The sequence below is a fragment of the Cetorhinus maximus genome, chromosome 8 (genome assembly GCF_964194155.1).
Source record: "Cetorhinus maximus chromosome 8, sCetMax3.hap1.1, whole genome shotgun sequence".
NCBI classification, from domain to species: domain Eukaryota; kingdom Metazoa; phylum Chordata; class Chondrichthyes; order Lamniformes; family Cetorhinidae; genus Cetorhinus; species Cetorhinus maximus.
In genome coordinates this window covers 13,692,211-13,980,568 of record NC_135886.1, presented here as the reverse complement: position 1 = coordinate 13,980,568, position 288,358 = coordinate 13,692,211, and the positions used below count along the sequence as shown (strand labels likewise).

Genomic DNA, 288,358 nt, shown 5'->3' with positions numbered 1-288,358 from the left:
AGAATTTCATCGTCTGTCTGCTTCTTAGAAAATTCTGTCACTTTTGCCTCCAAAGCCTCTTTGGCTTCATGTAGCTGATTCTTCAGCTCTCCCATCTCTTTTTTGTGTTTGTTGGCTGCCTCCTGGAAAATTGATCATTGATGTGTCTTCCCTGCCAACTCATCCTTCAGTTTGTTCAGAGAGGTGCTTAATTATTTCCATTTCCCTTCGCACTTTTCCAGTGGTACAAACTTTGACCTGAGGCGATCTTGTAGCGTGTGAAGGTCATTCAACAGGTTTTCTTTTTCCTTTCGAAGATTGCTCACCCCATCTTGAACTCTGTCCTTAAGCATGGCGTCTTCAAGCTCTTTCTGCTATTCCCCCACGTGTTGGCTCAAGACAGCAGGCATTTCTTCAGGTTGTTGAGTCTTTACACATTCCTTTTTCAAAACTGAGACGCTTCCTGCTTCCTTTTGGAATCTCAATGGCCAATCAAGGTTGATTTCCCTTAGCCAATTTCGCACTAGAAGGCTTGGTCCTCTGCCTCTCAATACCAACACTGGTAGCTTTACCGATTGACTTCCATAACGGACAGTTACTTTGCTGATGCCTTTGACTTGGATGTCTTCACCCATGTATGCTTTTAATTGGGCAGTTGTTTTTTCTAAATTCAAGTATCTGAAGGTATGTTCCCCAATTACTGTGTCCACTTCCATTCTAACAGGCCTACCATTCACTTTCACTGTTACATATATTGATTCTGTCTTTCCAACCTTCAAATTAAACAACAAATAAATATCTGAATTTGTTGCTTCAGGCTCTTCTACATTGTATCTCACTGGGTTTTTTCTTTTGTTTAAAAGTGTGCCTGACTCTTTCCTCACACTATCGCATTATGTGTCCATTTCTATGACAATAAACACATTCTATTTTTTTAAACTGCCAATTGTTAAAAGGTTACTTGTTTCCACCTCTATTGAAATTATTCCTTGTTTTCGCTGCTGAGCCATTTTTTTCTCCTTTTCCGGCTAGCGGGGGCTGTTTCCCGCTTCTCGGCAGCGTCTTGCATTTTCACGCCCTTTTTGGCTGGGCTCCCCATCCGATGTAGAGGACGGCGCCATTTTGCGTGCCCTGTATGGCTTTTGAATCTCTTACGGTGCTTTCCGTGGCCAGTCCAATCTCTAGCCCCGTCCAAATTTATTTTGGATATCAAATCCTCTTCGGAATCGTGTCCTCATTCACACCGCACACTAAGCAATCTCTAAGCATATCATTTAGGGAAGTACCAAACTCTCAATGTTCCATTAAGTGCTTCAGACTTACCACATAGCATGCAACTGTCTCCTCCGGGGCTCTAATTCTGGAATAAAACTTGAACCTTTGCACCTGAGGTTGGTAATGGCCCTTCACGAGGTCCATTAATTCATCAAAACTTCTCGAGTCTGGGGCACTGAGTGCCGCCAAACTTCGAATCAACCCATAAGCTTTATTCCCACATGTACTTAAAAGGATCGCCTGCCTCTTCTCTTCCCCCGTAATCTCATTTGCTTGGAAAAAGAATGAGAGACGCTCAATTTAGTGGGACCAATCATCCGTTGCTGGATTGAAAGGACCACCGCCCGCAATCGGGTGCGCACCGCCATTTTACGCGGGCGAGCCAGTTATGGCCCGCCCAGCGTAATATGCGAACAGTAGCTGTGCGGCCCGGGGGGGGTGGGGGAGGAGGGAGAGTCATGCGTGCAAAAGAGGGCTTCAATCTCCTTGAGGCACGGAGCTGCCTCAGGGAGATTGAAGCGCGTTTGAAAATAATAAGTAGAATCAATAAAATTTTAATGAAACACGTCCCCTCATGTGACTGTGTCACATGAGATGGGACATGTTTTTATTTTTTCAGGAAAACTTTTTATTTAATTCATGAAAGCTTTAGGAAATCTCATCCTGCTCGTGGATGAGGTTTCCTAAAAAAAAAACCAGAAAGGCTGCTTGGCCTTTTCGCCTGCCCGCCAACCGTAAGGTTGGACGGGCAGCATTAACTTGAAATGAATCAATTCGTTAATGGCCTTAATAGGCCTATCAATTATCGGCGGGTGCGCAGCCAACTCCGGTGACGCGATGAGGTCAGGACGCACGCCCCAAAATCATCGCGCGTCATTTTACGCACTAGCATGTCGGGCCTGCCCCCGCACGCCGACTGTAAAATCCTGACCTATTTCTACCCTACCAACTACCCTACTGAGGTAGCCCATGCTACTCTACTATTGGATACTAAGATCATGTGATCTTCCTTAATAGCATTCTTCTTAAAGGTATATTACACATCATATTACACATCATAATGCTGTAGGATCCTTCCTTGGTTCTTGTATTTTTCAAATCCCACTCTCTAGTTCAATCCTGAGAGAAAATGGTTTCTGAATTTCTGATGTACCATGGTGTATTGACAAAACAATTAACCCCATGTTTCAGAATTTGATGCACTTTTCTTTCATAATTTCCTTTTCAGCCAGTTCAGTCTCTGCTTATTTTCCTGCACAATCTATTCCACCTTTACAGTTTGATAAAATTGCAGCTTAGCAGGTCTGGCGGCATCAGTGGAGGGAAACAGAGTTAACGTTTCAGGTCAATCATAACTCTCCATGGGAACCTCTGAAAGGTCATCAGCCAGAAACATCAACTCTACTTCTCTCTCCACAGATGCTGCCTGACCTGCTGTATATTTCTAGCATTTTCTGTTTTTATTTCAGATTTCTGGCATCTGCAATATTTTGTTTATGAAGTTCCAACAAAAAATAGATTTGAAATACTTCATTAATACTTGCTGTAAAAAATTTGTTGAGATAGTGCCTTGCCATATCAAAAAGCCATTTATTTTGTAAAGGAGGTATTTTCAGGGCTATAGGGAAAGAGCGGGAGAGAGGCACGAATTGAATGGACCTCTTTAAAGGCCAGCACAGACACGATGGACCAAAGAGACTTTTTTTTCTCTGCTTTGATTTTGTGTTGAATCCTCTTCATGTTTTTCAGAATGGTCAGTTCCCTTTATTTCCTTTCCCTGCTTTGAATTGGTGTCATCATGTGATGTTAACAGCCTTTGTAGAGTCATAGAATCTTACAACACATCATGCTTGTGCAACCTCTTTGAGTCCAAATAGTCCCACACTTTTCCCCAAAACCCTGTGACTTTTTTTTTCCCTTTTTTAAAATATTTATCCAATTTCCCCTTTGAAAGTTACTATCTGTTTCCACCACCCTTTCTGGCAGTGCATTCCAGATCACAACAACTCTAGTGTGTAGCAGAATTCTCCTCATTGCCCAGCCTCACTCAATTACCAATTATCTTAAATCTGCATCCTCTGATTACCCACTCTCCTGCCAGTGGAAACCATTCTATCAACACCTCTATTAAATCTCCCAATAACCTTCATTGCTTTAAGCCAAACAACCCTATGCGTCAAAGGCAAAATACTGCGGATGGTGAAAATCTGAAACAAAAACAAAAAATGCTGGAAAAACTCGGCAGGTCTGACAGCATCTGTGGAGAGAAAGACAGAGTTGGCGTTTCGAGCCCCTATGACTCCTCTTCATAGACTCTTCTTCCTATTCGTTCGCAAGTGAAGCATGCAAGGGAAAACATTTCAAGCTGACAATTGCTAGGAAATAATTGCATTTATTAATAGGAGAGTTCAAAGAATACTTGGGCAGGATGGAAAAATGGTTGCATTGGGCTTTGCGCAGGACAGGCTTGCATGTGCACAGCAGTCTGATCGGATGGTAGTCGTAAACAAAATGCGTCCTCTCTAAGTGACCACTCAGCTTCTCCAAGAACAAGCAGCACTGGCAGTGTGCCAACGTGCTTATTTTTGTAACGTCTTCTATTCGTCAACTTCCTCCTTGGGTGAGCTGCTGTGGAACTAAGTGCAGTGGTTTGCACACAGTGTGAGTCTGCGATGATTGGAAGTCATGCACACACACCGGATGTGGTAAAACAGATGGCACGCAAACAAACAGTTCTTCTGGAAAAACAGCCTTGTACTCTAAGTAGGATTTTTATACTTTAACCAAAAAACATGAAGTGTCTCTCCTGTTGAAACCTGAGTTTGAAGCATTTTCTGGTGCTGTCTAAGACTCGCTGTTGGGCAATTAATGGTATGGCAAGGTGGAGGAAGGGTGGTGGTGCTAGTGAGTGGGAGGAGAGCCAATGTACTAAAATTGAACACCACCTCTTGGTGCAGAGAAGGGACAGGTACTCTTGGATTGGTTCCAGGAATTAAACTGGTCAGGTTAAGACTGAAATAAACAAAATTAAATTACTTTTGTTATAATTAAACAACCTATAAAATCCTCTTCCAAGTATTTTAGCACCTTCAATAGTTGCACAAGTTACCAATCAGTCAGGTCCTCTCACTTCAACAAAGTTTGGATTTCTGACTTCTTTAAAGATTAATAAGCTGTTTGCAAAACTCGGCAGAAAGGCACAGGAGCGTTCCAAAAGAAGCGTATGTTTTCTCATTTTTATTTGAAAATTTTTAGTTGTAAAAATGTTGGAGACAAAGACGGAAATGTAAAGGTTTCACTGATGGTCAAAAATCATCCAAAGAGTCTTTATGCCTTCCAGTTGATGAGGAAAACAGGACACTGTGAGGATGGGCCAATGGCCGGAGTGCGGGAGCGGAGTGGTTGCTGCAGGTCACCATGATGAAACCTCCCAGGAACATGACAAACAGAGTTGGCAACTGTGGTGCAGAGGCCAACTCCAGCCCAATGTACATAGTGTCCATGCACCCCTGTACCCTAAAACCGCTACACTACTGTACCCCAAAACCCTGACTCCACCCTACCCCAAAAACCCTTACACCACTGTACCCCAAAACCCTTACAATACTGTACCTTGAAATCCTGACTCCACCCTACCCCAAAATCTCTACACCAGTGTACCCCAAAACCCTGACTCCCAGTACCCCAAAACTCCTACCCTACTGTACCCCAAACCCTCGACACTACTGTACCCCAAAACCCTGACTCCACCAAAACCCGTACACCACTGTGCCCCCAAAATCTCTACGTTACCATACCCCAAAACCCTTACTCCACACTACCTCAAACCCCCTACACTACTGTACCCCAAAATCCCTACACTACTGCACACCAAAACCTTGACTCCACCATACCCCAAAACCCTTACACTACTATATCCCAAAACCCCAACACTACTTTACTCCAAAATCACTACACTACTGTACCCCAAAATCCCTACACTACTGTACCTCATAGCCCTGACTCCACAATACCCCGAAACCCCTGCACTACTGTACCCCGAAACCCCTGCACTACTGTACCCCGAAACCCCTGCACTACTGTACCCCGAAACCCCTGCACTACTGTACCCCGAAACCCCTGCACTACTGTACCCCGAAATCGCTAGACCACTGTACCTCATAACCCTGCCACTACCGTTGTAATGTAGCCAGTGACTGTCCAAGGGCCATGTGGTCACATTCTAGACACAGTTTAACCAAGTTGTTTTGCTGACCGTCTGTGTTCCTCCGGTCATTCCGTCACTTCACTCTTGGCCCTGTTATTAAGCAGCACTAAGTCTGGTTCTCTTCCAATGGGTACCATGCCTCACAGTGCCAGTCACTTCAGTTCGACTGAGTTCTTGGATTCCAGGTGAATAGTGGGAAGGATTAGGCCAGAATGAAGCTCATATCTGCTGCCATATGAGTAAACAGCTTACAACATAAAGTCACTGAGTCCTAACCATAACCACACCTCCTCCTGTTAATCTCCAGTTTGAATCTATTTTTCTTTCTTTGTTCCTTTTTCCCTCTTTTCCTTTCTTCTCTCTATTTCACTTTCTTTCGTTCTTTCTGTCTTTCTTTCTCTGCCTTTTTGTTTCTTTTTCTTTCCATCTCTCTGGTTCTCTTTTCTCCTTTCTCTTTAACCTCCTACTTCTATCTCATTTGTTTCTTTCTCTTACTTTCTCTCATTCTTTTTCTCTTTCATTTTTTTTTTCCCCTTTCTCTATCTCATTCCTTACACTTTCTCTTTCACTCTCTGTTTCTTTCTTTCCATTTCCCTTCCTCGCCTCAGCAAACTCTATCTTGGCGCATTGGGCAGGATCTGGCGATGGGTCAAGAGTGAACAAAATTTTTTTGTGAGTATCATTGGCAAGGCCAGCATTTGTTGCCCTTCTCAAGGGCAATTAGGGATGGGAAATAAATGCTGGCCTTGCCTGTGATACCCACACCCCACGAAAAAATGTTTAAAACGTTGGTCACTCTCAATCCGTGAACATCTGCCATGAAGTTCTTGATGTTGAATTTATTGGGATTTTCAAAACTCAAAAAAGAAGTTGGGAAGTTGGAAATAAGAAGTGGGAAGTCTGGGGAACATTTTGCCCCTGGGCCCTGCATACTAAGATACCAAGGGAGGACAGTAAAGTGGTCAAAGTGGGCATGAGAGACACCAGGAATGTTAGGATTTGCACAGCAGAATGTGAAAGGGGTCATTTCTGTCAGCGAGCCCAAAGCATGGTCCTGTCTGTTTCAGGCAGCTTACAGACCTGCTGTGTGTTCCTAGTAACAAGCAACTTCAGCCCTTCACTTTTCACTAGGAGAAGGTCCAGCAGATGAACTCCCAATTCAGCTTTACTCATGTACGGCACATGGATTCTACACACACACAATAATCAGGTTTGACCTGTTTTCTCTTTAAATGAGTAAAGTTGATGCTAATTTGAGTGGGCCATTTTGATAGCAACCTGTCACTGAGGTTGGGAGCCCAGGGTGACTGTGGTTTCGGTCAGGAAGTCACATTGAGACTCAAACTGGAAATGGCATTGCTTACAGGAAGACACTGACCCAATGCAACTCAAATCATGCTAGAGATGGGTGTGTGTGCATGCAGATCAGAGCGTTTGTCTGTAGTTCACACAGTGTGTGTGTGGTGTGTATGCGTGTGTGTATGTGTGTGTATTTTTTAATCATGCTTATTCCTCTCCCTCTCTCTCACTCTTCTGCACAAAGACCAGGGGCACAGAATTATTCTCTTCCAGCATCTATTGACATTTTCAAACCTGTGCTGATGCTGCTGCTCTGATCTCCTCTCTCCCATCTCTTTGTGTTCTGAAAAATGTTTTTCCTCTTTCCCAGTAATCCAATAAATTCCCACTCACCTTCACCCTTCCTCTCATTTCTCCTTCCATTATTCAAGTTGCTACGGCAAAGCCCATGGGTTGTTTTGGCCTCCCAGTGATGGTGTCTCGCATGTTAGTGACTGTGTTTTTGCACCGCAAGTCTTCATTGCAAAGTTCTAAATAACCTGCATTCTCTAAGTGGAATCTGACCTTTCTGCTTGATGTTTTGCTTGCAAATGATTTCAGAATCTCCTGAGGATGAAATTGGTGTGTGCCAGCGAAACGAGTTCGTAGCGAGTCGCCTTCAGCTTATTTTTGTACCGTGCCTGATCTTTCCTCTGAAGTTCACAGAACAATAGTTCAAACTGTCCTTTTTTGGAAACTCATTTCTTGGACTTACTTGGTTTGAAATTGTTGCCAGTCTTTTACAGGTCAATGGGAGATAAATACTATCGCAATGAAAAATCAGCTGCTGATTCCTCAAAAACCTCTTTCACGTGGATGACATGAACCATTTTCACTCATTTTTTGAGTTTTGATAAATCCTGTGTTCATTAATGTCTGGGAGGCCATGTTCACTAATGGTTTCATTTTGTACTTGTGCTCCAACAGATTGATGAGCCATCTGTGCCATTTGAAAGACCTCGGCAACCATCAACACACATTCCCCTCTCATCAAACTCATCATGTCACAGGTAACATGCATGGAGCCCAATAATATGGATCCTAGGCCTGTAACTTAACCGTGATATGTCAGTATTTCCCTATCTCTGTAACCTCTTCCAGTTCTACTACCCTCCAAGAATTCCGCATTCCTCCAATTCTGGCTTCTTGTTCTTCTGTGGATTCCTTCACCCCACCTTTGGCAGTTGTGCCTTCAGTTTAGGCATTAAGCTCTGTCCTCTCGCTCCTCCCTAAATCCTACCTCTTTGACCAAGCTATTGGTCACTTGCCTTAATACCTCCTTATGTGGCTAGCTGTCAAATTTTGTTTTAATAATGTTACTGTGAGGTAGCTTGAGACATTTTAATACGTCAAAGACACTATATAAATACAAACTGTTATAACTAGTAATGGAACCAAGCCAGTAACTAGTTGTGGAATTTGATCAATAACAAGGCTTTGAAGTCAATAAGTAACTAGTATAGGAGGAAGTCAGTGACTAGTCATCAAGTTGGTCAGTAACTAACCAATGGTGTTAGATTATCTTAAACTTTCATACACACCTGTCCATAGTTAGATCAGACACCAGTGTTTATTGACAACACTCTGACTGCATGTTATGTATGGAACACTCTGTTCCCCTCCCCATTGATCAACTGGATTCAAGCCAGTCACCCAGTAACGTGGCAGGGACTTTGTGTAGCTCCTGAATAAGCTCTGCAGCATTGAACATAAACATTAAAGTCAGTTTTTCAGCTGACATCTTGACTTATCAACAAAAGTGCATAGTGCAACATTGCAGCTTTTATAGAGGCGCTGGTAAATTCATTAAACAGCAGCTAAAGTGGTACAAAAATTAAAGCACTAACATAAAGAACATGATGGTATAGTGTCCAACCTGGAGTGACACGTCCCCCTGTCGCAGAGATCTGAATCTATATCTGGACTCTGAATGAGAATAAAATATCTTCACTGTGAGAGACACAGAGAGGCTAACCTTAATCCAAATAGCTCAACATGGCTCCATAGAGTTTTTGAGTACATGCTTAAGATTTTGAGTTGTACCTGCATTGGGTGAGAATGTACCTGTGCAACAAAGAGTCCTTGCTAGGCATAGCTGGCTCAGGCCTCAGACACTTCAAACTCATTGCATGCTGTATCTGCCCTGGGAGTGTTTGTTGGACAGTGTAGAGGGAGCTTTACTCTGTATCTAACCCTGTGCTGTACCTGTCCTGGGAGTGTTTGATAGAGACAGTGTAGAGGGAGCTTTACTCTGTATCTAACCCTGTGCTGTACCTGTCCTGGGAGTGTTTGATAGAGACAGTGTAGAGGGAGCTTTACTCTGTATCTAACCCTGTGCTGTACCTGTCCTGAGAGTGTTTGATTGGACAGTGTAGAGGAAACTAGTTAAAAACTCAGTTGAGTTGATTTCTGCTGAAATTGGCAAACATTTCCTGTCTGTTTATTCTGAGGTTAAGTTTTATGCCTTTGGTGATTTTGTTGCACTGTGACCACACTGCAGCACGTATATCGCCTCTGGCTCAGAGGCACTTTCTGCTGTCTATATGTCGCACTCTGGAAATTGTGCAATGATGTTGACCAAGTATAAAATCAACCCCACAATCCATTGCTACAACTGTTCTTTCCTTAACCCGGAGGTAAAACGTTTGAATCAGGAAGTAGTGTCAATCTTTGACTTGATTTGATCAGTTGGGTATTTAAATGGGAAATTTTAATTGTCAATGTTTTTTGAGTTTTCACATGAGCTGACTGGTAGATGGGGCCCAATTTTGATCTGGCCAATTCAGTGTTCAGGCCTCTAAAAATTGATGCACAGATGCAACAAGTAATCAAAAAGATGATTGAAATGTTGGCTTTTAACACAAGAGGAGCTGGAATACAAAGCAGAGAACCTTATGGATAACCTTGATCCAATCCCAACTGGAGCCCTGTGTTCAGTTTTGGACGCTGCACCTCAGGAAGTATAAACTCACCCGGGAAGGAGTCACTGTAGATTTGAGGACTTTTATTGACATGAGTGTAGAAGATTTGGGGTGAGCTAATTCAGATTTTTAACATGATTAAGGGATTAGATAGGATAGATAGAGAGAAACTATTTCCTCTGGTGGGGTGAGTTCAGAACAAGGGGGCAGAGCCTTAAAATTCGAGCCAAGTCATTCAGGGGTGATGTCAGGAAGCACTTCTTCACACAAAGGGGAGTGGAGATCTGGAACTCTCTCCCCACAAAAAAAGTTGTGGATTCTGAGGTTCAATGGGTGCTTTCAAGACTGAGATAGATAGATTTTTATTAGACGAAGGGATATGGAGCAGAGGCAGGTAAGTGGGTTTGAGGTACAGATCAGCCTTGGCAGAACAAGTTCAAGGGGCTGAAGGGCCTCCTGTTTCTACATCAGGTTGGTCGATCAGTTTGAAGCCATTCATTACTAATATTTCCTGAGTTTCCAATCCTTCACGATTATCCTGAAGTCTCCAGGAATTAGAGGTGGTGGTGGAAAGCTGCCAGGGCGAAGAATTATCCATTCGTTAAAAGATATATCCGTGATGGGGCTGGGGGGTTGGGGGGTGGGGGGGTGGAGGCTGTTTAGCTGACTGTCAGCAATCATCCAATTTCGTAATGACAAGCCTGCTCCCTTTCTAGTTGGAGTTGGAAAGTGGGACTTTTCAAGGATGGACTTGTCATAACAGGGCCCTAACTTTGGGTCCAGCAATCCTGAATCCAAAATACCCCCTTTCCAGAAATATATCAAAGAAACTCCTTCTAACAAGGGAGAAAAAACTCCCAGGGCAATGGTCAGAGAATTTTTTTAAAATTCATTCACGGGATGTGGGTTTTGCTGGCTGGGCCAGCATTTATTGTCCATCCCTAGTTGCCCTTGAGAAGGTGGTGGTGAGCTGCCTTCCTGAACCGCTGCATTCCAAGTGGTGTAGGTACAACCATAGTGCTGTTGGGGAGGGAGTTCCAGGATTTTGACCCAGCGACAGTGAAGGAACAGCGATATATTTCCAAGTCAGGATGGTGAGTGGCTTGGAGGGGAACTTCCAGGTGGTGGGGTTCCCATGTGTCTGCAGCCCTTGTCCTTCTGGATGGCAGTGGCCATGGGTTTGGAAGATGCTGCATAAGGAACCTTGGTGAATTCCTGCAGTGCATCTTGCAGATGGTACACACTCTGCTACTGTGCGTCGATGGTGGAGGGAGTGAATGTTTGTGCATGTGGTATCAATTAAGTGGCCTGCTTTATCCTGGATGGTGTCAATCTTCTTGAGTATTGTTGGAACTGCACTCATCCAGGCAAGTGGGGAGTATTCCATCTCACTCCTGGCTTGTGCCTTGTAGATAGTGGACAGGCTTTGGGGAGTCAGGAGGTGAGCTACTCGTCGCAGGATTCCTAGCCTCTGACCTGCTCTTGTTGCTACAGTATTTATATGGCTAGTCCAGTTCAGTTTCTGGTCAATGGTAACCCTGAGGATGTTGATAGTGGGGGATTCAGTGATGGTAATGCCATTGAATGTCAAGGGGCGATGGTTAGATTCTGTCTAGCTGGAGATAATCATCACCTGGCACTTGTGTGGCACGAATGTTATTTGCCACTTGTCAGCCCAAGCCTGGATATTGTTCAGCTTTTGCTGCATTTCGACATGGACTGCATCAGTATCTGAGAAATCACGAATAGTGCTGAACATTGTGCAATCATCAGTGAACATCCCCACTTCTGACCTTATGATGGAAGGAAGGTCATTGATGAAGCAGCTGAAGATGGTTGGGCCAAGGACACTACCCTGAGGAACTCCTGCAGTGATGTCCTGTAGCTAAGATGACTGACCTCCAACAACCACAATCATCATCTTTTTTGCTAGGTATGACTCCAAGCAGTGGAGAATTTTCCCCCTGATTCCCATTGACTCCAGTTTTTCTAGGGCTCCTTGATGCCACACTCGGTCAAATACAGCCTTGATGTTAAGGGCAGTCACTCCCACCTCACCTCGGGAGTTCGGTTTTTTTATCCATATTTGAACCAAGGCTTTAATGAGGTCAGGAGCTGACTGGTCCTGGCAGAACCCAAATTGGGTGTCAGCGAGCAGGTTATTGCCAAGCAAGTGTTGCTTGATAGCACTGTTGATGACCCCTTCCATTACTTTACTGATGATCAAGAATAGACTGATGAGGCAGTAATTGGCTGGGTTGGGTTTTTCCTGGTTTTTTTTGTGTACAGGACATACCTGGGCAGTTTCCCACGTAGCCCGGTAGATGCCAGTGTTGTAACTGTACTGGAACAGCTTGGCCACGGGCGCGGCAAGTTTTGGAGCACAAGTCTTCAGTACTATTGCTGGAATATTGTCAGGGCCCATAGCCTTTGCTCTATCCAGTGCCTTCAGCCATTTCTTGATATCACGTGGAGTTAATCGAGTTGGCTGAAGACTGGCATCTGTGATACTGGGGACCTCCGGAGGAGGCCGAGATGGATCATCCACTCGGCATTTCTGGCCGAAAATTGTAACAAATGCTTCAGCCTTATCTTTTGCACTGATGTGCTGGGCTCCTCCGTCATTGAGGATGGGGATATTTGTGGAACAACCTCCTCCAGTGAGTTGTTTAATTGTCCACCACCATTCACGACTGGATGTGGCAGGACTGCAGAGCTTAGATCTGATCCATTGGTTGTGGGATTGCTTAGCTCTGTCTATCACTTGCTACTTATGCTGTTTGGCATGCATGTTGTCTTGTGTTATAGCTTCCAGGTTGACACCTCATTTTTGGGTATGCCTGGTGCTGTTCCTGCATGCCCTCCTGCACTCTTCATTGAACCAGGGTTGATCCCCTGGCTTGATGGTAATGGTAGAGTGGGAGATATGCTGGGTCATGAGGTTACTGATTGTGTTCAAGTACAAATCTGCTGCTGCTGATGGCCCACAGTGCCTCATAGATGTCCAGTGTTGAGTTGCTAGATCTGTTCAAAATCTATCCCATTTAGCATGGTGGTAGTGCCACACAACACAATGGAGGGTATCCTCAATGTGAAGGCGGAACTTCGTCTCCACAACGATTGTGTGGTGGTCACCCCTACTGATACTGTCATGGACAGATGCATCTGCGGCAGGTATGTTTGTGAGGATGAGGTCAAGTATGGTCTTCCCTCATGTTGGTTCCCTCACCACCTGCCACAGACCCAGTCTAGCAGCAATGTCCTTTAGGACTTGTCCAGCTTGGTGAATAGTGGTGCTACTGAGCCATTCTTGGTGATGGACATTGAAGTACCCCACCCAGAGTACATTCTGCACCCTTATCACCCTCAGTGCTTCATCCAAGTGGTGTTCAACATGGAGGAGCACTGATTCATCAGCACTACATGGTAATCAGCAGGAGGGTTCCATGCCCATGTTTGACCTGATGCCATGAGACTTCATGGGGTCCAAAGTTGATGTTGAAGACTCCCAGGGCAACTCCCTCCCGACTGGATACCACTGTGCCACCACCTCTTCTGGGTCTGTCCTGTGGGACAGGACATTACCAGGCATGGCGATGGTGGTGTCTGGGGCATTATCTGTAAGATATGATTCCATAAGGATGACTATGTCAGGCTGTTGCTTGACTAGTCTGTGAGACAGCTCTCCCAAGTTTGGCACTAGCCCCCAGATGTTAGTAAGTAGGGTCAACAGGGCTGAGTTTGCCGTTGTCGTTTCCAGTGCCTAGGTCGATTCCGGGTGGTCTGTCCAGTTTTGTTTCTTGTTTGAGACTTTGTAGCAGTTTGATACAACTGAGTGGCTTGCTGGGCCACTTCAGTGGGCAGTTAAGAGTCAACCTCCTTGCTGTGGGTCTGGAGTTACATGCAAGGTCGTACCAGGTAAGCAGATTTCCTTCCCTAAAGGGCATTGGTGAACCAGGTGTGTTTTTTAAAACAACAATCGACAATAGTTTCTTGGTCATCATCTGCCATGGTGGGATTCGAACCCAGGTCCCCAGAGCATTAAACTGGGTCTCTGGATTACTAGTCTAGCAACAATACCACTGCCTGGGTGGGAGGGAATGGGGGAGTAGGACGAGTTGGATAACTCTTTTAAAGAGCTGGCAGCAACATGATGGGCCAAATGGCTTGTTGTACAATCCTATCAATGAGTAGATAACTCACCTGGTGCCTGGGGGTGATCCAGAGAACAAGGTTCACAGTTGGCACAGTCCGTGACACATGAATTTTGGGAGACACAGCGATTGTCCAGGAAGGTGAGAAAGTGTGAAATTTGAGCTGCTTGCCATGTTTAACAACCTACACACTCTCTTGTTAGTTCCAAAGCGTTTAATTATACACACGAGAAAAACAGGAAGGGCCAAAGATTGCGCTGGTAGGCTAATGAGCAATATGCGCCATTAGTTAATCTCCCGCATGCCCATTTAATATCAAAGACTTCCACAGCAAATTGCTGCAAGTGGGGGAGGGAAATGGGGCAGTGCCCTCTTCAGGGAAAGTGCACCTCCTTAACAAATCGAATTGAAGGATTGTTGCTGAACAATGCAGCTGTGTTAGTTCGAGTAGGCGAATCCAATGTAAAATCTGATACAGAAATAAGGGAAGAGAAAGAAAGAGTGGATTAAGGGAGAGACAGGAAAAAAGTGACAGAAAGGAAAGGTAAAAACATTTTATTAATTAATTTTTTTAAATCTTCAATTATTAAAACTTGAAGGAGTGAGACCCCACACTTGTAATATTTCATTTTCAGTGCCAAGGAGGTTGACTGGCAGTAATTAACATTTTTTTTACATTCATTGATGGGATTTGGGCATCGCTGACTAGGCCAGCATTTATTGCCCATCCCTAATTACCCTGTGCAGAGGGCATTTAAAAGTCAACCACACTGCTGTGGATCTAGAGTCACATGTAGGCCAGACCACGTAAGGACAACAGATTTCCTACCCTAAAGGACATTAGCGAACCAGATGGGGTTTTTACGACAATCGGCAATGGTTTCATGGTCATCATCAGACTTTTAATTCCAGATTTTTATTGAATTCAATTCACCATATCCCCTAAAACAATGAAGGGTTTTGATAGCAGCTCAACTGTTACATAATTTTTTTTTTTTATTCATGGGATATGGGCAGGCTAGGCCAGTATCTATTGCCCATCCCTAATTACCCTTGTTTAAGAGTCACATTTAGGCCAGACCAGGATGACAGATTTCATTCCCTAAAGGGCATTAATAATACCAAATTGGTTTACGACAATGGTTTCATGGTCATCGTCAGATTTATTTTTTATTGAATTCAAATTCCCCAATCTGCTATGGTGGGATTTGAACCCTGGTCCCCAAAGCATTATCCTGGGTTACCAGTTCAGCAACAATAGCACTACGCCATTGCCTCCCCATTTACCAGATTGTTAGCAGAATACTTTGACTTGAAATAATTTGACTTGCCATGGCAGGATTATCTGGGCTGCAAATAGAGCAACATCACATGTTCAGTGAATTTCATTAGCAAGGCAAACAATAAGATGCCATTTTTGTGAATCTAAAGGTGCGACTGGGACAGCAACTTTTGGGTTTCCACGTTTAATCACCCTCACCTGAAGCTACTGTGAGATTTCCACATAAATAACCGTGAGCGCCATTTTTTTGAAGGTAAACCCTGGGCCAAAGGTTTCACAATAATTCAATGAGGGGGGAAAAAAGTGAAAACAATGCGACGCAGAAATTTTGTTTATGACAACTAACTAAAAGTCCTGTACGACTTTCTTTAATTTCATATCCTTACCATTACAGTTCACCAAAAGAGGGAAATAGCTTGCTATTCATGGCGCAAGAGATTACTGATTTACAATCCTCGGATCAACGCGAAGAATTAGGTTTCTGCCCCCTTGGACGCAAGCAGTCTTACGGATTAATAACGGATTTGAACAGCGACCCCAGTAAATGTGGAAATGTCTCAGGACCCCAGGACCCCTCCTCCTGCATTACGCGATGCCCGCCGGTGAGAAAGCCAGAAAGGCAGCTGAACTTGGACGATGATGGGATATTATGGGGTGGAGTGACCCAGAGCTCATCCAGGCTGCCTCAGGAGACAAAAGAGTTTACAAGCAAGACATGCTTATCCAGGGCCAAGTCAAACCCCTTTTCTGCCACAAGCCAGGATATTGAACATTCCACAGGATTGTTTAAGGTTAAACAATGCAACTTCTTTGCTTCTTTGGAAGACCTGCTGAGCTCCTCTTCAAGTGGCTCTTCATCATCTAAGTCAAACAGCTCACCAGCTGTGGAGAAGGCCTGGAATTCCTGTCGCTGGGGATCTGCTCAGGAAGAGAATACCAACATTCCTGAAGACCCAGAGAAACAATACTTCATGCATCTCAGTACCCCTGTCCACTTCCTCTCCAGTTATTTTACTGAAGATCCCTATTTCTCACCTCCGAACTCAGCACACCTCCAACCACCGGAAGACAGTGCTATGTCCTGCCTGGATGCTCCCTGCCAATACCTTGATAATCTGATCCCAGCCCGTCGTCGGTCTGAGAATGATTACAGCGAGCTACCAACTTTCCCACGGCACATGGAACCTGTTCTGGCCCAGCCAGTGGAAGAAAAACATTGTCACAGTGTTGCTGAAGTAAAGGAAAATAGTAAGTTTGAATCCCAATACTACAAATAAAAAAACATGGCATCATTAAGAGTAAAGCAGTTGGATTGCCAAAAAAAACCCAACTGGTTCAGCAATGGCCATTAGGGAGGGAAGCCTGCCAGTCTTACCTCCTCTGGCTTTAATGCAATGGACTGTTAATTGTCTTCTGAAGTAGCCTAGCATTTGTAGCAAATCACTACAATACTGAAGGAGCACCTTCACCACACAGCTCACAGAGGTGTCAGCTGTGGGTAACACTTCTGAATCCAAAAGGTGTGGGTTGTAAGACTTGAACACTTAATCCAGGCTGACATTCTCAATGCAGTACTGAGGGAGTGCTACATTGTCAGAAGTGCCATCTTTCAGATGAGATATTAAACCAAACATCTGCCTTCTCAGGTGAATGTAAAAAAAAAATCTAATTCAACTGTTTTGAAGAAGAGCAAGGGAGTTCTCCCCAGTGTCCTGACCACTATTTATCCCACGGCCAATATCAGTAAACTAGATTACTGGCCATTATCACATTGTGGGAGCTTGCTGTGCACAAATTGGTTATCACACTTTCTTCACTAAATCTGCAAAAAGCACTTCATTGGCAGTAAAGCATTGTGGGAGTTCTGGGGTTGTAAAAGGCAGTATTCAAATGCAAGTCTTTCTGCTCAAGAAGGCAGCTCACCACCACCACCACCACCTTTTCAAGGAGCAACTAGAGATGGGCAATAAATCCAGGCCTCGACCCCACATCCCGAGAGTGAATGAGAAGGAAACAGAGTAAATGTTTTGGGCTCAGTTCCTTCTGCCTCTGGCCGTCTCTGAAACCCCAACCCATTTCTCTGACCTTTCCTTCTGTACCTTTGACAATACCTTTATACAACTGAACAAAACAAGAAGAAATGAAAGAAAGGATGAAAAGAACCTACATTTTTATAACACCTTTCATAACCTCAGGGATACCAAAATTCTTCACAATGAAGGATTTTTTTTTTTTTTTTGGTCACTGTTGTTGGAAACTTGTCAGCTCAGATGGCTAGATGCCTAGCATGTGGTCCAGAATGGTGCCAACAGCACTGGGTTGAATGCTGTTCCAGCTGAAGTAGCCTTAGGGCCTGCCTTCACACCCTTCCCTGGTGTAAAATCATGGCCTAATCCATGGTTTGGCAACCCTTGAATAATCAAGGTTACAGAAGAAGAAATCATTGTTGTAATGAAGGAAATGACTCTGAACGACTCAATTTGCAGCTACAGGAATTCTATACTGGAGTCCTGGGGAGGGTTGGGAATGAATATATAAATATATTAATGACAGAAACCAGCCCTCATAAAGCTGCCAAATTTAGTGTTCACAGTCGAGGGGAGGAGGTAGGTGGGGAAGGCCTTTAAGGAAGTGCATGTGTGTAAACAAATGGACATAACGAATAAGAACAGGGAGACCCCTCAAGCCTGCTCCACAATTCAATGAGCTCATGGCTGAATTTTGACCTCAACTCTTTTCTGCCCGGTCCCCATATCCCTTGATTCCCTGAGACCCCAAAAGTCAGCCTATCTTAGTCTTGAATATGGAGACCAAAACTGCACAATACACTCCAGGTATGGTCTCACCAAGGCCCTGTACAATAGCAAGACTACCTTGTTGATGAACTCCAACCCCCTTGCAATAGAGGGCGAAAGGAATTTAAACCCTGTTCACAACCTGTATCACTGCTCCCCTTAATTCCCTGAAAGATCAAATATCTGTCTATCTCAGTCTTGGATATACCCAACAATGGTGCATCCACAACATTCATACGTTCATACGTACATACGAATTAGGAGAAGAAGTAGGCCACTTGGCCCCTTGAGCATGCTCCGCCATTCAATAAGATCATGGCTGTTCTGATTGTAACATCAACTCCACAGTCCTCTAGGGTAGAGAATCCTAAAGATTCACAACCCTTGGGTGAAGAAATTTCTCCACACCTCAGTCCTAAATAAGTGATCTTTTATCCTGAGACTTTGTCCCCGTGTTCTAGATTCCCCAGGACAACACTTTCCTCCCAGGAACCAACCTAGTGAACCTTCACTGTACGGCTACCAAGGCATATATATCCTTCCTTAAATATGGAGACCAAAAATGCACACAATATTCCAGGTGTGGTCGCACCAATGCCTGATACAATTGTAGCAAGACTCCCTTGTTCTTAAACTACTATCCCATTGCAATGAACTACAAAGGGTTTTAAAACCCTGCTCGCACACAGTGGCCTGGATTTTGATGACCCGGGAGCCCTTTAAAAATGGCAGGCGAGTCCCAATTCCGGGATTCCCAACCCCATTCCCGGGCTGTCTGATTTTTGGGAGTGCCTTTAAAGGGTGTGGGCTACTTCATGTCAAAAGCCCACAACTGGACCTCCGTACCTGGCCGGCTCCGTTGTGGGGCTAGGTATCTCCTGCTCCTCCACAATTTTCGTGGATTCGGATCAGGTTTACGGCCCCTCAGAGGGAGTCTGCATGAGGGGACCTTTTAAAAGGTAACTTCAAAAAGTCATCCTCATGCCCCCTATGCCAAGCTCTGCCCTTCCATCCACTGCCTAAGGCCACTCATTCCACCTATGCTAAATTCTGCCCTTCCACCCCCTATAGCCCTTCATGCATCCTATGCCAAGCTCTGCTCTTCTACCCACCCTCTTTGGCCCCTCTTGACCCCCGTGCCAAGCTATGGCACTTCTATGTCCATTGACCCCCCCCCGCCCCCATACACTGTCGAGCACCAATGAACCCCAGTGTGACAATATGATGTGTTTTAAAAAAAAAACTTTTTTTTAAAAATAAAGTAATAAATTCATAACTTCCTACTATGTTTAAAAAAAAGTCATTTCACTTAGAAGGCAATAAAAGTGTCAATCATCCAGATCCTTCATGGTATCAATAATGAAAACCACAAACCCTGGAAACCACTTAATGTTGTGTAAACAAACATTGTGGAATTGACAGCAGAGATCAGAGAACCTGAGCTGTCAATCAATGTTTTCTCTGGGACACAGCCGTTTCAACAAGAGTAATGGATGTCTGGACTCTCAGCCAAGCCTCATTATGTATGCTTGGCATAGATGTGCAAATTCTTAGGTCATTAAAAGTGCCATATGAATGCAAGTCTTCTTTCTGTTCTGTAGTTTTCTTAATTCTCCATTACCACTAACTGCAGACCTTTGCAATGTTAGCACAGAACATTTACTATCTACATGCCCTTAACTTGCCACAATGCATAAATGAGAAGGTGATGATGGAAAGGTGATGGGAGAAGCTGGAAATGGGGCACTGCACCTGGGCTGTGACTCCAGAATTGTGTTTGGCATGGCATGGTCTGAGTTTGGAGTGCTCGATGCAGTAACTGGTAGAGCAGGATTACCCATCATTGCAGTGAGCTCAAATGGTCAAAATCCTTCCTTGGTATGATCTGATTGAATCTGTGCAGTTTTCAGAGATTAGTGGTAAACCTCCAAGGGATGGACTTGAGTGTTGACTAAAATAAATTCTCCTTTTCAATTTGGTTTTTCAGATTCTGATGAAGAAATTCCTCCTCCTCTACCAGTGAGAACCCCTGAATCCTACATCCTCCCAGACGACCCTGGTAAGTGGATCACTCGTCACTTCTGAGGACCCAGATTATAACTTGGAACAGGAGCAACTGTGAGAAATTTTGGGTCTTGAGGGGGGGTCCAAACTACAAGCTGGAAAGTTCTAGAATGATTGGAATCTAGTTTTTTAAAAAAGCATGAAACTCGTAAATGTTGATGTTCAGAGAGATGTGGTTGTACTCGCAAAGGAACACAGAAAGCTAGAATGCAGTTACAGCAAGCGATTAGGAATGCAGATCGCATGTTGGCCTTTATTGCAAGAAGTCTTGCTAAGTTTGTACAGGGCTTTGGTGAACCACACTTGGAATACTGTATGCTGCTTTAGTTTCCATATTTAGGGAAGGGTGTACTTGCATGAGAGGCAGTACAGTGAAGGTTCACTAAATAAGTCTCCGGGAAGAGAAGGTTGTCTTCTGATGAGAGGCAGATTAAATTGGGTCTATATTCTCTGGAGTTTAGAAGAATGAGAGATGATCTCATTCAAGATTGAAACATACAAGATTATGAAGGGGCTTGACAGTCTAGATACTGAGACATTGTTTCCCCTGACTGGGGAATCCCGACCAAGGGAGCTGAGTTTCAGGATATGTGGCCAATCATTTAGGACTGAGATGAGGGGAATTTTCTTCACCCAAAGGGTTGTGAATCTTTGGAATTTTCTACTCCAGAGGGTTGTCAATACATCATCATTGAATATATTTAGGGCAGTGACAAACAGATTTTTGGGGTCTCAGGGAATCAAGGGACATGGGGAGTGGGCAGGAAAGTGGAGTTGAAGCCCAGGAATGGCCATGGTCATATTGAATGGCGGAGCAGGCTCCATGGCCAGTATGGTCTACTTGTGCTCCTATTTTCTATGTTCTGAAGTGAGAAACTGCCTCGCAACTTGTCCTATCAATGCTCAATAAAATTGGTTAAAAAAAATAGTCCAGTCCAACCATGATAAACCCAAACTTACAACCAGTGCACATTACCAAACAAGTGCTACTGCTGAATAGACAAGGAGCATAGTTATTCCCTAGTTCCCTGTCATTAGTCATTCCACGGTTTACTTTCTTCTGATACAGAGACCGTGCCAGCTCCTCCGGTATCTCAGAAAATCGGAACATCTTCAGAGTGGAGTGGATCCACCCAGCCCAAGACCTTCTTAGAATCCACGAACGTGAAGACACGGAGTAAGGTATGGGACACAAGATGCCAACTCAGCGTTTTGGTGACCTAACTGATAGAGCAACAGTTCTGGGCTGGCAAATCGGGGCCTTATGACTGCAGGGGCAGAACCTAGGATGCCATGTGTTAGTTTCTCATGGGTGTAAAACAGGGACAACCCTGACAGATTTAGTAATGGGATGTCCTGTGCCCAATCTGGATGAGAGGTCAGGCCACTGTAAAATTCGTCAGGCCTATTTTCCCAAGACATCCCAGGCAGCCACCTAGACAGGGCTTGGGCGTTTTCTATATAAATGAGGATGCCAAACACCTATTCAAGGACCCCTCTGAGAAATGAATTTCTGCTGAGCAGAACAGGGACCAGGACCTGTTGGCACCCAGTCTCGTCACATCTGGCCAATTCAGGCCTCACTGGGTGATTGTCATCCACCCTAGGAGTGTTTGATGGGGACAGTGTAGTGGAAGCTTTATTCTATATCTAACCCTGTGCTGTACCTGCCCGGGAAGTGTTTGGTGACAACATAGAGGGAGCTTTACTCTGTATCTAAGCCTGTGCTGTACCTGCTCTACCTACTTTTACCTACACAGTTTCACCCACCTTTGCACCCACCCCAATGCCCCTGAAACTGTCTAAACAATTTTCACTACTTCAGTCTTTGTGTCTCCAATACTCTCTCCTCCATTCCACCCTAAGGCATCTCCAATTTCAAAGCTCTGAGCACCTGCATCCCACCCGAACAAAGTCATACTCACCCATTAGCCCAGTCTCATTGTCCATCATCGAGGTGCATTCAAAAACCCTCTCTGTATTTATCAATCCCTCCATTACCTTAGCCCTATCCACCTTTACACGGTGTTCCTGCCTGTCTGTGACCTCTAGGTTCCATCTGACATGCGCCGTGTGGAAATCCCTCCCTAAACCTTCCCTCGCATTCTGTTTCTCCCCAGCCTTTGAGAATGACACTCTACCCTACACCTATCCTTTAATGCAACATTGTACTTTCTCCACACTTGACCTCCCTTGCCCAGTCTATCCTTAGGATACCACCACTGCTACTTCTGTAAACTTCCATTTATTTCACTGCATTGTTAGCAGATCAATTAAGTAAAATTTATGATTCATTGCATTGTGTTTTTTTACAGAGTTTAAAACTGAGAGCCTTTAGGATGGGTGAGTGTTTCAAGCCTAATGTTTTTAATGTTGTAGATAGTTATTCAATTCAGCTTTTCTTTTTATCATCCCTGGGTATGCCCTGTTCCACCAGCAGGACTGACCCAGCAGAGGTGGCGGCACAGTGGTATACAGTCAGGAGGAAGTTGCCCTGGGAGTCCTCAACATCGACTCCAGACCCCACGAAGTCTCATTGCATCAGCTCAAACATGGGCAAGGAAACCTCCTGCTGATTACCACCAATGCCAAACTATGAAAATTATGTCTCTACTGATCATATTGGTAACTGTTAACTATGCTAGCGACTTTAGTAACCATTAACCATACAAGTAATTCCAGTAACTATTAAGCGTGTCAAAAATTCCTAAGTATTAAGCATGCAGGAACTTTGATAACTATTAACCATATTAATAATTCTAGTAACTAAGTCTTCAGAGTCATAGAGTCATTAGGGCACAGAAGGAGACCATGTAGCCCATTGGACCATTCTGGTAACCATACCGTTATTTTTAATAACTATTAACAACACCATTAATTTTAGTAACTGTGTTAGTGACTTTTTAAGTTATGATTTGGGAATTTTTGGGCAATTTACCCACAGATTGGATTAGGAGGAAAGAGAAACTTCTATGTTGGATTTTTTTTTAAAGTCTATACGATTCAGACGAGTTTCTCTGATCAAGCAGAGCGAGAGGGACAATCGTAGCCCCTTGCAAACCTGCAACCTCTACCACCCAGAAGGACAATGGCACCAGTCGCATGGGAACATCACCACCTGCAAGTTCCCCTCTGAGTCCCTCACGATCCTGACTTGGAACTATATCACCATTCCTTGCTGTCTCTAGACCAAAATCCTGGAACTCCCTCCCGGCACTATGGTTGTACCAACACCACACAGACTGCAGTGGTTCACAAAGGTGACTCCGCACCACCTTCTCGAGGGCGATTAGGGGTGTGCAACAGATGGCAGTGTTGCTAGTGATGCCCACATCCCAGGAATTAATTTTTCAAAATATGATATGTCACGATTGATGTATTTTTGGAGTTTTAAGGACATTTGTTCTAGTTGTCAGTCACATGAATTGAGAATTCAATTGTCTTGAATCTATTTTGTATTGCTGCTCTTTGCAGCTCTCCCCAGTATTAATTGTTAGATGATCAAATATTTTGGAGAGGGATAGTGGACTGGATGAGGTGGGGCCCTTATGGAAGATCAGCTAATATCTAGCAAGATCTGGTGATACAGATTTATGTTATTTTGCCAATTTACTCAGACTTTATCTCTCCCATAGAAAGAAAGTGTGACTCATTATCACTTCCAAATTCAATCAGTGAGTATTATTCTCTCTCCTTTTGTGTGTCCTCCCAACACCCTGAAATAAAAGTTGGCAGTGCCCAATCACCATGTTTCAGACTCACTCCCTGTGCTACAGAATAAAACCAGGCAGACCACCCGGCATTGACCTAGGCACTGGAAATGACAATAGTATAACCAGCCCTATTGACCCTGCAAAGTCCTCCTTACTGACATCTGGAAACTTGTGCCAAAGTTGGAAGAGTTGTCCCACAGATTAGTCAAGCAAATGTTTGACAGTCATACTTAATGAATCATACCTTACAACAATGTCCTGGATTCCTCCATCACCATCCCAGAGGTGGCGGCACAGTGCTGTACAGTCGGGAGGGAGTTGCCCTGGGAGTCCTCAACATTGTCTCCGGACCCCGTGAAGTCTCATGGCATCAAGTCAAACATGGGCAACGAAACCTCCTGCTGATTGTCGTGTACCACACCCACCACCACCACCCCCACCCCCACCCTACCTCAGCTGATGAATCTGTATTTCTAAAAAAATTCTTTCCTGGGAATTGGGCATCACTGGCAATGCCAACATTTGCTGCCCATCCCTAACTGCCTTTGAACTAAGTGGCCTGCTAGGCCATTTCAGAGAGTATTTAAGAGTCAACCACATTGCTGTGTGCTTGAAGTCACATGTCGGCCAGACCAGGTAAGGATGGCAGATTTCCTTCTCTAAAGGGCATTAGTGAACCAGATGGGTTTTTATGACAATAAATGATAGTTTCATGGTCACTATTACTGAGGTTGGTTTTATATTCCAGATTTGTATTAAAATTCCACCAGCTGCGTATTTAAACCTGTGTCCCCAGGCGATTAGCCTGGGCCTCTGGAATACTAGTCCAGTGGTATTACTACTACGCCACCACTCCTCCATGTTGAACACGACTTGGAAGAGGCACTGAGGGTAGCAAGGGCGCAGAATATATTCTAGGTCAGGGACTTCATTGTGCATCACCAAGAGTATCTTAATAGCACCACTACTGACTGAGCTGGCCAAGTTGGTAGGGGTATCATCTCAAGGGGAGGGGTTTAGGGTTGTGGTTGTGGGGTGGGGGAGGGGAGGTGTACTGACTGCAAGCACCAACCATATTTGTGCTACATATTTGGGGAGGGACCACTGACTGAATTCCCCCCTCACTCTGTGGGCTTGCTGGCATGATATGAACTCTATAACAGAACTGTCCTCTCTGAAATTCTCCAACTAGCCCTGTGTTTCCAATGGATTTTATTTCTCAGTAAATTAATTTTTACAGTGTAAAGAAACTAGATAAATACACAGTGCGCAGTTGTCAAATGGCTTTAATCAGTCAGGAAAATTCATATTCTAGTGATTCCCTGGTTATGTGTCTTTGTATATGGTGTCTCCCAGTATTTCCCTGGTGTGTGAACTGGTCATTCCAGCTGATTCCTGGTTATGACTTGCTGCCTCCTTGTTTCTTAAGTGTGATTGGTTCTTCATTTCACCTCCAGCTTTGCCACAGTCTGCCTCCAGACCACCTTCATCACCTGAGACCGACAATTCCAGATCATCAGCTGATTCCAACAAGCCCTTTTCAAGGAGCAAGGTGAGGAAGGTTTGTCTGTCCCGTGACCGAGTTTAATCTTTGTCTGTAGATGGCATCAGTACTGAGTATATAAATCAATTACAGTAAAGGATTTTATTTTCTATGTCCTTTGTTGAGGCTTTGCTTTAAAAAGGATTTTGTGGCAACAAACTGCACTTGGGAAGTGGTTTGGGGAACTGTTTCCATGTTGTACATGGTGAGAAATCAGAAATAACTTTGAATCATATGGAACGCACAGCGCAGAAACAGGCCATTTGGCCCAACTGGTCCGTGCAGGTGTTTATGTTACATGCCAGCCTCCTCCCACCCCTGTCCAACTCACCCTAAGAACATATCCTCCTATTCCTTTCTCCCACACGTGTATCCAGCTTCCCGTTAAACACTTCTCTATTGTTAGCCTCAACAACTCCCACTTAGCGAGTTTCACATCCTTAACTTAACCAAACGGCTATTGCCCTGCCCTGAGCCCCTCATGCTGTCAAACTCAGCAACCTCTCCCCAGCCAGTCAACTCAGTGACATTCCCTGGCCATGACTAAGTTTGAACTAAGACAGTTTTTATAAAAGAAACAAAGGAGTAAAATTTTGCTTCAGAAACTCTTCATTTAAAGTCTGGTTTGTGGGTGTGGTGACACTGTAAAGTTTGCAATGTTCATAACATTTCCTCTTCCACAGAGCTTTGTACAGAATCTTACCTCACTATTGTACGGTAGTGTGTTGTAGTAAGTTACTAAACTCATAACTGAGAGAATGTACTTCAAATCCTATCATGCCAGTTTTAAAAATCTGGAATAAGCCTTTTCACTCGTGTCCTTTAGGGAAGGAAACCTGCCGTCCTTACCCAGTTTGAGCCCATGGGTGACAGCAACCAAACCAACATGGTCGACTCTTAACTACTGTCTGGCCTAATTGTGTTAAGCTTGAAGAAGAAGGCTCTATCAAAGAGCTGGCAGAGGTACATTAGGCTGAATGGCCTCCTGAGCTATATCATTCAATGATTCCAAGGCCCATCACCACCTAGACACCAGAGAGGGCCAATATATGCTGGCCTTTCCAGTAACGCCCCAACCTGAGAATTCTCAAACTGCTGTGGTGGGATTTGAACTCCTATTCACTGGAACGCTTACGCTTACCATACCCCACCGCCACGGCAGGATTTCTGAGTCTGGTTGCCAACTCTGGTTGGGTTTATTCCTGGAGGCTGAAATCCCACCCTTAAATCACCGTGTCCCTACATTCACACCATTGGTCCATCCTCCATATGCACTGCCCTCCCACAACCAATTGGGAATAGGCTTCTTGTTACCCAAATCGGATTAATCCAGACAATGAAAATGGCTTTTTCCCTCATTTCCAATAATCTTACAACAAGTAAATGAAACTGTTCAAAGAGGGAGAAAAAAACATATTTTTGAATGACTCTGTGATTTTTCTCCTTGGGATTTGTTCCCAGCAGTCTCCTGGAGATGAATCTTCAATCCTGGAGGATTGGTGATCCTACCTCCTGAGAAACGAGAGGACTGGGAGCTCCTGAGTTAAGCAGCAAAACCTGAGCAGGGAGACAAAGTCCTGCTAAGCCTTTTGAAATCCACTCCTGATGGGCAAAATCGTCCCAGATTTGCACTAAGTGGGGTAGCGGGCGGGTAAAACGACGTTTTACCCACCGGCCACAATGGCGGCTTCTCACGCCATAAACCCGCCACATTAATTATGTAGTCCCGGGATACACGCAGTTACCATGGCGAGCGGGTTCCAATAGCCTGCCACGCTGTCACCTCACCGCTTCATCAGGCACCACATTTAAAGTACAGCCCCGCTCAGTGTTTCCAGCCCAGGACTGCAGCAAAGAAGAGGGCAGCCCTCGAGCACCTTTTGGGACTGTGGAGGCCCCGCTGTGATGTCCTCTACCCCCTGCTCTGACCACAGGAGGAGCAGCTACATTACCACTTCAGCTCAGTAGGCGGTGGCAGTGGTGATCGGTGCCAATGTTGAACAGAAGAGGTCGGCCATCCAATGCAGGTGGAGAATGAATGACCTCATCAGTGCAGCCAGGGTATGGCGACCATCTCATCACTTTAAACTCACACACTCACATGCCCATCACACATTCACTGGCATCTCACTCACTGCCAGCTCAAGGGACATCACCATCCACTCTCTCACACACACCCTCACGTCTCCATCTGGCCTCATCTCCTCTGGAGGCTGCCTCCTCAGCCCTCACCGTCTTGAGGCCACTTGCACAGATCAACATGTGCCCCCACACACACCCTGGGATACCCTCCTTCCCCAGTACAGCCCTCGTCCTGCAATCCCTTCCCTTCCTGAGTCCACCTCTCCCCTTTCCCCAAGCAAGAACTTGCCCTGCAGCCATTGAAAAGACACCCACCCATATGGCTGGTCTGGTAGGTAGAGGCCTGCCCTATCCTACCTGCCCTAAAAATGATGTGGTGCTGTCTGTGAAGCCTGGCGCTGATGACTGTGAATGCTGACTGAAGCAAGGTCGGCACACCAATCTGGGAGTCCCAAGCAAACTGCAGCTCGCCAAGTGCACAGCTTACATATGTTGTTGTGAAACAGGTTGGCGTGTTTTCCCGCCGATGTGGGCGGACGATCCAGGCGGGGAGGATGAGTCCAGCGGGCTGGCCTTATAATGATATTACAATGAGCTTCTCCACGTCCAATGGCAGGAAACGTGGGCGGGTGAAGAGAATGATCACAAACTAGTTTCACAAAGTCGTGAAGCCGATTTTTGGCCTTCTCGCCATACTGTCCACTCACGCCACCGTGCCTTACACCGGTGGGCATGGAAAATCCCAGCCATCTGGTGCCCAGTCTATGCTAAATTGCCTGATTTAAGTTGTGGGGGGAGGGGGGTGAGATGTGCAGATGAGGACATGGAGCACTATAATTGGACTCAGTACCCTGGTTTAAGGTAGGGAGCTTTTTTTTATTCTGGGCATCACTGGCAAGGCCAGCATTTGTTGCCCATCCCTAAATAACCTTTGCCAGGTCATCTCAGATGGTAGTTAAGAGTCAAATGTGGGTCTGGAGTCACATGTAGGCCAGACCAGGCAAGGATGGCAGATTTCCTTCCCTAAAGGGAATTAGTGAACCAGATGGGTTTTTACAACAATCGATGATAGTTTCATGGTCATCATTACTGGGACTAGCATTGAATTTCAGATTTATTAATTGAATTTAAATTTCACCAGCTGCTGTGGTGGGATTTGAACCAAAGACCCAGAGTATGGGTCTGGGCCTCTGGAGTACCAGTCCAGTGGCATTACCACTATGCTACTGTCTCCCCCTGAGAATGTAAAAGAGTGGGGAGGAGAACGAGCCAGGATTCCTGCTGCTGCTGCAGTGATCCATGTTGGCAGTGAGAGCCCATGAGAAAGATCAGGGCCAGCTGAGAAGCTTCCCATAGCTGAACAGCCAACCAACCTAGGGTAACAGAGGAAGATCCCGTTGTTCGGTGACACCTACACTTCAGGGCAGGAGGGACAGAAAAATCGTAATTTTTTTTTTAGGAAAGCACAGAGTTAACATTTCAGGTCAATGACCTTTCATCACAACTGAAAAATGTTAAAGTTTAATTTCGAGATTAGAAATTCTCTGACTTCATTCCATTCTGAGGAAGGCCATCTACCTGAAAAGTTAGCTGTTTCTCTCTCTCTACCGAGGCTGCCAGATCTGCTGAGTATTTATAGAATCACAGAATATTACAGCACAAAAGGGGCCATTCAGCCTATCCTTTGCTAGCTCTTTGAAAGAGCTATCTAATTAGTTCCATTCCCCTTGCTCTTACCCCATTGCCCTGGCATTGTTTTTCCTTCAAATATTTATCCAATTCCCTTTTGAAAGTTACTATTGAATCTGCTTCCACTGCCCTTTTCAGGCAGCACGTTTCAGATCACAACAACTCTCTGTGTTTCGTTCATTCTATAAACTGTATGTGAGGAAATTTATAGTTCCAGCAGGCGGCATCTGTATAAGAGGAATATGTTCCACTCCCATGAGTTGTGGCCTAAAAAGTGGAGGAGGCCATTCAGCCCCTCGAGCCTATTCTGCCATTCAGTGAGATTGTAGCTGATCTGCACAATTCCATTCGCCTGCCTTTGCTCCATGTCCCTTGATAATTTTCCAAATGTAAATCTAAACCTTGGTCTTGAAAGTTTCAGACTTTTGTGGGAGGGAGTTCTAGAGTTCCACTACCCTTTGTGTGAAGAAGTGCTTCCTGACATCACCCCTGAATAGCCTAATTTAAGATTATGACTCCTTCTGGATTCCCTCGCCAGAGGAAATATTTTCCCTCTCTATTCACCCTATCAAAACCCTTTCTCATTTTAACACCTTAATCAAATTACACCTGTAAATTACTGCCAACATCAATAGTCAGTGAGGTTCCTCTGCCCTCCATTTAACCTCCCAAACGGCACTGTGGGTGTACCTACACCACATGGACTGCAGCGGTTCAAGAAGGCAGCTCACCACCACCTTCTTCAAGGGAAACTAGGGATGGACAGTAAATGCTGGCCCAGCCAGTGACGCCCACATCCCATGAATGAATAAAAAAGAACCTGTTAAACCAGCACCCTTGTTAAGAGGCAAGCAACCAAACACCCTAGATAAAAGCAAAATACTGCAGATGCTGGAAATCTAGAACAAAAACAAAAATATCTGGAAAAACTCAACTGGTCTGACAGCATCTGCGGAAAGGGATACAGTTGACGTTTCGAAGTCCGTATGACCCTTCATCAGAACTAAGACATATAGAAATGAGATGAAGTATAAGCTGGTAGAGGGGGGGTGGGTGGGACAGGTAGAGCTCGATAGGGGGCCAGTGATAGGTGGAGGCCACGAGATTACCAAAGATGTCATAGACAAAAGGACAAGGGGATATTGACGGTAGTGATATTATCTAAAGGATGTTCTAATGGGGACATTAAGGGTAGAAAGCAGGACGAGCAAGTGGCAGATGGCCCTAGTGGGGGTGGGTGGGGGGAAGGGATCGAAATGGGCTAAAAGGTGGAGATGAAACAATAGATCGAAATAAATTTAAAAATAGGTGGGAAAAGAAAAATATATTTGTAAAAGAATTATAAATTATTGGAAAACGGGGGATCGGAAAGGGGGTGGGGATGGAGGAGAGAGTTCATGATCTGAAATTGTTGAACTCAATGTTCAGTCCGGAAGATTGTAAAGTGCCTAGTCGGAAGATGAGGTGCTGTTCCTCCAGTTTGCGTTGAGCTTCACTGGAACATTGCAGCAGGCCAAGGATGGACATGTGGGCCTGAGAGCAGGGTGGAGTGTTGAAATGGCAAGCGACAGAGAGGTCTGGGTCATGCTTGCAGACAAACACCCTACGTACGCGCTGAACATTTTGAATACAAACTAATTTTCAGTTCTCACTCCAGTGAAGGAGTATAGAGGGTTACAGATTGTTGCTTTGCTCCCTAGGATTAGCTTCTCTAACTGCTGTTGTTGGGGACAATGATTGAAATGACAATAAATCAGGAATCATTCATAGCATCGCACCAGCCTTTTTAAAGAACCTATTTATGATTCTGTCTCTCTCTTTCTGACTGTTTGCAGAGTTTGAAAATTCTACGGAATATGAAGAAGAGTAAGTGAAATTATGTTTGGAATAAAATTAATAATGGTGTCATTGAGATATAGTATCATGGAATTATACAGCTAAGAGGCCATTTGGCCCATCATGGCTGCGCCAGCTTTTTGAAAGAACTATTCAATTAGTCCCCCTCCCCTGCTCTTTCACCATTGTCCTGCAAAAGTTTTCCTTTCCAAGTATTTATCAAGGTAATATAATTTTAACTGTCCAAGACAGCAGGAGCTGACAGAACATCTGACATGCTCACTTTGGATGTGTCACTGTACATCTGAAATCAGGGTTAATCTGAACCTACCCCACTGTCTATTTAACATTCTATCTTGATGGAAGGTTGGTAGCTGTCTAGCCTGTGTGTGGCCAATGTTAGCTGTTCATTCAGGCAGAAGTTTGTGCAAACTGGCTGCTTTGTTTGCAGTGGCTCAGAATCACTCTTACCTCTGAGTCAGAAGGTTGTGGGTTCAAGTGCCACTCCAGAGACTTGAACACAGAAATCCAGGCTGACACTTCCAGTGCAGTGCTGAGGGACTGCTGCACTGTTGGAGATACTGTCTTTAAGAGGAGACAGTAAACTATAAGGCCCCATCTGCCTGCTCAGGTGGGTGTAAATGATCACACAGCACTATTTGGAGCAGAGCAGGGTAGTTTTCCCCATTGTCCAGGCCAATATTTATTTTTCAATCAACATCATAAAAAAAAACAGATTGTCTGGACGTTATCGCATTGCTGTTTGTGGGAGCTTGCTGTGCACAACTTGGCTGCCGTGTTTCCTTCGTTACAACAGCGACTACACTTTAATAACTTTGTTGGTTGTAAAGCCCTTTGCGATGCCCTGAGCTTTTGAAAGGGTGCCGATCCCCGCTTTCGAAACGGGCTGCACCACCATTTTATGTGGGCGGGCCAATTAAGGCCCGCCCAGCGTGACGTCCGGCGGGAAGCGCTATGCGCTTCCTGTGTGGGCAGGGGGATTCCCTAAAGAGTGCACATCTCCCTGAGGCTAAGTGCGCTTTGAAAAATATTAAAAATAGAAAAAAAAAATCCCTAACATGTCCCACTCATGTGACAATGTCACAATAAAAAACTTTATTAGAATTTTTATAACGCTGCATAAAACCTCATCCCGCTGGTGGATGAGGTTTCATGTTTTCTCTAGTTCCCGCCGGGGCTCCTGGCCTGCCCACCAACCTTAAGGTTAGACGGGCAGGTCCTTTAATTGTTTAAATGATCCTGTCAATGGCCTCAATTGGCCATTGACAGGTCAGCGGGCCCACAGCTGATTTTGTTGTGCCCCCGCCTTCCTGAAAATTTAAATAGGGCGCGGTGACGTCGGGGGTTCTGCCCAACGTCATCCTACGTCATTTTACACGTCGGCGAGTGGGACCCGCCCCCTGCTCGCCGACGGCAAAATACTGCCCATGGTGTCTCACACAAAATAAAGTGCATTAATGCAAGTGTGACTTCCTATGGTATACATAAAACAGATCCAGCAACATTCTGTGATCTACCAGCTTCTGTAGCTGGGAATTATTCAGAACATATAAATGCAGTGTTTCTTTAAAAGATCAGTCACTAATTCATTTTGTAAAAGACTTTATTGATCCGACTGTAAGACGCAAGTTTTTTTTCAGCCTTTTAACTAAAAATTTAAACTTGCCAAAAGGGACATTGCAACCAAGCCAATGGAACGTGTGGTTAATGCTTCTATACACATGTGTCTCTCTCTCTCTCTGCAGCTATAACCAGTGTCCCCGCAATGTCCAGGTCTCCAGAGACTGAACCAAACACAGAACATACTCGTTCCTTTCTGAATTTTGGTGAGTTTGTGTTTACTGAAGCTGATATTTGGCATCTTTCTGGTTGGTTGTGGCACCTGTTTATTACAAAAATTGTCTGAAACACTCTAACTGTTACGATCCGGTTAGGGACCCTTAACATTTAAAGAAGAAATCCAAGCACCCAGCAATTAACCGACAGAACTACACCACAGGATTTCACATTTTTAAACAAAACCTATCAAAAAGAACTAAACAAAGTAAGCACTATTAACTTAACACTGTAGCTTATAAAGACTTAGGCTATAAACTCAGTTCTACTTTTTACTTCCCCTCAAGAGTTCTCACATTTTATGAAATCTTTAATGTTCATTCACTTTTCCTGGAACCAACTCAAAAGGTATATCACTTCTCTTCAGAATTCGCTCTGATTTCTCTTTAGCGTTGTGGTTTTTTTGCCAAGGTACAGGATTTCATGGGAGTTCTTCCATTAGCTTTTGGCTAAGTGACCGTCCAATTTCTTTCCTGAGCTCTCAACTCTGGATTCCGCAGCTCCAGCCCGGGCCTCCCCGTGACTCCTGAGCAGTGGTTTCAAACATCAGAAAACACCCTTGGTTTCCTATAGCCCGTTGCTATGCTTCCAGACTGTAACCAAGCTGATTACTTCCAGAACACCAAACGGCAACAAAGTTAACTGCCTTTGCTGAGTGAATTACTGTAGATGTCTTCCCTTAGCTTCCAGCTAAACAAATCCTCCAGTTGTTTAACCCCCTTTCCAATTTTGTTTATACTGAATAGCAGCTCCAATCGCAGGGCTGTGTCATGGATGATAGATCTAGCATTTACTCTACTTCAGTGTAGGTCTGACTTTATCTCTCGACTTCCAAGGAGCTACAAGCTACATAAGATCCAAAGCTGACCCAGTCTTTTAGCTGTTTCCCTCAACCAATCTTGCCTGCTGCCTATGCCCTAACTGAATTTACAAAGATAAACTCAGAACAAAGAATCTCACTAAGCTCCACCCAGCTCCATGCTAATGTGGCACACATGGCCTGTTCCCAGGTAGAAGTGCAAATTAACTACCTTTTAATTCCAAAGGTTTTCTTAATTCTGGGAGACCGCGTGAATAACTTATATCCTTTACTGGAATAACTGCAAATGTCATGTCTCCAGTTCTTTAGCTAAACAAGGCCACCTGACATTTTATAACTCTCGCCTTTTTACTCTGACTTTATCCAGTTAGCACAAGTTACCTTTTGAATTGTAATTATCTTAAATCTGTGGGTTTACCAGCCTCTCGGTATTTATCAAGGTTTTTTTTCCCACTGAATTTACATTTAACAATCAATTTCTAAAACTAAAAAGATGTACTTCTAAAACGTATGAACCATGACATTATGCATATGTAACAAATGGAACATAATTAAATGTTTATGGGATTTGCAAATGCCATCTGATTCTAGACAAAAAAACTTTAAAAACCATTCATTGGTACTTAGAAATGAGCATATTGCACATTTTAAAAAATTTAAAACATTTAAATCATTAATTCTCAGGGTGTGGACATCTCTGGCAAGTCCAGCTTTTTAAAGCCATTCTTAATTGCCCTTCTTGAGCTCTGAAGAAGAGTCATAAGGACTCGAAACGTTAACTCTGTTCTTTTTCTCCACAGATGCTGTTCGACCTGCTGAGTTTTTTTCAGCATTTTCTGTTTTTGTTAAAGGATTCCATATGCCTTCTTAGCCACCCTACTGACCTGCTCTGCTACCTTCAGGGACCTGTGGACATTCTCTCACTCCAAGGCCCCTCACTTCCTCTACACCTCTCAGTACCCTCCCATTTATTGTGTAATCCTTTGCTTTGTTTGATCTCACACTTCTCTGGGTTGAATTCCATTTGCCTATCTGCTCCCCTAACTATCGAAACACCTATCACTATGGTTCTTCCAATCTTCCTGGTAGCCCCTGGTGCAGCTGAGCCACCCCTGGTGCCATGGACTTGGGTCTGGCTGCACTTCCCAGGTGAACCATCACTCTCAGCAGTATTCAGAACTGATATATCCCTGCAATTTAGAAAGTTAAGGGTGATTTGATGGAAGTTGTCAGGATATTCAGGAAAGATATAGGGTAAATAGAGAGAAACTATTTCCTCTGGTTGGGGAGTCTAGGATTAGGGAGAACTGTGTAAAAATTGGAGTCAGACCTTCCAGAAGTGAAATTAAAAAACACGTCTACATGCAAGGGTGGTAGGTGTTTGGAACACTCTTCTGCCAACATCATTAATGCTAGATCAGTTGCTAATTTTAAAATGAGATTGATAGATTTCTGTTATCCAAAGCTACTAAGGGAGATGAGGCAAAGGCGGGTATATGGAGTTGTGTTGCAGATCTGCCATGATCTCATAGAATGTTGGAACAGGTGCAAGTAGCTGAATAGCCTCCTCATGTTACTATATTGTGACCCCTGTGTTGCTGACCTACAGTGGCCCAGTTCATCGCTGCCTCAAATGTAAACTTTTCATCCTTATGGATTTATCATCTCCCTATCTCATTACCTCCTCCAGCCCTACAACAGATCAAGAACCCTACACTCCTCCAACTCAGGCCTCTTGTGCTTTCCCCATTCCAACTTTGGCAGCTATACTTTCAGCTGCACGAACCCTGAGCCCTGGAATTCCATCCATAAATCTTTCCATTTCACCGCTTCTCTCTCCTCCTTTAAGATGCCTTTTAAAACTTACCGCTTTGTTCAACTTTATGGTCACCTGTCCTTATGTGACATTATGGCAATCGAGGCATTCAAAAGGGAGCTGGATTGTTATCTAAAAAGGAAGAATGTGCAGGGTTATGGGGAGAAGGTGGGGGAATGATACCAGGTAAATTATTCGTTCAGAGAGCCAATGTGGAGAATATGGGCTGAATGGCCTCCTTCAGCGCTGTAACAATTCTGGGGATGTGGTTTATGTGATGAACTCCTGAGTGCTTTGGGAAGCTTTACGATGATAAAGGGGCTATATAGATGTAAGGTGTTGTTGAAATATATATGCCTGCATATTGGTTGAGTGTTGCATTTGATGAACATGGATTGTGATTTCTAACGGCTGGAATCAGTGAGACACAAATATAAAAGAAAAGGACAAAGGGAGACCAGATGCACAGCAGTTTCTCAAATTCAAAGTCAACGTTCCCTTCTTGTTCCTTTCTTTGCATTAAATGCAGAATAACATTGTACATATACAGTCATAACTTAAAGAAAGAGTTCTTAGTCATTTTGGGGAACTTTCTCCTGGATCTGTGTAGTCCTATTTCTCACATTCGCTTGAAGTCTGTAAGCCAGGTAGGGGCTATTTTGTTCCAGCATCAACTGGGGAAGCTTTGAGCCAGGAATTTCAAGAGGACGGAGATCATGAATGCAAATAAACTCAGTTCCTCCAATGGATCTGATCATAGGTCAAGTTTAGTTTTCCACCTATTAGGTCTGTGCCTGCGATCCTAGTATCAAAAGCCTTTATTCCATAATGTTATAGAATCTTACCATGCACAGCAGGCAATGGATCATCAGTATCAACTTACAGAGTATACTCGTGTAAAAGCCGAATTTTTTGAGTCCAATTTTTTACGCCAAAAGTCATGGGGTCAACTTTTACACGGGTAATGCTTTTGAGAGGTTGACGTATGTGCTTGATCTGGACCCAAGTGAAATCCAAGAAATACCTTAATGAACCATAGTAATTAATGGTAAGTAATTAATAATAACAACATCGTTTGTCGTACATAGGCTGGAATTTTCTGGCCACCTTGGCATCGGGCGTCATGACGGGCAGTGTGGGGGGACAATATGTTGAGAAGGCCAAAAACCAGTTTCACACCGGCGTGAAAGCACAGCGGGATCATCTGATGGTGTCTGCCATGGCGGAACGCCAATCCCGCTGGAGGCCAGTGCGAACCTGCTCTGCGTCCCACTAATGGGATGCAAGGTAAGGCCCGACCAAAATTGTCCCCCACCCCCACGCCAGATTTACCGATATGCTGGCGGGAAAATACGCCGGCCCAGAACACGTCTGCACACGTGCAGAAGTCGGGACTTACAGTGAGGGCCTTGCTCAGATCGCGGACATCCGAGGAGCAGAAGATGCTGGAGCCCTACAGCTACCGGACCCTGGAGGAACGCGCGCATCGCGTGCTGGGTGGATCCTCATGGACGTGGCTCTGCCTCCAAGCATCTCACGGAAGGTGGGAGGTCTCTGCTGATGTCTCGGATCTGCTTCAGAGCGTCATGGTCTTGGCCATGGGCTGCTACGGATGATCGGTGAGTGGGTGGCGGGGGAAGAGGAAGGTCCAGCTGTGAGTGGGAGAGGGAGGTCAGGGTTTGATTGGGAGAGTAAGGTTGACCGGGAGGGTGAGATTGGGAGCGGGGGGAATCAAAGGTGTCGGGGAGGCGGGTTGGGAGTACGGGGGAGGAGGGTGTAATGGGGGGAAAATGCGGTAAGTAGAGAGGCAGGTATGTGGGGTGGGGGGGGGTGGTGAAAGGTTAAGGGAAGTTCGGTCGGAGGAAGGGGTCCAGGGATGAGGAAGGAGTCCGAGAGAAGGAAGGAGTTCGTAGGGGGGAAGAAGTAAGGGTTGAGGAGGGATTAAGGGTGGAGGAGGGGAAGGGATTAGTGTCCCAGGTGAACATGCAGGAAGGGGAGTCAATGACTGCGTCCTGGGGAGTGAACGGAGGGTGGGCGTGGTAGGAGGGAATGGTGAGGAGAGGGAGCAGAAGGGGGGAGGCGGGTAGCAGTAGAAGGGTCAGCAAGGGTGTTGATGGAGACTCAGAGGCAGACACAAACCCTGGGGGTGGGAAGGAGGTGGTCGGGGAGGTCAATACGGATGGGGGTGGGATTTTCAGGAAGGTAGGGAATGCGCAAATTCACCTGCACATCGTGGAAAGAAAAGAGTTCTGGTTGGTAAATGACAGTGGGGAGGTGGAATGTGATGCCAGGGGGTTGACAGTGATGCGGGTAAGGATATGGGGGATTGGGTAGGGGAAAGGATGGGGGAGCTGAGCAGAAACGTGATGAGTACCATTTTTCTCAAATCGAAAGTGAGCAGAGCCGCAGGATGGGTGGGTACAGGTGCTGCATGGGAGTGTGATCCGTGGGTGGGCGGAGATGCAGGTCAGCTCAGATAGACAACTGAAAGTGAACCCCAGCAGGCAGCACTGAAAATGCTCAGGGCAGTGAGGTGAGTGTGATGGATGAAGGCTCCTCGTGCGTGGGAGAGTGTTTGCATGAGGCTCCGAAAGGCCCTGCCACACACACACCCCTCCCTCCAGAATCACTCATGGTCCGGCTGTGTGCAGCTGAACTGCTAGTGGGGAGTGAATATATTTTCAGATTATAAATTGACAAAATGTGTTCGCCTGTGCATCCACTTGTGATCAGAAATTCTTAACTTTTCTAGGCCTACCACTTCTTCTAGGTGCTGCCCTGACATCTACAGCAGGGGTGGAGACAGCCTGTGCAATGGTTGGCCCTGTTGCCTCTGATGACTTTGGAGTGCGTCCTCTGGAGAGCCGAGGCCTTGTGGGCCCCGACTTGCTTTGACTGTCCCCTGTGGGCCAGTTGCTCCCTCTGCGGTGACAGAGGACGAGGCTGAGGGGGTCACAGGCAAAGGGGACACGGAGGGAGCAGACTGTCTCTGAGATTCCTGAGTGGATGACCCAGGGGTGTCCAGCTGCCTATCCTCCTCCTTCTGGGTGCCCGAGGGCGCCGAGCTGACTCCTTGAGGGGAAGGAGCACCTGGAGGGACGTTGTGCCTCATTTCCCTCTCACGTTACCACTGCAGGAACTCACCCGTGGCTACTGCGATGGAGTGCAGGTCTGCACACATCTCCGCATTCTGCTGGACCAGGGTCTCCATGGCATCCGCCATCCTTCCCATTGAGATCTCCATGCGCACACATGTGGGCACCACTACATTAGAGAGCAGGCGGACGCACTCCTCTGACTCGCGAGCCACTCTGTTAAGGGCTTCCAACAGCTCTGCGTGATGTTCCCCCGCCTTCTGCTGACTCTCCACGATGAGTTGGAAGACCGAATCCAGAGGCTCATCATCTGACTCTGACCTCTTCCTGATAGCCTGACAGCTGCCTCTTCCCCAGTCCTCTGAGTGCCGGGAAGCTCGGTTGAACCTGCCTTCTCCTCCTGCTGCAGACACGTGTCTATGCGGTGACTGCAAGATTATGATTAGATCTAGGTCCCACCAAGGTGAGTGTCTCTGCGCTGGTGGAAGGTGTGGGTAAGCGCTGTGATAGGTCTTCCAGGCTGCTTATTTCCAGCTCTTCAATGGAAATGGTGTCCTCTTGGCTGAGGGTGTGGACGTGAATGGAGCTGAGGGACTGGCTGGTTGAGGATGTCGGTCGCTTGGCAGAGCTCCCTGTGAACCAAAGTAGAGATAATTAGTACTGGCCAGCAGAGACAAAAGCAGGAGAGAGAGCACTCACATTTGCGTTGAGAGAGGGATGATGAGGTGCAGGATCCTCACGTAGGTGTTCGCCGCTGACCTCACTATTGCCGCAGGCACGGTTCACATCCTCACCAGTCAGTGCAATGGCACGCTCTTCAAAGTGAGTGAGGGGCCTAATGTGGGCCACTCCACCCCTCCCTGTCTGGAACCTCTCCCTGCTGTTGTGAGCCAGATTCTCCTGCATTAAAAAAAGATGGAGAGAGTGTGAGCAGGACACATGGCACTGTGTGGAATGTTTGTGTGGTGCGTGGAGCCATGGATGGGATGAGGATGCGAGCTCCAGAGGGTATGAGCCTGATGGAGATGTGTGTGAGAGTTAGTGGTGTTGTCACTTGCGGTGTGAGATCCCTGTGGATGTGTGATGGGTTTGTGAGTGTGTGAGTTGAGAGTGATGAGGTGGTTGACTTACCCTGGTGGAATGGATGAGACCATTCATCCTCTTCCTGCACTGGATGGCTGACCTCCTCTGAGATCCAGTAGTGCTGACCACCACTGCCGCCGTCTCCCAGGCCGGATTGATTGCTCAGGTGGACTTCCTGCGGCCAGAGTGGAGGTAGAGGACATGGTGGCAGAGTTCCACTACGCCCAGCAGGTGGCCCAGAGAGGCATCACTAAATTTTGGGGGCTGATGTCTTCTTTGCTTTTGGAGCCATCTGTTGCCTGGAGCAGTCCTGGTCTACAGACATGAAGAAGGCTGCACTCTGGTGTGCTTTACATATGGCGCCCAGAGCGAGGAAGCACTGAGGTCACAGCGTGGCAAGCAAATCCGAGCCCCCCCCGCCAGCGATCCAGAGTGTTCCCCGTCGCATTATTAATGAGGCTGGGAATGGGATGAAAAACCACCATTGTGGCCGGCAGGTAAAATGTCCTTTTTCCCACCCGCTTATCGCACTTTGTGCAAATTTGGGACGATTTCACCCATAATCTGATCGCTTTAATAATTTGAATAAATAAAAACAAAACTTAAACATTTAAATGTTTTGAGCATTTATTTACCAGTATTCAGTTTCATTAGTATTTGTGCATTTACGATGAACTTGAATCATTCACATCTCCAGGTTCTACTTCGGTTCTGAAATTCTTTGGTTTTGGTCCCTGGAAAAACTAGGGTCGATTTTCACATGAGGTTTATGTAAAATTACATTTTTTTTTAAGACCAAAATCATGGTCAACTTTTACATGAGATTGGCTTTTACGCATGTATATACCATGTTGATTGTTACCCAGAGGGAGTGGTGAGAATGTGGAACTGTACCACTTGCAAGTAGTTGAAGCAAAGATCCAGTCAAGAAGGATCTTGATAAACACATGAGGGAGAAAGGAATAGAAGGACATGTTGATAGGGTGGGATGAAGTAGAATGGGAGGGGGTTCTTGTGGAGTATAAATACTAGCATGGAGCAGTTGGGCAGAATGGCCTGTCCCTGTGCTATAAATATTTTGTAATTTATTTATTGTAGGATTCAAGTGCCGCTTTGCGAAACCCAAAGGACCAAGAAATCCTCCTGCAGACTGGGTCTGAAGCGGCCCTTGTTGTGGGGGATCCTCTCGCACCCTGAAATCAGACGGGACAAGGTGCGATTGCTGGGACCGGGCTCCGTCTTCTGATTCACTTCATCGGAAGCGCCATCTCCTGGCAGATGCGTAATTCCCCTCGCACAGAGGCAGAGAGATTCCTCCTCTCCCCTGCACAACGGGCAAAGCAGAAGTGAGATTGCATCCTCTCGAAACTGCACGTTTCCAAGCTTTGCTTCACCGTAGCATCATTCAGGAGCTTCCGAAAGAAGGGAAGGACTTTGTGACATTTTATGAAAAGAGGAATTCCACCCCTGTCCTCGGATATGACTCACTGACGCTCAATTTCAAGAACATCAGGACTACATTCAGACCTACTTACATATTTGAATCTCATAAACTTTTAAATCGTTGCACCTTTTTAAAGATCTGAAGCTCAATTTTGCTCTTCTCTGTAGAAAAATCGTTCTTGCATGATGGGGGAAAATAATCATTCACACACCGATTTGGTGTGTTTGGTGTTTCTGTGTGTGTGTGTGTACGTTGTGTAAGGCAGCGACGGGGTGATTGCTGGGCTGACAGTTGAAGGCTTAAATCATTCCTGTTGGATGGCACCAAGTCTTTGCCCACCATTTGTACATTTTCAGTGGGCTTGGGGATGAATTTGTAATAAATATATTTGAAACCTAAGGGCATCGGTAAAGGTTTCCTGTGATTTGTATTTTCATTGGGATCTTTCTTTTGTTTAAAGCAACTAACAGCAACAGAGCACATCCAGTATAATATGTGGGGGGGGGGGGTGGAGGAGAAGGGGGGGTGGGGAGGGGAATGTGAACAGAATGATTCCAATGCAGTAGTGGGGCAAGTGTGCACAGAGTGGATTTTTTTTCTAATTCTGTTACAGGACATGAGTTTCACTGAACAAAAACTCAGCACGTCTGGCAGCATCGGCGGAGAAGAAAAGAGTTGACGTTTCGAGCCTGCTGAGTTTTTCCAGGCAATTCTGTTTTTGTTTTGGATTTCCAGCATCCGCAGTAGTTTTTTTGTTTTTATCATGAATGTCACTGGCTAGGCCAGCATTTATTGCCCCATGAGAAAGGGGTGAGCTGCCTTCTTGAACCGCTGCACTCCATGTGGTGTAGGTACAACCATACTGCAGTTAGGGAGGGAGTTCCAGGATTTTGACCCAGCAATAGTGAAGGAACGGTGATATAATTCCAAGTCAGGGTGGTGAGTGGCTTGGAGGGGAATTTCCAGGTGGTGGTGTTCCCATGTGTCTGCTGCCCTTGTCCTTCTAGATGGTAGTGATAGGTTTGGAAGGTGCTGCCTAAGGAGCCTTGGTGAGTTGCTGCAGTGAATACTGCTGCCCCTGTGCGTCGGTGGAGGGAGTGAGTGCTTGTGGATGGGGTGCCAATCAAGGGGGCTGCTTTGTCCTGGATGGTGTCTTGAGTGTTGTTGGAACTGCACTCATTTAGGCAAGTGGGGAGTATTCCATCACACTCCTGACTTGTGCCTTGTAGATGGTGGATAGGCTTTGGAGAGTCAGGGGGTGAGTTATTCATCGCAAGATTCATAGCCTCTGACCTACTCTTATAGCCACAGTATTTACATGGCTAGTCCAGTTCAGTTTCTGGTCAATGGTAACCCCCAGGATGTTGATAGTGGGGGATTCAGTGATGGTAATGCCACTGAATGTCAAGGGGCGATGGTTAGATTCTCTCTTGTTGGAGATGGTCATTGCCTGGCACTTGTGTGGCAGGCATATTACTTGCCACTTGTCAGCCCATGCCCGAATGTTGTCCAGGTCTTGCTGCATTTGGACATGGACTGCCTCAGTGTAGTCGTTGGCAGGTGGGGAAGAATGCAAATTGAATGAATCCGGTATAGTAGTGGGGAGGAGGGGTGGGTGGCAAGGAGGGATCAACAATAGATCGCAGGCTATTTTGACTGTCAGGACAATGAGAATTGAATCTAATATCTGAAATGTAACTTTATGTTCCTAATCATCATAGAGAGTGTTTCAGAATGGAGAAAATATCTGATTTTTACTTCTGATATCTGGGACCATGCTTGTAAGACATATCAAAAAGAAAAATCATTCAACGGATGTAAGACGAATTCACATTCACAGACGAATTTGAACTCTTCAAATCAATGTATAAGATGCCTGTTGGGTTTGATGTGATGGTGAATAGTTCAGCTGTGGATATAATGCAGTGGGTTATCTGGTCACTAGATGGAGCCAACATAACATAAAAACTTTGCTGTACAGTGTGTAGTGGGAACATTGGATTGGAACAGACAAATAATTAAACAGGCCTCGGGCTCACAAACTGTTAATTCATTTTTAATTCCCGGTTTCATGTTGCCTCTTTATACTAAACACACAAAATTGCTTTTCAAGTGAATGTTTAGTGTGCTGACAATGCCACCGCTTCACTATCTCTCTCAACTCCTCCACTGTTGCTAAATGATCAGACTGCTTATCCAACATCCAGCAAAGTGAGCAAATAATTAACTCCAATTGAATATTGGGCAGACTGAAGCCATTATTTTTGGTCCCTGCTCCAAATCCTGTTCCCTAGCTACTGACTCCATCTCTCTCCCTGGCAATTGCCTGAGATTAAGCCAGTCTTTTTGTAACCTTGGTGTCACATTTGATCCTGAGAGATGGATTTCCGACCTCAGGGTCCCACATTCTAACCTCTGTAAACTTGAGGTTATCCAAAAGTCGGCTGCTCCTGTCTTAACTTGCAGCAAGTCCCATTCCCCTATCACCCCAGTGCTCACTGACCTACATTGGCTCCTGGTCAAGCAACGACTTGATTTTAGAATTCTCATTCATTTTCAAATGCCTCCATAGCCTTGCCTCTCCCAATATCTGTAATCCCCTCCAATCCCACAAAGCTCTGAGACATCTGCACTCCTCTAACTCTAGCTTCTTTCTTTCATTCGTTCACGGGGGCATCGTTGGCTGGGCCAGCATTTATTGCCCATCCCTAATTACCCTTGAGTAGCTGATGGTGATCTGCCTTCTTGAACCGCTGCAGGCCACGTACATCTGTCAGGAAGGGAGTTCTAGGATTTAGACCCAGTGGCAGTGAAGGAACAGCAACATCGTCCTAGGTCAGAGTGGTATGTGACTTGGTGGGGAACTTCCAGATGATTGTATTCCATTGTATCTGCTGCCCTTGTCCTTCTAGGTGGTAGAAATTGTGGGTTTGGAAGGTGCTGTTGAAGAAGCCTTGGTGAACTGCTGCAGTGCATCTTGTAGATGGTACACACTGCTGCCACTGTGCATCGGTAGTGGACGTAGTGAATGTTTAAGATGATGGAAGGTGTGCCAATCCAGCGGGCTGCTTTGTCCTGGATGGTGTCAAGCTTCTTCAGTGTTGTTGGAGCTGCATTCATCCAAGATTGGGTCCTGAATATTGAGGGGTACATGACATCCAAGAAGAATAGGAAGCTAGGTAAAGATGGAGGGGTAGTACTGTTGATCAAAGATGGCATTGATGCAATAGTTAGAGATGATCTTGATTCAGGAGATCAGAATGTGGAATCAGTTTGGGTGGAGATGAGAAATAGTAGGGGAAAGGAGTCACTAGTGGGAGTGGTACAGGCCCCCTAACTAACCACAATGTAGGACAAAGTACACAAGAAGAAATATTGGGTGCTCGTAATGAAGGGACAGCAATAATCACCGGTGATTTTAATCTACATATAAATTGGAAAATCAGATTGGGAGTAGTGGCCTGGATGAGGAGTTCATAGAATGCTTTCAAGATGGATTTTTTTAGAGCAGCACGTTCTGGAACCAACCAGAGAGCAGGTTATATTAGACTTGGTATTGTGTAATGTGACAGGATTAATTAATGACCTCAGAGTGCAGGTATCCCTAGGTAGCAGCAACCACAATATGATTGAATTTTACATCCAGTTTGAAAGGGAGAGTGGGTCTAAGACTAATATCTTCAACTTAAATAAGGGCAACTATGTGGGAATGAAAGCTGAGCTAGCTGAAGTGAACTGGAATACTAGGCCAGGGGATAGATCAGTAGAGAATCAGCGGCAGACATTTAAAGGGATATTTCAGAATACACAGGATAAGTATATTCTTACTATAAAGAAAATTTCAAAGCAGAGGACCCACCATAAAGAAGTTAAGGAAAGCATCAAACTTAAGGAAAAAGCATATAGCTGCATAAAGATGAGTGGCAGGTCAGATGATTGGTCAGAATATAAAGAATGGCACAGAATGGCTAAAAGGTTAATCAGGAATAAGAAATTATAGTCTGAGAGGAAGCTAACTAGAAATGTAAAAACAGATAGCAAGAGTTTCTACAGGTATTTAAAAAGGAAAAGAGTAAATAAAGTGAGCGTTGGTCCTCTAGAGAGTGACAATGGGGAGTTAATAGTACTAAATAAAGAAATGGCAGAAGAAACAAACAAATATTTTGCTTCTGTCTTCACTATAGAGGATACAAAAAGCATTCCAGTAATAGCTGTAAATCAGGAGAAGGAAGGGAGAGGGGAACTTGGTGAAACTACAATCATTAAGGAAGTGGTACTGAGCAAACTGATGGAGCTGCGGGCTGACAAGTCTCCGGGTCCTGATGGACTTCATTGTAGGGTCTTACAATAGGTGACCAATGAGGTAATAGATGCATTGGTGTTAATTTTCCACTAGATTCTAGAACGTTTCCATCAGGCTGGAAAGTAGCAAATATAACCCCTCTATTCTACAGGACAGTTAGTTGGACGACTGTCATGGGGAAGGTGTTAGAATTGATCAGTAAGGAGGTTATAGCTGGGCACTTAGAGAAACTCAAGGTAATCGGGAAGAGTCAGTATCATTTTGTGAAAGGGAAATCATGTTTAACCAAATTATTGGAGTTCTTTGAAGGAGTAACATGCGCTGTGGATAAAGGGGAGCCTGTAGACGTGCTGTACTTGGATTTCCAGAAGGCATTTGATAGGGTGCCACATAAAAAGTTATTGCAGAAAATAAAAGCTCATAGTGTAGGAGGTAACATATTAGCATGGATAGAAGATTGGCTGGCTGGCTGTCTGGCAGAAAACAGAGTATGCATAAATGGGTCCTTTTCTGATTGGCAGGATGTGCTGAGTGGAGTCCCACAGGGGTCTGTGCTGGGGCCTCAATATTTACAATTTATGTCAATGACTCAGATGAGGGGAGTGAAGACATGGTAGCTAAATTTGCAGATGACACAAAGATAGGTAGGAAAGTATGTTGTGAAGAGGACATAAGGAGGTTGCAGATGGATATAGATAGTGAGTGGGCAAATATCTGGTAGATGGAGTATAATGTCGGAAAATGTGAAGTTGTTCACTTTGGCAGGAAGAATAACAAAGCAGAGTATCACTTAAACGGAGAACGGCTGCAGAATTCTGAGGATCTTGGTGTTCCAGTACATGAGTCATAAAAAGTTAGTATGCAGATACAGCAAGTAATTAAGACTTGGAATGGTATCCTTTATTACAAAAGGAATTTAACATAAAACTCACTTACCAACTCCCCAAAGCCTGTCCGCCATCTACAAGGCACAAGTCAGAATACTCTCCACTTGCCTGGATGAGTGCAACTCCCACCACACTCAAGAAGCTTGACACTGTCCAGGACAAAGCAGGCTGCTTGATTGGCACCCCATCCACAAACATTCACTCCTTCCACCACCGATGCACAGTGGCAGCAGTGTGTACCATTTACAAGATGCACTGCAGAAATTCACCAAAGCTCCTTTGACGGTACCTTCCAAACCCACATCCACTACCAACTAGAAGGACGAGGGCAGCAGATAGATGGGAACACCACACCTGGAAGTTCTCCACCATCCTGACTTGGAAATATATCGCCGATCCTTCACTGTTGCTGGGTCAAAACCCTGGAACTCCCTTCCTAACAGCACTGTGGGTGTACCTACACCATATGGACAGCAGTGGTTCAAGGCAGCTCACCACCACCTTCTCAAGGGCAACTAGGGATGGGCAATAAATGGTGGCCCAGCCAGCGAAGCCCACATCCCATGAATGAATAAAAAATAAATAGAAGTAAGGATGTTATGCTTCAGGTATACAGGACATTGGTGAGACTGCATCTCGAATACTGTGTGCAGTTTTGGACTCCTTATTTAAGGAAGGATGTTAATGCATTGGAGGTGGTTCAGAGGAGGTTGACGTGATTAATACCGGGAATAAGCGGGTTGTCTTATGAGGAAAGATTAGACAGAATGGGCTCGTTTCCACTGGAGTTTAGAAGAGTGAGGGGTGACTTGATTGAAGTATGTAAGATCCTGAATGGTATTGACCAAGTGGACGTGGAAAGAATTTTCCTCTTGTGGGTGAGTCCAGAACTAGGGGACTAGGGGTCGCCCTTTTAGGACAGAGATGAGAACTTTTTTCTCTCAGAGGGTTGTGCGACTTTGGAATTCTCTGCCTCAGAAGGCGGGGGAGGCGGGGGTCACTGAATATTTTTAAGGCAGGGGTAGATAGATCCTTAACAAAAACAGAATTACCTGGAAAAACTCAGCAGGTCTGGCAGCATCGGTGGAGAAGAAATCAGTTAACGTTTCGAGCCTTCATGGCCCTTCGGCAGAACTGAAGCATAGTTAGGAGGGGTGAAATATAAGCTGGTTTAAGGTGGGGGGTGCGGGGGGGGAGGAGAGAGAAGTTGAGGGGGGGGGTGGTTGTAGGGATAAGCAAGCAGTGATAGGAGCAGATAATCAAAAGATGTCACAGACAAAAGGATCAAAGAGGTGTTGAAGGTGGTGATATTTGTCTAAGAAAAGTGCTAATTAAGAATGGAAGACAGGACACTCAAAGTACAGCTCTAGTGGGGGTGGGGTGGAAAGACTAACAAGGTTTTAATTTTAGATTTAAAAATAATGGAAATAGGTGGGGAAAGAAGAATCTATATAAATTATTGAAAAAAAAAGGGGGGGGGGGGTGAGTTTAAGATCTAAAGTTGTTGAATTCAATATTCAGTCCGGAAGGCTATAAAGTGCCTAGTCGGAAGATGAGGTGCTGTTCCTCCAGTTTGCGTTGGGCTTCACTGGAACAATGCAGCAGGCCAAGGACAGACATGTGGGCAAGAAAACAGGGTGGACTGTTAAAATGGCAAGCGACAGGGAGGTTTGGGTCTTTGTTGGGCAAGGGAATCCTTTTGAATCCTTTGAGATCCTTGTTGGGCAAGGGAAATCAAAGGTCATCGGTAGATGGGAATGTGGAATTCGAAACGCAAACAGATCAGCCATGATCTTATTGAATAGCAGAGCAGGCTCGAGGGGCCGAATGGCCAACTTCTGCTCCTAGTTTGCATGTTCGTAGGGCAGCCAAGCACCTGGACACTCGCCGGACAGCCCCGCACACAAGCCACAAACCTGCCGCGCCCAATGGGCGAGCAAAGAGATGCCGGAAATCCAGGACCAAACGTGGCCCAGGAAGGCTTGACACAGTGTGGGAGGGGGGCAAGGGTGGAATTACTGGAGTCCTGGAAAATCCAGCGCTGTTGGTCACTCTGGAAGAGAATTCCAAAGATTAACCACCGTCAGAAAATAAATTTCTCCTCGCCTCCATCTTAAATGGAGGATCCCTTATTTTTAAACCATATCCCCAAAGTCTAGGTATCCTCTCAGCAGCTTCTACCACAGCAAAGCCCCCTCACCATGTCTACAGAAGGCTGGGCCTGACTCTGACTCACCCAAGATGGCGCCCGGCCGGTGCCGCGGACGCTTGAGCAGGTCGCCCCTCCTCCTCCCGGTGACGTCCCTTCCTGTGGCCGTGCGGCGGTGCACGCGCCACTCTGTCCGTCGGCCACTTCCGGCCGCTCGGGACGTCACTGCCGGTTTGCGATGGCGCAGCTCGGCCTGCTCCGCCTGAAGGCGCCGAACAAGGAGCCGCGGGAGAGGGAGCCCGGACCCGGACCCAGGCCCGGGCCTAGCCCCAGCCCCAGCCCCGCCGCCAAGCGCCGGAAAACCCAACACCACGGCCTCAGCCTCCGGCCTCCCGCCGCCACCTCGGCCTCGGGCCCCGCGCTCCGTTACCCGGCCCCCGCCCCCCTCCACTCAGTGCGGCCGCGGCCGCCGCCGCCCTCAGCGCCGGCCCCCGGCCCCGGGCCTCCACCCGGCCCCACCGCCGCCACCACCACCACCACTGCACTCCCCAAGACCAAGAGCCCGAAGGAGAAACACCTGCACCGAGACAAGGAGAAGAAACACCGGCCGCGGAAGGAAAACAGCGCCTGCCGGCCGCTGCCGAAAGGTAATGGAGGAGGGGTCCAGTCCCGGGGGTGCGAGGGGGGCGGGTGTGTTCTAGTCCCCAAGCATTTGGCTGGGTGGGCGTGTTCCAGTCCCGGGGGTGCGAGGGGGGTGGGGGGGTGTGTGTTCCAGTCCCCGAGCATTTGTGGTGTGGGGGGGTGGGGGTGTTCCCATCGCCGACCATTTGGCTGGGGCGGGGTGGGTGTTCCAGTCCCGGGGGTGCGAGGAGGGGTGGGGGGGGGGCGGTTGTGTGTTCCAGTCCCGGGGGTGCGGGGGGGGGGGGTGTGTTCCAGTCCCCGAGCTTTGGAGGAGTGGGGGGGTGGAGATGTGTTCCAGTCTCCGAGCATTTCGGAGTGGGGGGGTGGGTGGGGGTGTGTGTTCCCGTCCCCGAGCTTTGGAGGGGGGGGTGCTCCAGTCTCCGAGCTTTGGAGGAGGGGGGGGGGTGTGTCTGTGTGTTCAGTCCCCAAGTATTTCGGAGGGGGGAAGGTGGGGGTGTGTGTTCCAGTCCCCGAGCTTTGGTAGGGGGGTGTTGTGTCCTAGTCTCCGAGCTTTGGGAGGGGATGTATTGTGTTCCAGTCTCCGAGCTTTGGTAGGGAGTGTTGTGTTCCAGTCCCTGAGCTTTGGGAGTTGGGGTGCAGTTCAGTCCCAGAGCTTTGTGGCAGCGGCTCCCTTGAGTTGGGGTTGAACCCACATCCTTGTGACCTTGAGGAGTGAGTGCTGCGCAATGGCTAACACCATAAACCAAAGATCAGATTGACAATTTCGGGGAACTTTCGAAGTTCAGAAATGTTACTCCTAAACTAAGACCCTCTTAAGCTGAAAGTTAGTCATTTGTTTGCTGTGAGATCTTACTGTGTAAAGTTGGCTGCCATATTTGCCTACATAACATTGACCAAACATGAAAGGTAATTCATTGGCTGTGAAGCACTTTGAGATGCTCTAAGCACAGCGTAGATATGTGTTGTTTCCTTCCTCAATTACACTGCATTGTGTCAGGGCCTTGTCCGGTCTGAGACCTAAGTTTGTGTAGGTAGCAACTATTGGTCATTCTGTTGCTTCATATCCAGGGAGGGCTTAACAGTTATGACCTTCAGTTTATTGAAAAAAAATCTGCTATTGTTTACTGTAAAATCCTGTATGTAGTATGCGATAAGTTGTCTTGCTGCGAATAGAACAGGAAATGTTTGATGTTTGGTTGTGTGTTTCATTGAATGGATTTATATATTAAAACAATTATGGTTGACATTGTTCAAGGTTGGAGTCGGGTTGTTGAATAATGATTGTGGATTGAAGATTCTTTTTGTTCAGATTAGGACTGTGTTTAGATTAACTGGGTGAGTGCAGAAACCCTAAACCCATTGATTAGTTATGACACTGTGGGATATTAACTGTCTCATTTTGTTTTCTATTTTTTCTTTCATGGAATGTGGGCATCGATGGTGAGGGCAGCATTTGTTGCTGAGCCCTAATTATTCTTGAGAAGGTGGATGGCCTTCTTGAACTGCTGCAGTCCAGGATTTTGACCCAGCAACAGTAAAGGAAAGGCGGGATGATTCCAAGTCAGGGGGGATCTTGCAGGTGGTGGTGTTCCCATGCTGACCTTTTCCTTCTAGTTGGTAGAGGTCGTGAGTTTGGAAGGTGCTGTCAAAGGAGCCTTGGTGAGCTGCTGCAGTGCACCTTGTAGATGGTACACACTGCTGCAATTGTGTTAACTGTGGAGGAAGCAAACATTTAAGGTGGTGGATGAGGTGCCAGTCAAGCGGGCTGCCTTGTCCTAGATGGTGTCAAGCTTCTTGTGTGTTGGAGCTGCACTCATCCAAGCAAGTGGAGAGTATTCCATCACACTTCTGACTTGTGCCTTGTAGTTAGAGGACTGGCTTTGGAGAGTCAAGAGGTGAATTATCCACTGCAGAATTCCCAGCCTCTGGCCTACCCTCGTAGCTGCAGTATTTTTATGGCTGGTCCAGTTCAGTTTCTGGTCAATGATAACCACCAGGATGTGAATAGTGAGGGATTCAGTGATGGTAATGCCATTGAATGTCATGGGCATATGGTTAGATTCTGTCTTGTTGGAGATGGTCATTGCCTGGCACATGTGTGGCACAAATGTCACTGTTCTGTGAAACAACAATTTGTGTTGAGTGTAACATCTGAAAAGATAATTAACTATAGGGGCAGTTTGCAATGGTTATCATACCATTCCCAGTCATTAAAAATGCATGAAGAAGGAACTTCCATTTATATAACAGTAAAATACTGCAGCTGCTGGAAATCTGAAACAAAAACAAAAAGTGCTAGATAAACTCAGCAGGTCTGACAGCACTTTGTGGAGAGAAAGACAGAGTTAACGTTTCGAGTTTCGAAATGTTACTTCCATTTATATAGTGTCTTTCTCAATATCAGGATGACAAAAGTGCCTTACCTCTAACAATCCCTTTGCATCTGTTTGAACCTATTACATTTCTAACTTTACCAAATTCTGATAAAAAGCCGCAGAGCAGAAAACAAGAATTCCGTTTCTCTCTGCACAGATGCTGTCAGGCCTGATGAGTATTTCCAGCATTTTCTGTTTCAATTTCAGTGCTTTTGAAGTGTGTTAATGGTTATGATTTAGAAAACACAACATTCACTTTACGCACAGCAATTTCCCCACAAACAGCAGTGTGTTAATGATCAGATAATCTGATACAGTGAGAGCAAACTGCCTTCACATGTTTGTCTGAAATATGACATTTTGACAACAGGTAGAAAACATGGGTGCTGCTGGTGGCAGTTTTCTACTGCCGAGAGAGAAACAATGCTACCTGGTCACATTCCTCCCCACCTCTCCACTGCCTCTTTTGGTGGACATTGAAGTTCTGTTAGTTTTAACTTTTGCTTGACTGGATGTCAAGCAAATATGTAACGACTCACCACAACCTTAGGACATTCCTAAGTGACGAGCAATGACTTCCAAAAGTTTGACACGTTAATATTAGGGGTTGGTTTGACCTGGCTGCTGAGGTTGCCAGTAGTCACAGGGCCACGATCCAAATGGGTTATCAGATGCTTGACAAGTGTAGTCTCAGCACTTGTGCTGCCTGTCAGATTTGCTAGAACCTGATCACTCTTGGTCTGAATGCTTACTGAAATACCAGCAGCAACATTATGGTGGTTATGGTACAAGGCTTGCAGCCCAGGAGCTGAGTGTTCAAAGTGACAAGCACTGAATTCATAAACCTGGTCATTTGTGACTGGTAGCAGAAACTGTCAATGAAAGCTTCCACATTATCATAAGAACCCAACTAGTTCACTATCCTTCAGGGAGAGAAATCTGCTGCCCTTGCCTGCCCGAGCATACTTGTGACTTCAGCAGACATGATTGACCTTTGGGTGGGCTAAATAAACCTGTCATTGACGGTTAAAGTGGAAGGCCTAACACTGCCATTCCAGGCCAATTAATTACTGTTAATTGTGGGGAGGCGATGGCACAATGGTTTGTCGCTGGACTAGTAATCCAGAGACCCAGGGTAATACTCTGGGGATCCAGGTTCGAATCCCCAGAGTATTCAATAATAAAGATCTGGAATTAAAAGTCTAATGATGACCATGAAACTATTGCCGGTTGTTGTAAAAACCCATCTGGTTCACTAATGTCCTTTAGGGAAGGAAATCTGCCGTCCTTACCTGGTCTGGCCTACATGTGACTCTGGACCCATAGCAATGTGGTTGACTCTTAAATGCCCACTTGCTCTTAAACAAGAGCAATTAGGGATGGGCAATAAATGCTGGCCCAGCCAGCGATGCCCATATCCCATGAATGAATTAAAAGAAAAAGCCTTGCCGGCAACATCTATGTTCCAAGAGCTTTAAAACTAAAGTACACTACTGCTATGCTGATATAGTCATTATGGAACACAAGGAGGCCATTTGGCCCATCAAGTCCATAGCAGTGCAGTGAAGTTGGTTCCTTTGTTCCTTGAACCTCTGCTCATCCCAATGCTTTGATATCTTTACGCCATCTGGGTTAACGTCCAACCATGTATCTGCTCCATCACCCAGACTGCCTACTCCCACCTCTGTATTATCACCCATTTCTGCCCCATCTCAGCTCACCTGCTGAAAACCTCATCCATGCTTTTGTTACCTCTAGATTTGACTATTTCAATGTTCTCCTGGCCAGCCTCCCAATCATAAACATGCTCATCCAAAACTTTGCCATATCCTAACTCTCGCTGTATTGTTCCCCGTCACCCCTGATCTATATTCTGTTTGTATGTCAATGCCTCAATTTAAATATTCTCAACCTTGTTTGTCCCTCCCTATTTCTGTAATCTCTTCCAGTCCTATAACCCTCTTTTTATTCTTTCACAGGATATGGATGGCATTGCTCATCCCTAATTGCCCTTGAGAAGGTGGTGGTGAGCTGCCTTCTTGAACCGCTGCAGTCCATGTAGGTACACTCTCACGGCTGTTAGGGAGGGAATTCCAGGAATTTGACCCAGAAATCCTCTCTGTACTCGTCCACTTATGACCACCTGCGCACTCCCAATTTTAATCTCTCTACCATTGATGGCCATGCCTTCAGCTAAGCCCTAAAATTCCATTCAGAAACCTTTCCTTTAAGTCACTCTTTAAAACATTGCCTCTTTGACCAAACTTTACTTTCTGTTGTAATGCTTCCTTAAATAGCTTAGTGTTAAACTTTGTTTAGTAACACTCCTGTGGGCTAGCTTGGGATGTTTTTCGATGTTAAGAGTGCGCTATACTGTAAACAAAAGTTGTTGACTCATCTGAAAGATGGTATGTCTGACAGTGCAGCATGTCCACACTGGGAGTGCCTGGATTTTTTGTGCAGTTCTTTGGATGGGACTTGAACCCTCATTGTGCAAATTCCCTGGCAGCAATTTTATGCATCTTGGCTTTTGAGGGGTCAGAACTGTAACAAATTTCCTTCTAACACTGGTTTCGATGAAGGATATATCAAGGTCTTTCTTGAATCAGACCCTTACTAGCAAGCAAAGCTCTTCCTGAACTATTGAGAAAGTCCCAGTTCTTCATGTAACCCTTAAAGTGGGGAAATAATTCTATTTCCCACAAATGCAGAGCAGAAGCTGCAGAAAACTGTTACTCCTGCATCACCGTTGAACACTTACTTCATTGTATGACTTTGAAATGGGGAAGTGGTGGGGGAAGGATAAAGGAGTATCGTTATGTTATTTTGTTTTGGTCAGGCCCCCTCTAAGATGGTGCCAACCAAAAAATACCCAATACTGTGGCACAATTCTAGACTCACTTTCCAAACCTGGGCTTTGCCAGGTGAGAGCACTTGCAGTAGTGTGGTGGGCACAGATATGTTAGTGGGGGGAACAATTTGAAGCAGTGAGTTAATCCTGCTGTACAAAAAGCCAACTTGCATTTATACAGTGTTTTGTGACGCCTGCAAGTTCTTTTTTTTTGTCTTTCTCCTCGCTGTGTGTCAGTGGTGATTTGTGTATCCTGATGCCACTACATTTGCAAACAGGGATTTGACCAGGTGCTTGTGCACAGACATCCTGAGTTTGACAGTGTATGCACCACTATGAGTTAAGTCTAAAATAGACACCACCTATCAGCAGCTGTATCCTGCAATAGCCCATCTACTACTGAAACATCCAGGCAGGAGTATTCCAAATCTCTATTGGGCACCAATCTGTTCACCAATCTCCCTTAACTTCAGCTGATCCTGTCCTGCTAACTGGCGCTCGCTGAACTAGATAAACCGGGCTTGTATTACCTGGAATATAGAATTTAGAGGGTGACTTGGTTGGGTATTTTTAGTATTTTGAAAGGAATTGATAGGAGATAGGTAGAGAGAAACATTTTCTGCTGGTGAGGGAGCCTAGGACAAGAGGACAGAACCTTCAATTCAGAGCCATACCATTTAGGAGAGAAGTTTGAAAGCGCATCTTCACACAGAAGATGGTAGACGTGCAGGACACTCTCCCACAAATAACAGTAATTGCTATGACTCAATTAATTTAAAATCTGAGATTTACGGAAATGTGCTAGCCAAGTGTATTCAGGTGTAAAACTAAGCTAGGTGGATAGAACCAGGATACAGATCACTCATGGTCTCGCTGAATGGCCTATTCTGCTTCTATTTGGTTTCCAGTCTCCCAATGCCTGAAATTATAAATCCTGAACCTGTGTTTAAATCCATCTTTAGCCTACCCTTCCCATCTCTGTAACCAGCTCCATCCATATATCCCTCTTAAGATCTGTATATTTCTTTGACCTTTTGCAGCCCCCCCACCCCAAACCACATCCCCACCATTGGACACTGTGCCTTCAGCTGTCTAGGCTCCATGGCCTGGGATTTTCTCCCTAAACTACTTTGCCTCTACCTCTTTAACATTCTGCTTAAAACCCAACTCTGACCAACTTTTTGTTGCTCCTCCTTTGGCTCAATATTCATTTTTATCTGATTTACGCTTCAGTGAAACAGTAAGGGAGATTTTTCTATGATGAAGGTGCCAAATTAAATGCAAGTTTTTGTAGCACTGCCATAGTTAGAGTTCAGATCTGCCCACTGAATTCGGCTAGTTTCACAAATGTGTGCATAATTCCCCGATTAAAACAACTTTGCCTTTGCTACAAGCACCTCTAATCTCAAATTACATTCTGCCAGTTCACTGCTGCTATCAAGAGACCTGTCGGCAACTCCCATTCCAGTTTTAATTCCCTCTTCCCCTTAATCTCCACTGATTGCTTTTCCTTACTTAAGCCACTCTCTCTCACATTGTAATAGTGTAAACAGATTATCTGATTGTTAACACACTGCTGTTTGTGGGATATTACTGTGCACAAAATGGCTGCCGTGTTTCCTACATTGCAGTTCCTGAGGTTGTGAAAAACACAACAGAAATGTGGAGAGAAAAAAAGAAAAGCTTCTTAATTACAGCGATTTACCTAGTCTGGTTTCTTTGCTGGGTCTGTAATCAAATCTGTTCTTGAGAAAGTGGGGGTTGTGGAGCCTTTGTGCAGCCATGTGATATGTAATTTGTGGATTAGTATGTGGACATTGTCTATGCAGGTGGTGTAGTTGGATTGTGTGCACAAGTGATCTATGTACTGCTTAAAAATGGGAAACAGTAAAGTTTGCAATGTTAACATGCACGAAGCTCCTGTTAGAAGTTGTAGACCAGGCAAGAATATTGATTGCAATCTACCATGTATTGCAGGGCTAGCCATGGTATAACTGACTGTGAGGAGCAGAATATGGAGTTGAAAATGATTCAAATATCACAACTGAAATGGGTGTGAAGTGTTTTCCAGTTTTTATACTGCAAGTGATTTTTTAATGTAGATTGGTGTTGATAGCAAGGAGGCTTGGTTTGTGCCCGAGTGAGGTTTAACTCTTTCTCAGCTGATAGCTCTATGAATTTTGTGCTTCCTTAGCTGCTAATTTCTTTTTGCGAATCCAGGTCCTACACGGTGTGGTTTAAAATCAGCTCGTGTATTTGGAGTAGATTCTGATTGGTTTTGTATCAGATGTGCATTTATTTTTGAAACAACCTACACTGCCTCATATCTTTGGTGTTTTGCTGGTATTTTTCATTTTCAGGAACTAAACTTACCCTTCTCGCCTATGTTTTCAACAAGCTGCATTATGTTTACACTCCAAAGTTCAAGGGACTATTTAAAGTAGGTGCCAGTCACTTTGTGGTAATGATCATAGTAACAGTTCAGCACTTAGTCACTCTGGTTATCTGGTCAAAGTCTACCACGCTTGAAACATTGGTAATAGTGTTCAAGTACCAGAAATAAACTTTATATTTTTGGCATTCAATTCAACTTGCTGTGTTGAGGTAACAAGATTCCAGAGTGTCGTTACTTATGGAAAAAGTTCTCTGCCGTCTGACTGGATGCTGAGAGGCAACAAGTGCAGCAAAGACAGCAAAACTTACATTTATAAAATAAATAGATTTGCATTTATATGGTGCCTTTCACAACCTCAGGATGTCCCAAAGCTTTCTATAACCAGTGAAAACCTTTTGAAATGTCACTGTTATGATTTAGGAAACCCTGCAGCCAAATTGCACATAGCAAGATCCTACAATCAGCAATGTGATAGTGATTCGATAATTTATTTCAGTAATGTTGATTGTAGATGAATATTGCCCTAGGACAACAGTGGAAACTTCCTTGCTCCTCTTCAAATAGTGCCATGGGATCTTTTACTTCCACCTGACAGAGCAGATGGTGCTTAGATCTAATGTCTCATCTGAAAGGCGGCACTTCTGACAGTGCAGTGTTCCCTCGGTACCGCACTGGGTTGTCAGCCTCGATTTTTGTTCTCAAGTCTCTGGAGTCGGATTTGAACCCACAGCCTTCTGACTCAGTGGGGAGAGTGCTACCAATTCAGCCGTTGCTGACTTTGGCGCCTGTATCATAGTAAAATGCCCCAAGGCACTTCACAGGAGTATTATCAAACAAAATTTGACACTGGGCCACATAAATAGCAGGAGAGGTGACCAAAAGCTACAGATGTTGAGGGAGGGAATTCCAGAGCTCAGGGCCTGGGGACTGAAAACTTGGCCACCAGTTTTGGAACGATGAAAATCTGGGATGTGCAAAGGGCCAGAATTGGAGGAGTGCAGAGATCTGAGGCTTGATGGACTCGGGGTTGGTGGGGGGGGCGAGGTAATTGTTGAGAGTTTTCCATGCAGGGTAGGCTGCGCACGTTTAATTGGAATCAAATTATGGTTGTGGCCAAGGTTTCGATATTATAACCACACGAGCTATCGGATTGAAACCACAATGTTCCTGTGATGAGGACATTATCATATTTAACACACAGGTGACAATGGAACTCTCATTTATAAACACCCAAACCTTTTAAGGGTTCATTATGCAATAGAGACAGCCTTTTCTGTTTTGACAGGCAGGTATTTAGCCTTAACAAAAACAGAATTACCTGGAAAAACTCAGCAGGTCTGGCAGCATCGGTGGAGAAGATAAGAGTCGACGTTTCGAGTCCACATGACCCTTCAACAGAACTGATTGAGTTCTGTTGAAGGGTCATGTGGACTCGAAACGTCGACTCTTTTCTTCTGCACCAATGCTGCCAGACCTGCTGAGTTTTTCCAAGTAATTCTGTTTTTGTTTTGGATTTCCAGCATCCGCAGTAGCTTTTTGTTTGTAGGTATTTAGCCTTGATCTTCCTCTTTGTTGCAGCCCACGAATTCTGTCTGTAAGAACTGGGCCAAAGGGTGTGTATTGGAGCTGAATCCTCTGCAACTCACTGACTGTACTTTAACCAGGACCTGACATCATAAAGTCCTTTTTTTACTTTGAGATCAACAAGTTGCCTGCTTCTGTTAGTGGGTCAGAAGGAGTATGTGAAGAGTTTGGCCTTGCTGACTGTTGATTCCTGGTGTGTAAATGCATTTAAATAACCAATTCATCGCTTACAGAAATTTCTAGCTATAATCAATTCAATTGAAGCTAATATAACATTTGAATAATGCATTGTACACTCTTTTTGTACTGTTAATTAGCGTGTCCCTGGTAATGAGGGGATTTAAAAACCTTCCATCTGTTAATGGGCAATGCTGAATAGGAGTGCAGCTCCTTAAACTGCATAGTACTTTGTAAATTTCTGCGCTCAAGTGAAAATGTTTTCATACCACAGATCTAATGTAACATCAGTTTGGGTTTTTGAGGTTGATGTAATCATGTCAGTTGGAGCCATTTTATAGAGCAAACACTTGCCTGTCAAAACTCCGAGTGTTTGCCTGCACCCTTAAAAGGTTGGAAGCTCAAAACATGAGATCAATGTAGCTGCATTGTTGCAAACTATTAAACATGACAGTGACCTTGTTACAGGGACATAGTGGAACTTGGCCAGGTTATTGGTGGTTTGGCTAAGATGCAATGCAACAACTTGCTAAAGCTTCTTCGACAGCACCTCTCAAACCTGTGACCTCTGCCATTTAGACGCAATGGGCACATGTGATCACCAAACCAGCTCCAGGTTCCCCAGCATACCTCTCATCATTCTGATTTGGAAATATATCACAGTTCCTTCAGTGCCACTGGGTCAAAATCCAGCAACTGTCTAGCAGAGTACCTTCACCACACAGACTGCAGCTGTTCAAGCAGACAGCCCATCACCACCTTCTCAAAGGCAATTACACAATAATTGGCCTTGCCAGTGAAACCCACATTCTATGAATGAATAAGAAAAGATATTCAGACTTGGCTAACTGTCAAAGCTGATATCCAACGCATTTGCAAACCATAATGCGGGTGTATTTTGTACATTGAGATTTTGCACAGCGTTCCCAGGATATGGCAGAAAAATTTACCTTTTCTTTCAGACCTGAGATCTGGCCTGAGCCACCTGCCTGTTCCCACCACTAACCCCCTAACACCTCTTCCACCCCTTCTCCCCAAACCATCTCAGCTGCCCCAGGAAGTTAGCCAAGGGATAGATTCTATACTTAATGCAAACCATGGAGAGGCTCCTGGTGCCCTATGCTTCATTCTGCCTGACAGCTGAGAAAGTTATCAGTAACCAGCTGGTGCTGGCAAGCACATGCTGCTGTTTAAAATTCTGAATGTTGAGTGCCAGTGAGCAGGATGCATATTTACAGTAGCATCAGCTTTATGTTTGACTATAGACTGCACTAAACTAGCACTGAATTATCCTGCTCCTCAGAAAAATCTTGCCCTTTGTGAAGAGTTAGATATATCAATGGTTTTCACTCAATCCTGAAAAGCGTTCAAGATGTTTCAACATCCTTAATCTCAAAGGTTCATTGATATTTCATATTGAACATATTTTCCTTTGTTCATACAAGATTCATTCTGCACAGTGCAAAAATTAAAAAAAACAGAGCAGCCAAGCCATAACAATTCAAATGTGAAGGTTTTTGACAGGATTTTAGTGCAGTTGTGCCCCAAAATAAAATCAATGTGAATGTAAGGAATGTTGCTTGTGCTCGTGACCGATACTCATTGCACAATATGTGATTATCCAGGCTTTGAAATGCATCCAAATTTCACTAACTCTGACCTTTCAGAAGCAGAAGTACTGGCTTGTGTGAGAAGAATGGGATGGCCTCCAAGATTCAGTCTCTAAGTGCTGGTTTCTTTTCAGGCTATTAGCTTTTGGTAACTGCAGTAATCTGGAAAGAATGTGAACCCTGCATTTTCAGCATCCTCTCTAAAAGAACGCACTTGTCGTTTTGCAGGGAGAGGCATTGAGGACAGGAGCTGAGACTGGGCGAGTATATAGTATGCTCCAGGATTCAGTAATCACAGCACTCAAATGTGGCAGCCTTTACAGTGGTAATGTAATTGATCCTGGAGCCTATTCGATTGCAGTACATCATGTGCCCACGGTTGGAATATATGTAAAGTTGCCAGTTTATTGTGATGAATAGTGTTAAGGTTATAGCCTGGAAACCCTGATGACTCAGCCCTTTAAAAAAAATCTTTATCCTATATGCTGGGGCCATATGAACGATTGCTTATTTTTTTCTTCAAGATTTCTTGATTGTTGTGTTAAGCGCTTAAAAAAAATTGGAGCATTGCAGGCAGATTGAGTGTTCAGCTAAAAGGAATTTATACTTAACTGCTTGATTTTTTGTGGCATTGCACATGAGTCTAAACCCAAATGTAGCCTTTGGGTGAAATGGTTTAGAGAATTAGTGAATAATTGGAACAGGGCTCTCAAGTGCAAACAGGAATGTGACTAAGCCATTTAGACACTCAAGTCTGTTAGTATTTAGAGCACAAAAACAGGACATTTGGTCTAACGGGTCCATACCAGTGTTTATACTCCAACCAGCTTCCTCCCATCCATCTTCATTTAACCCCATCAACATAACCTTTGTTCCTTTTCCCCTCGCGCTTGCCTAACTTCCCCATAATTACAGCTGTACTATTGACACCAGCTACTCTTTGTGGTAGCAAGTTCCACTCTGGCTAAGGACATTTCTCCTGAGTTCATTATTGGATTTATTAGTGATCATCTTATATTTATAGAATCATAGAAAAGTTACAGCACAGAAAGAGACCACTCAGCCTATCATCTTCGCCGGCTGAAAGAACTAGCTGCCCATTCTAATCCCACCTTCCAGCACCCAGTCCGTAGCCTTGCAGATTACAGCACTTCAGGTGCAGATCCAGGTATCTTTTAAATGAGTTGAGGGTTTCTGCCTCAACCACCAATTTGGGCAGAGTGTTCCAGGCACCTACCCCATCCTCTGAATGAAAAAGTTTTTCCTCATGTCCCCATAATTCTGTGCCCCCCTGGTAATTGACCTCTCCAGTAGGGGAAGCAAGTCTTTCCTGTCTACTCTATCTAGGCCCCTCATAATTTTGTACACCTCAATCAAGTCACCTCTCAGCCTCCTCTGCTCTAAGGAAAACAACTCTAACCTACCTAATCTTTTCTCATAGCTACAATTTTCAAGCCCTGGCAACATTCTTGTAAATCTCTCTCCAGAGCAGTTATGTCCTTCCAGTAACGTGACCAGAACTGTACGCAAAACTCCAGCTGTGGCCTAGCCAGCGTTTTATACAGTTCCAGCATTACATCCCTGCTTTTGTACTCTATACTTCATCCGGTAAAGAAAAGCATTCCATATGCCACCTTTATCACCTTATCTACCTGTCCTGCCACCTTCAGGGACCTGTGGACAAGGACTCTAATTTCCCCTACCTCTTTCAGTGCCCTCCCAGTTATTGAGTATTCCCTTGCTTTGTTTGCCCTCCCAAAATGCATTACCTCACTTCTCTGGATTGAATTCCATTTGCCACTTTTCCTCCTACTCAACCAAACCATCTATATCATCCTGGAGCCCATAGTTATCCTCGTCACTACTAACTACATGGCCAATTTTTGTGTCACCTTCAAATTTCCCAATCATGCCTCCTACATTTAAGCCCAAATCATTAATATATACCACAAACAGCAAGGGAACCAACTCAGTCCTTTGCGTACAGCTCTGGTCACATTACAGGAAGGACATAATTGCTCTGGAGAGAGATTTACAAGAACGTTGCCAGGGCTTGAAAATTGCAGCTATGAGAAAAGATTAGATAGGTTAGGGTTGTTTTCCTTAGAACAGAGGAGGCTGAGGGGTGACTTGATTGAGGTGTACAAAATTATGAGGGGCCTAGATAGAGTAGACAGGAAAGACTTGCTTCCCCTATTGGAGAGGTCAATTACCGGGGGGGCACAGATTTAAGGTGACTGGCAGAAGGATTAGAGGGGACATGAAAAACTTTTTCATCCAGAGGATGGGGTAGGTGCTTGGAACTCTCTGCCCAAATTTATGAATGGAAACTGCTTTCCATTTGTAAAAGCATCTGTTGATCATTGCCCTTTGTTTCCTGTCACTGAGCCAATTTTGGACCGAACTCGCCACATTCCCCTGTATCCCATGGGCTTTTACTTTTCTGACCAGTCTGCGAGTGGGACCTTGTCAAATGCCTTGCCAAAACCCATACAGACCACATCCACTGTACTACCCTCATCAATCCTCCTCGTTACTGCGTCAAAAAATTCAATTAAGTTAGTTAAATTAAGTAAGACACCATGCTGACTATCCTTGATTAACCTTTCTAATTGACAGTTTACCCTGGCTCTCAGAATTGATTCTAATAATTTATTTATTTATTTTATTCATTCGCGGGACATTGGCTTTGCTGGCCGGGCCAGCATTTATTGCCCATCCCAAAATGTCCTTGAGAAGGTGGTAGTGAGCTGCTTTCTTGAACTACTGCAACACTGTGGGTACACCCACACCCAGGGCATTGCCCTGGGTCTCTGGATTACTAGTCCAGCGACAATACCACTACACTATCGCCTCCTTGTTTGTCCACCACCGAAGTCAGACTGACCAGACTATAATTACTTGGCTATCCCTCGCACCCTTTTGAACAATGGTTCAACGTTTGTATACTCCAGTCCCCTGGTGCCTCTTCTCTATCTAGTGAGAATTAAAAAAATATCCTCAGGACACCTATTTCCTTCCTGGCTTCCTTTAGCAGCCTGGGTTACAATCCATCTAGCCCTGGTGATTTATCCACCTTCAAGGATGTCAGTCCCTCCAGTATTTCCCCCCTCATTATGCTTATTGTATCTAATATTTCATGCTGCTCCTCTTTAACTAGAATATATTCATCATCCCCCTCCTTTGTGAAGACAAAGTACTCATTAAGAACCCTATCCACACCTTCTGCATTGACACAAGTTACCATGTACATCCCTGATAGGCCCTACCCTTTCCTTATTTATCCTCTTGTTCTTAATGTACTGATAAAACATGTTTGGGTTTTCCTTGATTTTACCTGCCAATATTTTTTCATATCCTCTCTTTGGTTTCCTGATTTCCTTCTTTACTTCACCCCTGTATTTTCTATACTCCTCTAGGCTTTCTAAAGTTCATTTTTGTGACTGCCATAAGATTTCTTTTTTGGTTTATCTTATCCTGTATGCTTCTAGGTAACCAGGGGGCTCTAGATTTGGCAGTACCACCCTTTTTCTTTGTGGCAACATGTCTACCATGTAGAATCTTGCTTTTGAATGTCTCCCACTGGTCTGTCACTGATTTCCCTTCAAGTAGCTGTAACCAGTCCACTTTCACCAGATCACCCCTCAGCTTCATAAAATTTTTCTTTCCCCATTTTAGAACTTTTATTCCTGTTGTGTCTTTGTTCTTTTCCATAATTATGCTGAATTTAACTGCATTATGGCCACTATCTCAAATGGTCATCCACTGCTACTTCATCCTCTTTCCCAGCTTCATTTCCTAAGACTAAATCTAGAAGTCCCTCTTGCTGGACTTGTTGCGTGCTGGCTAAAAAAAGGCCTGTTGAATACAGATCAAGAGTTTTGTGCCCTCTATGCCCTTCACACTGTTTGTATCCCAGTTGATATTAGGATAGTTGAAGTCCCCAACTATTATTGCCCTCTTGTTTTTGCACTTAGAAATTTGCCTACATATTTGCTCTTCTATCTTCCACCCACTATTTAGGGGTATCTAGTACACTCCTAGTAGTGTGGCTGCCACTTTTTTATTTTTGAGCTCAACCCATATTGATGATTTTTATGGCCCCTAGTTCTGCAAGTGGAAGCATCTTCTCTATGCCTACCTTATGAAGCACTTTCATAACATCAGGTCACACCTCAGTCTTCTTTTCTGGACAATGAAGCTGCAGCCTGTTCAGACTTTCCTGATAGTTATTACCGCTCATCAGCCATTCAATTAGTTTGTGACTGATCTGTACCTTAATCCCATCTACCCATCTTCAGTTGGTAATTCAGTTTCCATTTTAAAGTCTCACATTCTATTCTTGGTATTCTGTTATAAACTCCTATGTCTATGTTTACAATGGAACTGCCTATGTAAAATTTTGTTATAATTGGAACTTCCCAGTGTAGGGCAGCAGCACCTCTACTGGCACAAGAGTGCAACTGCAGCATGACAAGTTTACATGGAATTTCTATTATAAATGTGACATAGGAATTTATAATTGAAGTATGACAGAATTAACATAGAGATACGTTTCTTCATATTCAAACAACTGTAAGCATTACATTTTATATGTAAACTGCAGTATTCCCTTTCAAATACAGAAGGGCATTTTAAACATTGAAATTTAAACATTGAAATATCCTTGCTTGGTCTTAAAGTTGATTGATTTGATATGCCTGCTATATATCTGCTTAAATATAGAAACTTGCCGACCTGGTAAATTCTGAATTGAAGGTGTGAGCAAATCTATATATCAGAAATCTTGTCTCTACGCGTTCTTTCTGTCTGCCGTTATCATTATAAATTGCTATGTCCATACTTATCAAGGAGATTGCCTATGTTAGCTGGTTGCACAATAATTGTGGTCTCCTTCCAGTGAAGGTACTGCAACATATTTAAGAATGTACAGTAATACATTTTGAGTGCCAAGGTGAGTTTTTGATTCAGTCAACCACGCCATGTATAGGCCAACTCGGGGAGGAGTGGTAGCGCACTTTCCTCTATGACATTAGCGAATCAGTTGAAGTTTAGGGGAAAAATCACATTTTTCCTGGTGCCAGCTCATGAAATACCAGACTTTTGAGTTCAGTTCAAAAACTAGCCATGGTGGCATTTGAACACTCAGCGTCTGGATTGCTCGTCCAGTACTTTGATCAATACGCTACTGTACTCAGGTAAAATACTGTCGTTGCTGGGAATCTGAAATAAAAACAGAAAATGCTAGTAATGCTCAGGTCACGCAGAGAGAGAGAGTTACGTAAATAGAATTCTGATGAAAGATTGAAACATTAATTGTGTTTTACTCACCACAAATGCTGCCTGACCTGAGTATTCCCAGCATTTTATTTTCTTACTACGCTATTCTACCCCTGTATCCTTGACATGACTGCAAACCTCAGGCCTTTAAATTGAGTTGCTCTGGATAGTCAGCAACACAGGGGTGTCTTGTTAGAAAAGCAATGTAGGATGTTCACCTCTGTGTGTCTTGCACTGTACTGGCATAGTTGTTTAAGAGTAGACACTGGAGGTAACAGGGATAATTTTAACTTAACTCGGTGAGCAGGAAGAATAGAACATCAGCTTTCCATCCTGCTCATTGTTACTCCTCACTGACTTCAGAAGAGTGAAATAGGAAGGATATAAAGCTAGCATGACACCTGATCCCATAGATAAAAGCAAAATACTGTGGATGCTGGAAATCTGAAACAAAAACAGAAAATGCTGGAAAAATCCAGTAGGTCAAAAAAGCACCTGTGGAGAGAAAAACAGAATTAATGTTTTGAGTCCGAATGTCCGAATCCGTCTGAAGAAGAGCCATCGGACTCGAAACATTAATTCTGTTTTTCTCCCCATAGGTGCTGTTTAACTTGCTGAGTTTTTCCAGCATTTTCTGTTTTTATGTCAAATTGTTCTTGTTGCCTACTCGTGACAGGCACTGTGGGTAATATTGATATAAACTGAGCTTGAGGGGCTTGCAATACTTCAGTCCCCAGTTAAAGCAATAATGCTTACTGGAAATTGGACTACAGTGCTGTTGACATTAAATTACATGTGATGAAAGATCTATTTGAATGAAATGATATTCTTTTGAAATACTGAGTAATACAAGGCAGAGGATGACATGGTTGTCTTCCATTTTCTCTTCTCTTTTTCCCCCCCTTCAGCCCACCACAAGTGGATATGTGATTGCACTTTGTAGTGGTGTAATTTGAGATTAATATACAAATTTCCAAGGTTTCTCCAATCCCATGCCCTGCACGTGGGAACTAAACTCTCGATAAATCCCTTTGCTAATCACGTAGATGTGATGAGCCATTTTACATTACTACTTAATACAAAATAATTCAAATGATTTGCAAGCACAGTACGTTTTTACAGTTCTTCAGGAAGCTCACTCAGCTATAATACTTCACGGGTTTGGCAGTGAGCTGGGGGGGTAGTTGCTTCTGAGGTGGTGGCTTATGAAATATGAAACGGTGTAAGCAACATGTGTCATTTATTGAATAGTGACAAATGAAATTTAATGTGGAAAATGCACATAGAACAGATGATATAAGTACTTCATGGATGTTGAAATAATTACAAATGAAGCTAGGAAAGATCTAAAGGTCTTAATAGATTCTGGAGAGTAGAAATCAACAGCATCTATAAAATATTAAAGTATGAAGTCAATCTAGTAGCATACCGGTCACAAGAAGTCCAATTATGATGGGCCAAATGGCCTGCCTTTGTTTTGCGCAGTGTGCTGTAGAGTAATGTTGAAATATCTCCTCTTGGGTTAATCTGTAGACTGCAGTCCTGAATATCAAGTCAATATTACGCCAATTCACGTCTCATGAGAGCTTCAGGCAGCCAAATACACTCCAATCTTTTGAAGCTTGATTCCAATTTTTGAAGTCTACAATGCTGGCAGTATGCACCACTGAAGGAAGCTTGTACAGACCTGTGTCTACTCAGTGTATAGTATTCCTTGATTTAAATATCTAAAATTCTCTGTTAAACTGAACAGGCATTTAACCCAAATTAAATGTGTAACAAGACTCAATACATAAATTGTTTGGCTCAATGCTTCATACAAATTCAATATAGGCTAGCTGAAGCTTATAGGTTAACAGTTTTTAATTTGCAGATTGTATGTGTTTTTCGTACCTTAGGTCAGTCAGAAATATCAACCTAGGTTAATAAATTTAACCTTAAGCAAAATGTGCTTTCATCATAGTAAGCATTCCTGCTATGTAAAAAAAAAGTTTAAAGAATATTGAACAACTGAGTATTCCCAACTTAATGGGATGATTTTTTAAAACTTAATCCTTTGCAGTAAAATTGTTCATTGTTTATGTTGCATCATAATAGGTTAGATAACACCATATAAGGTGGACTAATTTCACAGGGCATGTTAACATAATGAGGTCATTCCTATGTTGTTACTGATCCTGCCTTTTCATAACCTTGAGGAAGACATGAGGTATTGAGTTTGGCTGAGTTGTACAGTATAGATTTATTGCAATATTGGAATTTGTTCCCCATCACAGGTGGTTCCGATGAAAATGGGAAAAGCCGGAGACCGGATGAATACTTGGGCAAAAAAACAAAGAAAAAGAAGAAAAAGAAACATCGGGAAGGTGAGCGACCAAGGAGGCTAAAAATGTACAACAAAGAAGTGCAGACGACATGTGCAGGGATCACTCACATTGACCTGGACGCTTTGGGGCACGGTTCTTCTGATGAGTCAAGTGTAATCAACAAAGCCTCCGTTGAACATATTGAACAGCTTGGCAGGCTGGATCTAAAAATGAGCCATTGTACCATCCCTTCAGGCGCACAGTTACCATACTTGTCACACAGAGACCACTGTGTACGGAAGGGACTCTTGCGGACAGGTTCCTCTAAATTCGCTCACTTCATTCACGTGGAGCATCAACCAAATGGTGGTGCGCCAGTGCTCCACGCGTACATGGATGAACTCTCTTTCTTGTCTCCTATGGAGATGGAGAGGTTTGCTGAAGAATTTCTTGCTTTGACTTTCAGTGAAAATGAGAAGAGTGCGGCACACTATGTAATGGCCATCGTACATGGAGCTGCAGCTTACCTGCCAGACTTTTTAGATTACTTTGCTTTTAACTTCCCCAACACTCCAGTAAAAATGGAAATATTGGGGAAGAAGGATATAGAAACTACGACCATCTCGAACTTTCGTGCTCAGGTAAGAATTCATGCTTTCTGCCTTTTTTGCTATTTATAAAAAGATAAGTGAAATTAAAAAGTCTTAGGAACTGATACTTGGGAATCTAGAACATGACCGCGTGTTAAAACAAGGTTATAGAAATATCTTTTCACCAACAAGTAATTTTAAAAAACCCATTTTGTCAATTACAAATTTCAACACTCCTCTCTCTAACCTCCTCAGACAGACTTTAACTTGCTCCCCTCTAATCTGCATTCCTCTGTCTCAAACGGTCAGCGAGGAATGTCAGCCAATACCCTGCGGAATGGAAAGCACACAGCTAGTACACACTCCAAATGCTTGGTGTCTGCTGCAGAGATGGGAACCCCAATACTTGTCTTGGTCACAGATGAGCTTCAGATAATGCAAACATCCCAAAACTCAAATGCACCAGATATGCATCAAAACGTTTCTGAGGGGGAATTACCCCTTGAACCTTTCGGAACTGTGGATTGAATCCGCCTTTCAAAGCTGAATATAGTTTATCGAATCTGTAGCCCTTGCCAACTCCACAACAGGTATTTTTGGCAAGCGATGAGGTAATGTAGAGGCCAACATCACCTGAGTGTTAACCTTGGGAGGCCCACAGTTTGCTGTAGCATTCTAATAGCTATCACAAGACAGAAAGAGGGGAGGTTGACTCCAAGTTGTACAAGGTACCTAGTTTGAGGCAAAATGCTGGGGGCTACAGGGTTTTGGTGGAGTGGGTGTGCAGTTCAATGAATGCAAGGCGAGATGGTAATAGTAATCAGCCAAAGTCTTGTAAAGGGCAGAAATCCACCACTAACTAGAACACAAGGGCACATACCCACCTATTTCCGGGGCGGTGTACCAACCCCAACCCCACCATCCCTCAGAAGCTCTGGCCCAAGATTAATCCACACACTCCTCCCTTGCTCCCAGTTATTTTTATCACCTAATTGTATTTTTAAGTGTATATTACTAGGAATGTACAGGTCCAGAAAATACCATTGGATTCCATCTACAGTTTCCTGGCTTTTAATGTGTCTTAAACTGAATGAATCCTTTTGCCCTATCTCAACACTTACAGGCCTCTGCTATCTCACCGGGCAGTGCCCTGTGTTATGATCTGGCTAGGGACACTTAACATTTAAAAATAAATCCAGATGCCAAATTTTAACCAATAGAATGAAACACAAGAATTCTCTTAAACGGCACATCAATCTTAAAGCTATTTACTTCTGTAGTGACCACCCATAAGTATGCCACAGACCCCTGCAAAAATTCTCCTTAGTTCCAGCTATTCTCAGAGTGAAGCTCTCATTTACTACCTCTTGACTGTGGATGCCTCAGTCCCTTGTTCTGGTTACTTTCCGAATACTTCCAAACTAATTTTGTTCTTTGCCACAAGACTGTGTGGGGAAACCACTGTAGATTCTTCCATTAGTTTCAAACTAGGCAATCTTCTAGCTTCTGTTCCCTCACAAAATTCAAACTGAGATTAAGCCTCACCTACATACCAAATGGTGGGTGATGAAGTTAGTTTTTTATGCTGCTTACAGTGCAGGTCTATCTAACTGTCATTTACTTGGGCTATCTTGTCTGTGAGCTACAAGTCACACAAGTTCCAAACTGCAACCAAATCTCGGCAAAAACACCCCGATAAATTGAAACTGGAAAATTCCTCTAAACTCTACGATCTCCATAATGGTATGGTCTGCTCTGTGCTGTCCTCAAACCGACCTTTAGATTAATTGTCCCTCGTTTACAACTTCTTCTCTGATCTCATGATGTAAATGGGTTTTACAACCTTCCTGGGCTCACAATGATTTTAAACTAGCTCTAACTCCCAAAACAAAAACAAGGATTGCAGACATCACATCACCAGTTCTTTAGCTAAATTAGCCTGCCTGTTTTTTCACAGAAATGAGTGTTATCAACTGATCCACAGTGCACAGCCAGCCACAGCTGACACTCCAATATTAAAATGTGTTGCCTGTAGATTTTAAAAATGATGGGGTACCAGTAGTAAACAATCACTGTAACCCATAAGTAACTTTATCTATTTAACTGACCTTGAAGTGAAAATGGCACAGAAGGAAAACTCAATGCCTTATTGCAGAGTTCTGTTATGACAGAAGTTGCAAGAAATTTGAACTCCCATGCACACTGCCCTTTTGTCAGAAACACTAATGGCTTGTTCTAATACAGTAGTGGCTTTTCAGAAGATTCAATAAAGCATTTGTGTTCATTTTAGAGTTTAACCTAATGGGTTCCTTTGTAGGAGCTGCTCCTGAATTAGTACTGCTGAATAAACGAGGAAGCTGGAAGAAAGCCAAAGAGACTGAGTAAGCGAGTGGTTATAAATATTTGCTGAAAGTCTCACATAGAGGCTGTAACTCAGCTGTCTGACTGTGTCCTCAGGTGACGCTGTTCCTGATTCAGGGCAAAATCTTGGCAGTATATGGTTGTCATAAAAGGAAAACAGCTTACATTTGTTTGAAAATTCCTGCCTTATCCTTTAAACAAACTCGTACAACTAGAGACATTAATTGGTTCGATATTCACGTCATTTATTACTGACAAAACGATAACCTTAAAAGCGTGATCTAATCGGAGCGAAGTGTTACACTTACATTTTATATATGTGGCCAACTGTTTGATCAGCAAAATACTAGGTAATGCATCATGCAAAGGGGTCCTCTGCCTTTTTGAAACAGTACTTTACCCAATGTCAACTCAACCATGATTGGTTGATAGCAGATGTGACTGTATCTTGAGGTAACCAGCACACAGCCAGTGTACGAGTCAGCACATGCGTTTTGCTCCCGCATACCAGTGCACCTTCACTCGCCATTAAGGGATGGTGCACAGCTCAAATAAATCACTGGAAGGAAGTGGCAATGGCAGGCTTCCTCATTCGAAACACTCTCCAGTGTGGCTGTGGAAAATACAGTGGGACATTTGCTTGCTACTGCTGAGTATTTCCAGCATTTTCTGTTTTATTTCAGATTTCCAATATCCAAAGTATCTCCACTTTTCAATAGTAATATTTAATTGTACCAAATTAAATCCATCTTCAGTTCATCTGAGTCTTAACTCAACAATCTATCAATAAGTGTCCATAATGGGTTATATTTCAATCTGAGATGTAAAGTTATATAAATTGAGCCAATTTTCGATACATAAAATCTTGAGTGTAAGTGCATCTAAAGATCTGTAATAAAAGGATATTTTGTGTCTGAAAATATGATCTGAGATGACTCTTCATGCAGTACTTGATATATTGGTAATTATCCATTTTCAGATGAAATAGCCTGTAAGATCTTGACTGCTTTTATGATTTGGGATCGTTCCATTACTCTGCTTTCCTTTCAGGTTGTCAGAATAATACTAATTATCAGCAACTCCTAATCCATAATCAATTGTACATCGTAAATTATTCCCTCAGACTGATGCTGTTCTAAGGCAGTTTTTCAATTTTAGCTACTGCTGAAGAGATTATTTCTTTATCTTCTGAAGGATTTATTTGATTTAAAAGAATTTTTTTTAAAAAGCAATAACTGTCTAAAAGATTAATAAATGCCCAAAACAAAAAGATTCAAGTATTACAACTCTACTACTGAAGTGATCTGACTGGTCACACCCACATCTCCCTGTCTGCTGCAGAGACAGAATTATAACATTGCCTTTCAAACCACCTTTATAAAAATAACCCAGAATTTATTAGCGACAATCCAGTTTAACCTGCACCAGATCTCTATGCAGTATTGCTGGTCTTTGTCACAGAAATGAGATTCTGCTTTCAGTGATGCAGCCTGGCATTTTATTCAAAGTGAGAATTTTTTTCAGGCAGGTGCTTTATTCCTCATGTCGCTAGAAACGTTATTAAATGAGGCCAGGCACATATGCAGGTATTACTAAATGTGCAACTAGCTGTACCTTTTGATGCATGGCTTCTTCCTCCTTCAGTTGGTAAATCTTTGGTTACTTTTAGCAGCTTTGATTATGACCTGTGTCGTCGTCCTCTATATAACGTCAGTAGAACATAGAAAGAGGTCAACCGCTCAGCCCCTGGAGTGTATTCTATTTTTCAGTTAGATCAGAGCAGATGTGTCCCTCTGCTCTATTTGCCCATTTTTGCTACAGATCTCTTGATACTCAATCTGTCTTGAAAATTTCAATAGTAGTGCTCCAGATGAGGGCTGATCAAAGCTCTGAACCTAAACTCTTTCATGAGATCATCCTTCATTCTTCTGAACAGCCATTGAACAGTCAGCTCTTTATCTTATTGTCACTGTGCCATAACATTTCCTGAAGTGTTTTTTTTAATTTTCATCCTTTTTGCTCAATTCTGTCTTCTGGAGTCTGTACATCAGCTTTGGTTAGCTGTGTTTTCAACTGATGATATTTTGCATGCTGGAATTTGCATCCGCCATTAACAGCCATAGCATGGCAGGTCTTACTATTGAGACTTGCTGCTAGGCTGGCACTTGGGTGCAGTACAAAGGGAATGAACTGTCGAAGGTGCCATCTTTCAGTTGAATGTTAAACTTGGGCCCCGTTTGCAATCTTAGGTGGATGTGAAAGATCCCACAGTACTGCTGCGTTTTGAAAAATATCAGGGCAGTTCTGGCTATCCTGGCCAATAATTATCCCTCAACTAAGGTCACTAAAACAATCATACTAAAGGAGATTGTTCAGTCCAGTGGTAGAGCTAATCATTTAGTCCCACATTACTACTAGTCCTCCATAGCCTGGTAAAAGAATTTTCAGGCAGTTCATTCAGATCAACACGCTGTGTTTGTGGATGTGAGATTTTGAACACTGCAATTAAAACTGCTCTTAACCCCCTCTTCCTTGATATCATTTTAGTAAATTTCTTCTGCATTCTCTCTAAAACCTTGACATTCTTCCTAAAGTGTGGTGCCCAGAATTGAACCTCCTACTGTAGATGAGGCCTAACCACTGATTTGTAAAGGTTTTATATAACTCCCTTTTCTGGTCTATGCCTCTATTAATAAAGCCAAATATCATCTACCTTTTAACAGCCTCAGCTTGTACTGCTGCTTTCAAAGATTTTTGTATATATGCCCCATAGTGTCTCTGCACTGAATCGCTGGTCACTTATCTCATTGCTGCTTGTTGCAGCCTTGCTGTGTGTAAATTAGCTGCTGTGTTTTCTCACATGAGAGAGAGAGGTGGAGAGGCTTAGGAAGGGAATTCCAAAGGTTAAGGCCCAGGCAGCTGAAGACACAGCTGCCATTGATGGAGCAAAGAGGCCCTGGAGGGGGAGATGAGACTATAGAGAATTTGGAAAACAAGGATGAGAATTTTAAAATTACCAGACCAGAAGCTAAAGTAGTTCAGTGACCACAGAAGCAATGGGTTTAACAGACCGGTAAAGCTGTGCTGAGAGGTGAGGAATTGACATTGATGGATGTTGACAGGCTGAAACTTACTCGCACTGCTCAGAGGAACAGTTTGTGATGGGCTAAATATAAACTAAGGAAAGGAGATAATATGAATACATTGCCATGGGTGATGATATCAGAGGGCCTTAATGGTGATAGGATGTTGGCTCAGATTGAGGCCCTTTACATGACTCGATGGGAGTGGGTAACAAATGTAGTGCAGCTTTTGAAGCAGAGTCCTGTAAATATTTTTCTGCGATTTGAGTCACTTGTTTTCCCTTGGGCTGAATTTTTTTGTTGGATTTCTTCCATCTTGAGTTGCTTTAAATCCTTCCTTGTGAGGTTGATGATGAAAGCCTGATTTAAAATTGAATTGAAAAGATTAAGCATTTCAGATGTTCGTCTTTTAAGAAAAACTTCTGAAATGAGATCCTTTCCCACCACGGTATGTAACTGCTGATATTTTATTCTGAGCAGTGTTGCAGTTGGTATGTCCTGGACAGCTGTGTGGGAGAGACTGTATCTAAGGAAATCCAGCTCCTCCATTCTATTGGCCTTGACTGCAGTTAGGAAATGTCAAACTGTATTCTGTACATTGTGGCCCTAAGGAGGGGGGCAGTTGAGATCTCCAGTGAAGAGTGAGAAGAAGCAGTGAAAATAAAAGAAAAATAGGATTATGCAACGAAGCAAAATTGAGAATTGAAAAAAAAATAAAAAGGGAGACAGAGAGGTTCCATTTATAAGCACCTTTAATAGGATCATGCTGCCCAGGGGAGGCTATTCAGCCCTTCGTGCCTCTGCTGGCTCCTTGAAAGAGTTATTAAAGTAGTTTCACACCCCTGCTTTTCCAACTAGCCCTCCACTACCACCTAGAAGGACAAGGGCAGCAGATAGATGGGAACACCACCACCTGGAAGTTCCCCTCCAAGTCACTCACCATCCTGACTTGGAAATATATCGCCGTTCCTTCACTGTCGCTGAGTCAAAAATCCTGGAACTCCCTTCCTAACAGCACTGTGGGTGTACCTACACCACATGGACTGCAGCGGTTCAAGAAGGCAGCTCACCATCACCTTCTCAAGGGAAACTAGGGATTGGCAATAAATGCTGGCCCAGCCAGTGAAGCCCACATCCTGTGAATGAATAATAAAAAATATTTTCCTTCCCAAGTGTATACCTAATTCCTCCTTTAAAGTTATTATTGAATCTGCTCCAGGCACCCCCACAGACTGTGCATTCCAGAGCATAGCATCATAGGGACATTCCAAAACACTTCCTAGCCAATGAATTACCATGTGAAATTAAGTCTCTGATCTGTAGGCAAACGTGGTAACCATTTTTGCGCTCAGCAATGACCCACGAGCAACAAAATAATCAATTAAATGGGTTGTAATATGTTGGCTGAGGAATGTGTGAGGACTAGGATACCAGGAGAACTCCCTAGGTCATCTCAAATAGTAGTGTAACATCTTTAAAAGCAGGTTCTCTGTGGAAAGATGTGCAGTGCTCCCTCAATACACTTCTGAAGTGTCAACATAGATCATGTGGTCAAGTACCTGGAGTGGAACTTGAACCCATGACCTCCTGACTCAGGATGGAGTTGTACCACTGGGCAGACCTGACAAGAATATAAGCCTGTGCTGTGAGCAGATGGAGATTTTTCATTCTGCTCGAAGCATTTTCATTTATACTTTTTTTATCTTATGTCTGTCTATAGTCTTGAGTCAAGTTTGAGTTTGATTTGACAACCCTAAGAGTAAATAAAAGTCATGCCTTAGCTCAATAACAGAATCTTGCATTTCCATTCTTTATCATGTGAATAAGTAAACTAGATACTAAGACATTTGAATTTTAATCAAAACCTTTTGAAAGGCTTTTTGTATGTCCTTGTAGCTTTGAAACTAAGATTAAAATTTGTAGGCATTTTTCTCCTGTAGCCATTTACAGTGAGCAGAATGGAGATGAGGTGGTGTCAGAATTCCATATAAACGGCCACTTCATGGCTTGATAATCAACTGCAAAGTATTCACTTGACTTCACTTCATTTGTGCTACACATAACTTTACCTGTGTAATTCCACAACAGTACTGAGTACTTTGGTCATCTAAAAATAGCGATAAACTACCTACCATAATGGACACTAGAAAAAATTTACTGGGTTGTCCTAGTTCTGTAGGTGTCTAATGCAGCATACTTTCATTTATCACTGATATAAACAACAGCTGTCAGGCATACATGATATTTAACAGTTGGGTTCAGGGCTGCAGCATAATTGCCAGTATGTCATTTGTGTATTAATCAGGTTTGCAGTGCAGTAAATACTGGATGAAATGAGTGCTTAATGTGCAGCAACTATCGTTAATGACTCAGTGCAACAAGTGCTAAACAATCCCATCACCAAGCTGTAAAGGATTAGAATGTATTTGGATGGGCCCTTTACCAGAGCTCTTAAATGGGCCCCCACCTGAAATGTAAACGTGTCCTTTCAAATTCTGATTGACTTTGTGCATTCCCAGCACCCCTGTTTCTGATTTCTAGTTTAATTGCTTTGGTAGGATGAATTTACCTGCTTGCCCTCTGTCGTGTGTTCAAGCCTCATTCTAAACATCTGAGCGCATAACCCAGCCTGACACTTCAGTGCAGTATTAAGTGAGCTCTACACTGTCAGAATCCCTCTGCTCAGGTGAATGTTGATGGATGGCATCTATCTACGTGTGGAAGCTGAAGATATGGTGCCGAGGGCCAGCATTTTGGAATTGTGGAGGAGAGTGGGCAAGGTTGGATCTTGGGGACTTATGCATTGGAAAGAGACAACATTGCTGATGATATTCTGGCTATGATCAGATAGACAAGGTGAGGATATTCGCACTGACTAAGCTGGAAATGCAAGGAGGAGGACAGTGTAATTGATCTTATTAAAAGCTGTGAAAAGATCGAGGGGGGACAATACACCCGATCACAATCACAGGCTGTGTCATTTGGGTTCTTGATCAGGGCTGTTTTGCTGCCCTGTAGGGGCAGTAGGGGAGCATTTTGGAGATAGTGACCATAACACAGAATTAGGATAGTTATGGAAAAGGATAAGTTTGGGCTGGGAATAAAAGTTCTAAACTGGGGAAAGGCTAATTTTACTAAGATGAGATACAATTTGGCCCAAGTGGACTGGGAGCAGACACTTGCAGATAGAACTGTCAGAGCTGTGGGAGGCATTCAAGGAGGAAATAGTGAGAGTAGAGGCAAATATGTTTCCTTAAAGACCAAGGGGTGGGGGGGGGATACCATGTCCAGAGAACCCTGGAGGTCAAGGGACATAAAGGTTAAGATTAAGAAAATAAGAGAAGGTAATGGCAGATACCGAGGGCTCAATACGGCAGAGTCCCTGGAGGAGTATAAAAAGTGCAGGGGGGAACTTAACATAGAGAGAGAGAGTTTAGTGGCCTTAAAAGTGGATAAATCCGCAGGCCCCGATGAGATGTATTCCAGGCTGTTGAGGGAGGCAAGGGAAGAAATATCAGGGGCCCTGGCAGTAATTTTCAAACCCTCTCTGGCCACAGGTGAGGTGCCAGAGGATTGGAGAACTGCTAACGTTGTCCCATTATTAAAAAAGGGAGGAAGGGAAAGACCAGGAAATTACAGACCAGTCAGTCTTACCTCTGTGGTGGGGAAGTTACTAGAAAGAATTCTGAGGGAGAGAATATATCTGCACTTGGAGAGACACGGATTAATCAGGGATAGTCAGCATGGATTTGTTAAGGGAAGATCGTGTTTGACAAATTTGATCGAATTTTTTGAGGAGGTAACCAGGAGTGTTGATGGGAATAATGCATTTGAAATGGTCTAGATGGACTTCAGCAAGGCTTTTGATAAGGTCCCTCATGGCAGACTGGTCAAGAAAGTAAGAGCCCTTGGGATCCAAGGCAAAGTAACACGTTGGACCCAAAATTGGCTGGGAGACAAGAAGTAGGGAGTGATGATAGAGGGATGCTTCTGTGACTGGGAGTCCGTTTCCAGTGGGGGTTCCGCAGGGCTCGGTGCTGAGGCCCTTGCTGTTTGTGGTGTACATAAATGAGTTGAACTTAAGTGTAGGGGCCATGATCAAGAAGTTCACGGATGACACGAAAATTGATAGGGTAGTAAGTAGTGAGGAGGATAGCCATAAACTGCAGGAGGATATCAATGGGCTGGTCAGGTGGGCAGAGCAGTGGCAAATGGAATTCAACCTGGAAAAGTGTGAGATAATGCATTTGGGGAGGGTTAACAAGGTAAGAGATATTACACTATGAATGGTAGGACCCTGGAAAGTATTGAAGATTAGAGGGACCTTGGTGTGCATCCACAGATCCCTGAAGATAGCAGAGCAGGTAGATAAGGTAGTTAAGAAGGCATATGGGATACTTGCTGTTATTAGCCAAGGCATAGAATACAAGAGGAGGGAGGTTATGCTGGAACTGCATAAAACACTGGTTAGGCTACAACTGGGGTACTGCGTGCAGTTCTGGTTACCACATTATAGGAAGGATGGGATTGCACTGGAGAGGGTGCAGAGGAGATTTACCTGGATGCTGCCTGGACTGGAGGGTCTGAGCCATGAGGAAAGATTGGAAAGGCCAGGGTTGTTTTCCTTGGAGCAGCAAAGGTTGAGAGAGAGGACCTGATAGAGGCATATAAGATTGAGGGGCATAGGGTGGATAGGAAGGCACGTTTTTCATTAGTAGAGGGGTCAATAACCAGGGGACAAAGATTTAAGGTAAGAGGTAGAAGGCTAAGAGGGAAGTTGAGAAATTTTTTCACCCAGAGGGCTATGGGAACCTGGGACTGTCTGCCTAAAAAGGTGGCTGAGTCAGAAACTTGTAACATTCAAGAAGCATTTAGATATTCACTTGCATTGCCATAGCCTCAGGGCTTATGGGCTAAGCGCTGGGAAATGGGATTAGTATGGTCAGATCCTTGTTGACTGGCGTGGACACGATGAGCCGAATGGCCACCTTCTGTGCTGTAAACGTCTGAGTCTAACCTCTATCTACTCTTTCAGAATCTTCATTTCTCATTCTCAGATTTCTCATTTTTCTAAACTCCAGAGAGTATAGGCCCAATTTATTCAGCCTCTAGGACAGCCCTCTCAGCCCACAGTCCAATCTAGTGAACCTTTGCTGCACTGCTTCAAGTATACCCTCACAGTATCTCTACAGTGCAGAAGGAGGCCATTCGGCCCATCGAGCCTGCACTGGCTCTCTGAAAGAGTATTCTGCCTAGTTCCACTCCCCTGCCTTATCCCCGTAACTTTGCACATTCTCTCTTTTCAGATAGCAGCCCAATTTCTTTTTGAATACCTCGATCGAACCTATCTCCACCGCCCTTTCAGGAAGTTTGTTCCAGACTCCAACCACCCTCTGGGTGAAAAAAATTTTTCCTCACATCACTTCTACCCTTTTTACCCATTATTTTGAATCTGTGCCCTCCAGCTCTTGATGTTCTCTTGAGTGTGAACAGTTTCTCATTATTTCCCCTGTCCATACCCCTCAGAATCTTGAATACCTCTAACACGTCTCCTCTCTGTCGCCTTTTCTCCCCAAGGAAAACAGTCCCATACTCTCCGAACTATTCTTATGGCTACCTTTCGTCATCCCTGGAGCCATTCTTGTGAATCTCCTCTGTACTTGCTCCAATGCCTTCACACCGTTCCTCAAGTATGGCACCCAGAAATGGACGCAGTACTCCAGATGAGGCCTAACTAGTGTCTTTCTTAGACATGGACACCAAAACCGTGCGCACTACTCCACCAAAGCCCTTTGGATTGTAGCAAGCCTTCCTTATTCTTGTACTCCAGCCTCCATGCATTAAAGGCCAACCTGCCATTTGTCGTCCTAATTGCTCGCTGTACCTGCATGCTGCTTGTACCCAACAAAATTCACTCAAGTAATATCTGGGATGGAGAGAGGAAATATGAACAAGCTGGGTCTGTACCCATTGGAGTTTAGAAGATTGAGAGGTGATATTATTGCAACATGCAAGATCTTGAGGGGACTTGACAAGGTTGATGCTGAAAGGGTGTTCCCCCTTGTGGGAGAGAATAGAACTAGGGGGGACAGTTTAAAAATAAGGGGTCTCCCATTTAAGACAGATGAGAAGAATTTTTTTCTCCAAGGGTCATGAACCTTTGGAACTCTTTCCCAGAGAGTGGTGGAGGCAGGGTCAATTAATATTTTTAAGGAAGAGGTAAATAAATTCATGACTAACAAGGGATTTGAAGGCAGTCGGTTGGTAGGCGGAATATGGAGTTTAGGCCACCGTCCGATCAGCTATGATCTTCCTGAATGGCAGAGCGGGCTCAAGGGGCCGAATGGCCTACAGCTGCCCCTAATTTGTATATATGTTCGTCTCTCTAAAAATAACATTTAAAAATTTTGGACTTTTTAAAATATATTCTGCTTTTTTTTTCTTACTATCAAAGTAAATAACTTCACACTTGCCCACCTTATACTCCACCTGCCACTTTGTTGCCCATTGCCTGCTCACTCAACCTGTTTATATCTCCTTTCAGAGTCTTTATGCCCTCCTTACAGCTTGCATTCCCACCCTCACTCAAACTGTTTATATCTCCTTTCAGCATCTTTATGTCCTCCTTACAGCTTGCATTCCCACCTAGCTTTGTATCGTCAGCAGATTTGGTTACATTACTCTCGGTCTCTTTGTCCAAGTCATTAATATAGATTGTAAATAGCTGAGGCCCTAGCAGTGATCCTTACAACCCTCCTCTAGTTACAAACTTTCAACTTAAAAATACCCCATTTATCCCTACACGCTACCTCCTGTCCAGTAACCAGTTCTCTATCCACGCTAATATATCACTCCCAACTCCATGAGTCCTTATCTTTCATGTGGCATCTTATCAAATTACTTTTGGAAATCCAGATATGCTACATCTACTGGCCTGACTTTTTCTATTATATTAGTCACATCCTCAAAAGATACTTAACTTTGCCAAACACAATTTCTCTTTCATAAATCCATTTCTGATCGTACTAGAATTTAAGTGCATTAAGATTTCTTTGAATAATAGGTTCCAGCATCTCTCAATGACTGATGTCGGGTTAATTGGCCTGTTGAATGACAGGAGAGATGAACAGGGGTTTGGGAGGTGACAGCACATTCGGGAACTTTTGAAAGGGAATGGAGATTTGGTATGGGATGATAGTTTGCAAGGACAAGAGGGCTCAAGACTGCCTGTTTCACAGTTGTGATTATAATGGTGGCTTTAAAAGAAGGAGGCAGTACCTGCAAAGAGGGAACCATTTACAATGCATTCTAGCAGGATCCCTGGAAGGGAAGTTAGGTGGTCAGCCATTTAAGTGGGAATGATGACATGGGAGCAGGAGATGGATCTGACGGATGCGATGAGCTTGGAGAGGATGTGAGGAGAAGGGAGAGAAACTAGAGATGGGGACTGTAGGGCAACAGACATGGGGCGTTGTGGGAGGGGATGGGAAGGTTTTGCTTGGTTGGGGTGGGGGAAAGCATTGGTAAGAATGTCCTGATGTCATAGGAGTGCACTGACACATGACTGACTGACATCAGTCAAGTTATCCAAAATGTGATGCCTGATTCTGTTGAAGAAATAGGCAAACAACACATAGAACAACAAGCTGGATCAACATTATATTCCAAGGCACATTCTTCTCAACCAGCTAGACCTTCCCAAGGTGAGGTTCACTTCATTTCTCTGATTATTTATACAAAGTTGTTCAAAAGGTCTTGTTATTATAATGGCCTGGATTTTGTGATAATAATGACCGAGATGTTGTCAGCGTTCACAGTCATTACTTCTTTCTGGAGTCTGCACAAGTGCAGTTAAATTTGGAAATGCAGAATTTGTTAGTGATTTTTCACTTCCCCATAGGGTGCGCTGATGAAGCCCTCATGAAGCAATCAAGTAGAAATCACTGAACTAAACTTAGTCTTTTATGCTGTTTGTCTGTAAAAATGCTTGAAAAAAAGGTTAATACTTGTTTAATAGGTGGAACTAAGTTTTTAACAGTGTTTTAAATTCATAATTATTGATAAATGGCCTCATTGTCCCTGAAAAACTAACTTATATTTTTAGAAATGTCAAATTTCTCCATTATGATTTAAAAGAAATAATATTTTCAAGATAGGTTTTCTTCAGCAGTTTGATATTTCAGCTCCTTCCTTAGTCTCATATGGTATGCCCCAATCATTTATTTTGCTCTCTGTCGAATTTTTAATTAAAAATGAAGAAGAATCAGTGCATCTTACTCCTGTGAAAACACTTCATCGTGATTGCCTGCTTGTCCTGCTTCATGAGGTTACAGTTGCTGGATGCTTGGAGATCTCCTTGGCTTGGTGCCAGATGCAAACTAAAATACCTGGAAAGGTTAAATCCATGGCACAAGATCTTTGTGGACCGCTTTTGAAAGGTTAAGGCTAAGCGCTGTCACTTTGCCACTGACAACAAAATCTGGGCCAAAGTCACCATATATTAGCTTTATGATAATGAAATTTGATGTGTATCAAAATCAGTCAGGGCTCTTGCATCTGATTTGTCCTTGCTGGAAAATGTGGATGTACTTCAGCAAGTGTTTTGTCTTCTAATCTCCGATTCCTAATCTCAGTAACTGTCTATCACTGACAGCAGTCTTTTTCAGAAAGGAAGGCAAGTAATTGCTCTTGCTGACAATGCACTTGGAAGAGGCATTGGAATAGAGAGGGCCACCTCCCTCTCAGCTGGGAATAGTGCAATAATGCATAATGTAGACTAAAAGGAGCAATTCTTTAAAAAAAAATTGTACTCTAGGCTGAAAATGTTCATTGGTATCTGTATATGGCATAAGGCTATCTTTTTTTCTATTTTCAAGTATTAGAAGTGTGAGGTGATTCGTTTTTGCAGAAAAGATATGGTGAGACAGTATAAAATAAAGAGAGAGCCTCTAAACGAGGTGCAGAAACAGAAGGATCTTGGTGTATACGTACATAGGTCATTGAAGATGGCAGGGCATGTTGAGAGAGCAGTTAATAAAGCATATAGTAACTTAGGCTTTATTAATAGGGGCATTAGATGCAAGAGTAAGGAGGTCATGTTGTATAAGACACTAGTTAGGCCTCATCTGGAGTACTGTGTCCAATTCTGGGCACCACACTTGAGGAAAGATGTGAAAGCATTGGAGAGAGTACAGAGGAGATTCTCAAGAATGATTCCTGGGATGAAGAACTGTAGCTATGAGGATAGATTGGAAAGATTAGGACTGTTTTCCTTGGAGAAAAGAAGACTGAGAGGAGACTTGATAGAGGTATTCAAGATCCTGAGAGGTATGGACCGAGTAAATAGTGAGAAACTGTTCCCACTCGAGAGCATCAAGAACTAGACGGCACAGATTCAAAATAATTGGCAAAAGGAGTAAGTGTAATGTGAGGAAAAAATTTTGCACCCAGAGGGTGGTTGGAGTCTGGAACAAACTTCCTGAAAGGGTGGTGGAGGCAGGTTCAATCGAAGTATTGAAAAGGGAATTGGATTGCCACCTGAAAAGAGAGAATGTACAAGGTTACAGGATAAGGCAGGGGAATGCTCTTTCAGAGAGCCAGTGCAGACCCAATGGGCCGAATGGCCTCCTTCTACACTGTAAAGGTACTGTGATACTGTAAAAAAAAAAGTTCAAGATGAGTCATCGCATTCAAATACCTGCAGAGACTCTGGGAAGGAATAAGCAGCTGTTTGTGGGAACCCCTTGTTTGTGTAATACTACATCATGAAGTAAGCACTCAGACACAAGGAACGAGCTCGATTCACTTATTGGACCAGGAGAGGAGGTGTTCAATCAAGAGGAATACCTGGCGTAACTGACTGTCCGGTGTTTAGACAGGAGAGCCACAAGCCTACAGTCAGCACTGAAGATGTTTCCATTAGTAGGAGAGACTAGGACCCGAGGGCACAGCCTCAGAGTAAAGGGAAGACTTTTTAGAACAGAGATGAGGAGAAACTTCTTTAGCCAGAGAGTGGTGAATCTATGGAATTCATTGCCACAGAAGGCTGTGGTGGCCAGGTCATTGAGTGTATTTAAGACCGAGATAGATAGGTTCTTGATTAGTAAGTGGATCAAAAGTTACTGGGAGAAGGCGGGAGAATGGGTTTGAGAAACTTATCAACCATGATTGAATGGCAGAGCAGACTCGATGGGCCGAATGGCCTAATTTCTGCTCCTATGTCTTATTACTGTAAAACACCATGAACATTTTGATTCATCTGCAGTCGAGTAGGGCTGCGCTGCTTCAGTCTCCCTCATTTGCAGATGGAAAATGTAACATGGTTAGAATATTCACCTCCCCCAGAACAAAGCTTCCTCTTGTCAGCATCTTTGTTTCTCTAACAGTTTTCTACCTTCTGTGACTCCATACAGCTTTATATTCTTGTGTCTTGCTTGTTGATTTGTTTGCACCTTCCCTTGAAAGCATTTTATTGGGACCTCCGAAGTTGATGCTGGGCCAGTGTGCTAATGTAGCTACTGCAAAGTGTCCTGCCTCATTTCCTGTGATGGTTCTTCCTCCATCCAAGCCCCTGGTGACAGCCTATTCACTTGTATGTGAAGGTGACTTTCAGTAAAGGGATGCATGATGAATTATACCAAAAGGAGGTCATTTAAAATTGTCTTTTTCCGAATGCTCTTTATTCTGTGCATAGAGCTCACCTCCCTGCACTCTCTCCTTCTCCCATCTGTCTTTCACGGTTGCTCTCCTTGTTCCTTTATTGCATGACAGTATGCCCCTGTATCTGACAGGGCAAGAAGGCATTCCACACTGAGGCTTCTGTCTGTTATGGTTATGCTGACAATATGCAGGACTCTTAATGGGACACTTCCTGTGCTTTGTTCAGTTAGATAATAGATCTGTATTTTGATGTATTATGGTGAATTAATTCTTTGGGAGGACTAAGTAAATAATAAAAGTCCAAGTGTTTACACTTGACACTAAAGTCAGACAAACTGAGGCCTTGCTATACATAAATTAGCTGCCATGTTTGCTTTAATTCATTCACGGGATGTGGGCATCCCTGGCAAGGCCAGCATTTATTGCCCAGCCCTAAGTACCCTTGAGAAGGTGGTGGTGAGCTGCCACCTTGAACTGCTGCAGTCCATTTGTTGAAAGTGGTCCCACAGTGCTGTTAGGAAGGGAGTTTCAGTATTTTAACACAGTGATGCTGAAGGAATGGTGATGTATTTCCAAGTAAGGATGGTGTGTCACCTTTTGGGGTTGGGGGGAATGCTGAGGGATGTAGCGTGGAGGTGGTGAAGTTCCTAAGCGCCTGCTGCCCTTGTTCTTTTAGTTGGTATAGATCACTGGTATGCTTTCCCTATGTTACAGCAGTGATTCTTCGGGAGTAATTCATTGATTATAAAGTGCTTTGGGATTCCTGAGGACACAGTAATGCACTGTACAAATGTATATTGCTGGGTTGGGATCTATATCTTGTTAAAGAAATCTCAAAGAATGCAATTTATTTCCAGTAGATGGGAAAACCTAATCAAATGTTTGTTTCACCTCATCAGCAAACCTTTTGTGCATTGCAGGGGAGCTAATGCGAGGTGATCTGAGTTTGGTAATCTAATCTCCTCGGTTCCAATGACTGTTTTGCTACTGCTTATAATTTAGCTCGCAGGTGCCTGTATTTCACAGGATTTGTTGACCTTGCTTCAGAAGAGCAATTGTCTCTTGCTAACTCTCCCTGCTTTTGCAGTCAGTGTAAGGAAACCAGGGTCTGTAGCTTTCTAGGGGCTGCTGCTGATATACAGACAAGACACCGAGTTGGAGTGTATGGGACCAGTCATCAGAACCCGGCACATTCACTCTCCCAGGTTTCTGGTGCTGCTTGTTTTCTGAGGGCATTAGTACAACCAGAGATAACTGATGGAGGTGCTTCTGCATTTGGGCATGCACCTATAAAGTAAATGCACTGTGCGGTTGCCTGAGCCCTGGAGTTAAACAGACTCCTGGAAACACTAATCCAGCTGTTCTTTTAAACCACATACGACTTCAACATTCACTGGAGCATTGCAGATTCTCTGTACAGTTTCCTGCTTTACATCTTTCAGACATTTAAAAAAAAAAAATCCTGCAGATTCAGTTCCAATTTTATTTAAAATACTACCTCCTCTCTCTCTCGGGAAAGTTTCAAGTGATGATTTAGAAATGGGTTCATCTATGCTGAGATTAAAAATGGGACACTTGAGAGAATGTTTCATTTGTCTAAACTTCTATTCAGTGTGCACTTTCATGTCTGAAGTGGCTCCTTAAAGGCTGTTTTCTATTGGCGTTTGTTGACATTGAGTCAATGTGGGAGAATGGTCAAGGTGCACCAGTTTACAGTGTTCACACTGTGTGTGATTGTTGTCAGGAAACAAGATTTAATAGTGTAAACATAAGCTGGCGCATGAATACCGTTCTCTTGTGATCAGCCCCAAAGCTAGCAGAATTGAGATGTTAGCTTTGGCTTGCCAGTAACTCCTCTTCATACGGACTTGACGATTACTCTGTTCCAGGAGTTTGCAGGAGCCTGTTTTTCTCTCCATAGATGCTGCCAAACCTGATTTTTTTTTTCCCAGCATTTTCTGTCACCGCCTCCGTCTCCGACTTACCCCACGTGGATTCCAACTGAAGTTCCATCCCTCAGGTTTCAAATCCACCCAGGATTACAGGTATCTCCAGGACATACAATGCTCCTCGGACTGCTGTTCTCGCCGCACCCTGAGATCCACACTCAGTGCCATGTGCCACCATATGAACACACTCGACCTCTCCCTCCAGCAGCACTGACTCACCCTATCTCAAAGCTGTCCTTGACCCCAGTTTCATTTAATTCTTCGTCTCATCCGACGCCTTAACAAGAAACTTTTTCTTTTTCTAAGGAACGCAAGCTCCAACAACTCATTGATACCAACGCCCATCCAGGACCCTCCATCACTTCTCCTCCCTCTGACCCCATCCCGTCTTCTAATCTCAGCCCTGGCCGTGTATTCACCATACCCCCCTGACCTTCCCCTCTCTGATGCTGAACGTTCGGTACAGATCAAAAGACTCCGCTTCATACCCTTATGTCCTCACCTCAATGAATTCCGGGCTCGGCACGATGCTGAACTCTTCTTCAGCCGCCTTCGTCTCCGTGCACACTTCTTTGGGCAGGTGTCCTCCCCTAGTTCTACGGATCCTTTCACCAGCCTCCAGTATCCTCCTTCCACCTGGACCACTCCCTCTGGCCTCTTAAATGCTCTTGATCATTTTATTGAGAACTGTCAGCGTGACACCGGCTGTCTCACTTTCTCTGCCCCTCTCACCCACTCTAATCTGTCTCCTTCTGAACTTGCCACACTCCGTTCCCTCAGATCCAACCCTGACTTTATCAAACCTGCCGACAAGGGTGGTGCTGTTGTTGTCTGGTGTACTGACCTCTACCTCGCAGAGGCTGAACGCCAACTTGCAGACACTTCCTCCTACCTCCCCCGGTCCATGACCTCACCACCGATCATCAAGCCATTGTTTCTAGGACTGTCACTGACCTCTGGAGATCTTCCCTCCACAGCTTCCAACCTCATAGTCTCCCAACCTCGGACAGCTTGCTTCTACCTCCTCCCCAAAATCCACAAACAGGACTGTCCCGGCAGACCAATCGTGTCAGCCTGTTCCTGCCCCACAGAACTCATTTCTTCCTATCTTGACCCCATTCTCTCTCCCCTTGTCCAGCTTCTTTCTCCCGCCCCCTACATTCGCGATTCCTCTGATGCCGTACATCATGTCAACAATTTCCAGTTCCCTGGCCCCAACCACTGCCTCTTCACCATGGACGTCCAAACCCTCTATACCTCCATCCCCCACCGGGATGGTCTGAGGGCTCTCCGCTTTTTCCTTGAACAGAGGCCTGAACAACCCCCATCCAACACCACTCTCCTCTGCCTGGCTGAACTTGTTCTCTCACTGAACAATTTCTCCTTAAACTCATCTCACTTCCTCCAAAGAAAAGGTGTGGCTATGGGTACCCGCATGGACCCCAGTTATGCCTGTCTCTTTATGGGGTATGTGGAACATTCCTTGTTCCAGTCCTACTCAGGCCCCCTCCCGCAACTCTTTCTCTGGCACATCGATGACTGTTTCGGTGCCGCTTCATGCCCTCATCTGGCCTTGGAAAAATTTATTAATTTTGCTTCCAATTTCCACCCCTCCATCACTTTCACATGGTTCCATCACTGACACTTCCCTTCCCTTCCTTGACCTCTGTCTGCATTTCTGGTGATAGACTGTCCACCAATATTCATTACAAGCCCACCAGCTCCCACAGCTACCTCGACTACAACTCCTCACACCCTGCTTCCTGTAAGGACTCCAGTCCATTCTGTCAGTTCCTTCGCCTCCGTCGCATCTGTTCCGATGATGCCACTTTCCAAAACAGTTCTTCTGACATGTCTTCCTTCTTCCTAAACCGAGGTTTCCCATCCACGGTGGTTGACAGGGCCCTCAACCATGACCGGCCCATCTCTCGCGCCTCTGCCCTCACACTTTCCTCTCCCTACCAGAACCTTGATAGGGCCACTCTTGTCCTCACTTTGCACCCCACCAGCCTCCGCATTCAAAGGATCATCCTCCGCCATTTTCGCCAACTCCAGCATGATGCCAGCACCAAACACATCTTCTCTTCACCTCCACTGTTGGCATTTTGTAGGGACTGTTCCCTCCGGGACTCTCTGGTCCACTCCTCCATCACCCCTAATACCTCAACCGCCTCCCACGGTATCTTCCCATGCAATCGCAGAAGGTGCAACACCTGCCCCTTTCCTCCTCCTCACCGTCCAAGGGCCCAAACACTCCTTTCAAGTGAAGTAGTGCTTCACTTGCACTTCCCTCAATTTCGTCTACTGCATTCGCTGCTCCCAGTGCGGTGGTCTCTACATTGGAGAGACCAAACGCAGACTCGGTGACCGCTTTGCGGAACACCTTTAATCTGTCTGCAAGCATGACCCAGACCTTCCTGTCGCTTGCCATTTCAACACACCATCCTGCTCTCATGCCCATATGTCCGTCCTTGGCCTGCTGCAAAGTTCCAGTGAAGTTCAACACAAAGTGGAGGAACAGCACCTCATCTTCCGATTAGGCACTTTACAGCCTTCCGGACTTAACGTTGAGTTCAACAACTTCAGATAAGACCATAAGACATAGGAGCAGAAATTAGGCCATTCGGCCCATCGAGTCTACTCCGCCATTCAATCATGACTGATAAGTTTCTCAACCCCATTTTCCCGCCTTCTCCCCATAACCTTTGATCCCCTTAGTCATCAAGAACCTATCTATCTCTGTCTTAAATACACTCAATGACCTGGCCTCCACAGCCTTCTGTGGCAATGAATTCCATAGATTCACCACTCTCTGGCTAAAGAAGTTTCTCCTCATCACTGTTCCAAAAGGTCTTCCCTTTATTCTGAGGCTGTGCCCTCGGGTCCTAGTCTCTCCTACTAATGGAAACATCTTCCCCACGTCCACTCTATCCAGGCCTTTCAGTATTCTGTAAGTTTCAATCAGATCCCCCCTCATCCTTCTAAACTCCATAGAGTATAGACCCAGAGTCCTCAAACGTTCCTCATATGTTAAGCTTTTCATTCCTGGGGTCATTCTCGTGAACCTCCTCTGGACCCTCTCCAGAGCCAGCACATCCTTCCTGAGATACGGGGCCCAAAATTGCTCGCAATATTCTAAATGTGGTCTGACCAGAGCCTTATAAAGCCTCAGCATCACATCCCTGCTTTTATATTCTAGTCCTCTCGAAATAAATGCCAACATTGCATTTGCCTTCCTAACTACCGACTCAACCTGCAAGTTAGCCTTAAGAGAATCCTGGACTAGGACTCCCAAGTCCCTTTGCGCTCCAGACTTCTGAATTCTCTACCCATTTAGAAAATGGTCTATGCCTCTATTCTTCCTACCAAAGTGTATGACCTCACACTTCCCCATGTTGTATTCCATCTGCCACTTCTTTGCCCATTCTCCTAACCTGTCCAAATCCTTCTGCAGCCTCCCCGCCTCCTCAATACTACCTGTCCCTCCACCTATCTTTGTATCGTCTGCAAACTTAGCCAGGATGCCCTCAGTTCCTTCATCTTGATCATTAATGTATAAAGTGAAAAGTTGTGGTCCCAACACTGACCCCTGCGGAACTCCACTAGTCACCGGCCGCCATCCTGAGAAGGACCCCCTTATCCCCACTCTCTGCCTCCTGCCAGACAGCCAATCTTCTATCCATGCTAGTACCTTGCCTCTAACACCATGGGCTCTTGTCTTACTGAGCAGCCTCCTGTGCGGCACCTTGTCAAAGGCCTTCTGGAAGTCCAAGTAGCTAACATCTATTGGTTCTCCTTTGTCTAACCTACTCGTTACCTCCTCAAAAAATTCTAACAGATTTGTCAAGCATGACCTCCCCTTGATGAAACCATGCTGACTTTGCCCGATTTTACCATGAACTTCCAAGTATTCTGGAATCTCATCCTTAATAATGGACTCTAAAATCTTACCAACGACCGAGGTCAGGCTAATCGGCCTGTAATTTCCCATCTTTTGCCTCACTCCCTTCTTAAACAGGGGGATTACATTAGCGATTTTCCAGTCCTCTGGGACCCTCCCTGACTCCAGTGATTCCTGAAAGATCGCCACTAACGCCTCCACTTTCTTTTCAGCTATCTCCTTCAGAACTCTGGGGAGTAATCCATCTGGTCCAGGTGATTTATCCACCTTCAGACCTTTCAGTTTTCCTAGCACCTTCTCCTTGGTAATGGCCACCATACTCACCTCTGCCCCCTGACTCGCTTGAACTTTGGGGATGTCACTCGTGTCTTCCACTGTGAAGACTGACGCAAAGTACCTATTCAGTTCCTCCGCCGTTTCTTTGTTCCCCACTACTACTTCTCCAGGGTCATTTTCCAGCGGCCCAATGTCCACTTTTGCCTCTCTCTTACCTTTTATATATCTAAAAAAAACTCATGTAATCTTCATTTATATTACTAGCTAGTTTACCCTCATATTTAATCTTCTCCCTCCTTATTTCTTTTTTAGTTGTCCTCTGTTGGTCTTTGTAAGCTTCCCAATTCCTTGGTTTCCCACTGCTCTTCACCGCATTGTATGCTTTCTCTTTAGCTTTTATGTTGTCCCTGACTTCCCTTGTCAGCCATGGTTGCCTCGTCCTCCCTTTAGTATGTTTCTTCTTCCTAGGGATGAATTTTCGCTGTGTCTCCCAAATTACTCCCAGAAACTCCTGCCATTGCTGTTCCACTGTCTTTCCTGCTAGGCTCATCTCCCAGTCAATTCTGGCCAGCTCCTCCCTCATGCCTCTATAGTTGCCTTTATTCAACTGTAATACCATTACATCTGATTCCAGCTTTTTCCTCTCAAATTGCAGGGTAAATTCTATCATATTATGGTCACTTCCTCCTAAGGGTTCCTTCACCTTAAGCTCCTTTATCAAATCTGCCTCATTACACATCACTAAATGTAGAATTGCCTGTTCCCTAGTGGGCTCCACCACAAGCTGCTCCAAAAAGCCATCTCATAGACATTCCACAAATTCCTTCTTGGGATCCACTACCAACCTGATTTTCCCAATCTACATGCATATTGAAATCCCCCATGATCACTGTAACCTTGCCTTTCTTACACACCTTTTCTATCTCCTGGTGTATCTTGTGCCCCACATCCTAACTGCTGTTCGGAGGCCTGTACATAACTCCCATTATGGTTTTTTTACCTTTGCGGTTCCTCAACTCTACCCACACAGATTCTACATCATCTGACCCTACATCCTTTCTTGCTATCGATCACGAAATGGAACCCCTCTTTCCTGCACCACTCCTTTACTTCCCTTATTCTCGCATCCCAATGCCAATTTGCACGTGGCTCGGGTAGTAATCCGGAGATTATAACCCTTGAGGACCTGTTCTTTAATTTAGTTCCTAGATCCTGATAATCCCCAAACAGGTCCTTTTTCCAAGTCTTACCTATGTTATTTGTCCCGACGTGGACCACAACAACTGGATCCTCCCCCTCCCTCTCCAATATCCTTTCAAGCCGGTCAGAGATGTCCCTCACCCTGGCACCGGGCAGGCAACATACTATGCGGGACTCTCGATCCTGCTTACAAAGGAAGCTATCAATTCCCCTAATTATAGAATCCACTACAACTACCACTTGTCCTTTTGCTCCCCCCTCTTGAATGGCCTCCTGTGCCACGGTGCCATGGTCAGCTGGCTCATCCTCCCTACAGCCCTCTTCCTCATCCACACAGGGAGCAAGTACCTCGTTCCTGTTGGACAAGGTCAAGAGCTGAGGCTCCTCTGTTACTGAACACAGGATCCCTCTTCCTGCCTCACTTGCAGTCACACTCTGCTGACCCTGACCACTGACCAGACTTGAGGTACTTAATCTACCAGGTGTGACCGCTTCCTGATACAAAGCATCCAGGTAACTCTCCCCCTCCCGGATGTGCCACAGCGTCCGGAGCTCAGACTCCAGCTCATCAATTCTGAGCCGGAGTTCCTCCAGCAACGATATGGTCACTGCGGCTCGCGATGGGATCTGCCAGCTCCCACATCATACAGCTACAGCACATCACCTGCCCAGCCATCTCTACTTAGATAATTAACTTATTAATTAGCTTTGCAGTGTTTTTTTTTTCCAAATTTGGTGTAGATTTCCTAACAACCAATCAGGTCACAGCTCCGGTGCTCCTCCCTCTGATTCTGCTCCCTAGAGACAAGGCCGCGAGTTCCCGAGGTAAGCTAGGTTTATACTCACCATTCCGGTGCTCCTTCGTCTGAGTCTGCTCCCAGGATTTACTCACCAGTCAGCTGCTTTTTCTTTAAAATCCACTTTCAGAAGAGTGTCCCTCATTGGTCTGGTACACTCCTGAAGGCACTGCCTCTTCCTCTTTTTAGGTTTGAGGAGGAGGGAGGGATGGAAACACTACAGCAATGTAATGTTTGGAGCTATTCCGTTCTTTGACAGTGGGTCCTCCTCGATTCCCTCATGAGTCGTGGTGACTGCGATGACTTCTCCCAGAATTTTTTTTTTTTTTTTTGTAAAAATATACTTTATTCATAAAAAATCTTCAATCACATTCAAAACCATTTCAAAAACAACATTACAAGGGTACAATCCAGGTTAAACTTTTACAAAATGTATCACCAGGTGCATCAGTACAAACAATATTACAATCATTTACAGCCTTTCATTTTGATCTGTACAGCCCGAGGGGCTCTAAACAGTTCCCAGTCTCTCGGTGCGCTGTGGTAGAAAGGTCTTAGACAGCGACCCTTCCCCATTGCGCCTTTGCGGCAGCTGCCCCAAGCTTTAGTGCGTCCCTCAGCACGTAGTCCTGGACTTTGGATTGTGCCAGTCCGCAACAATCGGTCGGGGACAACTCTTTGTGCTGGAAGACCAACAAGTTTCGGGCAGACCAAAGCGCGTCTTTCACCGAGTTGATGATCCTCCAGCTGCAGTCGATGTTTGTCTCGGTGTGTGTCCCTGGGAACAGCCCGTAGAGCACAGAGTCCTGTGTCACAGAACTGCTCGGGATGAACCTCGACAGCAACCACTGCATCTCTCTCCAGACTTTCTTTGCAAAGGCACAATCCACAAGGAGGTGAACAACGGTCTCTTCCCCACCACAGCCACCTCGAGGGCAACGTGCAGAGGGGGTGAGACTCCTGGCGTGTAGGAAGGATCTGACGGGGAGGGCCTTTCTCACCACCAGCCAAGCTACGTCTTGGTGCTTGTTGGAAAGTTCTGGCGATGAGGCATTCTGCCAAATGACTTTGACAGTCTGCTCGGGGAACCATCCCACAGGGTCCACCCTCTCCTTTTCCCTCAGGGCCTCTAGGACGTTACGTGCCGACCACTGCCTGATGGACTTGTGGTCAAAGGTGTTTTTCTGCATAAATTTTTCCACCAGGGACAGGTGGTACGGCACGGTCCAACTACTTGGAGCGTTCCGCGGCAGCGTGGCCAGACCCATCCTTCGCAACACCGGGGACAGGTAGAACCTCAGCACGTAGTGACACTTGGTGTTTGCGTACTGAGGGTCTACGCACCGCTTGATGCAGCCACACACAAAGGTGGCCATCAGTATGAGGGCGATGTTGGGCACGTTTTTTCCCCCTTTATCTAGAGGCTTGTACATCGCGTCCCTGCAGACACGATCCATTTTCGACCTCCAGATAAAGCGGAAGATGGCTCGAGTGATCGCCATCGCGCAGGAGTGTGGAATGGGCCAGACCTGCGCCACGTACAGCAACAGCGAGAGTACCTCACACCTGATGACCAGGTTCTTACCCGCAATGGAGAGGGAGCGTCGCTCCCACATGCCCAGTTTCCTTTTCACCATAGCCACTCGCTCCTTCCAGTTTCTAACGCATGCCCCGGTCCCTCCGAACCATATCCCCAGCACCTTCAGGCCGTCAGCCCTGACAGTGAAGGGGACAAAGGATCGGTCAGCCCAGTTCCCAAAGAACATGGCCTCGCTCTTCCCACGATTTACCTTGGCTCCCGAGGCCAGTTCGAACTGGTCGCAGACGTGCATCAGTCTGCGCACCGACAGCGGATCCGAGCAGAAAACGGCGACGTCGTCCATGTACAGGGAGGCTTTTACCTGAGTGCCTCCACTGCCTGGGATCGTCACTCCTCTTATGCCCGGATCCTTCCTGATGGACTCGGCAAAGGGTTCTATGCAGCACACGAAAAGGACAGGCGAGAGAGGACAGCCCTGCCTGACTCCAGATTTAATCGGAAAGCTATCTGTTTCCCACCCATTGATTGAGACTGCGCTACTGATGTTAGTGTAGAGCAGTTGGATCCAATTTCGAATTCCCTCCCCAAAGCCCATTTTGGAGAGCACATCCCCCATGTAGGTGTGCGATATTCTGTCATGCTTCAGTCACCTCTCACCAGCGCCCTCTGTTGGATGCCCTTCCTCCTGTTGAGTGCAAGAGACCTTCTCCTCAATTCCCTCCTGAGTCGTGGTGACTGTGATGACTTCTCCCAGAATGCTTCAGTCATTTATCACCAGCGACCTCTGTTGGATCTTGATCATGAACTGTCTTCTCCATCCTCACCCCTTTTTGATCCCCTTTTTTGAAATACTTATTTTTTAATTTTTATATATACTTCCCACCTTTTTCTATTGTTATCATTTTTTAAATTTATTTCCATTCATTGTTTTATCCCCACCCTTTAGCCTATTTTATCTTTTCTCCCACACTGTCCCCTCCTCCCACCTCCACCAGGGCCATCTGTCACTCGCTCATCCTGCTTTCTACTCTTAATGTCACCATTAGTACCTCCTTTAGCCAGTATCACCACCGTCAACACCCCTTCGACCTTCTGTTTATGACATCTTTCGCAATCTCTCCTTTGCCTCCATCTATTGCTGGCCACCTATCCAGCTTCACCTGTCCCGCCCACCCCTTAAACAGTATATATTTCACCACATCTTTACTTCTCTTTAGTTCTGAAGAAGAGTCATATGGACTTGAAACGTTAACTCTGTCTTTCTCTCCACAGATGCCGTCAGACCTGCAGAGATTTTCCAGCAATTTTTGTTTTTGTTTCAGATTTGCAGCATCCACAGTATTTTGCTTTTATCTGAGTTTATTAAACGTGGATAAACATACTGAGCTCTCCCCATCCCCTTTAACATCTGGTCGAATTTTCACAGAACTTGGTAAGGGCTAACAGTCGACATTGGGTTTGTTTAAATAGCTGAATGCTATTAACATAACTTCTGGAACCATTTAATATGTGTGCCATACCAAGAATAATATTCCAGATTTCTAAGGGCTTGTATAAAATAGATTTTACTTTTAAAAATTGACCAAGTTTACAATGTCTGGCCATCGTCACATTGTTGTTTGTGAGAGCTTGCTGTGCATAATTTGGTTGTCATGTTTTCTGCTTTGCAACAGTGACTACACTTCAGAAAGTACCTTGGCTGAAAAGCACTTTGGGAAGTCCTGAGGTTGTGAAAGTCGCCAAATAAATGCAAGCCTTATAACTGAAAATGTAATGATTACATTACATGTCCCTTCCCCATTCCCTTGTCTGTCTTTTCAATTTAATTTTAGTTTTTCAGCCTAACATGACATAATTATTCATATTTATCATCCTTCTCAAGACCCCTCATTCTTCTTTCGTCCTTAATCCACTTGTTTTTTGGAGGACCGCAGCTTTATTAAAACACTTATTAAACATTTGCTGTGAAAGGAAGCTATTATTAGCCAGTGCATCATAATACTGATGGTTGATGCATTTATATGAACTTTTCTATAGTGAACTGAATGAGTTAAAAGTCTCTGCTGTTAATTATCATTAAATGTAATAATTCTGCTTGTTGCTGAAGCCTTGGTGCCATTGGATAAGTAGCCCCGAATCTTGTATTGGCCAAATCAAGGTGCACATCCCTCCTGTGTGATAACTACAACTTCAAGAACATTCAACACGTTAACTTCAACAAGACACCTGGAGAAATTGCCTCCCATTATAGTTATAATCGAAAGATACTTTTTCTCACACTTAGAGAAGTGGATGTCTGGAACTCCCTCCCAGAATGACTGGGGGTGTTGGTACAGTTGGGGCTTTTGAGCCAAAGTTCGACAGATTTTTGTAAATGGAGTTGAAGTGCATATCAACAAATATGTACAAACATACAAACCAGCAGTAGGCCATTCAGCCCCTCGAGCCTGATCTGCTATTCAATAAGGTCACGGATGACCTGATTGTACCTTCAATTTCACATTCTCGCCTACCCCTGGCATCCTTTGACTCCCTTGTTTGTCAAGAATCTATTTACCCTTGCCTTAGAAATGTTCAGTGACTCTGCCTCCACCGTTCTCTGGGGAAGTGTTCCAAAGACTTGCGATTCTGAGAGAAAAAAAATTCTGCTCGGACTTGAGGAGAAATTTATACTGAGAGAAAATTTAGATGATATTTATGCCAGTGTGCACTAATAAACTACTTGAATGGCAGAGCAGGCTGAAGGACTGAATGGCTTCCTGTTCCTCAACATGAGCTATGGCACAGTGTCACGGGCGCAATGAAATTGTCAGCTGATAGTGGAGTTTCTTCATGTGCTTTAACGTAAGTAAAAATTTCCACCACATCAAGAGTGACCACAGGGAAAAGAGCACTGCTCGTTGTGGAGGGTAAGGATCTTTGAGAAGTCGGGTAGAGCTTTCATCCCAGTTACATGCTTGAAGCTATCTGCACATCTGCAACATTCTCCAGACTTGGGTTTGTAAACTTTGAGCTGTAGCACCGTGGGGAAAGAAGTTTCCCTGCCCTCCCAAACCTGTTTCCTGTTTTCCAGCATGGTTATAAACATTCCTCAGCTTGAAGGCCCCGTTCCAAAGAAAGGGTGAGTAAAAGGTTCATCTCAGGCATCCTGTCCAACTTTTAATGGCTTTCTGAAAGCATGCACTATACTGTCAGAGCTTTGCTTGCAGAGCTGACTGGAGCCACACTGACTGACTGAGCCAAATTCCATTCTTGTTCTGTGGGATTCCAGTATTTTGTGGTGAGGATTGCATTCCACAATTCCACTTTTTTCCTGCAAAACCTGGTCACTGGCAATGAGGGAAAAATTAATTATGGTACTTAGAAACATTCCACAATCTTGTACCAATGCGACTTATCTTTAAAAAATTTTTGCCTGACCTGAAGTGTGATTGAATTAATCTGCATGCTTGGGTCAAAGAGAAATGACGTTGCTTTGTATAAAATGTCCAACTCATTCCACGCCATGAATGTGTTAGCCCACTGTTTCCAATGGTCAGTAAATAAAGCCATGCGTTTTTTATTCTCAGGATGTTGGGTGGTGCATTTGAGCCAGCATTTAATGTCCATCCCTAATTGCTTTTGAGAAGGTGGTTGTGAGTTGCTATCTTCTTGTTAACCGAGGCACATCCTAGACCATTCAGGTGGCAGTTAGTCAGTAACATTGTTGTGGATCTGAAGTCACAAACCAGGCTGGGTAAGGAAGGCAGATTTCCTTCCCTTAAAGACCCCAAATGAACGAGATGGGAGTTTTTATGACAATCTGGTAGTTTCATGGTCAACGTCATTGATACTAGCTTTTTATTCCAGGTTTATGTAATTTATTACATTTAAGTTCTCCAGTGCCATGTTAGGATTTAAATTCATGTCTCAATATCATTAGTCCAGATCTTTGGATTACGAGTCCACTAATATAACTACTATGCTATTATAATTGACATACATTTTGAAGATTGTCACCTAATAAAGGGCGAGATTAAAAGAATCAGGATACAGCTGTTTGTTTGAACAAGGAATTCTCCATCAGAATCTACATACTGACTTTAGGGAAACATTGCAGTTCATGCTCTTTTTGCCAGTGAAGGCAATAGCTGACAGCTAGTTTGAGGTAAATGACCAAATAATCTGCTTCAGTGATGTTGGTTGAGGGATAGCTACTGGTCAGGAGATCGGGGAGAGCCCCTGTGCACTTTAAATAGCACCATGGAAACTGAGAGGGCACGAGGTCCCGGTTTAACATCTGATCAGAAAGGTGGCACCTCCGACGGTGAAGTACTGCGCTGGGTTATTCATGCTAGGTTTTGTGCTCAAGTCTGTGGAGTAGAACTTTTTATTCATTCATGGGATGTGGGCATCACTGGCTAGGCTAGTATTTAGTGCCCATCCCTAATTGCACTTGAGAAGGTGGTGGTAACTTGAACCGCTGCAGCCCATGTGGTGTAGGTGCTGTTTAGGAGGGAGTTCCAGGATTTTGACCCAATGACAGTGAAGGAATGGCGATATATTTCCAATTCAGGATAGTGAGTGGCTTGGAAGAGAACTTGCAGGCGGTGGTGTTCCCATGTGTCTGCTGTCCTTATCCTTCAAAATGGTAGTGGGTTTAGAAGGTGCTGTCTCAGGAGCCTTGGTGGGTTGCTGCAGTGCACCTTACACATGGTACATATTGCTGCCACTGTGCGTCAGTGGTGGAGGGAGTGAATGGAGTGCCAATCAAGTGGGCTGCTTTGTCCTGGATGGTGTCAAGCTTCTTGAGTGTAGTGGGAGCTGCATTCATCCAGGCAAGTGGAGAGTATTCTTCACACACCTAACTTGTGCCTGGTAGATGGTGGACAGGCTTTGGGGAGCCAGGAGGTGAGTTACTTGTCACAGGATCCCTAGCCTCTGACCAGCTCTTGTAGCTATAGTATTTATATGGCTAGTTCAGTTTCTGGTCACGCAACTTAAACCCACAACTGTGTCTCTCTAGTGAGAGTGCTACCCACATAGCCATGGCTGACACAAGCTCTCAAAGAAAAAAAAATCATTTCTATAGCACCTTTCACATTCTCAGTGCTCACCCAAAGTGCTTTACACCTATGAATGTACTTTTAAAGTTTGGGTACTGTTGTAAGCAATGTGATAGCCAATTTGTGCACAAGGCCCCACAAACTGCAGTGAGATAAACAAGCTGCTGATCTGTTTGCGATATTGGTTGAAGGATAAATATTGCCTCTCTTTGAATAAATATCATGGGATTTCCATTTGAAAGAGTGGTTTGACCTCTGATCTGAAAGTTGCACTTCTGGCAGTGCAGCACTCCCTCAGAAACAGGAACACCAGAAAAGACTATAATTTATCTAGCTGATCCTGAAAAACTAATAGCTTGAATACCCACTCCTTCAATATTGATGCAATTCTCACTTACATATTCAGGTAGTGCGGAAAATGTTAAGTATTGGTGATTCCTTACCTAATGAAAGTCATTTTAGACCAGTGCTGCTCAAGGATCATTTTGATGAACATAACAGGAACTGAAGGGTGCCATCAGCCCCTCAAACCATTCAATTGAGATCATGGCTGATCTGTGTCCTACCTCCATCCACCTGCCTTGCCTTCATATCCTTTTATACCCTTGCATAGCAAAATCTATCGATCTCCAATTTAAAGTTAATTGAACTAGCAGCTGCTGCTTTTTGTGAGGGAGTTCTCCATGCTTTGACCATCCTTTGTGTGAAGAAATGTTTCCTAACTTCTCCCCAAAATGGCCTGGCTCTGATAGGATGTGTCGCCTTGTCCTAAAAAGTTTCTCTATCTACTTTATCAATTCCTTTCAAAACCCTTAACTCAATCAAGTCATCCTTTAACCTTCTATATTGCAGGGAATACAAGCTTAGTTTATGTAATTCTCCTCACAATCTAATGCTTTGAGCTGCTACTGCATCTGGTTTTGGGTGAATAAGTGACTTATTACCAAGGAATTCACTTTAAACAGCTGCACCTGGGCCAGATGGCTGGCAGACTTCAAACCGTACCATGCAGTTGGCAACTTCCCACCTATTCTTAACCCTCCCAATAAAACCTGGAGATTTGCTCTGACTTTCTTTGTTGTCCCTCGTCTGCAATTTAGCTGATCCCTCAGCAGCACTTTAACAACACTTCACAACTGTGATCTGCTTTCAGAAATGTATTGTATATCAACCGCTCAATTCTGGGTGTGGCTGCAAACCAGTTCAGATAGCCCATTGAACACCTTGTGATGCAGCCTGAGGCAGAGCCAGTGGAATTCTCTCCTGGTGTCCTGGCCAACATAACTCCCTCACCAAATATTAGAAAACAGATTAACCGATCTTTCCACCCTTCACTGTTTCTGGGCACAAATTGACTGCACTTCATAAATAATTCATTGGGCGTGAAATGACCTGGAATGTTTGTATGCTGAAGGGGGAGGGTGAACAGCCAATGGTCGTGGTACACATTGGTACAAACGACATAGGTAAAAAAGGGAATGAGGTCCTAAAAGCAGGATATAGGGAGTTAGGAAGTAAGTTGAAAAGTAGGACCTCAAAAGTAGTGATCTCAGGATTACTACCAGTGCCACGTGCTAGTCAGAGTAGAAATAGCAGGATATATCGGATGAATACGTGGCTGAAGAGATGGTGTGAGGGGGAGGGTTTCAGATTCCTGGGACATTGGGACCGGGACATTGCTGTGCTGGGAGGTTGTCTTAATACAACTCTGTTTTCATTTCCAAGATTATTGTTAAAAGTAAGGCTGTATTGGCTTCATAATCAAACTCTTTTCTTCTAGCTCACTGGACGATCAGCTCAGTTCTAGCTCAGATGATCAGCCAAGGTCATTATTGAGCGAGGGCAGAATAGGCTCAGGGCTACATAGCCTCCTGTTTCTATGTTCCTCCAATAGTCCTATGAGTTTAGTTAGGGGTAATAGTGGTGTTGTGGTAATGTCATTGGACATTCCAAAGGTCCAGGTTAAGGCACTAGGGACATGGGTTCAAATCCTGCCACAACAGTGGGTGGACTTTAAATTCAAATAATCGAATCTGGAATTGAAGGCTTATCTTAGTAATGGTGACCATGAAACTATCATTGTAAACAACCCATCTGGTTTACTAATATTCTTTGGGGAAGGAAATCTGCCATGCTTACCTGGCCAGGCCTACATATGACTCTCCAGACCTACAGCAATGTAATTAACTTAACTACTCTGAAATGGCCCAGAAGGCCACTTAGTTCAAGGGCATTTGGGAATGGGTAGCAAATGCTGGCCTTGCCAATGATGTCTGCATCCCATGAAAGACTAAATGAAGAAAAATTTGACTGAACAGCATTTGTAGCTATCATTACCATGAGTATTTAATTTTGATAAATTGGGTACATGGCTATAAATACACTCTGCCTCTCTTCTCTTTCTCAGAAGTAGCTGACCCCTCTTTGACCTCTCTCCCCCACCCTCTGGTTCCTACCCAAGTTGTACCTTTATTGTGTTTGGTGAGAGGGCTTGCAATGTTGGAGGGAGGAGTGATGTGGTGTGTTTTGAGAACCATGCTTCCTGCATCCACTGTTAAGCAAGTGAAACATTTGCACCTGTGTGTCTTGGAGTGTCCAGACCGTGGTCTACATGGACTACAGTAGACAGGTGAGGGAGTCAATTTGCACACAGCAAGACTCCACAAATAGCAGTGGAAGTCATGACCACATATCTGTTGGATGGATAAATATTGACTGGGATAGCAGTTGAAGCCGTCTTCCTGTGCTTAGACGAAAGGAACTTCATTGCTGAAGCATCCTGCCTTAACGGCACTTTTTATTAACTTGTACTGTGAACTTTTTACCCATTTGAAGCTAGAATCTTGATCTGCACAATTAGCATGTTCTAAGGTTTCAACAACAGTAACTTGTATTTATACAGTACCCTTAACGTAAAATGTCCCCAAGTGCTTCACATGAGATTTTCAGATGAAAATTGACAGAGCGATGTAAGGAAATGTTGGGACAGATGATCAAAAGCTTAGTCAAAGAAGTAGGTTTTAAGGAGCATTTTAAATGAGAAAGGTGGAGAGATTTAGGGAGGGAATTCAGAACTTCAGGGCCTAGGTAGCTGAAAGCACAGCCAACATTGGTGGAGTGGTTAAAATTAGGGATACAGAAGAGACCAAAATTGGAGAAACACAGTGATCTCAGAGGGCTTTAGGACTGGCGGAGGCTACAGAGTTAGGGAAAGATGAAACCTTGGAGAGATTTGAACACGAGAATTTTAAAATCAAGATGTTGCCAGAACAGGCACCAATGCAGGTCATCGAGCTTGAGAATGATGGCTGAGCAAATGAGAGTTCTTCTGTGATGTCTGGATCAATAGGCAGATGGTGATGACTGGGTCTGTTCTCAGGCAGCTTCACATCGAAAGTTTACGATACGAAATGCAGCCTACTGCTGGCAGGCTGACAAGTGTAACCAGTTTGTGTTTGACTGAGCTTCCTGTAGAGTTGAGGGTTTGTTTATTGATTATTTTTTGCCTGTGTGTGAGAGAGATTAATCCATCACCAGCTTAAAATTTGGTGGCTGAGCAACCTGGACTGATGCCAGTTTAGGAGATGCTATATTTAATATTTAGCCAACAGTGTCTGCCAAACCAGACACCCCACTATAAATTGATCTCTGTCATGTGTAGGTAAAGATTGAAAGCTCAAAACTGGTAGTAAGGGCCAGGCCTTGAGTATAATATTAATTGACATGAGAATCTGTGTGAGAGGATGCAGAGCAGTCACTCCTGCTGTGTTGCTTTTGAACAGTAATTTCTGACAGCTAAGTTTTAGTGTTCACTGACCTACATTGACTATATGCTACCAGAGAGCCTCTACAAAAAGTGGCATGCTCCCAAGGACCCTCATTAAACATTGACACATTGTTCTGAGAAACATCCCCCCCCCCCAAAAGGACCCCCAGTCAGTATAGACCTGCCCCCAGGCACCCCACAACAATGCTGTCGCCTCCAATGGTCAGGTGAAGCAAACAGCGAAAATATAGACTGGAATTCTTGAGACACTGCTCATAGCCTCAGAGACAGGATTTTGATGGCCTTATGAGCCTTAAATGAAGCATTCATAGCACAAATTGGATAGTGTCTTGTTATTTCACCCAGCTTTCCATTACCCTCTGTACAGACTTGTGCACTTAACCTGAATTATTCCTTCTGTAATCTTGTTACTGTGAGAATTTACTTAATTTGTTCCTTAGTATAACATGTGGGTGTACAGAGAAAATGAGGCTTGGAGACCAAACAATTGTAACTTTATTCCAAGATTGGGTTGTGCACGGCAGCAATGTAGCTATTGTTTTGAGTCATAGCATCTTGCCGGGCAGAAGATCATCACTTGGCCCATCATGCCTGTGCTAGCTCTTTGAAGGGCTGTCCAATTTAGATTCAGGCCCCAGTCTTCTTCTTCCCTCCTCCCCTCCATTAATCCTATAAATTAGAAGTATATCTATTGTTCTTGCGAGAGAAAAGTTTGCTTCTGCTCTTTTTATGACCTCTTCCTGCCTCATTGTTCAATAAATAACAATTGCATTTATATTACACTTTTAATGTTGTGAAAATGTCCGAAGATCTTCATTATCGAATTTTGACACTGAGCCACATAGAGTTCGTGGGAGGTGATCAAAAGCCAAGTTAAAGTTAGTAAGTTTACTTACAAAGCCCACTAATTAATTTTCTTTTCATTCAGTCAGTGGATGTGAGCATCACTGGCTAGGCCAGCATTAATTGTCCATTATCCAGGTTTCCGCCTCGGCAAATCAACAACAAGCCAACTGCTCAACCTCACACAACATATCGAAGATGGTTTTGAGCAAGGGATGGTAACAGGTGCTGTTTTTGTAGACCTGTCAGCAGCATACAATACAGTGAACCATAGACGTCTCCTCTGCAAGATCCTAGAGATGACAAAAGATATTCACTTAACAGAGCTGTTAGAAAGCATGCTTCAGAATCGCCAGTTCTATGTTGAACTAGGTGGGAAGCACAGCAGGTGGCGTATTCAGAAGAATGGTCTTCCTCAGGGAAGCGTGCTTGCACCGCTGCTGTACAACGTCTACACGAATGACGAACCTATAGGCGGTGTCACACGCCGTTTTATATATGCTGTTGACTTATGTGTCACTGCCCAAAGCATTGATTTTAACACCGTGGAGAAAACGCTTTCTGAGGCCTTGGAGGGACTAACATCTTACTATGAAGAAAACCACCTTCGTGCAAACCCATCAAAGATGCAAGTTTATGCATTCCACCTCAGAAACCATGAAGCCAAATGCCAGCTTAAAGTAACCTGGTGTGGAGCAACATTGCGAGCACCCTATCTGCTTAGGAGTCACCCTTGACAGATGCCTCACTTTCAAGAACCACATCAAAAAGACAAAGGCAAGAGTGAGCACACGAAACAACATCCTGAATAAGCTCACTAACACAAAATGGGGAGCAAGCTCGAAAACATTGCGAACCAGTGCACTTGCTCTTCGCTATTCCACTGCCGAATACGCCTGCCCTGCATGAGAAAGATCATCTCATGCTAAGAAGACGGATGCCGTTCTGAATGCAAGCTGCTGACTTATCACAGGTTATTTAAAACCAACGAACACTAACAGCCTATATATCCTGGCGGATATCGCTCCCCCTGAAAAAAGAAGAATGGTAGCCAGCAAGAAAGAGCGACTCCATCAAACATCAGATGAGAGGCACCCTCTACATGGTCATACACCTACACCCAGCCGCCAAAAGTCAAGGAAGAGCTTCATGAACAGTGTTGTTCCATTACAGTCAACCCCATCTGAAGCCCGCATCGCCTTGTGGAAAGACCGGCTCGCCAGTCTCGAACAACCCCCAGCGATGGAAATTCTACCAGATGAAAGCCTTCCCCCAGGAGCTCATTGCAACTGGGCAACCTGGAAGTGCCTTAACAGACTTAGGACTGGTATAGGTCGTTCAAAGGTGTCACTAAACAAATGGGGATATACAACCAGCCCGACAACTTGTGAATGTGGAACTGAGCTACAGACTATGCAACATCTCCTGCAATGCCTATCGCTAGAGGAACCCTGCACTGTTGCACAACTTGCCGAATTCAACAAGGCACAAAAATGTGTCCAGTTCTGGCTGGGCCATGTATAGACTGTCCGTGGACACGATGAGAAGAATTGTCCATCCTTCATTGCCCTTGAGAGGGTGGTGGCAAACCACTTTCTTGAACCACTGCGTTCCATCTGGTGTAGGTACACCCACAGTGATGTGAGGGAGAAAGTTCCAAGAGTTTGACCCAGTGATGATAAAGAAATGGCAATATATTCCCAAGTCAAGGTGATAAATGACCTGCAGGTGGTAGTGTCCCCCATGTGTCTGCTGGCCTTGTCCTTCTAGATGGTTGAAGTTGTGAGTTTGGGAGGTGCTTTTGAAGGAGGCTTGGTGAATTTCTGCAGTGCATCTTGTAGATGGTAGACACTGCTGCCACTGTGTGCTGGTGGTTGAGTGAGTGAATGTCTAATCTAGTGTATGGGATGCCATTCAAACAGTCTTCTTTGTTGTTGGTGGTGTTGAGTTTCTTAAGCGTTGTTAGAGCCACACACCCAGTTCAGTGAAGAGTATTCCATCATGCTCCTGACTTGGGTCTTGTAGATGGTTGACAGGCTTTGTGTTGTCAGGAGGTGAGGTACTTGCAATAAATCAATTAAATTGTTATTGGAGTGTTCTGTATTTTAACTGGTGTTTTAGGGAATTAATTGCACAGTTCTGTGCAGCCCTTCATGAAAACAAGAAGTCAGTGGCCTTGGAAATTATCTGAATGTGACTACAGCACCAGCCAGTGGAGAGAGGGCTCAGCAGAGTAGCTTACTTCCTCCTCCAATGCAGCACTTGATGATGTGAAACTCTCAACTGAGTCCTCAATCATTCACCTGGCTTTTGCTGTGAGCAGCGAAAGAAAAGCTTTCGCCTTGCATCTTGTTTTCCAGAGGATTTTTCCAGGCTTGTCAATGGAGGTTTCTGATAATTGGATATATGATCCAGTACAGCACCCTCTACAGGAGATCTCTGATGTTAGAAAAAGCAGCAGGAGGTTCTTAGACCGATAAGATTGGAGAATCCTTACTGAGATGTGCAGACTCCAAAGCAACAAATTTAACAATAGGAAACAAAATATATTTGAATGATTTTGCCAGAAGATAAATAAAGATTGGGGCACATGCATGGGATTAAGGGAGGGACTTCAGAAAAACAGAAAAGGGGAATGAAAGTTATTTAATTTTTTTAAAACTCTGCAACATTTGTTTTCTTCTGAGAGACTGAGACTCCACATCTGTAAAATTATTTTTCCCAGGTCCTTGGAGGTATTTCAGCAATAATTATCACTTACTGAACCATTAAAAACTGTTAGCCAGATTGCACTAGTCCTGAATTTTTCATCTGGTTTTAAGATGAGACTAGTGGGTAATTACCCTCAGTTCACGCCAGTACAATGATCTTTGTGCAGATTCCAATGGAGCCTGTAAAGGAAACAATTGACAGCAATTTCCAGATTTTTGCATTTAACTGCATGTGCGCAAGCCAGAGGTTGCTACAGCCATCTGTTTTATTGTGTAGTAATGATAAGTGCTGACAGCCTCGCTGTAATTAGTGCAGCAAAACCTGGGCCTTTACTTGCCCACGTTATTGACATTATTTATGGTGTGATCTCAGGAAAGCAGTGAGTATGACTAATTGTAAATTCAAGAGGGTGGGGTAAGTAACTGCAGGAAAAGTTTGGAGTGAAAAGGGTTTTGTGGGAATTTGAGGCTGGAGAGGTTTTTTGAGAGAGGATTTTTTTTTCTAGATGGGACTGGCCAGATGGACTGCGACTTCTATCCCAGTTCTGTACAGCACCACATAAATGAGTCTGTCATTGCCAGTTCATGCTGGGAATGCCTATGGGTGCAAAGAGAACTCATTGAGCCCAGTGGTATGAGATGGGTGAAATATTTGGAGGTATCGATTAGCCTTATCAGTAATGATGTCATTAAACCCTGCACGAAAGTGACTCTTCCATTAAGAACAGCTGCTTCTGGGTGAATTGAAACCTTTGTACATTTATTTCTGACTGACCTAGTAAACACTTTCACTGGAAGCAGGGATGGATTTGTTTGGATTATCTCCCAATCAGAATTAGCCCAGGGCTTGGCTCCCAGTTGATGTACACTCCTTAGTCTCGCAGGTTCTTGTCTTTCTCCGATACTAATCTTGCGGACTGTTTGTTTTGGCAAATAGTCAGTCATTTAAACTTTGGGGTTGAATCAGTTTCAGTTTAGTTTAATTCAGATTTGAAGTAGTTGGCAAAGGAAACAGAGAGGAAACGAGAATTGTTTTTACACAGTGAGTTGTTATGATCTAGAATGCGCTGCTTGAAAGAGCAGGTTAAATAATAACTTTGAAAAGGGAGTTTGATAAATACCTGAAGGAAAAAAATTGCGGGGCTTTGGGGAAAGTTCACGGGAGTGCGGCTAATTAGATAGCTCTTTCTAAGAGTCAACATGGGCACAATGGCCTAATGGCAGCCTCCTGTGCTGGAAGATTCTTTGATTCCTTAATTTATTATTGAGTCAGGTTGAAACCAAGCCTGATTCCTAATTGGCAATAAAATAATTCTGTATGCTTGAATTGGAATCAGTGCTATTACTGGGATTTCAGTAGAGTGTAAGGGTGAGTGTTTATAGTTTGTGTATACTCTTGATTATTTACATTACAGTGCAGTTATTGATTGTGTCTGCCTAAACGCAGGCTGTGACTTGAGAGAAATTTCTGAGCTGGGTAGCATGAGGGCGCTGAACATGATGGGAACACGGGATGAATTCAGCATCACATGTCCTTGCGCTGTCTTGGCGTGCGTGAGAATTTCGCGGTGAATCATCTGTAACATGCCGAGTTACAACACCAACTAGCATTACTGATCACAGTTCTCTGTTTAATACTGTGCTGGTTACCTGGTAGCAGAAAAATTGGTTCAGTTCACGTATGCAATCTCCGCTCTTGAGCAGTTATATCATTGCCATGGGTCTGTGATACGGAAGGAGAAAGAAATCTAAATTATCAGCTAGAAATCAACATGAAGGTAATTGGTAGAGGAAGCGGAGGGGAGTTTTTTTTTTATTAAAACAGCAAGTTGCGATCTGAAACAGCATGAAACAGAGGTGGAAGCAGATTCAGTAGAACTTTCACAACTCAATTGGGTATTAATCCTTGAAAAGAAAAAGAATTGCAGGACAATGGAAAAAGAGCAAGGCAGAATTGGATAGGTCTTCCAAAGAGCCGACACAGACATGGATCATACTGATGTCTCCTGTGCTGTTTGATTCTAAGAAATGGGTGAAGCAGAATTGATTTTCCGTATTGACTGTTGGGAGAATTCCTATCTACAATGTGGTTTTTCCTTGTGGTCAATTACTGCCTATTCCTAGGTATTGTTAACTGAACTCTCTCTCTCTCTGGACAGGTTTCACGGACTTATTGTTGTGGCACGTACAGAGCAGGTCCAATGAGACAGATCAGCTTGGTGGGAGCAGTGGATGAAGAGGTTGGAGATTACTTCCCCGAATTTCTTGATATGTTGGAAGACTCTCCGTTTTTGAAAGTAAGTGTGCAGTCCTGGATTGGTTAATGGTGAAGGGTTCATGCAGTGCATGTTCAGAGTATGGAGCAGGATGCTGCTCCATCCCTACGTTGCATGTTCCACACTCGGTGGTAACACTTTAGCCTGTGGGTCAGAACGTTGTGGGGCCAATTCCCACTCCTGAGACGTGAGCCCTTAATCCAGCTGATGCCCCCAGTGTGGAACTGAAGGAGTGCTGCCCTGTCAGGGTACTGTCTTTCAGGTAAGATCCTACAGAGGCCATTTCTGCCCCAACAAGTGGATGTTAAAATTCCCATTGCATTATTCCAGTGATTTAAGAAGGGACTTAACACAGATAATTTGGTACGGTAAAGCAGTAATGAAACAATGTAAGACTTTCAAGGAAGTGACGATTTAGATGCTAACTAGGCATATCCCTTTGAAGGGAATAAGTAGAGCATCCAAAGCTCATGCTGCCCAGATAACAAAAGGAAATAAAAGTTAAAATATAGCTGGAAAAAGAAGCTTATGACAAATGCCAGGAGCAAGATTAATTTAATAACCAGGAGGATTATGGAAGTAGGAGGAAATTGAAAGGTTCATACAGGAGGTAGAGTTATGATAAAATATTGGCAGGTAACAGTAATTTGAACCTAAAATATTTATGAACGTATAATGTATGAGATTTGCTAGGGAAAAAGTTAGACCTATGAAGGACTCAGTGTAATCTCCGTGTAGAGGCAGAGGAGATGGGTATTAAATGAGTACTTTGCATCAGTCTTTAAAAAGCAAGTGGATAATGTGAAGGTTACAAGGAGAGGGTAGTAATAGATAGAGAAGTCTACTAAAAAGATTAGCATTACTGGAAGGTTGCTAAGTCACCTGGTCCAGATGGAATGCATCCTAGGTTGTTAAAAGAAGCAAATGTAGAATTAGCCAGAGACATTGATCAGAATTTTTCAATCCTCAGTGGGTGCAGGGGCACTGTTGAAGGACTGAAGGAGTGCTAATATTATACCATTATTCAAGAAAGGCGAAAAACTCTCAGGCCAGTCTGCCTAACATCGATGTTGGGGAGCCATAATCGGGGATAAAATTAAGCTTCTATTTGGAAATGTATAGGTTAATCAAAGAAAGCCAGCATGAATTTGTTAAAGGAAAAACATGTCTGACTAGCTTGATGAGTTCTTTGCTGAGATAACAGTTGATTAAGGCAGTGCAGCAGATGTATCTCTGAATTTTTAGAATGCATTTGACAAAGTGCCATACAGGGGACATATTAAGAATATCAAAGTCAGTGACATTGATGAGAGAGTGCCGGTATGGATACAAAGTTGGCTCAGTGACAGGAAGCAAAGGATGGTGCTGAATGGATGTTTTTCACAATGGAAGGGTGGTGGTGTGCTGTGATGTAGAGAAGTGCAAAGTGATGGACTTTGCTTTGAATATACTCAATGACTGAGCATTCTCACACTCTGGGGTAGAGAATAGAGAAGAAATTAGTCCTCACCTCAGTCCTAAATGGATGACCCCTTATCCTGAGACACTGCCCACATGTCCTCGACACTCCAGCCAGAGGAAACAGCCCCAGGCATCTACCTTGTCACACCCACTGTCTTGTCCCATATAGACCCATTTTACTCAATTTCTCCTAATAGGACAATCCCCTCATCCCAGGGGTTAATCTAGTGACCCTCCATTGCATTCCATTGCACTATGAAAAGTATATCCTTCCTTCCATGGGTACAGAAATGAAAACTGTATGTGATAGGCAACAATTGCAGCAAGACTTCCTTACTCTTGTAATCCAACCATTTTACAATTAACACCAAAATACATTTGACTTCCTAATTATTTGTTGTACTTACATGTTAATTTTTGTTGCTCTGAAGCCAAGAAGAGATTAGAAACTTTATGGAGTGAGTTATCATCATCTGGAATGTGCTGCCTGAGAGGATGGTTGAAGCAGATTCAGTAGTAACTTTCAAAAATGAAATTGTGTAAATACTACAAAGTGCAAAAGAGTTACAGCACAAACAGGCCATTCGGCCCAGCCAGTCCATGTCAGTGTTTATGCTCCCCATAAAAAAGATAAAGTTGCAGGGCTTTTGGGAAAGTGCAGGGTCTAATTGGCTAGCTCCTTCAGAGAACTGGCTCCAGCATCATGGGCGGAATGACCTGCTTCTGTGTTTTAAGATTCTGTGAAATCTGGTATGATTTAGACACTGGGGACCCCACATTATTTGGAGTAATTTATGCTGATTCTCTTAACCAGATGACACTGCCATGGGGAACCCTATCCAACCTTCAGCTGCACTGCCGATCGCAGAGTGACGATGGCCCCATAATGTGGGTGAGGCCTGGCGAGCAGATGATCCCGACTGCAGACATGCCAAAGTCCCCCTTCAAGAGACGACGGTAGGAGGGCGCTTGAAATGTATCTATATTGAGAGACATTTGAATAAGCGGTGAGCTTGACATTGACCATTTCCATTCTTGCACAGGTCAATGAACGAAATCAAGAATCTCCAGTATCTACCTCGGGCCAGTGAGCCCCGTGAAATACTCTTTGAAGATCGGACGCGAGCCCACGCAGACCATGTGGGTCAAGGCTTTGATTGGAAGAGCACGGCAGCTGTAGGTGTGCTGAAGGCAGTCCAGTACGGAGAGTGGTAAGAAAATTGTAACATGCTTGTATGACTTTGCATTCACACATGTATTTATAGAATCATAGAGGTCTACAGCACAGAAAAAGGCCCTTCGGCCCATCGAGTCTGCGCCAGTCAAACAAGTACCTAACTCTTCTAATCCCACTTTCCAGCACTAGGCCCATAGCCTTGTATGCCATAGCATTGTAAGTACACATCCAAATACTTCTTAAATGTTACGAGGGTTTCTACCACCCTTTCAGGCAGTGAGTTCCAGATTCCCATCACCCTCTGGGTGAAAAAATTCTTCCTCGCATCCTTCTGTAAACCTCCTGCCCCTAACCTTAAATCTATGCCCCCGGTTATTGATCCCTCCACCAAGGGGAAAAGTTCTTCCTGTCTACCCTATCTATGCCCCTCATAACTTTATATACCTCAATCATGCCCCCCCTCAATCTCCTCTGCTCCAGGGAAAATAACCCCAGCCTATCCAATCTCTCATAACTATAACTTCCAGCCCAGGCAACATCCTGGTAAATCCCCTCTGCACTCTCTCTAGTGCAGTCACACCCTTCCTATAATGCAGATTCCAGAACTGCACACGCTACTCTAGCTGTGGCCTAACCAGAGTTTTATGCAGTTCCAGCATAACCTCCCTGCTCTTATATTCTATGCCTCAATTAATAAAGGCAAACATCCCGTATGCCTTCTTTACCACCTTATCTACTTGTCCCGCTACCTTAAGGGACCAGTGGACGTGCACACCAAGGTCCCTCTGATCCTCGGTACTTCCCAGGGTCCTACCATTTATCGTGTATTCCCGTGTGTATTTATATGTGCATGAACCTGCCTGCCTTAAACTCTCCCTCCAAGTAAACCCCCACCCACTCAATCAGGTCATCTCAAGCCTCTATTCTCATCTCAATCAAAGGCAAGCCTGTCTTTGATCATTTCCATCTAACCTTCACTCACATCTTCGTTCCACCTTCCAACCCCGCTTCTGCCTACGCCTGCCTGAAAAAGAACTACATTCTAGATGGCACCTCCAACAGTGTGGCACCAACTCACGGCTGTCCTCTCTGGTGCTGCCCATGCTGGTGGCGCGGCACTCATTTGCACCTGCATCCCCCTCCGGCGCTACAGCGTTCTGGGAATGTGTTAGTGATTAAACTTGTCAATTGCCAAATTTTTCTTGGTGCAGTTATTTTTTTTTTAAACACAGCGCACTCTTTTTCACACTCTCTTCCTAATTGATTATTTTTCCTGAAAGTAATCTGCCTTTGTTTAATGGTGGTTGCTGAAGTGGTCCAAACAGGCTTTCTTGTCTCTCAAGATTCAAACCAAATCTTCAACCAACCTGAACTGGCCACCATTTCAAGATTGGAACTTTGCTAAAATCCCACTTAACACAACTTTCAATTTCATTCTTTTTGACAGGAGTGACCAGCTTCGGGTAACCAAAGACGTGATCTGTTTTCATGCAGAGGATTTCACAGATGTTGTACAGAGATTACAGCTGGATCTACATGAGCCGCCAGTGTCACAGGTATTGTATTCACTCCCTCCAAGGGTTTTTTTTTATTCATTCATGAGATGTGGGTGTGGCTGGCTGAGCCTGCATTTATTGCCCATCCCTAATTGCCCTTGGGAAGGTGGTGGTCTGCCTTCTCGAACCACTGCAATCCATGTGGTGTAGGTACATCCACGGTGCTGTTAGAGAGGGAGTTCTAGGATTTTGACCCAGCAACAATGAAGGAACGGTGATATATTTCCAAGTAAGGATGGTGAATGGTTTAGAGGGGAGCTTCCAGGTGGTGGTGTTCCCATGTATCTGCTGCCCTTGTCCTTTTAGATGGCAGTGGTCTTGGGTTTGGAAGGCGCTGTCTAAGGAGCCTTGATGAATCCCTGCAGTGCATCTTGTAGATGGTACACACTGCTGCTACTGTGCATCAGTGGTGGAGGGAGTGAATGTTTGTGGATGTGGTGCCAATCAAGCGAGCTGCTTTGTCCTGGATGGTGGCAAGCTTCTTGTGTTGTGGGAGCTGCACTCATCCAGGCAAGTGGAGAGTATTCCACCACACCCCTGACTTGTGCCTTGTTGATGGTGGACAGGCTTTGGGGAGTCAGGAGATGACGTATTTGAGGCTGTGGTGTAGTGTTATTGTCGCTGACTGGTAATCCAGAGACCCGGGGTCATACTCTGGGGACCAGATTTGAATTCCACCACAGTAGATGATGAAATTTGAATTCAATTTTAAAAATTTGGAGTTATAAGTCTAATGATGATCATAAATTGTCGTAAAAACCCATCAGGTTCACTAATGTCCTTTAAACCTACATGGTCTGGCCGATATGTGACTCCAGACCCACGACAATGTGGTTGACTCTTAAGCGCCACTCAGTTGCATTAAAACCGCTAAAAAGTCTCAAAGCGATGAAACCAGACCAACCACCTGGCATTGACCTTGGCACCGGAAACGACAAAGGCAATCTCAGCCCTGTCAACCCCGCAAAGTCCTCCTTACTAATATCTGTGGGCTCGTGCCAAAATTGGGGAGAGCTATCTCACAGATTAGACAAGCAACAGCTTGACATAGTCATACTTATGGCATCACATCTCACAAACAATGTCCCAAACGCCACCATCACCATCTGCAGCAGTATGCAGTCAGGAAGAAGTTGCCCCAGGAGTCCTCAACATCAACTTCGGACCCCATGAAGTCTTATGGCATCAGGTCAGTCATGGGCAAGGAAACCTCCTGCTGATTACCACACATCGCTCCCCCTCAGCTGATAAATCAGTGCTCCTCCATGTTGAACAACACTTAGAGGAAGCACTGAGGGTGGCAAGGACTTAGAATGTACTCTGGGTGGGGGACGTCAATGTCCATCACCAAGAGTGGCTCAGTAGCACCAATACTAACCGAGCTGGTTGAGTCCTAAAGGACATAGCTATTTGACTGGGTCTGCGGCAGGTGGTGAGGGAACCAACAAGAAGGAAAAACATACTTGACCTCATCCATACCAACCTGCCTGCTGCAGATGCATCTTTCTAAGACAGAATCAGTAGGAGCAACCACCGCACAGCCTTTGTTGGGACAAAGTCCTGACTCCTCATTGAGGATACCCTCCATCGTGTTGTGTGGCCTTGCCACCATGCTAAATGAGATAGATTTCGAACAGATCTAGCAACTCAAGACTGGGGAACCATGAGGTGCTGTGGGACATCAGCAGCAGAATTGTATTCGAACATAATCCGTAACCTCATGGCCTGGCATAACCCCCACAGTACCATTACCACCAAGCCAGGGGAGTGACCCTGGTTCATTGAAGAGTGCAGGAGGGCATGCCATGAGCAGCACCTAACAATGAGGTGTCAATCTGGTGAAGCTACAACACAGGATTACTTGCGTACATGAGCAGCAAGTCATAGACAGAGCTAAGCGCTTCTGCAATCAACAGATTTGATCTAAGCTCTGCAGTCCTGCCATATCCAGCTGTGAATGGTGGTGGAAAATTAAACAGCTAACTGGAGGAGTTTAAAATATCCCCATCCTCAGTGATGGGGGAGCCCACAAAAGGCTGAAACACTTGGCGTTTTTGGCTGAAAATTGTAGCAAGTGGATGATCCATCTCTGCCTCCTCCAGAGGCCCCCATCATCGCAGATGCCAGTCTTCAGCCAATTCGATTCTCTCCACGTGAAATCAAGAAATGGCTGAAGATACTGGATACTGCCAAGGCTTTGTGCCCTGGCAACTTTCCGGCAATAGTACTGAAGACTTGTGCTCCAGAACTTGCTGAGCCCCTAGCCAAGTTGCTTTAGTACAGCTAAAACACTGGCATCTACCTGGCAATGTGGAAAATTGCCCAGGTTTGGTCCCGTACACGCAAAGCAGGACAAACCCAATTGGGCCAATTACAGCCCCATCAGTCTACTCTCAATCATCAGTCAAAAATGGAAGGGTCATCAACAATGTTATCAAGAACAGGTCAGAGGCTAGGAATCCTGTAGCGAGTAACTCACCTCCTGACTCCCCAAAGCCGGTCCACCATCTACAAGGCACAAGTCAGGAGTGTGATGGAATACTCTCCACTTGCCTGGATGAGTGCAGCTCCAACAGCACTCAAGAAGCTTGACATCATCCGGGACAAAGCAGCCCGCTTGATTGGCACCCCATCCACAAACATTCACTCCCTCCACCACCGATGCACAGTAGCAGCGCGTGCACCATCTACAAGATGCATTGCAGCAACTCACCAATGCTCCTTTGACTGCACCTTCCAAACCCACGACCACTACCATCTCGAAGAACAAGGGCAGCAGATACATGGGAACACCACCACCTGGAAGCTCCCCTCTAAACCATTCACTATCATGACTTGGAAATATATCGCCGTTCCTTCACTGTCACTGGATCAAAATCCTGGAACACTCTCCCTAACAGCACTATGGATGTACCTACACCACATGGACTGCAGTGGTTCAAGAAGGCAGCTCACCACCACCTCAAGGGCAATGAGGAATGGACAATAAATGCCTTCCTAGCCAGCGAAGCCCACATCCCTTGAATGAATAAAAACTTAGCTTACATGTCGAGTTGTATATATGTTAAGTATTAATTGCCGGCCATTGGGGTTTGGCTCATTGAGTGAATGCTTTGTGTGTGGGTTTTCCCCAAACTGTAACATGATTTGGAGCTGCATTGAGTTTTCTGAGGTGAATTCTGAAAGCTGACCGTCTGTATTTAGCAGAGTCATGATGTTTGTAAGAGATTCCCATGAGAATCTGACACAAGAGACCCTGGATTACTTGTCATTTTTCTGCTCCATGAGTTGTGGTCAGATATCTCTTGGATTGGCATATGTGGATGATCTAGTATATTAATTTATGGTGCTGGATGAGGAGAATGAATGTGCTTTTACCATGAGCACTGAGTTGTAAATTGTGCATGAACTTGCTGCTGGTAGCTTGGACAGGTATTGAAAAGCATCAGTACATTTTTAATGATGAGATGGATGTTCCTGCAATGCCACACATCCTCCAGCTCAGAAAACAAACAGCTTAAACTGTGGAGTCATTTGTGGACCTAGTTCATTGTTAGGATTTTTTAAACAATTTATGTTTCATCTTTTTCTTTCTATTTGTCTCTTCCTTCTCTCTCTTAATCCAGTCTTCCTTTCTCTTTACCCCATTTGAAGCCAATTCACCCGTTTCCCACTTTCATCATTCTTTTATTTCTTTCTCAACCTTTATATCTCATTGGTTAAGGAAATCAACCATTGGTCCTGTCATTCACCAAAGTCCCAGACCCCGTTGCTTTCACTGCACACTTAACAACTTGTAAGGCAACAAAATTGTTGAGCTGAAGGTTGTAGTACAAAATCTCACTTAACAGGGCACATCACAAGATGCCTGCTTCAGATTCTGTGCCAATGTCATTTATGGTAAGGGTAAAATGCCAGATTAATTTCAGTATTCCCTTTTTCTTTTCACAGTGCGTGCAATGGGTGGATGAAGCAAAACTCAATCAATTAAGGCGAGAGGGCATCCGCTACTCGAGGATCCAACTCTCGGACAACGACATATACTTTATTCCTCGAAATGTCATACACCAGTTTAAAACTGTGTCTGCCGTTTGCAGCTTGGCCTGGCACATACGTCTGAAGAGATACCACCAGGAGGAGCCAGAATCGGAACCAAACACTGACTCTGACATCGCTTCTAAAGAGATTAAGACAGAAACTGATGTGAGCTGTTCAGATGATACAGTAATAGAACCTGAAGTCCAGGCCAAGCTGCCAATAATACAGGAAGATCACAGTCGTCACCCCCAAGATCAACAAGGTTTTCCACAATGACGTGTGTACATACTCGACTTTTTAAATAAATATTTTTTTCTTTCTTTTTAAACAGGGATGTGAAGTTTTAGTTTTATAAGTTGGCCGGGATTCAAATTTTAGTGAAGAAATCGTGCCGTTCTTAAAGTGTGCTTCTTGCATTGCAGTGACATTTCAAAGCACTTGGCGAGTGAATGCTGCCCCTGTTTACACAGATATTCAATCCGCTCGTGGATATGATTCGGGCCTTTTTAATCTGACCCTTTAGCTGACATGCCGAAAAAGTAACAGCCATGCTGACCCTGTGGTCAGTTACAGAGAACCGGCTGCAGAAAATCGCAGGAATGCAACCAGCACTACAAACCGCCAACTTAATGAAAGAAGTTTATTCCTTTAATCTCTCCAGAGACGGTTTAATATGAAGAATGCCATGCTGTTTGCTGCCATTTCACATTCTAATTGCTTTTAGTTGTAACCAAAAAATTTCCTTATTAGCAAAACGAATTCTTCGGAAACCTCAATGTCTGAACCCTACACAGTAATCACTTACCCATTTTCTCTTCAGAAAGGAAACTTTCCATGCTCACCCTGTCTGGGCCTATATATGAGAGTGCTGTCTCATGTCAATGTGGTTAATTCTCAACGACCCTCTGAATTGATCTCGCATGCCACTCTGTTGTACGCAGCTAGGGCAGGCAATGTCAGTCTTGCCAGTGCCTTCCACATCCTGAGAATAGATAAAATTTAGAAATCCAAGAAACAAAAACTAAACAATGATGTTGCTGTTAGGTTATTGTTTTGTAATTATCTTTTTGGATCTGCCCCAACCAAACCTATTTGCTAATGGGTTATAAAACCTGCATTGAGAATACAGCACAGAAAACGGGACATTCGCCCCGATTGCGTGTCCTCACTTTTTATACTCCACACGAGACTCCTCCCACTCTTATTTACCTCTCCCAACCTTTCCCACATATATACCTTCTTCCTCTTCTGCCTCAATTATGCATCAAGCTTCTCCGTAAGTATGTCATTGGTCTCTGCTTCAACCACTCCATGTGGCAGTGAGTTCCACATTTTCGTCACTGAAGAAATTCCTCCTAAATCTTTTAGTTGCACTGTCAATGGTTATCCTGTATTTATGCCCCCTTGGTTTCTGTGTATAATTCGTAAGAGCATATAAAATAGGAGCTGGAGTAGCTGGACTGTCCCACGAGTTGGAACCATTTCTCCAGCTCCACCCTGTCACACCCTTGCACAATTTTAAAGGCCACTGTCAGGTCATCTCCAGGGAATGGAACCCCTTAAGCTGCCTCCATATTTCCTAAGCATCACTCTATATCTATTTTTTTTGCATGCAGCCACGATATAAAATGATGGGCGGAAAAAGACCTGCTTCTCCAATGAGCCTGCCTGATTCAGCCCTGGAGCCCCAAGCATCATTATTTCCAACACCTACTAGCAGCTAAGCAGCCTTCCCGGACAGGGAATAGATTTAAAACCAAAAGCCACGGGTCAGTTTGGTGGAGGGGGGTGGTGGGATGGAATGGAGCTTCCATCCATCAAAACTAGTATAGGAGAACACTTTTTTTTTACTGTTTATGCAACTTATTACTCCGCCTACCTTTGTCCACTGTGATTTCTGCCCCAGCCAGGATCTCTGGTCCAGCTCTGTTTTGAAAGTGTCCAGTGAAAGTGCACTTAATGCTCGAGCTGGCATCTTGTCCTGTAGGTTCAAAATCCTCTGAAAATCAAGACCTTGCTCACAAATAGCCTAGCACTACCCTTATATACGAAAATGCATGACTGCACACATGCCTGCCTCACCATGCCTCCCCAGACCCTCTCCAGTCCTCCTGGACCTAACATAGCCTATTGCTATGAACGTAGTCTACTCCCTTCATTCTTTAAGCATCTGTCAAATTCCTCCCCGAGTCTGTGCTTTTCTAAATAAAAAATTGGCCCAGCATTTCAAGTTTGCCTAGGTAGCGCAGGTGTTTTAAGATGGCTTCAAATACAGCACAGATATATTGGGTGTTTACATTAAATTGATACAAATTCTAAAGGTTGCTGGATAGTTTTTATTTGAGTTTGAGACCAGCCAAGTGTGCGCACAGGCATCTTGTATGTTGGGCTGCTGCTGTTCCTGAGAGGCTAGTTCTAATTTAGCTGGGTCCTTCCTTTTCAGTTTGACCCAAATCTGAGTGTGAGAATGCACTTGGACCTTGTTGGGAATCATTGTTGTTGTTCGTGAGTTTAGTATTTGATGATAGCAGTTTTAATCATTAGCCAGTGTCCAGGTCAGTGTGACGGCACTTGCTACTGAGCTTCGCATTGCTAAACTGGCAGTGTTGGCCTAATCTAAGTTTTTTTCACTTCTGCAGTATTTTAGGCGAAGTATGGGATAAAGTCCATCGCTTGTCTCCCAATGTTTTCACCCATGTGAAATGAATCATTTGATTTTCTGCCAAGTTTCTGCGGTAAGATTAGCTGGGAAAGAGGCATTTTTGTTGGCAGCTTCTCTAGCCCTCTGAGCATGCTGGTTAGGACTGAAATATGACCTTGCTACTTTTTAATTAGCCTAGTGCAAATTTGTCTCTTCCCAGCTGTGTTTAGTAACCCATTACTTAGTAGCTCCTCAGAACTTAAAGGTGAGACCTTTGTTGAAGGAAAAAAAATGTTTAAAACTGTGATGAGGGGACTTTAAGGGACCTTTCTGGAGGAATGAATTAAAATAGGCAGAATGGCTTCTATGCTGTTTGTCGTCCTGTTAGGAGTTTGCCATTCTGTGAAAACTGGTGTAAAATCTTAATGCAGCATTGTAAAGCTGGAGGAAAATGCAGACTGGAGTGAATAGGCAGATGAGTTAATAGAACCCATGTCCATCCAAGACTTCAACACTGGGCCAATATTCTGCAGAGGACACGTTCTGCAGCTTTCTCGTTCATGGTTAGGATACCTAATGAACGATCCCTCACCACCAGCCTCCACACTCAGTCAATCTCTGCCTCTCTTTCTTTCCTCAATCTTTCATCAATGCAGTTATTTTCAGAGTTTCTCCAAACTTTCCACTCTGTAATTACACCGCGCTGTGCCTTTTTTCACCTCCCTATGTCTTATTGTGTTGAAACAGGGACTCAACGCACCATCTCTGGAACCAACAGGGGTGATTTCAGGAAGCACTTCTTCACATAAAGGGTAGTGGAAATCTGGAGCTCTGTCCCACCCCCCCAAGAAAAGCTGTTTCAGGCTGGGCATCAATTGAAAGATTCAGAATTGAGAATGTTAGCTTATTTTAGGCAAGGGTATTGAGGATTACGGCACCAAGGGGAATTGGAGTTGAAATTCAGATCAGCTATGATTTAATGAAATGGCAGAGCGGTCTCGGGGGGTTGTTGATGACGTCCTATTCCTAAATTCCTATCGCCTAATCCAACTCGCTCTTTCCCAGGGCCTCAGAACATAGTAACCACAAGCCAAAAAAGAAACTAAGTTGGCTTCTTAGCATCTTGGTAGTCACATGATATGATGGTAATGGAGTTGTTGGCTAATCACAGAGATTAGTCTCTATCAATTGGTCTACAACAGGCCCAGACATGAGGGAACCCCCAGTGGTGGAGAGCTTTGGGAGCTTTACAGCAACCATTGCTGATTTGTCATCTTTTTGTCCACCGTGAGCGTTGGCCCTTTCTCCTAGGTTCCTTAAATCACATTGATAGAGCACAGAATAAATACAGCTTGAGCCAATCACTGCAAAGCCAAGAAATTGTGGGGACAAGGGTGTGGGTGGGAGGCATTATAATATCATTCAGTGCTGCCCACTGCCAAGCCTCTTGTGTTTTTTATGCGTTAACTTAATGTTGTGTAGGAAATATCCTAAGGAGCACAGAAAAACTGGTAATGAAAGCAGTGCTAGACTCAAGTGTGAACACATGCCTGTGTGTTTATGCTCCTCACTGCTAATAGCTAAATGTCAGACACTCTCTCTCACCCGAGCTTGTGCTCACTGCCAGTGCTCGCTTCGACTAAGGAACTGACCACCTCAAAATAGAAATTTTTCGATTTTTAAATATCCAACCTAATGTCCACTCAAAATTGAGGGATCCGATGAGATTAAATCAGGAGAAACTGTTTCCACTTGCTGCAGGGTTGGTAACTAGGGCCTGGATTTCAGGTAATTGGCAAAAGGGCCAGAGGGAAGATGAAAAAGAATTACCTTACTTTTACACGTTGTGGTCCGGAATGTGCTGCCTGAAAGGGTATTGGAAGAGAATTTATTAGTAACTTTCAAAAGGAAATTGGATAAATACTTGATGGGGAATAATATCTGGCTCTGTGGTAGAATTTTGGGCATTAAGGGAATCAAGGGACATGGAGAAAGGTTAGAAAATGATGGGCGGAATGGCCTTTTTGCTGCATCATTCTAATAAATTACAATTCCTACATTACAACAGTAATTACATTTCAGAAGCACTTCACTGGTTGTAAAGCACTTTGCGACTCCGGTGGTCATGAAAGATGCTTTGTAAATCAAGTCTTCCTTTTCTTATTTCTTTACAAGGTTGCCTTTTCAACCACATCTTAGTTTCTCCCCTTGACCTCCATGTCTTTGTGTGCCATCAGGTGCATGAGTCTCCAGGAACGATTGGGTTGGAATCATGTGCTATCTTAAAATGACAACCAGGGAGACAGCTCAATGTACACAAAGGTGCTTTTGATTTCAATAATGTACTTGTTTTGAATTCAGTTGGAAGCAGCACTCCAGCAAAGTCTAAGTCCTCATAGTTGAATTACACCTTGTGTAGAAAGCAGAACTATATTACACAGGATCTTCAGACTGACAAGCCAGAGTTCAACTGGGCTTGTGTAATTTCTGGGCTAAGTTATGGCGACTGACTGCTTAAACTTGGGCTTGTATTCCCTTGAGTTTAGAAAGTTAAGTGTGATTTAACCGAGATGCTTAAAATAATAAAACTATTCTATAGGGAAGATACAGAGGAACTATTTCCTCTAGTGGGGAATCCAGTGCAAAGGGACGTGATCTTAATCAGAGCTGAACTACTCGAGTGACGTCAGGAAGCGCCTTATTACTCAAATATTGGTGAAAACCTAAAACTGTCTCCCCCACAAAAGCAGCTGTGAATACTGGAGATCAGATGACATTTAAGACTGAGATCAATAGATTTTTGTTGAGCTAGAGTACCAAGGGACATGGACTAAAGGTGGGCCTGATCTAAAGTTCGGCCTTTATGTCATTGAATGGCAGAACAGGTTTGAGGGGCTGAATGGCCCTCTGTTGCCCCTATGTTCCACTGACATCTGTTTGGCAGTAAAAGCAATTATATTGTTAGGGAGAAGTATAAAGGTAGAGGTGTGTAAGAAAAATCTTGCAACCTGTATTGAAGGATCAGAAACAAATTTTCATTTAAATAGCACTTTTCACGATCCTGTATCCTAAATGCTTAATAGCCAATTCAACCCCTTTGAAATTTAGTTACTCTTGTGACATGGAGAAGCGCTGATAAAAATACTGCTTTAAATAGCATGTAGGTGGCAACTTTCCAGGCCATTCTGAAGCTGTGAAACCTGGTGTCAGAATAAATGGACCAACTAGTCTCAAGAAGAGAAAGCCATTCGGCCTATCTTGGCTCATTCACTCCAGCTCAACATTTCAGTATCCAGCTGCCTTTCTCATGGTGCCTTTATATTCTATGAAACCCTTACAAGTGCCATCAGCTTCCTCATGCACAGTTCTTGGGCAATCAACACAAAACCAACCTAACCAGACCAGTTTTCAGTGGATCATTTTTTACTCTTAGCTTGCAGTCTGGCTGCACTGCATATGTCCTACACTTGGGGAAACCCGATGGCACTACTGTGATATGTGAGCACTTGCAAATAATTCAGCGCTTTTTCCCTCCAGTACTCGGTGGTTCATACTGCATGTTATCGTTTAAGAGCATAGGTGCAGGAGTAGCCCCTCAAGCTCGTTCCGCCTGTATGAGAAAGGACTACCTAATATGGGGCCCATTGTACACCTTGCGTCTTGTCACTGTCCATTTCGGCTTCGTATATTGCTTTGGCTACTGCCTGAATCACCTGTAAATTTGACTGCTTTCTAAATCCCAAGTGGTCGAATCAAGTTGGAAACGGGGTGGCCAATCCCCGGGGAACCACACTCCACATCCATTTTCCCCATCATTGCTTTCCCTACTTGCATCCTGCACCTAATTCCTCATCTGATCCCATTCGATGAATCATTGACCCCGTTGCAGCAAAATGGCCAATTAGTTTTTGCATACATAAATAAGAATTGAGCAGCTGGCAAAATCTAACCTTTTTAAACATGTAGAATTTAATCTAACAATCAAACGATGTAATCTGTGTAAACAGGGCTCCCGAGCAATGAGCACTTGCCAACATGATGGACAGTCTTTATACTGAAGAATAATTTCATCCTCCAGACACATAGGGAGGTAGGAATTCCGCAAACTCGTTCTCCGATTTTTAACGAGAGGAACTGTAAACATTGTCTTGTCCCGAAGATGATTTTAAAAGCTTAAATTTGGTCATTCAAAGTGAAAATTGCTTCCCAGGCACTTGTATTTTCTATTCACTTTACTGTATTTGTAATTTTTTATCCATTTATATTCGTAAGTTGTTTTAAAACAAAAATATGGCTCCTTTAAAATATTGTAATATTGTAGCTTGTGGGAGAATTCCTTCAGGTTTATCTTAATTTACCAATAGTCAGCATTATTGAAATGCCTCGGTGTATCTAGCAGTAATTTATGAAGACATCTACTTTATTTTTGAACATTTCTATCAGTGTAGCAGAGTTAATGCCCAGGAGGGTTTTGTATTTTTGTATTTCTGTTGAGTATATTTACATTAATGTAAACTTTTCAACCAGTCTGCATGTGTTATTGACATAATTGACTTATAAATCTTCAGAATGCTGTGTCAGGCTGTCACACTGCAAGTGTGCTTGTCTGTTCTTGGAGGGCATCAATGCACTGTCAAGCTGCAAGTGTGCCTGTCTATTTTTGGGGTCACTACACTGTCATATTGTATGTACATCTTCCATTGTCTGGTTCCAAGAGAGTTCAACAGAACATCTCGCTACATGTGGGTCTTTCTATTTCAGTGCGGTAGATAGGTGGTTGTGGATCACCTGCCCATTATGCACTCGACCCATTGACTTCAATCCACCGCCATCAAGATTAAGGCCCCTCCCCCACACCTAATGTTTTCTTTGTAAGTGTGCTCTTTGTGGGCTGCGAGAATATTAACTAAGTGACGAGGCATGAAGGGCTTGCTTGCTGTTGACCAGATTTTGTTTGAGAACCTGGTGAGTATTCACATTTGGGACTGCAGGAATGTCAAAGACACTGGATATCATTAGAGATTCGGATGGAGGATCCACCAATAGGGATTCATTGAGTGAGTTGCTGAAACACAAAGATCATAGGAGTGCTCTGGGTGTGTCTTGGTCTGCTGATCTCCTTTGGGCCAATGGTAGCAATATTCCGATTGGCTTCAGAACCTATGGGATGGGTTAGGGAATAAATCTCTCAGGACTCCTTATCCAGTACCATCTGCTGGAAAAAGCATACTCTCCACGGTCAACTCCATGGAAGACTTACATTTCACCCACCACGTATGAATCGAAATTAAAGGAGCGTTTGTGCTCCCTGCGAGCTAATTAACCTTGGACACCTGATTTCTGTTACCTCACTTTGTGGACGGGCAGCCACTCGTACTGACAATGCAAAGTGCTGCTCAAAACATACTCGCAACTCTGTGCAAAGCCAGTGGTCCATTGAGAAAACTATTCACGAGAAGCTTACCTACAAATAAGATTTCAGAATGGCATTTGCTTGGGAAGTAAGCTTTGCTTTGCTTGGCCTTAGTTCTATCGCAAACCCTATAAATCCTTGTCTCAGTGAAGGGTGTAATAACTTTTTAATGACGCAGAGTGTGAGCAGATGGTACATTTTAAGATAAATAAACCTCTACGTGATATTAACCCAGTTGCTCAGTGACTTTCTTTAGCTCACTATATGAAGCATGTTTTAACCTTTTAAAATGTTGCTTTGTAAGATTTTAAATTCGAGCGCGCAGATGGAATACATAGAACATTTCTTTGAAGTATTTTTTTAAATAAACTGGAAAAAATGCTGAAGTTGTCCTTTTTTATTACGATTTTTCAAGCGTGAGGGAGTGGTATTTCAAAGAATTACATACAATTTGCAGCAGAAAAAGCAGGCCATTCGGCCCAGCTGATCTATGCTGGTTTTCACAAACCACATGAGCCTCCTCCCATCCCTCTATATCTATCAGCATATTCTTCTGTTCCTTTCCCCTTGTTTGTTTACCCAGCTTCAACTTAAATGCATCTATGCCATTTGTCTCAACTACTCCATGTGGTAGTGAGATAAAAACAAAGTGCTGGAAAAACTCAGGTCTGGCCGCATCTGTGGAGAGAGAAGCAGAATTAATGTTTTGAGTCCCATATGACTCTTCTACGTTATTGACCATGTGGTCTTACTCTAACCACACTCTGATTTCTCCTGAATTTCCTGCTGGAGTTATTAGTGACTATCTTATGTTTATGGCCCGGGTTTTGGATTGTTCCACGAGCGCAAACATCCCTACATCTGTTAGTGTCTGTGCATGCAATCCATACAGTTGCTGGTTTTATGAACACTGCAGCTGCCAGGCAAACTTGGTTAGGTGTTCCATTGGTGATAATTAAATGAACTGCATCCAAATACATGCACTGCACATGCTGGGTCTGTAGGGAAGGGAGGGGGTGAAGGGAGATTTGCTTTTAAAGAACTCCATGTTACATTTCCAATATCTCAAAGTATTTCAAATGCAATGGATTACTTTAAAATTTAGTAAGTTATCGAGGCAAATGTAGCAGCCAGTTCTCATAGACAGCCATAAGATTGCCAGTTGATCAATATATTTCTCTTCCCATCCCCTCCCCCTCTCTCCGCCCTCCCTTTCCTCCCATCTCCGGCCTCTCTCTCCCCCTCCCCCTCCCTCTCCTCCCATCTCTGCCCTCCCTCTCCTCCCATCTCTGCCCTCCCGCTCCTCCCATCTCTGCCCTCCCTCTCCTCCCATCTCTGCCCCCTCCCTCTCTTTCCCCCCATCTCTCCCCCTCCCTCCCCCTCTCTCTCCCCTCCCTCCCTCTCCCTCTCTTCCCCCCTCTCCCTCTCCCTCTCTTCCCCCCTCCCCCTCTCCCTCTCTTCCCCCCTCCCCCCTCCCCCTCTCTCTATCCCCCCTCCCTCTCTCTCCCCCCTCCCTCTCTCCCCCTCCCTCTCTCTCCCCCCTCCCTCTCTCTCCCCCCTCCCTCTCTCTCCCCCCTCCCCCTCCCTCTCCCCCCTCCCCCTCCCTCTCCCTCTCCCTCCTCTCTCCCTCTCCTCCTCCCTCTCTGCCCCCTCTCCCCCCCCTCTCTCCCCCTTCTCTCCCCACCTTCTCTCTCCCCCCTCTCTCTGTCTCCCCCCTCTCTCTGTCTCCCCCCTCTCTCTGTCTCCCCCTGCCCCCCTCTCTCTGCCTCCCCCCTCCCTCTCTCTCTGCCCCCCCTCTCTCTCCCCTCCTCCCCCTCCCTCTCTCTCTGCCTCCCCCCTCTCTCCCCCCTCCCTCTCTCTCCCCCCCTCCCTCTCTCCCCCTCCCCCTCTCTCTCCCCCAACCCCCTGTTCAACAACGTGGTTTATCCCAGTTGTATTAACTCTTGACGATACCAATTGTGAACATTTCAGTATAAGTACCTTGCTCAACAGAAACTCACGCCATCATTGATCTTTCCCGTTATTTCAGCCTGCCCCAGCACTGATTTAATACAGGGAATGGTGACTGCAGTTTTGAATTTAAACAGTGGTATCTGGGAGCACTTTTGTACTTGGCTATAAGCAAGTAAGAAATCCATTTGACTCTTATTTCAACATCTATTACTAGACTGTTGCACCCACCAGGAAACTAATCTAGATTTATACTAACCAATTGTCTGCGAATGAAATTACATCCCGGCCAGGAGATTTGATCACATTTACCTTTATATGCAACTTGATGCCAATTGGGAAATTGCCCAGTTTTTATTTCAGCTCTTAGGCCACGGAATCAGGTGGTAAATACTCACCACAGAGTCAGAAGATGGGGGAATTCAAGTCCCACTACTTGGTTTAAGCAGATAAGTGTTGTTTGTGCTAAAGGCATTTAAATTGGATATTTTGAATTGTGCAAAATAACCATCAGGAATTTAGTGTTAGAAAAATTGAGCTAAGTAAATGGAATTAAGTAATGTTGCAATCTAGGCTGATGCACCTGATGGAATACTGTAACTTCAGAGGGAAGCTCTGAGAGATGTATTACTACATTAAAGACACTATATAAACGCAAGTTGTTCTTATGCCATCCTTTCCGTGAGACAGTAAACTGAGGGACTTTCTCTCATGTGCATGTAAAAGATCCTATGGCACTTACTGAAAGAGCAGGGAGCTTGTCCTGGTGTCCTGGCCAATATTTATCCCTCAGGCAACATCACTAACTTCATTTATCTTGTCATTATCTCATTGCTACTTGTTTTTTTTATTCATTCGCAGGATGTGGGCTTCGCTGGCTGGGCCAGCATTTATTGCCCATCCCGAGTTGCCCTTGAGAAGGTGGTGGTGAGCTGCCTTCTTGAACCGCTGCAGTCCATGTGGTCTAGGTACACCCACAGTGCTGTTAGGAAAGGAGTTCCAGGATTTTGACCCAGTGACAGTGAAGGAACGGTGATATATTTCCAAGTTAGGATGGTGAGTGACTTGGAGGGGAACTTCCAGGTGCTGGTTTCCCATCTATCTGCTGCCCTTGTCCTTCTAGATGGTAGTGGCTGTGAGTTTGGAAGGTGCTGCCTAAGGAGCCTTGGTGAATTCCTGCAGTGCATCTTGTAGATGGTACACACTGCTGCCACTGTGCGTCGGTGGTGGATGGAGTGAATGTGGTGCCAATAAAGCAGGCTGCTTTGTCCTGGTGTGGGAGCTGCACTCATCCAGGCAAGTGGGAAGCATTCCATTGCACTCCTGACTTGTGCTTTATAGATGGTGAACAGGCTTTGGGGATTCAGGAAGTGAGTTACTCGTTGCATGATTCCTAGCCTCTGACCTACTCTTGTAGCTACAGTATTTATATAGCTAGTCCAGTTCAGTTTCTAGTCAATGGTAACCCCCAGGATGTTAATAGTGGGGGATTCAGTGATGGTAATGTCACTGAACATCAAGGGGCGATGGTTGGATTCTCTGTTGTTGGAGAAGGTCATTGCCTGGCACTTGTGTGGTGTGAATGTTACTTGCCACTTGTCAGCCCAAACCTGGATATTGTCCAGGCCTTGCTGCATTTGGACATGGACTGCTTAAGTATCTGAGGAGTCGCGAATGGTGTTGAACATTGTGTAATCATCAGCGAACATCCCCACTTCTGACCTTATGATGGAAAGAAGGTCATTGATGAAGGAGCTGAAAATGGTTGGGCCGAGGACACCACCCTGAGAAACGCCTGCAGTGATGCCCTGGAGCTGAGATGACTGACCTCCAACAACCACAACCATCTTCCTTTGTGCTAGGCATGACTCCACCCAGCAGAGAGCTTTCCTCCTGATTCCCATTGACTCCAGTTTTGCTAGGGCTCCTTGATGACACACTCGGTCAAGTGCTGCCTTGATGTCAAAGGCAGTCATTCTCACCTCACCTGTGGGAGCTTACTGTGTGCTACTTGGCTGCCACATTCCCTACATTACAACAGTGACTGTTTCAAAAGTACATTGGCTGTGAAGCACTTTTGAGACATCCTGAGGCTGAGAGAAGCGCTACACAAATACAAATCCTTGCTGGTTTTCTTTCTCCAGATCCACATTATAGACATGAGCTATATACAAAGGTGAGAGGCGCTGCCCCCAAAATCAAACCAGCATTCAACCAGTTAAGAGGAAAACAAATGAATACATATGGGACAATCCTTAAAAATATATTGCCTCAAACAGCTCCTTCAGCTACCATGCCCTAAGAGGGCGTTGGCAACCATAGGCTTCCATTAGATTGGACCATGATTACACTTGACGAAGTGCTGCAGTGGTTGCCATTGCTTTTTGCAATATGGCTGCCCAGGAAACACTCCCACTCTTTTTTATATTCACCCGTGGGATGTGGGCATCACTGGCTAGGCCAGCATTTATTGCCCATCCCTAATTGCCCTTGTTCAGGGGGCATTTTTAAGAGCCATGGGTCCGGGGTCACATGTAGGCCAGACTAGGTGAGGACAGGACAATAGTGAACCAGATGGGTTTTTACAACAATCGACAAATGTCATCAGACTTTTAAGTCTAGATATTTATTGAATTCAAATTCCACCACCTGTCGCGATGGGATTGAAACCCAGGTCCCCTTACCCTGGGTCTGTGGATTATCAGTCCAGTGACAATACCACTGCTTGCCATCAGGTGTGTTAGAAAGATTTGCAGGTTGATAATTAAGCTGTTTGGCCACATTATGAACCCACCTTCCAAGGCCATCAAGTCCTGATGTAGGATTGAACCTGGAGACTCAGGCCCAGAGGTAGGGATGCTACCATTACAACACAAGACCTTCCTTCAAACAGCTTACTGGTCAAAAATCATAAAAGCAACAGCAAGGGATTTCCACCCAGTACCCTCCTTGTCACTCCTATCCTTGCCAGATACATTGACTCAGCAGAATGGGAGGTCAGAAAGAAGCACACATTGTTTGAATGTTGGTCTCTATAAACCACACAGAGAAGTTGCAGGACATTTGGCCCAATGAGTTTGCTTTTCTCCATATGACCTGGTTCTAATTCATCCCACTCCTGTTTCCCCCATGCCTTCTATTATCCTGCGCCCCAGGGACAGGGACATCATGGGTCAGATACAGAGCAAAGCTCTTTCCACTGTCCCCATCAAACACTCCCAGAGCAGGTACAGCACGGGGTTAGATACAGAGTAAAGCTCCCTCTACGCTGTCCCCATCAAACACTCCCAGGGCAGGTACAGCACGGGGTTAGATACAGAGTAAATCTCCCTGTGCACTGTCCCCATCAAACACTCCCAGGGCAGGTACAGCACGGGGTTAGATACAGAGTAAAGCTCCCTCTACCCTTTTCATTCCTCGTTCTTAAGGGAGTTCAAGAGTAAATGATCAGGCAATCTTGAACAGGAGGATTAGTTGATTTTTCCTATCTCATCTACTTATTGCTTCCAAAACAAGTCCACAATCTCTTTTTCACTCTGACTAAACAGTGCATCACTGACTAATTAATGAGTCTCGCTCATTCATCTTTCAGCCCTGGTATCTATGGCACAGTATCATTGTTAGCCAGGAGTTGGGGAATTTCTTTTGTGGTTCATACGTGGATTTATATCTCTATCTTCTGTTGGTTAAGTTCAGTTCCTGTGATGTTTCTTTCTTGAAACAAAATCTAAAACATTTCTCATCACCCTCACATGAAAACCATTTTTGTGTAGCGTTATGTGATGTAGACACCCAGTTACTAACGGCTTCATCCCAAGACCGAGTTAACAGTAATTACAAGATATTGACACAGGAGGGCAGCAATGAGCATTGTAAATCCAGATAATGCTATTTAAACTTGGAGAAAGACTTGCATTTATGTAAAACAAAAACAGAAAATGCTGGAAGAACTCAGGTCTAACACATCTGTGGAGAGAAAAAAAAGTTAACGTTTCGAGTCCATATGGACTCAAAACATTAACTCTGTCTTTCTCTCCACAGATGCTGTCAGACCTGCTGAGTTTTTCCAGTATTTTCTGTTTTTGTTTCAGATTTCCAGCATCCGCAGTATTTTGCTTTCATTTATGCAATGCCTTTTACAACCAAGTTCACCTGAGAGAGTAGACTGGGCCTCAATTTAACATTTCATCCGTTTGGTTTAGAGCACAGCTGCAAATTGGTGCTAAGAGCTGGATTTTAAAGTTTGTGCATCATAGTCCAGCATGTCTACAATACTTTAACATCGTAAAACATCCCAAGGTGCATCACAGGAGCGTTATCAATCACTTAAAGAAAAAGATGGAGAAGTTTCGGGAGGGAATTCCAGAATTTGGTGCCAGGCAGCTGAAGGCACGGCTGCCAATGGTGGAGCGATTAAAATCAGGGACATGCAAGAGGAGAGCAGAGATATTGGAGGGTGGAAGGGCTGAAGAAGGTTTTAGGGATTGAGAAGGGGTGGGGTGGGGGGGTGGTTGGTGAGGCAATGGAGAGATCTGAAAACAAAAACGAGAATTTTAAAAATCAGTGAATTGCCAGACCAGGAGCCAGTATAACAGAGATAAAAACGAAAAACTGCGGAAGCTGGAAATCCAAAACAAAACCAGAATTACCTGGAAAAACTCAGCAGGCCTGGCAGCATCGGCGGAGAAGGAAAGAGTTGACGTTTCGAGTCCTCATGACCCTTCAACAGAACTGTTCTATTGAAGGGTCATGAGGACTCGAAACGTCAACTCTTTTCTTCTCCGCCGATGCTGCCAGACCTGCTGAGTTTTTCCAGGTAATTCTGGTTTTGTGCCAGTATAACAGATGCTGTTGGACCTGCTGAGCTTTTCCAGCATTCTCTGTTTCTGTTTTAGGAGCCAATATCAGTCAGCAAGCGCAGGGGTGATAGGTAAACCAGACTGGGTGCAAGTTAGAATATGTGGCAGCAGAGTTTTAGATAAGCTCAAGTTTATGGAGGGGGCGGGGGGGAGATGGGAGCCTGAACAAGTGAGTGTTGGAATAGTTGAGTCTCTGGAGGTTGTAGTTTGTGCAGACTAAACCCAGCTACTGACTTCTCTTTCACGTGATTCCTCCAGCTGTGAATCAGGTCCAAAATCTCCTCTTGCCTTCTCTTCTTTCCTTTCAAAATTTGACAGTGCTTTTATCTGTGATTCTGAGAAATGGACATAGGATCTTCTTTTCCAGAAGTCACCTCAACAACCAGGCTGAGGTTTTGGAACAAGTTAATAAAGTTGGTGGACATGGGCAGTCCAGTCAGGCTTCAACAAAGTTCCACACAAGAGCAGACTTCATTCCCGTGTGATTTCTGCACTGATTTTACTGGGAGTTGAATAGGGAACATGTTCGTTCCATTATCAAAGGTAGAAAGTATTTATCGTTGGTAGTGATTCTGTGTGGGCACCGGTCACCATTCTTTGGTGTGGGTGATGCTGGTGAGACCGGCATTCATTGCCCATCCCTGAGTTGCCACTTACACAACTGGAGTCACGCATAGACCCAAGGGCAGGTATGGGCAGCAGGTTTCTTTTGGTGGACCAGCTCGTTTTTATACCAATTTGCACAAATGTTCCTTGGACCCTGATTGCATAACTTGAGGTTTGTTGCTCTTCGCCATTGCTATTGAGGATCTGGATAAAGCACCGAAGAAATGATTGCAGGCTAGTAGACAACGTAAAGATACTTGTGGGTTTAAGGACCATGGGTTGGAGTCAGGGAGTCTCGGGTTGCTGCTGTGGTCAACTCTGCAGGAAAATTAAAGCAGCATAAGTTTAAAGAAAAATTGTTTTACTCAAACGATGGCTGTAAAGTTATGTTCGTTATTTATTAAAAAAATATCAAATATGGAGAAAGAAAAGATTTACTGGGGAGAGGGCTTAGATGGATTGGGGATTCGGTGAGGAAAGATTGGGGAAGGGGGGTCCAGTAGATTGTGGTTTTTGGAGGGATGCTAAACAGGTTGGGGGGAGTTGGGGATGGGGTTCTGGGGGGAAATAGGTTTTGGGGTGGGGAGGGTGGGAATTTGGGTTCTGGGTGGGTTTGGGTGGTTGGGGTTCCAGGGGGGTTGGGTTTCGGGGTGGGGTGGAAATTTGGGTTCTGGGGGGGGTTTGGGTGGTTGGGGTTCCAGGGAGGTTGGGTTTCGGGGTGGGGTGGTGGGGTTTGGGGATCCAGGGGGTTTAGTTGGGGGGTTTGGGGAAAACTGATGCTGAAATTAAAGGTGGGGGGTGGGGGGAAGCGGGTTGGTTTGGGGGGGGGGTGCGGTTTGGGGTGGGGGCGGGGAGCGGGTTGGGGTGGGGTTTGGGGTGGGGGCGGGGAGCGGGTTGGGGTGGGGGGGAGCGGGTTGGGTGGGGGGGGAGCGGGTTGGGGTGGGGGGGAGTGGGTTGGGTGGGGGGGGGAGCAGGTTGTGTTTGGGGGGGAAAGGGGAGCGGGTTTGGGGGGGAGGGGGTTGGGGTGGGGGGTAGCGAGTTAGGTTGGGGTTGGGGAAGGGGAGCAGGTTGGGGGGGGTTGGGGTGGGGGGGAGCGGGTTGGGGGGGTTGGGGTGGAGGGGAGCAGGTTGGGTTGGGTTGGGGGAGTTGGGGTTGGTTGGGGGGGAGCAGGTTGGGTTGGGTTGGGGGAGTTGGGGTTGGGGAGGGGGGAGCGGGTTGGGGGGGTAGTGGGATTGGGGGGGAGCAGGTTGGGTTGAGTTGGGGTTGGGGAGAGGAGAGCAGGTTGGAGGGGGAGCAGGTTGGGTTGGGGGAGTTGGGGTTGGGGAGGGGGGAGCGGGTTGGAGGGAGCAGGTTGGGTTGGGGGAGTTGGGGTTGGGGAGGGGGGAGCGGGTTGGTGGGCAGCAGGTTGGGTTGGGGGAGTTGGGGTTGGGGAGGGGGGAGCGGGTTGGTGGGCAGCAGGTTGGGTTGGGGGAGTTGGGGTTGGGGAGGGGGGAGCGGGATTGGGGGGGAGCAGGTTGGGTTGGGTTGGGGGAGTTGGGGTTGGGGAGGGGGGAGCGGGATTGGGGGGGAGCAGGTTGGGTTGGGTTGGGGGAGTTGGGGTTGGGGAGGGGGGAGCGGGATTGGGGGGGAGCAGGTTGGGTTGGGTTGGGGGAGTTGGGGTTGGGGAGGGGGGAGCGGGATTGGGGGGGAGCAGGTTGGGTTGGGTTGGGGAAGTTGGGGTTGGGGAGGGGGGAGCGGGATTGGGGGGCGCAGGTTGGGTTGGGTTGGGAGAGTTGGGGTTGGGGAGTGGGGAGCGGGATTGGGGGGGAGCAGGTTGGGTTGGGGGAGTTGGGGTTGGGGAGGGGGGAGCGGGATTGGGGGGGAGCAGGTTGGGTTGGGTTGGGGGAGTTGGGGTTGGGGAGGGGGGAGCGGGATTGGGGGGGAGCAGGTTGGGTTGGGTTGGGGAAGTTGGGGTTGGGGAGGGGGGAGCGGGATTGGGGGGGCGCAGGTTGGGTTGGGTTGGGGGAGTTGGGGTTGGGGAGGGGGGAGCGGGATTGGGGGGGCGCAGGTTGGGTTGGGTTGGGGGAGTTGGGTTTGGGGAGGGGGGAGCGGGATTGGGGGGAGCAGGTTGGGTTGGGTTGGGGGAGTTGGGGTTGGGGAGGGGGGAGCGGGATTGGGGGGGAGCAGGTTGGGTTGGGTTGGGGGAGTTGGGGTTGGGGAGGGGGGAGCGGGTTGGGGGGGAGCAGGTTGGGTTGGGTTGGGAGAGTTGGGGTTGGGGAGGGGGGAGCGGGATTGGGGGGGAGCAGGTTGGGTTGGGTTGGGGGAGTTGGGGTTGGGGAGGGGGGAGCGGGATTGTTGGGGGGGGAGCAGGTTGGGTTGGGGGAGTTGGGGATGGGGAGGGGGGAGCGGGATTGTGGGGGGGGGAGCAGGTTGGGTTGGGGGAGTTGGGGTTGGGGAGGGGGGAGCGGGTTGGGGGGGAGCAGGTTGGGTTGGGGGAGTTGGGGTTGGGGAGGGGGGAGCGGGATTGGGGGGGAGCAGGTTGGGTTGGGTTGGGGGAGTTGGGGTTGGGGAGGGGGGAGCGGGATTGTGGGGGGGGGAGCAGGTTGGGTTGGGTTGGGGGAGTTGGGGTTGGGGAGGGGGGAGCGGGATTGTGGGGGGGGGAGCAGGTTGGGTTGGGTTGGGGGAGTTGGGGTTGGGGAGGGGGGAGCGGGTTGGGGGGGAGCAGGTTGGGTTGGGGGAGTTGGGGTTGGGGAGGGGGGAGTTGGGGTTGGGGAGGGGGGAGTTGGGGTTGGGGAGGGGGGAGCGGGATTGTGGGGGGGGGAGCAGGTTGGGTTGGGGGAGTTGGGGTTGGGGAGGGGGGAGTTGGGGTTGGGGAGCGGGGAGCGGGATTGTGGGGGGGGGAGCAGGTTGGGTTGGGGGAGTTGGGGTTGGGGAGGGGGGAGTTGGGGTTAGGGAGGGGGGAGCGGGATTGTGGGGGGGGGAGCAGGTTGGGTTGGGTTGGGGGAGTTGGGGTTGGGGAGGGGGGAGTTGGGGTTGGGGAGGGGGGAGCGGGATTGTGGGGGGGGGAGCAGGTTGGGTTGGGGGAGTTGGGGTTGGGGAGGGGGGAGCGGGATTGTGGGGGGGGGAGCAGGTTGGGTTGGGTTGGGGGAGTTGGGGTTGGGGAGGGGGGAGCGGGATTGTGGGGGGGGGGAGCAGGTTGGGTTGGGGGAGTTGGGGTTAGGGAGGGGGGAGCGGGATTGTGGGGGGGGGTGGATCCGATTTTATTCAGTTGATGGTTTGAATCGCGATGTGAAGCCTGAGATCAGAGGCTGAGACGTTCAGTGTTTTGGGGGAATGGGATCTTGCTGTGCCTTTTAGTGACCTCGCCTCAGTTCCATTGGTGCTGGGAAAGGGGGCGTGGCCGGCCTCATTAAATATTCAAGTACTCATTATCTATTGGCGCCGGGATTGAATATTCATGAGCTGATTAATATTCATGTTCCGCAGCCGCTTCAGTTTGAGGCCGAGGCCCAGCTCCCGGGCTCGGGCGGCGGCTCCAGGTGAGAGCGGGGGCCGGGGCAGAGGCTCCAACTCGCGGGGACAGCGGCGGCTCCGGGCGGGTGGGGAAACCCGGGGGTCCCTCAGCGGGGGAGGGAGCGAAGGGGTTTGGGGGCTGTCCCGGGGAGGGGGAGGTGGGGGACTGGGCTGGGGTGTCCCTCAGGGTGGGGGCTGGGGGTGGGGTGTCCCTGGGGGGGTGGGGGCTGGGGGTGGGGTGTGTCCCTCAGGGTGGGGGCTGGGGATGGGGTGTCCCTGGGGGGGTGGGGGCTGGGGGTGGGGTGTGTCCCTCAGGGTGGGGGCAGGGGGTGGGGTGGGGTGTCCCTGGGGGGGCTGGGGGTGGGGTGTGTCCCTCAGGGTGGGGGCTGGGGGTGGGGTGTCCCTGGGGGTTGGGGGCTGGGTGTGGGGTGTCCCTGGGGGGGTGGGGGCTGGGGGTGGGGTGTCCCTGGGGGGGTGGGGGCTGGGGGTGGGGTGTCCCTGGGGGGGTGGGGTGTCCCTGGGGGGGTGGGGGCTGGGGGTGGGGTGTGTCCCTCAGGGTGGGGGCTGGGGGTGGGGTGTGTCCCTCAGGGTGGGGGCTGGGGGTGGGGTGTGTCCCTCAGGGTGGGGGCTGGGGGTGGGGTGTGTCCCTCAGGGTGGGGGCTGGGGGTGGGGTGTGTCCCTCAGGGTGGGGGCTGGGGGTGGGGTGTGTCCCTCAGGGTGGGGGCTGGGGGTGGGGTGTGTCCCTCAGGGTGGGGGCTGGGGGTGGGGTGTGTCCCTCAGCGTGGGGGCTGGGGGTGGGGTGTGTCCCTCAGCGTGGGGGCTGGGGGGGGGTGTCCCTCAGGGTGGGGGCTGGGGGGGGGGGGTGTCCCTGAGGGATGGGGTGTCCCTGAGGGGTGGGGAGTGGGGTGTCCCTGAGGGAGGTGGGGTGTCCCTGGGGGGGCGTGTCCCTGGGAGGTGAGGTGAGGTGGGGGGTGGTGCCCCAGGGATGGAATGGGTCTCGGGTTTAGAGGGGCCTAGGAGGGTGTTAGATGGAGGGTGGGGCCTCTGGTTTGGTGGGGGCACTAGGAGGGTTTGGGTTGACCCAGGGAGTGGGGGGTGATTAGAAGGAGGACTGTGGGTGTTTCCCAGAGGGGTTGGGGAGGTGTCCCGGGGGATTAGAGGGCAATCTCGGGTTTCAGGGGTTTGGAGAGGGAGGACTGGGTATTTCGCTTATAGTTGGACAATGAGGGCGTAGGAAAGAATGTGGGAGAAATGACACAGCTTGGAGTCAATGAAGAAATGTTAGTTATATGATGTGAGCATCAGGGGTGTATCATAGGGAGTTGTGGGGGGGAGTCTGTGGTGCTGATGATTTACAGGATTTCTGCTTTGATTACTCCCGTAGATCAGTAACCCTGCTCTTAACCACTCTTAATGTAACTGAAATTTTTGGGGGCAGGATTATTGACATTGAGTTAAAATGAGCGACAATGACGCAGTCCTTTTTGCAACTGCCCAAACTCCAGATTCACCTGCTGTTTTATTTCAATTCTCTTTTCCAGATAAGATGAGTCACTGGTGACTGAGAGCCAAATGGCCTCAAAAACAACTGATACCATAACATGGTACCAAAGAAAGGTATGTACCCAATACCCTGGGGCAAAAGGAGCTGTAGCCAAGAATTCAAAGAACAACATAGTATTTACATCACAGAAACAGGCCATTTGGCCCAACTGATCTAGGCTCATACCTACCTATCTGTGGCAGTGAGTTCCACCTTCTCACCGTTCTCTGGTAAAGAAGTTTCTCCTGATTTCCCTAATGAATTTACAAGTGAGGGTCCCGAGTTTCTGAAACCTCTTCTTTATAAGTCTACCCTTTTATCATTTTAAAGACCTCCATTAGGTCACCCCTCAGCCTTCACTTTTTCTGGAAAAAAGAGGCCCAGTCTGTTTAGTCTCCCCTTATAGCTATAACCTCTGTGACTCTAATTCGGTGTAAAAATATTAGTTTAAGACATTTTTAGTGCTCTCTGTTCTATGGTTTTGTTCTTTTAATCGATTCATTTGAAATAACAGAGACTGTAACAACACCACATGTGGTGATGATCAGGTTGAACAGCAGCAAACTGAGCAGGAATTCACTCCGTGATTCTACAGCAGCGAATGTGATTGTAAGGTTTTCTTCCGTTTTCAATTTGCTGCTCACACTCGCATGTGCGCGCACATACTTGCACAGGCTCTCACACTCGCCTCACTCCCTGGTGCACGAACACACGCATGTACCCTATCAGTCACGCACACACTCCCGACTCACTCATATTCCTTTACACTCTGCTTCTCGGAGGTGAAATATGTAAGTTATGGCAGTAGATTCACGATCCTAATATAATGTTGCTACAACAAACAGAACCAGGGGACGTTTTCCATCATTCTTTCCTCAAGTAACTTACCTGATTGGAATTATTCTGTTTCAGATTGGAGCATATGATCAACAGATCTGGGAAAAGTCCATCGAGCAAACCGAGATTAAGGTGGGTTTTGCGAATGGGATAACACAGCTAAAATTCTCCGTGCTTCTCACTCTCCCTCTGAGAACCTGTTTCTGTGGAGTTTGGGTCAGGGCGCACAGTAGCTTTTGGCTGTGACAGAGTGGTTCAGGTGTTGGGCCATTAACCCATTGGACAGTGTGAGATATTCAAAATGGCGCTCGTTAACCTTGTAGCATTGCTACAAATTGATTGTGCTGTTTTTCGCTAAGGATCACATGGATTTGTTTTTTGCCAAGCTGGAGGCTGAAAGGGATCCATGATAGTTCCCGGTTCTGGAGACTATTTTTAAACAAAGTGTTTAATTTTTCTTTAAATTCAAAATCCTTTCTCACCATTATAGTTTACTTAACAATGTATTACTCGCAATTATTGGTCAGTGTGCGTGTTAAAAGGGCGTCACTTAATCTGTGTGTACATCGAGTACAGACAGGTCAGTGTCAACAGACAGGTCAATGAGTGCCATTTGTGTGACACATGGGTACAGAGCATGCTTACACACCCCACCTTTCTTACCAAGCTAATCTAAATCCTGTAAACACTTAACTTCAGGGACTGCGAAGCAAACCAAAGAAGACAGGCCGAATAAAGTCTGACCTAATAGATGTCGACCTTGTAAGAGGTGAGAGCGATGAGGGAGTTTTCACCATTTATTGATCACATTTTGTCTTTTTAACCTAGCTAATAGCAACATTATCCCTTCATACAGAGTATTTTATACATAGCACAATGCTTGGGAGCGTTAGGAGCAGCAGCAGACCATTCAGCCCCATGGGGCTGTTCCACCGCTCAGACTGTGGCTGATCTATATCTGAATACCCCCTGGGTAAAGAAGTTTCTCCTGAATTCCCCACTGTATTTAGTAGTGATTGTCCTATATTGATGACCCCCTAAGTGCTGGACTTCAACCATAAATGCAAACACCTTTTGTAATTTTAACGATCTCTGATCAGGTCACCTCTCAGCCTTCTCTTTTCTTAAAAAAAGAGCTCCAGCCTGTTTAGTCTTTCCTATCGTTCTAACCTGAGATGGTAGCTTAGTGCTGACATCACTGGACTAATAATAATCCAGATGCCCAGGCAATTCCTGTGGGGCCACGGGTTCAAATCCCACCACAGCAGCTAGTGGAGTTTTAAATTCAATTTTTAAAAAAAGTCTGGAACTGAAAGCTAGGCTCAATAATGATGACCATGAAACTATCATTGATTGTTGTATAAACCCTAATGTCCTTGAGGGAAGGAAATCTGCTGTCCTTCCCTGGTCTGGCCTACATGTGACCCCAGACCCACAGCAGTATAGTTGCCTCTTGACTGCCCCCTGAAATGGCCGAGCAAGCCATTCAGTTCAAGGGAATTAGGGGTGTGCAACAAATGCTGGCCTTGCCAGCAACACCCACATCCCACGAAATTATAAAATTAACCCCTCAGTTTTGTTGCCGTTCTTATAAAGATGTTTTACACCTTATCCGTTTCCTGTATTTAATTTTTAACCGTTTCTCTTCATTGTCCAGGATCGACATTTGTCAAAGCGAAACCTGAAAGTCCGTGGACGTCTTTAACTCGGAAGGGAATAGTGCGAGTGTTATTCTTTCCGTTTTTCTATCAATGGTGGATCCAGGTAACCTCGTTGGGTACCTTCACATGGCTACTGCTCCTCTACCTCTTGGAAGGTGCTTTGCAAAAACATTCGAGAACATTTACCAGCCCATCGTAACATCATTTGCGCCCTTTGTAACTGTTCTGTCTAAAGCGATACTGATTCTGTCACCTGTTTTTGTGTTTTCAGTGGTGGCGGTTGGTCTGTATTTGCTGATGCCAGTTTTGTACATCAGTGAACTTGTTAGTCCTATAGTTCTGATGCTGCTGCTGGGGACAGTTCACTGCCAGATAGTCTCAACCCAGCGACATTCTGCTTCACCCTCAAATGGAGGCAGATGCAGGAGGTGAGTCTTGTGATGGTAAAGACCCAGTGACACAAAATTAACACACATAAACCCTTCTGTGATTCTCAAATTGAATATAAAAAATTTTGAATCAGCACCCACTTCAGGTCAATTTTCTCTCCCATTTTAAATACCCTGTCAGCATCAATGGACGGTAAGGCCATGGAGAGATTTGAAAATTGAAACAAGGGTGTGAAATTTAAATTCAAGGCATTGCAAGATTGGGGGAATAGGCAGATCAGCGAGCACAGAAATGGATGGGATTTTGGTTTGACTAGGAGACAATGTCGGCCACAACTCTCCTCTGAAGACTAAAGTGCCCAAGCTCCTTCTAACTTAATCGTTTGACATCAGGATTGGCTTCGTGGCTCCATACTCCACTGTATCCGGGGCCTGAATGTGCCTCTTGTATCTGGGGATGAGAATTGGACAAAGTGCTCAAGGTGCGGTTTGAGCATGAAGTTGACAAACGCGTCCATCGATGATGCAATGCAGCATTCGACTCATGGTCTCTGTTGAAGCCTCACAGTGATTAGACATGTCCTGGAGTGCAGGGTTAGTAATGATGAACATTGATAGTCTTTGATCCTGTGTACCCTTGAGCTACAAGTTAGTAACAGTGAGCATCCCCACATTACAGAAATCCCTTCTAAATTTAAGGATTGCTGTTCCTCCATTTTTTTCCCTAAAGCTTACATGTTTAATTGCCTGTTTTCCTTCTTCCTTAGGGCAACACAGACGAGAAACCTGTCGAGGAAAGTTGGACGGTGCACTATAGGCCCTGGACCTAACTCTGGGAGAGTAAGTCTTCTCACTGTCTGTGTAAAGATTTGATGCGCAAATCACAAGGACCATTAGGAACAGCAGGAGGCCATTCAGCCCCTCAAGCCTATTCTGCTGTTCAGTTGGATCATGGTGTTGTGTACCTCAACCCCATTCACCCTCCTTTTACCCATACCCTTACCCTTACCTGTAGATTGGCTGATTTGTAGTTTGGTTAATGGCATGTGAATTAACCAGGAGACTAGGTATTTGTACAGAATTAACTAGTAGATTGGCTAATGGTCTGTGAATTATCAGCTAGATTGATTACTGGTACTTGGATTAACTAGTAGATTGGTTGATGGTACAGAATTATCCAGCAGTTTGGTTAATAATGCATGGATTTATCGGCACTGCCTTCCCACTCGTAGCAATGGGTTTAATAAAAGACACAATTATAATTCTAGGGAGAGGCTCATTTCATTGCCCTGGCTTGTTTGCCTGTTTCTGAACGTTCTGAAGTTTGTGATGGGCTGGAACTGGTTCTGAAAAGCTGTGCGGTGTTTTCAGGGTTCTGCAAATCGGGGCTCAGATGAGAATTCCAGCGAGGACACAGAGAGCCAGTCGCGATGGTTGTCACTTCAGCAAAGCGGGGAAATGACTTTGAACGACTGCACGTTACGGCTTAGAAGACGGACACAGGCCAAAACCCTGGGAGCAGCAGAGGTGACTCAGAGGATTATTCTCCCTCACTTACTGCTGTCTGTGTTTTCATTTCTGTCATAACATTTCTACTCAAATCAGACCTCTTAAATCACACACTGTGGAGGAACGTTTAATTCTCTCAAATGAGAACTGGTTGGGATGGGCATCACCTCTTACAAAAAGCACCGCAGGGACTTTGGGGTTAGGGTGATCTCCTAAATTAGTTTCAATAGCCTAATTGGGCCGGAGAGGAATTTTCCGGGTTATTTCCTCAAATTGGCTTGAGTTTTTAAACTAGTCTTCTGCCTGACTCAGGAGATTACGGTTTTGGGTGGTCTGGAGAGTGGATATGTTGTGGTGCCTGAGGTACCACAGGTGTGCGGGGCAGGTTGTTGCCCAGAGGGTCTTTACCTGCCTGTCACTGTCTGTATGTCAGAAGTGTGACTGAACTTGATACAATCCACGCACTGAAATGTAAACTGAGTCCTGCCTTTCTCACTACAATCTCTTTCCCATGGAATTACAGGGCGGAGAAATAATTCCGAGATGGGAGATTCCAAAACGAGACTCTGACAGTTTACTGGACTCTGAAATTGAATCTACTGCCCCAATTCAGGTATGAACAGCCACACTGGGTTTATCAAAGAGCTTTACACAGTCTTGAGGCTGGGGAATCTGACATTGAATCTCCGTCACTTGTGGCTGTTTGCCCCTCTCAGCCTGGTCATTGAAAGGGATGAACTTCCAACTGAGGGGGATCCTGGACAGAGTGTTATATGAGATTTATAGGCAAAATACGTGAGAGTGACTGCCTTTGACATCAAGGCAGCATTTGATCAAGAGTGGCATCAGGGAGCCCTGGCAAAACTGGAGTCAATGGCAATCAGGGGGAAAACTCTCCATTGGCTGGAGTCATACCTAGCACAAAGGAAGATGGTTGTGGTTGTTAGAGATCAATCATCTCAGTTCCAGGACATCACTGCAGGAGTTCCTCAGTGTAGCGTCCTAGGCCCAAACATCTTCCAACTGCTTCATCAATGACCTTCCTCCCATCATAAGGTCAGAAGTGGGGATGTTCGCTGATAATTGCACAATGTTCAGCACCATTTGCGACGACTCAGATAATGAAGCAGCCCATGTCCACATGCAGCAAGACCTGACAAGTGGTAAGTAACATTCACACCAAACAAGCGTCAGACAATGACCATCTCCAACAAAAGAGGATCTACCCAACTCCCCTTGGTATTCAACCATCACTGAATCCCCCAATATAAACATCCCATGTGTTACCATTGACCAGAAACTGAACTGGACTAGCCACATAAATACTGTGGCTACAAGAGCAAGTCAGAGGCTAGGAATCCTGCGACGAGGAATTCACCTCCTGAATCCCCATAGCCTGTCCACCATCTACAAGGCACAAGTCAGGAGTGCAATGCAATACACTCCACTTGCCTGGATTGGCGCAGCTCCCACAACACTCAAGAAGCTCAACATCATCCAAGACAAAGCAACCCGCTTGATTGGCACCCCTTCCACAAATATTGGGAAGGTGGTGGCGTAGTGGTATTGTCACTGGACTAGCACTCCAGATACCCAGGGACCTGGGTTCGAACCCCACCACGGAAGATGGTGAAATTTTAATTCAGTAAAAAATCTGGAATTAAAAGCTTAATGATGACCATGAAACCATTGTCAGTTGTCGTGAAAACCCATCTGGTTGTCCTTTAGGGAAGGAAACCTGCCATCCTTACCTGGTGTGACTCCAGACCCACAATGTGGTTGACTCTTAAATGCCCTCTGAAATGGCCTAGCAAACCACTCCCTTCTCAAGGGCAATTAGGGATGGGCAATAAAAGCTGGCCCAGCCAACGACGCCCACATCCCATGAACAAAAAAAAATTCACTCCCTCCACACCGATGCACAGTAGCAGCAGTGTGTACCATCTACAAGATGCACTGCAGGAACTCATCAGGCCTCCTTAGACAGTACTTTCCAAACCCACGACTGCTACCATCTAGAAGGACAAAGGCAGCAGACAAATAGGAACGCCACCACCTGGAAGTTCCCATCCAAGCCACTCACCATCCTTCACTTCAAAATCCTGGAACTCCCTCCCTAACAGCACTGTGGGTCTACCTTCACCACAGCAACTGCAGCGGTTCAAGAAGGCAGCTCACCCCCACCTTATCGAGGGTAATTAGGAGTGGGCAATAAATGCTGGCTTAGCCAGCGACACCCTCATTCCATGCATGAGTAAATAAAAAACTTCTATTATTTCCGTAGACGTGGTCTGTCTCAATCTGACATTTCATGCTTAGAAAAAGTCAGATGTGCATTTAGGTAGTGCCTTTTACAATCTCAGGACATCGAATCACAGAATTGTTATGGCGTAGAAGGTGGCCATTCGGCCCATTGTGTCTGTACCAGCTCTCTAAATGAGCATTATGACTTAGTGCCATGCTCCTGCTTTTTCTCTGTACTCCTGCACATTGTTTGTTTCTATTTAACTAATCATCGAGTGCTTTACTGCCACTGAAGTACTTTTGAAGTGTTGTTACTGTGTTAAGATAGGAAATGCAGCAGCTAATCTGCACACAGCAAAGTTCCTTCAAACAGTGATGTAGTAATGACCAGATAATCTATTTTTATGATGTTGACAGGAATGAATATTGGTCAGAACATGGGTGAGAATTCCCCTGCTCATCCCTGAAAATATGCCAAGGGATCTTTTATGTCCACCTGAGAGGATAGACGGGACCTCAGTTTAATGTTTCACCTGAAAGACGGCACATCTGACAGCGCAGCTCTCTTTCAATACTGCACTGTAGTGTTGACCTGGATTATCTTCTCTAGTCTCTGGAAAGGAATTTAAACCCACAACCTTCTGACTAATTTGAGTGTGTTATCCATGGCTGTCCTGTCTTTGTCCGCAGTACTTTCCAGTATTGTTGTCCTGCTCCTCCCTTGCCCCAACTCATGGTCAGTATATAGGACAGCCCAGCCAAGATGAGGGGCCCGATGCTACATACTGCTGTGCACTTCAGTTAACCTGCCAGTGGGAGGCAGTACTGAGAGTGAGACATTTTCTATGTTGAGCTGCAGAAGTAACTTGGAGGATTATTCTGTTTCACTCACTGCTGCCTGTAATTACATTTCTGTAGTAACATTTCTGCTCAAATCAGACCCCTCGAACCACACACAGTGAAGTAACGTTTAATTCTCTCAAACGAGAACTGGTTGGGGTGGACATTATCAACGGCCGACAAAAGTTGATAAATCCCATAGACATTATTGAAAGAAGAGCAGGGTTTCTCTAAGGCTCCTGGCTGTTTGTTAATTCCTGAATCAACGCTGCCAAAAACATGTTCAACTGCTCATCGTTCCAGCTGTTTGCGGGATCTTGCTTTGTAAAAATTGGCTACCGCATTGGTCCATATACAAGTAATAAATGTAGATCTTTATAACAAAGTGATCTGGATAAAGTTAAGGGGAACTCTGGCAGTCACTAGTCCTGCTTCTGGTTATTGTGTTGACAGGTTCTTGTGCAGTGAGTGTGAACAGTGGGGTCATCTTCACAGCTGCTGACAACCTCTTCTTTTATGAAATATTATTTCTTCCATTTCTTTCAGGATGGTTCAAAGTCCTACGTGAACTTAAGCTCCTTAAGTTGCAGTACCCCCCAGCAGGATTTGGATAGCAGCCAGCACGGCTCGGAGACCGAGGACATGCTGTGGGATGACCTCCTGAATGGCCCGCGGTGCCATTCCTCCTACACCAGTGAGAGTGAGTGTGAGGGTGTACAGAGAGTGACTCTCCCCAAGAAAGCATCTATGGAAGAGCCATACCAACAGGTGGGTCTTACTGATAGGTGACCGCCCCGTAACTCTTTCAACAACTTGTATTTATACTGCGCCTTTAACGTGGTAAAACGTCCGAAGACGGTTCATGGAGCGTTATCAGTCAAAGAGCTAGCATAAGCCAGAAGGGTAAATTCATCCATGGGATGTGGGTGTCGCTGGCAAGGGCAACATTTATTGCCCATCCCATGCTGATCCTGAGAAGGTGATGGTTAGTTGCTGCTTTGAACACAGCTGAGTGACGTGCTAGGATATTTCCGAAGGCAGGTAAGGGTCGAGTTGCATGTAGGCCAGACCTGGTAAGAAGGCAGATTTCCTTTCCGAACTGATACCAGTGAACCAAATGGGCTTTTGGAACAATCCGACGGTTTCATTGCTCACCATTACTGAGACTAGCCTTTTATTCTAGATTTAATTAGCTGAATTTTAACTCCCCAGCTACTTTTGAGCTCATGTTGTGGGATCATTCATCCGGGCCTCTGGAATACTACAACAAAAGCAAAACGCTGCTGATGCTGAAATCTGAAGTAAAAACAGAAAATGCTGGAGATAATCGGCAGATTATGAAAGGTCACCGACGTGAAATGTTAACTCTGTTTCTCTGTCTACAAATACAACAAGACCTGCTGAGTATTTGCAGCAATTTTTATTTTTAATCTCTCTGTGTTTACTTATCCATTAACATGACTACTACGTTACCGTACCCTGATTTTATGATTCTACGATCCCTGCATCCGATTGGTTTACAGTCAATGTAATCTTGAAAATACCAGTTTCTCTATACACTCTAAGCCTTGCTGAAACTGGTCTGATGCAGCACCTAGTGCCAGGGGAGCATCTGGGGTGTCCTAAAGTTGGAGCTTACACTGACCACAGCGAGTCTCAAGTTGTTGGACGCATGCATCCACACTTCCAAAGTGAGAGGCAGCTTGACAACTGTTTATACAAGATGCTGTAATAAATTCTCCTGAGTGTTCGTTCACATCTAGCTGGCAAGTGAATGAGTAACCCATCAGTAAAAGGCACATCGATGCAGGGTCACCTTATTGTGCCATGCTATCTCCACTAAACATTGTTTTTCTTCCAAATTGTTTTCTGCTTTTAACATCTGTTAATTGCCAACCTACACTGGCTTCTGGGCAGGCAATGCCTCAGACTTTAAAATTCTCATCCTAGTGTTCAAACTCTTCCATGGCCTCACCCTCCCCCACCCCCCCTCTGTAACTCGCTCCAGCCCTACAGAGCTCCGAGATCTCTGCACTCCACCTTCAAAGAATAATCTTGCTTGATTTCAATAACATGAATTGGAACTAAATTTATTTTATTTTAATTTCAGAACCATTTGCACTGGCTGTATAGCACCAGCCCGAGCTCACAGCGAGTCAGCGCCATAATCTGGGAAGGAAACGACTGTAAAAAGTTCGACATGTCCGTCCTGGAGATTAGCGGAATGATCATGAAGCGGGTGGGTTTCCGGATGTGAGCCAAAATCGGAGCAGGACTGTGATAAGAGCTTGAAAGTTGCTTGGAGTCTAATTTCTGTTAGTGACAGATGTGGAATAGTGACTCATGGGGAGGGACTCGGGAGAGGATAAAACGGGAGAGGGTAAAAGGGAAAAGGTGTGGGGGAGGGTACAGGGGGGCAGGGCTTATGGAAGGGAATCAGAAGCGGGGGAAAGAGTTGGGTTGTGGGTGGTGAGGTATAAGGGATGGTGGACCCAGGGGAGGTGATTTCATGTAAATTTCCCACGTTATCTTTTCTATTCAGGGATTCCCAGCCTCTGTGGGGTCCTCTTCCTCACTCACTTCTCTCCTGATTTGCTCAACAGGCCAGTACCTTTGAGCAGGAGAATGGTTACCGGATCCTGGGATACTTGGTGACGACAGTCCTCACCCTGCTACCCTTCGCATTCCGCCTCTTCCAGCAAAAGGACGTGGAGCAGCTGGCCTCATACTCCATCACAGAGCTGCTGACTGTTGCCTGTGGTGCAAAACCTGATGGGCTGCTCATCGCCCTGGTGCTCATTAATGTTTTGGAACGGTTCTGTCTGATGTGGATGGTTTTCTTCATTCTGTGTGTGGCAGAGAAAACGTACAAACAGGTGAGTGACAGCAGAGTCTCACTCTAACTTTTTTTTCATGGAATGTGGGTGTCACTGGCCAGGCTGGCATGTATTGCCCATCCCTAATTGCCCTTGAGAAAGTGGTGGTGAGCTGCTGCCTTGTAACACTGCAGTCCATGTGGCCTAGGTACACCCACAGTGCTGTTAGGGAGGGAGTTCCAGGATTTTAACCCAGCGACAGTGAAGGAACGGTGATATGGTTCTGAGACAGGACGGTGAGTGACTTGGAGGGGAACTTCCAGGTGCTGGTGTTCCCATGTGTCTGTTGCCCTTGTCCTTCTAGATGGTAGTGGTCGTGGGTTTGGAAGGTGCTGCCTAAGGAGCCTTTGTGAATTCCTGCAGTGCATCTTGTAGATGGTACACACTGCTGCTACTGTGCATCGATGGTGGAGGGAGTGAATGTTTGTGCATGGGGTGCCAATCAAGCGGCCTGCTTTGTCCTGGATGGTATTGAGCTTCTTGAGTGTTGTTGGAGCTGCATACATCCAGGCAAGTGGAGAGTATTCCATCATACTCCTGACTTGTGCCTTGGTGGTAGATGGCGGGCATGCTTTGGGGAGTCAGGAGGTGAGTTAGTCTCTGGAATTCCCAGTCTCTGATCTGCTTTTGTAGCCACGGTATTTATATGGCTGGTCCAGTTCAATGGTAATGCCCAGGATATTGATGGTGGAGGATTCAGCAATGGTAATGCCATTGAATGTCAAAGGGAGATGGTTAAATTCCTCTCCTTTTGGTATACCTTCTCTGGAAGAAGGGTAAAGCCTCAATCTGTTCATTGATGTCTACACAGCGATTCCTGTTTGCCAAGCTCTTCAGTCATCTGACATCAGCCAGGAAGGCTCGTAAGTCCGAGATTCCTCATTTTAGGCTGAAGAAGGTGCAGAATATTAAGATGTGGCTGTCACTGCGTTCTTACTTGAAGGTAAGTACGGGAATCATGGAATGATACAGCACGCAAAGTCAGTTAAATAAGGAAAAGCTGTATTTAGTGGCAGGAGGGTCGGCAACCAGTGTACATTAATTTAAGGAGATTGGCAAAAGAATCAGAGATGGCATGAAGAAACTTTTTCTACAGAGTGATCTGGAATGCGCTGCCTCAAAGGATGGTGGAAGCAGATTCAATAAAACTCTCAAAAGATAAATATTCGAAGGGAATAAATTTGCAGCAATATGGGGCAAGAGCAGAGAAGTAGAATTCATTGAATGGCTCTACCAAAGGGATGGCATAGGCATGTTGGGCTGAATGGCCTCCAGTGCTGTATCATTCTATGAGGAGGCCATTGTGTCTGTGCTACACCTGTCATTCCCTTGGTGTAATGCGAGTGTATCTATCACCACAGGAGTCTGCATTTAAGATTTTTTAAATTTCTTGGGTTGCGAACAATTGGCAAGTCTCAGCATTCACTACCCATCCCTAGTTACCCCTCAAGAAAGTGGTAATGGTGGTGAGCCATCTCTTTGAACTGCCAAGGTGCAGTTAGTGAGCAGCGCATGGTGAGAAGGGTAGGAGGTGGGGACCAGGTCAAATCCCTGGGTGAGACTGAGCTTCAGAAGGTGAGAAGGTGCAGCAGATTCATCAGTCAAAGGTTGTGGATGGGGAAGAGACTGGGGGAAATTTCCCAGTAGCCGATCGCCTGTGAGGGGAGGGCCTGAGCCAGATGGAAGTGAGGGGGGCCTGCCCGCCCGCCAACTGTAGATTAGATCAAGACTTGGGACTGCTCCCCATTGCATGGTTCTTAATGACCTGGGACTCAACCTGGAACCGAATGGCCCAGAAAGACCCACAGCAGCTAAAGGGCACAATCCACTTGGCCATAAACACACATACATGGGTGTAGTGAAGTTGATCAGTGGACTTAGTCTTGATGATCAATCACCAAATCCTTTCTAATGGGCAAGTTTTATTGCATTAGTTATTGATCGGATATATATGGAACATTGCCAAAGCACAACTGCCTTTAGCATTGACTGAGTCACCTACACCAGAGTGGAATGTCAGGTTAATTGAAGCTACCTGAGTTAATGGATAATAGATGAGAGAGCAGACTATGTGAGCTTCATTTCAGTGTTTGGCAAGATGAATGGATTTTTAAGGCTCTTGATGATCTAAGCCCCCCTCACATTACATCTACCCTACTGACAATGCAAGCTCTTGTGTTGTTAAAGGAGAACTCACAGGCCAGGTATGGGATGTGAGAGGAGAGATGGTATGGACCTTTCAGAGAGGGAGAATGAGGACAAGTGGGGGGAGAGCAATGCTCCCTTTAAGCTGTACATGTGCAAAGCTGCAGAGCAATCAAATGTATCACGCGTTGAAGTAAATGGGCTGCTCACAACTCACTACACTTAATGTAAGTGACCCATACACAAAAACGTAATGCGTGGAGGGGTTTGAAGCCTGCCCAATACAAAGAAAATTTGAGGAAACATTAGTGTTCACATGCATCTGCTACCTTTACTTTTCTAGGTAGTAAGGTTGCGGGTTTGGAAGGTGCTATTGAAGGAGCCTTGGTGAGTTGCTGCAGTGCCTCTTGTAGGTGGTACACACTGCTGCCACTGTACATCAGTGGTGGATGGGGTGCTAATCAAACAGCTGCTTTGTCCTGGATGGAGCGGATCTGTTCAGAGCACAATTTAAACAGACATCCTGCAACAAAGTGTTGATATTCAGTGAGCCTTTGAGGAATTGTTTCCTGTTTATTGTTGTTCCCTTAGACTTGCCCTGTGGTCCAGCAGACTGTGAGAGAACAAGATTAAACTACTTCAACTGAAGCATCAGTCCCCCATCAAGATTCCAACATTTCTGGGTTTAAAAATACCTCAGATCTTGTCTTTAGTGAGAAAGTCTAATCCTAAGAAATACTTGGGTAGTGGTTGCATAAGCCTTAACCTGCATCATTGCTTTCAAACTGAAATGAAAAACCAGCTGTCTAATTGATTAACATCTCTCTCTCTCTCTCTCTCTCTTCATCTCTTTCTGCCACTCACTGTTTTGCTCACTCTGCCTCTACCTCTCTTGTCTATGGGACTCTGCTTCACTTGCTCTCTTCACTTTCTCTTTCTCACTATCACAGAGGCGGGGCCCACAGCGCTCGGTTGACGTCATTGTTTCATCGGCGTTCTTACTCACTCTGTCCATCGCTTTTGTCTGCTGTGCTCAGGTAAGACTCAGAACCTGTTTCAGTTTATTGAGGAAAGGGCAAGTTGGTGATATCCAGTTGTCTCCTGTCAGGGAATTTCTGATGTTACTTGAACCCCTTAGTTATGTCCTTGTAACCCCATATGTTATTCCCATTCCTCCCATGCTGACAGCCATATTACCGCGAACATCGCATTAGTGATAATTAGAGCTGAGTGTATCGAAAGAAGGAACTTGCATTGATAGAGTGCCAGAAGCTTGTGGGCTCAAGTTTCACTCCAGAGACTTAAGAGCACAATCCAGGCTGACACTCCAGTGCAGTACTGAGGGAGTGCTGCAGTCAGAAGGTGCCGGGTTTCAGATGAGACGTTAAAATGAAATTCCACAGCCACTATTCCTACTAGAGCAGGGGAGTTATTCACTGTGTCCTACCCAATATTTATTCCTCAAACAACATAAAACAATGGTCAGGTCATTACCACATTACTGTATGTGGGAGCCTGCAAATTGGCTGCCGCATTTCTTACATTACAACAGTGACTACAGTCCAAAAGTACTTCATTGGCTGTGAAGTCCTTTGGGACATCTTGAAGTCATAAAAGGTGCTAAGAAATGCGCTTCTGTTTAGTGAAGGGTGGAGGTAATGATTACTCCAGGAGGCTGAGCTCTGTTATGTTATGAGTGAAGATGGGTGTGACTTTATATATTAGTTATCACAGAGTCCTTTTCACAACACGTGAGCAACTCTTTTCTGAATCCCCAGATTCTTCACGGCCACATGAGCTTTTTGGATTCTCTGTATAACTGGGAGCTATTGATCTGGGGAGCAGCTCTGGCGGTTTTCCTGCTGAGGTTGGTCACACTGGGATCAGAGGTCAGCAGGAAATACAATAATGTTTCCATATTGCTCACAGAACAGGTAGGTGCCAAATGTTTAATCAGTAGAGCAAGTTAATTGGGATGCTATTGGGTAGATGGGATCCTGTTAGATCTTGATAAATGGTACATCTGTGTAAGCTAGACCTCGATACTGCTCTTAATGAGACCGAGTAACATGCGCTGTGGATAAAGGAGAGCCTGTAGACGTGCTATACTTGGATTTCCGGAAGGCATTCGATAAGGTGCCACATCAAAGATTGCTGCGAAAAATCAAAGCTCATGGTGTAGGGGGGTGACATTATCAGTATGGATAGAAGATTGGCTGGCAGAAAGCAGAGTATGCATAAATGGGTCTTTTTCTGATTGGCAGGATCTGACAAGTAGATCCCGCTGGGGCTTCAACATTTTACAATTTATATCAATTACTTAGATGAGGGGAGTGAAGACATGGTAGCTAAATTTGCAGATGATATAAAGATAGGTAGGAAAGTATGTTGTGAAGTGGACAAAGGAGGTTGCAGATGGATATAGATAGGTTGTGAGTGGGCAAAGATCTGACAGATGGAGTATAATGTAGTTCCTACATTACAACAGTGACTGCAGTCCAAAAGTACTTCATTGGCTTTGAAGTCATGAAAGGTGCTAAGAAATGTACTTCTGTTTAGTGGAGGTAATGATTACTCCAGGAGGCTGGGTTCTGTTATGAGTGAAGATGGGTGAAGTTGTTCACTTTGGCAGGAAGAATCAAAAAGCAAAGTATTATGTAAACGGAGAACAGCTGCAGAATTCCAAGATGCAGAGGGACCTTGGGTGTTCTAGTGCAAGAGTCACAAAGTTAGTATGCAGGTATAGCAAGCAATTAAGGCGGCTATTGGAATGCTATTACGAGAGGGATTGAACATAAAAGTAATGATGTTATGCTTCATTTATACAGGGCATTGGTGAGACCACATCTGGAATAGTGTGTGCAGTTTTGGTCTCCTTATTTAAGGAAGGATGTAAATGCATTGGAGGCGGTTCAGAGGTTTACTAGATTGATACCTGGAATGAGCAGGTTGTCTTATGAGGAAAGGTTAGACAGAATGGGCTTGTTTCCGCTGATGAGTGAGTCCAGAAATAGGGGGTGCCTTTTTAATAGAGATGAGGAGAAATTTTTTTCTGAGGGTTGTGGGACTGAGGCGGGGTCATTGAATATTTTGAAGGTGGAGGTAGATAGATTCTTGTTAGGCAAGGGAATCAAAAGTTATAAGGGGTAAATGGAAATGTGGAATTCAAACAAGCAGATCAGCCATGATCTTAATGTATAGCGGAGCAGGCTCAAGGGGCCGAATGGCCTACTCCTATTTTGTGTCTGATGGAGCTGAGTTTTTTATTCAGGAATTGTTTTTATCCTTGGGGCAAATTTGCAGAAAATATTGGGAAACGGAGAACAAAGTCTGTTATGCTTCGGGTGGGGTTTTTTTGGCAGTCCATGTTGAAACCTTATTAGTGCTTTTTTCGCTAATAGATCAACTTGTATCTTAAGATGGAGACAAAACCCAACAAGAAGGAGCAGCTCTCTATTGTTAATAATGTGCTAAAACTTGCCACAAAGTTGCTGAAGGTGAGAAACTCTCCCACTGTTTTTCTACCTCTCCTCCATTGCTCTTTCCATTTCTTCCCCCTCACTCACACCTTCCCTTATACCTCTCACCTGCAAGAACACTGGACTGCCGGAGGGGCAGTACTTGAGCGGGTGCTGCATTGTTGGAGGTGCTGCTTTGGGTGAGATGACTACCCTACTCACACTTCCAGTCTTGTTGCACACGTGCATAACTGCCTAACAGGCCCTGTGTTGCCTTATAGAGTTGCAGTCCTTTGGCATTTACTGCCTCACCTGGAGAACAGCCTCTCATATGAGGAGGAATGCATTCTCCACAAGAGACAGCATCTACCGGAGGGGAGAGAAAACAGACCCGCCCTCTTGAAGGAGGTCTGCAAGTAATGAGTAACTGGCAATGGGAGGGGTGTTATCACTGACTCAGTGTTCTTTCGCCAACAGGAGCTGGACTCTCCTTTCAGGGTGTATGGACTGACTAGGAACCCACTGTTGTACAACATTACGCGGGTCGTCATTCTGTCTGCGGTGTCTGGCGTGATCAGTGATCTGCTGGGCTTCAACCTCAGGGTGAGTTACCCCACAACATACAAAGGCAGTGTGAATTGACGGAAGAGACAGCATCTATTCTGTTCTTCCCCCATCTCCTGGATGTTAAATCAGGATTTCCCTATTACCACAAGATGTTTGTCCCTACAAATCAAATTTGATTAACTTTGTACCGAATTAAAATAATCTATTTTCCTCTCCCTTTTCCCAGCTGTGGAAGATTAAGTGACCTGGGGATTCGAGTGAAGTTGCAGGACGATGAGACATCTGTTTGCTGAAGCATGAGAGAGAGAGAGAGGAGGAGAGAATCTATCTATTGGTCTGGCTGGAATAAGGTTCTCCTGCCAGCTCCTTCTGATAATTTATCTCCCACTTCCTACCTGCTCCATACAATTTTTTTAGGGGAGGAGTTGAGGCAGATCAGCCATAATCTTATTGAATGGTGGAGCAGGCTTGACTCTCCCCAAATGCACAACTCTTTTTGCTTTTGCAAAATACACAGCAGGTCAGGCAACATCTGTGGAGAGAGGTCTGTGATTAGGGTGCAGGGCAGGACCTATTTACATTTCTATCTTTCCTCAGTTCTGATGCAGGATCATTGATCTGAAATGTTAACTCTTTCTCTCCACAGATGATGCATATTTTCTGTTGTAATTGCACCACTCTTTCCCCAACTTGTATCTCCTGTTCTAGGCAGTGGCCTGAGCTGCTTCTGCCTCACCCCCAAGCTGGAACTTGAGGCTGACAGTGTAAATATTAAGGACAAGTTGCTGCTAAATGCATGTTATTTTATTAGGAGTTGGCCATTGTATGAATTAGTCTTCAATTTGTTGCACACTGTAAACTGTACGTTTCTCTCTAAGTATAAAGCTTCTACTCCAGCAACCACCACCTTGGTATTTTTCATTCATTATAGAGTTTCCTACATAAATCCCCTTGGTTGAAAATAAAGGGAGGAGTTGCATTTACATAGCACCTTTCACCGCCTAGGTTTTAAAAATTGATGGGAGAGATGAACATTGACCAGGTAAACTCCCCTGCTACTAAACCTCAGTACTGAATTGAATTAACTTAGCCCCGGCTCCGCCAACTGTAGAAATAACAGAAGGCACGGTGAAGCCTATTATTCTGACTCGATTACAGGACCGCCTGGTTTTGAAACAACTACTTGCCATATAGTACCTTTACCATAATGCAACAGGGGCTGCTGCAACTCCCACTAGAATGGAGAGTAGGAGCAACAACTCAAACAGTTGAGAAAATGAATTGCGAACTTGACCAAGTTTTGAAACACAGATGTTGAGATTGAAAGTTAAGGTTTATTTTACAGTGCAACACCATGACAAAGGATTTGCATTTCTTATGTCATACATAAAAAAATATGAGGGTTTACAGATCTTGCCCTAATGATTATTTATAGAGACTGTACAGTATAAAAATTTACAACCAACACACTCAAGGCTTGTTCAGCTTTACTCAGGCTGCACCCATGCCATGAGTACTGTACAGTCTACAAGATACTGTGGATGCTACTGATGGGGTGGAACAATGTGTCAGTCTACCAACAAGGAAATAACAAAATCAGACATCAACAACAGTGTAGGGTGAAAACTGGAGCTGATCAGTGTCTGAACCACTAGGAATTGCAAACCACCTTCAACTTTTGGCATTAACAGGATATGAAATACAGCAGTAAAGTGGTCACAAGACACTGCCTGCACCACACTCACAGTCCAGGGTCTCCAGTCTATCTTCTACAGGCTCTTAGCAGAAAGGGTTTACAGTATAGTGTGTAATGGGTTACAGGAACAGTTGTAGGCAATGCATTTTCCTGAAGGTCAGTCCAAGTGACAGTAAAAATATAAAAAAGTTCAACATGATGTCAGTTTGAGATTGGAGAATGCACCTTGCTTCACAAAGTCTCCAGAGATATTTGGGGGGGCGGGGGGAAAGAGAGGAATATGACCAACAATGAACAATTCATCCATTCCACCATCTGCCCTGCTCATTTCCAGAATATTCTATCAGAGATTAAATGTTTCGCACAGCACTGATCTTAGTGGAGTAAAAATGAGGTGAACTGAACAGAAATGAAACTGGAAACGGTGAATTTCCACCATACAATGGCACAGGAGAGATAAATTTTTTTTAAAATTATTTTTAAAAACGATGTCACTGAAATACTGAAGATGTTTACAAACTGCATTGGAATCACAAAACCTAAATCAACATTCTACACTGATTAGTCAGTCTGATGAGCAGTGACACGCACACAAAACACAGGTTTACAGAACACTATGAATAGCAATTTATAATCACAACTTGAAGAGGAGCCCGGTGACGATACAAAACTTGCAGGGAAGAGAGGAATTATAAATCTCTTGCAGTCAGAACACCACCAACCGACAGCAAAAAATTTCTGGTGTACAATATTAGAAAACATCAAAGAGCAACACATCTGCAGTGTGACACTGAGCTGGTTTAGGGCAGATGTGAGGCAGGCTTTTGAATACTAGAGGGTTTACAGACAATTAAAGCTAAAGGCCCAAAAAGAACAAAAAAAAAATAGCTGCCCTGATTGGCCTATGAGGTGTTTAGTTCATTAAACTGTGTTGATTTCAGATCTGCACAGAAACAGTGCAATACTCACTGCTCAACAGCCTCAAACCCTGTTTGAGGTGGGTTACATCAAAGGCAAAGACTTGGTGATGGTAAATTTTGCAGCTCACACGCATTAAATCACCTGCTCTACTATTCTGTGGTTTCGATGTTCCGGCTGGCGACTGGAGGGAATCTGGACTGTGAAACCACTGCCATGATGGGATAGGACAGTGCTGGAGTGTGAGGAACAGATTGCTTTTGTACAAAGTGTAAATCTCATACACGCCTACAATCAACAATGCCTATTCGTAAAGCAGGATAGTCGCACAGCCTCAAGTTTCCTTTGTGAGGCAGATAAGTCTGTCCAACAGCGGAGTAATCGGAGCAATCCTTCACTTAGACCAAAACTTTTTAATGCAGAAAACCTCGACTGAACTACACAACTTTAAATAAGATGCAACTGACGCTTAACAGAAACCAAAAGTTTATAAAAATAATTTAACATATATAACTCAAGTTTGCTTTCGGTTACATGGGTCTCTGAGCATCTGGTTTCTTCCAGGGGCCGGGGGTTATGTGTGTTTTCCTCGGAACAGATAGAGCTCTGGCTCCTGGGTTGGAGTGTTGTGTTGAGGTGTCTCCCTCATTGTGTCTCTCCCCATTGTGTTCTGCTTTCCTTTGTTCCTGGCTCTGTGATCGATCGACATTCTTGCTGACAGTACAGGGTTGCTCGATTGCTGGAGAGTGGGAGCTGTCTTGCACAGTTCTGCCTGTTCCTTGGCCCATCTCTGGAGGGCTGAATGACTCCTGCCCTGCCACACGTGACATCTGTTTCTTTCTTTGGGACCTGTCACCGGTTTTGCCAGGTGCCTCATCACCCTGGAGCAAGGTACAGGCCAAATACTCCATGTTGTTGGCCGGACCAGAGGGGGATCGAGCGTTTCTCTTGTCGCTGTGTCTGTGCTTTGGGCTCCCGATTTGCTCAGCTATTCCTTTAGAATGAGTCGCTTTAACTGGCTTAGACCCAAGGTCTCTGTTCTCAGCCACCTCTCCCCAAGCCACTCTCTCCAACTCCTCTCTACTTCCTTCCCTATCCTTCCTGCTGATTTTCCTTGGGCTGCGTGACCTGCCCAGGCCTCCTGTTGGCCTTTCCTTTGCATCGGCCCCTTGAGAGCTGTCCTTGTTGCTATCTGATCGTTTTTTGAACTCTCCCCTCCTTGGGCTTCTTGACCCTTCCAGCTTCTCTCTCCTTTTCTTCTCGGCCTTCCTTGGGCTAGCTGACCGCTCCCGGTGTCCAGCAGCTTGCTTTCTATCACCTTTGTGTGGGCTCAGTGCTCTGCTTTCACAGGCCGACACCTTATTCCCGGCCGACTGCTCTCTCCTTGGGCCGCGCACACACTCTCCATCTAGTTTTGTCATTCTGCCCTTCACAATTTCAGTCTCACCTTCCTCAGCTTTCTGACTGCCTGCTAAGCTTGCAGTTCCGGCATCTGTCCAGTGCTGGGCACTGGCGGGCCATTCTGGTCCCTGCTGGGCACTGGTGGGCCATTCCGGCCCCTGATGGGCACTGGCGGGCCATTCCGGCCCCTGATGGGCACTGGCGGGCCATTCCAGCCCCTGATGGGCACTGGCGGGCGACTCTGGCCCCTGATGGGCACTGGCGGGCGACTCTGGCCTCTGCTGGGCACTGGCGAGCAACTCCCGTTCTCTCCATGACTTCTCATTTTCAAAAGTCTCTTCAGGGTCAGTGAGATGGGGGGTGGGAGTGGGATGTGAAAAGGATGGTGATGGCTGATTTTCAGCAGCTGTGTCTAGTTCCTGGAGGCTAGAATATGGAGTGTTCTGGGTATCCGCATTGTCTGGAAAATAAGAAAAGCATTTAACACCTCAGTTTAGAAAACAAATACATTAACCACAAAGAATAAAAACCATACACACATTTCCCTCTTGCGTGATGCACAATCCCATACCCTCCCCCACTTCTGCATGCACATTAAGCCCCCATCCCAGCTCACGCATAATGCAGAGAGAGAGAGAGAGAGAGAGGAGAGGAGAGAACAGAGAGTAGAGACTGCAGTCAATATGGGTGAAGTAGTGAGGGCCCTAGGAGTCCACTGATCAAGTGTTCAAACCCCCACCATAGCAAGGTGATGAAAATGAATCTGATGAATCATATTTTTATATATAATTTATAGGCTGGCACCAGAAAAACCACAAAAAGCTGTCAGGTTGTCACAAAAAGCCGTCAGGTTGTCATAAAAACCCAACTGGTTCATAAGCATCTTTCAGGAAAAGGAAACCTGTCGCCTGAGCCAGGGTTCCACAATACATTAGTCCATTAGTGTCCTCCGAAGCGGCCCTGACGAGCTACCGCATTGTGAAACAACGATCATTAAATCAGATCTCAACAACGCCTGCAACTCGAGAACTAATTCAAAAGAGAGATTTGAAGGGCTATGAGAATGACAAATATGTTGGATTTAACATTCTCAGAATCTGAGTTTAGATGACCGCCCCCCACCACCCCCAGTCATGCGAATGCATCAGTGAACAGCAACTGCACTTTTTAGCCGTGTGCATAGCAGGTTTTTTTTAAGGAATGAATAGAAATGCAAATCTCAAAATAGCAGCTCAAGTCTATTATTTCCAGAGCTTGTAGTTTGTTTAATTTAATTTGTGCTCTACAAATCCTATCTGTTGGAGCTAAAACAATTTACAATGTTAAAGGCATTATATCATTGCAAAATGTCCCAAGGCACTTTACCGGAACTTTATCAAATCAAATTTGTCACCAAGCCACAAAGAGATATTAGCACAGGTGACGAAAAGACCAGTAGGTCTTAAAAAGTGGAGAGGTTTAGGGAAAGAATTCCAGAGTTTGGGGACCAGGCAGCTGAAAGCACAGCAGCCAATGGCAGAACGATTAAGATCGGGATGCTCAAGAGGTCAGAATTAGTGGAACGCAGCTATCCAAGACAGTTGTAGGGCTGTTGCAAGTTACAGGGATAGGGAGGAGTGAGGCCATGAAGGGATTTGTAAACAAAGATAAGAATTTTAAAATTGAGGCTTTGCCAGGCCAGGAGCCAGTATAGTTCAGCAAGCATATGGAGTTATGGGTGAGCGAGACTTGGTGCAAGTTATGATGCAGGCAGTGTATTGGATAATTTCAAGTTTAAGGAGGGTGGAAAATGGGAGGTCGGTTAGGAGAGTGCTAGAATAGTCAAGCCTGGAGGTAACAAAGGGCATAATTGAGGGTTTCAGCAACAGATGAGCTGAGGGAGGGGATTAGTTACCTAGACTCTAACCCATTGCTCTAAAGGAAAAGGAGGGAACAGAGTGAATGTCACGCCTCAAGTAACCTCTCGATATGACATCACTCGGTAGATTATCAGCTCGTGCTTCAGCTTTTATTTTATGCAAGAAGTTTCCTACTCACAGAACAGGGGTCCAGGCAGGAGCATACTGTACCACACATTTCACAATAATGACAGGCAGGTGCTATGTGTAGTTATATTGTTCAATGTTTCAGTGTGAACAGTGCTCAGTGTCAATCAGCCTTACAGATGATGGGGCTGTTCACAAAGTGTTTGCAACACAGAAATATACCATTCAGCCCAACTGTTCCGTGCTGGTGTTTATGCTCTACAGGAGCCTCCTCCTGCTTCCCTTCATCTCGCCCTCTCAGAATATTCTTCTCTTCCTGTCTCCCTGATCTGTTTATCTAGCTTCCCTTTAAAATATATATATATATATATACATACAGTATTTGCCTCAGCCACACCTTTGGTAGCAAGTTTCAAATTCTAATCACTCTCTGGGTGAAGAGGTTTATCTCCGGAATTCCCTATTGGATTTATCAGTGACCATCTTTTATTTTTGGTTCTGAGTTCTGGTCCCGCGAGTGAAAACATCATTTTTACATCTACTTTAGTGCTACAGCTTCTTTGCCGTCAGTCTGAAAAGGGGCTAATGCCATTACTTTGAAGAGCAGGGCATTCCTAACCAATATTTACCCTTCAACCAATATCACGAAAAAAGAGATTATCTGGTCATGTCACATTGTGGGTGCCTGCTATGTGCACAATTGCCTGCTGCGCCTCCTGAATTACAACAGTGACTACACTTCAAAAATTTGCTTTATTGGCTGCAGAGGTGAGAGGTCAAGAAACATGGTATGCAAAGTACGAGTTAGTTCTTCAGCTATATTGGAGTGTTGGCTGGAGTGATATCATACTGGAAATATAGAACTTTCATCAGCTAGAGAGTTTCAAACTGACTTGCAGGACTCTGCCAGAGATCACACGGGGTCAAGCAAGTGGAAGGGAGGGCAGGAGCACGCGCAAGCGAGCGATGCAGAGATTGCAAGTGAGTGAGACAGAGTGAATAAGAGAGACAGAGAGAGGTACACGACTGAAGCAAAAATTCCAAAAAAGGTTTTGAAAGTCTGAATAAAAACACAATAAAAGACGTGCAGATTTACCAGGTCCCAGGAGAGATGAGAGGAGATGGGAAGCCTCAACGCTGCTCATGAGTCGTACAAGTGGAGAGGCTGCAAGGTGCCATTCCTAGAGAGGGGGAGGAGGGAGAAGCCTAGGACTAAATGTAACTATGAGAATAAAAAAATAAGTTCCACATTTCTGCAAAGCCAGTGGCCAAGAGCAGGTCAAAGAGACAGACACACACAGACTGAGGGGAAGGGACGGAGGGAGGGCAGTGATTCAGAGTGGTCTTAAACAGAATCTTACAACTTACTGTCACAAAGGAAGCAGCATTCAGACCCATATCAGGAGTTGGACTTGGATCGTGGGGGCAAAATTACTGCTTCACTATTACCCTCCCCACCTCCCTCACTCCCCCATCACTTAATACATTACAGTAAGTTGGTCTGTAAAATTAAGACTCAGGGAAACCCACCAAAGTCAGGCACCTGACCTATGCCTGGCTTCAGAACAAGGTGCGCTCTCCTCCCTCCAGCCTGAATCAATTCGATAGCTCGTTTATGCGTGATCCCTTGAGTAGACTCTCCATTAATTTCAACAATCTGGTCGCCAACCTGCAGGAGAAGGACAGAAAATAATGATCACATCTCAGACCAGGAGGAACAGAGACAGGGGGGACTGGGAGAGGGGGGAGGCGGTGGGGTAGTACTGGGAGAGGCGGCAGCCAGGGTGGTGGGAACCACGGAGGGGGAGATGGGGGGGACCAGGAGATGGGCATCGGGGGGGGCTGAGGAACAGCTCAATGTGAGATGGGTGCGGAGAATGTGGGTCATTGGGGGTCAGTCGTGCTATGAACTTGCTGATCCTGCCCAGTCAAAATGAGATATTCCGCACTTCGTACACTTCAATGACATTTCTTCTACCACCTTCCCAGTGCCTCCCCACACTGATCCCAATCTCTGTTCGTGAGGTGAGAGGCAGCACTTTCTCTTCCACATCCAGGTAACATCTGACCTGCTCTCTCCTGTCTCACAGTAACATCACCGAAATCAGAACCTTAATACCCAATGTCTGGACCATCACAAAGTGCCATTGCCATAAAACTCAGCAGAGTGGCATGGCATGCCCTCCTCCATACCTGGCGCGGCTCCACTTTAAGCAAGGGACACTTACATGGATTCTGCCATCGAGTAATGCAGCGCCCCCTTCTGCCAGGCGTAGGATGAAGAGGCCCATGCTGTACTCCTTGCCTCCACGAACACTGAACCCAAACCCTCGGGGACCCCTCTCCAGTTCCACAGAGAAGCAATCAGGATTCTGTTTGGAAACACACACGAAAGTTGGAGAGAGGAAGAAAAACAAACCACTAGATCATGAAATCCCAGAACACAAGTAATTCACTGGGTGGCAGGTTGCAGCTCAAACAGGGATTTGTTGCTAGTTTCTCAGAATCCGGGCATCGCTGGCATTTATAGCCCACCCCCCGTCACCCTGCTTGTTAGGCTGCCCTCAGAGGACAGTTACAAGTCAGCCACCTCTGGAGTCACATACAGGGTCAGAGGAGACAAAGACGGCAGGTTTCCTTCCCTAAAAATTAGAGAGTCAGTTGGGATTTTACGACAATCCAACAGCTTCATGGTCACTTTAATAATCGGATTTAGAAAAAAGACTTTAAACTGAAATTAAATTCTCAAATTGCTACAGTGTCCGCCAGATTAGTCCAGTAAAAGCTACTGCACTACTGAACCCTTTTTAAGACTGTGCCATGGTCAAGGTCATAGATTTAGAGCACAGGAGATGACCATTTGGCCCATCATGTCTGTGCTACTGTTTTGAAAGCTATCCAGCCAGTCCCACTGCCCTCCTCTTTCCTCAACCCCTGCAGCTTATTTTCCCTTCAAGGACCTATCCAATTCCCTTTTGTAAATTATCCTTGAATTTTCTTCCACCACCCTTAACATGTGCAGCACATTCCAGGTCACAACAACTTGCTGCATAAAAAATTCTTTGTTTTGCCAATTCCCTTAAATCTGTTTCCTCTACTCACCAACCCTCCCATGAGTGGAAACAATTCCTCTTTATTTACTCTATCAAATCCCTTCATGATTTTACCTCTCCTTCACCTTCTCTGCCCAAAGGGAAACAACAACAGCTTCTCACCTTATCCCAGGCATCATTTGAATAAATCTCCTCCACACCCTCGCCAAGACCTTGACATCCTTCCTAAAGTACAGAGCCCAGAATTTGAACACAATACTCCAGCTGAGGCCCGACCAGAGATTTATTCAAAATGAACATAGCTTCCTTGCTCTCCTGTATCTTTTTCTGGGCCATTCCACTGAAGAATCACTCAGCAGGAAACAGGATTCTTAGGCTGGAATATCCTGAGCAATGAAGCTAGATTTGTTAGTAGTTTCGAATCACGAGCAGCAGAGCACTTGGATTTGGAGAGGTAAAGGGTGAATGGAATTTGGAAGAAAACACTTTATACTCAATGGGCCTCAAATAGAGCTCAAATCCTCTCCTGCTCATTTACATCATACTGAAAAAATATAGTTTCTGCATACCTGGGAGAGTCTGCTGCCTGCAGCCCATGTCTCTCTTTCAGGAGCTGGCTGAAGGTACTGATCGGATGGAGGCTGTCTGTGGTCCAAAGAAGATGGTTTCACATAATCAGAGGCTGCAGACTGCCCACTGCTCCTTTCATCTCCGTCCGTCTTACTGTTAAACAGAAAACTTACATGAGCCTTGTCACCCGTTCCTTCCCCGCGCACCTCCCCCCACTTCATCAGCACTTTCCCCTTCTCCCTGCATCCAGTTACAATGAGGAACTCACCGCCAGAGACAGCAAAAGCACGATTACAGGAGACACCAATCCACTGATATGAGCCAAGCCTTATTTATCCAACCCCTGCTTCAGTAAAACGGTGCCTGAGCCCCTTCTCCCACCGTCATCCCCTCCTCCTCCCCACCATCCCCCTCCCCCAACGTCTGTCTCCCCACCATCCAATCCCACCCCCTCACCCACCACCGTCCTTCTCCCCCCCCCACACAACTGTCCATCTCCCCTCCTCACAACTCCACCCCCACACAGTCCATTTCTCCCCCCCCTGTAACTCCTTCCACCATTCATTCCTGCCCCTGTCACCACCCAGTTAAGGCACCCTCACAGCCACATTGTGCTCTCACTTGTTGTCAGCTGACGGAACTTGCAATGCTGGGGTCCGTCCCATGGGTTTGTGCTGCAGGGCTGGACTCTGTCTGGCTGAGCTGTCTCCTGACGCGGGGCCAGTCACATCTCAAAGAAAGAAAACAAACAAGTTAATAGACAGAAGCCATCCATCGCGTGGCACTCCTGTGATCAGTGGGATTCTATCAGAGACTCAGTGCTCCACAATTATAGGTGTTACTAGCTGGGGATCAGGCACACCAGCCAGCCAAGGTGAGACACTCATTAGCGAGCAGTACTGGTCCCAAACCCCTGTCCCACACCTGCAGGGCACCCTACACTGCACAGTAAAGCCACGCTTCATTCTACTGGCTCATTTGACTAACTCTGATTGGGGTTAAGTCATCAGTTTGTCACCTCTGGGACCTGTTCAAATCCAGCCAAGACCAAAAGGGTGTCACCTGTCTGCCTGGCTCCAATGGCCCCATGGAGAGTGAGTCTGAGATTTCTCAATCCAGTTCCTACTGGCATGAGTCTACGACACAAATCTACCCCCAAATGGGCAAGGACTGACTGGCAATGCCAATCAGACAAATCAAGGGTGATAAGTGGGAACAATGCCGTATCAGAGGGTGCCCAGGGGTGGGGGCTGAGACCACCCGTTAGTGAGTTTTTCCCTGATTCAGAAAGTTCAAATTCATGTCCAGAAATTTGAGCACATAATCCAGGTCGGCACTTCAGAGCAGTTTTGAGGGAGTGCTGCACTGTTGGAGGTGCTGTCTCTTGAATAAGGTGTTAAACAGGCGCTTTCTCAGGTAGACATAAATAATCCCACAGCAATATTTCGAAGAGGAACAGGGAGCTCTCTCTCCAGTGTCCTGGCCAATATTTATCCCTTAACCAGCATCACAAAAACAGACTATCTGGTCCTTATCACATGCTGTTTGTGGGAGCTTGCTGTGTGCAAATTAGTTGCCATGTTTCCTACATCAGAGCATTGACTGTACTTCAAAAGTACTTCATTGGCTGTCAAGTGTTCAGGAATGCCCCGAGAGTTAAAAGATGCAGTATGAATGAAAGTCTTTCTCCTCCATCCCCACCCCCTTTTCCGATCCCCCTTTTTCCAATAATTTATACATATTTTTCTTTTCCCACCTATTTCCATTATTTTTAAATTTATTTCCATCCATTGTTTTATCTCCACCTTTTAGCCTATTTTGATCCCTTCCCTTCCCCCCACCCCACCCCCACTAGGGCTATCTGTTCCTTGCTCGTCCTGCTTTCTACCCTTAATGTCCCCATTAGCACATTTCTTAGCTAATATCACTACCGTCAACATCTCTTTGTCCTTTTGTCTGTGACATCTTTTGGTCATCTCCACCTATCACTGGCCCTCTATCCAGCTCTACCTGTCCCACCCCCCCTTAAACCAGCTTATATTTCACCTCTTTTCTATTTTTCCTTAGTCCTGTTGAAGAGTCATACGGACTCGAAACGTTAACTGTGTTCCTCTCCACAGATGCTGTCAGACCTGCTGAGTTTTTCCAGGTATTTTTGTTTTTGTTCTTTCTTCCTTGCCGCTGGTTGTGCTAATCCTGACCTAGCAGCTACTGAGTGTCTGAAATAAAGTGTTCCACTCCCGAGCATCGAGGTACTTCAAACGCAGAGGGGTGCAGTAAAAAGCTAGCTTTGGAAATAGTAACGTTTAGATTGTGTTGCGGGGAGGGGAAAGCGAGACAGGTCGCAATGCCTCAGTAATGTTCTCTTCAAAGGGTTGAAGTTGGGCAGAAGTTGCAGGCCACACCCAGCCCATGCCACCCGTGACTGAGCAACAAGCAAAACAGCCACTGAGTCCAAGGTACAAGGAACAGTTTTTTCCATCACTGTTATCTTGATAAACACACAAGCCTGGCCTGGCAGCAGTTACAATCAGACCTGCTCAGCCCTGGGAATCCAGCCTTAAAATGTTACAAAATGTTTTCCAGAAGTTCTTTACAGCTTCAGGTATTTAAAACATGTTAAAACAGCATCCTCTTGCCTTGAAAGTTTGTGCAAAACGCTAAAAGCTTAACGGAGGTGATTATTTTTCAGAGTACTACTAAATTGACAATCCAACCCTAAAGCCCAAGGTAACTCAGCCCCATTTATCTAGACGTTTCTCACTTTGATCTGTCCAGTTTCAACTACATAGGGCCTTAAGGTTTGGCACTTGGTGCTGTTGCCTCACTGATGGATAACTCCTAAACCAGGACTGGAGATGCATTGGTATCAGTAAAGGCAACATCTGCAGATTAGCCAAAACTTGAGGTTTACACTTTAGCTGCAGTTCTCAAAGTTATCCCTCACACAAATATCACAGCAGGTGCTGAGTGAAACACATTTTGGTGCTTTTGGTTGAGTACCTTCCTCAGGAGTGACTGTGAGAGTGACCGTCTGACCCGCATCCTTGATCAGCTGGACAATGTCATGGTGGGGCATCTGGACAATGGACTGGCCATTCACTGCTGAGATACGGTCTGTCACCTTCAGCTTCCCACAGCGATCGGCTGGGCTCCCCTCAATGATGCGGCCAATTTTGTGTGGCACCGCTGTGGAGAAACAAGTAACAGGAAAGGGTTAATTGATTCAGTGCCAAGAGATTTAGGGATCAAAGTACAGAATCATTAAAAGCTAGTAGGCAGGTATGAAAACAATTAAAAAGGCTAATGGAATGTTGGACTTTATGTCAAAGGAAAGGGATTACAAAGGGAAAGTCACACTACAACTGTGAAGAGCTCTGGTCAAACTGCAACTGGAGTAGTTGTGTTCAGTCTTGGGCCACACACCTCAGTGAGGATATTTTTGGCTTTGGAGAGGGTACAGTATAGATTCACTAGAATGATACTGAGACTAAAATGAGGACAAGATTGTGCAGATTAGGTTTATGATCCCTTGAATATTAATATATGGTCTAATTGAGATGTTCAAGGATTTGATAGGGTAGAGAGAGAGAGAGAAACTATTGCACTTCTTCACACAGAGGAATGTGGAAATATGGAACTACATCCCCCCCCACCCAAAAAGCTGGGGGTCAGTTGAAAATTTCAAACGGAGATCGCAAGTTTTTTTAATGCCAACGTATTGAGGATTATGGAAACAAGGTGGGCAAATGGAGTTAAGATAAAGATTGAAACATATAAGATCCTGAGTGGTCTTGACAGGGTGGTGGATGCTTCCTCTTGTGGGAGAATCTAGAACCAGGGGTCACCGTTTAAAAATGAGAGGTCGCCCATTTAAAATAGAAGTAAGGCGAAATTTTTTCACTCAGAGGGTCGTGAGTCTTTGGAACTCTCTTCCTGAAAAGGTGGTGGAAGCAGAGTCTTTGAATATTTTTAAGGCAGAAGTGGATAGATTCTTGTTAAGCAAGGAGGTAATAAGTTATCAGGGGTAGGTGGGATGCTGATTTCAGGTTACTATCAGGTCAGCCATGATCTTATTAAATGGCGGAACAGACTGGAGGGGCTGAATGGCTTACTCTTGCTCCTAGTTCATATGTACAGATTAGCCATGATCTAGCTGAACAGGTGGAACAGGCTCAAGGGGCTGAATGGCCTCCTCCTGTTCATGTTGTGGTCATTGAGAACAAGAGATTATTCCTCAGGGAAGGACTTCCCTGCAACGCCCACCCCAACCTCCCAACCCTCCTTTTAGAATTGTTTACCCTCAGCTTTTCTTGGGTTCTACCATCCCAACACCCATGGGAGCGCAGTGTGTTGGTGAGCAGGGAGGGGAGGATGAGGGGCAAGAAACTCATTATTGCCATTCCCTACTGCGGGGGCGGGGGCAGGGGGGTGGTATTTGAGACACAGCAGGCAAGTCTCCACCCCTGGCCATTAGATATCAGGCTGCACTGAAAGCTCTTCAGGAAGGAAAAAGACTTGAAATAAGTTATCCCAAGAGAAAACGAGTTTCCAAATTTTCAAAACTGCAGGTACAATCCCCTATGGATAAAGACCAAGAGACTAGCAACAAACTGAATGCACAGAGCAAAGGAATGGCAGGTTTGGAGTAATCAGGAGTTCACTGAACCCAAACCAAAATATTCAAAATAGAACAGAATAAAGTTCATTGTGATGATTAGTGGCACCCAACAGTACCTGATTGAAGTCTAAACTTAGCCCTATGTTACTGATTGTATCTCTATTGATATTAATTCAGCCCTCATTCAAGCTTCCATTGTTGCTAGGCTCAACTATTCAAACACACTCCTGGCTGGTCTCCCACATTCTACCCTCTGCTAACTCAAGGTCATCCAAAACTCTGCTGCCCGTCTTAACTCGCAGCAAGTCTCATTCAGCTATCACCCCAGTGCTTGGTGACCTACATCGGCTCTCAGTCTGGCAATGCCTCAATTTGACAAGTCACATCCTTGTTTTCAAATCCCTCCATGGTCTTGCCCCTCCCTATCTCTCTAATTTCCAATCCCACAACCCCTCGAGGACATCTGTGCTCCTCCAATTCTGGCTTCTTGTACACTTCCAATTATAATCGCTCCACCATTGCTGGCCATGCCTTCAATTGCCTGGGCCTCAAGCTATGGAATTTCCTCCCTTTACCTCTCCACCTTGCTTTCCTCCTATAAAACTAAACCAAACACTTTGACCAAGCTTTTGGCCATCTGACTATCTTGTGTTGTTCGGTGTCACACTTTGATTTATAAGCTCCTGTGATTTTGGGATGTTCCATTCCGTCAAAGGTGCTATGTGAAAGAAACTGTTGCTTTTTCAGTTTCCTCACACTGTCACTTAGTAAACCCCTCTCCCCAGCACCCTTTATCATCAAGTGTATCTCAGATGTTAATCCAGCCTCCGATAACGTGGGCATCGATACTCATTGATTTAGAAGCTAAACAGAGAGCCAGGAACTCTCAGAAGTGGATGATAAATCCATAAATCACAGTAGAAGGCACAAGTTACATACCAGAAAGAGAGGGCAACCTAGGGGCTAATAAGAGTGAGGAAATTAAGGTATTTTATCCCAGCAGAGAAAAAATACTGGAGAAACTCAAGGGGCTAAAAGCCAACAAATCCCCAGGACCTGATGGCCTACATTTTAGGATTTTAGAAGAGATAGCTGCAGAGATAGTGGAGGCACTATGATTTTCTAAAATTCCCTAGATTCTGGAATGGTCCCAGCAGATTGGAAATTAGCAAATGTAACACCATTATCCAAGAAAGGATACAGAGAGAAAACAATGAACTATAGGCCAGTTAGTCTGAAATCAGGCATTAGGAAAGTACTGGAATCTATTATTAAGCAAGTCCTAACAATGCATTTAGAAAAGTATAGAATGATTAGAACAAGCCAACATGGTTTTATGGAAAGAAAACCCTAATTGACAAATTTAGAGTTTTTTTGAGGATGTAAATAGTAAGGTAGATAAAGGGGAACCCGTAGATGTAGCATTCTTGGATTTCCAAAAGACATTTGCTAAGGTGTCACACAAAATAATTAATACACAAGATAAGGGCTCATGGATTTGGAGGATATATTAGCATAGAGGGGGGATTGGTTAACAGACAGGAAGCAAAATACAGGGATAAATTTGGCAGGCTGCGACTAGTGGACTGCCGCCAGGATCAGTGCTGGGGCCTCAGCTATTTATAACCTAAAGAGGCAGAGAGTAATGTATCTAAGTTTGCTGACGATACAAAACTAGATGGGAATTCAATCTGCGAGGGGGACACAAAGAGGCAACAAAGAGATATAGACAGGCTCAGTGAGTGGGCAACAAGGAAGCAGATGGTATATAATGTCAGGAAGTGAGGTTATTTACTTTGGTTGTAAGAATATAAATGCAAAATATTTTTTTAAAAGACATGAAACTTAGAAATATTGATGTTCAGAGAGGCTTGGGCGTACTGGTACAAGGAACACAAAACGTTTGCATGCAGGTGCAGAAAACAATTAGAAAGACAAATTCCATTTTGGCCCTGATTGTAAGGGAATTGGAGTACAAGAATAAAGAGGTCCTGCCACAATTGTACAGGGTTTTGGTGAGACCCACGCCTAGAATACTGTGTGCAATTTTGCTCTCCATATTTAAGGAAGGATATACTTGTTTTGGAGGTGGTACAGCGAAGGTTCGCTAGATTGGTCCCTGGGATGAGTGTTGTCCTATGTTGAGAGGCTGAGCAAATTGGGTCTACATTCATTGGAGTACACAAGAATGAGATATGATCTCATTGAAACATGCAATATTATGAAGGGACTTGACAGGGTAGATACTGAGAGGTTGTTTCCCCTGACTGGGGAATCTAGAACAAGGGGGCAGAGTTTCAGGACACAGGGTCAATCATTTAGGACAGAGATGAGGAGAAATGTCTTCATTCCAAAGGTTGTGAATCTTTGAAATTCTTTACCTCAGAGAGCTGCAGATGTGCCAGGATTGGTAATATTTAAGATCGAGAAGACAAGTTTCTGATCTCTCAGGGAATCAAGGAATATGGGAAACATAGGAACAGGAGAAGGCCATTCAGCCCAACAAGCCTGCTCTGCCATTCAATACAACTGTGGCTGCCTTTTACCCAGACTATCCCCATAACCCTTTACGTTATTGTTAATCAGAAATCTATCAATCTCTACTTTAAACATACTCAATGACTGAGCTTCCACAGCCCTCTGGGGCACAGAATTACAAAGGTTCACAACCCTGTGAGCAAAGGAATTTCTGCTCATCACAGTCCTAAGTAGCTTCCCCCTTATTTTGAAATTGTGTCCCCTGGTTCTAGACTCCCCAACCTAGGGGAACATCTTACCTGCATCTACCCTGTCTATCCCCTTTAAGTATTTTGTAAGTTTTAATGAGATCACCTCTCATTCTTTGAAACTCTAGAGAATACAGGCCCAGTTTCCCCAATCTCTCTTCATAAGACAGTCCCATCATCCCCGGAACAAGTCTGGTGAACCTTCATTGCACTCCCTCTATGGCAATGATATTCTTTCTGAGGTAAGGGGACCAAAACTGCACACAGTACTCCAGGTGCGGTCTAACCAAGCTTCTATATAATTAAAGCAAGACTTCACTACTCCTGCACTCAAATCCTCTTGTAATAAAGGCTAACTTTCCATTAGCCTTCTAATTACCTGCTGTACCTGCATGTTAGCTTTTAGTGACTTATGGACAAGGACACCCAGGTCCCTTTGTACAGCTCCACTTTCTAATCTCCTACCATTTAGGAAATACTCTGCACATCTGTTCCTTCTACGAGAGTGGATAGCCTCACATTTTTCACATTGTATTCCATCTGCCATGTTCTTTCACACTCACTAAATCTGTCCAAATCCTCCTGTAGCCGCTTTGTGTCTTCCTCACAACACACATTCTCACCTAGCTTTGTAACATCCGCGAACTTGGGAATATTACATTTTGTCCCCACATGCAAAGTGTTGATATATATAATAAACAGCTGGGGCCCAAGTACTGATCATTGCGGTACCCCACTAGTCACAACCTGCCAATGCGAGAATGACCCATTTATTCCTACTCTGTTTTCTGCCTGTTAGCCAATCCTTAATCCATGCCAGTATATTGTCACCTATCTTGTGTTTTTATTTCGCTAATGACCCTCCTGTGGACTTTATCAGAAGCCTTCTGAAAATCCAAGTATACTACATCCATCGACTTCTTTACAATTGTTAGTAACATCCTCAAAAAACTCCAACAAGTTCGTCAAACATGATTTCCCATTCGCAAATCCATGCTGACTATGCCCAATCAGATCATGATTATCCAATGGTCCATTTATCACACTCTTTATAATAGATTCTAGCATTTTCCCTACTACTGATGTAAGGCTAACAAGTCTGTAGTTCCCGGTTTGCTCTCTCCCTCCCTTCTTAAATAGTGGGGTGACATTTGCTACCTTCCAATCTTCAGGAACCATTTCAGAATCTATAGAATTTTGGAAGATGATCACCAATGCAGCCACTATCTCTACAGCTACCTCTTTCAACACTCTGGGATGCAGAATATCAGGTCCCAGGGGCTTATCAACTTTCAGTCCCATTAATTTCTCCAATATAACTTTCTTATACTAATTTCCTTCAACTCCTCATTCTCCCTAGTCCCTTGAATCGCTAAATCTGGGAGATTTCCTGTATCTTCCTCAGTGAAAACAGACAAAGTAATCATTTAGCTTCTATGTCATTTCTCTCTTTCCCATTATGAATTCTCCTGTGATGGACCCACAGCTGTTTTAGCCAAATGCTTCCTTTTTAAATACCTATTGAAGTCTTTACAGTCCATTTTTATGTTTTTTGCTAGATTGCATTTATATTCTATTCTCCCATTCATTACCAGTTTTTTAGTCTTCCTTTGCTGTATTCTAAAAACCTCCCAAATCCTCAGGTTTACTATTACTTCTGACAACTTTATAAGCCTTTTCTTTTAATCTTATACAATCCTTAGCTTCCTTTGTTAGCCATGGTTGCCTGACTTTTTTGGGGGATTTTTGCACCTTGAAGGAATGTACAGATGCTGTAAACTATGTAGTAGTTCTTTGAAGACCATCCATTGCCCAAGTACAGTCATACCTTTTAATATATTTTCCTGATCCACCTCAGCCAATTTGTCCCTCGTGCCTTCATAATTTCTTTTATTCGACTTTAACACCCTGGCTTCAGAGTGAATTAGCTTACTGTCAAACAAAGTAAAATTCTATGGGGAGCAGGCAGGAAAATGGAATTGAAGCCCAAGATCAGCCATGATTGTATTGAACAATGGAGCAGGCTCAAGGGGCTGTATGGTCTACTCCTGCTCCTAATTGTGTGTTCTTATATTTTTATGCAGCATATTACAACAGGAGGAGGCCAGTTAGCCCTCAAGTCAGTCCCACCATTCAATGAGATCATGGGTTTTATTTTATTTGTCCCTGGGCATCACCAGCAAAGCCAGCATTCATTGCCCTCGAGAAGGTGGTGGTGAACTGCCTTCTTGAACCACTGCAGTTTCCATGGTCTAGGTATTATAATTTGGTCCATACGACCACTCTACTTATCCTTTCCACCAGGACCCTGGTCCCAGCCTGTTCCATATGGAGCCCATGCCAACAGTACAGTTCCTTCCTGTCCCAGTACTAGTGTTAGTGTCCCATGAGATGGAACCCTTTTCTCCTCCCACATCACTCCTTCAGCCACAATGTTCACCGCCCTAATCTGTCTGGTTTAGCAAGCGTTAGCCATATTAAATGCCGGCAGAATACAGGTGTTTGGTTGTGTCAGTATCACAGACTAAACATAAGAAGGAGAAGCATATTCCTACCTCAATTTGAATGCAGCCTGGATAATGATCAAGAGATTATAACACTCGAGGTTCTAGAATTCTTTAATTTAACTCCTAGCACTCACCCAAAGAAGGCTTCTTGCCTACTCACTCCTATGACTCCAGTAAGGGAGTAAAGTGGAATTGGTGAGCAGGGAGTGACTGTATGGCTGAGTTTTCTCAGCTACTCCAAAACCCAAGAGCCATTTAATTAACCTGCAACTGATTTCCCAGGGGGAGGTGATTCGATCACATAGGCAACAATGAGTCATACAGATCATTGGATTCCTGCTCTTGATAAGCACCCTGCAACGCCTAGATATAGCATGCAGATACAGACAGAATCGGATTTCACTGTGATGCCCACACGCTCAAATAGCTGCTGACACAGAGAGCAGTGTCAAATATGAAGGATGGACTCTAGGATAGCAGTCACTGCTCTTGGAACTGGTACCCTGGTTAAAACTGGCTGCGGGGTCCGTGCTCCAGCGAGAGGCGGCAGCGGCTGCGGGGCCCACGCCCTGGCCAGAGGCGGCGGCGGCTGCGGGGCCCGCGCCCCGGCCAGAGTCAGTACCAGTGGAATTGATGACATTTGTTCTGAGCTGATCTGCCTCAGCCTGTCACCCCGATAGCCCACCTCCCACTGGAACCACCGATTTACTCACCCACAGTGGGGGGCCTGTTCTTTGAGGTGATGATGACAAAGCCAAATCCCTCAGTCTCCTTCCGCTGCAGGACAATGTCGTACGACTGTGCAGACTCGGCTGGGTTGAGAGCCTGCAGGGGTTTGTTCATGAGATCCGTGTGATTTAGCCCCGAGGAACCATTCTCTGCAGCTTCAGAACTCTCCTCTCGGCCAGTGTCACGCTGGTCCTCTATTGTAGGAAAACAGGAGAGTTACTGGGTAGACAGGCTCATCATGTGGTGACGGGATGAGGGGGAAATCATGTGCGGATCCCGCCTAATAGGATGTAGCCTGTACCCTCACCAACAAGGTAAGCTCATATGCAGCTGAAAAGCATTTTATTTCTATAATTTGTTCTCGGGATATGGGCATCACTAACAAGACTGACATTTCATAGGATCAGACAGTATTGAATAATGCTTGTGTTGGCTCTTTGAAAGTTATTCAATTATTCCCACTCCCTTGCTCTTTCCTCCAACACCCTTCAATCACTTACCCTTCAAGTGTTTATCCAATTCCCTTTTGAAAGCTATCATTGGATCTGCTTCACTAATACCCACCCTTAATTGCCTCGAAAAGGTGGCGGCGAACCATGTTTTGATGGTGCTCCCACAGTGCTGTTAGGAAGAGTTTTCCAGGATTTTGACCCAGTGATGGTGAGGGAGCAGCTGATATGTTTCCAAGTCGGGATGATGTGTGCGACAGAAGGGGAACTTGGGAGACTATAATGATTTTTATTCATTTAGAGCAGTACAGTGAATGCACAGGCAATGGGACCAGGTGGACCTTTTCCAGGGGGCTGGTGTAGTTGCAATAGGCCAAAAAGACCCCTCCCGTGCTGCACATTCCCATGATTCTATCGCCCTAAACTTTAAACATTTCATTATGTAGGATTGAAGTCGCTACAAGTTAGTTTGAGACACCCATTCTGCAAAATGAAAGCTTCAGCTGACCATCGAAACAGGGACACCTTCCTCTCCCAGAAACAGTCAGGGTTTGAACAGGTCCTGCTCACACATTGTGGCGGGCAGTCACACTCACCAGTGGGCAGGACTTTCCTCCTCACTGACAGCAGCACCTGGCCATTTCGAGTTGCATTTTGCATCAAATCCAACACGAAGCGATGAGACCTCCCCTTGACCGAGACCCCATCAACACAAAGCAGCTCATCAGCCACTCGAAGCCGGCCATCTCGTTCAGCAGCGCCCAATGGAATTATCGCCCCAATTAGAACCTGATATGCGAGAGGTGGGGAGTGGAGGAAGAGGACGACAGTTTAGCCCCAAGTCTACATGATTTGCAACATTTAAATCACATCAACCAAACCTTGGTGCGGGATATTAATTATTAAACAGGATGGATGTAAACAGGCTGCAGCATGTGCTGTGAAATTCTCTCTAACCCACATCAACACAGAAAGCTCATTACTATAGCAGCAGTCACGCAGTGCCTTCAGGTGTCTGGTCCCTTGTGCCTGTTACACTCTGACTTAAATCACGCAATCTTTACCCTGTAACTGTTGTCACTAGATGAACAATTTATTGGTTACATAAAAAGTGACTAATGCAATAACTGGCTGACTATTGCACTCACCAACACATAGGAGCAGGAGGAGGCCACTGAGACCCTCATGCTTGGTCTGTCTCTTAGGTGGGTGGCTGACCTGTATCTTAACTCTATTTAAACATCAATGTTCCTCGATCCCTAATACCCTTATCAACAAAAATACATCAATCTCAGTTTTGAGATTTTCAATTGACCCCCGGCATCCACAGCTTTCAGGGTGAGGGACTTCCAGATTTCCACCACCCTTTGGTGAAGAAGTGCTTTCTGACTGTCAGCCATTATCAATTATTTAAATTGGAAGGCAAATAGAATGTTGGCCTTTATTGCAAAATGGGGGAGGCGGGTGAGCTATAAAAGTAGTGAAGTCATGCTATAACTGTACAAAGCATTGCTAAGAGTACACCTAGAACACTGTGTACATATTGATCTCCTTACTTGAGGGGGGACATACTTGCATTGGAAACAGTTCAAAGAAGGTTCTCTAGGCTGATTCCTGGGATGGAGGGGTTGTCTTATGAGGATAAGTTGAGCCTATACTCATTGGAATTTAGAAGAAAGAGAGATGATCTTATTGAAGCATGTAGGATTTTGAGAGGACTTGACAGGATAGATATTGAGAGGATGTTTCACCTCATGGGGGAAATCTAGAATTAGGGGAACAGTTTAATAATAAAAGGTCTCTCATTTAAGATGAAGATGAGGAGAAATTTCATCTGAGGGTCATTAGTCTTTGGAATTCTCTTCCACAGAGAGCAACGTAGGCTGCATCATTGAGTGTAATCAGGGCCAAGTTAGATAGATTTTTGATCTAGGAGGAAGTCAAGGGTTATTGGGTGAGGGGAGTATGGTGCAGGCAGGGGAGTGGAGTTGAGGCCACAATCAGATCAGCCATGATCTTATTGAATGGCAGAGCAGGCTCAAGGGGCAGAATGCCCTACTGTTGTTGCTATTTCTTATGAACCTATGAATCTTGCTGACAATACAAAGCCAGGTGAAAATGTAAGCTGTGAGGAAGACACAAAGAGACCGAAAGAGATTCAGACAGGTTAAATGAGTGGGCAACAAGGTGGCAGAAAAAGTGAGGTTATGCACTTTGGTCATAAGATGCAGAATATTTTTTTTAAAGGCATTAAATTTGTAAATATTGATATTCAGAGACACTTGGGTGTACTCATTCAAGGAACAAAGTTAGCATGCAGGTACAGCAAGCAATTAGGAAGGCAAATGGCACATTGGCCTTTATTGTAAGGTGACTGGAGTACAAGAATAAAGAAGTCTTGCTATAGGGAATCTACAACACAAGAGCACAATCTCAGGAAAAGGGCTGATCATTTACGACTGAGATGAGGAGAAATTTCTTCAAAGGGTTGTGAACCTTTGGAATTCTCTACCTCAGAGGGTTGTGGATGCTCCGTCATTCAATATATTTAAGACTGAGACAGACAGATTTTTGATCTCACGGAGTCAAGGGATATGGGAGCAGGCAGGAAAGTGGAGTTGACGCCCAAGATCAGCCATGATCGTATTGAATGGTGGAGCAGGCTCGATGGGTTGAATGGTCTACTCTTGCTCCTATTTCTAATGTTATGAATCACTCACACTAGGCGATCATAGCAGCATGGCTACACTTCACATTTATTTCCACAAGCAGGGTCAACTCTATGCAACAGCATCACAGCAAAGTGTCCACTCTACATCAGCACACATGCAACCTGCCACACCTCACCCTCCCACTGCCCTGTTGCCCTACCACCATTAACAAGAGTCTGCACAGAAAGCAACGTGAAATCAAGAGCGACGGCTTGAGAGTTAGAGAGAACTTACAGGTGTGTCCGGCCCATCTCCACCCAGCACTCTGAATCCAAACCCACTCTCCAGCTTACGCAGAAAGATGTCAATATCCTTTGTATTCGGGGCTAAAGGATGATAAACAGGGAAGAGGATCAGAGGTGATGCAGTGGTCAGCATAAGGTGCGTGCAAAGCAACCAATATTTATATAGCATGGCCAACCCAGAATTTCCTGCTTCCTCAAATTCATTTGCCAGGATACAATACAGAATGACAGACAGTCCTGCAGCTACAGCCTGGATTCAGAGCAGAGTCTGAAACCAGTCTGCTCCGGCACTTCCAGAAACAGACTGAACTGTCAAACTGTGCTGTGCTTTAGATGGCAACCTGCTCAGTCCTCAACTTGCAAGATGACCAGGCAGCATTGTGCATGACACGGACATCTAATTATGGTCAACTCCTGAGAACAGGCACACAACCGCAAGGGAAAAGCCATTTAAAACTTGACTGGTTTAAGAGAGGTGATCAATAAATGGGGCTGTTTGCTGATTAACTCACTGAATGATTACTGTTTTTTTTCCCCTCTCTTCTACTTTCTCTCCTCTCCTGACTCTATGTGGACACATTAGTTGTCCAAATATCGACCCTGGATGGCAATGTCAGCATGTTTTTTTGACAACGTCATCAGTCAATGGATTGTGATCAGGCGCTCTTAACTGATGTCCTCTTCTCTATCCCCATGAGCATTCAGATCAATTGCAATTAACCCCCAGTGCTCTGTTAGATAGGAGAGAAGAGCTCAGCTCCGTCTAGGAGTAAAAGCCGGAACTTTCCGTGGGTCTGTGTGGCACAGATACTGAATAAATTCTCCATCGGGGAGCAAGGCAGAATTCAGTATTGTGGGAGAACATCTCAGTATAAAGATGAATCAGATAGGACATCTAGTCAGTGAACTACTACAACCTGGAGTTATTGGGCACAGTAGCCTAATGACATTGGTGCTGGACTAACAACTGTGAGGTCATAAGTTCAAATTCCAAAAAGTTGTTGTGAAATTGACTGGAATAAATCGGTGGATTGACACCAGTTAAATAACCATGAAAACTGCCAGATTGTCACAAATTGATTCACTGACATCTTCAGGGGAAAAGGACCTGTCATTCCTACACAATGAGCCCAGTCTGGCCATATATGCTGACTTTTAATGCCTTGTAAAGTGACCGCCTTGTAACACAATGATCTCAAGAAGTTAGCCCAGCACTATCACTTTCTCAGGCAAACAAGGGCAATAAATGTGAGTGTGCGTGAGCAACATCCAGTACCAAACTAACCCTCACACATGAACAATTCCTTTTCAATTCCAGTGTTCAATTGTTCAATTTGATTTTGCTGCTTCTCAACACAAGATACTGTAAATGTCCATTTTCAATCCCTTCAGCCAGATCTAATTTATAAATATTGAACAGTACAAGCTCCTGTCACATTCTCCCAGGAGTTTCCAACCAAAATCCCACAACACGGATACTGAGCAGCAGAGGATTTCCAACAACATTACCATTTACTGTTTGGTTCACAGTGTCCTGTGGTAGAACACGCTCCAATACTTCACTTACGTTTGCTGTCGAACATAGTCTTGGATTGTACATACACCTCCGTTGGGTCACGTTTGGGGGAGGAGGGTCTCACAACATTGGGAGGGAAGGGCATTGGCTGAGAGATGGGGACGCCGGGGGAGAGATTCTGAGAACTTGCTTGACTGTCCTCTTGTTCTAAAGTCTAGGGAGAAAAAAAAAATCAGCAGCAGGGAAAAAGAGAGAAGTTTTTTTTAATTCTACAAAATACAAGGGAGTAATGGAGAAAGCATTAACACAAGACAGTAATTGTAAGTTCACATCCTGGGGTCTCTCCACCTTTCACAATCTTACAGCACAGGAGGAGGCCATTCGGTCAGTCGCACCTGTGCTGACTCTTTCAAAGAGCAGTCAATGCTTAATCCCACAACCCCGGCTTTTTGTCCGTAACCCTGACAGCTCATCAACCTCAATTACCTGCCCAAATCCCTTTTAAAATTATTCCTGGAATCAGCTCCCACCACCTTTTCAAGTAGAGCGTTCCCGATGACCAAAAACCATCACATTTCCAGGCCATGGAAGTCTTCTCCTTTTTGTCAGCTTTTCCATGCTTCCTTCTCCCTCTGCTATTCGGCAATGATCATTTACAAGCCCCCCCAGATCCTTTGTTTCTTGTCCCATTACCATCCCAATTTTGCCTCGCACCTGCATCCCTTTTGTCATAAAATCACTCCCGCTTGCTGCCCTAGCACAGACTTTCCTCTTTGTTCTCTCCCTCCTCGGTGTTAATTCTGACGATAGGCCATTGAGCCGAAACATTAACACTGTCTCACCATTGAGGCAGAGTCCTTTCCGGAATTTTCTGTTATTTATTTCAGATTTCCAACAATCACACTACTTTGCTTTCGAGTAATTGTAAGCTTTTAGTTTATTATCAGCCCAAAGCACTCAATTGTCATCCTGGGTTTAAAATCTAGCCAGATTAAGAATAAAATCCTGTACATGCCAGACATACAGATGATTTAGCCAATTCAGCCCATAGGAACATAGGAAATGGGAGGAGTAGGCCATTCAGCCCCTTGCACCTGCTCCACCATTCAGTTAGATCATGGCTGATCTTCTACTTCAATGCCATTTTCCCCTCACTATCCTCATATCCCTTGATGTCTTTACTATCTAGAAATCTATCGATCTCTGTCTTAAACATACTCAATGACTGAGCCTCCACAGCCCTCTGGAGGGTAGAATTCAAAGATTTACCACCCTTTGAGTGAAGAAATTCCTCCTTAACTCAGTCCTAAATGGCTGCTTATTCTGAGTGTGTGTCCCCTGGTTCTTGATTTCCTCCCCCCCAAACCTCCAACCAGAGGAAACATCCTTCCTGCATCTACTTTGAGTCCTATGAGGGTTATGTTATGTCTGTTTCAATGAAATCACGCCTCATTCTTCTAAACTCCAGAGAATACAGGCCCAGTCTCCTTAATCTCTCCTCATAGGACAATCCCGGCATTCCAGGAATCAATCTGGTGAATCTTTGTTGCACTCTCTTTATAGCAATTATTTCCTTATTTAGGTAAGGAGACCAAATCTGCACACAATTCTGCATGTGCAATCTCACCAAGGTTGTATACAAGTGCAGTAAGATATCTTTACTCCTATACTCAAATCCTCTTGCAATTAAGACCAACACACTATTTGCCTTCTTAATTGCTTGCTGCACCTGCATGTTAGCTTTCAGTGACTCATGAACAAGGACACCCAGGTATCTTTGGACATCAACACTTCCCAATCTCTCACCATTTCCTACCAAAGTGGATACCTACATTTTTTCACATTATATTCCATCTGCCATGTTCACATTCATTCACTCAATCTGTTCAAATCCGTTTGAAGCCTTTTTGCATCCTCCTCACAACTCTCATGCCCACCAAGTTTTGTCTCATCAGCAAACTTGGAAATATTACATTTGGTCCCCACATCCAAATAATTGGTACGGATTGTGATCAGCTAGCGACCAAGTACTGATTCTTGTAGTACCCCAACTAGTCACAGCCTGCCAACCTGAAAATGACCCATTCATTCCTACTCTGTTTCTGTCCATTAATCAATTCTCGATCCATGCCAGAATTTTACTCCCGATCTCATGTGCTCTAATTTTGCTTACTAACATCTTGTAAGGGACCTTTTCAAAAGCTTTTGAAAATCCAAATACAGCTTATCCACTGGTCCCTTATCAACAGGTTTATCAAACATGATTTCCCTTTCGTAAATCATGTTGACTCTGCCCAATCCTACCATTACTTTCTAAGTGTCCTGTTATCACATCCTTTTCCCTACTACTGACATCATCTATTCAGAAAGTAGTAGTCTCCCACTGTTGATGGAATGGTTCCCTGGTTTCTGCCTCCACTAAGCTACCCAAATCCAGTCCATGTGTTGGTCATTCCATCTGATGAGAAACCGTCCAAGATTAATCCTAAATTTTCTCTTTCCCCGTTTCACCCCGCGGGAATCTTGTGATTCTCGGTTTATGTTTCGTTCCCAATTTCAGGAGTAGGGCTTGAACACAGAACCTTCTGACTGAGAGGTGAAAATCACAGCTGGCACTTCAAGCATGTGTAAAATATACCCAGCTTTAGCTAACATTTCTGCATTCACATTCTAGATGGGTTTTGGTTAGATTGTGGGATGCCGTGCATCCAGAACTGCACCATAACTGTCCAGTTACTTCTGCCGGAAGGAATATGTATAAACACAAAGAATCCCTCATCCCAATCCAAGTGTTAGCAAATAAGAAGAGAGAAACTTACAGTTTTTATAACTTTAGCAGGTGAAGAAGGACCTGTAAGAAAAAAAGCAAAGAAAATGCATTACCACACAGGAAAGAGGAACTCAAGTGGGTGAAGGAGGGAAGAGGGAGGAGGGGGAGGGTGAAATGTGGGAGAAGGAAGTGCAAAGCAAGGCCAGATAACAGGACTATGCTCTCAGGTATCACTGGAAAGAAACCCATTTGCTCCATAATCTGGTCAGGTGGTCAGAAAAGTGGCAAATGGAATTCAACCCAGAGAAGTGTGAGGTGATGCATGTGGGGAGATCAAACAAGGCAAAGGAATACACAATAAGGCGGCATATAAAATCCTTTCATTTATTAGCCGAGGTATAGAATATGAGAGCAGGGAGGTTATGCTGTAACGATATAAAACATTAGTTAGGCCACAAGTTGAGTACTGTGTGCAGTACTGGTCACCTCATTACAGAAAGGATGTAATTGCACTAGAGAGGGTACAGAGGGATTTACGAGGACATTGCCAGGGCTAGAAAATTGCAGCTATGAGGAAAGACTGGACAGGCTGGGGTTGTTCTCTTTGGAACAGAGGAGGCTGAGGGGAGATTTGATTGAGATGTACAGAATAGTGAGGGGCCGAGATAGAGTGTATGGGAGGGACCTATTTATTTTAGCAGAGAGGTCAGTGACTAGGAGGCAAAGATTTAAAGTGATTGGTAGAAGGAATAGAGGGGGATGAGGAAAATCATTTTCACCCAGATGCAGAGTGTTGTAGGGGTCTGGAACTCACTGCCTGAAAGGGTAATAGAAGCAGAAACCCTCAACTCATTTAGAAGGTGCCTGGATATGCACCTCAAATGCCGTAACCTGTCAGGCTATGGACAAATGCAGGAAAGTGGGATTAGGTTGGGTGGCACAGACACGATGGGCCAAATGGTCTCTTTCTGTGCTCTAAACTTCCTATGATTCTAATCTGACTTTGGTTCTATGCAGCACAACTTTAATAAGCGAATAAATATTGGCACTTTACACAATGGGGTCAGTGCATAGTTCAAGGTTAGAAGGGTTACAGTGGGATCCGCAACACTATTTGCACTTTAATTCAGAGCTCCATTCTCCCAGTGCAGTCAACGTTATTTCATTCAATGCTACACTTCACTGGGCCCCAAGACATTTTCTCTTTTACCTTTTTGGGCACAATTCACAATATAACGGAAGAGGAAAGGCTGAGGGCTGCAAACGGAGCCCAGAGCAAACGTATGGAATTTACAGCACAGAAACATGCCATTTGGCCCACCTGGTCCATGGCAGTGTTAGTGCTCCACATGCGACTCCTGCCACCCTTCATCTCACCTGAACAACATAACCTTCTACTCCATCCAGCTCCCCCTTAAATGCATCTGTCACCTCAACTACTTCCTGTAGTAGCACGTTCCACATTCTCACCACTCCTGGCGATGATGTTTCTCCCGAATTCCCTATTGGATTTATTAGTTACTATCATTTTTTATGGCTACTGGTACTGGTCTTGTCACAAGTGGAAACTTTTCTCTAAGTCTACCTTATCAAACCGTTTTATAATCTTAAGACTTCCATCAAGTCATTTCAGCCTTCTTAGAGAAAAGAGCCCCAGACTGTTCAGTTCTTCATGGTAGTTATAATCCCTCTCCTCTCAGTTCTGGTATCAGCCTTGTAGATTTTATTTGCACTCTCTCTAATGCCTCAATATCCTTTATAATATAGAGACCAAAAGTGTGCATTACGATCAAGGGAGCTAAAGATAATTCATGTACAGGGTACAATAGCAAGATGACAAACCTCCTCTCTGCACCAGCAGTGTTATTTCACTCCCCACAGGCCAATCCTTTAGGATCTCCACCACCTGGGTATGGCTCAGTTGCTGCATACTCTGCTGATTTATCTCCTTGATAACATCACCTTTCTGTAGACCTCTGCACCACTGACTGTCCAGGATCATCTTCACCTTCTGTCCGGCTGGGCAGTCCGCTATGGCAAAGCCAAAACCCTTCGGCCCCTTCAGCAGGGGGATGGTGAGCACCTCTGGCTGTGAACTGGCCGACGAGGTCATTGAGGATCGGTCCTCAGTCAAGCCCAAGTAAGGTCCATTTAAACGCTCGGCACCGCCACTGCTAGGGACCTCATTTCCGTTGTGTTCAGGGGGCCCTGGAGCGGTCTGCAGGCTCTGGCCAGTGGCAGCTTGCTTCCCCGCTACAGGTAATCCATCCAGAATGGGAGTGGCAGTCACTACATCAATAGCTGGCACCTGGGCATCGGTAGGAAGTGGGTAACCACGACATAGGATCAGCTTCACTGTCTGGTTAATGGGAACAGACTGGAAAAGCTGCACAACATCAGCATGAGTCTGTCCAAGGACGCAGGTGCTGTTCACATACACTATTACATCACCTGTAGATAAGATTAGACAGCATACACATTAACCAGTTGAGTACACAACCAGATCCACATACACCCAAACTATGAACTTGCTGAGGATGCATGCGAGGAAATGATAGATCTTTATCAGCACTAAAATAAATACCAGAGTAATTTATTAATCCTATGCAAACCAAATGAGAAGAAATGTGATGTCTGCCCCAGGCACCTCCCCACACACTGGCACCAGTTTCCACAGCTACCCCAAGCAGGTCTTTGCCCCTTTGTCACATCCAACTGCATCTACCCACAGGGGTCTCAGGGCATCACTCAAGAAAGCTCCAGTCCCGGCACCAGCCATTATCCCCCTGTCCCCATGGTTTATTATTCCCCAGTCCCATTCATCCCAGCGCCTTCCCCCACTGCACCTATTGTGGAGGGAGGTGGGGTGGGACAGGAGGGAAGGGAAGCTCTTTGACAGTGCTAAGTCTGTAAATGCCAAATGGCTTTCAATAAGAAACATGTCACTTGCCTGCCAACATGTTCCCATCCTGAGCTGCAGGTCCATCCTGAATCACATTCTTCACCTGCAGGAACTCATCTGGGCTGTCCCCTCCAATGATTGTGAATCCAAACCCCATAGTGCTCTTCTGCAACGTGGTCCTGATGAGCATCCCCTGAAGATGGGAGGGGTCCCGAGTAAACATTGGCCTCTCTGCAGTGGAAGAGGTGGGGAAGGGAGAATAAAAGAGAAACAAGAATTAAAAAATGGTGGCTTGACCCATCAAAAATTCCAATCCAGATTAATCTGTCTGAGATGTCCAAAAACACCAAATGTTTTTGTATAAACTTGGCTTATATTGTGACAGGTTTAGAAGGTTGAGAATGATCTAATCGAGGTTTTTAAAATGTTTAAGGGATTGGATAGGGTAGACAGAGAGGGACTATTTCCTCATGTTAGAAAGTCTGGAATAAGGTGGCATAACCTTAAAATTAGAGCCAGGCTGTTCAGAGATGAAATCAGAAAACACTTCTTCACATAAAGGGTAGTAGAAATTTGGAACTCTGTGCCAAAAAGCTGTGGATGTCAGAGCTCAACTGGAGATGGAAAGATTTGTTAGGTAAGGGTATTAAGAGACAATGGCTGGTAAAATGGAGACAAGGTACAAATCTAACTGAATGGTAGAATAGGTTCAAGAGGCTGAATGGCTTCCTCCTGGGCCCTGCTTCAAATCCTAATCTTTACTGAGCTAACTGATCTTACCCTGGGCAGGAGAGCTACAATAGTAGGTTGATGGCAGAGTGGAAGAGGGAAACAGAGAGGGGGGCAAGTCAGTCAGTTTCCTGGATTGGCAGCTAAGGGGTTAACTTAAAGCAAATATTTGCCATTATCACTCATTTGTTCCGCCTGAAACATCAGAGATTGCTGAAGGCTCCTAATGTTTATAAAACCACCATTGGCCTGATACTTTATGTACCTACACGCCTCACTGCAGTTTCTGTTTGTAGAGCAATGGCTCTTTGGGTTGTAAATAGGACAAGGTTACATATAACTCAGACGTTGGGGGCGGGGAAGTCATTACTACTTGTGTACAGAGGTCAGGTGTAACCAAATAACAGGCATTTATAAAGTGAAAAGGGAAGAGAAGGCTTTTGAAGCATATAAGATTCTGACAGGGCTGGACAGGTTGGATGCAGGGATGATGTTTCCCCCGGCTGTGGGGTTTAGAACAAGGGGTCACTCTCAGGATAATGTGGTAAGCCATTTAGGACTGAGATGAGGAGAAATTTCTTCATTTAGAGGGTGGTGAACCTGTGGAATTCTCCACAGAATATACAGAAGGCTGTATAGACAAAGTCATTGAATATAGTTAAGGAGGAAACAGATAGATTTCTAGACACTAAAGGAGTCAAGGGGTATGGGGAGAAACAGCGGGAGTATAGCATTGAGGTAGAGGATCAGCCATGGTCATACTGAATGGCAGAACAGGCTTAAGGGGCCAAATGGCGTACTCCTGCTCCCATTTTCTATGTTTCTATGAAACACAAGATATTACACTGCATTTCCATAATCACAGGTCCATTCTAAGACCTACTTTTCAATGAGAAAGAGCTCAACTGAATGGGAATGTGCTCGCTATAAATTTCCCATTCAGAGGAATATGAGAATATCAGATGCAGCATCAGCAGTAAATTGATGTTTAGCTTTTGTTTTATGCAGGCAAGATGTAGCTTTAAACACAAGGAAATGTGTTTACTCTGAACAGTTCTGATGTTGGCTGCAATCATGAATTGGTTCTGGTATTGGAATATAGCAGTCCAGAGGTGGTGTATTCAAATCCCACTATAGAAAGTTTGAAATCTGCATTGAATAAATCTGAAGCTGACAGAGAAATAAAAGCAGCCAAGAAATCTGATTGTCATTAAATTCTCAACTATTAGCTGAGGGATAAATATTGGCCAGGATACCGGGGAGGACTCTGAAGTCCAATGTTCTGCCCGTTAGCCCTCAACCAACACAAAAACTCTGGTCATTTATCTCATTGCTGTTTGTGGGATTTTGCTGTGTGCCAATTGGCTGCTGTGTTTCCTACATTAAAACAGTGATTATACTTCAAGAACTTCATTGGCTGTTAAGAATTTGGGATGCCTTGAGGTGATGAAACAATGTGTGAAAATGCAAGTACTCTCTTTTTGAATGTGGGTTCCTGTACCTGGTCGCTGATCTCCATGCACCCCTCGCTGACTGTCCCGCTGAAGAATCAGCTGCTTTTTCCGCTTTGCTTCAATAACTGGGTTCTCAAACTGGGTCCTCTGGTTTATGTGGCTGAAGACAAACAAGAGGGGGGCAAAAGGAGAAACAGCAAGTTAACTTAGTCTGAGCAACATTGCACACCTCTACTGACATTCCTCTCTCACCATCCCACCCAACCACTTCAGTTCCAGAGTGAGTCAAGGCCTCAGATACCTGGATGGCTCTGGGTTAAGTTGCAACCAACCAGCATCATATTACCATGTTTATCCGTCTTTTCCCAAACAAGCCACGAAAACAGAAGCCACTTGGTCAGTTGGGCAAGTTGCGAGGTGGTGGTGGTTCAGAGTGGTAGAATCATATCTAAGCCAGCTACTTTAGGATACAAAGGGTGTGGGGAAGGGTATGTGGGATAGGCAGAATGGAAGAATGAAGAGCACAGGGAAGGGGAAAAAGGAGGAGGAAGATTGTTTTTCCTGAGACAGAGGGGGATTCTGTTTGTAGCATAAGGACAGACTGATCCAATGAGTGCAATACAACAGGACTCATTATCTAAACATAAAAACTCAAGAGGGTTTGAAGAGAATTACTGAACTGGAGAAAATCAGCAGCCAATTATTGACCAACGCTGGTAAATGCAACATTTGCCCCTTGCAGCAAGCACCAATGGCTGCATGAGGAGAGGAAACCTCCAGAAGAGCATTTGGTGTCTAAAACACTGGGATGAACCCAGCTGTAAACGGATTTAATTTTACCTTTACTTGGGGGGGGGAACTTACTCGATGTAGTAGAAACCATAGACTGGATCGCTGATCTTTTCCCAACCATACGGAAGCTCTACAATTTTAAAAATTAAAAACATTCTGATCAATACCATAATCGACGAGTCAACTTTACATTAAGTATAGACAGTAGCAACATACTATAGCACACAGAAAGCACAGCTCAGGCCTCCTGCCTGATGGGAAGTGGCTTTTTCATTTATACTGCTCTTCCAGTCCTGGTTTAACATTCTGGGGTTCTTGAGTAGGTACCATTAAATCAAAGAAAGTCAACTTGAATATGTGAAGAGTAGAGGTCGTCCCTGACTAATCTAGCAGAATCGTCGATGTCACTAACATGGCCGGTAGGGGGAATGTCTATGGATGTTGTCTGTCTGGACTTCTGAAAGGCATTTGATAAAAATTCCACACAAGAGATTATTGGCTCATGGAATTGGAAGCAAGCTTATGACAGGGACTGAAATTCAGTTTGGAGGTCGGAAACAGAGATTAAGGATAAGGAGAATTTCTCTGGCAGGATGCGACAAGTGATGTTGCCTCAGCTTTTCACCATTTTTAATGATGGGTGAAGGAATAGAGAGTTATATATCCAGGTTTGCAAATTATGCTAAGTTAGGAGGCACAACAAGTAATGTGGATGGGAGAAGGAAGTTAAAAAGAAACAGGTTAAGTGAGTGGATAAAACTGGGGCAGATGGAGCTCAATGTGAGGTCAGCCACTTTAGATCTCAAAGACAATTCAGGAATTTTCTTAATGGTGAGAGACTTTATTTCATGGGAGTTGAAGCTTAATTGAGGACCATGTTTTAGTTGTACAGTCTTGGTCAGGCCCCATCTGGAGCATTGCGTTCAATTCTGAGTATAGCAAAAGCCAGACTTAATAGCCTTAGAGAGGGTGCCGCAGGGCTGCAAGTTAAATTAGGAAGGCTGGTTGCATAAACTTGGATTGTATTCCCTTGAGTTTAGACGGTTGAGCGATGATCTAATCAAGGTTTTTAAAATGATTAAGGGAAACTGTGAAACTACGTACCTTATTAATTCTGATGGGGGAACCCAGGTCAAGAGGGCATAATCTTAAAATTGGAACCAGACTATTCAAGAATTATATTTTCACACAAAGGACAGTGGAAATCGAACTCACTCCCCAAAAAGCTCTCTGAGGTTGGGTGGGGGGTGGGGGGAGGTTAACAAAGATATTCTAGAGCAAGATCACTAAATTTTTTTTTAAAGAACATTAAGAGATCTGGAACAAAAGGGAGGAAAAAATGAGTTAAACTATAGGTCAGCCATATTTTAATTGAATGATGGAACAGGTTTGAGTGGCTGAATGTTCTACTCCTTTTCCAATGACAACTGACACACAGATGTATTCAGTCTCCATTTTGAAGTCATCCATTCTGTTGTCTCCATATTTCCAAATTTAAATTTAAATGTCCTTATTTATAATTGAAAATGCTGATGCAAACTTGTTATTTCATAATTATGGCCATGATGCTGCTGCACCTCCACTGCCAGGAGGACTGGACTGACAGAGTGACAAGTTTACCACATAATATGTGGACATAGCAGTTTAAGTGATTGGCAAAAGAACCAAGGGCAGCAGGAGGGAAAATTTTATGCAGTGATGACTACAGTCTGGAATGCATTGACTAAAACGGTGGAGGAGATGGGTTCAATTGTGGTTTTCTAAAGGAAATTGGATAAGGACTGGGAGGGGGAAAATTGCAGGGTTTCAGTGAAAGGGCAGGGGAGTGGGACTAGCTAAATTGCTCTTGCACAGTGCCAGCACAGACTTGACGGGCCAAAAGGCCTCCTGCTGTGCTGGAACCATTCTGATTCTGAAAGAGGAAATGTTGCTGCAGGAAGTACAAGCAGATGGAAGATTTTTTTGAGCATATATTAATATGTAAGCACACCTCTATCGTACTTCAGATGTTACATAAGCACTTTTCCAAATCTGTGTCACACGGTGATAAAACAAGCACCTTGATGTTCTGGTTATAGCCCGAGTAATCCAGAGGTTAAATTAAAATCTAATCATGGCAAGTTTTTGAAACTGGATTCAATAAATCTCAGTGGGTTGGCACCAAATAGAATAAGCATGAAAGCTGTTTTAAAAACCTAAATGGTTCACTAATGTCCTTCAAGAAAGGAAATCTGTCACCCATACCCTGTCTAGCCTATATATGAATCCAATCCCACATTTAATGGCTGTTAATGCCCTCAGGATGGGCAATAAAGGCAGCCTTGCCAGCATTACCTACTTCCAGAGAACAAATTCTGAAAAACTCTTACTGACTTGAGCACTGCCAAGGCCAATCAGCTTCTAAAAGACTTGAGGAAAGCACAGCAATTACATCGTGATCTTAGAGACACTGAGTTACAGACAGACAACACATTGTGCAGTACGGTTATATACACTGAAATGGTAAGAAAGAATGACTTTGATTAACAGTGAGCAGATCATTGGGAAATCCGCCAGTACCGGTAAAGAGACAGAACTTGGCAAGGACCCCACACTCCTTAAATACTTATTTTCCCAGCTGCCGAGCTGGAGGTCTCTAATCCTCGAGAAAGATAGGTGAGATAGAAATGGAGGACCAAGCACAGCCTGCCTGTAGGACTCCAATGCCTTTTGATCAGTAAGGAACTCCCCATTCTTTATAATCAGGTCTATGTACCCACACCACTCCCCCAGATTCCTGTGGTTTTTCTCCCTCTCTTCAGTACCATGCCCTAAGAGGACATTGGCGACCATGGACCTCAATGTTAATCTTGCTCTGGAGGCATGGGTCATCTTCGTTAGTGGTATATTCATCCAGTTTGTGAAGCTCTTTAGAAAGATCATTCTTTGTCTACCACAATCTCTTTTACCATTGATCTTTCCCACCAGCATCAGACTTTCTAAATCATGATTTATTATGTGCCCAAGAATTTCCAACTGTCTTTTCCTGATCTTGGTCAGTAGAGTTCTTTTGGTCTCAGATTTTACTAGCACCTCTTTCTTGGCAATGTGAATTGTCCAAGATACCTTCATTATTTGCCTCAAAAAGCACAACTCTGCAGGCTTTTAGTTTGATTAAAATTTTCAATGTGTGTCAAAGCTTTCTGAAATTCCAAATGAAGTATACTGTACCAGGTGCCAGCTTGGTTCAATGGTCACAGTCTCATTTGGATTCAAGTCCCATTCCAGTACAAAAAAAAAATCCAGGCGTAAACTCCAGTGCAGTTCTGAAGGAGCGTTACATTGTCAGAGGTGTCATCCTTCGAATGAGATGTGAAATGGAGCCTGTTTTAGATGAAGGTAAAAGATCCTATGGTACTATTGGGAAAAGTTGCCCCCTAGTGTTAAGAACAATCTTTATCCTTCCATCACCAGAAACCAATTATCCGATTGGTAATGCACTGTTATTTGTGGGGCATTGCTTATTGACTGTAGATTATCCCGAGGACATCAAGGACACTACATAAATGCAAGCTCTTTCACTATTTATAGGGATGCCACAATCTGTAACATTGCCAAAGGCGGCAAGGCTTGTCAGAATTTTCTGCTTGTAACTCAGTACTGACCACTAGTTACTACTCTACAAGTTAACTTTCAACATGCCCCCTAGGTTTATCTATTATTGATGTTAAGAAAATGGACCTTTAGTTGTCTGGGACAGATCTGTCCCTCTTTTAAATGCAGACACTGTGCTTGTTTGCTTGCACAGCTCCAGAGCCTTATCCTTGTTCAACTACTCTTTATGATACAAAACAAAAACAAAAATACCTGGAAAAACTCAGCAGGTCTGACAGCATCTGCGGAGAGGAATACAGTTAATGTTTCGAGTCCGAATGACCCTTCATCAGAACTGATGGCCTGCAAAACTCCTTCTCACCTCCTTCAGAAACTCAGGATATATAAATCAGGCCCAGTTAGTAGCTGAAACCCTCACCATGCCCTTTGTTATCTCTACACTTGACTATTCCAACGCACTCCTGGCCGGCCTCCCACATTCTACTCTCTGTAAACTTAAGCCCATCCAAAATTCTGCTGTGCACATCCTATCTTAACTCACACCAATTCCCATTGGCCCATCATCACCCTTGTGCTCACAGATTCATAATGGCCCCCATTTAAACAACATCTAGATTTTAAAATTCTCATCCTTTATTTCAAATCTCATTCAAGTTAGTGTTGTGGTTCAAGACCCATTCAAGGAAATGAAGACTGACATCACCGCAGTACTGCAGGAGTGCTACATTATTGGAAGTGTAGTCTTTCCGAGATGTTGAACCAAGGTAGATGTAAAACAAAATCCCATGGCGCTACTTAAAGGGCAGATGAGTTCACCCCAATGTCCCAGCCAATATATATCTTTCATACAACACTGCCAAAAAGATTAACTTGTCATTTATCACATTTGTGACATCTTGCTGTGCATAAATGGTCTGCTACATTTGCCTACATAATAAGTGACTGCATTTCAAAAGTACATGATTGTAAAATAGTTTGGGGTATCCTGACATCATGAAAGATCCTATATAAATGACAGATTGCTTTCTATAGCGAGGTCACTGCAAATTTCCCTCCAAGGAAAAATGTATCAAAGCCCGCAGTATGTAAGCAACCTGGCCAAGAAAATCAGATAAAGATCCTTTAATTTATTTGGTTGTGCCACATTGACTTCAAAATCCTCGAGGGTGCACCGTGTGCTACAAATGCTGGACAAGGTATGGCATTCTGGTCGGTATTTGTAGAAAATACTCATTCAGCATTTGAACTATTGTCCATTAGTTTCAACACGACTTTTAGAATTCCAATGTCCTCTCCAAGTGCATTTTTCCTGCAGGTTAAACTTCCATACAACAAATTTTAACTACTTGAAAAAGGAAGAATGCAGGGGAGCAGGATTAAGGCAGACAGCTCCAATTGAAGTGTGAGTATGGGCACAGATCCAATGGATTAAAGGCCTCCTTTGCGCTACAAGTTCATGGTCTTAAGCTGCATTCATCTCTCAGGTCCTTTTTTGCAACACTAGCCCCATTAACTGTTTCAGGAAATTCCAACACTTCTACAGTTCTCTCCCCCTGTTTAATTTTATGATTCCCTATTTTTATTAGTCTATTCATTGTTTGGGGGGGTGTTTTGCTTCATTTCCCTTTATTTCTCAATGCCCTCAATGAAGGGTGCAGGAGGGCATGCCGGGGCAGCACCACACATACCTAAAAATGAGGTGTCAGCCTGGTGAAGCTACAACTCAGGATTACTTGCATGCCAAACAGCGAAAGCAGCATGCGATAGACAGAACTAAGCAATCCCACAATGCATAGTTCAGATCTAAGCTCCTGCCACATCCAGTCATGAGTGGTGGTGGACAATTAAACAACTAACAGGAGGTGGCTCCACAAATATCCACATCCTTAAAGATGGGAGAGCCCAGCACATCAGTGCCAAAGACAAGGCTGAAGCATTTGCTACAATCTTCAGCCAGAAGTGCTGAGCAGATGATCCATCTCTGCTTCCTCCGGAGGTCCCCAGCATTACAGATGCCAGTCTTCAGCCAATTCGATTCACTCCACGTGATATTAAGAAACGGTTGAAGGCACTAGATATTGCAAAGGCTATGGGCCCTGACAACATTAAGCAATAGTACTGAAGACTTGTGCTCGAAGACTAGCTGTGCCCTTAGCCAAGCTGTTCCAGTACAGCTACAAATTGGTATCTATCCAGCAATGTGGAAAATTGCCCAGATATGTCCTGCCACAAAAAGGAGGATAAATCCAGCCCGGTCAATTACTGCTCCATCAGTCTACTCTCGATCATCAGTAAAGTGATGGAAAGTATTATAAGCAGCAATGCCTGCTCACTGAAACTCAGTGTGGGTTCCACCAGGGCAACTCAAGTCCTGAATTCATTACAGCCTTAGTCTAAACATGGACAAAAGAGCTGAACTCCAGAAGTGAGCTGAGAGTGTCTGCCCTTGACATCAAGGCAGCATTTGACCAAGTCTGGCATCAAGGAGCCCGAGCTAAACTGCTGTTGATGGGAATTGGGAGGAAAACACTCCGCTGGTTGAAGCCATAGTGAGCACAAAGGAAGATGGTTGCGGTTGTTGGAAGTCAATCAACTCAGGCCTAGGACATCGCTGCAGGAGTTCCTCAGGGTAGTGTCCTAGGCTCAACCATCTTCAGCTGCTTCACCAAAGACCTTCCCTCCATCTTAAGGTCAGAAGTGAGGATGTTCACTGATGATTGCACAATGTTCAGCACCATTCGCAATCCCACAGATACTGAAGCAGTCCATGCCAATATGCAGCAAGACCCAGACAACATTCAGGCTTAGGCTGTTATTAGGCTGTTAAGTGACAAATAACATTCTCACCACACAAGTGCCAAGCAATGACCATCACCAACAAGAGAGAATCCAACCATTTTCCCATGACACTCAAAGGCATTACCATCGCCGAATCCCCTGCTATCAACATCCTGGGGGGTTACCATTGATCAGAAACTAAACTGGACAAGCCATATAAATACTGTGACTACAAGAGCATCTCAGAAGTTGGAGATTCTGTGGAGAGTAACTCACCTCCTGACTCCCCGAAGTCTGTCTGCCATCTACAATGCAAAGTCAGGAGTGTGATGGAATACTCTCCACTCGCCTGGATGAGTGCAACTCCAACAACACAATAAGCTTGACACCATCCAGGACAAAGCAAACAGCTTGCTTTGCACCCCATCCACCACCTTAAACATCCACTCCCTCCACCAGTGACTCTCAGTGGCAGCAGTGTGCACCATCTACATGATTCAATGCAGCAACTCACCAAGGCTCTTTCAACAGCACCTTCCAAACCCGTGACCTCTACCATATAGAAGGACACGAGTAGCAGACGCATGGGAACACCATCACCTGCAAGTTCCCCTCCAGGCCACACACCATTCTGGGTTGGAACTACATCACTGTTCCTTCATTGCCGCTGGGTCAAAATCCTGGAACTCCCTTCCCAACAGCACTGTGGGTATACCTACACCACATGGACTGCCTTGGTTCAAGGCGGCAGCTCACCATCACCTCATGGGCAGTTAGGGATGGGAAATAAATGCTAGCCTAGCCTGGGATGCTTACATGCCATGAAAGAGTTTTAAAAAATCTCTTGGTTACATTATAGCTTCTCCTAAACTGAAATTTCAGTAATTTTAGTCCATTTTTCATTCCTTTGTAGTTTGCTCGATAGATAATTTCCTGATCTTAAGTTGAATCATGTTGTCACCTGTCCCTCCTACATAACGGGGGTTTTAACTGCTCACACAAGAACAAAACAGAGATGCAACTGACTCCAAGTCATGTCTGTAGTGCGTTGGATCAGGAAGCAATCCCGCCCTATTCTGCCTCTGGGGTTTCATTTCCATTAGGAATTTCTAATTTAGGTTAGATTGATCTAACTCAACCATAATTACTCAAACTTTTATCCATTCATAACTTGTCGTCAGTATGCAACCCAGAGAATCAGCCCTGTACCTACTTTGCTCAATCAAACTATTTCACGTGGTGTTTGCCCTCAGTTCACCTTCTTGAATTTCGAAATTACCCTGAACATACCCAGCTACTTCTCCTCATTTTCAGCTTGGCTCAACTGACATTACTCATCTCGGGGCAGGATGGTCTTTGGGTTGGAGACTATAACCAACATTAGCATTGCTCCTGAAGACGTGCAACTAAAGTCCCATCTTTTTAGCAGCCCAGGCAGATGCTAAAGATCCCATGGCAGTGTACTTAAAGAACAAGGAGTGGTCCTGGCGTACCAGCCAACATTTCACTCAAAACACAGACAAAAATAAATTGACTGCTCATTCATCTCATTGCAGTTTACTGGCATTGAACACTTATATTTGCTTTTATCCTGTCACTATAAAATTAATTGCTTCAAGTACTCTAAAACCTTTCAGCAAGAAGTGCTAAGTATACAATCTTTCTCATTACTTCATTCTTGCTGAATCTCCTGTAGCCCAACATACTGAATTTGGTCCTGCCTGCTGTGATGATAGTGTTCCTGTAATCTCTATAACAAGGCCATGAAGATTTATGCTGCTCTATAGTTATCCATGTTATATCAGAGCGTGCACTCTCACCTGACTCAGAAGGCTGTGGGTTCAAGTCCCACTCTGGGACTTCGGTGCATCATCTAGACCGAGTCCTTATCACAGTGCTGAGGGAGTGCTGCACTGTCAGAGGCGCCATCCTTTTCAAGAGATATTAAACAGAGGCCTTGTCTGCCTGTTCAAGGTAATGTAAAAGATCCCATGGCACTATCTGAAGAGCAAGGGAGTTCTTCCCGGTGTCCCGGCCACCATCTATCCCTCTACCAACATCACAAAATTAACTGGCCATTTATCCTGTTGCCGTTTATGGAAGCATGCTTTGTGCCAAGTGGCTGCTATGCCTACCTACATGAGTGACTATGCCCCAACAGTAGCTGCCTGTGAAACACTTTGGAATATCTTAGACGCAGGAGGAGGCCATTCAGCTCCAAGCCTATTCTGCCATTCTATATGATTATGGCTAATAAACCTCAACTTAAATTACTTGCCTTCTCCCTACATTCCTCGATAAATTTACCCGACAAAAATATATTGAGCTCAGTCTTGAAAATTCAACTGAACTAACATGTCACAAGATAGCGAAAGGCTATATAAACACAACTTCTTTCAACTCCTTCTGGTGTATTACTGATTTCTTATACTGTATACTCTCCGTTCATTTACAATGACTTGGATTTACTTCTTGCGATTTTCACTCCTTCCTCCTGACCTCTAAACTTCCTCCCTCTCATCTAAATATAAAGTTTCAAGCAATGGCTAATTCTCCAGTATGAATGCCATCAGAACAAGAAACTGCGTTCAATACTCACTATAAATAGCTCACTTAAAATTACATTTTCTTACCATTGCAACAGTGACTGCACTGCAGAAGTACTTAATTGCAAAGCACTTTGGGATGACCTAATGTTGTGAAAATTGCTATATGAACGCAAGTATTCCTCTTCGCAAAAAAAAAAATTAAAAAGATATGCACGGGCCTTCCAATGTCTAAAGTAGCAAATTCAGACCAGGAAATCTATGGGTTCGATACCCCCACTCTGTGCCCAGGTAGCTCTGCCCTCCCAAATGCAGCAGCACCACCACCACCGCACTCCAGCCCCACCCCTGACAACCTGAAAGGGGCGGTGGTGCAGGTGGTGCTGTCAAGATTCCAAAGTGCAGCCAAGCGTGACCATGTGGACATCAAGGTAAGAACAGAATCAAGGATGGACTCATCTGTGAAGCCTCTAGAGCTGAATAGGCTGCCGACACTCACCGTATAGGCTCATAGATGTAGACTGGCCACTTGGGCGAGGTAGTGGAGGGCAACCGGTGCCCGTGGAACCTTGCCCCAGCAAGGAGTCAGCGCCTTCAGGAAAGGAAGAGAGAAAACTGGTGGAAAAGGGAAGAAAATAGATCCGAGGGAGCAGCTTCAGGCTGTGATATAATCTCAGGGTTCACCCGCAGGTCATTAGCTGCTTAAACTTTACCCTCGTGACTTGGAGCATGCTTTAAGATGTCTCAGTGAAATTTCACCGTGTAAACGTTTCACGTATCCATGAGTCTTGACATGGCGCCTTGTGCCAATCGCACAACTGTCTCATTCAGCAGCAAAGCGGCCGCTGGCGGAAGGTCAGAATGTTATTACAATACAACCTCTGACCAAGTCATGGGTTATTTTTTGTTTACTTTGGGAGCCAATATAAAATGAGAAGAGACAAGGCAGGTGTCCCAGGACATCCAGGATCCTCTAGTCTAGGCCTTCACTCTGCTGGTTTGGGATGTTGTTGGAACCCCTCAATCAAATGACAGCCGCTGATGCTCTCAGGCAATATCAGACTCTCCATGCAACAAAGGTTCTGTTTGTTAACTTGAGTAGAGGTCTACACAAGAGGGGGTTTTGCAGTCTGGCAGCTGCAGATAAACTTGCAAACAGCCTGCGTGAAACAAACAAAACGTTTCGGGAAGGAGACAAATGGAGATCAATGGACGCACAGGATATCTAGTTAGCATCTGTCAAAAGAAGCACTCATCGCCATAAGCTCATGACAAGGTGATTCTTTGCTGGGTGTCGGCATTGACAGGGGCACAAAGCCCCATCTAGTAAGAGGTGGCCCATTCCCATGCCCTAAACAGAGAACAGTCAGCTCCTCCAAACCACACAGGCACTCCTCATTCGCTTCGCCCCACAGAGAAGCGCTAACCCTTTCATCTCTTCCACTTTAGAGCATGGAGCTCACTTTGATGCACCTAGCTGTCTGATTATAGCCTGGGAATCTTTATCAATGGCTTCTCTTCCTATCCTGGTACTATTAACAGCATGGAAAAAGTCCATTTGGACCAACTGATCTACACTGGGGTTTATGCTCCACCTGAGCCTCCTCGACAATAAAAGGTAGTATGTAAATGAGAGGAGTTGTTGGGCACTAATAATGGAACAGTGCTACCTGTCATCAGGATTTATGAAGCAAAGTGCAATAAATAATCTGCACAGTCTGAAGTCTGACGTAAAGCAAGAGGCTAATAGGATAGAGCTTCCAATTGTCTTACGCTTCAGTTGATCACCTTGCCACTGCGCTACATTTAGAACTTCAGGGTTAAGAGAATGTTTTTGATCTAAAATCTAACTTCTCCGTACAGGTGTCTATGCCAGCCACACATCTTTGAACAGCGTGGGCTACAATCATTGTGTTGCTCTTCCAATGAAGAGTCACACACCAGTGATAATGCATCTCATCCCTCGCTACAGAGGCTGATTGGCCTACTGTGTACGTTCAGCATTCTCAGTTATGTCAGATTTACAGAATTCAGTTTTTTCAGTTTCCTGTTACATGGAGAGGTTTCTGTGTAAAGATCTGTAAATGCACACTAACAGCTGCAGCAGGTTACCAAAGCAGGCTACACACACAACATAGAACATAGAAACATAGACCATTATTCACACAAGCACTTGCAGCCCACACCTTCCCTCATCCCAAACCAAAAACACAAACAGGTTACACCATTTTGGCTGGTCTGAAAAGGTGAGTGAGGGGGTGAGTTGGGCTGCCACAGATGTCTCTTTATCCTAATACAGTGCAGAGTGAGGGTGTTTCAGAATGCCAAACGGCATCGAACTGTGCACCAACTAAATGGAAACACATCAGCATATTTGGCTGAAAATACCTGCATCAAAAGAGCAAATTGTGACACTGCTACTTACCCCCTTCACCACACTCTTCCGGGGGTTTCGCTTTCTTGGCGAGTCGTGGGTCCAGCCATGTAGTTGTCTTAGTGTTGTGACTGTGAAAGGGAAGAAAGATTACTAAGATATAAAAGGTTTCAAAGTACTGCAGGGTGTATGTGGGTTGGTGGGAGAGGAATGAAACAGGGGGCAGGATTGGGGAAAGAGGGGGTAAGATTACAGCAAAATACAATAGTAGCATAGCACTGGGGGGTTGGGGAGGGACCAGGGGTACAGAGATGGATAATTCTGCAACAAGCCAAGTCTAATGACCAAAGATGGGTCAAGTCTCAACATCTGTCCACACTAGAGCTCAGACAGGCTGTGCATCTTTGGCACATTTTCAATGATCGTCAAGAACGAGTCAGGTTTTCACTCCACTCCTGACTGCCCTCGGTACATTGGGTGTAACTGAGCTTGGGGGCTTGCTGTGCACAAACTGGCTGCCACGTCTCCTACAACAGTCACTACACTTCAGAAGTAATGACCTGTTAGAATTTTGGGATACCCTGAGGCAGTGAAAGCCAGTATATAAAGCCAAACTCTTTCCTGTCTTTCTGAAAGCATTTGTCGAGTGCTACAAGCAGACATATTTAAGTAAAACCTCATGAAATGGAATCGTGTTCACTATGAATATCGGAGCCCATCACATGTCTCTGTCCAAATTCCCTCCACCTCTCTCGCCTTCTTTAAGACGCACTTAAAACCCACCTCTTTGGTCACCTGTCCTCATACCTAATTACTTTTTTCTGATAAGACTCCTGTGAAATGACTTGAATGCTTTTCTACGTTAAATGTGCTATATAAATGCAAGTTGTTTTTGCTGAATGCTAGAAAAAGACAAGACAATCAGCCTTTTGGTTTTATAAACAACCCTACCCGATTGGTGATGGATACTCACTCGATGAAGTAAATCATTCCGCTGTCAGTGTAGGCCATCTCCCAATTGTTTGGCAACGGCTCAACCAAGTCTTCCCTGGTAACCGGATCCAAGTACCTGAATTCTGTAACCCCATCAGTGTGGCTGGGCCCTGGCCCTGCAGAATGAATAAAACCCTCTATTACACTATTTAGATTGGTAAGTGAAAGCCACACAGGACAGCTTGTACAAATCTGAGTGTTTCTATTTGACCTTGACAGATTTTTGTTAACCTAGTATAAAATATCACCTAGTCGGAAAATATAAGTGTGTTCTCGCTACTATTTGTAAATACACACAATGAAATACATGGGTGTGTAGCTAGGACAATATAAAACAAAAAGCATGAGGGGCAGCCTTGTACAAGATCCTAGATACAGCCCATTTGAAAACTGCATTCAATTCTGGCTTCCTGATATGTTGACTGCAGCTACTTCAACTAATTGCTTTTCTCACCTTGTTTTGTTCCTAAAGGGAACCCTGACAGCAAGATGAGCATCAGCACAATTTCTCCTAGTGATGGATTACTACACAACATCCCAAACATGGGTGCAAGCAGAGCAAAAGGTACAGACTGAGCGGAGTCAAAACTCCAGGTAATGTGACAGCATGCCTGTGATTCCATTCTCCTTCACCTGGGTAACCGGTCCCGTTGGCAGTGGGTCTTTCGTCATCTTCCTCGTCATCTGGGACCACGGTGTCGGCTCGCTGCATCATGCTCACAGATGTTGTTCGCTTCCTTTGTGCCTCATCTGAGCCATCGTCCAGAACGACCTGATCCACTACATCCTGCTGAAAGGGGCCAGGCTCTGCTGGAGGCTTCGGCGTTCCATAGAAATTACCTGTCAAATATCAGGAGGGGCACAAAGAGCAAGTGAGCTTCTCAATCCTATTCTACTTTTTACATTTCACTTTTTTGATTGCTATTCAATAAAAAAAATAGGAATAGTTCAATTACACGCTGCCCACATATTAAAAATTTCTTAAAGCTAAAGTTTCCCTTTAGCTCAGCAGTCAGGCTGCCCAGTGTGATCCTGGGTCTGTGCAGAATTCAATCTCAGCCCTGGGCACAAGTAAAAGGTGCTACTAAAGTTCAAAATCAATCAGGGCTTACACTGCAGACAGTAATTCTAAGCCTTACTGGAAGTACCTGCATGGACAATGGAAGGAGCTCAGCTAAGACAGTCAAATACTTGTCAAATAGACAAATGGCCACCTGAGGGTGAGGTGAAGGAAGCTGCGCTATGGAACTGCCCCACAGAGGGAGCAGACATGTTCAGAAGAAAACTGAAAAGGTCCTGGAATATATAGAGTGTTTACATCGTACATTACATTTTTTATACAGAAAAGTGTTTCCACTTTAAAAACTAGGATCTATAAATAGAAGGTAGTCACTAATAAATCCAATAGGGAATTCTGGAGAAATCTCTACCCAGAGAGTGGCGAGAATATGGGACTCTCTACCACAAGGAGTGGTGAGGCGGATAGCATAACTACAGTTAAGAAGCTAGATAAGTACATGAGGGACAAAGGAATAGATGAGGAAGGGTGGGAAGAGGCTTGTGTGAAGCAGGAACATCAGAGGCCAGTTGGAGCATACGGCACGTTTCTGCTCTGTAAATTCTACAATTGTAATACAAACCTTGGAATTAGTAAACCTGAGCAAAATGGTTAATGGTTACAGTAACATCTTAATCATCATACACTACAGGGACATTAATGTTAGTCCATCTCCTGTGACATTGCAAGTGCAGTCAGTATTCGGGTAAAATGAGGTCAGAGGACAAGGGGTAACTGGACGAGAAAACAGCAACATAATTGAGTTCCTATTTTCACGTCATCTATTCTGACCTTATTTTTCCTATGGCCATTAGAATTTCCTATGTCCACATTTACAATGGAAGCTGGCTAAGGTGCAAGTTTCACTGTGTGGTCGTGAAGAAATGCAAGGTGCTTCATATGAGAACAAAAAAAATCCAAGGAGGAACTATTACAGCCTTTGTTAAACTCCTGACAGCCAGTTGGTGAAAGAGACCAGAAGTCAATCTGCACCTTTAGATTTTATTTAGATTTTTTTGCAAAGTCATGCTTTATATCGAACATGACTATATGTATTTACTGGCAGAGATTTTTTTTTACAAATTAACCCAGTGGCTGCTAACTCCGGAAGAAAAGATACACTAACTGCCAACATCTTTAAGCCACCTCGACACCAAATCCTGAGGGGCCACCAAGCCAGCTTGGAACCATCCAAGTCATCAATCTGCAAGAACCCTATATCTTTAACTTCCATCAGGCTCTAGAAAGCTTGTTTAATCTATCCTCCCACTCTTACACATTGGGGTGTGTGTGTGTGTCAACTTCGAGTATGTGTATGTGCGTTAAAATTGGAGCTTTTTGATAATCTTACTTAGACTGGGTTAAGTATAATAAATGTAATTATTTTTAAACAACTCAAGTAAACCTGCCTTTGTGTGTGTTTTTTTTAACAGTCACAGCACTTAAACAGTTAAACACACCAAATTGGCAAGCATATCCTTTTAAAAAATCCTGTTGGGATCAAACAAAGAGGGGAACCATACTACCTTTCCTCACCTGACTAACAATTTACTCACAAAGTGAGACATGATAAATGTATAGTTCCTAACCCTACAACTTACCACCAGTGTCAATAAGTGTCTCTTTATATGTGCACAAGTTATTATTCAATGATGCCCTCCGCCTGTTACACTTAATTTATACAATTAATAACTTGCATTTAAAATGTCCCAAAATGCTTCGCAGAAGTTTTACCAAACAAAATTTAACACCGAGCCACATAATTTTTTTTATTCGTTCATGAGATGTGGGCATCGCTGACCAGGCCAGCATTTACTGCCCATCCCTAGTTGCCCCCCTAGTTCAGAGGGCATAGGGCTTTTAAGAGTCAACCACATTCCTGCAGGTCTGGAGTCACATGTAGGCCAGACCAGGTAAGGACAGCAGATTTCCTTCCCTAAAGGACATTAGTGAACCAGACGGGTTGTTACGATAATTGGCAACGGTTTCATGGTCATCATCAGACTATGTTTAATTCCAGATTTTTATTGAATTCAAATTTCACCATCTGCTGTGGTGAGGTCCAAACCCAGGTCCCCACAGCATTACCCTGGGTCTACGGAACACTAGTCCAGTGACGATACCACTATGCCACCAGCTCCCCCAAGGAGGTATTAGGACAGCTGACCAAATGCTTGGTCAAAGAAGTAACTTTTAAGAGATGATGACAAAGGTGGAGATGTTTGGAGAGAGAATTCCGGTGCTTAGGGTCTAGGATAGCAACTGAAGGCATGGCTACCTGGGGCTGTCTTATGAGGAAGTTCTAATGCATGTTGGGCCTATATTCATTGGTGTTTTGAAGAATGAGAGGTGACCTTATTGAAACTTAAAAGATTCTGAGGGGGCTTGACAGGGTGGATGCTGAGAGGATGTTTCCTCTCATAAGGGAATCTAGAACTTGAGGAACAGTTTAAAAGTAAGGGGTCTCCCAATTAAGACAGCAGAGAAGTTAATTCTCTGAGGATCATTAGTCTTTGGAATTCTCTTCCACAGGGAGTACTGGAGACTGGGTCATTGAATATAATCAAGGCTGAGTTGGATAGATTTTTGACCTACAAGAGAGTCAAGGGTTATGGGGGAGGGGCAGGCAGGAAAATGGAGTTAATGCCACAATCAGATCAGGCATGATCTTACTGATTGGCAGAGGAGGCTTGAGGGGCCAAAAGGCCCACACTTGCTCCTATTTCTTATAATCTTATGAGAACCAATGTACATCAGTGGGCACAGGAGTCATGGGTGAATGGGACTTCATGTGAGTTAGCACGCAGGTAGTAGAGCTTTGGATGACCTCAAGTCTACAGAGGATTGAACTTGGGGAGGCCAGCAGGACTGCATTGGAATAGTCAAGATTAGAGGTAACAGAGGTATGGATATGGGCTTATGTGGAAGATAAGCTGAGGCAGGGGTATAGTTCAATGTTATGGAGGTGGAACTAGGCACTTAATATCTGAGGGTTGGAAGAAATTATGGATACAGAGGGGAGATTGCTTAAAATGGAGAGAGAATAATGCGCATGAAAAATGAAAGATGAGGCCCTGATTGACAAATTGGAACTATCGCAACAATGCTCAGTGGCAAAAGTCATCTGATGTTGAGATGTATTGGAAGGTCAGTACTGTGCTGAAATAGTGAGTTAATCTTCCCACTTTATAAATATTGGCGTGACAGGGCCTAAATTATTATATACAGTTCTGGTCACCTTAGTACAGAGAGGATACTGAGTTACTGAGAGGGTACAGAAGAGAACAACTGGAATGATTGAGGGATTTGATGAGGAGTAATTATGTTGAGAGGTGATATTATTACCTTTATTTAAGATTCTAAAGGGACTAGACAATATTGACCACCACAAGCTGTTTCACCTTGTCCAGAACACTAAAACCAGAGGAAATGGACTCAGCTGGGATCAAGCGGAAAAAAAAACAAAAGATTAACCATCTTACTAATGGATAGTGCAATCTCCATCTCGTGCACCAGGGAAACTTGGGTACAAGGCAGAATTCTGTGTTATCCCAGGCAGGCTAACAGTCAGGTGGAAATCATTCTCTCATCCCAACATTTTTATTACCATAGTTGATGGCATATAAGCTTCAAAAAAATCCTTCGCCGATTATAAAATGTGATCGGTCGTTGTCAGTCACTATGCACCGTCAGCTCTGTGTGGGTGTCTTAAACCCCTGCGCATCTTCTTGGCAACACGGCCTGCATCACCCACCTGATCCTATGCACTGAGTTATAAGGAGAGTATAACTCTAAACATGAATGTCTGAGCTGAAAAATTGAAGCCAACTCTTAATGTGAGTATAGTCTTAAAAATAGACCTAAACATGCATTTTGGCACCAGAAAAATTAGGTAGTCTTATCCCTGGGTCAACTTATACATCACAGTCTATGATAAATTTTTGTAATGTAGTTTGTTTTTAAACATATTAATCTCATTTGTGTATTAAAATATTGCTGACATTGTGTAAACGGGACACTGCACCAATTATCCTGACTTACACCTGGTGTAGCTCACACATCAGCCGTGCTCGCTGACCTACATCGGCTCCTGGTCCTGCAACGACTCAATTTTAAAAAACACATCCTCATTTTCAAACTCTCCATGGCCTCACCCCCTCCCTCGATCTCTCCAACCTCCTCCAGCCCCGCAACCCTCCAAAATCTCGGCCCTCCTCCAATTCTGGTCTCTTGTGTATTCCTAATTTTAAATCAGCCCACTATAAGAGCCCTGAAATTCTCTCCCTAAACGGCTCTGCCTTTCTCTAAGATACTTGTAAAAACCTACCTCTTTGACTAAGCTTTTAGTCATATCTGAATAGCTCTTTCTATGGCTTGCTGTCAAATTTTGTCTGATAATGCTCCTGTGACACACCTTGGGTTGACTGAATGATAAAAAGTGTTATATAAATGCAAGTTGCTTTTAGTAACTTCAAAAAGTTCTGGACAAGCTGCGCAGAAACGACCCTCGGAGTTCATCTGTCATTGTGAGCACCCATTTACCTGAGGGCTTTCCCGAGGACAGCAGCTCTGTAATAGGAGGTGAGTGAAGTGAGAGAAGGATTTGATAACTCACCATCAAAAGTTCCGCTCTCCAGAAGTGCTCCACTCTCCTCAAGTGTTTTAAATTCCTCCAGGGAAATGAAGTTATAGTCAACCCCTGGCACTTCACCTTCCCGGGGTGGCCTTGTAGTGCCTGAAACATACGAGCATATGAAATAAGAGCAGTAAACCATTCGACCCATCAAGCCTGCTCCGCCATTCAATAAGATTATGGCTGATCTGTTTGTATTACTAATTCCATATTTCCATCCACCCCTGATAACCTTTGATTCCCCTGCCTAACAAGAATCTATCTACCTCTGTCTTAAAGATATTCAATGACCCCGCCTCCATCGCTTTCTGAGGCGGGAATGTTCCAAAGTCACACAATCCTTAGAAAAAATTTCTCCTCATCCGTGTCCTAAAATGGCACCCCCAAATTTTAAAACAGTGCCCCCTAGTTCTGTACTCACCCACAAGAGGAAACATTATTTCCGTGTCCACCTTGTCAAGGCTGTTCAGGATTTTATATACTTCAATCAAGCCACCCCTCACTCTTCTAAATTCCAGTGGAAACAAGCCCAGTCCGTCTAACCCTTCCTCATAAGACAACCCACTCATTCCAGGTATCAATTCAGTAAACCTCCTCTGAACTGCCTGTAATGCATTAACATCCTTTGTTAAATAAGGAGACCAAAACTGCACACAGTATCCAAGATGTGGTCTCACCAATGCTCTGTATAACTGACGCATACCATCCTTACTTTTATGTTCAATTCCTCTCGTAATGAAGGATAGCATTCCATTAGTCTTAATTTCTTGGCATACCTGCACACCAACTTTTCGTGACTCATGCACGAGAACACCGAGGTCCCTCGGAATTCTGCAGCCGTTCTCCATTTAAGTAATACTCTGCCTTTTTATTCTTCCTGCAAAAGTGAACAACTTCACATTTTCCCACATTGTAACCCATCTGCCAGATTTTTGCCCACTCACTCAACCTATCCATATCTGTCTGCAACCTCCTTATGTCCTCTTAACAACATACTTTCCTATCTATTTTTGTGTCATCTGAAAATTTAGCTACCATGCTTTCACTGCCTTCATGTAAGTCATTGATAGAAATTGTAAAAAGTTGAGGCCCTAGCACAGACCCCCTGGGGGACCGGCTCGTTACATCCTGCCAATCAGAAAAAGACCCATTTATGCATACTCTGCTTTCTGCCAGCCAACCAATCTTCTATCCATGCTAATACGTTACCCTCTACACCATGAGCTTTTATCTTCCGCAATAACTTTTGATGTGGCACCTTAGCGAATGCCTTATGGAAATCCAAGTACAGCACATCTACAGGCTCCCCTTTATCCACGGCACAAGTTACTCCTTCAAAGAGCTCAATAAATTGGTTAAGCATGACTTCCCTTTCACAAAACCATGCTGACTCTTCCCAATTACCTTGAGTTTCTCTAAGTGCCCAGCTATAACCTCCTTAATGATTGATTCTAACACCTTCCCCATGACAAACGTCAAGCTAACTGGCCTAGTTTCCTGTTTTTTGCCTCCCTCTTTTCTTGAATGGAGGAGTTATATTTGCTACTTTCCAGTTTGACAGAACCTTTCTAGAATCAAGTAATTTTTGGAAAATTATCAACCCATCTACGACCTCATTAGCCACCTCTTTTAAGACCCTAGGATGAAGTCCATCAGGACCCGGAGGCTTGTCAGCCCACAGCTCCATCAGTTTGCGCAGTAAGCTTCCCTCATGACTGTAATTTCACCAAGTTTCCCTCTCCTTTTCACCTCTTGATTTACAGCTATTACTGAAATGTTTTTTGTATCCTCTGCTGTGAAGACAAAAGCAAAATATTTGTCATTTCATCTGCCATTTCCTTATTATCTACCATTAACTCCCCATTGTCACTCTCTAGAGGGCCAACATTCACTTTACTTATTCTATTCCTTTTTAAATATCTGTAGAAACTCTTGCTATCCGTTTTTACATTTCTGGCCAACTTCCTCTCATACTCTAATTTCTTTCTCCTGATTAACCTTTTAGTCATTCTCTGCCTGCCTTTATAATCTGACCAATCATTTGGCCTGCCACTCATCTTTGCACAGTTATATGCTTTTCCCTTAAGTTTGATGCTTTCCTTAACTTCTTTAGTTAACCAGGGATGGTGGCTCCTCCCCTTAGAATATTTCTTTATAGAAGGAATATACCTATTCTGAAATATCCCCTTAAATGTCTGCCATTATTGATTTATCCTCTAGCCTAGTGTCGCAGTTCACTTCAGCTAGCTCAGCTCTCATGCCCACATAGTTGCCCTTATTTAAGTTTAAAATACTAGTCTTAGACCCACACTTTTCTCTTTCAAACTGGATGTAAAATTCAATTATACTGTGGTCGCTGCTACCTGGGGTGCCTTTACTCTGAGGTCATTAATTAATCCTGTCACATTACACAATACCAAGTCTAATATAACCTGCTCTCTGGTTGGTTCCAGAACGTGCTGCTCTTAAGAAACTAACTCAAAAGCATTCTATGAACTCTTCATCCAGGCTCCTATTGCCAATCTGATTTTTCCAGTTTATATATAGATTAAAACACCTATGATTATTGCCGTCCCTTTATCACAAGCACTCAATATTTCTTCTTGCATACTTTGTCCTACATTGTGGTTACTGTTAGGGGACCTGTAGACCACTCCCTCTAGTGAATTCTTTCCCCTACTATTCCTCATCTCCACCCAAACCAAACAAACGCAAACAACCAAAAAAAATTCAAGCAATGAAAGGGTTCAGGTTCACTTTTGTTGCGATTCACTAAGTGCTTGCCTATTTGCAGAGCAGAAAAATAGTTCGTGTTGAGGAAGTGTACACTCAAGATGATCACTAATAGAGTGAAAGAAAAATGTTTTCTCAGAGGATAAGAACAGAGATTAGAACATTTAAAATGGAATTGGATCAATATTTGAAAAGCAAAATAAAGACAGACTTGCATTTATATAGCACCTTTCATGGAATTACAGCCAATTAAACCCTTTTGACGTGTAGTCACTGTTATAATTGAGGAACACGTGGCAGCCAATTTGCGCGTAGCACGTTCCCTCAAAACAGCAAGGCGATAATGACATGATTTTTTACTCACATTCTCTTAGATAATATCACCACCTTCAACACCTCTTTGTTCTTTTGTCTGTGACATCTTTTGATTATTTCCACCTATCACTGCTTGCTTGTCCCTACAACCACCCCCGCACCCCCACCCTTAAACCAGCTTTTATTTCACCCCTCTCCTAATTTTACTCAGTTCTGTTGAAGGGTCATGAGGACTCGAAACGTCAACTTTATTCTTCTCCGCTGAAGCTGCCAGACCTGCTGAGTTTTTCCAGGTAATTCTGTTTTTGTTTTTTAGGCGTTGGTTGAAGAATAAATATTGGCAAGGACACTGGTAAGACTTCCACATGGGAAGGCAGTCAGGATCTCTGTTTAGCTCATCTGGAATACAGTACCAACAGTACTGAGCATCAGCCCAAATCTTGTGTTCAAGCTCCATGCCATGACTTGAGCACATGTCCTTCCAACTCAAGAGCCTGGAGTGCTACCCACAAAGCACTGGCTGTGACAGGATATGATGCATGAACAAGGAAATGTGATTGAAGCAGAGCGCCTCAGTTGTGCTCCAAGTTCTGCAACCAACTGTTGAGGTCCTGTTTTTGGGATTTGATCTGGTCATTTCTCTCCATTGGGATCAGCAGCTCGTCTGGCCTTCTCTAACCAGGAGTCAATTTAAAGCACCCATCAGGTGAGCAAGTTCCTGCAAGCATGTTGTCAGAGCAATCTGTTAGAGGAACAACTCTATTATCAGCACCTCCATCCTGTCCAATCCTTTATTCTTGCCATATCTCAATGAATAACACACTAACCTCAGGATGTTGTGGGTTCAAGTTCTACTCCAGAAACAAAATCTGGACTGAGACTCCAGTGCAATACTGAGGAAGTGATGTAGTATCAGGGGTGCCATCTTTGGGATGAGGGGGCTGCTCACTCAGGTCAATATAAAAGACCCCGCAGCATTATTTTGAAGAGGACCGTGGGAGGTTCTTCCTGGTGCCTGGCCAATATTCTTCTCAACTAACAGCTCTAAACAAATTATCTGGTCACTATCACGTTGCTGTTTGTGGGATTGTGCTGTGCCCAAATTGGCTGCCGCGTTTCCTGCATTACAGCAGTAAATAATCTTCAAAAATATTTCATTGGTTATAAAGTTATTTTTGAAAGATGCTATATAAGTTCATGGCTCTCTTTTATTTCTTTGATTCCTGAAGAGTTAACTGCCAGTAAGGAAGCTTTAACAGGCAACAGAGGCCCTTGAACAGTTCAGTAAATGCCCAACCCTTCCTGTGGGTACCTGCACTAGAACTAACATTGGGTCATTTGATCAGAGGAAACCATCAATGAAATCGATCCTACCCTGTCCAGAAATATCCTTCACGTACGTGTAATCTCCATCAGAGGTCCTTGGACTGTGGCAGAAACCCCCTGCCAAATTTTCCACCTTCTTAGCCCAGAGGCACCAAAGTCAATGGTACTCCACAAAAGTTGAAATCACCTAACCTTCCTGGCATCTCAGGTTCATGACTACACCAATAAAGCTATTAAATAGAATTTACAGCAGAGAAACAGACCATTCATTTCAACTGGTCCATGCTGGTATTTCCATCCACACATTTCATCTAACTCCATCAGCATAACTCCAACAGCGTAACTTTCTATTCCTTTATCTCTCATGTTTATCTAGCTTCCCTTTAAATGCATCTACACTGTTCACAACTGCTCCCTGTGTAGCATGTTTCTCTGGATTCATTAATGACCAGCTTATATCTACAGCCCTGAGTTTTGGACGCATGGCTAAATTGCTTTGACAAGCTGCACTTACATGGGATTGTTCTCAGGTAGAGATTGTCCCGGATCACCTGTTGCAGCTGGTGGTCCACTGATCCCTTCTGGAACTGCAGACTGAGGTAGTGGCGAAGCTCCTTGTTTATTATTCTGCCTGTAAAAAAAAAAGCAATCAATGATTTAATTCTTTTTACAACCTCATCCATCAGCAGAGCATGTGAAAAGGAGCAATAGCAAGCACAGAAAGGACAATTTGCAGCAAGGACAACGATCATTTGCCTAAGCGCAGAATCACCTATCACCTGGATTTATCTCACACACTGAACAAATGATTCCATTTATAACATTAAAGGAGATTCTAAAAGCAATAAATACTTTCACTATAATGTCACTGGATTGAACAGAAGTCAAAGTGAGCTCTGCCAGGCTGTGATGCAGCAAGAAAATTGCTGTAATGGGATTCGATTATAGAGGACACACCAGGCCAGGCTTCCCCTGGAGCAGTAATAACGTGTTCAGTTACAGACAGTAATTCTCTAAGCAGCTCATACACTTAAGATAAAAAAATCAGCTGTGGGAGGGGAAGAATGGCAAAGGAGCACCTTTGATACAGCATTAATGCCCACCAGCCAGAGCCTCAAATATAAACTTCTCATCCTGTGCTTAAATTCCCGCAACACTGCCCCCCTCCCCATCTCTAACTTCCCCTAACTCTAGAAACCCCACTAGCTCCCCTGAACTTTCTCCAATCCCAGAGCCTCTTGCTTCCCCACCTTTGCCCAACCATTTCATAGTTGTTCATGTCTCACTTATTAGAAAGTTCTGTCGAAAGACCTCCAGCACTCCATTTTCCTCCTTCAAACTTAGCCCTCAGAGCGAGTTTAGACTCATCCAATATCTCCTCCTTTGGCTCAGCATCTATTTTAACTCTGAAACACCACAGGACTTTTCCCTACATTAAAAGCTGAGTATATATAGCCTGTTTAAATGGAAGTACTTTCCTTTTCTAACTCCATACTCCCTTGTATTGCAAACCATGTGCTACCAGTTCATAGGAACATAGCAGCAAGAGGGGGCCATTCAGCATCCCCCACCCCAAGTCTGTTCCCCCATTCAATTAGATCTTGGCTCACCTGCAACCTGGCTCTATTTACAGAGCTACTAACCCACTTCTTGGCCTGCCAAAATACTGCTTGGAGCTGAGAGGGTATCGAGCGAGGGATGGGTCTCTTTGCATAGTGCACACCAGGCTCAACAGCTCAGGATCAGGCAACTTTGGAAATGTGTTTTTCCCTCCTCGGGATGTGGATGTCACTGGCAAGGCCTGCATTTATTGCTCATTCCAAGATGCCCTTGAGGCTTCAGCTGTTAAATTTCAAAGGGGTGTTTAAGTGACATGGGGCTTTTACAACTTACAAAGGTTTCATAAGTAAACAAGGAAGGTTATTAAATTTTATTTGACCCAAAAATGCAAGTAATAGGAAGACATGGAAGATTTTCATATTTTGGAAAAGTTGAGTTCAAAGAGGTGCGAGGACAATGGAGTCTAAGATGAAAAGAAAAAAAACTATTTAAGGAAAGATGTTTAGTTGAGTTGTGGTGGCTGTGTGGGAGAGGTGTCCTGAGACCAACTCTGTGCTGAGAAAAGTTGTTAATTTTAAGCAACCATTTAATTTCAAGCAACCATCTAATTTCAAGCCAGAAAAGTCTTTGTTTTCAGAAAGCAGTCTGGTTCTGAACATTTCTCGTATTTCTACAGCAGATTGGAAGAGAGCGAGAAGTTGTGTGATATATCTTTTACTAAAGTGAGAACAGTTTTGCCTTGGGTAATATTACTGGACTTTTATGGTTAAAAATCTATAAGGGAGCTGATGCCAAGTAGTTTGTGTGTTCTGACCAAGTGGGGTTTTTTGAGGACTGTTTTGTAAGACCTTTTTAACTTTGTAATTTTAATCTTGTGTGCTTAAATTTTTTTATTATTAATAAATATTTTAATTTTAAAATCTTAAAAAAGTGTTACTGGGATTACACGCTTCTGGGATCAGTAGTGTTCCCCTCATTTTCAAAATACAAAAAAAAAGTTATCAGGAAGCCAAGTTTCCCTCTGGGATTTGGCTTGCTCAGTGACTAACATTGGCTGTGGTCGTAACACAATGCACAGCAAGCTAAAGGTAAATAAAGCCAAAACCAATCCTAATTCAATTCATTGACTCTCAAATCCCATCCCAAGTTCAACTTTAGCAAGATGATTCTGGGTACTAGGGGAGCAGCATCTAAGCTGCCCAACTGCCAGATAGAATGCATTATACAACCACACACATCGCAGGCTTACATGAACTTGTTTCCAGATGATTTTCATTGGTTTTAAGGATAATCCATCATGCCATTCTGAACAGTGGGGTGACCAGCAAACAACACAAATCAAGACAGCCAGGGAACGAACATGCATGAACTGTTTATACAAAAAAAATTACTCCCAGGTCACCAATAGCAAAACCACTCCAAGGGTTTCAGGGCTGGGATCCTGAACAATAGCCCCGAGGCAGTCTAACCTGAGCTTTACACAACTTCCACCCCTTTGCGTTCCAGCCCCTTTAACGTAAAGGGTAACATTCCATTCGCCTTTGAAATTATTTTTTCTACATGTCCATTACATTGAAGCAATTCCTGCACATGGACCCCTAAATCCGTCTGCTCCTCTATAGCTTCGCTCTAATTGAAAATCATTTCTCCCTCACCAGAAGGAACGCATGTGAGCACAGCCCAGGGGTGAAGGAGTGGAGGGTGCAGGGATGTCCCCTACTGTGTTCAGGGAGGTCTCAGCCAGCTTCTTTCTGGCTCTTCTACAGGAGCTGGTCCTCTACAAGCCCAAGACTCTGAACAAACGGGAGCGGCCTTAACTGGTGAATGCTGAAGCTTTCAAAGAGACTGCTTGGTCGATCAACCACGAAGATTCAGCTTCCTGCAGATTTCAAGGGGTATTTTGAGGAGACTGCCCTTGGAGCAAAACCACAACACAAGAACTTAAAGTGTCAGGAAGGGGTGGATGAGGGGAGAGGAAATGAGCATTTGTTGGAAATAAATCTTAACTGAAGAAAGATGTGCAAGTGTTGGATCTTGTCCACGTGTTTACTGCTCCTATTTCTTATGTTCATGTTTTAACTGGACAAACAGGAGATACACACTCAAACCCAGATTGAGAGAATCGCTAAGCATTTGTAACGCAAACCATTTTGCTGGTTGCCTCCAGCCAGTTTCAGATTCTATAGCCCAATAATGAATACCCGCCCCCACCCCCTCTGAGTGCCAGGGTTTTGGGCAAGTCCAATCGTAAACATAGAAACAGAAAATAGGAGGAGTATGCCATTTGGCCCTTCGGGCCTGCTCCACCATTCATTATGATCATGGCTGATCATCCAACTCAATAGCCTGCTCCCGCTTTCTCTCAATATCCTTTGATCCCTTTCGCCCCAAGGGCTATATCTAACTCCTTCTTGAAAACATACAATGTTTTGGCCTCCACTACTTTCTGTGGTAGCGAATTCCACAGGCTCACCACTCTCTGGGTGAAGAAATTTCTCCTCATCTCAATCCTAAATGGTCTACCCTGTATCCTCAGACTGTGGCCCCTGGTTTGGGACTCCCTCACTATCGGGAACATTCTTCTTGCATCTACCTTATCTAGTCCTGTTAGAATTTTATAGGTTTCTATGAGATTCCCTCCTCATTCTTCTGAACTCCAGCAAATATAATCCTAACCAACTCAATCTCTCCTCATATGTCAGTCCCACCATCCCAGGAATCAGTCGGTAAACCTTCACTGCACTCCCTCTATAGCAAGAACATCCTTCCTCAGGTAAGGAGGCCAAAACTGCACACAATATTCCAAGTGTGGTCTCACCAAGGCCCTGTATAACTGCAGCAAGACAACCCTGCTCCTGTACTCGAATCCTCTCGCAACGAAGGCCAAAAAAACCATTTGCCTTTTTTACTGCTGCACCTGCATGCTTACCTTCAGCGACTGATGTACGAGGACACCCAGGTCTCGTTGCACATTCCCCTCTCTCAATTTATAGCCATTCAGATAATAATTTGCCTTCCTGTTTTTGTTACCAAAGTGGATAACCTCATATTTATCCACATTATACTGCATCTGCCATGCATTTGCCCACTCACTCAGCTTGTCCAAATCACACTGAAGCAACTCTGCATCCTCCTCACAGCTCACCCTCCCACCCAGCTTTGTGTCATCTGCAAATTTGGAGATATTACATTTAATTCCCTCATCTAAATCATTAATATATATTGTGAATAGCTGGGGCTCCAGCACTGATACCTGCGGTACCCCATTAGTCACTGCCTGCCATTCGGAAAAAGACCCGTTTATTCCTACTCTTTGTTTCCTGTCTGCCAACCAGTTTTCGATCCATCTCAATACACTACCCCCAATCCCACACGCTGGCCATATTTGAGAAAGAGATTTGCATTTCTATAGCACCTTTCACAACCTCATGACATTCCAAAGCACTTTACAGCCAATGAAGTTTTGAAGTATAGTCAATTCTAATATAGGAAACATGGCAGCTAAATTGCACACAGCGAGTTCCCACAAACAGCAAGGTGATAGCAACCAGATAGTCTGTTTTGGCAATGTTGGCTGAGGGATAAATATTGGTCACCAGGGAGAACTCTGCTGCTCTTCAAATAATGCCACAGGGATTTTTTGTTCATCTATGAGAGCAGATAAGCCCTTGGTTTAACCAAGTGACCTGCAAAAGTGTAGGACCCCCTCAGTACTGCACTCAAATGTCAGCCTGGATTTTGTGTTCAGGTCTCTGCAGTGGTTGAACAAGTAGCCTTCCGATTCAGAAAGGAGTGTGAGATGCCCACCTAATCACAGCTGACACACAAATCATGGGACTACCTTCACCAGACTACAGCTGCTCAAGAAGGCTTATCAACACACCTCCTCTAGGAGTGGGCAATAAAAGCCATTTCAGGCATATCCATATCTCAAAAATGATTTTTAAAAAACAGGTACCCTAATAGCCTTGATCCCTAAACACAGGGGAACTCCCTTTTGTCTCTCTGAAATAGTGCCGTGTCTCTTTTACATCCACCTGAGGGAGCAAACTTGGTTTAACATCTAATCTGAAAGCAGAACCTCCAACATTTAAGTTAAAACTGCTAGGTTACCAAGAGAACAATGACAAGGGCCAGCCTTACACGCTTTATGCCGGAGGAAACGGGTAATGCTGGATTCCGACCCATCGTGTGTATAAAATGCCACAGGCAGATTCACCTAGGGCACTCCCCATTATAATTACCCATACATACCCTACATGTCGGTGAGTGACCCCACCCCCCACCCTGCTGGGTGTAGAGGTGTGCGCTCCCCAAGGCACAATCTCAGCTCCTGTGTTGTCACAGAGTCAGGTCTGTCACCAGAAAAGTACACATAGCACCTAAAGAATAATAGTTACTAGGACTTATTTCTGTAAACAGAGGAGTCACGTGCTAGTGACACTCCCTCCAGTGACAAACAGGACAATGCAAGGAATGTATTTCACTGTGGTATGCAACCGGTCGGTCTGGTATATGGTTACTAAAATCTGTGTAAATTGCTCAATAAATCAACTACAATCTTTGCCCCTGAAAAACATACTCTCCCCCACCCCAAGTCATCTAGAGGCTTCCTGGAATCAGGTCTACTTGCTTCTTTTATCTGCATAAAGATGAGAAACCTTAGGACCTGTGGAGTGGATCCACTTAGTGACATTTATTTTACTAATTGGCTCAGGACACAGAATTTACCAAACCTTTACAAACACAACATACTTTCCAACTTTCATTATGTTTACACAATAAAATTTCCATCAGAGCTGTTTGCTAGGCGTTTGGGTATTTTGAGCCAGAAGCCTGCACATCACGCGAATTGCAGAGTAAACCAAAAGTAAAGCCCATTTCCATACAATATGCCGCAGCTCAAACAGGATTCAAAACACCCATTGTACAGAACTCCCGAAATTCTGAGTAGACAGGTTCAACGTTCAGAAAATGTTTGTCCCCATTTTATTAGTATTTATATTAGAGTTCTGAAGAAAGGTCATTGACCTGAAACATTAACACTGTTTCTCTCCATAGATGCTGCCTGATCTGCTGAGTATTTCTAGCACTTTGCTTTTATTTCAGATTTCCAGCATCTGCGATATTTTGCTTTTGTAATGGAGATCAATTTGCCCTAGGATGCTTGGAGAAGGGGTTTAAAAAATTGAGGAGGGGAAGGGGAGAAAAAGAGGCTTCTTTTGATGGAAAGAACTGCAGTCAAGCCAGAAGAACTGATTCAAACACATACACCTCAACAAAAATACCAGTCATCAAATCACTTAGTGGCAGCTTTAAATACACAAATTATAGGTTTCCGTGTTCACCACTGCAAGCCATGGCAAAGCTAGCATTTCTGCACATCAATCACACAGTTGCTCACAAAATGAGAATTTATGCCTTGCACATGAGGTATAATCAGATATTTTGCTTTCTAAATGCAATCACTGGCCTTTGAACCTCAACATTTCAAGTTAGACATCAAAAAAAGCTAATCATCCTAGCACAACAGCAGAGGAGGCCCAATAGTTGTCAACCATGGATCAGTTGCTAGCACTCTCCTCTTGGAGACAAAAGGTTGTGGGAGTTCAATACCCACTTCATTACGCTGACCCAAGCACAAAATCCAGGTCAACACTCCAATGCAGCAGTGAGGGAGTGCTGCATTGCAGTCTTTCAGGTGAGGCATTAGAACATACAAGATCCCTTGACCACAATTTCGATGATGTGCGGGGAGTTCCACCTGGTTGTTCCGACCAATGTTTATCCTCAATCAACAGTGCCAAACAGGTTACCTGATAACAATCAGAATTGCTGTTTGTGGACCTTGATATGACCATAAGACCATAAGACATAGGAGCAGAAATTAGGCCATTCGGCCCATCGAGTCTGCTCCGCCATTCAATCATGGCTGATAAGTTTCTCAACCCCATTCTCCTGCCTTCTCCCCGTAACCTTTGATCCCCTTGCGCAAACTGGTTGCTGTGTTTCCTACATTACAACAGCGAATACACTTCAAAAGTAATTCAATGGCTGTAGAGCACCGTGGGGCACCCCAAGGTCATAAAAGGTGCTATAGAAATGCAAGCTTTTTTAAAAGCAGTGTCCCAAAACATGTCAGGAGCCTGACAGCATTGGACTGTTGAGTAAGGTTAACGTTCCAATTACTGAGTACTTCACACATTTCAGTATCTGAGAATTATAAGTGCAAAGTCCACAGCATAACTGCTTACGGCACCTGGGAGCAGCATATGCAGCACAGGGGCTAAAAGGAACATATAAACATGCTGGAGCTGGGAAGCAGAAAGGATCTCTTCCATCCTTTGCAAGATCAGCCTCCTGGGAACAGATTCAAACATCACTTCCAGAAAAACCCTTGTGGCATTCCAGGGAAAGCAAGATTGCTTAGGCGACAGGGATGTCAGAGACAGCATCATGCACACTTACCCTGCCTGATGGGGCAAAATTTCCCCCACCTCCCTGACATTATCTTCTCACATACTGCAGACTTCAGGTACAGTGGCAGACCTTGAATATGGCAGCAATTCAAGGCTTCAGCAACAGCAGCTGCTTTGCATAAATTGGCCCAGAGTGCCAGTAACCACACGAGCATGAGGCAATAGTCTTAAACCAGTTCAAAGACCAATCCCAAATATTTTTCATTAATCTAGACTGCCTTAACGCTTTGAACGTTTGAAGTCTCACTCTGCATATTTCAGCTCAAAAAGACATCCTGTAGGAATTGGTTACTTTTCAGAATTAGAGATTCTGTATGCTACACACTGACATTAGGTGTTGCACAAACTTGATGCACCAGTAGTTAGGGAACCCTCAAGACGAGAAACAATTGGCTCGAGACCTCGATGAAATGTATGACAAGCTCATTGCCATGGTGATGATTTTTGCTTAAATTAACATCTGCAGTAACCATCTGCAAGTCCTCACTGCAAACAAATCTCAATGTACAGGACTGGTCAGAGCACCAGCGGTCAGGAAACATGCAGCTTTGGAAGGTTGAAAAAAACGAGACGACGAGCCTACATTTATATTTATACATGACCTCAAGGCATCCTAAAGCACTTCACAACCAATAACGTACTTTAAGTGTAGTCATCAATTTACACACAGTAAGGTTTAACAAACGGCAATTGGATAATGACATGAACAGATTTAGTAATTATGGTTGAGGGAAAATTAGCCAGGGCAACAGAGAGGACACAGCTGCTGCTCTTCGAATAGTTTCATGGGGTCTTCTACCTCCACCTACAGGGCAGAAAGCGCCTTAGTTTGCCTTATCTGGGAGATAACATTTCTCCCTCAGTACTGCACTGAAGAGGGTTAGATTATGCACTACAGATTGAGCAAAAGCGTTCCCCACTGAAGCCAAGAAATAGAACGATAGGCAGCACTGTCTGTGGGTATCTGCTACAAAGACACATGGAAACACAGGTTAGCACTTCTCTATGAATAACCATGTTTCAAGTTTTTATGAAAGAACAGTGCAATAACCAGCAGCAGTGACAAGGCAACACCTACAATAGCACCTGGCATTTTCATCGCTCCAGAATCTTTTGAGTGTTACCTTATATACCCATCTTCTGTATTCTGTATTCTCAGGGATGAGGAATCCAACTCCACCTTCCCTTTGGCCAGTCCCTCATTATATAAAAAATTCCTCAAATAGGAGACTGGCCAACATAACTGTTTACAGCAGCTGTGAGAAGCAAATGGACTCCAAGAAAATAGGAAATGTTAATTACACTGGAGCTGGGCAGCAGAACATCAACAAAAATGCATTGTAATGGCACAGGCATAATTATATTAAACTTAGAAATAAAGAGTCATCTAGTCCAAGAGGGTGGGGAGTGTGTGGAATGTACAATTATAAAGTGACTGCACATTCCAATGAGCAGCCATCAGTTCAGAAATACAGCATAGAAACGTTCGGTCCAACCAGTGTTTATGCTCCCCAAGAGCCTCCTCCCACCCTACATCATCTCATTACAGTAATACATTTTTCTATTCCTTTCTCCCTCATGTGCATATCAACATTCCCCTTAAATATATCAATGCTATTCGCCAGAACTGCTCCATGTGTCAGTGAGTTCCACATACTCAAATGTGTGTGAAAAAATTTCTCCTGAATTCCCTACTCGATTTATTAGTGACTACCTTATATTAATGGCCCCAGTTTCCAAAAGTGGAAACATCTCCTCTATGGTTACCTTATCAAACCCTCAGTATTATGACTATGTAGGATATCCTTGCTGTAAACACGAAGTCTCAGTCAGGCATGTGTCTTAAAAAGGAATTGGGGATTGTTGATGTTTGAAGAGCCTTATAGACCAGGGTGGAAGGTGAAGAAAGGCACTCCATTTTCATCAAGAGTACCATCACCATCAGGTGGAGTGGAACAGAGAGAGGAAGATACCTGCAGGTGCATGGGGCCCCATTTCACAAGCTTGTTGCTCCAGGCACAATCAATTGCTTTTAAAGTTAGGGAGATAAGTCAACAGGTGCAATTTATACGTTGCAGATCCCACTAGCAGTAACAACACAAATATTCAGTTCTTGTGATGTGACAGCATCAGCTGAAGGATAAATATTAGCTAGCTAGAGCTCCCGTTTTGATCAGCGAAAACATTCACCGGAACCTAAACAAGCAGGTGGTGCTGCCATCCCTCGTCACTGCCCCCCTCAGCACTACCCTCCCCACCACAGCACCACAGTACTGAACTAGACGATTAGCCTGTATTATGCGCCCAAGTCCTATATATACAGGGTTGAAACTCCATCCTGCTGATTCAAAGGGACGCAAACGCTGTGAGAAGCTGAATTATCTCAATCCTTTGCATCTACATGTGTTTCTGATAATTAGTGTGCCTTTAAACTGAACCACACAGCACAGTGGGAAACTCTGCTCATCCTACAACATGGAGAACACAGGGTGCTAATCAGACAAATGCCTGACAAATTAAACCAAGAGCTGTGAACAAAGGGGTAAGCTGCATGGGAAAGCTAAATTCCTTGTTGTGCAACAGTTAAATTGCTCGCCTTGATATGTGGGGTCACCAAATGTGTTTACCATGTTACCTCCAATTGCCCCAATCTGCACTCTCCCACCATTAGTCACCTAACAGAGCCACACCCTTTGCAACTCAACACCTCCTACACAAATGGGAAGCAAAGACACCTTTCGTTAGTAAATCAGATGATTCATGCCTTTAATAAAATTCTCGTCTCTCCCCCCACCCCAATTCATTATTTTATTTTTAAATGCCTCTGATTTTTCTCTATTTGCTCAGAACATTGCCAGGAGAATAATCTCCAACCCCTGGACACTCCGGGACAAGGAAGTAACCAAAGCCCTGAGTTGCATCGGGCTGGGTTCAAGAGATGCCAGCCAGAGTGAGGCAGACACAAACACTCAAATCTTAACTACTTTTACCAAGTCTCACCTCCTCACTCAGTTTTTTTGAGGACAAGGATTAAATCATTAAGTGATGCCTTATTTAGTGTAAGACATTTCATTGAGTTTATTTAAGTCAAAGATGAACAGCTTTTTGGATACTGAGGGAACCAAGTGGATGGTGCAGGAAGCTATGGCTGAGGTGGAAGATCAGCCATCATCTGATTGAATAGGGGAACCAGGCTCGAGGGACCAAATGATCTACTCTTGTTCTTATTCATTCACAGAGCCTTCAATTCCCCGCAAGGAGATCAACCCACTAGTTTGCTGAGACTGCGTGAGAGAGGATTTAATTTACTGGACAGGTGGGACACTGCTGTGCATAGCGGGTGGTGATAATCCCAAAGGAAAGATTCATAATCCATTGAGTATCTGAACTATTCCCATCAGCTCCAACTTCGTACCTGCTCGCTATCAAAAACTAATCAGTGAGGCCAAGAATTAATCCCAATACTACAACAGATGGCATCGTATAGAAATGACTCTGTATTCTTAGAATGCATAAACATTACATGAATCTTGGATTAACAGTGTTACAGACAGCTATTGCGTGATGGTTTGTGAAAAATATTCTGTATACACACACAATCATTCAACAGCACCTTCTAAAACAGCACCTCCTACAAGGGAACACCACCACCTGCAAGTTCCCCTCCAAGCCACATGCCATCGTGACTTATAACTACATCGCCATTCCTTCACTGTCACTGGGTCAAAATCCTGGAACTCTCCTCCTAACTAAGGCTGTATGTACAAGGGTGCAGCTTTAAGAAGATGGTTCACCACCAACTTCTCAAGGGCAACTGGCTTGGGCAACAAATGCCAACTATAAGGGATGAACAAGAAAAACTCAGAGGTAATGACAGCAAAAAGCAGAAACATTGAATCATCACTTCAGCATTTACCAGGGAAATTAACCAGGTGGATTTGACATTAGGAGAGATTAAAAGGATCTAAAGACATTTATATTGGAAAGGTGGGAGATAATTGATAAACTAATCAAACAGAGGGGATAAAACTCTGGTCTAGAGATTGTACCCAATCATATTAAAGGTTAGGGAAGAATTGGCAGAGGCACCATCATGCATATATAAATATTCATTAGTAAAGGGAATAGTGCCAAAGAACTGGTGGACAACTAATGCAGTTCCTATATAAAAAAGGAGATAGAACACATTCAGGGAACTACAAGACAATTAGCTTAATGGCTGCAGGAAATACAATGGAATAATTACTCAAAGATATAACAGGAAAGCACCTAGAAACTGAAAGTGGATGGGATGAAATTCCAAAAATACAGTCATAGTGCTGAAACTCACATTCTGCCAATCCAGAGGGGATAGTGCTACCACTGGGAGAAGCTGAATTATCTCCATCTGCATTGCATCTGCCAGCGCTTCCGATAATTAGTGCTTTTAAACTGGATCACACAGCACAATGGCAAAGGGGTAAACTGCATGGGAGAGCTGCATTCCTTGCCGTACAACAGTTAAAATACCTGCCTTGAACACCGGGTCACCTAATACGTTTAATCATATTCCAGGTGATTTCAGTGCAAGTCCTCCTGCCTCCAACTACCCCACCCCCCACTCTCCCACTAGTGCTCACCCAACACATCCATCCTCAGTCAGCCATTGCTCAGTTGGTAATATCCCCTGTGTCCAGGCCAGTATTCATCACTCAATCAACATCACAAAGAACAGATGATCTGGCCATAACCATATTGCTGTTGATTGGAGCTTGCGTTTCTGCATTACAACACAGTGACCACACTTCAAAAATATTTCATTGGCTGTAAAGCACTTTAGGGTCTCCAGTGGTCATGAAGGGCACTATGTAAATGCAAGATTTCCTTTTTTCTTCCCTGGCAATGCATCATCTCCTGCACCAAATGGAAAGCAAACAGACCCTTCATTGCTCACTTAATTCTTGCCCGTCAATCAAACTTTCTTCTCTTACCCTCATTTCAATTTCAATTTTTTGAAAAAATGTTCATGATCTTTCTCAAGTTGCTTGAAGCAGTGACAGGAGAATAATCTCCAATCACTGGACATTGCAGGACAATCCAGGAAGGTTGGCAACCCTATCCATTCCTCAGGAAGTGCTAAATTTAAGAGGTAAAGACACCAACACCTAAACTTTCCACTTTTACCAAGTCCATCACCAATACGTGAATTTTTGTGTGTGTGTGTGTGTGTGTGTTTGGGGCGGGGGGGGGGGGGAGGAAAGAGAGAGAAAATGGGTGGATGAGGCGGGGTCAAAGCATTAGTTGCTTCCCTATTTAGTATTACAGGTGACGCACGATTCACTCAAGGCCTCCTATGGGTTTATTCTCCACGAGAAGCTCAAACCACTTGTCTGCCCAGACTGTGAAAGAGATGGTTTAGTTTACTGGTTGGGTGGGACACTGGGCTGTGCATCATAGGTGGTGACAATTCCGAAGGAAAAGTTTATAATCCATAAGACATCTGAGCCATTCCCATAAGTGGCAACTCTGTACCTGTTTGCTGCCAAAAACTGACCAGCAAACCCAGCGAGTATTAATCCCATCAGTATGACAGGTGACATTACATAGAAATGATTCGGTCCTCAAGACACATGGTGTGAACTCTGGATTAACACAAGGTGGTACAAACAGCCATTGCATGACATTTTAAAGCTGCCTGCTCTCATTGCCAGCTCAGCTGAGAGCAGAGGTGTAAAAACGACAAATAGAACATCAAATGAATCCTGATCGTCTTGCTCAGCTCAGCAGCAAACCCTTGGAAGTACTGCACGGACAAACAGAGGCAAGAAGGAAATAGGAGTAAAGGGCGTATGTAGCAAGGGACAATCTAACATTTCTATGCCACTCTTCATCGAGGTAGCAATGTCTCAGAGTCCTTTCAAAAAATGCAGGCAGACACCAAACAAGAGGGTCTTTTGAGAGCTGAGAAGAAGGCTGAAAAGTTTGGGAGGGAGAAGCAGAGGAGCCGAACAAATATCCAACAATCCAACAGAGCATGGAACAAGCAGGGGTCCGTGGTTTAACGTCTCATCCAAAAGGTGACACCCTTCAACAGTGCACCAGTCCCTCAACATTGCACTGGTAGTTTCAGTCTTAATTGTGTGCTCAAGTCTCTACAGTGGGACTTGAACCTACAATCCTCTGACTCGGGCAAATGTGTTATCCACTTAGCCTCAGCTGACTTAGGAACCATGACTCAGTGCAACCCGAAGGTTTAACCCTTCAACAGATGCTCCCCATTGATGAGGTTTTGGGTACTTTGCTGTTCAGCTGAATGTGGCAGCAAGAGACCAACACCTACCCTTTGTAATTCATTCTACATTCCTTGGGTCCTCCCCCATTATGCACCCACCAATAAAATGCAGCAACAGATAACATTCAAACAAATATTAAGATAAAAATCCACGCAAAGGCAGCCTCAGGAGTCTGACCGTCTATAGACAAGGGCCACATTATTCCTCCCAATTCTGGAACTGTTCCAGTTTCTGAATCCCAGTGTTCTTGTGATTTATGGTGAAACGTGAGCCCTTTGATTAGATTCCAGCCTGTAACTCTTCATGTAACACACTGGTATGTTCTACATTCACAGTGAACACACTGCACTCTAGTTCAGAACAAAACATTCATTTAACAAGATTACAAAACTGTTTTTCTGTTCTTCCTCACAACACTTAGGACTCTCGGCCACATTTGCCCCGTTGTTTAGAAGGTGCACTACGATTCAATACCCATTTCTTATTAAGATGGTTGCTAAAACCTTCAGCTGAAACCCGGGCCACTCGGATGGACGCCAGTTATCACATTTTTCTTATTGTATGGGACCCTGCAGTCTGAAAACTAGGAGCTGCCAGGAACATTTCTGAGATGGGTAAAAGCAGAAACTCCCTTGTGCTATACTTGGAATCTGACGGATTGATTTAAATGAGAGCCCTGAATTATGCAATCAAATGATAAAGTCAGCAAGCAGCACTTTCTATAACACTGACCCAAAATATAACACAATGCAGTACAAAAGAAAGTCTTATTCCATAACTGGCTCAAGGAAACAATAACTAAAAAAAAAGATATTACTGCAAGAGTTACTTTGCCTACTTTCTCCCACAAAGACCTTCCTGCTCCACACCAATCTCACTGGCAGAGTAGCTAGTCTAGGGCCATCTACCCAATCCAGATTGCAAACTGCTGGAACAAAAACAGAAAATGCTGGAAAACTCAGCAGGTCTAGCAGCATCTGTGGAGAGAGAAACAGAGTGAACTTTGAGTCTGTATGACCCTTCAGAGAAGTGGAAATGTGATGAAATTTATACAGGGGGTGGGGGGGGGGGAGGTGGTGCAGGTGGAGCTGGATAGAAGGCCAGTGATGGGTGAGAACAAAGGGGACAAAACTTAGCTCATGACATCTTTGTCAATCCCTCCTTTGTCCCCACCTATCGCGGGCTTTCTATCCAGCTCCACCTGATCCACCCCCCTTTAATAGTATAAATTTCATCACATTTCCACTTTTCTTCAGCTCTGAAAGGTCATACCAACTCAAAAATTTAACTGTTTTGCTCTCCACAGTTGCTACTAGGCCTGCTGAGTTTTTCCAGCATTTTCTGTTTTTGTTTCAGATTTCCTTTATTTTCCTTTCCAGTATTTTGCTTTTATCTTACAAACTGCTAGGACTGACCAGCCACGTTTCAATTCCCTCCCGTACCCTTTCTGCAGCAGGGAAACACATGGCTGCGGGTTGTTGAGAGTAGGGTGCTACTGAGGGTGTGCACACTCAGGCCATTACCAACATCAGCTCATAGGAACAGGAGGCCATTCAGACCCTCAAGTCAGATCTGTAAGTCAGATCACGGCCAATTTATAACTCAAAATTATTCACCCAAATATATAGCGATCTTTATTCTTGAAAATTTCAATTGATCCCCAATATCCACAGCCTTTTGGGGAAAGAGTTCCAGATTTCCACTATTGTGTGAAGAGGTGCTTCCTGACATCAGCCCTGAACAGCCTGGCTCCATTGTTCTGAATTCTCCCAGAAGAAATAGTTTCTCTGCACCTATCCTTTTACATCCTACTATCATTAATGCCTCAAAAAAGGGTAGAAATACTCAGGCCAGGCAACATCTGTTCTAATGTTCCAATAAAGGTAATTTCGATCTGAGGCATTAAGTGTTTCTCTCCACAGATGCCTCCTGATCCGCTGACTATTTCCAGCATTTTTTGTTTCTTTTCCCTCAAGATTTCCAGCGTCCTTTTTTTTGTATCATTAAGGCCTGAATTGGAATCCCCCCAATCTTCTAACAAAGGGAATCCTGTTTCAGTAGATCTGCAGTAACTGACCCTCACTTTATGGCTTGCACAGAAAGAAAATAATTTGAAAATATGAGCTCAATAACTTATCTGCCAGATCTTACTCCCAAAGTCCACATCCTCAGCTCAATACCATCCCAGCACGAAACGGAGCTCATTCCTGGCTGCAAGGAACAAACTCAGCACCAAAGAAGGACAATGCAATGTTCCAACCCATCCTTGTTCCCTTTCCCAGGCAATGCCAGCTCCCAACCATCTCTACAGTAACATGGCGAGACATTCCTCACCCCATCGAATACTATGACCACAGTAACACCAAATAATACTGTAACCACAGTAACATAGGGAGACAGTATCATAACAACACAGTAGGATGCTTACAGTAATACCTTAACCACAGTAAGTAGGACCATCTAGTCAAAGATTTAGGGACACAGTTGCCATTGGATGCGGAGGTAAATAAAAAGAAAGAAGAGGATTGAGTATGATCTCATCCATTCAGTTCACGTCACAGAATCCAGCCGTTTCTTAAAATTACTCATGGTACTCTTCTCCACTATCACAGAAGTCCATTCCACCCATTAATCAGACTACACGAATGTAACTTCTCCCAGTTTGAGTCTGCAGCCTTGTCCTGCTGCAGGATCGAGCTTCTGGTGTTCCAGTTTTACCTTTCCAGTACCACTTACTACCCCTTTACCAGGTCACCAAGTCATGTATTAAATTTGAATTGACCAAGTTTTTTCTTTAAACAGACTCTCTTCATCCCTTTGTCCTTCTGACACTCGGGATGAGGATGTCACGACTCACTGGGGACAGTGCACTGTAATATCAAGCTCCACTATTCCCCAAGCCGCAACAAACATGAAAAGTTTGATCAGCCCACCAAATTGCCCCAATTCTACCTAACGGTTTAATTTAGGTTAACAAAACACGAGAACCAGGTTTGTAAACTTAATAAGTAAATAACTGTTTATTGAACAAATTGTCATTAACTAGGGGCGAAAGAAAGAAATATGAACTAACATCTAACTCTATAACTTAAACTCTACCCCTTTTTAAAACCCAATACACAAACACACAAAGGCACACAAAACATGGATTGTAAGGGTGAGATAAAACATTTCAATAGCACCAATCTGGAGTATAGGATTAGATGGGTTGAGTTTGATTGATGTCTTCCAAATTCCTTGCATTTTGTTGTTGATAACACAAGGTAGTCTCCCAGCACTTTCAGTCTGTGGTTCACTGGTTCAAAAACTTGCTTTTCAATGTCTCTACTGGTGATTTTTCCCCTTTTCCTCTTGACAGGGGCTTTCAGAGGAAGCAGGTTACAGAGATGTGAGGAATAGCCAGCTAGCTAATATGGTAGAATTGCTGGAATCTTAAACACAGGAGAGGGAGATTTCAGGTCTTCCCTCTTTGCAGGCCAGGAGCTGTTCTGCCTGCACTGTTACCACACAAAATCCTGGTCACCTGGTCAGGAGCCAATTAAAATGCCGTCATCAGGCAGTTCCCCCTCGTCCAGAACTCCTTTCCAGTACCATCCTGTTCCTTTATGGCACCCTCTGTTTCAGGATAGCAACATTATAGATATTCCTCAACCCTGCTCCAGTGAACATGCCTTTCAACTGCAGCCATTGTAGTTTTTAAAGCCACAGTCCAAGAAAAATAAAAAATAGGTTCTTTACAAGGAGGAAAGAATTAAGCAGCCCTGCTTTAAACAGTTATGGGGCAAGCATCAAGATAAGTAAAACCTGAATTCTAATAGCTTAGATCAGCTACTGGCTTTGCTGTGGTTTTTGAACAGAACATTTTTTCATTTTTCAAGTATGAATCTGGCCAGGTCACTTCCACATTGATGCTGGTACCCCTTTAAGGCCAGGCTAGGCAAAGTTTTCTGAGATTCTCCTTCAAAACACTTAGGCAAGTGGTGATTAGAATCTTGTAATGTGTGCACACCTCCGGTGACAAACAGCAAGTTCAAGTAACTTGTTGGTGACGCGTTTAGTGCACAAATAGGAACATGACATCTATGTAAATGCATTTTTTGAAGTCTTCAAACAGGGTGACTTGCCACACTATGACAAAGCCTAACTTTAGTTTTCTTAAATGAAATCATAATACTCAGGTGATCCTATTCCCTGACCCCCAAGTGTTCCTTGAATACTACAAATCCTAGGGCATGGAATGAGCAATAACAGTAAGGATATAGAGAAAAAATAATTCGGCAATTGATACTGTAATGGGAGGGCTGGCAGTTTTTATAGAAACGAAGAAAAACTTGCATTTATCATGACCTCAGGACATGCAAGTGCTTTACAGCCAATGAAGTAGCTTGGAGCGTAAAAGCTGTTGTAATGTAGGAAACACAGCAGCTAACTTGCACACGGCAAATTCCCACAAACAGCAACGACCAGGTAATAAGTTTGCGTTATAAATATTGGCCAAGGCGCCGGGGAGAAGGCCCCATTCTTCTTCCAATAATTTAGTGGGATCTTTTACATTCTCTCTAGAGAGCAGACAGGGCCTTGGTTTAATGTCTCAGTAATAAGATGGCACCCTCCAACAGTCCAGCACTCCCTTAGTGCTCCACTGAGTGTCAGGCTACATTTTGTGCTCAAGTCTCTGGAATAGGGCTTGAACCCACAAACCTCTGACTCAGAGGAGAGTGTGTTACCTGCCGGGCCATAAGATAGGCCAATGGCCTCATTCATCTGTACTGCCTTTGTGACCAACCCAACAGGGAGATGCTTGGCAATTTCTAGACTATCACCATTCAGGCAGCCTGTTACAGCTGCAATTTAAGATCCAGTGCACGGATGGTTAAATATAGCATGCTTGTCGAATAGAAACCACAGGAAGAAAGCTCCTCGGCAGAATCTCAGTTGGTCTCAGCTGCAGCAGATTGTTTGACCTCCGTTCACTGAAGCATGCAGGACAAACCATCCCCGGACAGACCAACACCTAATATATCAAAGCAAAGTGTGCGCCTCTGACAGGAGAAAGGTTCCTGAAGGATCGAAGACAGTCAGTCACAGTCAATGTACTCATAACAGCTGCATGATGACAAGCACACTTAACTGACAAAATGGATTATTCAACCTTGCCATATGCAAATTGGATGCACGTTTGCCTAAAAAAAAATCAAGTCACCACACTTCAAAAGTACTTCATGGAATGTAGTACACTTTGGGACATTCCAAGGTAATGAATGGTCCAATATAAATTCAAGTTTGTTCTTGTTATGAGGCAAATAGGGAGCCATTTTAGAGATTGAAGGGAAATGGGATTGAAGACTAGGCAGGGCCGGATAGTTTGGATGAGATATACTTGGTAGGAGCAGGACTTCATAGAAATTCTCTTGGGATAATTGGGGTAGAAGGGAGGGTATCAGATTTCTGAGGCATTCAGACTGGTTCTGGGGCAGGTGGGACCTGCACAAGATGGGCGGGTTCCACCTTAACAGGACCGGCACTAATTTCCTCGCAGAGAGATTTGCTAGTGCTGTTGGGAAGGGTTTAAACCAGCTCATCAGGGGGTTGGGAACCTGAGGGGCAGCTTAAATCGGAAGGAAGGCTGGTAACAGGAAGTAGAAAAGTATCAAGCGAAATTAGCAAGCAGGCGAAACAAAGGCGAGTATCAACGAGGCTGAGAATGTGGAATAATGCCAAAAAGACAAAGTTAAGGGCACTCTACCTGAATGCACGCAGCATTCACAACAGGATAGATGATTTAAAGGCACAAACAGAGGTAAATGGGTATGATCTATTGCCATTGCGGAAACATGGCCACAGGGTGACCAAGATTGGGAATTGAACATTCAAGGATATTCAACACGGAAGGACAGTCAAAAAGGAAAAGGAGGTGGTGTTGCGTTGATAATATGGGATAGGATCAGTACATTAGTAAGGGAGGATCTCAGATCAGAAGAACAAAATGCGGAAGCTGTTTGGGTGGAGCTAAGAAACAGCAAGGTGCAGCAAACATCAGAACTTGTTGTTTACAGGCCACCAAACAGTAGTGGTAATCTGGGGCGTGGTATTAATCAAGAGATTAAAGAATCATGTAGCATGGGTGATACAGTAATCATGGGTGACTTCAATCTGCATATAGAAACACAGAAAATAGGAGGAGTAGGTCATTCAACCCTTTGAGCCTGCTCCACCATTCAATATGGTCATGGCTGGTCCCCTATCTCAACACCATACTCCTGCGTACTCCCCATACCCCTTGACGCCTTTTAGAGTCCAGAAATCTAATTCCTTCTTAAATATATTCAATGTCTTGGCCTCCACAGCCTTCTGTGGTAGAGAATTCCATAGGCTTACCACCCTCTGAGTGAAGAAGTTTCTCCTCATCTCAGTCCTAAACTGTCTACCCTGTATCCTGAGACTGTGACCCTGTTAGGAAATAGAGACAGTTTAAGTTATATTTGTATTTGTTAGGAATGTGTTAGGAATGAGTTTTAGCTTTAAAGTTTAAGTTTGATTTGTATTTCTGTATCTGCGAGTTAAGAAAGGGCAAACGGAGCTTTAGTTTCACTTTAAAAAGATGCTTGCATTTCTAATGAGAGTTTTACGACTTAAACGGAGGTAAACAAACAAGGGTAGAAGAATTGGACTGTTGCCTAGTAAGAAGGGTCCAGAGAGGCAGGACCCTCGCACAGGCTTGTTTTGGAAGCTGTTGGAGTTCAGCTGGTTTGAAGCCAAGACCCTAGAGAAACTGGCCTCTAGGAGAGGGAGCTGCAGATTTCCCAAAAGAACCAAAAGGTCCCAAGGCCAAAGAAGTGAGATGGAAACAAGTGAAAGTCCCAAGACCACCTTCTAGTCCAAAAGCAAGGACAGGAACCTGGAAAAGGTCCTGTTAAGTGAAGTTAAGAGTGAGAGGTGGAGAGAAAGGCTCCAAGCTTCAGAATTAGAGAGACAAAATCTGCAGAAAGCAGATTTAAAGCAACAACAGCTTGCAAAAGGCAAGAAGGTCCAAAGAGACGGCTGAAGGTCTCTCGATCTTTGCTATGGGCATGTGATGCAGGGGTACTGTTGACAGCTGAGTCGGTGACAGTGAGTGTGCGAAAGACATGCATGAATACATGCATGAGATGAGGAGAAACTTCTTCACTCAGAGGGTGGTAAGCCTATGGAATTCTCTACCACAGAAGGCTGTGGAGGCCAAGACATTGAATACATGCATGCGAATGAATGCATGTGGTGACCCAGGGAAGAGGAACATCGGAAGGAGAGTTCAAAACCCTGGAGGTGGACCATTGCGAAAGGCATGTCTGAAAGAATGCGTCAGTTTGAGAGAAGATTCCAAGGTGAGGTCTTCGAGAATGGAGTCTGGAAACCCTTGTGTGAAAGACCGAGTTCAGTGAGACCAGTTGGCTCACTGGATGACAAACGTATGGGGGTTGTTGAGGAGAAATCCATAGCATCCACCTGAGGTGGCATCTGTCACTTGCTTCCTGAATGCGGTGTGTCTGACCACAGGGTCCCAATAGGTTTACCTGGACTGTGTACTTAAAGTATAAGATAGCTTTCGTAACTTGTGTTATCCTTACAAATCTGTACATATCTGTAAATGTATAGTTGTGGGTGAAGGAGTATTGTATTATAGTTCCTCTTTTCTTGTAGAATAAATGTTTTATTCTTTTCTTAAAAGTTCATCAGCTGACTCCTGTGACTCTGTTCAGTAGCTACTTTCCAACTATCCAAACAAACAATTAAAAGTTAGGATCGATCAAGCTGGCTTTCACTTTGGGATCAGGCTTGTCCAGGAGTAACCGCAGCTGGGATCATAACAGACCCCTTGTTCTAGACACCGCATGGGGAGGTGCCATAGGTGGGGGTTGAGGAGTAGGGGGTGATGGAGGAGTGGACCAGGGTGTCCACCAATATCCAGTACAAGCCTACCGACTCCCACAGCTACCTTGACTACAGCTCCTCACACCCCACTTCCTGTAAGGACTCCAACCCATTCTCTCAGTTCCTTCGCCTCCGTCATATCTGTTCTGATGACGCTACCTTCAAAAACAGTTCCTCTGACATGTCCTCCTTCTTCCTTAACCGAGGTTTTCCACCCACGGTCGTTGACAGGGCCCTCAACCGTGTCCGGCCCATATCCCGCGCATCCTCCCTCACGCCTTCTCCTCCCTCCCAGAAACATGATAGGGTCCCCCTTGTCCTCACTTATCACCCCACCAGCCTCCACATTCAAACGATCATCCTCCGCCATTTCCGCCAACTCCAGCATGATGCCACCACCAATTACATCTTCCCTTCACCCCTCCTGGCGGCATTCCGTAGGGATCGTTCCCTCCGGGACACCCTGGTCCACTCCTCCATCACCTCTTACTCCTCAACCCTCACCTACGGCACCCTCCCCATGCCCACGCAGAAGATGCAACACCTGCCCCTTCACTTCCTCTCTCCTCACCGTCCAAGGGCCCAAACACTCCTTTCAAGTGAAGCAGCATTTCACTTGCATTTCCCCTAACTTAGTCTACTGCATTCGTTGCTCCCAATGCGGTCTCCTCTACATTGGAGAGACCAAACGCAAACTGGGCGACCGCTTTGCAGAACACCTGCGGTCTGTCCGCAAGAAAGACCCAAACCTTCCTGTCGCTTGCCATTTTAACACTCCACCCTGCTCTCTTGCCCACATGTCTGTCCTTGGCTTGCTGCATTGTTCCAGTGAAGCCCAACGCAAACTGGAGGAACAGCACCTCATCTTCCAACTAGGCACTTTACAGCCTTCCAGGCTGAATATTGAATTCAACAATTTTAGATCTTAAACTCCCTCCCCCTATCCCCACCCCGTTTCTTCCCCCTCCCTTTTGTTTTTTTCAATAATTTATATAGATTTTTCTTTTCCCACCTATTTCTATTATTTTAAAATCTACAACTAATACCTTGTCAGTCTTTCCACCCCACCCCCACTAGAGCTGTACCTTGAGTGTCTTGCCATCCATTCTTAATTAGCACATTTTCTTAGATAATATCACCACCTTCAACACCTCTTTGATCCTTGTGTCTGTGACATCTTTTGATTATATGCTCCTATCACTGCTTGCTTGTCCCTACAACCACCCCCCCCACTCAACTTCTCTCTCCTTCCCCCCCCCCCGCCCCCCCCAACCTTAAACCAGCTTATATTTCACCCCTCTCCTTACTATACTCAGTTCTGTTGAAGGGTCGTGAGGACTCGAAACGTCGACTCTTTTCTTCTCCACCGATGCTGCCAGACCTGCTGAGTTTTTCCAGGTAATTCTGTTTTTGACTTTGTCTAATCCTGTTGATATTTTCCAAGTCTCCTGTTATCACATCCTTTATAATAAACTCCAGCATTTTCCCTACTACTGATGTTAGGCTAACCGGTCTGTAATTCGCTGTTTTCTCCCTCCTTCCTATTTTTTAAATAGTGGGGTTACATTTGCCATCCTCCAATCTGCCGGGACTGTTCCAGAATCTACAGAATTTTGGAAGATGACAACCAGCGCATCCACTATTTCCATGGCCACCTCCTTTCGTACCCTGGGATGTAGGTTATCAGGCCCTGGGAACTTATCAGCTTTCAGTCCCATTAATTTCTATTGTTTTAGTAATACTAATTTCCTTCAATTCCTCCTTCTCACTAGACCCTTGATTCCCTAGCATTTATGGGAGGTTATTTGTGTCTTCCTCTGTGAAGGCAGAACTGTAGTAGTTGTTTAATTATTTTGCCATTTCCTTGTTCTCTTTTATAAGCTCTCCTGTTTCTGACTGTAAGGGACCTACATTTGTCTTCACTAATCTTTTTCTTTTTACATACTTATAGAAGCTTTACAGTACGCTTTTATGTTCCTTGCAAGTTTACCCTCTTACTTTAGTTTTCCCCTCTTAATCAATCTCTTGGCCCTCCTTTGCTGGGAGGACCTAATGAGCAGTAATGCTGTGAAGGACGGGTTTCTGGAGTGTGTTGGGGTGTTTTTCTAGAGCAGTGTGTTGAGGAACCGATGGAGAACAGACTATTTAGATCTAAAATTATGTAACTAGAAAGGGCTAAATAATAATCCTGTTGTGAAAGAATCCTTAAGGTGGGTGACCATAACATGACAGAATTTTACACTCTATTTGAAAGTGAGGTAGTTCAATTTGAAGCCAAGGTGTTAAAATTGAACAAAGGAAATTATGAAGGTATGAGGGACAAATTTTCTGAGGTGGATTGGAAAAGTACATTAAAAGCTACACAGGCAATGGTTAGTCTTTAAAGAATTATTAAATAGTTTACAGAAATTATATATTCCTTCAAGGCACAAAAACACAAAAAGAAAAGTCAGTCAACCCTGAGGATTGTATAAGATTAAAAGAAAAGGCCTATAAAGTTGCCAGAAATGATAGTAAACCTGAGGATTGGGAGCATTTTAGAATACAGTAAAGGAGGACCAAGAAACTAATAAAGAGAATAAAATATGTAAACTAGCAAAAACCAAAAACAGACTGTAAAAGCTTCTACACGTATGTCAAAGGAAAACATTTGGCTCAGACAAACGTGGGCCCATTACAGGCAGAATCAGGAGCATTAATTAAAGGGGAATAGAGAAATGGCAGAGAAGCTAAATGATTACTGTGTGTCTGTCTTCACTGAGGAGGATACAAGAAATCTCCCAAATGAGAGATCCAACAGACTAAGGAGAATGAGGAATTGAAGGAAATTAGTATTAGGAGAAGAATTGTATTGGAGAAATTAATGGGACTGAAGGTTGATAAGTCCCCGGGACCGGATATTCTACCTCCCAGAGTGTTGAAAGAGGTAGCTATGGAGATAGTGGATGCATTGGTGATCATTTTCCAAAATTCTACAGATTCTGGAATAATTCCTGCAGATCGGAAGGTAGAAAATGTCACCCCACTATTTAAGAGGGGAGGGAAAGAGAAAATGAGGAACTACAGTCCTGTTGGCCGTACATCAATAGTAAGGAAAATGCTGGAATCTGTTATAAAGGGTGTGATAAATGGACACTTGGGTAATAATGATCTGTTTGGGTATAATCAACCTAGATTTATGAGTGGGAAATCATGTTTGACAAACCTGTTGGGAGTTTTTTTGAGGATGTTACTAACAGAATTGGTAAAGGGGAGTCAGCGGGCGTAGTATACTTGGATTTTCAGAAGGCTTTTGATTAAGTGTCCCACAGGAAATTGGTTTGCAAAATTAAAGTTCATGGGATAGGAGGTAATATACTGGCAAGGATTAAGGATTGGCTAACAGACAGAAAACAGAGAATAGGAATAAAAGGGTCATTCTCGGCGTTGGCAGGCTGTGACTAGTGGAGTACTGCAAGGATCAGTACTTGGGCCCCAGCTGTTCACAATATATATCAATGATTTGGATGTGGGGACCAAATGTAATATTTCCAAGCTCGCAGATGACACAAAGCAGGACGGGATTGTGTGTTGTGAGAAAGATGCAAAGTGACTTCAAGGGGATTTGGACACTTAATCAGTGGGCAAGAACACAGCAGATGGAACATAATGTGGGAAAATGTCAGGTTATCCACTTTGGTAGGAGGAACAGATTTGCAGTGTATTTCTTAAAAGGTAAGGGATTAGAAAGTGTAGATGTACAAATGGACCTGGCTGTCTTCATCAATAAGTCCCTGAAAGCTAACACGCAGGTGCAGCAAGCAATCAGGAGGGCTAATGGTATGTTAGCCTTTACCACAAGAGGATTTGAGTACAGGAGTAGCAAAGTCTTGCTTCAATTGTATAAAACCTTGGCTAGACCACACCTGGATTACTGTGCACAGTTTTGGTGCCCTTACCTCAGAAAGGATATTATTGCCTTGGAGGGTGTGCAACAAAGGTTCACCAGACTTGTTTCAGGGATGGCAGGACTGTCCTATGGAGAGAGATTGGGGAAACTGGGCCTGTATTCTCTAGAGTTTTGAAGAATGAGAGGTGATCCCACTGAAACCTACAAATTACTTAAAAGGGATAGACAGGGTAGGTGCAGGTAAGATGTTTACCCTGGTTGGGGTGGTGGGGGGTCCAGAACCAGGGGACACAATTTCAAAATAAGGGGGAAGCCACTTAGTACCAAGGTGAGGAGAAATTGTTTTACTCAGAGGGTTGTGAATCTTTGGAATTCTCTAGCCCGGAGGGCTGTGGAAGCTCAATCATTGAGTATGTTTAGAGCATTTCTAAATACCAATGACATAAAGAGATAGGAGGATAGTGTGGGGGGAGGCATTGAAGTGGATGATCAACCGTGATCGTATTGAGTGGCTGAGCAGGCTCGATGGGCTGAATGGCCTACTCCTGCTCCTATGTTGCAAATGCAAGAATACCACTGGAATTAATGAATCTGGATATGACAATGGCATTGATACAGTTTGAGGCAATGGGTGGAGCTGGGCAATGCTACAGAAGTAGAAATTGGTGGCCTTGGCAAGGTGAGATTAGAAACTCAGCTCAGGAGTGAAACAAAACAATGAGGATCAGGTCCAAGGGAGGAAGTCAAGCATCAAGCAACAGGGGAGGCAGTGGTGTAGTGGTATTGTCACTGGATTGATAATCCAAGGACCCAGAGCAATGTTCTGGGGACCTGGGTTCAAATCCCACCACGGCAGATGGTGGAATTTGAATTCAATAATAAAAAAAATCCAGAATTAAAAGTTTAATGAAACCATTGTTGGTTGTTGTAAAAACCCATCTAGTTCACTAGTGTCCTTTGGAGAAACCTGTTGTCCTTACCTGGTCTGGCCTGCATGTAACTCCAGACATACACCAATGTGGTTAACTCTTAAATGGGATTGGCCTAGCCAGCAACATCCACATCCCAAGAATTAAATAAATAAATAATCATTTTGGAGTTTCTGGCAGGATCCAAGCAAGGTGGTTTTGACATCAGTAATGTTGGAAGCGAGCGAAACTCTTCCTCATTCAGGACATAAACTAACTAAGCAATCAGACAAGCATCTGACCATAAGCCATTTCTTTTTTCTACATTACAACAGTGTTTGCGTTTTCAAGCTACTTCGTTGGCTGTATAGCACTTGATGTCCTGAGGTCATGATAGGCACCATATAAATGCAAGTTTTTCTTCATTTCAGTAAAAACTGTCAGTCCTCACATTGTAGTACATATTGGCAAATTAGTTTACGAAGGGTGATGACGCCATTAAGAGGGTGCAGAAGATATCTGCTAAGATGATTAAACAGGAACAAGACACTTCCATTATGAAGAGACAGGAGAGAAACTGAGGTCCCTTTCACAGCAGCAGATCTGGTGGCGGTGTTCAAAATTGAGAAATTTGGGAAAAAATTGGGAAAGATTTTAAACTGATCAGTAAGCCAGTAAATAGTGGCCATCAATTTATCACAGTACAGGTGGAGGGTGTGGGTGATTTTTTTTAAAAACTTGTTTTTAAATACATAAACAAACTGTGGAATTCACAATAGATTGTAAAAGAGAAATAGATAAATTAGAAAAAAATTAATCTGAAGAAGGACAGAGAAAATGAGATTAATTGAATAGCTCCTTTGGAGATCCAGCCGAATGGCCTCTTTCTGCACGGTAAAGTTCTACAATACTATGTAAAGAGATTTGGATTGCGAGAGCATTACTTCTAAAGGAGGCATATAGAAGGTGGTGGATGACAGGTACAGGGATAAGGGTTAGATGGAAGGTTGTTCCCAATAGGGGATATTGGACAGGATTTGTGCCAAGATGGGTAAAATAAAAGATGCCATCTTTGGGAAGAGATACTGAACTGAGACCTTGACCACTTCCTCAGGTGGACTTGAAAGATTCCATGTCACTATTCGAAGAGCAAGGGTGTTTTCCCTCGTCCTGACCAATATTAATACCTCAACAAACATAACAAAGAACAGAGTATTTGGTCATTTATCATTTTTCTGTCTGTGAGACCTTCCTGTGTGTAAACTGGCTGCTGCATTTCCTACAATGCAACAGTGGCTACACTCCAAAAGTATTTCATTGGCTGTGAAGCACTTTGCGACATTCCGAGATTGTGAAATGCGCTAGAGAAATGCAAGTCTTTCTTTATCCAGCGAGGGTGAGGCAATAGTGGAGCACAGGAAGATGTGCAACAAGACAAATCTATAAAAGGAGGGAGAACAAGGAATACCCGCCATGAATGGCTGACTTACACAGGTTCTATTTATCAGGCTAATATTTCCCAGAGGATGTATGTATTTATTCTTTTTAATCAATAGAAAAGTAGCATAACAGGTTTTAAATTTCAAAAGTGTTTCATGATACTAATATTCCAGCAATAGTACTGAAGGCTTGTGCTCCAGAACTTGCCGCGCCCCTAGCCAAAATGTTCCAGTACAGATAGAACATTGGCATCTACCCAACTATGTGGAAAATTACCCAGGTACGTCCTGTACACAAAAGGCAGGACAAATCCAACCCGGCCAATTACTGCCCCATCAGGCTACTCTCCATCATCAGTAAAGTAATGGAAGGGATCATCAGTGCTATTAAGTGGCACTTGCTTAGCAATAACCTGCTCACCGATGCCCAGTTTGGGTCCTGTCAGGGCCACTCAGCTCCTGACCTCACCACAGCCTTGGTTCAAACATGGACAAAAGAGCTGAACTCCTGAGGTGAGGCGAGCATGACTGCCCTTGACATCAAGGCCTCATTTGACCGAGTGTAGCATCAAGGAGCCCGAGCAAAACTGGAGTCAATGGTAATCGGGGGAAAATTCTCCGCTGGTTGGATTCATACCTAGCACAAAGGAAGATGGTTGTGGTTGTTGGAGGTCAATTATCTCAGCTCCAGGACATCACTACAGGAGTTCTTCAGGGTAGTGTCCTCGGCCCAACCATCTTCAGCTGCTTCAACAATGACCTTCCTTCTATCATAAGGTCAGAAGCGGGGTGTTCGCTGACGATTGCACAATGTTCAGCATCGTTCTCCTCAGACACTGAAGCCGTCCATGTCCAAATGCAGCAAGAACTGGACAATATCCAGACTTGGGCGACAGGTGGCAGGCAGCATTCGCACCATACAATTGCCAGTCAATTACCATCTCCAACAAGAGAGAATCAAACTAACACCCATTGACGTTCAATGGCATTATCATCACTGAATCCCCCACTATCAACATCCTTAGGGGGATTACCATTGACCAGAAACTGAACTAGCCATATAAATACTGTGGCTACAAGAGCATATCAGAGGCTATGAATCATGCGGCTCCCCTTCACTGTCCCTGGGTCAAAATCCTGGAACTCCCTTTGCAACAGCACTGATGGTGTACCTACACCACATGGACTGCAGCGGTTCAAGAAGGCAGCTCACCACCACCTTCTCAAGGGTAACTAGGGATAGGCAATAAATGCTGGCCCAGCCAGTGAAGCCCACATCCCGTGAATGAATTTTAAAAATACATCTCAGCTAGGGGTGGATGGACACCAGTGCCTGCAGCAGAAATGCAGCTACAGGCACTGTACTAGAGCAACTACTGCTCTAGTTGCAGGACCAAAAGCAGGAGCTTGCAGAACAGGTCTATGGTGGCCCACTTTTACAGCTCCATTCTGAAGAAAGGTCTTGGATTTATATAGCACCATTTGTAATCTCAGGATATCACAAAGCTCTTCGCAGCTAACTAATTACTTTTGAAGTGTAGTCTTTTATTTAGTCTTCTTGAACAGTTGCAGCCCATGTGGTGTAGGTACTCCCACAGTGCTGTTAGGAAGAGTGTTCCAGGATTTTGACCCAGCCACAGTGAAGGACTAGCGATATAGTTCCAAGCCAGGATGCTGTGTAATTTGGAGGGGAACTTGCCAATAGTGATATTTCCGTGCATTTGCTGCCCTTGTCCTTCGAGGAGGTTGAAGTCATGGATTTGGAAGGTGCTGTCGAAGGAGCCTCGGCAAGTTGCTGCCTCTAAAAAGCCCTTTATTGCTTTCAACACAGATTAGTTCACCCATCAACTTTCTAAACTCAAGGAAAAACAAGTCTAACATATGCAATGAGTAATCACGTAACTATTTAAGGCCTGGCATAATTCTCCTGACACTTTTGTCCTGGACAGTGCCTGCAACTAAATAAGAACTGTTGCCCCATAGGTAGGAACTTAACTTACTAAATAGAATAGAACTGAATGCGCTTTTCACTGAGAGCTCCTGTAACTGACAATTCTTTAGCAGATGGCGCACTCACAACCGAATCTGGTTCGTGATTAAGTTCCTCATCACTGAGCTACACTTTATAATCTGGACTGACACTCCACTGCAGTACTGTAGGTGTGCTGCATAGTCAGAGGGGCTATCGTCTGGATGAGATGTTAAAACAAGGTTCTGATTGACTGCTAAACTGTATGCAAAAGATTTTATAGCACTATTTGATGGAGCAGGGGTTAACTAGTGTCTTGGCTAACAATCATCCCACAGAAAACTATTTCTTATCTGAACAGGGTTCTCACAATCATCTCTGATGCAGCCAAGGATTTTTCATGAGTTACAACAACCTTCTCTTTGGATTAAAAGAGAAATAAGTTTGGGGGGTGGGGAGAAGGGAAGGAGGGGGGCTTTAAAGGTGCATAACAAGGTACTCGACAGAACAGAAAAACTAAATGCAGAACGATTATTTTCAGATATGCCAGAAGAACACAGATTTAGGACTGCAAATGGAAAACAAATATTTCTAAAGAGAGTGAGTGAGAACAAGCAAGCATGATGAACAATTGAACAGGTGGGCAGGGAGGTTTAAGGTCAGGACTCTGAACTTATTTAAGAAACCAGCAGGGTGGCATTAGAAAGGCAGGCAGGGAATTCTGAAAGAATGAGGTCAAATGAAGCACAAATGGAAATATTCAATCCTCCAATGTTTAATTACTTCTCTTTCGAACAATGACTGAAAGTAAACAGAGGACAGCTAGAATTTAAAAAACACACTGACTCATAATCGAACACCAACTGAACCATTTATGAGTCAGTTAACTCACCAAAAACTAATCATCTTGTTCCTTCCTGCCCAATTAGTGTCCTCGCTCCATGTGAAAATAAATTCTGATCTTCCACTCCCCTGAGGCACTCTACGTCATTGTTTGCACTGTGCCAGCATTCAGCAACTGTGCCCATCTCTTAAACCAGCATCCTTCGTCTTCTAAGCTACTCAATGCTGTAGTATAAACAGGTTACTCAATTAAGCCCATCCAGAATCAATGTTTAACAGAATATTGATCACAACCTCCAGTATAATTGACAAAAATCAATTGCAATAACAGGCAATCTCCCACACCTATTAATCTTCAATTACTGCTTGTCCCAATACACTGAGCACATTAGCCCAAAGCATCTCCACATCCTTCTCCCTCCCACTTTGCCATCAGGTCAGAAAGTGCTGAGAAGGCAGATGGTTGGTGCACACACTATCGGCAGCAGTTAGCCAAACAAGTACAGCAGTCCACAAAACAACAGCAGGTGGTTTACAGCAAGTGTGAAACACACATTATTGACTGGTTGAGGAGCATCAGTCTCAATATCTGGGCAACAAACCTCTGGAATTAAGTTACATGGATGAATATCAGCGAGCTTCAAGAATCCTGCTAATTGGTATTCTCTAACATACTAGCACAAACTTTCAATTTCTGATATAGCCTAAAACACAAATATCCAAACCAGATCACATTTCCGTTTTGCTGCTAAATTCTAGCCATCCACAGCTATCTCCTTGCCATGCTATCCAAGGCCAATAACTGAATATAGAATACTACACAATACCCAGAATAAACAGAGGAATGACAAATCCATTTGATGAGAACTAGGCACATGAACCCAACAGTACACAGAATCTAAGAAATCCTAGATGGAACCAGGAACTCGAGCACACAATAAGCAAGTTTGGCTCAGAATACTAGGAGAACACCCCTACTCTTCTTCGAATAATACCATGGAATCTTTTATGTCTGTCCAAGGGAGCAGTCAGGGGCTTGGTTGAATATGTCTCTGCCTGTCCAACTCTCAGGACTGCATTGGAAGTGCCAACCTAGATTTCGTGCTCAAGTCTCTGGAGTGGGACTTGAACTTACAGCCTCTAGGCTCAGAGCGAGAATAATACCCACTGAGCCAAGGCTAACCTCAAATTGTGAAAGCACGAGGACTTGACCTTGCTTAATTATGCCACTGCTCACTTTGGCTGACACCTCACCTCCAGTGCAGTACTGAGGGAGCACTGGGCTATTGGAGATGCAGTCTTTTGGATGACACGTTAGCTGAGGCCCTGCCTGCCCCTCACAAATTTGTTTTTTTACATTTTCCACATTACAACAGTGAAAACTTTAAAAATTCTTCAATGGCTGTCATGAAATTTGGGGCACCGAGGGTGTGAAAGGCACAATAGAAAATGTTAAGTTTTAGTTTATGCCTGGTCCTCTGCTCTAGACACTGAACCCAGTACGCCTCTCATACCCAGCCTAGCCTGCAGCGACCCACAGTATACTCCTCCAGTCACAGATCTGCCCCATATGCACTTGCAATAATTTTCATTATTCCAGCCAGTTAGACTAACAAGGCTATGCAACGGCACTGACCAATGCATTCAGGATCAACATCTCGCTGCACTCCCTCCCAACCCCCGCACCCTCCCCCAACCCACACCTAAGCAATCAAAAGATGCTAAATTCAGCCACAGTCAGAAAAAAGGCTGAATCTGACCTGTAAGCCAGAGTCAGCACAAGCAGTCAGATAAGGGTGAGATTGATTTACAAGCCTGCTGTACGATCCCAGGTCCGGGGAGTTACCATCATTTAAAATTCTCATCCTTCCTATTTCTGTAACCTCCGACGTCTCTGCACTCCTTCAATGCTGGCCTCTTGCACATTTTCTTCGCACCATCCTTGGTGGCCATGCCTTCAACTGCCTAGGCCCGAAGCTCTGAAATTCCCTCTTTAATCATCCCTGTCTCTCTAGTTCTCACCTCTGACTGAGCTTTTGATCACCTGTCCTAATCTTTCATGCAGTTTGATGTCACATTTTATCTGATAATGCCCCTGTGAAGAGCCTTAGGGCATTTTTACAGCGTGAAAATTGTGACATAAATGCAAATTGTTATTAATCAAAAGCACTGACTTTCTGATTGGTGCACTCAGACCTGGATGTTTCCTGGCACCAAGTTCACAGCTCCTGGGCGTGTACCAGCTTTGGAGATTTAACTGCTAAAGTAAAAAAGGAGATTGAAGGTCTATGAGTAATAGCAGTCTCTCAGGTCACCCACAGTTTAATTAACTCTGAGCTCAGCAGCAGAGATTTTTCTGCACCATGAATACAGAATTAGATCTCCTTCGATGAACAATCAGTGAGAGAGCTTGACCCCTGAGATTTCTCCCGCACTCTACTAGAGCCATGCAGCAAACCTTCAGGAGATGGATGGGAGGGGGAAGGGGGGAGAAAACAAAAAAAAACAGCAGCTCAGGAAGGAAATATAACAAGATGTAACTGGGGAAAAGAATAGAGAGGTTTCATTCAATGTTATCCCAGTGGTTACAGACTGATCATCCACATTTAAAAAGCGGCACATTTAAGTATTAATAAGGCTGTTGCTTTTCGCCTTGATAGAAGAAAATGGACAGAATTGAAAAGAATTAAGCACATAGCCCAGGCCAACACTCCCAGTGCGATACTGAGGGAACACTCCTTCAGATGAGATGGGAAAACGAGGCCCCTTCTGACCTCTCAGGTGAACGTAAAAAATCCCAATATCTTGAAAAACAGGGGAGTGTTGCCCAGTGTTCTGGTCAATATTTATTGCTCAACGAACACAAAAAAAGATTGTCAGGTCATTGTCACATTTTTGTATGTGGAAGCTGACTGTGTGCAAATTAGTTGCTGTGCTTCCTACTATAACAGTGACTACCCTTCAAAAAGTACTTCATTGCCTGTAAAGTGCATGCACACACAAGAAGGATCCCATGATTGGGCAAGGCCACAGAAGAAATTAAAAGCGAAGAGCAGATTGTTAAATCAATTCACTGGGATCATGGGAGGGTTTGCAGAAGTATACAGGCTGAGATTCTGAATGAATAATTTATGAAGAATTCCCTCTCTGCTGCTTTAAACAATGAATCTGCAAACTGCCAGTAATTTTAAGGCATTTACTTTTCATTTTCAAAACGTTTTATTCACTCTCCTGGCAGAATTCTAATCAAACCAAGATCAATGTCACCCAAGTGCCTTTAGGTGATGAGAGAAAATACGTATAATAAAATGTTCACCCAATTTTTTCAATAAACCAATTCACAAGAAATGTACCGGATTTTAAAGTTAACTCCCAGTTGCATCAAAGCTGGTTCAGTGCTGAAAATCTCCCTTTGTTTTGCTCAGCGCTCAAGCTAAACAGCCAACATCTGCCACCCAGAGTCAATCACCACAAGATCCATTTGAGCCATGCACAGCTGCACACATCTGCCTGAGCATTGCTTCACACCAATTATTTCACAGCAAGGGAAGAAAGGAGCTCAAACAAAGAGAAACCACAGACCTCACGGCCCAAAACATGGCATTCACCAATGCCACTGTCGAAACAAAATAAGGGGCCAGGACATGATCAGCAATGTTCCATCTGAGGTGCACATTTGTAGCAACCCTGAAGGCACCAGGCAGGTCACAAGTTGTCCCATTTAGCCAATGAAGTACTTTTGAAATAGAGTCACTGCTGTAATGTAGGCAGCCAATTTGTGCATAGCAAGTTCTCACAAACAGCAATGTGATAATGAAAAGATCACCTGATGTTGGTGAGACCTAAATACTGGCCCAGGACAACGGGGAATCTCCCCTGCTCTCCTTTGAAATAATACCTTGGGATCTATCAAACCCAAGGGGTTGTACAGGGTCTCTCTTTATTGTCTCATCTGAAAAAGCACCTCTGACAATGCAGTGTTTCTATAGTACTACCCTGGATGCATCAGCCTGGATATTGTGCTCAAGTCCCTGGAATGGGACCTACAACCTTCTGAATTAAAAGCGAAAGTGCTGCCAACTAAGCCATGGTTGTAACCTCAGGAAGCCCCTAAGGCCTAAGTTTCAAACACCCTACCCTACAGTGCCTCCCTCCCTCCTGCACCCGTATCAAGTTTTTAGACTCAATTTCCTAGAACTATCCCAGGACCCCAATTCCTTCTTTCTTATTCACTTCCTTCTCCAATTCTTGCCCTTTCAAAATTCAAACATTGCACCACATAACTACCACTATTGACCCATTAACTGGTCTTCCCCCTCTTCGTTCCAATTCGTGCACCATACTCTCACCTTTGCCCCTTCACGCAGGTTTCTCATTCAAAGGAGTCCCAATGTCATGCCAAGGAAAACACAAACTGGAACGGCATTCCAATTGGCTTAAATCTGACCTCTGGAAAAACGATACTCTTTTAGTATTGATGCCTGTTCATCCGCAATGTAATTAAATCTGCTCATCTCACAGTCAGGTTTCAGCAACATTCTGGTAATCATTCCATAGTTGACAGCAGCTGGGTACACTGTGAATCCCTTGTACTCAGTAAGGCAAGCTTTGAAGGTTAGGGATTATTAGTATTGGCTATCCCTCACTTGCTAGGTGATTGTCTTCCACGAATCTGAAGGTGGCTGACGAGGCCGATTCGGGATCCACAGACTTTATGGCACGTGAATCATTTGATCATGTGGGATGTCCGGCCGTGTATCATCAGTTGGGGTCATGGTATGCTCTTTTCACCACTTTCGCTTTTCATCTTCATTTTTTCGTCATTGGGTCTCAATGGTGGGATCCTTCCCACAGACTCTGCCGCCATCTGGATCAGCCCAGGGCAATCGTCTCCCAAGAGTTGAGGTCAATGTTGCATTTTTTCCTGTTGGCTTTCAGCACATCCCTGACGTGCTTCTTCTGTCCTGACAAAGCTGGAAGAAGACAGCCTGTTTTGCGAGCCTGGTACCTGACATCCGAACCATATGACCAACCCAACAAAGCTGATGGCAGATGATCGTAGCCTCAATGTTTGTGGTGCCTGCTTGTGAGAAGACACTAATGTTGGTGTGTCTGCCCTCCCATTTAATATGTAAGATCTTCCACAGGCAGTGTTGATGGTATGGCTCTAAGTTGACCATATTTAAACCCCATGATTAATTACTTGGGGCAGGAACACCCAATTGCAATCCACACCCTGTAGAACTTGACCTCGTTATTGATGCAAGAACCTGGTGCCAACAGTTCCATCCCCACAGTCTAAAAATGTCTGCACCCCTCATTGAAACATGGGTGATTTTAATACAAGACTTGGAGAGTATGTAGGGATGATAATGGTTCAAGAATTGAAGAGACACTAGAGAAATTGGGATTATTCTCCTTTGAGTAAACAAAACAAAGGATAGAGCTGTTTAAAATTATAAAGGGCTTGGATAGAATAAAAAAGGAGAAACTAGGCAAGTCAGTAACCAGAGAGCACGGGTTTAGGCTAATTAGCAAAAGAACCAGAGAAGAGATAGTCTGGAATGTAGTCCCTGATAGGGAAGCAAATTCACTAGTAACTTTCAACAAGGAATCAGGTGTAAACCAGAAAAAAGAAATTTTTAAGAAGGTCTATGGGGCAGGAGTAAGAACGGTGGAACTAATTGGATAGTTCTTTATAAGACAGCAGAGGCCACAATGGGCCGAATAGCCTTCTTCCGTGCTGTACAATTCAACAACATAGATTTGTTTGCTGGCGTCAATAGACAATGAGAATCAGTCAGGCTGGAAGTGTCACTTTAAGATCGCAGTCTGAGTAAGCCCCATAGACTCAGAGGTTCAGCAATCCAGTGAAGGTCTGAACCGCACACACTAACAAGTTATCTGGTTGAATTCCAAGTCTGTATCGAGCTGATTGATCACAGCCCGAACAACACATAGTGTCACTTACCCTGGAGTAGAGGAAAGGAGGAGGAAAATAAATAGTGAGAGCAGCACAAGATGCCACATCACTCATTGAATTCTGCCCAATACATTATCAAGACCAAAATTAAAACTGATTTCCTGGAGGCTCACTACTTGTACGAGAAAGTAGAGATCAAGAAATTTGTAAGAACATATAACCAACTGGGAGCAAAGAGGTGCTCCCAAGAATGGAATGGGAAAGAAGCTGTTTGAAGAGCACGTTCTAGGAGACAGTGACTTATTTAAATGTTTGTTTACAGGATGTGGTTGGTGCTAGCAAGGCCAGCATTTATTTTCCATACCTACTGATCCTTGAGAGGGTGGTGTTGAGCTGTCTTCTTGAATTGCTCAAGACCATGTGGCGTAGGAACACCCAGAGTGCTGTTAGGGAGGGAATTCTAGGATTTTGACTCAGCAACAGTGAAGGAACAGTGATACAGTTCCAAGTCAGGGTGGTGCGAGACTTGGAGGGCAACTTGCAGGCAGTGGTGCTCCCACGTGTCGGCTGCCCTTGCTGTTCTAGGTGGTAGAGGCCGCGGGTTTGGAAGATGCTGTTGAAGGAGCCTTGGTGAGTTACTGCAGTGCATCCTGTATATGGTACACACCGCTGCTACAGTGCGTCAGTGGTGGAGGGAGTGAATGTTTGTAGATGTGGTGCCAATCAAGTGGGCTGCTTTGTCCTGGGTAGTGTCCAGCTTCTTCAGTGTTGTTGGAGCTGCACTCATCCAGACAAGTGGAGAGTATTCCATCACACTCCTGACTTGTGCCTAGTAGATAGTGGACAGGCTTTGGGGGGTCAGGTGGGGAGTTACTCGCCATAGAACTCCCAGCCTCTGACCTGCTCTAGTAGCCACAGTATTTATATGGCGGGTCCAGTTAAGTTTCTGGTCAATGGTTACCCAGGATATTGATGATGGAGAAGTCGGCAATAGTAATGCCATTGAATGACAGGCAGAAAAAATGTAAAATAGGGCATTTCATAACAAGCAAGCTCAGGAAATATAAATGCACATTAAATGCTCAATTCCATTCTCATGATTCATTCAAAAATCCACACTAAAGAAATGCTCAGATTACAGGGGGTGTCCTCTTATCCATTTCACTCTTCCTATTGATGAAAATTGGCTCTCTACTCAAGATCATTTCATAAGCAGAGTGTTTGCTGCCCCCATATCAGTGTCAGCTGTGTTTCACTGGGTAGCACTCTTGCCTGAGTCAGGAGGGTTGTGGTTCAAGTACCACCCCAAAGACTTGAGCACAAAATCTAAGCTGACAATCCCAAGAACTGAGGGACTGCTGTGATTCTGGAAGTGCAGACTTTTGGGTGAGACATTAATCGGAGGTCTTAGCAGCCCCCTTAAGCAGGTGTAAAAGATCCCACAGCACTATTTCAAAGCAGAGCAGTCTTCTCCTTAGTGTCTCCAATCCAACAATTAGCCCTCAACCAACATCACCAAAACAGGTGATCTGTCGTTACCACATTGCTGCTTGTGGGGTCTTGCTGTGTGCAAGTTGGCTGCCACATTCCTACATTACAACAGTGACCACACAAAAAGTGCATCCTTAGCTCTGAAGCATTTTAGGATGTCCGGAGGTCACTGAGTGCTACCGAAGTTCATTCTTTCTCTCCAAATGTACAGATAAAATGCTAGAGAAATCAAACAAGGACCGGACAAGGGATGCAGCAGGAATCCAACTGATAAATCCTTCGCACCGAGTCCATTTAAACTTCCAGAGGAACGGGCTTTCTTATTCTTTGCTAACTACCACCTTCAGACAACGTGAAAGCACCACACATGGAATCCCGCAAAGCGCAAGGTAAATGCACTTATTTCTGCAACATGTCCTTTACAATTACGAGTCAGGGGGTTGATGCCTGGATAGAAAGCGAGGCCATTTATAGCACAATTTTCCAGAGACTGAAATAGACTTCAGTGGGTCACATGAATTATCTTCAAACCAACAATGCTGCATTTTATAAAAGACTCACGTGTTCCCATTCAGTGACACAGTCAGGCAGACATCACGTACATGTGGAAATCTATCACTCTGTAAACTATATCCTTCAGCACAATAATGATCCAGTTCGACTGAACTGGTCAACACATTCTTGAAAAACAAATCAGCTATGTAAGAGGGAGTTTGTGAGGGTGTCACTCGATAGGCACCCAACCCCCACACCAAGGCTCGTTTTGCTGACAGAGCAACACCAGGAGGCTGATGGTCAATGATTAAAGCTCTGCAGCAGCTTCAAGCATCACCTGCTAAAACGCCATTGACACACTGCGCAGCTCCAACTGCACATCAGGAATTAGACAGGAGGCCCCAGAGGGCACAGTGCAAATTCACAGAGGTATGCAGCTTTATTTACATGTTGCTCAGGAATCACAAATTGGTACTTGCTTTCCCTCCTCTGAGTGAACATCTTAACCATGTTACACAAACTCAAAGATAAAAGCAAAATACTGCGGATGCTGGAAATCCGAGACAAAAACAAATATTGCTGGAAAAACTCAGCAGGTCTGACAGCATCTGTGGAGAGAAAGAGTTAACGTTTCCAGATGACTGCTTCAGAACTGGCTCTCGAAATGTTAACTCTTTCTCTCCACAGATGCTGTCAGACCTGCTGAGTTTTTCCAGCAATTTTTGTTTTTGTTACACAAACTCAAGTTTTTCCAGGTAATATCTGAGCCCTAGGAGGTTCTGGGTGTAATCCTGGCCACTGGTAAATTAGCTGATTTCACTAATGGTAAAAGAAAGACATTTGCATTTGTAGAGTGTCTTTCACACCCTTGGGACATCCCAAAGCACTCGACATCCAATTAATTACTTCAATACAATAATTAGCGCGGCACCAGCAGAGGGCCGGCTTTGACTAGCTTCAAAGAGGTGTCAGCTGTGGCTCAGTTCATAGCACCCTCGCCTTTGAATCAGAGGGTTGTGGGTTCATGTCCCACTCCCGGAAACCAAGAACTGTGATTGTACTCGAAAGAGTTGCAATCTGTGACTGTTGATAACTCGAAAGAGTTGACTAGCTTCAACCCAACCAGCCAACAAGGAAGATAGCTATACTTTCTCAAATCTTTGAGGCATCACCCAAAGACCCGTAAACAGAGCACAATCATCCCTATTCCCACTTCTTCAGCACAACATGTCTTTGTCCAGTAACCCATCGCTCTGACAAGCAGTTTGGTGACTTCCACAAACATTGTGGCACCCCCAATGCTGTATGCTAGCCAGAGAAGTCATGCATGCATAGGTCAGTGCTATACCCATCCTGTGAACAGTGACACGCACCAACGCAGACCCACCAAAGCAATGAATTCCAGCATTGATTGGAGGCAAACTTTGGCGCTTTGGTAATAAAATGAAATTCTCTTATCATGGAATCCTGCCATGTGCATCACCAACCAGCTCACAGCAAAGGGAAAGTCCAATTAACCATGAAACATCCTCCAAATGGAAAATCCTTCAGTAAAGGCACTGGGGATGGAAAGAGATTCACTTTGCTGCTGAGAAAAATTATTCAAGGTCACTTCATTATTAAATAGTTATCAGGATGTTACTCGGGACCAGTGACTCTTCAGTTACAAGGAAACAGTGGAAAAGTCAGGACTTTTCTCTCTGGAACAGAGGAGCTTAAGAGGTGATCTAATAGAGATTTAAGAGGAGGGGTTTTGATAAGAGTAGATCTAGAAAAATTACCCTCTGGCACATAGGTCAATAACCAGAGAGCATATTAAAAATTACTTGCAAAACATCTAGAAGGGAGATGTGAATTTTTTTCACTCAGTGGTCAGGAGCTGGAAAACGCGACCTGAAAAGGTGATGGAAAGTGATTCAATTTTGAAAGGGAGGTGGACAGGAACTTGGATAAGGAAATTACAGGCTTACAAATAAGCAAAGGGGATGCGAAGCTAAGCAAGGCTGCTTTTGCCTAGATCCAGAACAGGTACAATATGCTGAATGAAACTTACAGCACGGGAGGCCAATTTCCTAGAACTGATTAGTTTCAAATCAATTTCTTCTAGGCTTTCTGATGACTTCCAGATCATACATCCAATAACCCAGAAAGTGAGTTAGTAAACAAGGCCAGCTCACTTTCACTTTACCCACCTATCTGCAAATTTTGGAAATTAATTTAAAATTACCATCTTTACAACAAAAAAATCAAGTTACACAAAGCGCTAAAATATTTAATCAGTGCAGATGGTTATATTGACGAACAATTTCCTGACTGACCTAACATCGTAGGCAGACAAGAGGTCTGTGTGGTCAGCAGAGAAAAAAGACTAAATTTTTTTTAAAAGGAAATGCTGGACAAACTCAGCAGGTCTGGCACCATCTGTGAAGAAAGAAACAGTTAACAGAGTTCTGAAGAAGAGTCATGAGGACTCAAAACGTTAATTCTGTTTCTCTCTCCAGAGGTGCTGTCAGACCTGCTGAGTTTTTCCAGCATTTTCTGTTTTTATTTCAGATTTCCAGCAGCTGCAGTATTTTGTTTTTATCTTAGAGAAAAAGGCTGCTTGATTTTGCAAGCTGACATAGCTGGACACAGGAGAGAGAGAGACCGTCTCCAGTCGAAAAGATACATCCTGCAGCCTTCTACAGATTCTGGGAGATTTGTTCTGACTGTAATTCCATGGCGTGTGTGATGGGTGATAAGTATAAAAGGGGAATGCTTCTCTGTGGTTTAAAGTACAAGTTGTCTACTAAAAAAGTGTTTAGTCAATAGTGCTTTTAGTTATTTGTTACAGTAAAAGTTTTAAAATGTGAAATCTTGTGTCATTCTTTCAGCTACCAACTCGCAGTTCAAATCTTTTTTTTAAGGAGTTACAGGTCTCTACAGAGTTCGTAACAAATTTTAAAGACCATTATCAAGACTCCTCTTTATTTTCTCTGGTGAGAGAGGAAACTAAGAGCACCAGCCTATGCAATCTTTCTGGAGCTTCTTTAGATCTCCGTTTGCTGATTAAACCTTCATTCTAAATAATACTTTACAGAATGGGAGTTATAAGCTGCTTCTCCCCTTGCACCTCAGTGAAACTGGCTCAACTTCTAATTATAGATCTGATTACTGTGCAGATCCTGTGACTAATTGCCACCTAAGCTTGCCTAACAAGCGTACAGAATTTCTGTACATTCACTGGTATTTCATTCTTGTAGGCTATCAGCTCCTGATTTGCAAACAACTTACAGTCTCTCTCCTGGAATAATTCTGTCCAAAAAAGGCACCTATTAGAATATCTCCTATTCCTCTTTAGAAGGTGTGGACAATACACTAAGGTACAGCTCCACTGGTCATAGAATCATAGGATATAGCATTGAACGGTCATTTCATGCTGGCTCTCTACAAGAGCAACTCACTTAGTCCTATACCCCTGCCTTTTTCCCACAGCCCTGCAAATTTAACGGCCCACCTTCTACTACCTCACACAAGAGGCCATGTCTGCATGGCATAACAACAGCCATTTGACTATGGAAGCATCAATGATTAAACTCAGCATTGTTACCAACTATAGTTCATTACTGCCCTAACTCCTGCAGGAACTCACCAAGGATCCTTAGACTGTACCTTCCAAACCCATGACCATTTGCATCTGGAAGGACAAGGGCAACAGACACATGGGAACACCACCACCACCTGAAAGCTTCCCTCCAAGTCACTCACCATCCTGACTTGGAACTATATCGCTGTTCCTCCACTGTCACTGGGTCCAAATCCCAGAACTCCCTCGCTAGTAGCACTGTGGGTTTACCTACACCACATGGACTGCAGCTGTTCAAGAAGGCAGCTCACCACCACCTCCTCATGGGCAATTAGGGATGAGCAATAAATGCTGGCCTAGCTAGCAAAACCAAAACCCCATAAGAAATTTTCAAAAATGAGATCCAGCAACTCAAGAAACAGAATGTTTATATAGCACCTATCACTTCCTCTGGATATCCCAAAGTGATTAACAGCCAATTAAGTACTTTTTGAAGTGCTGCCAGTCATTAGTCAGTCAAAAGCCAATTCGCCACTTAAGAGGCTGCCACAGACAGCAAGGAACACAACCAGTTCATCTGTTTCACTAGGTTTTTAAGAATCTAAAACATGGATTCCTAGTCACATCAAATGGAGGTTCTGTACAGTGAACACACAGGAGTCACGAGCAAACTCATACTTAAACCATGGGAGGTGGACAAGAGAAAAACATTCACAGTAGTTTTTGTGCAGATAGTAAAAGCTATTCCATTAAATGTATTTCATTTGTCAGTCTTGACTCTGTGGGCATCACTCTCACTGCTGAGTCAGAAGGCTATGAGTTCAAACAGCATTCCAAAGACTTGAACACAAAACCTAGGCTGACATTCCATTGCAGTACTGAGGCTGTGCTGTACTGTTGGAGGTGCCATCTTTCAGATGAGATGTTAAACCAAGGCCCTGACTGCCTTTTCAGGACGTAAAAGATCCCATGGCACTATTTTGAAGAAGAGCAGGGGAATTAATTTCATTGCATCCTGACCAATATTTAGCCCTGAAATCAACATCACTAAAGCAGATTATCTTGTCATTATCACATTGTTGTTCTGGGATCTTGCTGTGCACAAATTGGCTGCTGCATTTCCCAAATTACAACAGTGATTACACTTCAAAAGGCACATCATTGGCTGTAAAGCACTTTGGGACATCTGGAGATTGTGAAAGAAGCTAAACGAATGTATGTCTGCCTTTTTCCTTTTTGAATCGACTGCAGGCGTGCTCAAAACCTTCCTACCATCCTCCTCCTCATTTACTACATTCAGTGGTGAAACTGATTATGAAGTGAAACAAAAACAAAAGGATTCATGCAAATCCATTTTCAGAATACGGCCCATCACAATCCTGGCTCAAGGAAACCCATAGTTTCTGACCAGCGTGATCAATTAGCACTGTGCCAGTCAGAGAATTCCACGTGCAAAGCTGGCTGTTCGAGACTACACAGTCAGCTTCGACACATGCAAGTGCTAAAACGTGAGTCAGTTAACCAGAAGACACTGTAACTACAGAAAGCAGGTGGGAAAATCACTACAAACACAGCCTGGCAACCAAGAACAGCATTATCTCAGGAGAATTTCAATTTTGTACATCAACTCTTCTCCCTTACGCTGTTGCCTTCTGCAGTCACAATGCTGTTACTGTATCTCAACTGATATCAATCCAGCTCCCTTGTCCCATCAGCCTTACTAATTCCGGCCAACCAGTAACATCCTTCACTATTGATGCTAAGACTGTGCTTGGGTGTATTTCACAGATCAACATTCCTAACCAAGATCAGTCTAGATTAAGTGTTATATAACTTGTATGCAGAATTTCCGCTACAATCCCAATACACTCCAGCAACAAACTGCATTTATATAGCAACTCCCAAGGCGCTTCATAGAAGTATAATCTAACACTAAGCCACATAAGGAGATATATTAGGAGAGGTAACTAAAACTTTGGCCAAGATATAGGTTTTAGACAATGTTTTAAAGGAGAAAGAGGTAGAGAGAGATTTAGGGGATGAATTCCAGAGTTTAAGATCTTGGCAGCTGAAGACATGGCCTCCATTGGTGGGGCGAGGAAATCAGGAATGCTCAAAGAATTGGAGGAGTGCAGAGAAGTTTGCAGGACTGGAGGCGATTAAACAGATATTCCAAATGAAGAGAACCTTCCTTAATCCACAAGTGAGCAGTAAAACAGCCACCCGGCTCTGTATTTGCGAGGAATTAGGCAAGTATCAGATGCTGTAATTAAACTGTTCAGGACACCAGGGGCAGGAGGGAAATTAACTTCAGTGTGCAAGACACAGGAGGGATTGGAACAGAGAGGTCAGAGATGACGCATACAAGAGGGTGGATGGAAGTTAAAGTTAGCTTTGTCAAAAGATGTATTGCAGCAGAAACATTTGAGAAACAATGAGACAACTGGACACGGATACATATTCCAAGGGGTTGGGCAGCTTGGATCAGAGCCAGGTCAAAACATTCCTCAGATTGTACAGGCCCTGCCTAACCATCAGTGTCGCAACAGTAAGCACCGAGCCCATCTCCCAAGCCCTTGCTCACTATCATCTAAAAATACATTAAAATAGCAGGGCACGAAGAATCAAGCTTATCTTAGCTCACTCAGCCCCTACAGCCCCTGATGTGTTCACAACAGCTCCTACACCCTCACACACCAACCCGTGTGGAGGCTGAGAATCTATGGGCGATTTCAGGGTAACAGTCTTGGGAGCAAAGTTTGCTCGTGTTTCTGATGGTTCCGTGATGCAAGAAAGAAAAACTTGCATTTATACAGTGCCCATTCCTAATTGCAAGATTTCCTAAAGCACTTCACAACCAGTGGTACCTTTTGAGAGAGTCAATTTGCATACAAGGTCTCAAAAAATAAGTTTTAGTGATTCTGCACTGTTTGGAGTGCAGAAGTTTGATAGGGACAGTGTAGAGGGAGCTTTACTCTCTATCTAACCCCGTGATGTACGTGTCCTGGGAGTGTTTGATAGGGACAATGTAGAGGGAAGTTTACTTTATATCTAACTCGATGCTGAACCTGCCCTGGGAGTGGTTGACATGCACAGATGACAGAAGTGGAAGAGTGTCTCATTCTCGTGCCTTTGGCATCCCCCATCTTGAGTACAAATGTCAACCCATGAGAAACAAACTCCATTTTTTAAACAGTCAGGTGACTGACATTTCACAGCACATGTGGCATCTTCAAGATGAGCTTTACAAAAACAGGGAACTGCCTCACCAAGGTAGACAGTGGTGGCCACTGAATTATTGGGCATCTTCCAAGGACACGAATGTACCTCAATGTTGAATGCGGCCAAAACGACTTTTAACCCCATGTTTCCGGTACAAGTGACAATGCATAGTGCCAATAAATACTGCAACAACTGCTGCTACCAAGCACTCTATAAATAAGACCATAAGACATAAGAGCACCTAAGTTCCCAAAGACATTCGCTTTTAGTGGTGTCTTTAACCTGTTAAAAACAAATAGCATGTGTTCATCAGCAATTCCCACCAGGTTACCCTGTTGCTGTTTTACATTGAGGGAGCAGGGATGAAGTGGGAAAAGATCAGAGCTCAGCAAAAGTTTCTCCCTATCGCAAAGCAAAGACCAACTCAGCATTTTACCATTCCCTAAGGGCTGAAGCTAAACCCCCGCAACTGCCAATCTCCAACTCCCCATACAAAATCAGGGAACATTTGAGGGGGAAAGAGAGAAAAGAGGAAGAAAATACATCATTCAGATCAAGCTTGATCAGGCTAAGGACAAACTCCACATTTGTCAGTAAGTGGGGAGGGCCACGGGGGCGAGAGAAAGGAGGGGACAGTCATGAGCATGAGAGGCTGCATCGTGTGCAGTTTGCCATGTGCCACCGGGAATCTGTACGTTAACAGAATTGTGCCCCAAACCCTCTACAACCTCAGTCTATCTGTGTCCTCTGCCGCCACAGCTGGTATCTTGAGCCCTAAATGACCCCTCCTCCCCAGTGTGAGTAGAGGCACCTCCGTGACCCTTCAAACTCTGATTGAACTATAGTTTGGTGATCATTGAAATCTTGTTAAACCACAGCCGTGTGTCCCCTCAGACCCTGATTCAACCACTGGCTCTTTATATCGCATATTTCAGCTTTACAGCCAATTAAGTACTTTTGAAATACAGTCACTGTTGTAATGTCAGAAACACGACAGTCACTACGGAGACAGCAAAATCCCACAATTCGCAATGTGATAACAATCAGATAATCTGTTTAAGCAATGTTGATAGGGGATAATGTTAGGCAGGGCACCTCCCCTGCTCCTCTTCAAATACTGCTGACGGATCTTTAACATCCACATAATGTGGCCTCAATTTAACATCTCATCCAAATGATGGCACCTCTGATAGCTCTCTGTACGCAAACTTCTGACACAGGGACAGAAAAACTTCCACTGAGCCATAGACAAAACTCCTGCAAACAGGTTATTCATGTTACTGGCATGCCACACCAACAGTAGAAATATAATTATTTTTAAAATATCCAAGGTTTTGAGGGATTACTTAGTACATTCTGAATATTTAACATCAAACGTGTCTCAGTAACACACTGAATATCTACTGGGTTAATTAGGGATCTCAGCACCAAAGCAACCCTCGATAAACTCAACCCTAGGAGGCTACTTGTGACGAGGAGAGATAGTAACCCAAGACCTGAGACACAATAAAGGCCAGGGTCCACCCAGTTCACCTTTACCATCCTGATAGTCACATGAAACAAGAATGGAGTTGTTGCTTAATCACAGTGATCCATCTCTGTCAGTCAACAACAGACCCAGGCATGAGGTGAGGAAAACCCCCAGTGGTGGAGAGCTTTGGGAACCATAGACACCTGTTCCTCCACAGCATGGTACACTCACAAACGTCATGTCTCAAATTATTCAGATACCAGATCCCAAAATATTTTCTGAAAGAAATCTTTTGTATTTGCATTTAAGTTCATACTAATTGCTTCCACCATCTCCCCAGGGAGCCCAAGATTGACCACTCATTCACTGAAATACTGTTTCCTCAAATTAGTTTTGAATGTTTCCCCTTCAAGTGCAGGCTGTGTCCTCTGGTTCTATCGTTCTAGCCAAGGTGAAACAGTTTGTCATGGTCAACATTATCCAGTCCTTTGGGAATCCTAAAAACAGCAATCATATCACCTCTCAACTTTCTCTTCTCCAGCGAGAACATGCCCAATTTACATAACCGTTCTCAAATCTAGTCTCATTCCTCTCACAAAGACAGTGATTTTCACAAAGCTGTGGGTGCTGCTGACAGACTCAGTACCTGCAGCCCTGCAAATGAGTCTCTGAACACGTCAACAGAGACACAGGATCAGGTTATATACACTGATATCCATCACCTGCTCAACGCACACCAATGTCATCAGGGGGAGAGCATGGAAAGAAAATTGGGAAGAATCCATTCACAGCAGAGGGCAAGACAGCCAAGGACTTACAGACAGGGTGGTTTATTCCAAAGAGCTGCCTGAGCCCATGGGGAAATAGTTCAAAGACTAGGAAGATTTCTGGCAGCACTTATTACACACAGAAACTCAGCTTCTGCTTAATGCTAAATCTATGAAAATGGTCCACATTGCATTGTCTGGAGAGCAGGTTCTTAATGGAAAGAATTGATTTCCACTGCTGGAGTGAATATTTATCCCACTGTCAAATTTAGCTGATCTTACAAATAAAATGTAAAACAACAAGATTGAAGAATAATTCAGTGGTATATCTCATCCACACTGAACATGCTCTAATAGCTGTTTAACTTTCAACCCTGATAACGTAAAGACCCTAATCTGATGACCAGTACATCATTCTACTCTGTTCTTTTTCACATTTTATATTTTACTTGGAATGTTTGGTCATAAAATTTACCTCAAATCAGCCCTTGGCCAAGACAGAAGTTGCTTTGATGATAAAGTATAACTCCAGCTCCAAGTAAATTCAAACATTAAATGCAAGAAATCACCTTGTACTGTCTAAATTATAATATAATTTAATTTCTCGATTTCATTGGCCTTTGACTATAAAGTGTAGAATATATTCTGAAGTGATTTTCTTCTTTTCCCCTCTCTCATGATCTTTCTGGATAAATGTATCTGGACCCTTAATCCAGCAGATTGCCACAGCAGACTAACTGAGATTAGACAGTGTGTGTGAATTGAATCATCCCAAACCCAGGTCAGTGTGCTATGTCAACCCAACACCATTCCATTCGTACAGTACCAGCCGCAGAGCAAAGAACATACACAATTCATTAAACAATAAACGGTTTTAGTACATGATCAGTTGTCATTGTCCAATCACTCTAACCAAGGTTATTGATCAGTGTCTCTTCGGAGGTTATTCCCACAATCCCTGATCTTTTCCTCACCCCCATCCCCAGTTTATAGTTTTATCTACTCTCCCATGTCACTCCTGATCTGTATCCCTCCCATACTTCCCCCTCATTTACAGATTCCAATCCCATCATTTCTTCCCATTGATCTACTTTCCTGATATTTCTTACATCAATGTCTCCTAGGTTTCCATTTTCTTCACAACTCAGTCTTCAGTATCCCATTTTGCCCCCATCCCAAATCCTCACTGAGTCCCTCTTTCCCATCCATGTTTTCCTTTACTGCCCACCCTGCACCGCAATGGTCCCCCCCACACTGCCACCACCCACTCTTTCCACTTTCCTCTCCTCCCTCCCACCCCCTCCGCATCTCCTCCCCACCCCCTCCGCATCTCCTCCCCACTCCCTCATCCCCTCCGCATCTCCGCCCCACCCCCTCATCCCCTCCGCATCTCCGCCCCACCCCCTCATCCCCTCCGCATCTCCCCTCCACTCCCTCATCCCCTCCGCATCTCCTCCCCACCCCCTCATTCCCTCCGCATCTCCTCCCCACCCCCTCCGCATCTCCTCCCCACCCCCTCATTCCCTCCGCATCTCCTCCCCACCCCCTCATCTCCTCCCCAACCCCTCCCCACCCCCTCATCCCCTCCGCATCTCCTCCCCACCCCCTCATCCCCTCCGCATCTCCCCTCCACTCCCTCATCCCCTCCGCATCTCCTCCCCACCCCCTCATCCCCTCCGCATCTCCTCCCCACCCCCTCATTCCCTCCGCATCTCCTCCCCACCCCACCCCCTCATCTCTTCCCCAACCCCTCATCCCCTCCGCATCTCCTCCCCACCCCCTCATCCCCTCCGCATCTCCTCCCCACCCCCTCATCCCCTCCACATCTCCCCTCCACTCCCTCATCCCCTCCGCATCTCCTCCCCACCCCCTCATCCCCTCCGCATCTCCTCCCCACCCCCTCATTCCCTCCGCATCTCCTCCCCACCCCCTCATCTCTTCCCCAACCCCTCATCCCCTCCGCATCTCCTCCCCACCCCCTCATCCCCTCCGCATCTCCTCCTCACCCCCTCATCCCTCCGCATCTCCTCCCCACCCCCTCATCCCCTCCACATCTCCTCCCCACCCCCTCATCCCCTCCACATCTCCTCCCCACCCCCTCATCCCCTCCACATCTCCTCCCCACCCCCTCATCCCCTCCACATCTCCTCCCCACCCCCTCATCCCCTCCACATCTCCTCCCCACCCCCTCAGCCCTCTCTCCACCGTCCTCTCCAAACCCCTTATCCCCTCTCCTCTCCTCACAGCCCCAGGCCCTCATCCTCTCCCACCTCCCCCTCAGGCCCCCATCCATTCCCCGCCCCCTGATCCTCTCCCCACGCCCCCAGCCCCTCATCCCCTCCCCCTCATTCCCGCTGCCCCCTCCCCCTCACCTGGCCGCACTGTCCGCACTCGGACGGGCTGCGGGAAGTGTTTGATGACGGCCCGGACGTCGCGGCGGGTCAGGCCGCTGACCGGGGTCCCGTTGACCTCGAGAAGGATGTCTCCGGGGCTGTGACCGACCTCGGAGCCGCTGAGGGGGGAGCCCAGGACCGGGAACTGCCCGAACTCGGCCCCGCCGCCCAGCGACAGCGCCTCCCCGGACACGGCCGCCTCCTGAGCCCGGCTCAGCCAGTGCCGCCGCCGGCGGAGAGACTTGGACATGGCGGGGCCTCGGGGCCGGCCGGCCGAGCCCCGGCCTCCCGCTCCCCAGTCCCCGGTCTCTCGCTTCGCGCTCCCGGCCTCCGGGATCCTGTCACTGACTGCGGGGCCCGTGCGCCGCTTGCGCCATTGTGTCAGCGCGGCCGCACGCAGGCACTAGTGGGGCGGGGCTTACAGCAGCCAATCACAGGCAGCGCTCCCCCGGATCCCCGCCCCCTTGAACTGGACACGCCCCTGGTTAACGCCCCGCCCTTTTTACAAGCAACGCCTCTTTGATAGCCCCGCCCCTCTCGCGCCCACCAAATTTAGCCCCACCAATACCGCGCCCCCTCGGAAAGGAGGGACGTCAGTGCCCGCTGACCGGGGGAGTGGGTTAGTGCCCGCTGACCGGGGGAGTGGGTTAGTGCCCGCTGACGCGGGGTCGGGGGTCAGTGCCTCCATACCAGTGGGAGGGTCAATGTGCGAAGATTATTAGGAGGGTCAGTGCCCATTGACCAGGGAGGGGGGTCATTGTCGCTGAGCAGGAGGAGGGTCGGTGCCCGCTGACCAGGAGGGGGGGGGGGTCAGTGTCCGCTGACCGGGGGGGCTGGGGGGTGGGTCAGTGCCTGCTGACCAGGAGGGTCGGTGCCTGCTGACCAGGACGGGGGGAGTCAGTGCCTGCTGACCAGGAGGGGGGGGGGTCAGTGCCTGCAGACCAGTGCGAGGGTCAGTGTGTGAAGATTATTAGAAGGGTCAGTGCCCATTGACCAGTGGAGGGTCAGTGCCCATTGACCAGAGAGAGTTAGTGCTCATTGACCAGGGAGGGGGGGGGTCATTGCCGCTGAGCAGGAGGAGGGGCTGTGCCCACTGACCAGGGAACGTTCATGCCCATTGACTAGAGGGGGGGGGTCAGTGCCCGCTGACCAGGAAGTGGGGGGAATCAGTGCCCACTGACCAGGTTGGGAGGTCAGTGCCCGCTGAGCAGAAGGAGGGTCTGTGCCCACTGACCAGGAGGAGGGGCCATGCCCACTAACCAGGGAACGTTCGTGCCCATTGACCAGAGGAGGGGGGGGGGTCAGTGCCTGCTGACCAGGAGGAGGGCCAATGCCCTCTGACCAGGAGGGGGTCAGTGCCCGCTGACCAGGAGGGGGTCAGTGCCCGCTGACCAGGAGGGGGGTCAGTGCCCGCTGACCAGGAGGGGGGTCAGTGCCCGCTGACCAGGAGGAGGGTCAGTGCTCGCTGACCAGGAGGAGGGTCAGTGCTCGCTGACCAGGAGGAGAGTCAGTGCCCACTGACAAGAGGGAGGGTCAGAGCCCACTGATTAGTGGGAGGGTCAGAGCCCGCCGACCAGGGACGGTAAGTGCGTGCAGACCAGTGGGAGGGTCAGTGCATGAAGATTATTAGAAGGGTCAGTGCCCATAGACCAGTGGGTGGGTCAGCACCTGCACACCTGGGAGGGTCAATGCCTCTTAACCAATGGACAGTCAGTGCCTGCTGACCAGCGTGAGGGTCAGTGCCCATTGACCAGGGAGAGTTAATGCCCACTGACCAGGGAGGGTCAGTGCTCATTGACCAGAGAGGGGGGTCATTGCCAAGTGACCAGGGAGGGTCAGGCCCGCTGACCGGAGGCATTTGAAGTATGATGGGAGGAGACAACATAAACACTGGCCTGGACTTGTGGTCTAACAGTTTACTTCTGTGCTATAATTTTTATGAAATGTAATGCGTCTATGTAATTGGCAGCTGTATCTTCAGCATCAAGACCCTGAGCTCTGCAATTCCCTCTCTGAACCTCTTCTCCATCTCTTGCCATTCCTTTAATACGCTCCTTAAAACCATCTCTTTGACCAAACTTTTAAGCATTGGTCCAAATATCTCTTTATGTGGCTCAGTGTCAAATTATGTCAGCTAACTGTAGCACAGTCTAGAAGACACACACTCAAAAAAAGATAATGAAAATGCTGGTTGTACTGTCATTGGCCTCCACGCCAATCTATATGTTGGTCAGAGTATGGATAACTGCCCTGCACTTCTTCAAACCATGTCAATCTTTTACATCCAACTGAGGAGCTGGCCAGGAGTTCAATTTAACATCTCAAACAAGATACAGCACCTCTAGCTGTGCACCACTCTCTGAGAGCATCAGCCCAGATCATGTCTCTGGAGCAGGACTTGTACCCACTGCTTTCAGACCCAGAGGTGAGAGTTTTATCCACTGAGCCACAGCTAAGCATTAACGTAAAGCATAAGGCAGTTATAAAATGGAGGTTCAATGTCTCTGTTTATTTATGGTTATATCTCAATACAAGTGAGCTTTAATATAACACACCCACCCAGCCAGTATTATTAGTTGAAGATTGTAGGGCAACTTTGACTTGTGCTGGGTCAAAATCCTGGAACTCCCTCCCTAACAGCACTATGGGTGTACCTACACCATGGACTGCAGCGGTTCAAGAAGGCAGCTCACCACCACCTTCTCAAGGGCAATTAGGGATGGGCAATAAATGCTGGCCCAGCCAGCAATGCCCACACCCCGTGAATGAATAAATTTAAAAAAATACTAAACTGGCAAGTATCAATTGATGTTATCCCTGTTTTCTGTCGTGGTCAATGTCCAAACAAATTTGTTATCTGATATTTAGAGGGCTTTGGTTGGACAACAAACTGCCTTTGAAGTTGAATGCATTGGAAAGGGAAATAGTGTTTAACCAACTTATTGGAGTTCTTTGAGGAAGTAATATGTGCTGTGAATAAAGGGGAACCAGTGGATGTGCTGTTCTTGGATTTCCAGAAGGCATTTGATAAGGTGCCACATCAAAGGCTATTGCGGAAAATAAAAGCTCATGATATAGGGGTTAACATATTGGCATGGATAGAAGATTGGCTGGCTAACAGGAAGCAGAGAGTAGGCATAAATGGGTCTTTTTCAGGTTGGCAGGATGTAACAAGTGGCGTGCCACAGGGATCGGTGCTGGGACCTCAACTGTTTACAATTTACTTGGATGAAGAAATCAAAGGGATGGTTGCCAAATTTGCTGATGACACAAAGATAGGTAGGAAAGTAAGTTGCGAAGAGGACAAAAGGAGGCTAAAAACAGATAGAGATAGGTTAAGTGAGTGGGCAAAGACCTGGCAGATGGAGTACAGTGTGGGAAAATGTGAAATTGTCCATTTTGGCAGGAAGAATAAAAGAGTGTATTATCTAAATGGTGAGAGATTGCAGAGCTCTGAGGTACAGAGGGATCTGGGTGTCCTGGTGCATGAATCACAAAAGGCTTGTATGCAGATGCAGGTACAGCAAGTAATTAGGAAAGCTAATAGAATGTTATTATTTATTGCGAGGGGAATTGAATACAAAAGTAGGGAGGTTATGCTTCAGTTGTACAGGACACTAGTGAGACCACAACTGGAGTACTGTGTACAGTATTGGTCACCTCACTTAAGGGAGGATGTAAATGCGTTGGAAGCAGTTCAGAGAAGGTGTACCAGATAAATACCTGGAATGGGTGGGTTTACTAGGTTTGTATCCACTGGAGTTTAGAAGAGTAAGAGGCGACTTGATTGAAACATATAAGATCCTAAGTGGTCTTGACAGGGTGGATGGAGAGGATGTTCCCTCTTGTGGAAAAATCTAGAACTAGGGGTCACTGCTTAAAAATAAGGAGGCGCCCATTTAAAACAGATGAGATGAAGTTTTTTCACTCAGAGGGTCGTGAGTCTTTGGAACTCTCTTCTTGAAAAGATGGTGGAAGCAGAGTCTTTGAATATTTTTAAGGCTGAGGTAGATAGATTCTTGGTAAGCAAGGGGGTAATAGGTTACCGGGGGAGGTGAGATGCAGATTTCAGGTTACTATCAGATCAGCCATGATCCTATTCAATGGCGGAGCAGGCTCGAGGGGCTGACTGGCCAACTCCTCCTGGTTCGTGTGTTCGTAATGCATGGTCGTCAGTACAGGTTCTGGGAAAGGAAACAAACAAGGAACAAGAGCAGGCAGTGAGGATAACAGACACAGATGAAATGATCAGAGACCTATATACTATAAGTCTTGCATATAAAGCACATTTTCTGTATCACACTTAGTTTCTATAACAATTCCCTGTCACACTTCCAGTGTCACTTTTTTCTAATGCTCCTAACTCACCACATAAAAATCTTACAAGTAACGCAGACTTCCTGTAAGAATATGATGCATAGAGATTCTTGTAACATCCAGAGCACATGGAGCTGCAAGTAACATGTAGAAATGTGTAGAATATAGAGATGCATAGAAGACACAGAGATATACAAACTCAAAATGTATACAACATACACAAAATGTATATAACATACACCTACAAACTTGTATAGCACCTTTAATGTAATAAAACATCCCAAGGTGCTTCAAAGAAATATCATTAAACAAATTATGACACAGAGACCCATAATGCAATATTAGAACAGATGACCAAAAGCTTGGTTAGAGAGGTAGGTTTAAGGAGTGTCCTAAAAGAGGAAAGCGAGATAGAGGGGCGGAGCGATTAAAATCATTGATGCACAAGATGCCAGAATTGGAGGAGCGGAGATATCTCGGAGGGTTTGGGGGGCTGGAGAAAATTACAGAGATAGGGAGAGTGAGGCCATGGAGGATTTTGAAAACAAGAATGGGAATTTTAAAATTAGGTGTTGCTTAACCAGTAGCCAATGTAGGTTAGCGAGCACAGGGACCAATGGGTGAATGGGATTTAGTCTAAGTTGGAACATGAGGAGCAGAGTTTTGAAAAATGTCAATTTTACAGAAGGTAGAACGTGGGAGGCCGGCCAGGGGGTGGGAGGGCATTAGAAAACTCGAGTCTGGAGGTAACAAAGACACAGATAAGGCTTTCAGCAGGTGAGCTGAGGCAACAACAGAGTTGGGTGATGTTACATAAGTGGAAATAGGCAGCCTTATGGAAATCATGTATAGGTACACTCTCTCAAAACCAGCTGTCTAAAAACCAGAGTTGTTCAAAGACCAGACATTTTTAGGATGTGCCATGCATGATATTTTATATTTTACTCAATTAAAATGAACTTACCTGGACGATTTGTCCAGGTGCTGCACAGCGTCGGACTTGTTATCTGCTTTACTGCTTGTGCGCCAGTGTTATAGGGTTGATCTTTCAGGCAATTTTTCTGGGTGGAAACATTGAACTTTATTTACAAGACAGCAGCAGCAACTACACACGTGCATCAGACTCTATAACTAAAGAAGAACTCTCTCCTAGAGGTTCCCTGCGCTGCTAACCCATTGGTTTATACAGATCATGTGATCTGACTGCACAGGATTATTCTTAAAGCAACATTCCTATGTTTATCAAAACTATAATTACTACAGCCAGTCCGTTCCTGCGCTCCAAGTGACCCTTGACCCCACACCACCTGGATTGGCCTGAACCACCCACGGCACCCGACCCGAAATCCAGCAAAATCCAAAATCCAACACGGCCTCGATCCCAAGGTTGCCGGTTTTGAGAGTGTACCTGTATAAGAATGTGTATATAACATTATGGGTGGCGTGCGGGCGGGATCAGCAGGCCCGGGAACAAACCGCTGCCCGCGATTGGCCCCCGACTATGATTTCACACTGGCTGGTCAATAAACAGCCAGTCAGCGTGAAAGGTACGCTGAAATGCTCAGCGCTGCCGGGGTGGGGGCAGGAGGAGGGCGAGCGCTGACGTGGGTGCGGGTGTGGGTGTGGGGGGAAAGCGCAGAGTGAAAACTCCCTGAAGACAGCTGCCTCAGGGAGCTGAAGAATTTAAAAGCAATAAACAAAGATTTCAAAATTCGGGAAAAAATGTCCGAGCGTCAGAATCGGCCACTTGAACATACACACGATGAAAATTCTGTCCATATATTTTTTTTTTTAATTTAATAACGGAAACCTCATCCCGCCCTTGGATGAGGCTTCATCAAAAATGCAAATGCCCCCTGGCAAATTCACCCGTCCGCCAACCGTAAGGTCGGATGGACCACTAAAAATTGGGGACAATTGAAGCTTTAATGGGCTTAATTGCCCTCAGCTGTCGGCGGGCGTGCTTCCGACTTTCGGGCGCACCCGCCGACCAAAATATCGCGCGTGTCAACACTCGCCCAACATCATCACGCGCTATTTAACGCTCAAGCGGGTTGATGTGCACCCGCATGCCAAGCTAAAAATTCTGCCACATGTGTATGTGACACACAGTAAAGTATCTAACACTCTTGCACGTTTGTTGGGGTTCTTTAACAGTTTGGCAGAGTCCAAAGCTGCAGCCATCAGCCGGGCTGGACAATAAACACTGACTGAGCCAGCGACACCCACAGCATGTGAAAGAATTATAAAAACCTCTCACCATTAGTTCAATAACTTCAGCATCAATTCACAGCTGATTGACCATCTGCATTGAGCTGGTTACTGATACAAGTTCACACAATGGGATAGGAAACATAGCCTACACTTTACTCAATATAGTCCACAAAACTCAGCCATCAGATCCAGTTGTTGCAATTCTCTGTTCTTAATATTAGTATTTACTAAGCGGGAAATCATAGATTACAGAAACACATAACTAGACAGCAGGAACTGGTATAAGAGCTTTGATAGCACTGAGTACAATGCTGAGATTAATCATTGCTGAACTGAATATAGTTCAAAATGAACAGATTGTTCCATATTGCACTCCATTGCTTTCTATACAATGTCCTACTTGCAACGCATAGTATTTATACTTGATCCAATGTTAGGAATATGTGTAAACAACCACTGTAATTTGGAAGCTGGGTGAGTAACTTCGCCAAGTTGTAGTTATTGTGTGTTCTGTTGTTGGTGGTGGATTCAATTATTTGTTTCATTCAGATACAGCAGATGCCTTACAACTGACTCCATTGTAAATATTTGACATGTTTACTCACTCTAATCTAGGTCAACCGTTAGAACATAAGTATAATGAAGCCAGATGAAGCAGTGTATTAATGCAGTGTGACAATTCAGTCTGTTAGTGCAATGTGACAGTTGAATGTGTTAGTGCAGTGTGACAATGCAGTGTATTAGTGCAGTGTGACAATGCAGTGCATTAGTGCAGTGCAATAATGCAGTGTGTTAGTGCAGTACAATAATGCAATGTGTTATTGCAATGTGTTAGTGCAATGTGACAATGCAGTGTGCCAATGCAATGCAATGCGACAGTGCAGTGTGACAATGAAGTGTGACTATGCATTGTCTTAGCGCAGCGTGACAGTGTGGTGTGTTATTGCAGTGTGACAGTGCATCGTGTTAGTTCAGTGTGACAGTGGTGTGACAATGCAGTGCGACAGTGCAGTGTGACAGTGCATTGTGTTAGTGCAGTGTGACAATGCAGTGAGACAGTGCAGTGAGACAGTGCAGTGCGACAATGCAGTGTGACAATGCAGTGTGACAATGCAGTGCAACAACGCAGTGCGACAGTGCAGTGTGACAGTGCATTGTGTTAGTGCAGTGTGACAATGCAGTGAGACAGTGCAGTGAGACAGTGCAGTGCAACAATGCAGTGTGACAATGCAGTGCAACAACGCAGTGCGACAGTGCAGTGCGACAATGCAGTGCGACAATGCATTGTGTTAGTGCAGTGTGTTAGTTCAGCGTGACAGTGCAGCGTGACAATGCATTGTGCTTGTGCAGTGTGACAGTCCAATGTGTTAGTACAGTGTGACAATGCAGTGTGTTATTGCAGTGTGGCAATGCAGTGCAACAGTGCAGCGTGTTAATGCAGTGCGACAACGCAGTGTGACAGTGCAGTATGACAGTGCAATGTTACAGTGCAGAGTGTTGGTGCAGTGTGACAGTGCAGAGTGACACTGCAGTGTGTTAATGCAGTGTGACAGTGCAATGTTACAATGCATTGTGATAGTGCAGCATGACAATGCATGGTGTTAGTGCAGCGTGACAGTGCAGAGTGACACTGCAGTGTGTTAATGCAGTGCAATGTTACAATGCATTGTGACAGTGCAGCGTGACAATGCAGTTTATTAGTACATTGTGACAATGCAGTTTGTTATGGCAGTGTGGCAGTGCAGTGTGACAATGCAGTGTGTTTATGCAGCGTGACAATGCAGCACAACAATCCAGTGTGATAGTGCAGTGTGACAATGCAGTGTGACAGTGCAGTTTGTTAGTGCAATGTGACAGTGCAGCGAGACAATGCATTGTGTTATTGCAGTGTGACAGTGTGGTGTTATTGCAGTGTGACAGTGCAGTGTTATTGCAGTGTGACAGTGCAGTGTTATTGCAGTGTGACAGTGCAGTGTTATTGCAGTGTGACAGTGCAGTGTTATTGCAGTGTGACAGTGCAGTGTTATTGCAGTGTGACAGTGCAGTGTTATTGCAGTTTGTTAATGCAGTGCGACAGTGCAGTGCGACAGTGCAATGTGTTAGTGCAGTGTGACAATGCACTGTGTTATTGCAGTTTGTTAGTTCCGTGTGACAGTGCAGCGTGACAATGCATTGTGTTAGTGCAGTGTGACAGTCCAGTGTGTTAGTACAGTGTGACAATGCAGTGTGTTATTGCAGTGTGGCAATGCAGTGCAACAGTGCAGTGTGTTAATGCAGTGCAACAGTGCAGCGTGTTAATGCAGTGCAACAGTGCAGCGTGTTAATGCAGTGCGACAACGCAGTGTGTTAATGCAGTATGACAGTGCAATGTTACAATGCAGAGTGTTAGTGCAGAGTGACACTGCAGTGTGTTAATGCAGTGCAATGTTACAATGCATTGTGACAGTGCAGCGTGACAATGCAGTTTATTAGTACATTGTGACAATGCAGTGTGTTATGGCAGTGTGGCAGTGCAGTGCAACAGTGCAGCGTGTTAATGCAGTGCGACAACGCAGTGTGTTAGTGCAGTTTGACAGTGCAGAGTGACCCTGCAGTGTGTTAATGCAGTGCAATGTTACAATGCATTGTGACAGTGCAGCGTGACAATGCAGTTTATTAGTACATTGTGACAATGCAGTGTGTTATGGCAGTGTGACAATGCAGTGTGTTAATGCAGTTTGTTAGTGCAGTGTGACAGTGCAGCGTGACAATGCATTGTGTTATTGCAGTGTGACAGTGCAGTATTATTGCAGTGTGACAGTGCAGTATTATTGCAGTGTGACAGTGCAGTATTATTGCAGTGTGACAATGCAGTATTATTGCAGTGTGACAGTGCAGTTTGTTAATGCAATGTGACAGAGCAGTGTGACAATGCATTATGTTAGTGCAGCGTGACAATGCATTGTGTTGGTGCAGTGTGACAGTGCAGTGCGACAATGCATTGTGTTAGTGCAGTGTGACAGTGCAGCGTGACAATGCATTGTGTTTGTACAGTGTGACAATGCAGTGTGTTAGTACAGTGTGACAATGCAGTGTGTTGGTGCAGTGTGACAGTGCAGTGCGACAATGCATTGTGTTAGTGCAGTGTGACAGTGCAGCGTGACAATGCATTGTGTTTGTACAGTGTGACAATGCAGTGTGTTAGTACAGTGTTATAATGCAGTGTGTTAGTACAGTGTGACAATGCAGTGTGTTATTGGAGTGTGGTAGTGCAGTATGTTAATGCAGTGTGACAATGCAGCGCAACAATGCAGTGTGACAATGCATTGTATTAGTGCAATGTGACAGTGCAGCATGACTATGCAGTGTGTTAGTGCCATGTGACAATGCAGTGTGTTAGTGCCATGTGACAATGCAGTGTGACAGTGCATTGTGTTAGTACAGTGTGACAATGCAGTGTGTTATTGGAGTGTGACAGTGCAGTGTGACAATGCAGCGTGTTAATGCAGTGTGCCAATGCAGTGTGTTAGTGCAAAGTGACAATGCTGTGTGACAGTGCAGTGTGACAATGCAATGCGACAGTGGTGTGACAGTGCATTGTGTTAGTGCAGTGTGATAGTACAATGTGACAATGCATTGTGTTAGTGCAGTGTGCCATCTGACAATTTGAACCCGGGTGCCCAGATTATTGCCCTGGGTCTCCAGAATACTATCCCAGTGGCAATACCACTATGCCACCGCCTCCTGCAGTGCATCTTGTAGTTGGTACACACTGCTGCCACTGTGCGTCATTGGTGAAGGGAGTGAATGTTTAAGCTGGTGGATAGGGTGCCAATCAAGTGACCTGCTTTGTCCTTAAGCTTCTAAGAGCTGAACTCAGGCAAGTAGAGAGTATTCTATCACCCTCGTGACTTGCCCTTGTAGATTATGCACAGGGCTTTGGGGATATACAGATGATTCCTGAGATTTTCAGATTTTGTCTTCTTGGCTGATGGACCGTGTTGGGCATGCTGTCAACGCTGAGGGGCGGGTTAGGTATATTGAGAGTGAGCTGCTGTCATCAGCCTCCTTTCTCCCTTTGGCCGGGTTACATCTGGGGTGTATACAGACCACAATCCCATCCAAAGAAATCATGAAACCTGGTGTCAATCTTTAACCTCGCTTCACTCCCCTAGCTCAGTGCGTACCATTTTTGCCTCTGAACTAGGAGGTTGTGGATTTAAAGACTTGTGTACTTAATTCAGACTGACACTGCAATGGAGTATTGAGGGAGGTGCTGTCTTTCATGTGAGACATTAAACCAGATCCCCATCTGGTGCTCTCAGGTGGACATAAAAGATCATCTGGTGGTATTTCAAAGAAGAGCAGGCAAGTTCTCCCTGCTGACTTTATCCCTCAATCAACATCACTAAAAAAATAACATTTTCTGGTCATTATCGTGCTATTTGCGGGAGCTTGCTGTGTGCAAATTGGCTGCCACATTTCCTACATTACAACAGTGACTACACTTCAAAAGTGCTTCATTGGCTGTACAAGCACCTTGGGATGTCCTGAGGTCATGAAAGGTGCTATAGAAATGCACGTTCTCTATGTTTTAGCTGGTGAAGCTGCTTGAGGGATTAATGTAAGCTGAGGACACTCGAAAGAGCCCATCCTCAAATCGTGGATTATTTACATCCATCTAAGAGGGCAGACGGGATCTCCATATTACTTGTTATCCAAAATACGGCACCTCTAACAGTGCAGCATTCCCTCTCCCGGCGCTGCACTGGGTTATGCAGATCAGTAATGGTTAGCTTCTCACTAAGAGCAGAAACATTCGAATTTGTTTTGATATGTGAGCTGGCTATAGGTTCCATTCCCCAGAGAGCAGCTCACTGAGTGAGAGCTAATTGGTTTGTCATTGGAAGCTCTGTCAAGCCAATCTGCAGCCCTTCAAATCCAATCCAGCTGCTGTTTCCAAAATCCTTGCCGTATCCAGTAAGCACATTTGAATGAACTCCACAGCCTCAGCCCCAGCTGCCTGTCCCAGGCTCAGTCCCACATCCCTGGCATTCCCTGGTGTTGCACATTGTTTTCTCCTGAATTCCACCCACGCTACAGGCAGAGGCCCCAGCCCCCACCCCCGCACCACCCCCCCATCCTCCCCACACCTCCCCTGCCCCCCCTACTCCTCTGCTTGACACTCCCTGTGTCACCAGCTGCTCTGCTGCCAGGATTTGTCAGACAAGGCTCCTCGGGAGGCAGTGACTAAAGGCTGCACTACTCAGCTCTGAGGCACTTTGTGGGAGGACCAAATTGAAGGATTTTAATGGAATTGTACAAATGCTCCCACTCATTTATTTACACACAGGCCGGAAGCTGTTTGATCTTGAGAGCTGGTTTGCCAAAGCTGCATCTAAACTTACATTTAGATAGCTCCTTTTACAGCGTAGCAAAGCACCTTACAGCCAGCTAAGTCTCGAGAGTCAGGCCTCCTAACCCCCTGACTTTGCACAAGGAGGAAAAGACTGTTCCCCTTGGAGAGAAGAAGGCTGAGAGGAGATTTGATAGAGATGTTCAAAATCATGAGAGGGCTGGGACAGAGTCGATAGGGAGAAGCTGTTCCCGCTCATGAAAGGATCAAGAACTAGAGAAGGGCACAGATTTAAAGTGATTTGCAAAAGTAGCAAGTGTGACGTGAGAAAAAACTTTTTCACACAACGAGTGGTTCGGGTCTGGAATGCACTGCCTGGAAGTGTGGTGGAGGCAGGTTCAATCGAGGCAGTCAAGAGGACATGAGATGATTATTTGTACGGGGAAAAGGCAGGGCAATGGCACTATGATGCTCATTTGGGGAGCTGGTGCAGACATGATGGGCCGAATGGTCTCCTTCTGTGCTGTTAAGATTCTGTGACTCACACTTTTCCAGGTTCAATTCCATTTGCCACTGCTCTGCCCACCTGACCAGTCCATTGATATCCTCCTGCAGTTTACAGCTATCCTCCTCACTATTTACCACCCTATCAATTTTCACCTCATTCGCAAACTTCTTGACCATACCCCCTACATTAAAGTCCAAATCATTTCTGTACACCACAAACAGCAAGGGCCCCAGCACTGAGCCCTGCGGAACCCCACAGGAAACAGACTTCCAGTCACAGAAACATCCCTCTACCATCACCCTCTGCTTGCTGCCTCTCAGCCAATTTTGAATCCAATGTGCCACTATGCCTTGGATCACAGAATCACACAGTGCAGAAGAGGCCCTTCGGCCCATCGAGTCTGCACCGACACGTGAGAAACACCTGACCTACCTACCTAAACTCATTTACCAGCACTTGGCCCATGGCCTTGAATGTTATGACGTGCCAAGTGCTCATCCAGGTACTTTTTAAAGGATGTGAGGCAACCCACCTCCACCACCCTCCCAAGCAGTGCATTCCAGATTGTCACCACCCTCTGGTTAAAAAAGTTTTTCCTCACATCCCCCCTAAACCTCCTGTTCCTCACCTTGAACTTATGTCCCCTCTTGACTGACCCTTCAACAAAGGGGAACAGCTGCTCCCTATCCACCCTGTCCATGCCCCTCATAATCTTGTACACCTCAATCAGGTCGCCCCTCAGTCTTCTATGCTCCAACGAAAACAACCCAAGTCTATCCAACCTCTCTTCATAACTTAAATGTTTCATCTCAGGCAACATCCTGGTGAATCTCCTCTCCACCCCCTCCAGTGCAATCACATCCTTCCTATAATGTGGCGACCAGAACTGCACACAGTACTCCAGCTGTGGCCTCACCAAGGTTCTATACAACTCCAACATGACCTCCCTACTTTTGTAATCTATGCCTCAATTGATAAAGGCAAGTGTCCCATATGCCTTTTTCACCACCCCACTAACATGCCCCTCTGCCTTCAGAGATCTATGGACACACACGCCAAGATCCCTTTGTTCCTCAGAACTTCCTAATGTCATGCCGTTCATTGAATACTTCCTTGACAAATTACTCCTTCCAAAGTGTATCACCTCACACTTTTCAGGGTTAAATTCCATCTGCCACTTATCTGCCCATTTGACCATCCCGTCTATATCTTCCTGTAGCCCAAGACACTTAACCTCATTGTTAACCACCCGACCAATCTTTGTGTCATCCACAAACTTACTAATCCTACCCCCCACATAGTCATCTATGTCGTTTATATAAATGACAAAAAAAAGAGGACCCAGCACAGATCCCTGTGGCACGCCACTGGACACTGGCTTCCAGTCACTAAAGCACCCTTCTGTCATCACCCTCTGTCTCCTACAACAAAGCCAATTTTGAATCCACCTTATCAAATTACCCTGTTTCCCATGTGCATTTGCCTTCTTTATAAGTCTCCCATGTGGGACCTTGTCAAAGGCTTTTGCTGAAATCCATATAAACTACATCAACTGCACTACCCTCATCTACACACCTGGTCACCTCCTCAAAAAATTCAATCAAATTTGTTAGGCATGACCTCCCTCTGACAAAGCCATGCTGACTATCCCTGATCAAACCTTGCCTCTCCAAGTGGAGATAGATTCTCTCCTTCAGAATTTTCTCCAGTAGTTTCCCTACCACTGACGTGAGACTCACTAGCCTGTAGTTCCCTGGCTTATCTCTACAACCCTTCTTAAATAGCGGAACAACATTAGCTGTTCTCCAGTCCTCTGGCATCTCCCCTGTGGCCAAGGGCTTTTACTTCCTTGACCAGTCTGTGCTGAGGGACCTTATCAAAAGCCTTGCTAAAGTGCATGTAGACCACATCAAATGCATTACCCTCATCAACACTCCTGGTTACCTCCTCAAAAAATTCAATCAAATTTGTCAAACACGACCTTCCCTTAACAAATCCATGCTGACTATCCCTGGTTAATCTGTGTCTCTCCAAGTGCAGATATATTCTCTCCCTCAGAATTCTTTCTAGTAACTTCCCCACCACCGAGGTTAGACTGACTGGCCTGTAATCTCCTGGTTTATCCCTTCCTCCCTTTTTTAATAATGGGACAACATTAGCAGTCCTCCAGTCCTCTGTCACATCACTGGAGGCCAGAGAGGATTTGAAAATTACTGCCAGGGCCCCTGATATCTCTTCCCTTGCCTCCCTCAACAGCTTGGGATACATCTCAACTGGGCCTGCAGATTTATCCACTTTTAAGGACACTAAACCCACTAGTACCTCCTCTCTATGTTAATTTCCTCTAACATTTCTCAGTCCTCCACCCAGATGTCTATACCTGCATCGTCCTTTTCAATTGTGTTCATGTGCGTGTGCATGAGTGTTTCTGAGTGAGTGTGTGTTTGTGTGTGAGAGCGAGTGAGTGTGTGTGATTGTATGGGTGAGAGTGTGTGTGAGAGTGCGTGTGTGTGAGAGTGCGTGTGAGCGAGAGGGCGTGTGAGCGAGAGGGCGTGTGAGCGAGAGGGCGTGTGAGCGAGAGGGCGTGTGAGCGAGAGGGCGTGTGAGCGAGAGGGCGTGTGAGCGAGAGGGCGTGTGAGCGAGAGGGCGTGTGAGCGAGAGTGTGTAAGAGTGCGTGTGTTTGTGAGAGTGTTTGTGAGAGAGAGAGAGTGTGTGTGTGTGTGAGTGAGAGTGCGTGTGTGTAAGAGTGTGCGTGTGAGAGAGAGTGCGTGTGAGCGAGAGTGCGTGTGAGCGAGAGTGCGTGTGAGCGAGAGTGCGTGTGAGCGAGAGTGCGTGTGAGCGAGAGTGCGTGTGAGCGAGAGTGTGTAAGAGTGCGTGTGTTTGTGAGAGTGTTTGTGAGAGAGAGAGTGTGTGTGTGTGTGAGTGAGAGTGCGTGTGTGTAAGAGTGTGTGTGTGAGAGAGAGTGCGTGTGAGCGAGAGTGCGTGTGAGCGAGAGTGCGTGTGAGCGAGAGTGCGTGTGAGCGAGAGTGCGTGTGAGCGAGAGTGCGTGTGAGCGAGAGTGCGTGTGAGCGAGAGTGTGTAAGAGTGCGTGTGTTTGTGAGAGTGTTTGTGAGAGAGAGAGAGTGTGTGTGTGTGAGTGAGAGTGCGTGTGTGTAAGAGTGTGTGTGTGAGAGAGAGTGCGTGTGAGCGAGAGTGCGTGTGAGCGAGAGTGCGTGTGAGCGAGAGTGCGTGTGAGCGAGAGTGTGTAAGAGTGCGTGTGTGTGTGAGAGAGTGTTTGTGAGAGTGTTTGTGAGAGAGAGAGAGAGAGAGAGAGTGTGTGTGTGTGTGTGTGTGTGAGTGCGTGTGTGTAAGAGTGTGTGTGTGAGAGAGAGCGAGAGAGTGCGTGAGAGTGTGTGTGTGAGAGAGAGAGAGTGTGTGTGAGAGTGTGTGTGAGCGAGTAGACGCTGAGAAAAAGTTTGCCCTGGTTGTTGAATCTAGAACATGAGGTTGGCCATGTGGGACTGAGATGAGGAAAAATTTCTTCTTGCAAAGCATTGTGAATCTTTGGAATTCTGTAGCCCAGAGAGCTGCGAATGCTCAGTTGAAACAGTGGTTGGTAGTTGTTTAGGCAATAAGGGAATTAAGTCATATGGGAATAGTGGAGTTGAGGTAGAAGATCAGCCAAGATCTTACTGAATGGCAGAGCAGGTTGAAAGGGCAAAAGTTTTTATGTGTGCGTGAGAGAGTTTGCACATGCCCATTTGTGGGTTACAGTTCACTCTGAGTCACTATGAGAACATGCACTTTCTCAAGCATGTTGTGGCTTCCTTGTGTGTACGCAAGCACAAAACTATTTCAAAAAGTTGTGCAAGGGGAGTGTAATTGACTGGTTTATGATCAATTGCATCCCCTTCAAGGCATTTAAATTCCCTCCCTCACACTTTGTAGCAACAGTGGGTCTGCCAGCACCACTAGCAACCAGTATTTGTGATTCCAACTGTGTGAAAAAAATGTCTGAAATATTCCTGTGATTTGCATGTCATTAAAATACCACCGCCCATAATTGAGCAAGCGATTAGTCTGCAGCCATTGAACACTTCCTGTAACGGTGAGCATAAATACAGCTCCAAGCTTCCATTGGAACTGTTGACGCATGGACATCTTAAAAGGTAAAAGCAAAATACTGCGGATGCTGGAAATCTAGAACAAAAACAAAAACACCTGGAAAAACTCAGCAGGTCTGACAGCATCTGCGGAGAGAGATACAGTTACCGTTTCGCGTCCGAATGACTCTTCATCAGAGGTGAAATATAAGCTGGTTTAAGGGGGGGTGGGACAGGTAGAGCTGGATAGAGGGCCAGTGATACGTGGAGATTGCCAAAAGGTGTCACAGACAAAAGGACAAAGAGGTGTTGAAGGTGGTGATATTAGCTAAGAAATGTGCTAACGGGCACATTAAGGGTAGAAAGCAGGACGAGCAAGGGACAGATAGCCCGAGTGGGGGTGGGGAGGGGAGGATCGAAATAGGCTAAAAGGTAGAGATAAAACAATAGATGGAAGTACATTTAAAAATAATGGAAATAGGTGGGAAAAGAAAAATCTATATAAATTATTGGAAAAAGGGGGATCGGAAAGGGGGTGGGGATGGAGGAGAGAGTTCGTGGTCTGAAGCTGTTGAACTCAATGTTAAGTCCGGAAGGCTGTAAAGTGCCTAGTCGGAAGATGAGGTGCTGTTCCTCCAGTTTGCGTTGGGCTTCACTGGAACAATGCAGCAGGCCAAGGACGGACATGTGGGCATGAGAGCTGGGTGGAGTGTTGAAATGGCAAGTGACAGGGAGATCTGGGTCATGCTTGCGGACAGACCGAAGGTGTTCCGCAAAGCGGTCACCCAGTCTGCGTTTGGTCTCTCCAATGTAGAGGAAACTGCATTGGCAGCAGCGAATGCCGTAGACTAAATTGAGGGAAGTGCAAGCGAAGTGCTGCTTCACTTGAAAGGAGTGTTTGGGCCCTTGGATGGTGAGGAGGGGGGAAGTAAAGGGGCAGGTTGCACCTTCTGCGGTTGCATGGGAAGGTGCCGTGGGAGGGGGTTGAGGTGTCGGGGGTGATGGAGGAGTGGACCAGGGTGTCCCAGAGGGAACGATCCCTGCAGGGGGGTGAAGGGAAGATGTGTTTGGTGGTGGCATCATGCTGGAGTTGGCGGAAGATGATCCTTTGAATGTGGAGGCTGGTGGGGTGATAAGTGAGGACATGGGGGACCCTATCATGGTTCTGGGAGGGAGAGGAAGGTGTGAGGGCGGATGCGCAGGAGATGGGCGGGACACGGTTGAGGGCCTTGTCAATCACCGTGGGTGGAAAACCTCGGTTAAGGAAGAAGAAGGACATGTCAGAGGGACTGTTTTTGAAAGTGGCATCATCAGAACAGATGCGACGGAGGCGAAGGAACTGAGAGAATGGGATGGAGTCCTTACAGGAAGCAGGGTGTGAGGAACTGTAGTCAAAGTAGTGTGGGAGTTGGTAGGCTTGTAATGAATGTTGGTGGACAGTCTATCCCCAGAAATTGAGACAGAAAGGTCAAGGAAGGGATGAAGGCATAGACTATTTTCTAAATGGGGAGAGAATTCAGAAATCTGGAGTGCAAAGGGACTTGGGAGTCCTTGTCCAGGATTCTCTTAAGGTTAATTTGCAGGTTGAGTCGGTAGTTAGGAAGGCAAATGCAATGTTGGCATTTATTTCGAGAGGACTAGAATATAAAAGCAGGGATGTGCTGCTGAGGCTTTATAAGGCTCTGGTCAAACCACATTTAGAATATTGTGAGCAATTTTGGGCCCCGTATCTCAGGAAGGATGTGCTGGCCCTGGAGAGGGTCCAGAGGAGGTTCACAAGAACGATCCCAGGAATGAAAGGCTTAACATATGAGGAACGTTTGAGGACTCTGAGTCTATACTCGATGGAGTTTAGAAGGATGAGGGGGGATCTGATTGAAACTTACAGAATACTGAAAGGCCTGGATAGAGTTTATGTGGGGAAGATGTTTCCATTAGTAGGAGAGACTAGTACCCGAGGGCACAGCCTCAGAGTAAAGGGAAGACCTTTTAGAACAGTGATGAGGAGAAACTTCTTTAGCCAGAGAGTGGTGAATCTATGGAATTCATTGCCACAGAAGGCTGTGGAGGCCAGGTCATTGTGTGTATTTAAGACCAAGATAGATAGGTTCTTGATTGGTAAATGGATCAAAGGTTACAGGGAGAAGGCGGGAGAATGGGGTTGAGAAACTTATCAGCCATGTTTGAATGGCAGAGCAGACTCGATGGGCCGAATGGCCTAATTTCTGCTCCTATGTTTTATAGTCTTATGGAAGGGAAGCGTCAGTGATGGACCACGTGAAAATGATGGAGGGGTGGAAATTGGAAGCAAAATTAATACATTTTTCCAGATCCAGACAAGAGCATGAAGCGGCATCGAAGCAGTTATCGATGTACCGGACACAAGGCAGGACATCCTCTGGCCATTCCTTCATCGTCACTGGATCAGTATCCTGGAACTCCCTACCTAACAGCACCTGGAAGCACCTTCGCCACAAGGACTGCAGCAGCTCAGGAAGGAGGCTCCGGACCACCTTCTCGAGGGCAATGAGGGATGGGCAGAGAGGCCATTGCGGGGGGAAGATTAATAGTCAGATATGAAACACTGCAGAATAGATTTCATTTTCACTTTAAACGTATCCAGAATACAGATGAACTGTTACTTGTTGGCTGCATCTCGTTGACTGTAGGAAACATCAAGAAAGAGCACATTTTGATTACTCTGGGGCCACTATATAACTACACCACAATTAAATGTTATACCACCTGACTTTGCACTAACCTCTGATTATGTCTTGTTTATTCACGGTTCCAGCCCTGGTCTGGGCTAATTACAAACCTCTTCCTCTGTCATTTTCTGGTGGCAAGTCTTTGCGAAGACTCAACAAGTCACTGCATTCATTCTGTACTGCTCTGCAACCACAGGAAACTTTGCCCTCGTTCCAATTTATATTTAACGCACCAATTTCCTGCCCACCTCACTCTTCCACTCATCTGAACCCAACAGGAGGTGAAGAAAACTGCCAGTGGACAACACGCTGGGAAATCTCTCAATCTTCCGAGGAATTGATGCAGATTTGTTCCTAGACGTTTTAATCACCTGGCCTTCTACCTCCGCACGCCCACAATCCCCCCACACTCCCCGCCATTGGATGCCTGGCTTGTCCATTCTCACCCCATCCCACCCCATTCCCAAAGCCGACTGGAAAGCAAAGAGACTCTCATCCTTAGTTACCCGATTGGATGATCCTTCCCCGTCAGTCAAAAAGATTTCCTTCCCATCGGTGATATTTAATAAACTTTAAACAAAATCTTGTTACATCAGCAATTTGGGGGGGAATCTGCTGAACCAGTGCAAAACATCAAGGGCAATTTAAACCCGAATTACACCCGAAACTGCTTCTGTCCATGCTTTCAGTGATCGTTTGTGCTGGCGCAAGATTTCATTTGCTCACAAAACTGGACATCCACCCGGATGTAAATTGTGAGAGTCCGTCGATTGTATTTCTTTGTGAGGCTCTTCACGTTGCCTTCATTTTCGTAGGTGCACAGGCGTTAGGAGGAAAGGTTTAACAGATTTTTCACATCCAAATGTACTTAATTTACTAAGAAGCTGACTGATGTACAGTAATGGGATGATTATATGGCTCAGTGGGATGTTGAAAGTAATTTTCAGCTATTTTAAATCAGGTTACTCACAGGATGAGGACTGGACACCCTGGTTATTTTTGGTGATGAACTCATTTTCAGCTCTTTTCATACAACCACACCGCTCTCCACTCTGAAATCCATCAAGGAGGATTCTCTAATAGAAAGAAAAGGGAGTAATTATTCTGTCATGTTCTGCTGCCCAGTTGCAACGGTTCAGGGAAGATTTTACCTCTGTGATTATGCAAACAACTTTTATTGAAAACTTGAACTGTAACCCAAGCAGCACATATTTGAGCATGTTTAAGGCACAATTGTGGAAACTCTACCCCACCGTTTTTTAATGCCCCTTTGGTTTTTTTTCCACTCGGGGTGTTGCCACAGCAGCGTCCTGGAGATCAACCCTTCATTCCTGGAGTTTCCAGGTCTATCCTGGAGGATAAAAGCAAAATACCGCGGATACTGGAAATCTGAAATAAAAACAGAAAATGCTGGAAAAGCCCGGCAGGGCTGACAGCATCTGTGGAGAGAGAAGCAGAGTTAATGTTTCGAGTCCGTATGACTCTTTGAGTCACACGGACTCGAAATGTCAACTCTGTTTCGCTATCTTGGAGGAGTTGGCAACCTGATATTGCATTGATACAGGGCTGTGGCCTGATATTGCAACTTACACTATCTCACCCCTCCCGCTCCATTCCATGTGTCCTGCAGACCTGGTCAATGGCTTAGGCAGGGTTCTGTTGCTGGAGCAGGGAAGTGCTTGGACTACCTGTTACCAGTCTGTTAACAACATCTCCATGATTCATTGCAAATATCCTGGGCACTCCTAGAAGTGTGAGGCCAGCTAACTGGTTTCACCAGTTGAATTGCAGACCTGATCAGCTCTGGAAGACCATTCATGTTTTCATGTAACTATCCAGTGACCTAAGGCACATCTTCATAAAAGAATCAGTGGTCCAGTGAACAAAAAGAAATCAGACTTTTTGGTGGGATAGGTTCCTTTGGACAGACTGAACCCTGTCTCCCTGTGCACACCCCCAATCCATTTTTTAAAAAAGTTCTTTCATGGAATGTGGGTGTCGCTGGCTGGGTCAGCATTAATTGCCCTTGAGAAGGTGTTGGTGAGCCACCTTCCTGAACCGCTGCAGTGCCCGTGGTGTAGGTACACCCACAGTGCTGTTAGGGAGGGAGTTCCAGGATTTTGACCCAGCGACAGTGAAGGAACGGCGATATATTTCCAAGTCAGGATGGTGAGTGGCTTGGAGGGGAACATGGATGTGGTGGTGTTCCCACCTATCTGCTGCCCTTGTCCTTCCAGTTGGTAGAGGTTACGGGTTTGGAAGGTGCTGGTGAAGGAGCCTTGATGAGATGCGCACGACGTGCAATGATTTACTCTCTCAGCCTGCACTCATCATCTTCAGCCCTGCTCATTCCCAGATGCTAATCCAGCTCCAGTTTTAAACAATTAATTCATACAGCACCAACTGCTGCTGGTGGGAGTCTATCATTCACATATTGTTTTCTATGGGGAGTAAGCCAGTGGCTCAGAGTCAGACAGTGCTGGGTAATGCCCACTCCAAAAAGCCCCATTACATAGAGACCAGCTTGAAACTCAGGGCTGACACCCACTAGGATACTCCCATCTTCTACATGTGCGAGCCCACAAAACTCCCCTTCCTTACACGAGATAACCATCCCGGGGTATCATCTGGGATAAACGTGGTCACGGATGAGGAAGGAATGTTCACGTTGTCAGTCATCTTAAGCAGCCTGTGGATCCTTCTGTTACTTCACACTGGTCCTAGGGGTAGAAAATGAAGATGCATCGCCCAGTCTACCTGGAGGGCATCTGCAGCCTCACCAGAGATCTGTTGATTTTGCATTTGACTCTGTGCTCAAATTTAAATACCCTGCTGATTTCTACAAGCTTCTAGTTTAAATGCCTGCGGTACATGTTCTCTCTCTCCCCTTTCTTCACCAATAGAAATGAGGTATAGGCCTTTGGGATCTCCCTAATTACTCAGACCCCCCCAGAATCAGTCTCGGCAGCTTCTAACGAGTTTAACGATTTCCACAGACACAGAGAGAAGGTGAGCTGTAAATACAATTGGAACAGCTGAGATTACTGGTTCATAAGGGCAAGACAATGGGCTATACTGCTGCTAAAGTGCAGCTATGTGCAACCCGATGTGACCACCGCAGAGGGCAGAGGCATGGAGCTGGGCCGGACACAGTTGAGAGCCCTGTCAATGACAGTGGCGGGGGGACCGCCGGTTAAGGAAGAAGGAAGACATGTCAGAAGTGCCGTTTTGGAAAGCGGCATTATCGGAACAGATGCGACGGAGGAGAAGGAACTGAGAGAATGGGATGGAGTCCTTACAGGAAGCAGGGTGTGAGGAGCTGTAGTTGAGCACTGAGGCCCTGTCTGGTTGCCCTAAATTGGCACTATTGGAAGAGCAGCAGGGAATTCTCCCAGTGTCTTGGCCAAAACCCCCTTCCTCAATTAACCACCACCACCAAAAATGCACCATATCTCATTGCTTCAGCGGGATCTTGCTGTGCAACATATTAGCTGCTGCAGCTGCATACAGAATGACAGTGACTATGCTTCAAGCGTAATTAATTGGCCTCGAAGCACATTGGGATATCCTGAGGCAGATGTTATATAAATGCAATTCTTTCATTCCATCCAGTGACCCACATATGAAAACGTGTGTAAGCATATGAATCCGAGCTAGTGTGATCATGGGTGTGCGTGAGTGAATGCGTGTGTATGAACATGTATCAATGTGTGCGTGTGTGTGTGTGTGTGTGTGCGCGCGATTGAGAGAATGGGAATGTAAATGTGTGAGTGTGTGCGAGAGTGAGTGTGTGCGAGAGTGAGCGTGAGCAGGTGAATGAGTCATATAGCTTCTTCTATCATGGCATTTAAATTTTGGCTCATTGACAAGTCTGCCACCACAAACTTGCCTTCAGGATTAGCTTTGGAGAAGTAATTCATTTGGCTGATAATTGGCCTGTAAGTGTGAGCACATTGAATAAATCAAAAGGGTTGTGGGTTCATGTCCCACTCCCGGAAAAACCAAGAATTGTGATTGTACTCGAAAGAGTTGCAATCTGTGACTGTTGATAACTCGAAAGAGTTTGAATAAATCAAAACTGGATCTGGCTGGGTGAAAACACACACCCAAACATTCAAGATAACTTACTAACATTTCCTTCCAGGTGGCTGTGGTGATGAAACTGAACCCCCTGAACCCCAGTATCGGTCAGCGTGGCTGGGGAGGAGGTGGTGGGCAGGGTAAATAGGTTTAACCCTTTCACAGATAAGACGCAGAATAAAAGCAACTTTGATCTGATTTTGTGACTTGTCATGTTTACAGCCCATGGCTCAATACTCCCACCTGCTGTTTAATAAAAAGATCTTCACCGAACCAAGATTGAGGTAATCAGCAAAACAGTGTGTTAAATTAGTAGGAAAGTAATCCAGAAAATCTGGGCTAAAATCAAGAGAACAATTCCACTCTGGCTCTTTGAGAATTTGAATTTAGTTTTAAAAATTTATAAATAAAAAAGCTGATCTCAGTGACAATTAATCGGTTGGACTGCCACAAAGCCTGCCATAATCGGTTCACTAATATCTTTTTGGGGAAGGAAATCTGCTGTTCTTACCCACTCTGGCCAAATATATCTCCATGGCCACAGCAATGATTCTAATTGCCCTCTGAAATGACTGAGAAAGAAGCTCAGTTGTAACGCAATGCAGCACAGGCTATTTTAATACGCACAATTAATGTTGCGTCCAACCCGAGTATTTACGTGGCTTGTCCACGTTGGGTCTTAACTCCAGGAAACCGCAACCAAGGGTAGTGAATCAGGTGAAAGTGGAGCTCAGGGATAACTGATCTTGATCCTCAATATTTGAGTAAGCGAGGATGTTCGTCACATAGGTACTGATGAAACTAGGTAGCCGATCATATGGTTAGTGGTCCGAAGACCGACCCTGAATAACATCATCTGAAAATGAGTTCTTTTTATTAATTATTTACATCAACACAGGAAAAAGCTGTAATAGTTAACATAATTATAATTAACATCGTGCAACCACCTCCCAAACCACTAAACAAGGTAAAAGCCAAAACCACTATGCCAGACTAAACATGTTCATTTAACCAATATGTACAAATTATCCACCTTACCCGCCCAGCGGGGATCAGGCGTTAGACTTCTCACTCTGGAGATATACAATACCCATCTCGTGGCACCTCTCCGTCCTTCATCTTGGGTCTTGTGACATCTCACCAGGTGGGTTCTGTGAAACGATTCTCTTGACTACTGGTCTCCAAAGATTTGTAAAAATTCCAAGGTCAGAGAGATCGTCAGTCTGGAGATAAGCTGGGCGAAGGATTTGTATTTGTGGATCTTCAGGAATCGCATGAGGCTGTTATTCAAGTCAAGCCACTTCCCTCTTGCTCCCATGACGAATCTGAAGAAATGCACTGACGTGCCCCCCTGTCAGTTCTAGTATCTCATCCTTCAGATGTTGGTACTTGTGTTCTTTCTTGGCCCAAGCTTTCTCCAACGATTTGTCATTGCTCTCGAAACGCACTGTGACATCTACCACCGCTACTTCTCCGTCCTTGACGAGGACCAGGTCTGGCTTCCAGACGGACCTGTCCTTCCCGAAGAGTCTCGGATCCAAGTGAGATGTCCAGCCATACCTGGAGATAAACTGCTGCAAGCGGTCCAGGATTTTGTTATGTCGTTTAATCAGAGCGTTTTTAACGAATGGCCAGTTGCCGGAGATGTGAGCCAGGGATTCGAACGGGGCCTCACATCGTCTACAGGATTTGTTTGCGTGTTGTGTGCCTCGGTTTAAGGTGGATCTCGTTGGATAGAGATTATACCGCAGTAGTAAGCTGTTAATGAGTCTGGACTGTTTAATGTTAAAACAGGTTTTGATCCAGGAATTAGAGGCCTAGTAATACCGTAATACTTGATGCCGGTTCCTTGGCATTGGAGTTCGGTCCACTTTAAATATTCAACCTCCCTCCAAGCCACGTATCTGTTGACGGGTTTCGGTCTGGACGTTTGGGTAGTATCCGTCCATCCCATAGCGATACCAACTTCATCCGCCCCATTTCCTTCATGTGCCCCTCTTGGACCCCCATTGTCCTTGAGCGATTCTTCGATTTCCCTGAGCACTTTGAGGTTCCTCAGGGAGTCGATTGTTTGTTTATTATCGATGCCACTGAATTCAAACGAGGCCTTTATCACTGCGTCCGGTGAGCTCTCCAACGCCTCTAGTTTCCGGATAATGGCGGACGGAATCTGGACTTCAAGTCTCGGCACGGCGAGACCTCCATTCCTGTTACTGCTGTATAGTAAACCATCGGTTGTATGTGGTGCAAGGTGGAGGATTTCTTTTGTTGCATTCTTGATATCGTGATCCAGTTTAACCAGTGTGTTCTGTGAGACCTCTGCGAGGATTAAGTGAAAATAGATTCTGGGAATCAGATGTGTTTTAAGGATTTCAATCCTTTGGATAGGCCGAAGTGCTGCCTTCTTCAGATTCTCTATCCACATACCGATTTTGGATCCCCATTGCTCCTCAGTTACCCCCACCCAGGGGTCGATACTGGCACCCAGATATTTCTCCGTCTCTCCTGGTGGTATATAAGAGATCGGACCTCCTCTCAGCTGCCAGTTCGCTCTACTGTTGTACAGGAACATCTTCCTTCTGTGGATGAAGTGAAAGCCCTTGGTCTTCCCGGCATTCATCTCCAACCCCGTCTTTTGGCAGAAGTCCTGTGCAATGGCCAAGTTCTTGGTCATGCTGGCATGGGAGTCACTGAGCAGAGCAATGTCATCAGCGAACGCCAGAGCTGAACAACGCATCTGTGTTACCCGAAAGGGCAAGTGGACGCCCAACTGTGCCTCCTGTAGGGTGCAGATCAGAGGATCCATCGCGATATTAAACAGTATAGGTGATAATGGGTCACCCTATTTGACCCCTCTCGTGATGTTAATGGGTTTTGTTCTACCGTCTTTACATTCAATGTATGTGTTTGTTTCCGTATACAGATTTGTTGTCATGGTTATGAATGATTTGGGCAGCCCCACTCTTTGAAGTGCCTTCATGAGCATTTTATGCCCTACGGAATAAAACGCCTTAGCCAGGTCCACAAAGACAATGGCCAGCTCTCTCCTGTTGCATTTCGCCCCTTTCATGATGTTATTGAGAATCGTGATGTTCTCATTACAACCAGGAGTGGCCACCAGAAACCCTTTCTGCCTGGGGTTGATCTGGACCGCTTCACTTAAGCGTTTAGCGATGATCTTAGTGAAGAGCCGTAATAAAATCGGGCCGATCGCTATTGGCCGCCAGTTGTCTATACTTTTAAGTTTCTCGGCGTCGTCTGTCTTGGGAATGAGAACCGTGCGACTCTTTTTCAGCACCCGAGGGATCGAACTGGACATGAACCAGAGGGTGAAGAGGTGTGGAATCCTGTCCTCAAACTCCACCCTGGATGTCACTGATGTTTTCCCACTTCATCCCATCAGGACCTGCTGCTGTGTTCTTATCCATGCCATGTATCGCCTGTTCAACCTCTTCCTTACTTATGGGCTCTTCCAAAGAGTCGTAGCCTCTCGTTCCCTTGTATGGTGCAAACTTCTGAAGGTTTGCTTTGTTACTGGGTTTGGAGAGTTTTTCTGTAAAACTCTCCTCTAGTTCAGCTTTGCTGAGTGGACATAGCAGGGTGGACGGTGCACCCATGATTTGATGTGCTATTTTCCTTCTGTCAGTCTTATATGCCAACTGTGTAGATTTATAATGTGCTTTTTTAGCTGCCCACTTTTTCTTTCCCTTTGTGTTTCTGTTTCCGTCTTTTGGGCGAGCTACTGTATTCCTGGACCACTTGCCAGTTTGATCAACCTTCCTTTCATTCAGTATCGCATCTGTGTGGTTTCCACGAGGCCGATGGCCAAGGCTCTCGTTTCAGGATCAATCGGTTACAATCATCAGTTCCTCAGCTGATTTCAGCTGATGGTCCAGATCCCTGGATCTCGGGATACCGGCTGGGGGTCGCACATTCCTTGCCGTTCGGGGACCGATCCCTGGCGCCACCTCTGCGTCATCCCCCTCTTGCGGAGTTTCCATTTCCAAAGCACCTTCCGTCTGGCTGCTTTGCGATGTTGGTACGCTCGTTGACTTTTGCTCTGCTTTCAGGTGACATCGTCTGTTAGAACCAATCTGTCCGTTTGTTTTCGACGTAAGATGGACTGCAATCTTTTTGTTAATATCTGCGCAGCCTTCGTACTGCTTCGCCAATTCTATGAGGAGGTCCGTTTCCTCTTTCGTCCATTTGTACTCTCTCCGGCCAGGCTTACCCCGTGGTAGGTGAGCTGCTACTCTCTTTGCGTTCCGTTGTACTCTCTCCGGCCAGGCTTACCCTGTGGCAGGTGAGCTGCTACTCCGTGCCTCGGGGTGCCTGTGACGCACCTGCTGGCTGAGCCCAATTTGAGATGTGAATTGCATTTCGCAATGTTCACATTCAAAGATCGTACCTGGTGAGGGGCAGCCTGACCCATTTACACTTGCTAATAGTGACAAGCAATGGAATGGTTCTCACCAGTTTCCCTGCATTTGGTACGTATCGTACGGACATGTTTGATTTGGTGTCTAACGGCCATGTGTTTGCAGAACTCACCCACCCCGGGG

At 44.9% G+C, this 288,358-nt stretch overlaps 4 protein-coding genes across 14 annotated transcripts in view; 3 read left to right on the top strand and 1 right to left on the bottom strand.

Moving 5' to 3' along the window:
• Positions 1 to 41,392, top strand: part of LOC144683449 (tyrosine-protein phosphatase non-receptor type 22-like) — a 98,208-nt gene extending 56,816 nt beyond the window's left edge. The window contains exons 13-22 of one of the 2 annotated variants that reach the window (XM_078546475.1): positions 7,727 to 7,809; positions 15,551 to 16,404; positions 19,939 to 20,010; positions 21,085 to 21,197; positions 22,331 to 22,358; positions 23,651 to 23,689; positions 25,186 to 25,280; positions 30,878 to 30,908; positions 32,645 to 32,725; positions 40,648 to 41,392. In XM_078546475.1, the coding sequence (XP_078402601.1) occupies positions 7,727 to 7,809; positions 15,551 to 16,404; positions 19,939 to 20,010; positions 21,085 to 21,197; positions 22,331 to 22,358; positions 23,651 to 23,689; positions 25,186 to 25,280; positions 30,878 to 30,908; positions 32,645 to 32,725; positions 40,648 to 40,709 (1,458 nt within the window). In that variant the 3' untranslated portion in view covers positions 40,710 to 41,392. Of the gene's footprint in view, positions 1 to 7,726; positions 7,810 to 15,550; positions 16,405 to 19,938; positions 20,011 to 21,084; positions 21,198 to 22,330; positions 22,359 to 23,650; positions 23,690 to 25,185; positions 25,290 to 30,877; positions 30,909 to 32,644; positions 32,726 to 40,647 lie in introns of both variants that reach the window. The other variant, XM_078546476.1, reaches the window with a different exon arrangement.
• Positions 41,393 to 48,553: 7,161 nt separating this feature from the next.
• Positions 48,554 to 117,130, top strand: LOC144683448 (lysine-specific demethylase 9-like). Its single transcript, XM_078546474.1, has 7 exons — positions 48,554 to 48,979; positions 67,523 to 68,193; positions 108,454 to 108,591; positions 110,846 to 110,988; positions 111,075 to 111,242; positions 112,656 to 112,764; positions 116,716 to 117,130. The coding sequence occupies exons 1-7, from the start codon at positions 48,571 to 48,573 to the stop codon at positions 117,076 to 117,078; spliced, it is 2,001 nt and encodes a 666-aa protein (XP_078402600.1). The 5' UTR covers positions 48,554 to 48,570; the 3' UTR covers positions 117,079 to 117,130.
• Positions 117,131 to 135,730: 18,600 nt separating this feature from the next.
• Positions 135,731 to 154,731, top strand: LOC144683447 (protein PHTF1-like). Of its 6 annotated transcripts, none has more exons than XM_078546468.1 (18): positions 135,731 to 135,789; positions 137,305 to 137,380; positions 138,219 to 138,275; positions 138,843 to 138,912; positions 139,801 to 139,959; positions 140,076 to 140,232; positions 140,961 to 141,033; positions 141,565 to 141,720; positions 142,226 to 142,315; positions 145,333 to 145,554; positions 146,897 to 147,025; positions 147,390 to 147,662; positions 148,474 to 148,605; positions 150,758 to 150,844; positions 151,586 to 151,741; positions 153,209 to 153,304; positions 153,743 to 153,868; positions 154,541 to 154,731. In XM_078546468.1, exons 2-18 carry the CDS (start codon positions 137,336 to 137,338, stop codon positions 154,550 to 154,552), a joined length of 2,040 nt encoding a protein of 679 aa, XP_078402594.1. In that variant the 5' UTR covers positions 135,731 to 135,789; positions 137,305 to 137,335; the 3' UTR covers positions 154,553 to 154,731. The 6 variants fall into 6 exon arrangements, with proteins under 6 accessions (XP_078402594.1, XP_078402593.1, XP_078402597.1 ...); XM_078546467.1 differs by having other exon boundaries at positions 154,059 to 154,731; XM_078546471.1 differs by lacking the exon at positions 148,474 to 148,605 and having other exon boundaries at positions 154,059 to 154,731.
• Positions 154,732 to 155,146: 415 nt separating this feature from the next.
• LOC144683444 (membrane-associated guanylate kinase, WW and PDZ domain-containing protein 3-like) lies at positions 155,147 to 260,937 on the bottom strand. Of its 5 annotated transcripts, none has more exons than XM_078546466.1 (23): positions 260,532 to 260,937; positions 210,470 to 210,586; positions 205,564 to 205,683; positions 200,525 to 200,731; positions 199,872 to 200,007; positions 198,950 to 199,029; positions 197,024 to 197,116; positions 187,679 to 187,736; positions 186,862 to 186,974; positions 184,680 to 184,862; positions 183,572 to 184,180; positions 181,779 to 181,810; positions 179,011 to 179,173; positions 177,433 to 177,524; positions 175,084 to 175,276; positions 174,023 to 174,232; positions 166,459 to 166,644; positions 164,077 to 164,185; positions 163,455 to 163,608; positions 162,061 to 162,204; positions 161,363 to 161,501; positions 160,929 to 161,013; positions 156,847 to 158,307 (listed from the first exon to the last, which is right to left on the bottom strand). In XM_078546466.1, exons 1-22 carry the CDS (start codon positions 260,800 to 260,802, stop codon positions 160,964 to 160,966), a joined length of 3,459 nt encoding a protein of 1,152 aa, XP_078402592.1. In that variant the 5' UTR covers positions 260,803 to 260,937; the 3' UTR covers positions 156,847 to 158,307; positions 160,929 to 160,963. The 5 variants fall into 5 exon arrangements, 4 of the variants coding, with proteins under 4 accessions (XP_078402589.1, XP_078402590.1, XP_078402591.1 ...); XR_013577257.1 differs by having other exon boundaries at positions 158,243 to 158,307; positions 160,929 to 161,054; XM_078546463.1 differs by lacking the exon at positions 160,929 to 161,013 and having other exon boundaries at positions 155,147 to 158,307.
• Between the last annotated feature and the right edge of the window lie 27,421 nt (positions 260,938 to 288,358).

What these genes read in the sequence shown, in the direction of transcription:
- LOC144683444 (XM_078546463.1), bottom strand. Translation starts at nt 260,802, where the DNA reads ATGTCCAAGTCTCTCCGCCGGCGGCGGCACTGGCTGAGCCGGGCTCAG. An exon ending in GGATGGGAACATGTTGGCAG is followed by an intron (nt 184,181 to 184,679) that starts GCAAGTGACATG and finishes TCTTATCTACAG; the next exon opens with GTGATGTAATAGTGTATGTG. An exon ending in GTTCCGTCAGCTGACAACAA is followed by an intron (nt 163,609 to 164,076) that starts GTGAGAGCACAA and finishes TCTGTTTAACAG; the next exon opens with TAAGACGGACGGAGATGAAA.
- LOC144683447 (XM_078546467.1), top strand. Translation starts at nt 137,336, where the DNA reads ATGGCCTCAAAAACAACTGATACCATAACATGGTACCAAAGAAAG. An exon ending in TAACATGGTACCAAAGAAAG is followed by an intron (nt 137,381 to 138,218) that starts GTATGTACCCAA and finishes ATTCTGTTTCAG; the next exon opens with ATTGGAGCATATGATCAACA. An exon ending in CACTGCGTTCTTACTTGAAG is followed by an intron (nt 148,606 to 150,757) that starts GTAAGTACGGGA and finishes TCACTATCACAG; the next exon opens with AGGCGGGGCCCACAGCGCTC.
- LOC144683448 (XM_078546474.1), top strand. Translation starts at nt 48,571, where the DNA reads ATGGCGCAGCTCGGCCTGCTCCGCCTGAAGGCGCCGAACAAGGAGCCG. An exon ending in CTGCCGGCCGCTGCCGAAAG is followed by an intron (nt 48,980 to 67,522) that starts GTAATGGAGGAG and finishes TCCCCATCACAG; the next exon opens with GTGGTTCCGATGAAAATGGG. An exon ending in TCCCCCTTCAAGAGACGACG is followed by an intron (nt 110,989 to 111,074) that starts GTAGGAGGGCGC and finishes ATTCTTGCACAG; the next exon opens with GTCAATGAACGAAATCAAGA.